Source organism: Erythrolamprus reginae, chromosome 7 (assembly GCF_031021105.1).
Source record: "Erythrolamprus reginae isolate rEryReg1 chromosome 7, rEryReg1.hap1, whole genome shotgun sequence".
NCBI classification, from domain to species: domain Eukaryota; kingdom Metazoa; phylum Chordata; class Lepidosauria; order Squamata; family Dipsadidae; genus Erythrolamprus; species Erythrolamprus reginae.
In genome coordinates, this window is record NC_091956.1 from 45,980,446 (window position 1) to 46,268,803 (window position 288,358).

Below are 288,358 nucleotides of genomic sequence, written 5' to 3' on the forward strand. Positions count from 1 at the left end.
TTAACTGCCTTGAAATGGCCCTGGGTTGGGCCTAGAGGCAAAAAGGAGCTGTGATGTTCCTTCAAATATACCAGGGTGATCCGACATAAAAAAAAACATATAGCCCCTCCCTGGTACACAGCTGGAAGGGATCTGATCTGATAGCTCAACTGCTAATTCTCTGCCTTACAAGGCAGAGTCCACCGGATCAAATCCCGGTAAGGAAGGGTGTGGCTAGCTGATGAGGCCAGAACAAGGCCAAAATGGGACCATCCTAGTCTCCCTTAATTTTAAAATTCCAGCTAAAAAAACAATTGACACACACACACACACACACACACACACACACACATATACACACACACACACACACACACACACACACACACACACACACACACACACACACACACACATATATATATATATATATATATATATATATATATATATATATATATATAAAGATGGCAGCACCCACAGACTGGCACCGACCGAACTGGATCCTTGACGCCATTGTGACATCATCAGCAGGTCGCTACCAGTTCAGCCAATCCAGTCTGAGGCAGGAAGAACCCACCCCTGGCTTAGTCTGCCCCAACATAAACTCCTAAGCTTCAAATTGTTGTACATATGATATACTCCCCAAATGCAATTGAAACATAGAAAAAGTTGAGAAGCAGCAGAATTCTGTTGGGCTGTTGAAATTGGCAGGGAGATGAAACTGAAAGTTTTTCTTGAGTGCAGCTAAAAAGCATAGTAGTTGTTGATGTTCAAATTTCTGCTGATACATTAAATAGAAAAAGGCAGTTAGTATGTTTTGCCATGTTATGATTTCACAAGCAAAGGGCGAGTGAATCATCCAAGCTGAGTCATTTATAGAAACTAGGACTGCAGCATTTTTCTTGACCAGCATATGCTGTAAAGCCTTAGATGCTGCTGACATAATAAACATCAAGAGAATACCTGGCTGGTGATTTCATCCCCGGCCTGTTTTGCTGCAGGGCCAGGGAGACACGACCCTCGGCCAGCTCCTGGTAGGCTTCGGCCTTCCCAGTGACATCATCCAGGGGCGGAGCCTGCAGCCCTATAAAAGGGCTGGTCAGGCTCCAGGGCCTCCTTTTTGCCCTGGATGACGAAGAAGCGAACACCCTGCTGGGGTTTGCTTTCCTCCTGGCAGCCATCTTAGCAACAGCCTCGTGGCATCGGCCATTTTAGGCTGCAACTTTCGGAGGCCCGGTTTGGTGTCGTGGGGGGTGGAAAGCTGGGATCCCTTATTTTAAGGGTCCCTTAGTTTAAAGGGTCTTCTTCCCAGATGGGAGCCTTCCCCTTGGGGGGTCCTTTCTCCTCATTTCCCCTCATTTGGGCTCTTTGGACTACATTGGGGGGGGGGGGGTTTGAGGCCTAATAGGCCTGGTTAGGGCCTGTCATCCAGTCTTCTTTTCCCCTCAGTTTCCCCTCATTTGGACTGTATTTTGCTGTCGCCGGGGTGTGTGTGTGTGAGGCCTGGTAGGCCAGGTTCGGGCCTGCTTTCCTCCCCTTGTTTGGGAGTAGACTGCTTGATACTATTAACTCTCCAGGAAGGATTTCCTTTGAGCAATTCCCAAGCAGCAAGTTTTTTAATTGCTCCCTTCTGGGTTATCCTGTGTCAGTGGCTCCCAAAAGGCAGAAGCCTCTACCATCACCTACAGAATCCGGGGCTCAGCCTAGAAGGGCCTTGAGACCCTCTGCTTGGGCCCGGCTGGCTCAAGCTGATGCTCAACCTGGGGTCAGTAGGTCGGGTAGGATGAGGGGTCCTTCTGCATCTGATTCTACTGTTAAATCAGAGGCTAGAGGCCGATGAAGAGGATAACAGCTCTTTATTTAAGAAATCAGGAACATCTGAAGTGACCAGCTCGCAGGCAGGTAGCGACTTAAAAAACAAGCGGCCAAAACCGCACCTTATATATATTGTTACTAGCGCAGGGATTGGTGACAATGTTTCAAGACTTTGCGCTGGAGTTTCCTATTGGTTGAGCCCGGAGGCTCCTTATTGGTTGCGCCCAGGCTTCCCATTGGTTGCGCTAGCAGGCTTCTTATTGGTCACCCTGCTCCAATCAGCGATCACCTTTATTCTAGCAACTTGCAAACATAACACCCCTCCCCCCATAGGTCGAAATGATTGTCAGTCATTTAGGTAGGTTACGTAATCCTGTAACCTGATTGGTGGCTTGGTTGCTTGCCCAGACCTGCGCAGTTCAGTTTTCTGGGAGTTGTCCTCCTGGTCGGCTGGCTCCTGTGCAGCTCCGTCCGGGTAAAGGTTGCCTTGGCCTATGGATGTTGATGCAGCCATACCAACGCCAGCCACCAGGGTTCTAGGACAGCCGTCGCTTGATGCTTGAAGATGTTGCGGTGAGTAGAACGGTTGTTCTTGCTGGTTTCTTGTGGTGTGATCTGTGGGGAGAATGTTATTGTTCTTTTGGGGTAATTCTCCGGGATGTCGCTTTCTTATTTGGTCGACGTGTCTTCGCCAAATCCTCCCATTTTGAAGGAGGATTGTATAGGATCGTATAGGATTTGGGACCGGTTCTCCCTCCAGTGGAGGTTGGAGTCAAAGTCTTTGGCATACACTGGGTCGCCTGCTTTAAAAGTTATTTCGGGCTCCCCTGTTGGTTTGTTCCTTTCTTTGGTGTATTCCGGGTGAAGTCTGTCCAGCTGGGAACGGAGTTTTCTTCCCATGAGAAGCTCCGCTGGACTTTTCTTGGTGCTGGCCGAAGGGGTGATGTGTTGAGCCATCAGGAACTCGTCCAGCTGCTGTTGCCAGTCTCCGGGTATCGATCGGTGAAGGGCTTCTTTAGTGAACCTCGCCATGCGTTCAGCCCGGCCATTAGTAGCCGTGAAATGGGGTGATGTTAATGCATGGAGGATCCCCCGTTCGGCTAGGAAGACTTCCATTTGTCTGGATGTCAATTGGGGGCCGTTGTCAGAGACCAGGACGTCAGGTAGTCTGTGTGTTGCGAAAACTTTGCGGAGTGCCTTTATTGTAGCTGCCGTTGTAGTTGAGGTCATTAAAACAACCTCCAGCCATTTTGAGTAAGCGTCCACTATGATTAGGAATGATTGGCCCGCTAATGGGCCTGCAAAGTCTATATGAATGTGAGACCACGGTCCCTTTGGTGTTTCCCACTCCGTTGGTTTAGTCTTGGGCGGGTCTGGGCGAGTTTGTTGGCACGGATTACAAGTTGCTACCCATGTCTGTATTTCCTGATCCAAACCCGGCCACCATAAATGGCTCCTAGCCAGGCTTTTCATTCTCACCATGCCTGGGTGACCCTGATGCAGCAATTTTAATGCTTTCTTTTGTACCTGTTTTGGAACTATTACCCGGTCACCCCACAGTATGCAATCTCTTAATACACTTAATTCCATTTGTCTACTTTTAAATGCTTGACAAGTCTTTTTTGGTATTTCTTCCGGCCACCCCCTTAAAACCCATTGTTTGACTCGAGATAGCACGGGGTCTATATTTGTTTCTCTGGCTATTTCGTCTGCGGTTATTATCGGGTTTTCCTGCATTTCAATCAGTAACACATCTGAGGCTGGGGCTGGGTCCTTTACTAAGTCTGCCTGGGGGCATCTGCTCAGGGCATCCGCGTGGCCAATTTCCTTCCCTCCCCTGTGCTTGAGGACATAATTGTATGCCGCTAAGAATATTGTCCAACGGGTCATCCTTGGGGAGAAGAATGTGGGGGTCTGTCTATCTCCTGCTAAAATTCCCAATAGGGGTTTATGGTCCGTGATTAAAGTATATGAGCGGCCGAACAAATATCCATGAAATTTTTTAACACCTGCAACCAATGCTAGCGCCTCTTTGTCTAATTGGGAGTAATTTCTTTCTGCCAGAGCCAGGGTTTTTGAATAAAATGCAATGGGAGCATCGGTGCCATCTGGAAATGTATGACTGAGGACGGCTCCTATCTCGAAGGGGGAGGCGTCGCATGTTAAGGTTACAGGCATGGTAATATTATACTGTACAAAAACACTGTCTGATGATAGTAATTTTTTAATTGCTTGGAAGGCGTTGTGTTTGGTGGGTCCCCATGTCCAGACTGTGCCTTGTTTAAGTAGACGATGGAGAGGCTCCGCTACCGTGGCTTTCTGTTTGAGAAATATGGAGTAAAAGTTTAGTAAGCCCCAAAATGATTGTAACTCAGCCTTGTTTGTTGGGACAGGGGCATTTTTTATGGCTAGTACTTTCTCTTCTGTTGGATGGATGCCTTCCCTGTCTATAGAGAACCCTAGAAATTCAACAGTGGGGACTGCCCACGAGCGGAGACCCGTTTCCTGGATTTTTGTTAGCACTTGTCGGATTCTTTCCCATAATTGGGAAGCTGATGTTGCAGAGATTAATACATCGTCGAAATATGGCACCACCCCGGGGATTTTATTTAATAGGCGCTCCATTAGGCTTTGAAAGATGCCTGGGGCGATTGCAACTCCGAATTGTAATCGGGTGCATTTAAATGCCCCCCGGTGAGTTACTATTGTTTGAATTTCCGCCATTTCCTCTGAGACCGGTAATTGTTGGTATGCCTGGGCTAAATTGATTTTGGTGAAAATGGAGCCATTTCCTAATGTGTGCAATAGATGTTGCACTACTTGTATTGGGTAGGCATTGTGCTGTAAAGCTCTGTTAATCGTCACTTTGTAGTCAGCACATATTCAGACTGAGCCGTCTGGTTTTAAAGGGAGGATGATTGGGGTCTCCCATTTAGTGTGATCAATCGGTACTAGGATTCCTTGGGCAATTAATTTGTCTAATTGTTGGTCGACTTTTGGAAGCAGCAGTAAGGGCACCCTCCGGGGTTTGAGACGAATTGGGGCCACTGTGGGGTCAAGGTTAAATGAGATTGGGGTGCCCTTGTATGTGCCCAGTCCTGGTTCAAATACATCGGCAAATTCCCTCATTATATCTATCAGGGGTAAATTCGAGTTGGCAATGGAGTGAATTCCCGTAATGCCCATACCAAGCGGCTGGAACCAATCTAATCCCAACAAAGTATGTCTAGGCCCATCTACGATAATCAGCGGCAACATTCCCTTAAACCCTTCACAACATACAGGTACATTGATAGACCCCAACACAGGAATAGCATTTCCCTGAAAATCTGAAAGTCCGGAAGTCCAAGGAATTAATTGTTCCTTTTGAATGTGTGGCAAGTATAGGTGAAATTGATGCCACGGCATTATGGAATGACGGGATCCCGTATCAATTTCCATTTTGCAGGGTCGATTGTTAATCAAAAGTGAGGTAAAAAGTTTCCCCTGCGATGGTGAAGAGTTATAGTTAATGGGGAATGGGGAATTACCTTTGCGGAATCCTGGGTGGAAACCGGTGGTCTGTTTGAAGTTCCTGCAGTTATAGGGAGCGTTGAAATTTCCGGAAGCGGTTGGTTGGCACTGACAGGGTTGGGAAAAATCCCCTGGCAAAAGTGCTCGGCAAACTTCGGTGATGTGCCCTTTTCTATGGCAATGGCGGCAGAGGGCATCCTTGAATGGGCATCTGGATCGGGCATGTAAGCCGTTGCAACCGAAGCATGGAGGAAAAGGTCTTGGGTTGTTGTATTGCGGAGGGCGGTGAATCTGAAGACAGTAGTCCTCCTCTGTCGCTGGATCGGGAGGTTGTGCAGCAGTGTCTTCAGCGGTTGTAGGGTTGTTTTCGGCTACCTTGTGTACTGTTGGTTCTGATCGCTTGAGTTTGGCGGCAGATGCGTCGGAGACTTCCGCAGCTTTGACAGCTTTTATGATGTCTTGTAAGGAGGCGTCCTCATCGATGAGGTATTTTTTCTGAAGATTCATATTGCTCATGCCGAAGATGAGACGATCGATTAGCTGTTCTTCTAGGTCTTTGTATTTGCATTTTACAAGTAAGGCCTGTAGTCGGGTGACGAAGTCATTGATTGACTCGCCTTCAGCCTGCTTCAACTGGGAGAATTTGTTTCAGCTGATGCGAGCAGGAGTCGTTGGCTGGAAGTGGTTCGTGAGCTTTTCTTGCAGAGCCGTCCAGGAGATGCTCTCGATGGATTCTGCATCTGCGAACGTAGTAGCTAGGTTGTAGATCGCTGGACCGCAGTAATGGAGGAATATAGCTCGTTTTCTGTTCTCCGATGCGTCGTCTAGGTTGCTTGCTTGGAGGAAGATGCGAAATTTGGACATATATGCCGTCCACGTATCCTCGTCGGGGTTGAAGAAGGGCAATGCGTGCGGCATTGCTGAAGCCATCTCTGGAATGCGAAGGCTCGGACCCCTTCGTCGCCACTGTTAAATCAGAGGCTAGAGGCCGATTGGGATTGGTGACAATGTTTCAAGACTTCGTGCTGGAGCTTCCTATTGGTTGAGCCCGGAGGCTCTTTATTGGTCGTGCCCAGGCTTTCCATTGGTTGTGCTAGCAGGCTTCTTATTGGTCGCCCTGCTCCAATCAGCGATCACCTTTATTCTAGCAACTTGCAAACATAACATCTACCATACCTGCTCATTCCAGGCCCGGGATCATCGGGAGGCTGGATGATTTAGATGCACACTGGAGATCGGGACACGGGCTGGGCTGCGCCACTCCTTCTGCTCCAGCGGCACTTGGCAGGCCACCAGGTGAATCAGCAGTCCAGACCGGGTAGATGACAGCGACACCTCGCTCATTAGGAGCTGGGTCCTCTTTGATGGCTTCTACCCCTTTGGGGGCAGGTGAGACTACATCACACCCAACACTTTCACCGCTCCTCCCTCTGACCGGTCAGGCCTTTGGGCCACCGGGTTTTGGGAGTGGGGTCAACTTAAGGGGTAATTCAGCCATCACCTGTAGTCAGGTGTGGGTTTTCCCCACTGCTACTGCAGTGGCACAGGCCCTTTCGACGGCTTCGGTGCCATCGATGGGGTCGGGGGAGGCAACAGTAGGGACTCCCATGATCTTAGACCCTTTGGCTGTGGTGGGAGCAGCTGCCATCCCATGGGGGTTACCCTCCACGCCTTTGAGTTGTCATCTCCATCCCACTGTCAGGGAACGTATTTGGAGAGGGGAGTATGTAGATTTTTTCTACCTCCTCAGCAAGGAAGTTCCAAAAAGGGGGAAGGAAGATGAGGTGAAGGTAAATAAGCCCGAGAAGGTTAGGGTTAGCAGGTGCTTCAGCTCATGGCTGTATGCATACCTGACATACGCTTCAGTGGTGACCCAGAGGGAGCCAGCTCGGGCTCCCTCTATGTTTAGATATATTGACCTGATTGCCCATGCTCATTTTGACTACAAGGGCATGGTGCCACTACGATGAGGCCTTTAGGATGCGGGCGGCATTTCAGCGCAAGCTCCCTTGGGATGTGGTGGCCCCCGAGTTATGGCTTAATGCAACCCAAATGTCCCGGGCTGGGGGAGGCAACCGCACGGGTAGTGGTCACTGTATGGAGGATGAGCCGGTGGCGTCGCCGGTGGCTCGGGCTGTAAGGGGAGGGGCAGGGAAAGCTGCCCCTATATGTCATGAGTTTGTGGCCAAGGGAGTGTGTTTTCGTCCCTTCTGCAAATACAGACATGCTTGTGAGAACTGTGGGGGCTACCACGCCACCAGCACTTGTATCAAACCCGAAGGGGGTAAGGATAGGAAGGATGGCGCAGGGCCGGTTAAACGGCCCCCGCCTGCTGGGGGAAAATGGGCTTTAGCACCTTCTTGGATTGGGCACTCAGGAGGCGCACTGGTCTGGGTTTGGTCATTCACTTCCTCGATGACTTCCCGTTGGCAGGGCCTGCGCATTCAGAGCAATGTTCTGCCCTGATGCGGGCCTTCGAAGCCCTTTGCGCTCAATTGGGGGCCCCTTTGGCACCGGAGAAGACCGAGGGCTCCGCCACCAGGATTACTTTTCTGGGTCTTGAATTGGACTCAGAAGAGCAATCTTGCAGTTTGCCCCTAGACAAGCTGCTCAAGGTCCAGAGCGAGCTCGACATAGTTTGGGTAGTCGGAAGGTAACCCTTCATCAGCTGCAGGAACTCGCCGGGCTTCTTAACTTTGCCTGCTGGGTAATAGCCCTCGGCAGGGCTTTTTCCCAGAGAGTAGATACTGCAATGAAGGGGCTACATTTGCCCCATCATTGTACCCGCCTGAGCGCTGGGGTCAAAGATGACCTGCGTGTATGGCGGGGTTTTCTGGCCCACTTCAATGGTCTGTCCTTTTGGAGGCATGAGCTTCTTTTGGAAGCAGAATTGCAGTTATGCTCGGATGCTGCGGGGCCCCGTGGGTTCGGGGTTAGCTGAGGCGAACAGTGGACCATTCCACATGGCCTCCGGAATGGAGGGCCTCTCCCTTGATCAAAGATCTGACCTTCCTGGAGCTCTCCCCACTGATAGTAGCTTTAGAACTGTGGGGAGAGCGGTTTAGGGACAAAAATGTGCACTTTTGGTGTGACAACCTGGCTGTAGTCCACGTTGTGAATGCCCTGTCCTCTTAAACGACAGGGTCATGTGGCTTGCCCGCCATTTAGTGCACAGGTCGTTTTCCCTAAATGTGCTGTTTCTGGCTCGGTATGTCCCTGGTCTAGACAACGGGATTGCTGACACCTTGTCCCGTGGTCAGTTGTCCAGGTTTTGGACTCTGGCTTCATGGGCTCGTGCGTCACTGGAAGCCTTCCCCGACCACCTTTGGAGCCTGGGGGGCTCTCGAGCAGTGGGGGACTGAAGCCAATGGGGCCATGGCCCTCTGAGTGGCACCAAGCACCTTGAGGGCATATCAGAACGCAGATAAGGCGTTTTGGGATTTCGGGCAAACCAGGGGTTACCCTCACATTTGGCCATTCCCATGGATCACCTTATGGAGTTCTGCGTGCAGCTTCAGGCAGCGTGGCCTTTCAGTTAGGACTTTTATGTCCCTGTTGGCATGCCTCGCCTTTTATCTAAGGCTAGTGGCTTTTTGGACCTTTCTATGACTCCTGCATTCGGAAGATGCTGGGAGGTTGGGTGAGGGAGCGACCGGGGACCCCAGCGGATAGCAGACAGGCATTAACGGTACAGCAGCTGTCGCTCATCGATTGAGCTTGGAACAGCCTGGGCACCTCTCTGTGTGAGGCCTGCCTCTTTCAGGCGGCGGCCTGTGTCATGTTTTTCGGGGCCCTTCGAGTCAGCGAGGCTCTGGCCTCCTCCCAGGCTGACAGGTCTCTCTGTGCCTTCCAGTTTTCCGACTTGCATTTTAGCGACAGGGGTGTCTCTCTATTGGTGAGACAATCCAAAACTGATCAGTTATGTAGGGGTGTTAGGATAGAGTTGACGGCTGCCACCGATCAGTCTGGTGCCGTTGGCGGTTCTTTCTAATTTCTGTAGTCTTTGGGGAGCGGGGCAGGGGTACGTTTTTGAACACCAGGATGGTACCCCGCTGACCCGCTATCAAGTTTGGGCTTTAGTGACTAGGGCTCTAGTTGGGATTGGCATAGACCCCGCCGGCTACGGAATGCATTCATTCTGTATCGGCGCTGCAACTAGTGCAGCAGTGTCTGGTTTTCCGGGTCATGGGATTCGGGGATTGGCTGCTGGCAGTCAGCAGCCTATCTAGGTTATGAACAGCTAGTTGCTGTAATAGGATAGGATGTCAGGCTAGGGAGCCTTTCTCTGCCTTCTTCTAAATAGTCCCACCAGGGCGAGACCGACGGCATTGCTGTGTGGCCACAGTGGTCTTTTGGGCTGGCTGATCTGCAGCAAGAACCGCTGTGGGGACCCGGCTGACGATGCTTGACACACTGGGTCCGGTGGGTCAAGCATCGTCAGGATGGGGAGAAGAGGCCTGGAAGAGAGGGGTTTTCTCCTGCTGCTCCTGGGAGGGCGGCACAAGAGGTGTCGCGCCCAGGTGGTTGGTCTTGCACTCAGTGGCAATGACCTGTGTGTGTCTGGGGGTCTGGCACTGCTTTGCCACACCTGCGAAGACTTGCATATTCTTCACAAAGCTTGGCCAACCACGCGAGTGGTTTGGTCCGAGATCCTCCCGAGGATCGTTTTGGGGATGCCATTTCCCTTAGGGCCACTCACGGTGTCAGGAAAGGTGACTAAGGCTGTGGGTGGGCCGGTCAGAGAGTTGGGTGGGATAGTGGTTGCCCATCCCCACATCACCATAGATCAGCCGTGGCTTTACCGGGCTGACCTGTCAGAACGGGGGAACAACAGCAGTCTCTGCGCGAGCTGGTGTAGTTAGAGGGGGGAGTTGGGGGGCCAAGATCTGACCCCCACTCCATGGCAGGTTAGGGGCGGAAAACTGGGTGGTGGTTTAGCAACTGCGTGTTCTCCGTTGGGCATCTTTGGGGATGATTGACAGGTTCTCTCCAAAGGCTTGTGGTGGAAACGACCTGAGCAATTGGGGAGAACCTGTCTTTGGGTCCCGCCCATTTTTTCCCCCTTGTATGGGATAGACGGCGAGACCTCCCACATGCAGGTGCATGGCAGTGAGTCAGGTGAGGGTGTGGCCCCTAACCTGGATCAGCATGGAGCTACGCCCATACGTTGCCCCAGAAGTTTTTCTGACGTCATTTTCCGCCCCGGAAGTAATTGTTTGACCCTGCGGGTCCTTGTTTAGGGTTATAGTTAATTTATGCTAATTTATTTAAATAAATTATGCAAATTTAATTAATAAAATGACCCATTTTAAATCCAGCTCTTGTGTCCGTGTCGTTATTCCGCCTCTGCTGCAAACAATGATTCTGCTAGTCTTGGGTGCCTGGGCCTGTTTTTGCTGCCTTCCACTAATGTACTGATTCATACATGAGGCTAACAACAGGGGATTTTATAATTGTAGAAGTAGCCCAAAGGTACAGAACCTGAGTTTTCTGAGATGCTTTTTTGAGTTCTTAATCTAACCTACAGTCCCAAATAGTGATTTGTTTAAAGTGTGACCTGGTGAAATCTTGCTTAGATTTCCAAATTCAGACAAGGTTGAGTGGGAGCTGCCACTTAGCTGGTTTTTAATGTGTGGAATGAAGAAGTATATTAGCCAATTAGTGTATAATCACATTCATTGTATTTCACATTAAATAAAATAAGTTTTATCTATCACCTTTTCAGTTGTAATGTGAGTCATATAAATATAATATATAAGCCCACTTCTTCTGGTTTAGCAGCAGACATCCTTAGAAATTCTTCATGAGTAAAGCAACCTTAGTAAACTGATTTGAAGATTTCACTTCAACATTCCTTAAGTTAACATGGAAAACATGTTTAAATGCTCCTATTATATAAATAGAACAATATTTGTCCTTGAATCCAGTTGGTGAATCCCAATCTACATCCAATTAAGTAAGGTAATGTTTTTTTTAATTCAGGTCAGTAAGTAGAAACTTTGAGTAATGATTTTTCTATTAATATAGTATCCTTTTCACCTATAGAGCACAATGCATATATTTCTGTATATAACTCCACTGTGACCTTAATATTCCTTTGCTAAAGTTTTATTCTTTGGACATGTTGTAACAAAGCCTTTGTACCAACATATCTAATTACATACTGTTCAGATTAGACTTTAATCTCCATAATAGCAGCTGATAGTCAACAGTTTAAAAACCACCTTTGTAAACTATTAATTAATCCTTAACATAGGTGTGGCATAGTATTTTCACTCTGGAAAGCTTCTACTTTGGAAATATAAATCATCTTGACATATTCAATATTTATGACAGCATGTGTGAGCAATAAAATGTGGTTTTCCAGTGTGCTTGCTGGTAAAAAGGTAGGTTGGCTTAAAGAAATGCTGTTCTGTTCCCTGTTGAAAAGTAGGGAAATATTTCTGTTCACAGGGAGGAAAAAATTAAAATGGAAAAGGATATCTTTGGTGTTATGATCACTTTAAAGATTGGAGAACTGCAGAAAAGGACCTATTCTCCCTTGCTTCCTTGTCATACAGGCAATAGATGTAGGGCAAGGAAAGAATCCAGTTGCTCCCCTTATGTATATGGGGACAGAACGGGGCTCATTTCATTTGATCTTATGGAATTGGATAAATAGCAATAGAGGAGTAATGATCTCCACTTCTCTCTCTCCTCTTTTTCTTTTAATTGTGGATGGCAAAGAAAAAGAGGAAGAAGCAGAAAGGCAAGTAAAACTCCAGATGAGTTTTCTAGTTTTCTTTTCCTGTAGTCCACCTCTGTTAGACCAACTTTCCGTTTATTTCTTAGAAAAACACAAAATTCTAACTTGCAATGGTTTAATAATGATTATATAGACTCAACCTTTTACCAAATCAGCTGTCTGAAAAAATAGAAATAGCACTTAGACTTATATACATATGTCTAAGTTTCATACTTACATACAGCTTTGCATCCCCCTCTAAGCAGTTTACAGGGTCAGCATATTGCCCCCAACAATATGGGTCCTCATTTTACCCACCTTGGATGGATGGAAGGCTGAGTCAACCTTGAGCTGGTCAGGATTGTTGAACTGCTGAACAGTTGGCAATCTGCAGTCTTCAGTCAGCAGAATTAGCCTGCAATGCTGCATTCTAACCACTGTGCTAATATGCAGTTACCTGCTGCCTTCTTAGAGAAACTAAATAACATAAAATTAATTTAAAAATGAGAATCTTTTTTTACAGTGGCATCCCTTGACTGCTCTCTTCTAAAGCCTGTAATTCACATATAGATAAATAATATTTATTATTTCTAAACCCTAACTGTTAAATTGCAGTTGTTTCTAAATAATATTTTTATATATGGGTTGAATTGAAATTCCTTATAATTTGCTTTTCTAGGATTTAGTTTTTGTCTTTTGTAATATAGTTTAGAAAAGCTTTTAAACAATTTTATTTGAGAAGATGGGCAGGGTCTGATGGCTGTGGCAGCAGGAGCCTCTCATCTCCCTTGGAATGGCTCTGAATCCCTAGACCGGATCCTTCCTGAAGGGAAGATGATGCATGGGATGCTCTCAGGGGTCTGGTAGGGGCTGGCATGCCCCACTAGACGAACTGGCCTGGTCTCTCACCAGCTGTGGTGTGAAGCCGGCCAGGCAGCCATGCCTGAGCTGACACAGCCATGGAGACAACGCGATGCCGGGATGGATAGATGATTGATGACATCTAGAATGAGCTGGAGGTGATACTTACAGAGAAAGGAGGGATTTAAAGTTGTGCTGGTCAGTTAAAGCTGCCGAAAGGGATTTTGGATTTTTTCCCCCTGCATGATTTGATTTCAACAAAGCTAAAAGAGCCCAAAATGGAGACAGGAAGCAGCTATCCTTGGAACAAGGCAAAATGCATTGGCTTTTGAAAGTAGCATTTACCCAAGATTGGATTTTCAAGATTCTTAACCATTTTTAAATTTGTTTTTTTTAATTGGGACCCTTTAAATTTTTGCTGAGGATGCTATTCTGTTTTTTTTTTTTTTTAATATCATTTACATGTAACAAAGGAAGAGGAAGTTTATCTAATACTGGAAGATCTGAATAAATTTGTTACTAGTGGTTGGAGGAAATATAGCAGCCAATCTGTATTGCTTGGGAGTATATATTATCTGCTTGGCCTTCACATTTGTTTCTCTATGAAAAAGGTGAAATGAAGTTATGGCCTGGAAGGAAGAAAATATTCAAGATGGAACTGATTGAACTGTTTGAAAACATATTGGATAATGCAATTTGAAAAGAGGTTTGAGACTTTTTTGAAAACTCAGATGATAGCAGAAGATAGCAGGACTTCAAGGACTTCCTCCCCCACATAAAGCTATAAATTATAAAAGGAAATGACTATGATATTAAATGAATTGGAATTATTAATGACTTAATTTTATTAGAGTTTATTATTGAAAAGAAAATTAGAGATAAAAAAATTAGATATAAAAAAAGTGAAAATAGAATGATGTAATAAGGAGAGGAAATTGAAATGGTTATGAATAAGAAAATGGGGAAAGGTTATTATTATGATTATTATGGATTATTATGGATGAGAAAATTAAAAATGGCTATGATTATGATTATGGTTATGATTATTTTGGATGATTACAGCTTTGGATAATCTTATTGATTATTTGAATTACAAATTGATGATTTATTGACTATTTCAATTATAAATTTATTATGTGATTTATACTGATTTGATAAATAATAGAAGGAAAGGGAAAAGGATTATTAAAGGAGGATTAATATGGGATAATAATTGGTATTGATTATGTTGGGTATGACAGTAAAAAATGGATGGAGTAAGGAAAAGCTGAATCAAATAGATTAGGGGTGATTATTACACTGAGATCGATAGTGGAAGGTACATAGAATAGGGAAAATATATAGATTAGGGAAATGTATAGATTAGGGAAGATTATTGCTGTAACTGGCAGTGAAAGCAATTAGAATAGGGAAGACTATTGCACTGGTATGACAGTGACATATAGATTAAGGAAGATAATTGCCCTGGTTTTGGCAGTGGAATTTATAGATTAGGGAAGATTATTACACTAAGAGTGACAGTGGAAGATATATAGATTAGGAAAAATGCTACTATTTTTGGGGATTTTTGATGGAAGATACTTTTCTTGAAAATATGATGTGTAATGATTATTATGTTAAAGTAGAAATGATATATTGGTATAATGGAAGAAATGAAAGGAATGAAGCGAATGGGAAATACTTTAAAAAAATCTTTAAAATACTACCCTTTCTCCTATGTATACTGATATTGTTATAATTAGATTAAGATTGGATATGAATGGTTATCTTTTCTTTCCTTCCTGGGATATAAAGAGAAGTAAACTTGGAAATGTCTTTTTTAAGGGCAACTTCAATAAAACAAGGGTCTTAAAAAAGTAAGAATGATCTTAAGAATATAAGAAATGGATTGTAGCACAACAGCATAGTTTTGGTAGAGAAACAGCAAATAGCCACAAGAAATTGAGATAGCTAATAGCACTTTGAATTCATATAAGGGTGAAAGAGAATATCTGAAATCCAGATGATAGGATTGGAAAAGGAGGTAGCACAGGATGAATGATATGTACCAGAATAAAATTGGATAAATAATTAGTAAATTTGGATTAAGAATTTAGCATTTGTTATTATATTGTATTGTATTTTAATTTGAGGTATGTGAATTTGAATCCCTGTAAAATGTGGAAAAACAATAAAAAAAATTATACCCCAAAACCCCCAATTTTATTGCAAATTAGTATATGTGTACTTATAATACTGCAGCAAAAATAATACTATGAGATAGGCTGGGCTAAGAGACACAACTGGCTCAAAGTCAATCTCAGTTTTCATGGCTGAGAGTGGATTAAGAATTGGATTTTCTATCTCTGATCTCTCCTTAACCTCTATGCCACATTAGCTCTGATTATAATGAATACTTTGAAATGTTATTCATCCTCTTTGAGTTTGCACAATACTAATCCAATATGACATTTCAAATTCCTATCTTATCTCAGTTGCCAATCATCTAATTATCAGGGTTCCAAGCAATAGACCCATAGTAAGCAAAACTCTGAGGCAGGTGGGTTTCTCAAATAATAACATTATTGGATAGATCATATTGGCACAGATCTGGTGAAAACCAACTCTGGAGGTTCCTGTGGTTTTCACCTCAGGAAAAGTAAAAGTTTTCTCTCAACCCCAGACAATCAGTCACATGGCCCAATCGAGGTGCTGTCTGGTTGCCTGATGACATCACTCCTCCTTCCTCTGGCTACGTGTGACAATATCCTTCCTTCCCAAGATAAAATATTTCATTCTGACTACAAAACCTCAGCTATCTCTAATCACCTGCACCTCCATCCCTCAGTTCCAGTGTGGCAACATTGAAACTCCAAGAGGGCTTCTGTCAGGTCAGCTTCAGGGTTGACAATGATATCTTTAAAAATATTATGTCACAAAGCTTAACAAATTTTATATATCTTGAGGCATTTTGAGTATCAGAACAAAGAGAGAGAAGATACTATTTTAATACCATTATAACTAAGGTCAGCTAAAATCTGTGTCAGTCATGTGCAAGAGATGAGATGAAGACAGCGTCATGGGGACAGAGGAGGAAATTACTAATGTCAAGCAATTTTTGATTAAGTTCAAGTAGACCTATGGACTACATCAGGTACACGTTTAGAATAATAAAAGCACATCTCTTTTTATATTTAGTTAATAACACAATTGAGCTTGAAGGAGATAATAAACCATATGTTTCTTAGGCATATTTAGAGAACATTAATTGAAATCAATTGTGTTTTAGTTAGACATGATCAGCAAGTTCCATTAATTTTAATGAATCTTTTCTGAGTATGGCTATGGCAAGATCTAACTTATTACTAATAACATAAGCAAAACCTAGTAATGCACTTATACACTGAGGCTGCAGTTCTATAAACACAAAATTTGGGAGTTGGAGCAATTAAAATCAGCAGACATAGTTTTGAGCTGACATGTGCCGGATTAAGCAGTTAATTCACTGAAATGTTTTCTTTGTTTATTTTCTGATTTATAAGAACTTTTGATTAAGTCAGTGTGTTTGCCCCTGGTACCAAACCATTTTTAGTGTGTCACTTGAGCTCAATCTAAGACAATTGCATAATTAAAGAGGCATTCCTATTGAACTTTTCTGATTGCGTCATTAGACAAGTATGTCAGATAAATTTACTAAACCTAGAATGCCAGAAGAGATATGCTTGAAAGAAGGCAAAATGACTTGCTAATGTGGTTTTTCTTTTTGGTGGATGAGGTAAAGCCTGTTCTAAAGAAACAGGAAGCTCAAATTAAAAACACAATTTGCTTTGGCATGCCAATTCACCTTTTCAGCCAGACATTTTCATCCGGAGTATAGTAAGATTCTTTAAAAACAATTAAGTAGAACTATCCTCTAAAGTTAATGCAAGGGAGACATCTTGTGGTGAATTTAGTCCTATACTGGCTATTAAAAACATGTTAAACTAACATTTTTGAAAACTTGAAGAGTGGGAGGAAGAATCATATAAACCAGAATCACATAATGTGCATATATGAATGTGTAGTCCTGAACAACATGGCACAACAATATATTTATGATAGCTTAAAGTATGAAATTATTGGAATATTTTCATGTGCTGAAAGCAAACATGTACATACAAAAATCAATTCACAGCTAGTTCAGTCTCCAATATACATTGTGATAAGATTGAATACTCCTGATGACAACATGAGCATGTTCACAGAATTTTCTGCACAGCAATATGGACATAATTTATCATTGTCTTCTTTTGCTTCTTTTGTAACGGCACAGGTTTCTTACAATCTTGCATAATATCCATTTACTCATTTAGCATTTTTGAGACAGTTAAGACCAGCTAAATGCTGCCATCTGCTGAAATTTTTACTTGATGTCTTCTAAAATCTACAGATATAAAATTAATGGAGTATTTAGAGTGTTTTCAGAAGATTAGCAGGGAAAGCATTGTTGGAATTGTCTTATTACATTGTTTACAATAGCTGTCAAACGAAATTTAAATAAGTTTAATAAAACAAAATATAGCTGAAATCATAACCTACCATCCAACAAAACAAAACAATAAATAGAGCAAAAAAGCAAAAAAATAGAGCAAAATAGCAAAAAAAAATTAGAGGAACTTTTTGCTAACCAATTACAAATGTATGTAAAAAACACAGCACAATAGTAATGGGGGACTTTAACCATCCTAACATCAACAGGAAGACAAACAACAACAGTAATGAAATCACTTAGTACATTAATATTGTCATTATTGGATATTCATATCTTTCAAGGTGACTATACAAAAAGCTACTTATAAAAAGTAATCCGTCAGTACCCCATTATATATGTAAAAGCCTGATAATGAACATTGCTCTTGAAGATTTTATAAAATACAATGGTACCTCTACTTACAAATTGAATTTGTTCTGTGACCAGGTTCTTAAGTAGAAAAGTTTGTAAGAATCAATTTTTCCCATAGGAATCAATGTAAAAGCAAATAATGCATGCAATTGAGAAAACCATAGGGAGGGTGGAGGCCCTGTTTCCTCCCAGGAGATTCCTAGAGAGGCCCCACAGAGGCTTCTCCCCACCTTTTCTGGCCCTGTTTCCTCCCAGATGATTCCTAGAGAGACCCCACAGAGGCTTCTCCCCACCTTTTCCAGTCCTGTTTCCTCCCAGGAGACTCCTAGAGAGGCCCCACAGAGGCTTTTCCCTATCTTTTCTGGTTACAGTTTCCGAGGTTTGGGTTTGTAAGTGGAAAATGGTTCTTGAGAAGAGGCAAAAAAAATCTTGAACACCCAGTTCTCATCTAGAAAAGTTTGTAAGTGTTGTGGTCAATGTCCCCTCTAATTTTTTTCCGGTGTGGGCGGAAAAGTATAGTGTCTGAGCGGCAGTCCCTTTGGGACTGGGCGGCATAGAACTATAAATAAATAAATAAATAAATAAATAAATAAATAAATAAATAAATAAATAAATAAATAAACAAATAAACAAATAACCAAACAAACAAACAAACAAACAAACAAACAAACAAACAAACCAAGTGTGGGCACGCGCTATCACGCATATGTGAGTTCTGACATCCATAATTCGCTGCCCGTCCTTCCTCTCTCTTTCTGTCTCCTCCTTCCTCTCTCATCTCTCTTTCCTTTCTCTCCCTTTCTGTCTATCCTTTCTATCTCTCACCCCTTCTCCCTCCTTCATTCCCTTTCTCTCCCTCCCTTTCTCTCTCTTTCCTTTCTCTCCCTCTTTCTATCCTTTCTATCTCTCCCTCTTTCTTTTTCTCCCTCCTTCATATCTTCTTTCTCTCCCCCTTCCTCCCTCTTTCCTTTCTCCCCCTCCCTTTCTCTTTCTCTATCCTTTCTACCTCTTACTCTTTCTTTCTCTCCCTCCTTCGTTCAATTTTCTCTACCTCCCTTTCTCTATATTTCCTTTCTCTCCCTCCCTCGTTCTCCCCTGGGGCTGCCTGTGCCTGCCCTGCACCACCCAACACGGACGGACAGCCTCCGGTCGTCGGTTCGTCGCCCCTCCCCACACACGGAGGGAGATCGGGCTGGCGAGGGCGGTGGATCCATGTCCCCAGCCACCAGAGGGAGATTGGGCTGGCGGAGGTGGCAAATCCACCTCCCCAGCTGGGTGGAGGGAGATCGGGCTGGCGAGGGTGGTGGATCTGTGTTCCCAGCCACCGGAAGGAGATCGGGCTGGCGGGGGTGGCGAATCCACTTCCCCAGCCACGCGGAGGGAGATCGGGCTGGCGAGGGTGGTGAATCCACCTCCCCAGCCGCGCAGAGGGAGATTGGGCTGGCGAGGGCGGGATCCACCTCCCCAGCTGCGCGGAGGGAGATCGGGCTGGCAGGGGCGGCGAATCCACCTCCCCAGCCGCGCGGAGGGGGATCGGGTGGGTGGGTGGGGGGCAGCGGCGAGTAGCCAGGGGTGCTAGGGGGCTGGAGGCACGTGGGGGACGGGGGTGGCCACGGCTCCACGTGTGCCCCTGGAAAAGGCTGCGCGCCGGGGTGTTTTGGGTTGCGCTGGCGCAGGCATGCGCAGCCTACAGGGAACGGTGGTTGTGGTTAGCTCTGGCCCAGCTCCTGCCCCAAGGACTGTGGGGGTGGATGTGGGTGAAACATCCAACAGGCCTGTTTTGCTGCCAACAGCTTCGGGCAGCGAATTATCCTCTGAAGAAGGGAGTGTCTGTGAGATGGGACCTTCAGAGGGGGGGCCTCGCAGGCAGCCCAGGAAGAAACCAGTCATCATCTTCCTTTTCTTCAATAGACTCTGATGAGGAAGCAGTGATAGATCATAGAGCTATGCATAGAAGGGAACAGCTTCGTAGATATTATAAGAGCTAATAGAGTCCACCTGTGGTTGGGTGGGGTTCAAGTAATTAGGGCTGCTATTAAATGGGCAGTGTGCAGGCCTCGCAGTGTGGAAGATTATCTGATCATGCTTGTGGAGTTTGCATTGCCGATCTGGATTTTCCCAGGACCTTGTGTTTGGATTTCAGGACTTTGTCCAGAAATCATAGTGAATTTACAACGTCTGAAAAGGAATAGCTGTGACGAAATCACAGCTACTTGTTAATGGACTTAGGTTTGTTGTTTTTGTTATTTCACTGCATTCAAGTTGTTTGTTTTTACAAGCGGGCTCTTTGAATTCCAAAAGAGGGGTTTTCTTCTATTTTTCTTTGGATAAAGAAACTATTGTTACCTTGTCCTGTGTGGGTGTCTGTTTTTGCTACTTTTACATTTAATTGAAGGCTCGTGCCAGGAGCCGGCAGAACAGCATTTGTAGGTACAAGTACCATTGTATAACAATTTAGGACTAATTAAAAAAATTAAGAATTCCGAGCTTTGTTTCATACATATTTTTTTACCATAGCTTTTGTGCTATCTGTGGTCATAGACTACAAGTGCATTAGAGTGCCTTCCGTCCCCTGTCCTATTGCTCTCCTATATCTCCTATACCTTTCTTCTATTACTATACCTCTTCTTCTATTCTTTCATTGATATGTTCTATTACTATATCTTCTTTTCTATTCTTTCTTAGATATATTTATTCATTATAAATAAATAAATTAAAAAAAATAATCCATATGTACTAAGTTTGCCACACAGAATGTTATGGGCCACTTTGACAAATACAAATACTGAATGACTGAAGTCACATATATTATGTCACTATCCTTTCCACCATCTATGTAGGAAATTATCTAATAAAACATGAAATGGGTTAAGACTTATAATAAAGATTCTTAACAAATAAATGTGGGATTAATAATTAGTATTGCTTTTAACATCCTTGAAAATCAATTGTTTCATTATCTACTTTAATAATGTTCAGTTGTCAGTGTCATACTGATAGATTAATAATTCATCAGTTCCTGTGTTTTATGCAACTTTAAGATATGAACTTTAATTTTCTAGAATGAGTTACATTTTCTAATTTTTTGAAATAGAATTAGGAAAATGTTTGACTAGACCAGTGATTTTCAACCTTTTTTGAGCCGCGGCACATTTTTTACATTTACAAAATCCTGGGCACACCACCAACCAAAATGACACAAAATGACACCCTAAGACACTCTCCTCTCTTTTTCCATCCCTGTCTCCTCCCCACTCTTGTGTGTGTGTGTGTGTGTGTGCGTGTATACACACTCTTGAACCATTTCCAAAAACAGGTGATGGCTGGGTTTTTTTCTCTCTTATTCTTTGGGTGCTTTTTATCATATGCTTTAAATCAAGAGTCACTTATCTCTCTCTTTTGTTTCTCTCTCTTTCCTCTCATTCTCTGTCTCAATCATTTTCTCATTTCTCTTTTTTCCTCCCCTTTTTGCTCATTTCTCTCTCTCTCGCTCCCTTCCTCCTTTTCTCTCTCTTGTTTCTTTCTCTCTCCTCTTGCCTTCTTTCTCTCAAACTCTTGCTTTCTCTCTCTTTCTCTCTTTTCTTTCTCTCTTGCTTTCTTTCTCTCTCTCACTCTTTCTCTCTCTCTCTCTCTCTTTCTCACTCTCACTCACTCAGCAAAAAGTTGCGAGATCGGAACCTGAGCTTCCTTCTTCGCGGCACACCTGACCATGTCTCGCGGCACACTAGTGTGCCACGGCACACTGGTTGAAAAACACTGGACTAGACAATCCTAATTTAAAAAATGGTAAAAATTCTTGTACTATGATGACAGCTGGTGAATCATGGTGTTCATAAATGCAATGCCTTATAAATAATAAAATGAAATGAAATAATGAAATGAGTCCTCAGGAAGTGAGCAGCATATAAATGCAATTAAATAAATAAATAATAAAATAAAATAAAATAAAATATTTTGAATTTTTCGTTGTTTAGATGACTCAGACCATATTTCATGTCTGGAATGGTACATTCATAATAATATGATTTCCTAACTCTGAGTCTTTGGTGCTCTCTGAGTTTGCTTGTTTGCTTGTCAATCTTCCATTACCTAATATTAGGGGAACCAAGATGACTCAGTGATGGTGAACCCTTTTTTCCTTGGGTGCATGCGTGATAGGCACATGTGCCTATCACGCATGCACGTGTGCCCATACCCATAATTCAATGTGCATGACCCCCCCACCCTGCCCTGCCCCACCCATGCATGCACAACCTCCCTGCTCCCCCATTTCCAATGGGTCCAGTAGACCGATTTTTCACCCTCCCCAAGCTTCAGGGGCTTCCCTGGTGCATGGGGAGGGTGAAACCGCCATACCCTGCCCCCCTCAGAGGTCCTCTGGAGGCCGAAAACACTCTCCCAGAGCCTCTGTGTGACTCAAAATCAGCTGGCTAGCACGCTGTAGCTGGGGCAATGGCTTGCATGCTAGCTGATATGGATTCACATACCACCTGTGACATGCGTGCCAAAAGTTCATCATCATGGCCCTAACTGTTCATCCAAGAGATAAAAATCCTTAAAATGTTCTTTATTTTCTTAGCATTTGTTTTCCCTCAAAATGTCATGATAAATTTTCTTCCATATTTGTTGTGATTCAGGCTGAGGCTCCTCAGGGACCGGCTGAATCTCTGCCGGATCCATGCCCAGAGGAGGAGGACAGTGAACAGGAGGGGGAGGACCAGGCAGACGGGGGAGAAGAACGTCAGGAAGAAAAGGAGGGAGAGCAGCCTGAGACCCCCAGGGGGGGGGCTCTCCCCAGCTAGTAGCCTGGATTCATTGGATGAAGACGCACAGGCTATAATAGACATGAGGCAGCGACGAGCAGCTCAAAGACGGGGCCAATTAGAAAGGTATTTCCATCCCTGAATTGGCAACAGCTGGGTTTGGGTGTGGTTCTCCTCAGCAGGGTTGAAAAGGCAGGCCTGCCCTTACAGTCTTGTGGAGAGTTATCAACTAGGAGTCCTGTGACCTTGCTTCGATTCTCGGCGTCTCTGATCTTGGCTTGTGGCCTAGAAGTCTGGAAGACTTGAGGGAGGCGTGGGTTTTATTATCTCCAGCGTTGTTTTTGCCAGCAAGAATCCTGTTTTATTGCCTGGCCTGCGTGAAACCTCTGTGAAGCTTCATAGTGTTCCTGTCTGTAAGAACAGTTTTTGTTACCTGTGTTTGCTTTGAATTATATAAACTCCCCAACTCTGGACACCTTCAAGAGGAGATTGGACTTCCATTTGGCTGGGGTGCTGTAGGGTTTCCTGCTCAGGCAGGGGGTTGGACTCGATGACCTAACGGTCCCTTTCAACTCTATTAATAAATTTTAAAAAAACAAAAAAAACCCTGCCTTTGCTTTTTACTAGTGTGTTTGGCTACTCTTTTTGGTTGGTGTTGGCGTCTGGGGGGACCCAGACAGAACACATATTATATTGGGTATTATCCACTCCGAGTCTCCAGATAGGGGCGGCATACAAATCTAATAAATAATAATAATAATAATTATTATTATCATCAACAGAGAACACAGTTTTCTGTTTTAGATATTATACTTTTGACATTTTGTAGCCAGTGCCTAAAACAATAATGAGAGACTGAGTAATTCATGAAAAAATGTGGTTTTTATTCTTGTTTTAGGACAAAATATTTACAATTAATTGAACATTATGGCTGCATACATCTTAACACTTCTGTCAGCAGAACATGTTCATAGTAGTGCAAAAAGAAAGAAAGAAATTAATCATGCACAACATTTTCATTGGATTTTACTAAAAGGAAACACTTCTAGATATAAATAAGTATTTGTTCTTGTCTAGACAAGATTCACAGAAAGATTTGCTTAAAACTTACAGACATAATAAATACACTATTATATCCATTTTGTTTGGTTGGTTTTTTGATTTGGTTGTCACATTTTGAGAAAGCTGCTAGTGAAGTTCACTGTTACACAAGCTATTGTATTTAATGTTTAATCTTCGTATGAAAAGCATATGGTACAATTTTATAAGTAGCTCACAAGTAAACAACCAAAACTGTAATATGTAAGTTGGTTTTCTCCTCTGATAACTGCAAACCGGGGGCCCAAGTCTTATGAATATTTTATGGAAATAGAAAAGAAAAAGAAAAAGCAATAACGTTGAAGCATAACAATAACAAGAGATCAGTGTAAGCATCATTTTACAGCTTTCATCCAAATGATTCCTTCAGTCTCTTATTTCTTTCAGAAACCACCCAAGGAAATAACAGTACATAAGTCTTTATACAGCACACACTTTGTCGGCTGCAATGATTTTTCAATGAAAAAGCAATTTCCAGGTTACAATTTCTTTAGTGCGAAATCATATTCATTTTGCACTAAATTAATATGCAGCTTCATTTCAAGCTAATATTTGAAAGGATGCAAATGAAAGCATAATTATCACCATTAAAGGGTTAAAGGTTTCCCCTACCCAGCCATGACAGATTCAAGGAGGTGGTGCTGATTTCTGATTCTCAGCCATGGATGCCTATGTTTGTCTGAGAGATGCTTCCATCACTACACGCCAGTATAAAAATCCAGAATACAGTAACCTTTCCTGCCAAAGAAGTAATTATTTATCTACTAACATTTGCATGCTTCTGAACTGCTAACAAGAGCTGGATGAGTGATTGGAACTCACTCTGTTGTGCAGGACTGGGTCTTGAACCCTATGCAGCTGACAAGCTCAGTGTCTTAACTGCTGAGCCATTGTGAGCCCTAATTAGAATCAATATTTGCAAAAAATTTAAAGTGGCAGAAACATTCTAAAAAATTTTTTGAAACATTTCTGAACCTAAATTCAGAGACAAATTCTACAGTGTGTTCACACAAAGTCTATTTTTCCTTATCAAGACTAACATTCCAGGAAGAGATTATTAAATTGACACTGTTCATGTAGAAAGAATGAAGTTAAATCCGAACCATAAATAATTTTATATATCTGCAGCCAATTTCTACATTAAGAGATAATAGATTTTCAGCCATGTTTTAAAATATACAAAATTTACCTATTATGTTGTTAATCTCTCTAACATACCTCCAGCTTCAAATTCCTTTTCTTTGTGGCTGTTTACAATATAGGGGATGTGGTGGCTCAGTGGCTAAGAAGCTGATCTTGTCGAACAGAAAGTCAGCAGTTCGAATCCCTAGCGCAGAGTGAGCTCCCTTTACTTCTCCAACTTCTGCTAACCTAGCAGTTCTAATGTTAGTTTTTGAAAAACTGCTGCAGCTACGCTATCATTCTGAAGAAATGCAGAATTTACACATGCACTCCTGACAATTGAAATAATGCATATATAAAGTTTCACATTCATACCTTTACTGTAGGCTGAGAAAAAAAATGTGGTGCATTACTTTCTAGGCGACCCTCATAGAAAAATAGGGATCAGCTTGGTGGGATTCAGTATTCAGGTAAACTTGAGTCGCTGCCACATGACTGCAGAATTGATCATGGAATCATCATCTTACAATGCTACCTCTTCAGCTTAGAAACAGAGATGAGCACTGCCCCCTAGAGTCAGGAATGACTAGTATGTATGAATGAGGAGAACCTTTACCTTTACTTTTTACAATATGAAGGTAAACATGATGGAAAATGTTTGCCTAGTTGCCTAAATTACAGTGAGCCTTCTCCAGTTTTCAGTGTGTGTATTTTTAGGATTTTTCCAAAGGGAAAGTGGGAGAAAAATGAATTATAATGTATGTATTTTCAAATATATTGATAAACAATATCAAATATATTAATCCTAATCATTTAGTGCAGTAATTTTTTAACTGAATATTCTTTCTCTTCCTTAGTAATTTACATATATTTAAAGAATATAATTATTTGTATAATTATATAGTGTTGAAAAAGCAATTTATGTCAATTGTCTCTCTGAAAACATTATCTCCCCATCCCCCTGCCAGCCCGCCAGGGGGGAGGCCAAAACCGAGAGGCTCAGCACCGGCCCATCCATGGTGGGTGGAGGCGGCCGCAGCTCACTTTCCTTCTCCCACTGCCTATGTCTACCGCCGGCGGCCATTGCCACGGGTTCCTGGGGTGGGAGCTGCCATTTTCCTCTGGGCAGCCCAGCCAGGCGGCCATAGAAAGTGCAGAGATTATTGCCGCCAACTGTGCCTCCACTCAGGGAGCCACCGTGGTTGCCGTGCCTTTTCCTCTTGCTCAGCTTGACCACGGTTGTCTCCCTGAGTAGAGGCACAGATGGTGGCAATAATCTCTGCACTTTCAACGGCTGCCTGGCTGGGCTGCCTGGAGGGAAGTGGCAGCTCCTGTCCAAGGAATCTGTGGTGACAGCCTCCGGCTTGGCGGGAGGCACCGGCAGTAGACATAGGTGGGAGAAGGAAAGGGAGCAGTGGGCGCCCCCACCTGCCACAGATGGGCTGGTGCTGAGCCTCCCTGCCTCCCCCCAAGCAGGCTGGCAGGGGGATGGGGAGCATTCAAAATAAGAAAAATCTTCACCGGCCTCCACAGAGAAGAATTTTTTAAACATTTTTTTTACATTTTTCTGTAAACCAAGAAAACCTTGTATAGCCAATCAGATGTTAACAAAAGAAAATTAAAAACAAAACATAAACATATACAAATTTCAGACTTCTTCCCCCCTCTAAATAGTACATTTACCTAATCCCAAATTTATTTTAGCCCATCTAACATTTAGCCAATTAATACTTATCTACATTTCTTACTTAATTGTTAATCTTAAATTTCAGTCAATTTGAGAAAAGAAAAAAGGGAAAAAATTCTAAATATTCTCTATTTTCAATCAATTAAAATCATTAATATCATTAATCTCCCCAACAATTCTAAATTCAATTCCATTAATGCATTAATCCAAATCAGTATCACCTACTACATATCTTATTATAACCAATACTTCTAACTTTATTAAAACAGATCAGCAATTCCTATTCATATATCTAAATAGAAAAAATAATTAAAGTTTTTTAAAAAGCAAACAAAACAATACCCCAAGCTTAATCAACCCTTCTCAAACCCCAATTTCTTTAATCTGAGCAGAACTTTGAACCGAACGCTTTTCTTTATTTTTTTTTCTCTCCCCTTTTAATCCCCTTTTCCATTTTATTCTTTCTATTCTTCCTTCTAGGAAGGAAGGACTTTGTTAGAAAAATAAAGATGTTATTGGATCAAATTTTGGACACTTGACAATGTAGTTATGATGGTGGCAATGTCCCAGGGTTATGTGAACATCTTTTGGGATCTTCTGACAAGCAACTACAGGGATTCACTTAACGACAGTGGCAAGAAAGGTGGTAAAGTGAGGCAGAACTCACTTAATAACTGTCTTACTGAGGAGATAGAAACGTTGGCCTCCATTGGGCTCAGAATAGAAGTCGAGGATTATCTGTCTGACCAGTTACCTTTTTTAGAAGCAGATCAGAAGATCAGGAGTCCATTATGAAGCTCAACAGAAAACATCTAGGGGAGAAGGCAGGTAGTCCTCAACTTACAATAGTTCATTTACTGACTGTTCAAAGTCACAACGGCCCTGAAAAAAGTGACTTTACACTTAGGACCTTCGCAGCAGCCTGATGATCGCATGAGCAAAACTTTGCTGCCGTTTCATATTCATAACCGTTGTAGTGTGTCCTGAGTCCACGTGACTCCCTTTTGTTTCTAACCGATCCACGCCCAGGCATGAAAATATGCCGCTCAGACATTATACTTTTCCACCCACACCGGAAAAAAAATTAGAGGGAACATTGCTCTGAATGTTCTTCAAAGGTAGCCCCATGTAGAGGGCATTGCAATAGTTGAGCCTCAAGGTGATGAGGGCATAAGTGACTGAGAAGAGACTCCCTGTCCAAATAATTGGTTGGAGTAATTCAATTTGTGTGAATGTTTACCCTTATAGAGTAATTAGAATACCCACATGAATAGCTTTTTATTTGCCGAGAAATGTATATTCTCTCACTAAAACATACTGTATCTACACTCTACTTCATACAAAACATTAGTTAATATCTGCAAATAAGGAGGCATCCATTGAATTGCAAGATTAAGTCAAAATGACAAAATGGATCATGCTTTAAGAATTTGTATAATTAAAAGACTGTAAAGGTTTCTTAAACCTTTAAATTTGAGTCCATCTTTAATTATCCATTAAATGCAGCTAGACCTATATTATAGCATTTAGAAAATAGTAAGGGACACGGTGGCTCAGTGGCTAAGATGCTGAGCTTGTTGATCAAAGCTCGGCAGTTGATACCCTACTACTGCATAATGGGGTGAGCTCCCTTTACTTTTCTCAGCTTCTGCCAACCTAGCAGTTCTAAAGCACATAAAAATGCAAATAGAAAAATAGGGACCACATTTGGTGGGATGATAACAGTGTTCTGTGCATCTTTGACATTTAGTCATGCCGTCTGTATGACCATGGAGATGTCTTCGGACAGCACTAGCTCTATGGCTTTGAAACAGAAATGAGCATGGCCTCCTAGAGTTGGGAATGACTAGCACGGGGGTGGGCTGCTGCCTGGATGTGGGGTAGCGAAAATGGAGCTCCACCCTAGAGCACCCAATTTGCACTGAAAGATGCTGAAAGAAAATGCAGGGTGTCTTGCATAAGCCATGCCTACAGTGCAGTAGTAAAAATTTTGGTAGCCCTACACTGGACTAGCACATATTGTGTGAGGGGAACCTTTACTTTAAGCAGTTTCCCAGTTTACTATTTATAAACAGTTACTATGTAAAATATCCCAGAAATACATCATTAATATATTTTCTTAATTTTCTTATTTTTAAACTAACAACTTTATTTATTTATTTATTTATTTATTTATTTATTTATTTATTTATTTATTTATTTATTTATTTATTTATTTATTTATTTATTTATTTATTTATTTATTTATTTGCCTCTCACTCCAAACGGACTCTGAGCAGCTTGATTTAATTTGATTAATGATTTAATATTTGCAATTAATGCTGTAATATGATTTAGGTCGATTTACTTCAGCTAAAAAACAAACTAAAACCCTTTTGCATTTTTAATATATATTTTCAATTAAAAATATTGGATTCAAAATGTACACTGTGATCTCCAAACAATATTTGGAGTGGAAGGGTTATCTTTTGTTCTCAGACAATTTAAAGATTTGTTAAGACCCTTTTGTTATCCTGAAATATGCTGACTATTTTTGGGGGAAAGTATTTAAGTATTGTCAATGACTTGTCAATGAATGCTGGATCAGATTGATTTTAAGTAGATTTACCTCAGTAGTTTATTTGATTCCAAGGGTACTAATTTTTCAGTAAGTAGGTATACAGTAAAATTAATTTAGTATATGTTATCTATAATAAGCATGGTTAACATTCTCAGGCCAATATTATTTATGAGTGCTTACATAAATATGTAAATTGACTCCTTTCTAATAATAAATAGAGCCAAATCATTTCACTAGGGCCAGTTTACTTTTCAAAGCTATGTCAATTTATAAAATTGTTGTTGAAAAATATGGTACTGAGTTGGAAATACTGCACTACCATTTACCGTAATATCTGAGGTGGTTATCTGAGGGAACATCTCTTTCCAGTCACATCCATCACCTTTTACAGTGGGCAGGGAAGGAATGTTGTGGGTCCTGTCCCCAATGGAGGTATAGGCGGAATCCAGAAGAAGGGCCTTCTCTGTGGCTCCCTCCCTTTAGAATATCATCTCTTCAGAAATTAGACTGACTCCTACTTTGACACTGTTTCGTAAGGCCCTGAAGACTTGACAGTGGGCTTGGGGAACTCAGAGTTGAATGGAGCCCATCATATAGCTTATTTGACTGTGTTGTTGCCAAGGGCGGATTGGTTGGAAGATTATTTCCCCCCTTATACTGTGTTTTTATTGTTTGTTAGCTGCCTAGAATCGCTGTGAGCGAGTAGGCAGCTATATACATTTTCCAAAAAAACAAACAAACAATACCTTTTAAAAACTTATGACATTATGATTTTATAAGCATAATATAAAAGGCCACTGTCTTTTCCCTTCCCTCCCTACCCACTTTTAATAGATCAACAATTCTAATATTGTGCTGAATAATATGTAATGACCTAGGCTGCCTTTTTGTATGTCAAAGATCTTGTATTTGAATTCAATTGTCAATCATATCTGTGATATGGCTGGCAATTCTTTTTCCAGAAGAGAATTGACAAATTAAAGTAAACATGTATAATTTCATAGAATAAGTGATTTGTGGATTGCATGTATTTGTATATGCATGCAGCTTCTCTTTTTCAGTGTGTTATCTAAAATGCATTCTGTGTTTAATGCAAAGGCCATTGGCAGTGTCCTTAAATGTAGAAAACAAGCTTCATTATTTAAAATAGTTAACATTTTTAGACTCAAGACTCAAAACAGTGTTCATTTATAAAATTTAAAAGAGGCTTGATTGTATGGCACTTATCTAAGAACTTTGGGATTTCCTTTTCATAGATTAAAAAAATATAGCTGAATTAAAAATTACAACAAGGACTCAAAGTATACTATATTATTATGTAACAATATGTAGAAAGACTGGCAGTAAAATTTTACCTAACAGTATTGTCATTTATTTTGAAAAAACTAAAATTAATAAGTAGAAATACTGTGGTAGATTATGCTGCATCTTCAGTGGATGTCTTTTTTCTCCCACCTGTCATTGTGACTTTGCATAGCAAGTCATATTAGTATTTTGTTTCTTGGGTATTTTTCCCTCCATCGAGCTTCTGTGTATTTCCATACTGATTTTTACCATGGTATTCAAATTGAGAACCGTTGAAAATGAAAACCTTAATTTTGTTTTTAGTGAATGTCCTCATGCCTAACAATTTTATAGATAACCCAGTAGAAAATGTTAAATATAAGAAAGGCTAAAGGGAAACAGGCTCTGGATAACGTATCAATTTTCTTTGCCCGATCAATGAATACCTTCCTCATTTCTTCAAGAGTAAGTGATGCAGATTGAATTGTATTATTGGACCCTTTTGGAACTACTCCATCCTTTGCTTGTTTACATGGTGGGCTCATTCCATAGCCTGTGAAATTGAACTGATTGTCCCTTATATTATCATCCTGTTGAAAGAAAAGAAAAGAAGGAAGGAAGGAAGGAAGAATTAGAATTCTTTTGAGCCTAGATATTTTTGTCAAATTTACATCTCATTTTTAAAAAATCCTGTTTATAAAAAAAATCTTTTTTTCCTTCTAAATAATATTAGTGGGGAAAGATGGTATCCCTTGTAAAAAAATAAAGAAACTACTGAAAACAAAAACATTGCTGCTGCAAAGTGTAGGAAATGTCTTTAAATATTATTTTGAAGTTTATTGCTGCTTGACTCTTTAATTTTAAAATAGGGATTTTCTGTCTTTTTCCCCATTCCCTGTCCTGTTATCTCTTACTCTTACTTATCCTCTTGCTTTTATCATTTCCCCTATTTCTATTTTGCTTCTTTTCATGTGCAGTCGCTCCTTTCCCTTATTCTACCATCAACCTGCTTTTGGTTCTTCTCTTTTTTCTGCAAGAAAAAGACATTGCAAGAAAAAGACCTACATCTGCCTGTGAACATATGTGAGCAATATTGTTTGTGAGAAAGAATGTTTACTGTTCTGTCTAAGCTAGAAACCCATCAAGAATTGGGTCCATAAACAACTGGATTATCCAATTTTTCAGCATATATTGATAAAAACAATCATATCAGAAAGAGTTAATTGTAGCAAGAGATAAGAATGAACGCTGGGCAACATTCCATGACCAATTAGCGCCTGCTATCACAGTCTCAGGCTGGAAGCTAAAAAGTCATTAAATGTCATCTTAGATGCAGTCTTTAATCATCACACTCACACTTTGGCAGGAATCCCAGAAAGGCAAATTGCAGCTTTCACATGCTTTATTTTAGTAGAGAGAGTTCTTGATCACCATGTTCAAGCCATCTTTAGTGGAATGTTGACATTCACAAAGAGCTCATCATGATACCTCCCCTTATTTACTCACAAGGTGTGGCCAAGTGTTCTATAGAGCTTTTCATACAGAGATCTCTTCCTCCTCAAATATTCCTGACTACTAATACTTCTTTGCACCCTTGCATTTAGAAGGGGCTCTTCATCATCTCCTGCAACAGTCCCTGGTTGGCTTTCTGCCTCTGATTCCACATCCTCTCCGGACTCCTCACTCTCAGACTTGGGTGCCAAGTACACAGGCCTAGGATACCAAAACACATTAGTCTCTTAATTCTCAGAATCCGTGACCAGCTGAGTGGGATGGAGATAGGCCACAACAGTTTACTATTGACAGAAAGTTTATGTATAATTTAACACTTTAACACTTGTGGACATCAATTCCCAGAATATGCTAGCTAGTCATGCTGACTGGGGAATTTTGGGAGTTGAAGTCCACAACTCTTAGAGTTGCTAGGGCTGGACACCCTGGTTTAGAATATTTATTTATTTGTTTGTTTGTTTGTTTATTGTTTGACTGATTGTTTTATAGGACGCTGATCTCCTCATGGACTCAGGATTGCTTACAGGAATAAAATATAAACAAAGATATAAAAATATTAAAAAGATACAAAAATATAAAAAATAGTTCAGACAATTGAAAAATTAAGAGAAATAAAAAGCTCTAAAACCAATAATTCACCCCTCATTCACACTACCGACTGGAGCAAAGATTATCATTCACAGACCCAGGCCTGTAGGCATAGATGTGTTTTAATGCCTTTTGGAAAATGAGGAGAGTGGGGGAAGTACAAATCTTTGGGGGAGTTGGTTCCAGAGGACTGGGACCACAACAGAGAAGGCTCTTCCCCATGGACCTGCCAGTTGGCATTGTTTGGCTGATGCATGGGTGGGCTACAAAGCGGAATGGTGGGAATGCCATTCCATTGTGGGAAATGGAGGGTGTAGGCAAGTGGCACAATTCCGGTAAAAATTACCATAAGAGAAGTTTGGATATTTTGCTTAAAGAAATGCAATTTTTTCTGCCAGAAAGGGATTTTTTAGAGGGGCAGCTGAGATGCCTGCAGCATGGGAGAGCACAGAACAGATCATGCAGCCAGAATTGGGGACACCCAGCCTGCTCCCTGTGCCATGGCCCCTGCAGGAGGTGATCTAGGTAAGCAGAGGTGAGAGGTGCGGCAGGGTGATGGGTGGGGAAGCAAGGGCGAGTGGCAAGGCAGGGTAAGCAGCAGGGGTACGCTCCCGGTGCATTCCAATGGGGCTGGGATTGGTAGCCCACCCCTGGGCTGATGGGACCTGGCAAAGGCCGAATCTCTGTGGCCTAAGTAGTCACTGGGATGTGTGAGGCAGAAGACAGTCCCATAAATAATCTGGTCCAATGCCATGCAGGGCTTTATAGGTAATAACCAACACCTTGAATTGTGTTCGGAGACTGATCAGCAGCCAGTGCAGCATGCAAAGTAGTAGGTAGCAAAGGGTGATATTTAAGGACAGCTCGCAGACTTTGGTTTCTGGTAGAGCGAGTTCATGTGTAACATGAATATTTTTTAGGTTTAGTGACTTTTTATAGAAGATGGCAACTCCACCTCCTCTGTGGGTTTCACAATCGTACAGGTAAACATGATAGTCTCTTACTTTGATAATGGAGTCAGGGAGGGATGTGTTCAGCCATGTTTCTCAGACAAATATAATGTTGAATTTAGCAGTTTTTAGTAAGAGGAATTTGGATATTATGCTTAAAATGCTTCTTGTGTTAATTAGCTTGCATTTAAGATTGTTTAATGATTGTTATTGAGGAAGTAAGAGGCATGCATACCTAGTTTTGGATGATGGAAGGTTGGATGTTGGGTTGGTTTTGAATGATGGGAGGTTGGTTTTGGATGATGAAGGGTTGGCAGTTGGGTTGAATTTGGGTAATGGGGGTTGGATGTTGGAAGGTACATTGTGGAACTTTTTAAAATGTAGTCAGCATGGTAGTCAATGTATAAGTCAGTATATCCTTGGCTATGAAGTCTTTTGAGTTCTGCACAGTGTTCGTGGGAGCAGATTCATTGAAGTATGGATAGGTCTGGCCTTGAACAAAGTTTATCATACTTGGAGTAGTTTCTGGCAATAGAGTTTATGTTATACAGTAAATGAATTTTAGCTTGCTGATTTCATTCTTGCAAATGACTCTACAGAATCCTGAGGCCACTTAACTGTTCCTGTACTTGAACTTGGGGTCATATCTGGAGACTTCGATGATTTCATCAGGGGACATGTTGGTGTAATAATGTTGTGAACCTTTGAGATATCAGGATCATTGGTCACATCTAGCCCAAATAAAATAGTGTTATTACATTTTTGTTCACGCTCAAGGGTGTCTTTGATGAGTAAGTATATATTGTTAGGTTGGTTGGCAGATGTTTGTGATTGTGATTGTGGTTGAGATAGTGGTTATTGTGTTGGATAAGATTTTGAGCAAATGAGTTTCCATTTTTTTATTGTAATTATTTTCCCAAAGATGTGAAACATGCTTATAAACATGCTTATAAATGTGTTTCCATGGAGTCTATGTAAGTGTTTTCATGGTTGTTTCTAAGATTTGGAACCCATCAGACATGGTAATTAGTTTATCCAGTATTGCTAAACATGGTGGACAGAAATAAGGAAATGTGGAAGCTGCTAGTAGGAAATTGGCTACATTATTTCCAGGCAGATGTGGTGGGTGGACTTTGTGTATATAATAATTCACTTGTGTGGCTCATAGCAACAAACAAACGAAATGCTTTTATGGATTTGCTGCAACTACTGAAATCCAGAAAACCAAGAGAAGGAAATTTAAAGGTAGCATAACCCTAATAGTTATAGTGCAATACTGTAGGGTGCTTCTTATGTCTGCAATTTACCAGTTCAAATTTCATTAGGCTCAAGGTCGACTCAGCCTTCCATCCTTACGAGGTGGGTAAAATGATGACCAGATTGTTGGGGGCAATATGCTGACTCTGTAAACTACTTAGAGAAGGCTGTAGAGCATTGTAAAGTGATATATAAGTCTAAGTGCTATTGCTAATAATTATATGTTTACTTTATTTTGCATTTTCATTTAGTAATATTTAAATACTATTCAGAGTAATGTTATTTTATTTCGGCTGAAATATAAATCTTTTGAATGGATCAAAAAACTAGATTTAATTGCTAAGCATGTTAGGCTTGTGGAATGGAATAGAATGGAAAAGACCAATATATTCTGGACACAGAAATACCTTTGCCAAAAAAAAAGATGATAGTAAAACACTTTTTTTAAAAAAATTGGGAGTATCCTGAAGTAGCTGCTTGAGTAATATTTAAGGTAAGGATATCAGGGATAGCGAAGCAATGCAATGGCAGTTAAAATGTTGGGCTTATCAGCAATGTTTCTTCTAATTGTTTTTTGGTATAGTGTCTGAGTGGCACATTGTCATGCCTGAGCATAGATGTCACCTAAGACAACTTGTTGTGTAATTATTTGGGGCTCGGTGCTGAGCCTGAATAAGGTCCCTTCCCACTATGTTATTCTGTTATTTTATATTTCACTTCTCCTTAGAGTCAGGGCGGCTTACAACATGTTAGCAATAGCACTTTTTAACAGAGCCAGCATATTGCCCCCACAATCCGGATCCTCATTTTACCCACCTTGGAAGACTGAAAGGCTGAGTCAACCTTGAGCCGGTGATTCATTCATTCATTCATTCATTCAATTTTTATGCCGCCCTTCTCCTTAGACTCAGGGCGGCTTACAACATGTTAGCAATAGCACTTTTTTAACAGAGCTAGGCTATTGCCCCCACAATCCGGGTCCTCATTTTACCCACCTCGGAAGGATGGAAGGCTGAGTCAACCTTGAGCCGGTGATGAGATTTGAACCACTGACCTGCAGATCTACAGTCAGCTTCAGTTGCTTGCAGTAAAGCATTCTACCTGCTGCGCCACCCCAGATCATTAAACTAGTTTAGTCATTGCATTAACTGAACAATTGGTGCAGTTGTTAGCAACTTAGCAATTAAATCTAGTTTTTTATTTATTTTTAGAGTTGAAAGGGACCATGCAGGTCATCAAGTCCAACCCCCTGCCAGAGCAGGCATCTTAAAGCACCCCAGCCAAGTGGCAGTCCAATCTTCTCTTGAAAGTATCCAGAGTTGGGGAGTTCACAACCTCTGCAGGAAGATTATTCCACTGGTTGATCGCTCTGACCATCAGGAAGTTCTTCCTTACTTCTAGGTTGAATCTCTCCTTGGTCAGCTTCCAGCCATTGGCCCTCTGATGCTTTGGAGAATAGAGTGGCCTCCTCCTCTCTGTGGCAACCCCTCATATACAGCTATCATGTCCCTTCTGGCCCTCCTTTTCTCTAGGCTATCCATGCCCAGTTCCCCAATCTCTCTTCGTAAGTCTTGGTTTCAAGTCCCCTAATCATTTTGGTTGCTCTTTTCTGCACCTTCTTCAGAGTTTCAATGTCTCTTTTGAAGTGTGGTGACCAGAACTGGATGCAGTACTTTAGGTGTGGTCTGACCAGGATGTAGTAGAGTGGTATTTATACTTCTCTGGTCTTGGAGTGTATCCCCCTGTTGATGCAGCTTAGGGTAGTATTGGCTTTTTTGGCCGCTACTGCACATTGCTGGCTCATGTATAGTTGATTATCCACCAAGACTCCAAGATCTTTTTCGCAGTCACTACTGCTAAGTGTGGTTTCTCCAAGGCTGTATGTGTGTCTAGTTGTTTTTTTTTACCAAGGTGAAGGACTTTGCTCTTGTTGACGTTGAACATCATGTTGTTAGTGTGGGCCCATAGTGTTAATCTGTCTAGATCAGTGTTTCCCAACCCTTTTTGAGCCGCGGCACATTATTCATATTTTCAAAATCCTGGGGAACACTGAATGGGGGGGGGGGGGGTGGCTAAAGAAAAGTTTTGACAAAAAAAATCTTCCTCCATTTCGCTCTATTTCTCCCTCCCTCTTTCTCTCTCTTCCTTCCTTCCCTTCTTTCTCTCTCTCCATCCCTCTTTCTTTCTTCCTCTCTTTTTTGCTCTCTTTCTCTCTCCGTCCTTCCTTCCCTATATGTCTTTCTCTCTCCCTTGCTCTCTCTGCCTCTCTTGCTATCTCTCTTTCTTTCTCTCTCTTTCTCTCTCTCTTGCTATCTCTTTCTCTCTCTGTGTCTCTCTTTCTCTGTCTCTCTTTCTCTCTCTCTTGCTAGCTCTCTTTCTTTCTCTCTCTTTCTCTTTCTCTATCTCTCTCTCTCTGTCTCTCTTGCTATGTCTCTCTTGCTCTCTCTCTCTCTCTGTGCCTCTCTTGCTATGTCTCTCTTGCTCTCTCTTCCTTTCTTCTCTGTGGAGGCCGGCGAAGGTTTTTCTTATTTTAAATGTTCCGGGTGGCAGGGGGATGCAGAGCCCACATGCACACACACCCGACATTCCAAATCCTGCCTCAGCTGTGAGAAGAACGCCTGCCCCGCCTGTCCTGTAGCCCTTTCGCTGACAGCCTGGGACAAAAGCGCTCGGTGAAGGGACTACAAGAGGGGCCGGGCGGGCGTTAGCAGCCGGATGAGGAGGACGAGAAGCCGCTGCAGCCACCCCCAATCCCCCCCTTCCCTGGGTGCCTTCCAAAGGCTCCTGGAAAAAGGCAGGAGGTAGCAACGAGGCGCGAGGACAAGCAGGCAGCTTGGCGGAGGGGAAGCGCTGAGGGGCTCTCCTCCTTCCCCACCCCCGCGCTTCTCTCCCGCCCTGGCTTTTGCTTCGCCCGCAGATTTCCCCGCAGTTCAAAAGGAGGCAAGAGGTGGCCTGGATGAAATTGCGGGGAAATCATGGGGCGAAGCGAAAGCCAGGGCGGACTCGCAAAGGCGGGCTCAGGCTGCATGAGGAGAAAGAGGCGGAGGGAAAGAAGGCGACAGCACCGGGACCTGCAGCTCGGTGGGCGTCTCCTCGTGGGATAGAATCCTCTCTTTCTCATGCTGCTCCCACCATGGCTGCGCGCGGTCCCGGTGCCCCTGGCTGAAGGTCGTCCTGTGGCTGGTCTTGGGCTTTACGGTTGCTTCCTGGTTCCCTCTCCTCCCTCCGCCTGTGTCTACCGCCAGCGCCTCATTCCTCGGAGCTGCCACTTCCTTCCAGGCAGCCCATCCATGCTGCCGTAGAAAGTGCAGAGGTTATTGCCGCCACCTCTGCCTCCACTCAGGGAGCCATCGTGGTTGAGCTGAGCGAGAGGAAAAGGCGCGGTGACCACGGTGGCTCCCTGAGTGGAGGCAGAAGCGGTGGCAATAACCTCTGTGCTTTCTACGGCAGTGTGGCTGAGCTGGACGGAGGGAAGCGGCAGCTCCCACTCAAGGAACCCACGGCAACAGGCGACGGCTTGGTGGAGGCGACGGCGGGAGACACAGGCGGTGGGAGGAGAGGGAACCAGGAAGCGACAGTGAAGCCCAAGACCATCCACAGGACAACACTCAGGCAGGGATGCCGGCAGCGCCCCGCCCAGCTGGAGCTTCTCGCAGCACACCTGGCCATGTCTCGTGGCACACTAGTGTGCCGCGGCACACCGGTTGGGAAACGCTGGTCTAGATGTTTCTGTATTTTGAGCCTGTCCTCTAGGGTGTTGGCTACCCCTGCCAGCTTGGTGTCGTCTGTGGATTTGATTAGTTCCCCTTCTACTCCCTCGTCCAGGTCATTGATGAAAATATTGAAGAGTATAGGGCCCAGGACAGAACCCTGTGTTACCCCACTGCCTACCTTTTTCCATGTGGATTTGGAACCATTGAGGACAACTCAATGAGTGCGGTTGAACAGCCAATTGTTTATCCATCTGCATGTGTTGTAACCTACCCCGTTTTTTTCTAATTTGTGGATTGTGGTCAACTTTATCAAAAGCTTTGCTGAAGTTCAAGTATATGAGGTCTACTGCGTTGTGTTGGTCCACTGATTTGGTTATGGTGTTGAAAAATGATATGAGGTTGGTTTGGCATGATTTGTTTCTGACAAATCCGTGCTGGCTGTTGGATATAATGTTGTTTGTTTCTAGGTAGTGGCAAAGTTGTTTTTTAATTATTTTCTCCAGTATTTTTCCAGGTATAGAAGTTGTTGTGATTCCATCTGAGGCCCCTCAGGGAACGGCTGATCCTCTGCCGGCTTCCTGCTCAGAGGGGGAGGATGAGGAACAGGAGGTTCAGGCAGACGGGGAGGAGGAATCTCAGGCTGAGGGAGAGGGAGGACAGCCAGAGTTCCCCGAGAGGGAGCTCTCCCCAGCAAGCAGCCTGGATTCCTTAGATGAAAATGCACAAGCAATAATCGATCTCCGGCAGGGAAGAGCAACACAACGAAGGGGACAATTAGCCAGGTACTTTCAGCACTAAAGAGGCAACAGCTGGGTTTGGGTGTGGTGCTCTCTGGAAAGGCTGGAAAGGCAGACCCACCCTTCCTGGCTTGTGGAGTATTATCTTTGGGAGTCCTGGGACCTGGCTGTGATCTTTGGTGTCTTGGAATTCTGGTTTGTGACTTTGAATACTGAAACCTTGGGGGGGAAAGGTGTGGGTCTTATTCTCTACAGTGGTGGGTGTGCCAGCAAGAAGTCTGCTGTATTGTCTGGCCATCAGGACTCTGCTGTGAAGTCTCATAGCCTGCCTGTTGGGAAGAACAGGTTTTTCTCTGTGTTTATTTTTCAAACTATAAAGTGCTTTTGCTTTTACCAGCGTGTCTGGCTGCTTTTTCCAGTTGGTGTTGAAGTCTGGGGGCACCTAGACAGAACAGAAGTCAGACTGATTGGTCTGTAGTTGCCTGGGTCAGTCTTTTTACCTTTTTTGTGGATGGGGACTACGTCCACTCATTTCCAGTCTTCTGGAAGGTCTCCAGTGGTCCAGGATTTTTGGTAGATGAGGAAAAGTGGTTCCACAATGGTGTCTGCCAGTTCTTTTAGGACTCTGGGGTGAAGTCCATCTGGCCCTGGTGATTTGTACTCGTTGAGCTCCCACAAGTAGTCCCTTATTTTGTTTTTGTCTATGCTGAGTTTGGTCCTGGGGTATTTGTTGCAGACTTGCAGGTTGGTTGGTAGATGGTTCCATTTTGTGTGAAGACTGATGCAAGGTAGGTGTTGAGCATCTGTGCTTTGTCTCTGTTATCTGTGATTTCATTACCATCTTCGTTTTTTAGTGTAGAGACTGTTTCCTTGATTTTCTTCTTATTGCTTATGTGCTGGAAGAAACTTTTTTTGTTGTCTTTGACTTTTGTTGCAAGGTATTGTTTGTATTGGGCCTTTGCTGTTTCGATTTTTTGTTTGCAGGTTTTGGCTGTTTGCTGATATTCCACTTTGGTTATGAGCCCTTCTTTCCATTTTTTGTATTTGGCTTTTTTTTCTTTTATGTTGTCTAGCCAAGCTGGTTTCATTTTGGTTTTCCTGTTTTTCTTTTTCATGGGGATTGCATTGTTTTGGGCATCTATGAAACTGTTTTTTAGGGCCTCCCAGGCTTCCTGTGTGGTTTTACCCTTTAGAAGTTCCTTCCAGGTTTTTTTTTTCCAGGTTTGCTCTGAGCTTGTTAAAGTCCGCTTTTCTGAAGTCTGGGACTCTAGTGGTGTTGGGTTCAGCAGTTGGTGATTGTAATATGTTGAATTTGAGGATGACATGGTCACTCTCACCCAGTGTCCCTTCTTCTTCAATTCCCTCTATCATTTCTTCCCTGTTTGTTAATATTAGGTTGAGTATTGCAGTCCCTCTGATTCCTGTTTCCACTTTTTGGGTTAGAAAGTTATCAGCGAGACTGGTGAGAAATCTATCAGACTTTCCACTTGGTTCTGAGTTTGTTTTCCAGTTAATGTTGGGGTAGTTAAAGTCTCCCATTATTGTTGTGCTGTGCTTGTTGCATATTTCTGTTAGTTGGCTTGTAAAGAGGTTGTCCATTGTATCTGATTGGTTTGGTGGTCTGTAGTATACTCCAATTGTAGTGTTGCACTTCTTTTCTTTGTACTAACCCATATGGTTTCTAGGGGGTTATCTTCTTTGGATTGGTATAGCTCTGTGGCAGTAAAGTGGTCTTTTACGTATAGTGCAACTCCACCTCCTTTCTTATTTGACCTGTTTTTCTTGAAGAGGTTGTAACCCTTTATCTGCATGTTCCAATCATGTGTTTTATCCCACCAGGTTTCTGTAATACCAATTTGATCATATTGGCCCTTGTGCATTAGTAATTCCAGTTCATCCTGTTTGTTCCTAGGCTTTGTGCATTAGTGTACAGGCACTTTAAGTGTTTGGGTCTAAATCTGGGTAGACATTTTTTATCCTCTGATTTATTTGTAGGCTTGACTTGTTCCCCTCCCTTATTTTGTTCGGTTTTTTTATTTAATTTTTTTATTGGTTTATTTACTAAATTAATAACAAACAAAAAATACTTTTAAAAAACATGCCCAACACCAATAAAAACCCACCACCATTTAGGGAGTTATATTATTTACAATAAGTTTCAATTTCTTCCCTAGCTCCGGTTTACATTTCTTTACATACAAAAAGTGATTGGAATTTATTTTTCACATTGTCGTCATAAATTCTACTTAAGATATCATTTTTCACCTTATTCCATCGTGCCATCAGCTTCTCCAATTTATTTTCATCAAAGTTATTTAATCTTATTTCCATAATTTCGAAGTGGATGTGGTCCACCATGTACCAGTACCAATTCTGGATTGCCCATTTATTGCTATCTTTCCACCCTAATACCACTACTGCTTGAGCGCTTTCCAAAGCTGCTGTTTTGATTTCTTTAAATTCTCGTAATTCCACACATTTAACTAGTATTGCTAATTCTTTTGTAATTATCCAATTAATGTTTAGCATATTGTTAATTTCATTCTGTACTTCCTTCCAAAATTTTTGAACTTCAACACATTCCCAGAGCATATGCATAAAAATTCCTTTTATTTGGCAACCATGCCAGTAATTTCCTTTCCCTTTCCTCTGGAAGTATGCTAGTTTTACTGGCGTGAAATACCATTTATGTAAAATTTTCCTTCTCATCTCTCTAATTCTTGTATTCTTTATCTTATGTATATTTTTCTTTATCTTTATTCTTTATCTTATGTATATTGGGCATGGGGTGAATGATTGGTATGAGTGGGATGGTTGGGGTGGGTGGTGCTATGGTATGCATGAGATGAATGGAAATAGTATGAATGATAGATTTGGCCCACCTGACACTGGAGAGACGGGAGGGAAGGGGGCACCAATCTCTGGGGTGACAGAGGGTCGGAATATTCCGGTGTTGCTGGGGAGAGGCAGATATGGTGGGGGCCATGGAGTTAGCCGTTCCAGGGTGTCACGCTGTGGATTGACATTCAGAAACATCCAGTAGTTAAATAGTTAACTCTTGTTTGTTAATGTAGCTCCTCCCTTTCTATGATGTAACCCTGCTTTCCTCACTTCCTTTCCTACACAGGAAGAGAAGGCTAGCAGACATCTTTCTATCCTAGTCTTTAAGATGTAAAGACATGCTTTTGCCTGCTCCAGGCATTATAATCATTTTTTACTTTTCTAATAAAGTTAACTTCGTTATGAAGGTCTCCTCGTAGCTCAGCTCCATCGACCTCCGTGGTTAGTCTCATTTCAGCTCACGCGGGCTGATCCCCAATTGAGTCCTTTCCATGACATGGTAAGCATCGGGTGGTTCTATACTACCCTGAGCTACTGGGCCCATCCTCATGCCGGCTAAAAGGAAGAAGACTAAACTCTTCTCCCAGAGCTTCATTGATGAAATTTCTGAAGATCAGCTAGCTGACCTCAAACATCTCATCCACACCTCGGAAGAGAAAAGAAACCTCATCATGTCTGAGCATCAATTGTTGGAAGCTCCGGAAGCGGCTGTTTCTCATCAAACCGTAAGTTCAATTTCTTACATGATTGAGAAGGGTGAAAAAGAAGGAAAAACGATCATGGGAATGCCCATAGAAAGTCCGTGAGGAAGAAGACACCCTTGTTTGGTCCCAATCCCCGAGCTTTCAATAATCAAGCCTTCGTTTAAAGGCAACTGCTAAAACAAAGCATCTTGATGATGATGTGTCTCAAACTTCTAACAAAAGCAGACAGACTCTCAGATCTCGAAAGAGTAGAGGGAATAATTGCTAAGTTGGAGAATGAAATCCATGATTTACAATCGTTCTGTGTTCACATTGACAATTTAGCTGAAGCAAAAACTGTGCAGCAGCAAGCTTCATATGAATGTTATTTAGAAGAGATAACAGCTTCTAGAAAGGAATTGAGAGAATTAAGAAATTTGCAATTTAAGCTTTTAACTGATCAAATAGGATTTGTTTCTATTTCAAAGTCTGAGCATGTGCAGACCAAGAATGCTGATAGCATTGGAATGTCTTTGTCTTCTGTAGTTCAAAGTGATCATGCGCAGTTTGATCAGAATATTGCCACATCTGCCAGCTCTGGAATGTCTTTGTCTGCTTCAATCCAGACCGAGCATGCGTCCATCATCTCTCATTTTTACTCTGCTGCACCTCAGATAGATAACCCTTTGCTGGAATGCGAGAGAAGGGGGTTTCCTTCCCCCAAGCAGCTGCAGAAACTTACAGTGAAGCAGCAGCGGCCTCTAGTGGATGGCATGGCTACAAATCTAAGCCAATTCCTGATGTTAAAGATTTTACTCAATCTTTTAAAACTGAGAAGCTTATTGAACATGTTCTTAATCAACCTGTTGTTAAGCCAAAACTCTCACAGGCATCCCAGGCTGCCCAGATGCAACGGAACAGACCTCCACAAGTTCCAGCAAGCTCTGTACCACAACAGAGACCACCAGTCCTGACTCCTCATCTACCACAGCCAGCCCAGCCTGCTCAACCTCGTGTCTTGCCACAGGCTATTGTGCCTCAAGTGCAACAGCCAGCAGCGATGCCAGCTGCATCTACAAGGCAAGCTATCACCTCAGCAATCCTGAAAGGTGAGTCAATGTTGAGAGGCAATGGGCACAACTATAGGATATGGCTTCATAAGATGAGACTGCTCTTACTCACACATCAAATAGATAATATGGCTTTTAATCCGCCAGAAAGGCAGTGGACTGAAGAAGAAAGAGAAGCAGACATAAGGGTGACACTCCTCATTCTTATGTCCATAGATTCTGACTTGTCAGTGAGGTACTCACCTGACATCACTTCTGCAGAACTTCTAGAGTCACTTGACGAATTGTTCAGGCCTATTTCAGAAGAAGGCAATTTCCTTCCCCTATCTCAATTCCACAGTGCCAAATTCAAGTCTGGGGATGAAATTGCTCCACACCTGTCCAAGATGTTATCAATGCACAAGGACTTAATGGAGCATGGCTACAATATGGACTTTTTGCAAGTCAATGCAGCCATCATAAATTCCCTTGGCCCTGAATGGAAGGAGGCAGTTTTTAAATTCAATAGCTTCCCACTAGGTCAAAGAACTACACAGAGACTCTGTAACATGTTAATTGAAGAAGAAGGTTTTCTGCACACTAGGCTTAGACCAATGTCAGCTGCATACAAACCTACCTTGGCCAAGAACTATCAACAGAAAGGTTACACAGCAAGATACACACGCCAGAAACATCCCAAGAAAGATGACACACAAAAATCCCAATCCTTTGATTTTCAAAGTGTTCAATCTGGCGATTCTGAATCTCCTTCATATCCAACTCAACCCAAAGGGGCGCAAAAGAAAGGATCCAGAGGAAGAGGCTCCGGGGGTTCCAAGTCAACTCCAAAAGACTCAAAAGGTGAGAAACGTGTTTATGTTAACAGTCTCCTCCTCAACACTGTTCCTGACAAAAGTCCACAGTACGACATTCATCACTTATGGACATTGGACAGCGGAGCAGCCGTGCACTTTGCATACCAGAAGGGATTCTTCACCGAGCTCCACAAGACAGATGTCAAAGAGGTGATCGGAATAGCAGTATATCTCTGCAAAGTGGAAGGAGAAGGAACTGTCTACGTGAAAGAACTGGACAGACACATCTCATGTGTTTTCGACGTTCAAGAGCCAAGAACAACATACTCAGCGTGTACCGCCTGAATGAAGACTTAGGAACTACAGTAACCCATGAACTGTCAGAAGCTTACATTATGAGGGATGGCAAAATCCTTGCCACTGGTATCCCTATCACAGGTGTTTACTATTTAAAACCTAAACCTCCACCAAAAGGTGATGTAAGTATAAAAGTTCCAAAGGGCGAAGGCACAGGTCCAGAGAGAAAACCTGGTGCCACTATAGCTCCAGAGGCTCATAAAGCCAATGAAGTCTCAGAGGTTCCTAATGCTATTTCTAATGTTAAACCTGTATTAACAAACAAATCTTTTCATTCCAGGTGTATTCATAGATGGCACTGTCGCTTGGGCCATGCATCTTATCCAGTTTTAGCAAAGATGCCTGAGTTTGTGAATGGTTTTAAAATTGATGGTGATTGTAAAATTCATCTTGATTGTAAGGTGTGCAACACAGCGAAATCTAAGGCGGCCCCGGTCACAAAATTTGCTCTTAGATTGTCCACACGCATTTTTGAATTGGTCCACACCGACGTTGTCAGTCCATTTCGGCCTACTAAAGGTAAGAGTAAGTATTTCTTAACTATTGTTGACAGTTACTCATGATATGGTTTTGTGTTTCTAATGAAACAAAAATCTGAGGCTTTTCAGGTCTTTAAAGACTTTGCTGCAGAGGTACTTACGCAATACGATGTCTGGATCAAGCAAATTCAAAGTGACCGTGGTGGAGAATTTATGTCCCAGCAGTTCCAAGGATGAATGAAAAGAAATGGAATCCGTCAACAAACATCAGCACCCTCATCTCCTGCTCAGAATGGAATTTCAGAGAGAAGGAATGGCGTTTTGCAGACAATGTTTCGTTGTCTCCTAGAGGATGCAGGCATGGACTTTTCATACTGGGGTGAAGCATTAAGGTATGCTAATTATATTGTTAACAGAACATGGAGTAGTGTTATACAAGAGACTCCTTATTACTTGCTTCATGCAAAGAAGCTTGATGTTCAAAACATCCACATTTTTGGCTGTTATGCCACTGTTAACATTCCACTTGACCAAAGAAGAAAAGGAGGTCCAGTGTCAGAAAGAATGAGATTCATCGGCTTTGATGAAAGCTCTAAGTACTACAAATTTGCTGACACTTACCATAGAGCTGTTATTTCTAATTCAGCCAAATTTGAGGAAGACACCAATTGGTCCAGTATACATAGTAATGATACTTCAGTTTATTTTCCTAAGGATGATATAGAAGGTGCGGCGAAACCTGACTCCCAGGCAGCTGTTCCAGATTATCCTGATGCTCCAGATGATGAACAGTCTTCGACAGTCGCAGATGATATTCCTGACGATGAACTTGGAGATGGAGATGATGATGATGATGAAGAATGGACCAAGATTCCCAGGCATTCAAAGAGAACCACCAAAGGAACTCCTCCAAAGAGATACGCACAGCAAGTATCTCAATCTCCTTTTTCTTTCTTGTGTAACAATCTTACACTTCTTCCAGAACATTTTCATCAGATAAGACTTTTACCTGAATCTGAACAAGAGAAGTGGTATGAGGCCATGGAACATGAACTGGACTGTTTAAAGAAACTTAAGGTGTTCCAACAAGTTGAGCCTCCAACAGACAAGAAAGTTATTGGCACACGTTGGGTGTACAGAGTCAAACAAAAACCTAATGAAGGAAAGCTGTACAAAGCTAGACTCGTAGCTCAAGGATTTTCACAGATTTATCCAGATGACTACACTGATACATTTTCACCTACTGTCAGAAATGAAAGTGCCAAAATTGCCCTGACTACCGCTATTGCTTTGAACTTAGAGGTTTTTCAGTTCAATGTTGAGACTGCCTACTTGAACTCTGATCTACATGAAGAGAGCTAGGTCAAGAGTGCTCCCGGGTTCCAGGACCGAGAAGGTGGTGTCTGGTACCTCCACAAAAGTCTTTATGGCCTGAAACAGAGTGCCCTCATGTGGTACCACTGCCTCATTCAAAAGCTAAATTTAATGGGCTTTATTAAGTCCATCTCTGATTAATGCCTGTTCACAAAAGGGCAAGATAATGTTTATGAAATTGTTCTTATTTATGTTGATGATATCGTTTACATTGGTCCCAACAAACGCATGAGTGAAACTTTTGCTAGGGGTCTTGAGAAACATTTCACTTTAAAAAGCCTAGGGCATATTAATGATTATCTAGGTGTTCAGATTGAGAATACTGAGAAGGGGTTCTCTCTTTCACAAGAAAGTAAGGTTGACCAGCTTCTGCAGAATTGTAATATGTCTGATGCAAACACTTGTCGTTCTCCTATGCAGACTGATTTTTACAGGTTAGCCCAAGAAGAATACCCTGAGTTTGAGAACCAAAAGCAGTATCGATTAGTGATTGGATCACTATTGTACATCAGCAGTTGGACAAGACCTGACATTTCACTGAGTGTGAATCTACTGTCCAGATATGTCGGCAAAGCGACTACGTTCCATTGGTCTTGCATAAAGAGACTGTTGAGATACATGAAGCTTACAAAGGACATGAAGTTGTTCCTAGAGCCGAAACATGATAAGTACAGTGATCCCTCGGGTTTCGAGAGGGTTCCGTTCCAAGACCCCTCGCGAAACTCGATTTTTCGCGATATAGCGGTGCGGAAGTAAAAACACCATCTGCGCATGCGCACCCTTTTTTTCATGGCTGCACATGCGCAGATGGTGGAGTTTGCGTGTGGGCGGCGGGGAAGACCCAGGGAAGGTTCCTTCGGCCGCCCAACAGCTGATCTGCTCTGCAGCACGGCAGCAGCGAGGAGCCGAAGATGGGGTTTCCCCGTTGCCCAGGCAACGGGGAAACCCCATCTTCGGCTCCTCGCTGCTGCCACGCTGCGGATCAGATCAGCTGTTGGGTGGCCGAAGGAACCTTCCCTGGGTCTTCCCGCCGCCCAGGCAAAGGGGAAACCCCAAGATCGCTTGCCGCTTGCCTGTTCACCCGCCCGCCCGGCTGCTCGCTTGCCTGTTCACCCGCCCGCCCGGCCGCTCCGCTTGCCCGTTCGCCTGGCCGCTCCACTTGCCCATTCGCCTGCCCGCCCGGCCGCTCCGCTTGCCCGTTCGCCCGGCCGCTCCGCTTGCCCGTTCGCCTGCCCGCCCAGCCGCTCCACTTGCCCGTTCACCCACCCACCCGGCTGCTCGCTTGCCCGTTCACCCAGCCGGCCGGCTGCTCCGCTTGCCCATTCGCCCGCCCGCCCGGCTGCTCCGCTTGCCCGTTTGCCCGTTCGCCCGGCCGCTCCGCTTGCCCGTTCACCCGCCCGCCCGGCTGCTCGCTTGCCGCTCGAGAGCAAGAGGGGGAGAGATAGAGAAAGAGAGAGAAGGAAAGAAAGAGATGAGAGAGGGAGGAAGAGAGTGTGAGAGAGGAAGAAGCAAGATAGAGAAAGAGAGAGAGAAAGAAAGATGAGAAAGGAAGGGAGTGACATCATCGGGTGGAAAAATCGCGATATAGCGTTTCGCAAAGATCGAGATCGCGAAACTCGGGGGATCACTGTACCCTGAAGTGATTTGCTATGCAGATGCTGACTGGGCAGGTGATGTAGAAACACAAAAAAGTACTTCTGGTTACATACTGTTTTAAAATGGTTGTCCTATCTTTTTGAAAGTTAGGAAACAGAAGTTTATTTCTTGCTCTTCAACTGAAGCTGAATATGCATGTGTTTCTGATTGTTGTAATACATTAACCTCTGTTTCTGCTCTCATTGATAGTATTTGGGAATGTCCAAAGAAACCTATTGTTATCATGGAAGATAATGTTTCAGTTACATATATTGCTGAAGCTGAATATGTTGGAGTTCATTCACCGCACATTGATATCCGGTATAGAAATACCAGAGAGAGTGTGAAAGAAGGATTCATGAAAATACAGTATGTGCCTACTACTGAACAGATCGCTGACTTGCTGAATAAGCCATTGCCAGCTGACCAACACGAATACCTCTCCAAGAAAATGTGCCTTAAGTGAACTGATGTCTTGATGTCCCTCATGTCTCTGATGACTGCCAAAGAAGGGGTGTCATGCTATGGATTGACAGCCTCCAAAGACATTCAGAAACATCCAGTGGTTAAATAGTTAACTCTTGTTTGTTAATGTAGCTCCTCCCTTTCTATGATGTAACCCTGCTTTCCTCACTTCCTTTCCTACACAGGAAGAGAAGGCTAGCAGACATCTTTCTATCCTAGTCTTTAAGATGTAAAGACATGCTTTTGCCTGCTCCAGGCATTATAATCATTTTTTATTTTTCTAATAAAGTTAACTTTGTTATGAAGGTCTCCTCGTAGCTCAGCTCCATCGACCTCCATGGTTAGTCTCATTTCAGCTCACGCGGGCTGATCCTCAATTGAGTCCTTTCCACGACACAGGGGAACGAGGGATCGTTGCTTAATAATGATCCCTTGTTCTGGCTCCGTGAGCCCAATCTTGGGCACTGGTGATGAGTGTAATTCTGGCCCTGGGCTCAGGTTGCTGCTGCTCAATGCCAGGTCGGTGGTAAATAAAGCTCTCCTCATCCGGGATCTGATCCTGGATGAGGAGGCCGACCTGGCATGTATTACTGAGACCTGGCTGGGCCCAGAGGGAGGAGTTCCTCTCTCTGAAATCTGCCCAGCCGGGTTTCAGATATGGCATCAACCTCGACCCCAGGGAAGGGGGGGAGGAGTGGCTAATATAGCCAGGGAGAGCCTTTGCCTACGTAGACTCATTGCTCCAGAGATTGCGGGTTGCGAGTCTCTCTTGATGAAGTAGGACTTAGGGGTTCAGGTGGGCTTGTTTCTCACATACCTTCCTCCCAGCTATGTGTCAAAAGCCCTGCCTGTGCTACTCGAGGAGGTAGCCAGGTTGGCGGTGCAGTTCCCCAGACTTATTGTCTTGGGGGACTTCAATCTGCCGTCACTCGGCGAAGCCTCTGGACTGGCACAGGAGTTCATGGCCACCATGACAGCCATGGACCTGACTCAAGTAGTTCAGGGTCCGACTCATCAGGGAGGACACGCACCCGATATGGTATTCCTCTCCAAGCAATTGAGTAATGGTCTGAGACTAAAGGGCTTAGAAGCGTTGCCTTTGTCATGGTTGGACCATTTTCTACTACGGCTTGACTTCCTGGCTCCAATCCTTCCCTGCAGGGAGGCGGAACCGATTAAGATGTTCTGCCCCAGACATCTGATGGACCCAGAGGGCTTTCAGACAGCGCTTGGGGTTATTCCAGGTGCACTCATCCACAGTTCGGCGGAGTCTCTTGCGGAGGCCTGGAACAAGGCTGCAGTGGAGGCTCTTGATTGGATTGCGCCTTTGCGACCTCTCCATGGCGCTAGACCCCGTAGAGCTCCATGGTTCAACGAGGAGCTCAGGGAATTGAAACGCCAGAAGAGACGTCTAGAGAAGCGATGGAGGAAGAGTAAGTCTGAATCCGATCGAACACTTGCAAGAGCTTTTATTAAGACTTACAAAGTGGCGCTCAAGGTGGCAAGATGTGCGTATCATGTCGCCTTGATTGCATCAGCGGAATCCCACCCGGCCGTTCTGTTTAGGGTGACCCGCTCCCTTCTTAACCGGGGGGGAGTTGGGGAGCCCTTACAGAGTAGTGTCAAAGATTTTAACACGTTTTTCGCTGATAAAATCGCTCGGATCCGGGCACACCTCGACTCCAATTGGAAAACAGAGTCGACTGACAATGAGTCAGTCGAGGTGACTGGGGCCCGTACTTGTCCACCTGTCTGGGAAGAGTTTGATCTGGTGACACCTAATGAAGTGGACAAGGCCATTGGAGCTGTGAGTTCCGCCACCTGTTTACTGGATCCGTGTCCCTCCTGGCTGGTTTCGGCCAGCAGGGAGGTGACATGGAGCTGAGTCCAGGAGATTGTCAACGCTTCCTTGGGGAGGGGATCCTTTCCAACAACCTATAAAGAGGCGCTTGTGCGCCCCGTCCTCAAGAAGCCTTCCCTGCACCCAGCTGTACTTAATAACTATTGTCCAGTCTCCAACCTTCCCTTTATGGGGAAGGTTGTTGAGAAAGTGGTGGCACTCCAGCTCCAGCGGTCCTTGGAAGAAGCCGATTATCTAGGTCCCCAGCAGTCAGGTTTCAGGCCCAATTACAGCACGGAAACTGCTTTGGTCGCATTGATGGATGATCTCTGGCGGGCCCGGGACAGGGGTTTATCCTCTGTCCTGGTGCTTCTTGACCTCTCAGCGGCTTTCGATACCATCGACCATGGTATCCTTCTGCGCCGACTGGAGGGGTTGGGAATGAGAGGCACTGTTCTTCAGTGGTTCTCCTCCTACCTCTCCGGTTGGTCGCAGTCGGTATCAGTGGGGGGCCAGAGGTCGACCCCGAGGTCTCTCCCTTGTGGGGTGCCTCAGGGGTCGGTCCTCTCCCCCCTGCTATTCAATATCTACATGAAACCGCTTGGTGAGATCATCCAAGGGCATGGGGTAAGGTATCATCAGTACGCTGATGATACCCAGCTTTACATCTCCACCCCATGTCCAATCAATGAAGCAGTGGAAGTGATGTGCTGGTGTCTGGAGGCTGTTAGGGCCTGGATGGGTGCCAACAGACTCAAACTCAACCCTGATAAGACAGAGTGGCTGTGGGCTTTGCCTCCCAAGGACAATCCCACCTGTCCGTCCATCACCCTGGTGGGGAATTATTGACCCCCTAGGAGAGGGTCCGCAACTTGGGCATCCTCCTCAATCTACAGCTCAGATTAGAGAACCATCTTTCAGCTGTGGCGAGGGGGGCGTTTGCCCAGGTTTGCCTGGTGCACCAGTTGCGGCCCTATTTGGACCGGGACTCACTACTCACAGTCACTCATGCCCTCATCACCTCGAGGTTCGACTACTGTAATGCTCTCTACATGGGGCTACCTTTGAAAAGTGTTCGGAAACTTCAGATCGTGCAGAATGCAGCTGCGAGAGCAGTCATGGGCTTCCCTAGGTATGCCCATGTTACACCAACACTCCGCAGTCTGCATTGGTTGCTGATCAATTTCCAGTCACAATTCAAAGTGTTGGTTAGGACCTTTAAAGCCCTTCATGGCATCGGACCAGAATATCTCCGAGACCGCCTTCTGCCGCACGAATACCAGCGACTGATTAGTTTCCACAGAGTGGGCCTTCTCCGGGTCCCGTCAACTAAACAATGTCGGTTGGCAGGCCCCAGGGAAAGAGCCTTCTCTGTGGCAGCCCCGACTCTCTGGAACCAGCTCCTCCCAGAGATTAGAACTGCCCCTACCCTCCTCGCCTTTCGCAAACTCCTTAAAACCCACCTTTGTCGTCAGGCATGGGGGAACTGAGATATCTCCCCCGGGACTATACAATTTATGTATGGTATGCTTGTGTGTATGTCTGTTTAATAATGGAGTTTTTTAATATTTTAAATTGTAAATTATTATATTTGTTATAAACTGTTTTTATTTTTTGTGAGCCGCCCCGAGTTTACGGAAAGAGGCGGCATACAAATCTAATAAATAAATAAATAAATAAATAAATAAATAAATAAATAAATAAATAAACAAACAAACAAATAAATAAATTTTCTACTACTTCTTCCATCTTGCTTTCATTAATCCGTAATTCATTTTGCCAATATCTTGTTAGGCATTTAACCACTTCCTCTTCCACTTGTAATAACATGCTATAAATATTACTAGCCTGTCCTTTTGAATCATTAATCTTTTCTTTTAATATTTTCTCTAGACAGTTTTCTTCTCTCCAAAATGCTTCTTTATTCTCACTTTTATTTAAATATTTACATATTGCATTAATCTGCAACCATTTTTTGTTGGCCCAACCACCATTCGAAGCGAGTTCTATTAACTCTTCCGTTTGTCTCATATAATTGTTCTATTCTCATTATACCTTTATCATTTAATTCCTTTATAACTCTACCTAGGTTAACATCATTATTTATATTCAAAACATGCAATGTTGATAATTTTGAATTCCTATTTGACCAAATGTCTAAGGCTGCTTTCAAGGGATCGGCTGAGCTATTGATTTCTATTTTACTCCGTTTTTTAAATAAGATCTCTTTATTTTTAATATTATTAATCTCCCTTTCAAGTTTCACCCACTTCTTTTCTGTCAATACTGTAATTGTAATTCCATTAATCTTTCTATTTGAAATGCTTCTCTATATAATTCTAAACTCGGGCACCCCCATCCTCCATCTTTTTCTCTGGCAATCAGCCATCGTTTCCTTGTTCTAGGTTTTTTGTTTCCTTCAATCCAAAAGTTCATTTTGTTATCCCATTCCCTTAATTTTGCTCCTGGAAAGGTACCTGCTAAAACTTGGAATAAATACATCATTTTTGGAATAATCATCATTTTAAGAGCTCTTATTTTTGCCATTTTTCTCAAACTCTTATCTTTCCACTTTTTAATTTGCTTTTGCATTTTTCCATATTAAATTGTAATTTACCTCAGCAATTTTATTTGGGTTTTTAAATAACCAAATTCCTAAATATTTCATTTTTTTACATCCTAATTTCAATCCTGAATTTTTTCGTATCTCGATTTGCTCTTTAGGACCTGTATTTAAACAAATTATTTCTGATTTCTCAATATTAATTGAAAGACCTAATTGCTCTTTAAATTCCTGAAGTAAAACCATTATTTTTTTCATCATTTCAATGGGGGTTTCAGACAATATTATGGCATCATCTGCAAAAAGAATTCAAGTTTTCCAATTTGGTAGCCCTTCCAGTCCTTATCATTTCTAATTTTATTTGCCAGAACCTCGATTGCCATTGCGAACAACATGGGGGGTGGGGGGGTGGGCATCCCTGCTTAGTTCCATTTTGAATATTAACTTTCTCTGTTCTATTTCCATTTACCCTAATGTAGGCAGTATTATCCTTATAAATTTCTCTTATACTTTGACAGAAATTTTCTCCCATATTTAATTCCTTACAAAGTTGAAACAGGTAATTATGATTAATTTTATCAAAAGCTTTATACACATCTAACTTTAAGAAACATAATTTCTTTTTGGTAGTGGTAGCATGGTGTAACACATTAACAACATTTCTAATTGGTTCATAAATTTTCCTTCCTTTAACAAATCCATATTGGTCTTCACCAATTATTTTTGGTACGATACTCTCTATCCTATTTGCTATAATTTTCATAAATATTTTATAATCCTGATTTAATAAACTGATGGGGCGATAGGATCCCGGATCTAACAAATCCCGATCTGGTTTTGGGATAGTAATAATCTTGGATGTCTTCCATGAATAGAATAGAATAGAATTTTTATTGGCCAAGTGTGATTGGACACACAAGGAATTTGTCTTGGTGCATATGCTCTCAACGTACATAAAATAAAATATACATTTGTCAAGAATCATGTGGTACAACACCTAATGATTGTCATAGGGGTCAAATAAGCAATGAAGAAGCAATATTAATAAAAATCTTAGCATATACGCAACAAGTTACAGTCATACAGTCAACATGGGAGGAAATGGGTGATAGGAATGATGAGAAAAACTAGTAGAATAGAAGTGCAGATTTAGTAGAAAATCTGACAGTGTTGAGGGAATTATTTGTTTAGTAGAGTGATGGCGTTCGGGAAAAAACTGTTCTAGTTGTCTTGGTGTGCAGTGCTCTGTAGCGACGTTTTGAGGGTAGGAGTTGAAACAATTTGTGTCCAGGATGTGAGGGGTCAGTAAATATTTTACCCGCCCTCTTTTTGACTATTGCAGTATACAGGTCCTCAATGGAAGGCAGATTGGCAGCAATTGTTTTTTCTGCAATTCTGATTATCCTCTGAAGTCTGTGTCGTTCCTGTTGGGTTGCAGCACCAAACCAGACAGTTATAGAGGTGCAGATGACAGACTCAATGATTCCTCTGTAGAACTGAATCAGCAGCTCCTTGGGCAGTTTGAGCTTCCTGAGCTGGCGCAGAAAGAACATTCTTTGTTGTGCTTTTTTAATGATGTTTTTGATGTTAGGTGACCATTTTAGGTCTTGAGATATGATAGAACCTAGAAATTTGAAGGTCTCTACTGTTGATACTGTGTTGTCTAGTATTGTGAGAGGTGGAAGGGTGGAAGGGTTTCTCTTAAAGTCTACCACCATTTCTACGGTTTTGAGTGTGTTCAGTTCAATATTGTTCTGGTCACACCACAAGGATAGTTGTTCAACTTCCCGTCTGTATGCGGATTCATCATTGTCTCGAATGAGTCCGATCACTGTTGTATCATCTGCAAACTTCAGTAGTTTAACAGATGGATCGTATGAGATGCAGTCATTAGTGTATAGAGAGAAGAGAAGTGGTGAGAGTACACAGCCTTGGGGGGCACCTGTGCTAATTGTACATATATCTGATGTGATTTTTCCTAGCTTCACCTGCTGCTTCCTGTCTGTTAGGAAGCTTGTGATCCACTTACAAGTGTGTGCAGGTACCGCTAGCTGATTTAGTTTGGTTAAGAGAATGTCCGGTACGATGGTATTGAATGCTGAACTGAAGTCCACAAAGAGGGCCCTGTCGTAGGTTCATTGGAGATTCAAGATGTTGAAGGATGTAGTGTAGAGCCATATTAACAGCATAATCTGTTGATCTATTTGCTCGGTATGCAAATTGCAGGGGGTCTAACAGTGGATCCATGATGGCTTTCAAATGGAACATCACTAGCCTTTCAAAGGTTTTCATAACTACAGATGTTAGAGCAACTGGTCTGTAGTCATTCAGTTCCTTGATGGAGGGCTTCTTTGGCACTGGGATGATAGTCGAGCTTTTGAAGCAGGAAGGAACATAGCACAACTCTAGTGATTTGTTGAAGATTTGGGTGAAGATGGGGGCCAATTGGTCAGCACAGACTTTTAAGCAAGAAGGAGTTATCTTGTCTGGGCCTGGTGCTTTTCCAGGCTTCTGTCTGAGAAATAGATCTTTCACTTCCTTTTCTGTGATCACTAGGGGTTATAAACCCAATGGGATGGGTTCAGTTGTAGAAGATTTAGCTGTTGTTGGTGTGTCTGGGATGGAGGTTGTGCACATAAGTGGTTGAGGTTTCTTTTCAAACCTGCAGTAGAACACATTCAGGTCATCTGCCAATTGCTGATCTCCTTCAGCTTGGGAAGGTGGTTTGCTGTAACAGGTGATGTTTTTGAGAGTTTTCCACATGTTTGCTGCTTCATTTGTTGAGAATTGATTCTTTAGCTTTTCAGAGTAGTTCCTTTTTGCTGCTCTGATCTCCCTTGTTAATATATTTCTGGCCTGATTGTACAGCATTCTATCACCTTTTCTGTAGGCTTCCTCTTTGGAATGATGTAACTGCTTGAGTTTGGCTGTGAACCAAGGTTTATTGTTACTGTATATTTGCAAGTTCCTGGTTGGTACACATAGGTCTTCACAGAAGCTGACATATGATGTTACAATATCTGTGAGTTCATCTAGATCTGCAGAGGTGTCTTTAAAAATATTCCAGTCTGTGCAGTCAAAGCAAGCCTGTAGCTTTAACTTTGCTTCCTCAGTCCAAGTCCTCACTGATTTAATTATTGGCTTTGTGGCTTTAAATCTTTGTTTGTAAGCAGGTACAAGGTGAATCATGCAATGATCAGAATGGTCCACAGCTGCTCTTGGTAAAGCCCTGTAAGCATTTTTTACAGCTGTGTAACAATGGTCTAAGATATTATTGCCTCTGGTGGGACAATTTACATGTTGAAAGTAGTTTGGTAGCTCATCTCTTAAGTTTGCCTTGTTAAAATCTCCCAAAATAATGGCCAGTGAATCAGGGTATTTGGCTTCAGCCTTCATAATCTGATCAGCTAGGGTTTTTAGTGCCTTTTGTACAGATGCTTGGTGAGGGATGTAAATTGTAGAAATTAAGAAGGAATGAATCTCACGAGGAGAATAAAAGGGTTTGCAATTAATAATTAAAGACTCCAAGTTTTCATCACAGAATTTTTGTATAATGGTGATGTCTTGAGACCAGCTGTTGTTGATATATATACATAAGCCTCCTTTTTTGCCCCCTGATAATTCTGCATTCCGATCACCCTGAAAAATTTGAAAGCCCGGTAAATGCATACTGTTATCATCAATTTCCTCATTTTGCAAGGTTTCAGTAAAGCATAGGGCAGATGCGTTGTGAAAATCAGAATAGCATCTATTTAAGAGCAGTATTTCATCCATCTTGTTGGCAAGTGAACGTAAATTGGTAAGAAAGATAGAAGGGAGCGGTTGTTTTTTAATTCCCTTGTTCCTTAGTCTATTTAAAATTCCCGCCGGCTGCGTATGTTTTTGGTGATCCATGGTTGCCGGGAAATGGCTTCCTCCTGTGCTAAAATCTCCTCCGCGTTTGTAAAGACAGGTGGGGTTGAAGTTGCAGATAGCTGCTCCTTAAAGAAATGTTCTTTAATTCTTAGCAGATGGTCTCTTGAGTAGGAGATCCGTTGAGAATTGCAGGGAATAGTAGAAAATGAAAAAACTGTTTGAGAGCATCAAAATCCTTTCACACATTCCTTTCAGATATATTTCTCTCCTCTGTAAAGTGAAGCATATTGGAAGATTCTTCATTTGTAGTTTTAAACCCCCACCCAAGTTCCCCTCCCTCAACATTCCCCCAAGGGGGAATCAATGGAAAAAACCTCCATTGGCTCCAAGAGGCACCCATGGCTTTGCTATCCCTCTAAGGACGCTCTAAAAAATTACCCATTTAAGTAACAAATAGTAACCCTCAACCCCCCCTCTATTCCTTCATTTCCCCTTATTAAGTATTGAAAGGAAAGAGAATACCCAAAAAGCTAATCAGCTGTGAACAACAATGCCAATTATACAATCCAGTTCTTATTTCTTTCTTTGACGCATAGCTCGCCCCTCCTCCTCCTTTCCCTTCTCTCGAAGTAAAGGTAGTTCCTTTTCTAGCGCAACAATTCTCTCCTCCTTTGCAGACTCTTGGCTGGTAGAATCTCCTGTAGATAAATCACGAATCAAATCTCCTGTTCCTTCTCTCCCATCAGCTCCAGTTATCTCCTTTGTTGACATTGCCTCCTGATTTATATCCGGATTTATTCCCAACTGTCGAAGCATTTTCATTCCCTCCTCCAGACAACTTGCCAAATAAGTTTTGGTACCTTTAAAGACCAGAATCGTAGCTGGGTGTTTCCAAGTAAAATGAACATTGTTCTGAAAAAGCAGTTTCGCAACAGGTCTCATCTGATTTCTTGCCAGCAGCGTTTGAGCAGACAGATCTTTCAAGACACGGACAGGAGAGCCTTTGTCATGGAGATTAGAAATTTGTTTAACCTCTCTAAAGAATTCAGCAGCCCTCCACTCCAAGGCAAATCTTACAACAATGTCTCTTTGATTGCCTGAGTTCTGAGGACCGTAGACCCAATGAACTCTTTCAAATTCACCCAAATCGACTTTAATTTTGTTTTCTAGGAGACATTGGTAAATCAATTGAATTAAATTCTTATTTTCAGCAAAATCCTGTTTAAATCCCCTCAAACGTAAGTTTGATCTTCTTTGCCGGTCTTCTAAATTGTTTATACACTGCTCTTGTTTTTTTCTGTCTGCCTCAAGTCTCGAGATCCTTGCCTCCTGATCTTTAGATTGGTCTTTTAATTCATTCATACTGTTTGTCACTTCTTTCATGGCTAATTGCATGTCTTTAAGTTGTTGTCCTACATATGCAAATGCCTGAAGGAGTGTATCCATCCCCCCCCCCCAGATCTGGAATGGTCGCCATTTCCCTTTGTCTTTTTTACTCACTTTTATAATGGCAAAGTTCTGGTCTGTAACTCCACTTTTTAGCTGATCCCAGCAGGTTTTCCAAGTCTCTTTTAAATTCTCTACTTCTCAATCCACTTTTCACCTAGTTTGAGAGGGCTGTTAAGGGTTAAGATTTGTTTTCTCAAATCATATCTGGAGAGCGTTCCGTGGGAGCATCTACTCTCGAGGACGCATGCGCAAAAGCCCCCTTATTTTGTTCGTTGTCCAGTCTCTTATTTTGGTCACTCGCCCCTCTTGGAACTAGTTTAAAGCCCTCCTGATAAGTTGGGCTAGTCGATTACTTAGGAGGTTCTTCCCAGCTCTAGTGAGGTGTAGCCCGTCTCTTGCTAGAAGCCCTTTTTGGAGATATTGTAGGCCATGGTCGAGGAAACCAAAGTTCCTTTGGCAACACCCTCCCCTTAGCCAGTGGTTTATTTGCAGGATTTTGTGTTCTCTGACCAGTTGTCATCCTCTTGTGGGTAGAATGGAAGAAAAAACAACCTGTGCACCTATTTTTTTGGCTGTTTTGCCCAAGTGGTTGTAGTCTTTCATTATTTGATTCATGTCTTTCCCTGTGTCATTGGTTCCCACGTGGATCACTAGTAGTCAGTGGGCTTTAATGTTTTGGTAAGGTTTTGCGTTATGTCAGAAATTTTAGCTCCAGGGAGGCAGCACACTTCTCTGGATTGATTGTCAGGTTTGCAGATGGCAGGTTCTGTTCCTCTGAGGATTGAGTCTCTGATTACCAGTACTCTCCTTTTCTTTTTGGTTGGGTTGGGGGGGGGGTTAGCTTTCATTGTGGAGGTATTTGGTGTTGTTGTGTTGTGCTTGATTTTTGGTGGTTCCTTATCAGAGGTTTGCTGGTTTTCTTCTGCTAGGAGTGCTGAATACTTGTTGCTTGTAGGCAGTGGGGTTGGGAGGAGGTGGGTTGGAGTTGGTGGAGGTTTGGTGTTTGGTTTCTTTTTTCTTCTTTGGGTGATGTGTGTCCACTACCTCAGGGATGTTGAATTGGCTTTGCTCCTCTGAGGTGTTGGCTTTGTTGGGAATATGTTGGTCTTTCTCATTTTGGTGTTGGTGTAAGATTTTTCTCTAAGTTTTTGATTTTTTTTCTGCAAGTAATTGGATAGGTTTGCATTTATTGCAAGTATAGTTTTGGAGGTTTGAGGGGAGGAGTGTGTACATAGAGCACAATCTACAGCACACCATGGAGTCAGTTCCGTCTTCATCTTTGCTTCTGGGGGGCAGGTCTTCCATGTGTGTGGTTGGTGCATCTTCCCTGTGTGTAGGTAATTCTTCATGTGTGTGGTAAGTTGCAGGGTGGGTGTGGTAGAATGCAGTGGTGGCAGTTCTGCTTTTAGTTTGCTAGGCATATTTTCAGGGTGTGTGCAAGTGTGGTGTGAGGGGTGTAGGAGTGTGGGGGTGTGGTCAAGAGTTATATCTTGGTTAGCTGGGGTTCAGTGTTCAGTTGTGTCTGGTGGTCTTCAGGTGGGTGCTGTTGATATCTCTTTGTTGTGCTCTAGTTGCCTTTTGGTTGCTGTAGATTTATTTGTTGTTAGTTGTTTTTGAATTAGTTGTTATTTGTTGCTTGCTTCTTTTCCTGCTTATCTTTAGGGGGCCATGGTGTATGTGTAGCTTGGTTGGGGGGGGGGCCTGGTGAGTTCAGGACAGGTTTTGCAGGGGTTGTGGGTTTCTGATTGGCACTGCCGGGTTCTTTAGCAGGGTGATGTGATCTCTTGTATCCTTGATCAGCCACGTGGTCTGTTTGCTGTAATGGCAACCAATCAGTTTCCTTGGGTCCTTAGAAGTCGTGTTGGGGCTGGAGGGAGATCTCTTGGTGCTATGAGGGTGGGTTAATTAGTTGGACCTTGGGGGTTCTGAGGTGGTTGCTGGAGGGCTCCGAGGCTTAGTGAGCTGGATATATATATTAATTAATAGAACTGAATTAGAACTGAATAGACTTGTTACTATAAAAGAAAACTTATCTCAATATATAAAACAAAACAGATTTCTCTTTAAGTATAAATTCAACAATATCTTAAATATCCTACAATTAATAATATAGATTTAATTTAATAAACAAGTTAAAAACTAATTTTTAATAAGCAAGTCAAAAACTAGTTGTTATATTCTAATATTCTAACACAATAATATGCTTATTCATTCACCAGAGTAAAGAAACAATTCATAACTTTATATATATAAGTATGGGTATATGTCTATTTACTGCTTACTTTTCTATCAATCCTGAAACAGTCTGTATAGTTAGGAAGGAATTTTAACAAAATTGCCAGGGGGAGGGGGGAAGAGAAGGAAAAAACCCCCTAGATAGTTAAAAAGTCTGTTTGGTTTACTCCAATTTGTTCATCTTTTCTAATTTATTAGGAAGAGGAAAAAAAAAGAAGTAAAAACGGAGGGAGTTCTGGTAATTGATAGGAACTATCTCGAAGCTGAGATAGTGAAATCGCACCGGACGTTCATCTTCTTCTCTCCGACACGTCTGACTATCTTCCCCACCTTCAAAAAGATCCTCACCCAAGAAGAAAAAAGCACAATTAATCTGTGGAGGGAAAACAATCAGGCTGTCCAAAGGAGAAAGTTCAGTTTTAGTCTCTAGTCCGAAATGGTTAATCCGAATTTTGCGGGGGTACTTCTGGAGTAAATTACATGAGTCTGCGGAGAGGGGCGGCATACAAATATAAATAATAAATAAATAATAAATAATAAAATCTAGTCATTGACAGCCAATAGCCGACTCCACGGAAGAAGATAAAATAGAAAAAAAGAAGGTGGGAAAAATAGACGAAGAAAAAAGAAAAAGTTACTTGTATCCTAAACCTGAAAGCAGAAGAAAAAAACAAGATCTTGGCTTGTGATCTTGCTTTCTTTTTCACTTAACTTTCTTGATGGTGATGTCAGCCAAAATCACATCTTCCTGCAACAGCTAATACTCAGTCTCTCTGTCACTGAAGCTTTTTTAATTTTCTCTTATTAACCATTCAAAAAAGTCCAATAAAGTTTCCTTCTTCTTTTTTTTGTTCTTTGGCCAAAGGAAAAAAAAACCAGTCCAGTTAGATCAAAGCTGCCAATTGCGCTATAATGTTGTTCTTGGTACACTGATTTTTTAAAGTCCTGACCGCCTTTTAAGTCCAAATTCAGCAAGCCTAGAGAGAGTAGGATCCTCTTTTATCTTGAAGAAAAAAGAAAATTATATACCTTTGCTTTTTTTAAAAAAATCTGATCAAGCTGATCGACTTCTGGTGAACTTTTTGAACTTCCTCTTATGGTTACTCTGTTATGGCCGGGCAGCCACCATGATAGCTACCTGGTTCTTCTTCCAAGGAGCTGCGGAGCAATCCCTGCCCTACAAGACAGTGGTGATCTGTCTCTAGGGCTCCAGGAGACCCCCTGTTCTGTGGTCAGATCCTCCGGGTCCGATAGACCGCCAAAAAGCAACCTCCAAGGAAGAAAAGAAAGGTCCGGGCACGGAACTCCGTTCCCTGCCTCCCTTCATCTTAACCACTACCAAAAACAAAGAAAAAAATAGAAAAAAATATATAATTAAAAAAACCTAATATAATTATTTTAAAAGACTATCAGTGTAGATGTGTAAGTGTAGCACAGTAAACGATAACATTAAGAAGCTTCAGATATTGATTCAAACCAGCTGTTTAAATAAGCCAACAATCCATAAATATTGAAGAGCTATTTCATTACTATGATTTAATATTTAAGGTAGTGTAAATCCAGTAGTTGTGTATGTGAAGAGAAAATGGGCTTAACCGTGTTACCTCACATATGAAGTAATGCAATATGCAGCATAGATAATCTGCATCCATGTCATGTAAAAACTCAGTCCAAGGTAAAGAAAAATATGTCTTAGAATTTCAAAGATGCAACATCCACACATAGACATTGGTGCAGCTTCAGTCTGGCACTTTGTACTGTATATATACAGATATAATCATTGTTTATTCTGATATTCCAATTATAACATTGTATAAAGATCAGAGAGGTATGCAGAAATTTCATAGTTATTTAATACATCAGGGTTATTTAATACACTTTTTTATATTAAGGTGCTTATGACCGAATCAGAAAAAAAATTAACATGGAGAAACATCTATATCCATCCTTTATTTCCCCTGTATATATGTTGCCCCACTTGCCCTTAAGTCAACCATTTATAATTCCCATGGTATAATGATACTCTTTGGATACCTTGCCTTTTGCTATTCTATGTTGTAAAAAAGTATGTAGACAAATCTTCAGTTTATTCCATTACTGTTTAAAATTAATTCTGAAGTATAAAAATAGTTTTGACCCTTGTAATATGTCTTACTTTTTTAGCATCTATTTGACTCCTCTTGCCTCTCACGTACATAAAAAGAAAACTGCATTATGAATTATTTAAATTCATAATGCAGTTTTAAATTCTTCATTTAAAAAGCTAAACATATTAATCATTTTTCTTCCATAGAATAGTTGTAGGAAATAATGTTAAGATAGCTCAAATCATCTGTTTCCATAACAAATCAATCTTTTAGTATTTTGGTGACATTACAGATTAAACCCTTACTTTGAAGACATCACAAAATTTGTGAATTACTTAGGATTGTGTCAACCAAATACAAAATGTCATTCTAGATTAATTCATTATTTTACAAGAACAATCTATCATTGTTATAAAATTGTCAGAATATTCTTGCTGCTTATATTTCTGTAACCTGTGCTTATCATAGTTACCTTATTCTTCTTTCTCTTTCGATGAAATCTTAACAGTTCTTTATGTTGTCTTGACACAAAATTTACAGCTGCATATTCCAGAAGTGCCGAGAACACAAAAAGCAGGCACACAGCCATCCAGATGTCAATAGCCTTGACATATGATACCTATAGATAATACAGAGTAGAAGATTGTTGGTATAAAAACATAGGGCAGTATAATATCTCCAAATGTCAAGGGAAGAAAATGTGTCTCCTCAAATCATAGTAAAGAGTGAACTACACAAAAGGATGAAAGAAGAAAATTTGTATGTCCTGCAAGCAACATTATTAGAAAGGTGTTTTAATGTCAAAACAGTATCTTAAGACTTTATCTTTATGACATTCCATATTACGCAAAAATATGCTAGATCACCTGAAGTAATCATCAAAGTTATTCATATGAAAAGCAGAAAACTTTGACTTGAATTACTGAATGTTTGGTATGCCATTTATGATGCATTCTACAAGAATTATCAGGTAAACAAATATGATTGACATAACTGCCACAATTTGTTTTCTGTAAAATGAAATAAAATAATTTAGTTTGTTTTCATTTTTTAAATGATAACTGACTTATGGCTATGGCTATGTGATGGCTTGACTAATGTTACTTGTCAATAATAGTCATGATTACAGAAAGAAATGTAGAGCCCTATTACAAAAGTAAATCAATAATCCATACTATATTGTAAAGCCTGCCTTACTTAGAAATATACCGTATATACCTTGTAAGATGCAATGACCTATTTCTATTTCTATTTCCAAATAACTTTAATATTTACAATAAAAGAACAGTTTTAAAAGCTACTGTATATATGAGAGACAATTCTCTATAATCAATCAAAATGAAAATTGTCAGGCTCACCTTGGGGAGTGAAGCCCGTGATCCTGAACTCTGGGTTGTCATAGTGAGTACAGTTGTTATACCTAGAGCCACTCTAGCTGGAGCGGCATCCATGTTGATCCAAAATGACACCCACGATAGTATGACAATCAGAAGACTGGGAATATACATTTGAATGAGATAATATCCCATCTGCCTTTCAAGATGGAATCGAACTTCAATGCAGGTAAACTTTCCTGGTTATAACAGAGAACAACTGTTAAAGGAATCAATTATATTCCATTATCAGCTGCCCTTGATGCAATGACAAAATAATGTCAATTACTTTTTGCTTGTAATTATTACAATATCCCTCCTAAATTGTTTATATATTTGCTAATTTATTTGTTGTATCTGTGCTCATTCAAGTTCCTAGAAATAAGAGCATTTAATGATCTGTTTGTGAATTCCAGTCAATGTGATTAAACCAATCTTGCCTGGAGTAGTAGAAAAAAATTGCATGCTTATAGTGGTTAAACTTTCATAAGCAATTGAATATAGCTGAATTCAACCCAGTCCCCAAGGTCATAAGGATTTCAGGGATGAATTTTACTTTAAGGAACCTATGGCCCACTGTATCACCTTTTCAGAGATACTTCCTTATCAGATTGTTCAATTTCTTCAACAATGTCAGAATTTCCTTGAAAAATCGACAGTATCTTCCTTGGAAATAACCCATTTGGAACATTTTGTATTGTATCAGAAATTATTTTATGATAATTTCAATATCACTAAATGTTTTATAAAATCTGCTGAATTTCAATTCCATAGAAATGATAGGTACTGAATTTTGGTCAAATTCTGTAAATTAAATTATTTGAGGTACTGTACTTTAGTTCAAAAGAAGCCTCACTATGTACAGCTTTGTTCAAATGTTTCAGAGAGTTTTATAGTATAATCTACAGAAAATATCCATTTAAATAACTTTAAAACAAATATAATTCATTTAACGAGATTTATTATAATCTCCTAAATAGATAATTAAAGATGGAGTTACTTCAGTAGTAATATAAATAATAACAATTGGCTGCCTAAAACTCACTTTACTCTGCCTCTTTGTAGGGCTGATGCAAACAACAAACAAAAGAATGCAAAAATACATGCAAAATGCAACAATGTTTATTTGAAAATAGGAGGTAAACAGCATGTTACTATTCCTACGATTCTAGACTCTGATCATTTTCTTTAATCAATAGTGACAGAAGCACAGCTGTTCCCAGTGGCCATCAAGATGCTTGATTTCCTGTTTTGATAAATATCCAGAAGCATTTCAGATGTAGAACATTTGTATGTGAAAAATAACCCAAAAACATAGGAGAGCAGCAGAAAATCTTTATTTTATCATAATGACATAGGAAGTTTTTCCCCCTGAATCAGCAATCTCCAGTTTTTTAATATCAATATAAAATTTTATTAAAATAAAATTAGTCTAATAAAAATAATCATATATTTGAAACTGAGGGCAAAAGAACTTCAAAATATTATAAAATAATCTTTTTCTAATTTTGTTAGCATTCTCTAAATTCCATAATTTTCCCAGGAAAAAAAATACATAGCTTGACTTTATTTCTTTCACAATACTGGATTGTCTGTTGTCTAATATTTTGTGGCTGATATTATTACCTATTCAATTGCCACTCCATGTTGCAATTAAGATGTGTGTTATGAAATTCTTATCCTCCGTATATATTCTTTGGTCCAAGAATCATTACTCTCTGTGATTGACACATTGATTATATTCTTGTAGAACAAAGTGTTACAATGTTCTTTCAATTGTCAAAACACTGAGTAGTTTTCCCACCTGTATTGTAGTGTTTTGTGCAGTAACAAAGGTCTTTATCTTCTTTCAACAAAAACTGTGGCAAAGTCAGTCCTTCAGCTACTTGTACAGCACCGTTTTCTTGCCATTCAAATACAAGATCATTCATTGTATAACCAACTAGAAAAGGAAATTTAAAAAAATGTTGAAGGAAAATTAACACACATTTAATGTCAATGTTTTCTCCAATTCAACAGTGCAGGATCAAATATAAAAAACAATACCATTGTCAAATAAAATCTATATATCACTTACATGTGGCTCATATTAAATTATGTGTGTGAACTTTAAAATAGAGTGGTACCTCGGTTAACAACCACAATCCGTTCCGGAAGGTTGGTTGTTAACCGAAATGGTCATTAACCGAAACAAGTTTTCCCATAGGAAACGATGGAAATGGATTTAATTGGTTCCCAGCCCCTGTTGGTTCACTAAAATGAAAGTTACAGGCTATATAGGTATTGTTTAATTTTTTTTTAAACTGAGAACAGTTATAAGACATTATAAATGGAGTTAAATAAACATAAAAACATTAAAGAAAGCATTTAAACATAACAAAACATTTAACAAAACATGGATGGAGGTGTGGGGAGGAGGGGATGGAATTACTGCTTGGAGGGGGAAGAAGGGGTGGGATTACTGCTTGGAGGGGGAAGGGGTGGGATTACTGCTTGGAGGGGAGAAGGGGTGGGATTACTGCTTGGAGGGGGAATCTTTGGCATTGTAAAATCAGGGGTGACTTCCCTTTTCTGTCACTTTGAGGTTGAAGGAAAAAACTTGTCCATTGTCTGTTGCTTCTGCCTTTTTTGCAACACTTTTCGGTAATATGTCATCACATTATCATTGAACATGTTTAGACTCCTATTGCCTATCACATTGTTACTTTTCTACAAACAATTGCAATTCCCCCCACCTTGCACACATTTCTTTAATCACTGAATTTGGGATTTCCTACTTCCCTGCCTCCTCCCCCTCGGAAGACATATCCTCAGCCAAAATCTTTTCTTGCTCAGCCTGAAGGTGCTACAACTCTTTAGTAGTGAGTTCATTATTGTGCTCCTCCACAATTTCTTCAACATCATCATTATCCACTTCCAAACCCATGCTTTGGCCAAGGGAAACAATGTCATCAACAATTTCTTGTTCCAATACTTCAAAATCTCACTCAGTCACATAGTCAAGCCAGAGTTTCTTCCATCTTGAATTCATCGTACGGTGGATCACTTGATCCCAGGCACTATCAATAAGATGAACACAATTCAAAATGTGGAAATGATTCTTCCAGAAGTCCATCCGAGTTAAGTTGGTATCATTCATTAGATCAAAGCACTTTCTGAATAAGGCTTTCATGTACAGTTTTTTGAAGTTTGAAATGGCCTGTTGATCCATGGGCTGCAGCAAAGGGGTTGTGTTTGGTGGCAGATAATGCACATGAGCAAAGTCAAACTCATCTTCTAAATACAGGGTGTGCTGGAGCATTATCTAGCAGGAGAAAGCATTTCAGTGGCTGGTTCTTATTCTGTGGGTATTCTTTCATAGTCAGTGCAAAAACTTTGGTCACCCATCACCAAAAAATTGGCGGGTCACCCAGGACTTCCACATAACAGGCAATTTCTGTTTTATTACATTGTTCCTCTTAAAGATTCTTGGATTGTCTGAATGGTAGACTAACAGTGGCTTCAGCTTCAGATCCCCACTGGCATTATAGCACAATAGAAGAGTTAGCCTGTCTTTCCTAGGCTTGTGCCCTGGCAGTACTTTCTCCTCCTTCGTAATGTATATTTTATTTGGCATCTCCTTTCAAAACAGTCCTGTTTCATCTGCATTAAAAACCTGTTGCAGGATATAACCTCCTACTTCTATGATTTCTCTGAATTCTTGAACAAACTGCTCAGCCACTGCCTTGTCAGAACTAGCTGCCTCCCCATGCCTTGTGACACTGTGGATGCCTGTTCTGCTTTTACTTTTCTTTGGAGCCATTGTTTTATTATCTCGTTTATCTCGAAGAATGTTGCAGCGCTGGCGTGTCGCGTGTGTGTGACGTGGCAGTTTGCTATCCGAATTTTTATTAGTTATCCGAAGCAAATTTTTGCTGAAAATTTTGTTTGTTAACCGAAAATTATGCTAACCAAGGCATTAGCTAACCAAGGTACCACTGTATATGAATAGTGATGTGCGAACCCAACGGTGTTCAGGTTCGGCAAGTTCAGCTGAATTTTACGCAAAATTTGGCCAAACCAGAACCGAACCCGAACTCAAACCCAAATGGGGAATTCCTCCCATGAAGAGATTCCAGGGGTGGAGCTTTGATGTCACCGGCAGGTTGCTAAGGACACCAAGGTGATCACTTCCTGGATTCCATGGAATCCAGGAAGTGATCACCTTGGCGTCCTTAGCAATCTGCCAGTGATGTCAAAGCTCCGAACGCCGAACACGACCCCGAACTTTGGAAAAATTTCAGGTTTGTGTTCGGCATACCGAACACTGCAAAATTCAGTACGGACCCGAATTGTGCGGGTTCAGTTCGCCCATCACTATATATGAACTTCTGAAGTATTATATGAGAAAATGCAACTTCTGCATGTCATTGCTTTATTAATTTTAATTCATAAAATAAGACAAACGTTTGCCTTGATTGAGGTAATATACCAATAATTTTATTATACAGGTAGTCCTCAACTTACAACCATTATTTTAGTGATTTTCAAACTTACAATGGCACTGAAAAGGGCAACTTATCACCATTTTTCACACTTATAGTCCCATCAGTCAGTGATCATTTTGATTGGTCGCATGATCAAAATTCAGACACTTGGCAATTGGTTCATATTTATGATGCAGTATCCCAGGGTCACGTGTCACCTTTTGCAGCCTTCTGACAAGCAAAGTCAATGGGGAAGCCAGATTCAGATAACTACTTTGTCTATAACTTAACAACTACAGTGGTTCACTTAGCAAGAGTGGCAAGAAAGGTTGTAAAATGGGCAAACTTCACTCAACGAATGTCTCACTTAGCAACATTATTATTATTATTATTATTATTATTATTATTATTATTATTATTATTATTATTATTATTATTATTTAATGGATTTATATGCCACTGATTTTGGGCTCAGTTGTGGGTGTAAGTCGAGGATACCTGTATTTAATAATAATCTGATCCAACTAATCATACAGTATAGAAATTATTATGGTGGTAATTCACATATAAAATCTAATCACAATTATATCACTTTAACAGAACAACTATATTAAACTTAATTACTGATGATGTTAGAGATGTGCATTATGAATTCTGATCTGCATCAAATTTGTTTATTTTTGCTAATAGAGATCATATGTTCTCCCAAAGCAGAACAGGAAGTTCTAAATCCCTATGTAGCATCAGACCAGATTTCTTGTGGGGACATATTTTGCCTCTTGAATCCCAGCGACTGATCAGGTCCCACAGAGTCAGCCTTCTCTATGTCTCATCAGCCAGACAATGCCATCTGGCGGGGCCTAGGGGAAGAGCCTTCTCTGTGGCGGCCCCAGCCCTCTGGGATCAACTCCCCCTGGAGATTCATACTGCCCCTATCCTCCTTGCCAATAATAATAATAATAATAATAATAATAATAATAATAATAATAATAATAATATATTAGATTTTTATGCCGCACCTCTCCGAAGACTCGGGGCGGCTTGAAGATACGCCTCTGCTGACAGGCCTGGGGTTACTGAATTTTAACATCTATGACTGAATCCAAAACTGAATCTAGTATATATGTCTACTTTGTATGTATGTGGATGATTGCTTTTTAAAATGAATTGGGGTTTTAGAATAGGAATTGTTTAGATTTTTATGTTTTTTAGGATTCACGTCTTCACCTTAGAATTTTAAATATTAGATTTCTTGTACATTTGTTTTGTTGTGAGCCTATCTGACTCCCAGGAGAAGGGCAGCATAGAAATCTAATCAATCAATCAATCAATCAATCAATAAACAAACAAATCAATCAATCAATAAAATCACTGAAATAGATCCAGGTGCTCTGAAAGTAACATGATAACAATAACAATAATAACAACAACAACAGCAATACAGGCTTACAACAACAATAGCAATATATATATACAGAACATAGTTTATTGGCTATGAATAAATTAACTGCCTTGAAATGGCCCTGAGTTGGGCCTAGAGGCAAAAAGGACCTGTGACGTTCCTTCAATATACCAGGGTGATCCAACAGAAAAAACCTATAGCCCCTCCCTGGTACAAAGCTGAAGGGATGAGATCTGGTGGCCTAGAGGTTAATTCTCTGCCTTACAAGGCAGAAGCCCCGGGATCAAATCCCAGTAAGGGTATGGCTAGCTGATGAGGCCAGAACAAGGCCAAAATAGCGCTATCCTAGTCTCCCTTAATCGGAGAGGGGCAGCATACAAATCTAATAAATTATTACTATTATTATACATACATACATACATACATACATACATACATACATACATATATATAGAGAGATGATATAGATAGATATAGATAGATATAGATGTAGATGTAGATATAGATATAGATATGGATATGGATATGGATATGGATATGGATATGGATATGGATATGGATATGGATATAGATATAGATATGGATATAGATATAGATATAGATAGAATAGAATAGAATATTTGTTGGCCAAGTGTGATTGGACACACAAGGAATTTGTCTTGGTGCATATGCTCTCAGCGTACATAAAATAAAATATACATTTGTCAAGAATCATGTGGTACAGCACTTAATGATTGTCATAGGGGTCAAATAAGCAATGAAGAAGAAATATTAATAAAAATCTTAGGATATAAGCAACAAGTTACAGTCATACAGTCAACATGGGAGGAAATGGGTGAAAGGAATGATGAGAAAAACTAGTAGAATAGAAGTGCAGATTTAGTAGAAAATCTGACAGTGTTGAAGGAATTATTTGTTTAGTAGAGTGATGGCGTTCGGAAAAAAACTGTTCTTGTGATATAGATTAGATATATAGATATAGATATTGATATAGATTAGATATATTGATATAGATTAGATATATAGATATAGATATTGATATTGATATTGATATTGATATAGAAACATAGAAGCATAGAAGCATAGAAGCATAGAAGCATAGAAGCATAGAAGCACAGAAGCACAGAAGCACAGAAGCACAGAAGCACAGAAGCACAGAAGCACAGAAGCACAGAAACACAGAAACATAGAAACATAGAAACATAGAAACATAGAAACATAGAAACATAGAAACATAGAAACATAGAAACATAGAAACAGACTGACGGGGGAAAAAAGACCTCATGGTCCATCTAGTCTGCCCTTATACTATTTCCTGCATTTTATTTTAGGATGGATATATGTTTATCCTAGGCATGTTTAAATTCAGTTACTGTGGATTTACCAACCACGTCTGCTGGAGGTTTGTTCCAAGGATCTACTACTCTTTCAGTAAAATAATATTTCCTCATGTTGCTTTTGATTTCCCCCCCAACTAACTTCAGATTGTGTCCCCTTGTTCTTATGTTTACTTTCCTATTAAAAACACTTCCCTCCTGAATCTTATTTAACCCTTTAACATATTTAAATGTTTCGATCATATCCCCCCTTTTCCTTCTGTCCTCCAGACTATACAGATTGAGTTCATTAAGTCTTTCCTGATACGTTTTATGCTTAAGACCTTCCACCATTCTTGTAGCCCGGCTTTGGACCCGTTCAATTTTGTCAGTATCTTTCGTAGGTGAGGTCTCCAGAACTGAACTATACTTGCCATTAACAACAACTATCTGATGTATATGCTTCAGCCAGCTGCAAATCCACTGAACTATCCAGGGATTAAGTCCGATCTTCACTAATTTATCTATCAGCTCTTTATGTGGAACCGTAATCAAAGGCTTTGCTGAAGTCCAGATAGGCAATATCCGTGACACCACCTTCATCCAACACCTTTGTGACACAGTCTGACATGATTTGCCTTCAGTAATCCCTTGCTGATTTGGGTCCAATAAATAAATAAATAGGATAACAATAAAAATACCAGTAGAATTATTTAAAATCTTACAACATGTTGCAATTAAGGTAGTACAGTGATCCCTCGATTATCGTGGGGGTTACGTTCCAAGACCTCCCACGATAATCGATTTTCCGCGGTATAGTGGTGCGGAAGTAAAAACACCATCTGCGCATGTGCGCGCCCGCCCGCCGTTCGCCCGCCTGCCGCTCGCCCGTTCACTTACTGCTCGCCGCTCGCCCACTGCTCGCCCATTCGCCACTCGCCCGTTCACTCGCCGCTCGCCACTTGCCCATTCGCCGCTCGCCCGCCCGCCCGCTGCTCGCCTGTCCGCTCACCGCTCGCCCGCCGTTCGCCGCCCGCCCGCCCGTCGCTCACCCGTTCACTCGCCACTCGCTGCTCGCCCGCCCGCCGCTTGCCCGTTCGCCTTGCCCGTTCACTCGCCGCTTGCCCCTCGCCTGCCTGCTCGCCCGCTCACCACTCGCCCATTCACTCACCGCTCGCCGCTTGCCCGCCGCTCGCCCGCCGCTTGCCCACCGCTCGCCTGCCGCTCGCCCATTCGCTCGCCGCTTGCCCGCCGTTCGCCGTTCGCCCGCCCGCCCGCCGCTCGCCCGAAAGAGTGAAAGAAAGAAAACAAGAGAGGGAAAGTGAGAAAAAGAGAGAGAGATAGAGGGGGAGAGATAGAGAAAGATAGAGAATGACAGGAAAGAAAGAGAAAGAGACAGAGAAGTGATTCTTGGTGATGACGTATGACGTCATCGGGTGGGAAAAACCGTGGAATAGAAAAAAAACGTGGAGTATTTTTAAATTATTATTTTTTGAAAAACCGTGGTATAGCGTTTCGCAAAAATTGAGACCGCGAAAATCGAGGGATCACTGTACACGCAGTTTGATGGCAAGTATGGAAATTGTAGCAATGCCTCAATCCTATTTATTAGACAAGATCAATGTGTAAGAGCATGTGAAATTGATTGTCAAACAGTGTTGCTTACTAAGTGGACAGTTTGATTTCACAGAAGATTGATTTACTTGGAGTTATATTGTGTTGTTTAAGTGTTTTTTTTAAAAGCAGTGTATAATGAAGGTGGATAATAAATGATAGGTTAGAATAGAATAGAACAGAACAGAATTCTTTATTGGCCAGATGTGATTGGACACACAAGGAATTTGTCCTTGATGCATATGTTCTCAGAGTACATACAGAAAAAATAAAATATATTTATCAAAAACCATAAAATACAATACTAACTGAGGTCATAGGATATAATATTATCCTACAATACATAGGATACAATAATAAGCACTCAAATCATACTAGGAAATAAGCACTCAAATCATACTAGGAGGGAATGGAGATTTTGCAGTATCCTTTCCCTGCCATGCCCACCACTCCATGCCCACAGAACTGTTAGAGAAAAAATTTGAATTTTATTCCTGTATGAGGGGGTCGGTAGATATTTTCACAGCCCTCTTTTTGACTTGTGCAGTATACAGATTCTCAATGGAACGTAGCAATTTTTCCCCCTGCAGTTCTAATTATCTGTTGAAGTCTGTGTTTTGTAGGTTGCAGAGCCAAATCAGACAGTTATAGAGGTGCAGAAGACAGACTCAGTAATTCCTCTGTAGAACTGAATCAGCAGCTCTTTGGACAGTTTGAGCTTTCTTAATTGGCAAAGAAAGAACATCCTTTGTTGCGCTTTTTCGATGATGTTTTTAATATTAGGTGTCCATTTTAAATCTTGAGATATGATAGAACCTAGAAACTTGAAGGACTCTACTGTTGATACAGTCTAGTTTTACTTTTCGATGACTGTTATTTTTCTATGAGTTAGATGTAATTCCCTTGAATCTTCACTCTGGCACCATTCTTTTCTTCCTACCATTATTCCAGAAGTGCAGGATCTGGATTTTTCCCCATCAAAGCTGAAATAGGGTTTGGGTTTAGGGTTTGCAGCAGAGGTGGAGTAACCACACGAACACAGAGAGCTGGATTTAAACTGGGTCATTTTTATTAATTAAATTTGCATAATTTATTCATTAAATTAGCATAAATTTAACTAAAACCTAACAAGGGTCAAACAATTACTTCCGGGGCGGAAAATGACATCAGAAAAACTTCCGGGGCAACTTATGGGCATAGCTCCATGCTGATCCAGGTGAAGGGCCCCACCCTCACCTGGATCCCAGCCATTCACCTGCATGTGGGAGGTCTCGCCATCTAACCCCTACAAGGGGATAGAAATGGGCGGGACCCAAAGGCAGGTTCCCCCCAATTGCTCAGATCGAACTAAAGGCACCATGAGCCTTTGGAAAGAGCCTGTCAATCATCCCCAAAGATGCCCAACGGAGAACACGCAGTTGCTAAACACCACCCAATTTCCACCCCTAACCTGCCACGGAGTGGGGGTCAGATCTCTATATTGGCCCCCTGACTCCCCCCTCTATCTGCACCAGCTCGCGCAGTGACCTCTGCAGGTCCTGTAAGAAGATGGTGTTCCCCTATTCTGACAGGTGAACGCCGTCAGCGCGGTAAAGCCATGGCTGATCTATGGTGACGTTGGGATGGGAAACCACTACCCCACCCAACTCTCTAACCAGCCTGGCCATAGCCTTATTCACCTTTCTCCTGACCTTGTGAATGGCCCTAAGGGAAATGGCATCCCTCCAGACAATCCTCGGGAGGATCTCAGACCAGACAACTTGCGTGGTTGGCCAAGCCATGTGAAGAACATGCAGGTCTTCGTGGGCCTGGCAAATCAATGCCAGATCCCAAGTACACACAGGTCATTGCCACTGATGTGCAAGACCAACCACCTGGGTGCGACCACGCTGTGCCGCACTCCCAGGAGCAACAGGAGAAGCCCATCCCACCGCAGGCCTCTTCTTCCCATCCAGACGATGTTGACCCACCGGCCCAAAGACAGCTGGGTCCCCATGGCGGTTCTTGCTGCGGAGCGGCCAGCCCAAAAGACCATACTGTGGCCACACAGCAATGCCGTCGGTCTCGCCCTGGTGGGACTATCTAGAAGAGGGCAGAGAAAGGTTACCTAGCATGAAATCCTGTCCTAGTACCTCAACTGGCTGTACATAACCTAAATAGGCCGCGGACCGCCAGCGGCCAATCTCCCAGATCCTATGACCTGGGAAACCAGACACTGCTGCGCTAGTAGCAGCGCCGATACGGAACGAATGAGTTCCATACCCGGTGGGGTCAATGCTAATTGTGGCTAGTGCCCTGGTCACCAAAGCCCAAAATTGGTAGCAGGTGAGCGGGGAACCATCCTGATGTCTAAAAATGTACTCCGGACCCGCACCCCTAAAACTGCAGAAAGAAGAGAGGGCTGCCACCAGGCATACAGACTGATTGGTGGCAGCCGTCAGCTCTATCCTGACACCCCTACCTAACTGGTCAGTTTTAGATTGTCTCACCAAAAAGGAGACACCCATGTCACCGAATTGAAGGTCCGAGAACTGGAAGGCACGAAGAGACCTGTCATCCCGAGAGGAGGCTAAAGCCTCGCTGACTCGAAGGCCCCCAAAAAACATCACACTGGCCGCCGCCTGAAAAAGGCGGGCCTCGTACAGAGAGGTGCACAGGTTGTTCCAAGCACCGTTAATAAGGGACAGCTGCTGTACAGTTAGTGCCTGTCTACTGTCCGATGGGGGCGCAGGCCGCTCCCTGACCCAACCCTCCAGCATCTTCCGAATACGGAAGTCGCAAGAAGAGTCTGGAAAGCCACTAGCCTTAGACAGAAAGGCCAGGCCCGCCAGCCTGGACCTGATGGTTCTGACAGATAGGCTGTGCTGCCGAAGCAGCGTGCAGAACTCTATTAGGTGATCTACCGGGAGAGGCCAGATATGTGGGTAACCCCTGGCTTGTCTAAATTCCCCAAACTCCTTACCTGAGTTTTGATATGACCTCAAGGTGCCAGGAGCTACTGAGAGGGCCATGGCCCTGCCTGTCTCAATCTTCCACTGCTCATGAGCCCGCCCAGGCTCCACAGATGGCCAGGGAAGACTTCCGGTGACGCGCAAGCCCATGGAGCCAGCGTCCGAAACCTGGACAACTGACCATGGGACAAGGCGTCACCAATCCTGTTATCCCGCCCAGGGACATGCCAAGCCAGAAGCAAGGCATTTAGGGACAGAAACCTGTGCACAAAATGGCGGACAAGCCACATGACCCTGTCACTCTTAGAGGACAGGGCATTCACAACGTGGACCACTGCCAAGGTTTCACACCAGAAGTGCACCGTTTTGTCTCTAAATTGCTCTCCCCACAGCTCTAAAGCTACTATCAGTGGGAAGAGCTCCAAAAAGGTCAAATCCTTGACCAAGGGAGAGGCCCTCCATTCCAGAGGCCACATGGAATGGCACCACTGGTCACCTAAAATAACCCCGAACCCGCAGGTCCCCACGGCGTCCGAACACAATTACAACTCAGCTTCCAAAAGAAACTCGTGCCTCCAAAAGGACTGACCATTGAAGTGGGCCAAAAAGACCTGCAATAGGCGCAGGTCATCCCTGACCCCAGCGCGCAAGCGGGTCTGATGATGGGGCAATCGAAGCCCCTTCATCGCAGTGTACACTCGCCAGGAAAAGGCCCTGCCAGGAGCCACCACTCGGCAGGCAAAATTAAGAAGCCCAGCGAGTTCCTGAAGCTGGTGAAGGGCTATCTAATACTTGGTCAAGCTTACTCTCTATCTTGAGTAGCTTGTCCGAGGGCAATCTGCAAGAATGCTCCACCGAGTCCAATTCAATACCCAGAAAAGTGATCCTGGTGGCGGGGCCTTCGGTCTTTTCGGGGGCCAAAGGGACCCCCAAATGAGTGCAAAGGGCTTCAAAGGCCGACATCAGAGCTAAACATTGCTCTGAATGCGCAGGCCCCGCCAACAGGAAGTCATCAAGGTAATGAATGACAGAACCCAGACCAGAGCGCCTCCTGAGTGCCCTCTCCAAAAAGGTGCTAAAGCTCTCAAACAGAGAGCAAGATATGGAGCAGCCATAGGCAATGCTCTGTCCACACAATAGCCACCTTAGAAGTGGAAGCCCAGGAGCTCGAAATCATCTGGGTGTATGGGAAGGAGCCGGAATGCCGACTTAATGTCGCATTTACCCATAAGGGCTCCTACCCCACACTTCCTAACCATGGCCACCGCTGCGTCAAAAGACGCATAGCGGACCGAGCAAAGTTCATCAGGAATGAAATCATTCACTGATTCTCCTTTTGGGAAGGACAAGTGGTGAATCAACCTAAATTCACCACTGGCCTTCTTGGGAACCACCCCCAAGGGGGACACCCGAAGAGCTGGTGAGGGCGGGCACGGGAAAGGTCCCAGTACCCTGCCCTCGGCCACCTCCTTCGGAATTTTAGCCCTAACAATGTCTTCATGACCCACAACCGATCTGAGGTTGTCAGACATGAAAGCTCTCCTAGGCCCAACGTATGGTATTCTAAAACCCTCAGTAAAACCCTGCAGGAGGGCAGCCGCCTTCCAGCGAGCTGATACTCTCTAAGCAGTTCCTCCAGTGCTGTTTAGCCAGCCCTGCCCCGTCCTTCCTATCTTTGCTTCCCTTGGTCCTAGTGCAAGCACTGGTGGCGTGGGAGCCCCCACAGTTCCCACACGCATGTCTGAACCTGCATAGGGGACGAAAACATGCCCCCTTGGCTGCAAACTCATGACACAGAGGGGCAAGCTTCGCTGCACCTTCCCCACTTGCATGGGCCGCTGGCGTTGTCACCGGTTCGTCCTCCATGTAGTGACCGCTATCCGTGCGGTCGCCACACCTGGCCCGTGCAAGCTGGGTCGCATTGAACCACAAATCCGGGACAACCATGTCCCATGGAAGTGTGGAATCAAAGGCAATGTGCACTCTAAATGCCTCGTCATATTGACGCCAAACCGTGCCTTTGTACTCAAAATGAGCACGTGCAATAAGGTCAATGTACTTAAGCATAGAGGCAGCCCGTGCGGGCTCCCTCTGAATGACCACTGACATGTAGGTTAAAAAGGCATACAGCCAAGAGCTGAAACACCTGTTAACCCTGACCTTCTTGGGCTTGTCTGCCTTAGCCACATCCTCTTTCTCCTTCTTAGGGACTTCTCTATTCAGAAGGCACATATTCCCCCTTCGAAATCCACTCCCTAATGGAGGGATGCAGGTGAAAACCTAAAGATGTGGAGAGTAACCCCCAAGGAATGGCCACTGCCCATACTGAAGCCAAGGGGTCTGGCACCATGGAAGCCCCCACGGTCCCCTTGCCTGACCCTGTCGAGGGCAGTGAAGCCGTCGAAGGGGCCTGGGCCACCGCAGTAGCAGTTGGTGAAGCCCACACCTGACTGCAGGTGAGGGCTGGACTACCCATGTATGTGTTGACCCCACTCCCTAAAACCGGTGGCACAAGAGCCTGCCCAGCCAGAGGGAGGGGCGGTGTAAATGTTGGGTGCAGTGCTGTCTCACCTGACCCCAACGGGGTAGAAGCCATCCACGAAGACCCAGCTCCCACTGAGCCAGTTGTCGTTGTCATCTGCCCGGTCTGGGCCACTGGTTCACCTGGTGGCTGCTGGAGCTGATGGGATGGGGCCCCCAGGCCCGTACACTGACCGCCAGCATGCATCCAACTCATCCAACCTCTCGATTACCCTGGATCAAGCATGAGCAGGTACATTAGCATCGTTCAATGGGGGGTTCCCTTATCCTACACCCCCTCCTGGCCCTGGCTTGGGCCTCCTCTTGTGCCAGCCGGGCCCTGACTGAAGGCCTCATGGATCTCCTAGTCTCACCACCATCTCCAAAGTCGAAGGTAGAGGTTTCTGCCTCTTAGGAGCCATGACAAGTTATGAGCAAAAAAGATGTTGAGTTGAGAATCAAAACCCCCCTTTTTACTCTGCTAGGTGAAAAGAGAGCTCACACCATCACCCCCTGGCTCACGAGGCCTAAGGGCTCAGGCCTGCCACAGGCCTTCAAGGCTGCACCCCCCACAAACCAGGCCTAATAAGGCCAAAATGGGAAAATTATTCCCCCAGAAGGGGAAGGCTACCACCCACAAAGAAACCCCCAATGAAATAAATGGGGGATCTCAGATCCTCTCGCCCCCCTCCGCGACTCCAAATCAGGCCCTGGCCCATGTTGCAGCCTCCAAAATGGCCGACGCCACGAGGCTGTCTATCAAGATGGCCGAGAGGTGAAGAGCGAACCCCAGCTGGGTGTTCGCCTGCTCGTCATCGGGGCGAAAAGGAGGCCCCAAGCCTGTGCAGCCTCTTATATAGGGCTGGCAGGCTCCACCCCGACGACGTCATTGGCCAGGGCCGATGCCCCAAAATGGCTGGGATCTCGCAAAATCTCGCGAGATCCCGGCCCCAAGATGGCGGCTATGCCAAGGGCCATGTCTCCCTGGCCCTGTGGCAAATCCAGGCCGGGGTTGACTCACCGGCCGCGCATTTTCATCAAACAATGAAATAATATTGACCTGGAAATGTTTTGGCTGATTTTCTATTCCAAATTGACCTTGACCCACATTTATTTATTTTATTTATTTATTTATTACTTAGATTTGTATGCCGCCCCTCTCCGAAGACTCGGGGCGGCTCACAACATGTAAAAACAAATCATAAGCAATCAGACAAATTTAAAATATTTAAATATTTTAAAAAAACCCATATGCTAACAGTCACACACACAGACATACCATGCATAAATTAAACGTGCCCAGGGGGAGATGTTTCAGTTCCCCCATGCCTGACGGCAAAGGTGGGTTTTAAGGAGTTTACGGAAGGCAGGAAGAGTAGGGGCAGTTCTAATCTCTGGGGGGAGTTGGTTCCAGAGGGCCGGGGCCGCCACAGAGAAGGCTCTTCCCCTGGGGCCCGCCAACCGACATTGTTTAGTTGACGGGACCCGGAGAAGGCCCACTCTGTGGGACCTAATCGGTCGCTGGGATTCGTGCGGCAGGAGGCGGTCTCGGAGATATTCTGGTCCGATGCCATGAAGGGCTTTAAAGGTCATAACCAACACTTTGAATTGTGACCGGAAATTGATCGGCAACCAATGCAGACTGCGGAGTGATGGTGAAACATGGGCATACCTAGGTAGGCCCATGACTGCTCTCGCAGCTGCATTTTGCACGATCTGAAGTTTCCGAACACTTTTCAAAGGTAGCCCCATGTAGAGAGCATTACAGTAGTCGAACCTCGAGGTGATGAGGGCATGAGTGACTGTGAGCAATGAGTCCCGGTCCAGATAGGGCCGCAACTGGTGCACCAGGCGAACCTGGGCAAACGCCCCCCTCGCCACAGCTGAAAGATGTTGTTCTAATGTGAGCTGTGGATCGAGGAGGACGCCCAAGTTGCGGACCCTCTCTGAGGGGGTCAATAATTCCCCCCCCAGGGTGATGGATGGACAGATGGGATTGTCCTTGGGAGGCAGAACCCACAGCCACTCCGTCTTATCCGGGTTGAGCTTGAGTCTGTTGACACCCATCCAGGCCCCAACAGCCTCCAGGCACCGGCACATCACTTCCACCGCTTCGTTGACTGGGCATGGGGTGGAGATGTAAAGCTGGGTATCATCCGCATATTGATGATACCTCACCCCATGTCCTTGGATGATCTCGCCCAGCGGTTTCATGTAGATGTTGAATAGTAGGGGGGAGAGGACCGACCCCTGAGGCACCCCACAAGGGAGAAACCTAGGAGTCGACCTCTGGCCCCCCACTAACACCGACTGCGACCGGCCAGAGAGGTAGGAGGAGAACCACTGAAGGACAGTGCCTCCCACTCCCAGCCCCTCCAGCCGGTGCAGAAGGATACCATGGTCGATGGTATCGAAAGCCGCTGAGAGGTCAAGGAGCACCAGGACAGAGGATAAACCCCTGTCCCGGGCCTGCCAGAGATCATCCATCAACGCGACCAAAGCGGTTTCCGTGCTGTAACCGGCCCTGAAACCCGACTGCTGGGGACCTAGATAATCGGCTTCTTCCAAGGACCGCTGGAGCTGGAGTGCCACCACCTTCTCGACAACCTTCCCCATAAAGGGAAGGTTGGAGACTGGACGATAGTTGTTAAGTACGGCTGGGTCCAGGGAGGGCTTCTTGAGGAGGGGGCGCACAAGCGCTTCTTTATAGAGTGATGGAAAAACTCCCCTCCCCAAGGAAGCGTTGGTAATCTCCTGGGCCCAGCTCCGTGTCACCTCCCTGCTGGCCGAAACCAACCAGGAGGGACACGGATCCAGTAAACAGGTGGCGGAACTCACAGCTCCGATGGCCTTGTCCACTTCATCAGGTGTCACCAGATCAAACTCTTCCCAGACAGGTGGACAAGTACGTGCCCCAGTCACCTCGACTGACTCGTTGTCAGTCGACTCTGTTTTACAATTGGAGTCGAGGTCGGCTCGGATCCGAGCGACTTTATCAGCGAAAAACGTGTTAAAGTCCTCGGCACTACTCTGTAAGGGCTCCCCAACTCCCCCCTGGTTAAGAAGGGAGCGGGTCACCCTAAACAGAGCGGCCGGGCGGGATTCCGCTGATGCAATCAAGGCGGCATGGTACGCGCATCTTGCCGCCTTGAGCGCCACTTTGTAAGTCTTAATAAAAGCTCTTACAAGTGTTCGGTCGGATTCAGACCTACTCTTCCTCCATCGCTTCTCTAGACGTCTCTTCTGGCGTTTCAACTCCCGGAGCTCCTCGTTGAACCATGGAGCTCTACGGGGTCTAGCACCTCGGAGAGGTCGCAAAGGCGCAATCCGGTCAAGAGCCTCCGCTGCGGCCTTGTTCCAGGCTTCCGCAAGAGACTCTGCCGAACTGTGGACAAGTGCCTCTGGTATAACCCCAAGCGCCGTCTGAAAGCCCTCAGGGTCCATCAGGCGTCTGGGGCGGAACATCTTAATTGGTTCCGCCTCCCTGCGGGGAAGGATTGGAGCCAGGAAGTCAAGCCGTAGTAGGAAATGGTCTGACCATGACAAAGGCAGCGCATCTAAGCCCCTTAGTCTCAGACCATTACTCAGTTGCTCAGAGAGGAATACCATGTCAGGTGCGTGCCCTCCCTCGTGAGTCGGACCCTGAACTAGTCAGGTCCATGGCTGTCATGGTGGCCATGAACTCCTGTGCCAACCCAGAGGTTTCGCCGAGTGACGGCAGATTGAAGTCCCCCAGGACAATAAGTCCGGGGAACTCCACCGCCAACCCGGCTACCTCCTCGAGTAGCACAGGCAGGGCTTTTGACACGCAGCTGGGAGGCAGGTACGTGAGAAACAAGCCCACCTGAACCCCTAAGTCCAACTTCACAAGGAGGGACTCGCAACCCGCAATCTCCGGAGCAACGAGCCCACGCAGGCCAAGGCTCTCCCTGGCTACAATAGCCACTCCTCCCCCCCTTCCCTGGGGTCGAGGTTGATGCCATATCTGAAACCCAGCTGGGCAGATTTCCGAGAGAGGAACTCCTCCCTCCGGGCCCAGCCAGGTTTCAGTTACACATGCCAGGTCGGCCTCCTCATCCAGGATTAAATCCCGGATGAGGAGAGCTTTATTTACCACCGACCTGGCATTGAGCAGCAGCAACCTGAGCCCAGGGCCAGAGTTACACTCATCACCAGTGCCCTGATTATGTAGCACAGTTAGCTTCCAGAACTGCTATTGGGTGCTATAAGTTATATCAGCTGCATGAAAACATTTTGAGACAAACCTTTTTTTCCCAAAATTCTAAATAGGGTGCAGGTGCAAACTGGTGTCAGTGCTAACAAATTCTTGAGAGATATAGCCCAATTTGTTGCCTTAGGCCCAGCCATTAACCAAGGTTAGTTTGGAAACAGGAATGCTTAATATTCTAGTATGAGTATGGATTTTGATGGCTAATTTCTGGCTGAAAATACAGATTTCCCAACAAACTTGCCATATTTCCCTCAAACTGAAAATTGCTGGCCTTAAACTAATGAGTTCCCCATGATTAATGGGGATATTCTGTATCAGGAAATAGTCTGCTCTGCCAAGATTATGTAATCTTTAATTTTTTAAAAAATATGACTCACTTAATATACTAGGAGTTCAATTTACCAAATTTCTTACTTCACTGGCTTGGAATCCTAGGAGGTGTAGGGGTATAATTTGAACATGGAAAAATAAGTTTCCTATACATGAAAGTCCATATTATCACAAATAATAGTAGATAATGTATCAGTTGGCTTTTTTCTACGAATAGATTAATTCATACTTACAGCTTTCCAGTTGCATTATACAGGTCTGGACATCCATTGGGAAATTTTTGAGATCCATTGGACAGGAAAGTATTAAAGTCAGCCTGAAAGAATGTAAAGCAAATGAAACAAAAAGAATATTTTCTTCAGATACATTTCATTACATTCATCCTCAATGAGGAGGAAAGTTGAAAATTTAGCATGTGTATAATTAATACAAAATAATAAATTATAATTCATTTAAATGATTAAATATTATAATCTTTGTATTAGACACCAAATGCTTAGAATTGATTTTCAAATTGTAATTTTATCAACCTTTCTTGGAAACAAACCTCATAAAATGAGATAAATCTATTTATGAATAAACATCTTCAAAGTTTGTATTTTTACAGATGCAATTTTGCTATATGCAATTTGTGCTATAATATGGTACATTATAATCTAATCTTATGTATCTTTGTTAGTGATTTATAAAATTATTATTAAAACAACATACTCAGTCATAAAAGCCTATTTCTGCTACAAATAATACTAACCCTTCATTTCAAATAAAAGTATCTTTGTTGTGTTCCAATGTAGACTTAAAAATCTAGGAGAATCAATTTTGACAGATAATACATGTTATAAAGTATAACATAGTACAAAGAACAAATGACTAGAAAGCCTAATCCAGATACATTTTGAAAAAAGTAAATATCTTTGAAGAAGCATAGGAGTATTTTTATTCAGAATCAATGTAATCTACAAGATGTATTCTGCAGTATCTTGTATGATAATAAACTATAACTTAAACCTCATATAAACAGTGAAGTTATGCAACATTTAAGGAAAAGTCAGAAATTTTAAATATTGGATGTAGTTATACCACAGACTTTTGTTAGCAACAAATATAGATGGCTTACAGCAGGAGCATGCCAATTGGCTTTGTGGGTAAACTGAAAGAAGGAATTCTAAGTATTGGGGAAAATATGAGGTTAAAAAGCCTCCGGCCATCCTGAACAGCGAACATTCACCCGCCCTCATCTATCTTGCAGTGTGCCTAAAAGGGGTCACCTCTTGGGCTGAATAGAAATTTTTTGCGGCCTCTCCACATTTGGTTGTGGGCGTTTTTTCTCCTATTCCATACTGGATGTGGGGAATGGACTGGTTAGGGGGGTGCAGAGCAATGTAGTCACAATTTGGTTGATTTGGCTTTCCCTTTAGTCACTGGGTTTGTCAGGGTAGGGCGGAAATGAGCAATGGTATCAACTGCATGTTCTCCTTTTGGGCATCTTTTGAAAGATGATGGGCTGCCTCTCGCACAGAATTATAGGCCCACACGACCTGGGTGATTGGAGAGGTTGTGCCTTGGGACTCATCTAATCCAATTTCCGGAAAGGGATTGGGTGGTGAGATCCTCCCACACACTTTAAGTGCGTGGCTACAAACCAGGTGAAGGTGGCTACCTTCACCTTGTTCAGCAAGGAGTTACACCCATAGTTGCCAAAGAAGGTTTACACAATATTTCCACCTCGTTTGTTTGATTGGTCTATGTAGGTTCTTTGGTTTATTAGTTAACAACAGTTAAAGTTGTTTTAATTTTAATAAAGTGACCCTTACTAATCCCCATTCCACATCCGACGCAACAAGAGTATAGAAGTTATGACATATGTCTAACCCTTAGCAAAGTCCTGCTTTTTGGTTTCAAAATTAAAATTTCTAATATTTTTTGGAATAAGTTATTGTTTTTATATAACTTATGACATTTGAACAATCTTCAATAATTGCACAAATTATTTTATAACTTGAAGATCAATTTGTATACTTATATACATCAATGTGAAAAATGTATAAAAGCAATCATTATGTTTAAATGGAGCTTAGATTACCTTGAAATTGTGCTATAACCTCATATTTTTGCACTCAACAATTTACCTGATAGAATAAAGTACGTTTCCATTTTTAAAAATTCGAAGCAATTTATTGTCAGTTGTTACTTCATGAAAGTTGGCACCCTTTTCATTGGCAAAAAATAAATCAGGTTTCCAGATTGAATCCAGCATGGATGGATCTAAATCTAAAGAGTCATCTGGATATTCACTATAAGCAAGCCGTGGATCATTCCAGTTCTGACGGAGAAAAATATTCACTCGATAATCCTAAGGAAAAAAACAAAAAATGAAAACAAGACTGTTACTGTTTTACTGTTACATTTAATTGAACAATACATACAGTATTTAATTCACTTTTCCAATTAATAAAAACAAATTATTTAGCTTGTTACATATTTTAAAAATATACTTTTAAAACACTAGGCATATTATTGTATGAAACCTAATCAGTACATGAGCACATTCTGATTTTTATTTTCTACAGGAATTTGTATAAAAGCAGAATACTAAAATTTGTGTTTTGCATAAACACAAAGCAGAATACAGTGGTACCTCATCTTACGAATGCCTCTTCATACAAACTTTTCAAGATACGAACCAGGCGTTCAAGATTTTTTTGCCTCTTCTCACGAACCATTTTCGTCTTACGAACCCTCGCTTCTCTCTTGGCTGCTGCTGCTGCTGCTGCTGCGAACAGCAGCAAAAAGAAGCGCTTTTAAGTTTGCAGGCTCTGGTGTTTGCAAGGGAGCTGGAGCCAAGCTTTGCCGGACGGGGTCTCCACTCCTGTATCCCTTCTGCTACCATCATGGCAAAGCATGAAGGTGTCAGAGGGGAGAGAGAACGGCATGTCCGAGGTGCTCTCCGCAGCTGCCCCATCTCGCTGCCACTTTACCCTCTTGCCCGTTGCTTCCTCCACCCAGGAACCACTGCTGCTAGGAGGGGTTCCCCTCGCTGCCCATGTCCCCACTCCATTAGCCTCCCCTAGATGTTCCACTGAAGGCTTCGCCTCCCAAAGGTACCAGCCGACCGCTTCGGGGGTGCCTTTGGGAGTGCTTTTGGTTTGAGCCAGGGAGAGGTGGCACCTGCCCCACCCCTCCCACAACTGCTTCGCTTGGAGCGCCCTTCACCAACAATTCATGGATTATGTTTTTTAACTGCCATCCTATCTGTCTGACATGAAACTGGTTAAAATTGTATATCAAAAGTCCACTTACACAAATCAAATCCTTAACTTTTCCAGCAACCACAATACAGCACACAAAAGAAGCTGTGTCCAGACTCTCTTCAAGAATGCCAAAAAACACTGGAGTACCAAATCCCTAAGAGAAGCAGAAGAGAAATACTTATTCAATGTTTTTCTCTGAAATGGCTATTCCAGAAATTTCATACTGTGATGCATAACAACCAAACCCAGAAGGCCACACAGAAAAGTGCAGCATGGAAACAAATCCTGCTATATATCAAAGAAATATCAAAAGTGGTTGCCAGGCTACTGCAACCCCTAAGAATAACAACCCACAAGTTTACATTCATACTCAGAAGGAAACACTTAGAAAAATAAAAGACAAGACACAGAAAAAGACGGCACCAAGTTCTACATTGGGCAGACAACAGCTGGAAACCAGAATCCATGAACACCAGCTGGCTGTCAAATGGCACAATCTGAAGTTCCTGATTATCAGTCACATCAACAAAAAAACATCAACTTCAGGAATACAAGTTTATCAAAGCCTGGTATCCTAACAATAGGCTCATCAACAAACACATTGAATTAGAACCAGCATATGAACCAATAAGGAAGTAACCATCCAAACCACCAACTGATGACAGAACTGACAACTGTCTCACCAGTTGATAACTCTCTCACAACAACAAGTCCGAAGTCATAAGACCAGAATCAGCCTTGTGATTCTATCAGTCTTGTGACCTGTGATTTAATCAGTTTTGTGACTCTATCAGTCTTGTGAGTCAACCAGTCACAAGGCCATCAGACCACCCAGAAACTATATGAATGAACAGGACACTTCTCCTCATAACCCTGCTGAAAATGTTATGTTTGGTACATTTTGTTTTATTACAAAATGTCTGGAAGCCAAATATGAAGCTTGGAGGACAACCCTCTGCCTAAATTTACAACCTAAGCTACAAATATTCTCCACAATTTCTAAAAAAAATGTATCTAATGTTGCTGTTTGGTAATTCCTGCTGGAAATGGCAGAACTATAATCATATTTTTCAACCATTAGATGAGAATTGGTTGCTGAATTGTGGGTGTGTATTCTAGTTTTATAAAGCGATACTAATACTTCATGTCATCTTGATTCTTGCCTCTGTTTATACAATGAAGAATTATATTAGCTGTTTTGGCTGTTGCTGCACACTGCTGGCTCATATTCAAATGATCATCCACTTGACAGTGATGGTGAACCTTTTTCCTCAGGTGCTGAAAGACTATCACACATGCACGAGTGCTCACACCCATAATTTAATGTCTGGGGAGGAAGAAAATATTTTTCTCCACACCCCAGGCCCTCTGGAGGCCAGAAACAGCCTGTTTCCCAACTTCTGGTGGGCCCAATAGGTTCGTGTTTCACCCGCCCAGGATCCAAAGACTTCACTGGAGCTGGGAGAAGGTAAAAACGCCCTCCCACATCCACCCAGAGGCTCCCTGGAAGCCAAAACTACCCTCCCAGAGCCTCTGTGCAAGGCAAAAATCAACTGGCCAGCACACACATGCACATTGGAGCTAAGCTAGGGCAACAGCTCGCGTGCCAGCAGATCACTGCACTATGACTTCAAGTTTGTTCAAGTTTGTCTAGATTTTTTGGATAGTGAGCTTGTCTTCAGGGTGTTCACTATTCCTGCCAATTAATGTTATCTGCAAATTCGATGACTCCGCCTTCTGTTCCTACATTATAGTAAATCATTTATGAAGATACTGAAAACTACTGGGTCTAAGATGGAGCCTTGTGGTATCCAACTGTTTATTTCTTGCCATGTGGATGTATTCATTAAGGACTATTCGCTAGGTAATATTTGTTAGCCAGCTACAAATCCATCTGATGGTGATGTTGCTAATTCAACATTTTTCTAGTTTACCAGGAAGTATGTTGTGGGCTACTTGGGGTGGAGGAAAGGTGTGTACAAGACACACCTTTTCCCCATCCCAAAAGAGGGTGGAAATGTCAATGTGTCTTATACAACAAATATAGCCATTTTTGTTGTCCCGAAGCCCTGCCCCGTACCTGCAGAGAGCTCCTGGGTGCTGCTAGATTGCAAAAATGCCCGTTTTGCAAAAAGCAGGGCACTTTTTGCCTGTTTTTTCACAAAAATGGCGTGGGCAATGGGTCTTGGGATCCAGCAGAGAGCTCCTGGGGACTGGAGGAAGGCAAAAATGCCTCAATTTTTGTGAAAGAAATTGGCAAAAAGAGCCCATTTTTCATAAAAATTGGTGCATTTTTGCCATTCCCCCAGCAGCCAGGAGCTCCTTGTAGGCTTCCCAGACTCTTTGCCCACCAACATTTAATGAAAAAATGGGCCAGTTTTTGGAAAAATGGGGCTGTTTTTGCCTTCTAATTACCCCATCTAGCATAACTGGACAAGGAATTTTGGGAGTTGAAGTTCACTAGTGTTAAAGCTGGCAAGTTTGAAGACCTCTGGGTTACAGATTAGAGGTGCAAGGATCTTCAAACCTGACAAGTTCAAGACTTGTAGACTTCAACTCCCATTCCTGAGCTAGCATGATTGGGGGAGGAATTCTGGGAGTTGAAGTCCACAAATCTTAAATCTGTCAAGTTTGAACTTTGTAAAATGTGTACAGGCTTGCAAAAGGTATTCTTCTACACGGGTATCTTATTAAATAATGTATTACTACATCATTTGGTTCAGAATACTTTTCCCCTTGTTTTGCACCTCTAAAATCTAGGTGCGCCTTATACTCCGGTGCGTCTTATATTCCAAATATACAGTATACTTTATCCATAGCATTTCACTGGTTTACTAATTTAGTCAATTTATCAAAGGATGAAATAATGATGGTGAAGCACAAGAATAACTTATTTGATTCCAGATAATATAAAAATCTGTTACTATTTCTTTTTTCTTTTAAATAATTTTTTTATTTAAAATGAAACAGACATATAAAAACACACAAACATAAAAGAAAAATACACATATCTGGGATGATTTACATCCCGATTTTTGTCAGAAGGACATACGGAGAAGGACAAATTGCAAACATTTTAGTGTATGTTCACTGTAGATACTGTACGTTTTTATGTAAGAGAAAATAAAGAAGAAAAGAAACATTTTAGAGAAGAACTTGAAAGGAAATAGAAAAAAAGACTTCAAAAAAGCAAGAAAATCTAGTTTCCAATTTTGAAAAAAGAGATGAACATATTAATTATTAATCTTTTAAACCTTGCATTCTATTTCACTTATTTGATTGTTTCTTTGTTTAAACCAGTTGTAATATTTATCCCAAATTCTATAATAATCTGTTTCTTCTTTCTCATCTAATTTTTGTTTAGCATATCCATTTCAGCACATTCCAAATATTTTTTAATAATCATTTCTTCTTTTGGAATGTCCTTGCTTTTCCATAGTTAAGTGTATGTTATTCTAAACGCTGTTAAAATATGCGTAACCAAGTATTTATCTTCTTTTTTATATGATTTATTAAAGATCCCTAATAAAAAGAATTCTGTTTTTTCTCTATTTTTTCTTTTAAAAATCTATTACTATTTGAATGGTTTTATTGTTTGATAAAAATGAGGAATATGTCTTAAAGTCATTGCTAATGTAGCAGCTATATTTTAGATATATTTCATTAAAAATATATATTATAAGACTTTAAAAAATGAAAGGTCCTTTCTATTCCAGATCTCAATTTCTTTCCCTATATTAAAATTAGTCACCTGATAACTTCTGACAGCCTCTCCAACCATAGAAACTGCTTAGTGAGTCATGAAGGCAGAATTAAAATCCTTCTGGCAATGTTGGCACTTTCTGAAATAAAGTCTCTGATGATGTTCATTGACAGCTGAACATTTAAGAGTTTAGATATGACCTCCCCTGCTGTTCTTTGAGATAAAATATATGTCCAGTGATCTATTCAAGATTATATATGCACCTTTAAGCTATTCAGCATTACAGGACAGAAAACAATAGCCCATTTTTTAGATTCAATTTTATCATAAAATTGTCTCAGTGCTCACTTGAATCTCCCTGAAGAATATTTTTATTTCCATAAATTCCTAGTGAGCATGGCAAAAGCTAGCATGAGAGGATTGAAGGTATTTCATAATAATTATATTAATTTGACCAACGTCACATTTTTTTTAAAAAAAGCTCTTGCTTTATTTCATTTTCAGAGCGAAATTGATTCCTTTGCATTAAGCAATAAGCTTCATTGCTGACTCTTAAATGAACTTTCTGGACTGTTTGTCTGGACGGTATGATTGTTTTTTATAAGGGTTTTTTAATATTGGATTTGTATCTCATGTATTATTTGTTGTGAGCCGCTCCGAGTCCTCAGAGAGGGATGGCATACTAATAAATTATTATTATTACTATTATTAATTTTCTATTCTGCTCTGTTATTTTTGCTTCCCACTTTTGTCTTGCAATTATCACAAATTTCATTCTGTCTTTGATTTTTCTTTCAAGCAATTATGTTAGCTTCCTAAGAACAACTACCAACAATCTGTGGATTTTAAATTTTATTACTAATGTCCAGAATTGAGTGAATGAATACTGATCTCAATTTAAAACAAGAATAAGTAACTTTCTTTATTTTTTTAGAAAAATAACTAGCAAACATAATTCAATAGAATAGGCCACTGTGATTAAACATGTAACAAATTTATTACCACACAAAACATGGTTATTTGAAAATAAGAGGAGTTGAGTGCACTTCCCAGTAACTGCATGGCTGTGTTCAGACAGATTTCTGGGAAAATTGTCTGAACTGCATTTTTCTAGGAAATGTTTTAAAATATGTTATATCCTGCTTATGCTTTTGGCGTTCCTACAAAAGTGACTATGTGGCAGATGAAATTAGGGACACTTTGTATATGGATGATTCTTTGTACATATCATGCATCAGACTTTAGTACTTTGCTTTATTTATTTAAAACATTTTTATTCTACTTATCTGAAACTTGCGGATTTATATAGAAAAAATAATAATAACAGGCATTTAAATAATGCTACATATGTAAATTGTTCAGGTAGAACTCCAAAGGAAAAGTGCTGCTTCATTTTCATCTTGAGCCTAATAAAATAGGGAAAATGTTCAATATATACAATGGTCCTTTACATTACATTTACTTTTGTAAACTTTGCTGATGTCTACCCTCCAACAGGAGAAATTGAAAATGATAATGATAATGATAATAATTTATTAGATTTGTATGCCACCCCTCTCTGAGGACTCGGGACCATAGTTCCCTCTAAGCTGAGCAGTGAGCAATCGCTCACTTAAAAATCATCATCAACTCAGAGTTTTCCAAACCTGCCCAGAAACCGAGAGGGAAAGAGTGAGAGGGAAGGAGAGAGAGAGGAAGAGAGGAAGAGAGAGAAACAGATAGAAAAAAGAGAGGAAGGAAAAGAGAAAGAAAAAGAATGGGAGTAAGGAAGAGAGAAAGAAAATCAAAATCTAGTTTGAAACTAGCTCAACTATTTAAGTGGCATTTTGATATTGATAGAGTTGCCCTATTATGAGCTCACTGTTATAGACACACAGTACAGTATTTTATTTTGAAATTCTGTGAGACAAAACAGGGTGGGTTTTTTATTTGTTTGTTTGTTTGTTTGTTTATTATTTCTGTGCCGCCCAGTCCCGAAGGGACTGCCGCTCAGACACTATACTTTTCCACTCCCCCCCCCAAAAAAAAAATTAGAGGAAACACTGCTCGGGGCGGCTCGCAACAACATAGACAGTGTACAAATCCAATTTTAAAATACAATTTAAAACCCTTATAATAAAATAAAATAATCACACAACCAATTAAACCATACACCAGCCTTGACAATCAGGATGTGTGTTAGTTTCCCCATGCCTGGTGGCAAAGATTAGTTTTTAATAATTTATGAAAGGCTAGAAGGGTGGGGCAGTCCTAATCTCTGGGGGGAGTTGGTTCCAGAGGGCCGGGGCCACCAAAGAGAAGGCTCTCCCCCTGAGTCCTGCCAGACGACATTGTTTAGTCGATGGGATCCAGAGAAGGCCAACTCTGTGGGACCTAATCAGCCACTGGGATTCGTGCGGCAAAATGCAGTCTCGGAGGTATTCTGGTCCAATGCCATGTAGGGCTTTGTAGATCATAACAAACATTTTGAATTGTGACCGGAAGTTGTTTGGCAGCCAGTGCAGGCCGCGGAGTGTTGTTGAGACATGGGCATATCTGGGAAGGCCCACGATTGCTCTCGCGGCTGCATTCTGCACGATCTGAAGTTTTTGAACACTTTTCAAGGATAGCCCCATGTAGAGAGCATTGCAGTAGTCAAATCTTGAGGTGATGAGGGCATGAGTGACTGTGAGCAGTGACTCCCGGTTCAAATGGGGCCGCAACTAGTGCACTAGGCAAACTTGGGCAAACGCCCTCCTCGGCACAGCCGAAAGATGGTGCTCTAATATTAGCTGTGGATCAAGGAGGACACCCAAGTTACAGACCCTCTCTGAGGGGCTCAATAATTCCCCCCCCAGGGTGATTGACGGACATATGGTATTGTCCTTGGAAGGCAAAACTGACAGCCACTCCGTCTTCTCAGGGTTGAGTTTGAGCCTGTTGACACCCATCCAGGCCCCAACAGCCTCCAGGCACTGGCACATCACTTCCACTGCTTCACTGACTGGACATGGGGTGGAGATGTACAGCTGGCTATCATCAGCATACTGATGATACCTCACCCCATGCCCTTGGATGATCTTACCCAGCGGTTTAAATAGCAGGGAGGGGGCTGGCCCCTGAGGCACCCCACAAGGGAGTAACCTAGAGGTCGACCTCTGACCCCCCATTAACACCGACTGCGACTGACCAGAGAGGTAGGAGGAGAACCACTGTAAAACAGTGCCTCCCACTCCCAACCCCTCCAGCCGGTGCAGAATTATACCATGGTCGATGGTATTGAAAGCCATTGAGAGGTCAAGAAGCACCAGGACAGAGGACAAGCCCCTGTCCCGGACCTACCAGAGATCATCCATCACCGTGCTGGATGGTTGGAGGGAAGGTTGGAGACTGGGCGATAGTTGTTGAGAATGGCTGGGTCCAGGGAAGGCTTCTTGAGAAGGGGACGCACAAGTGCCTCCTTGTAGGGATCCGGGAAGGACCCCCTCCCCAAAGAAGCATTGACAATCTCCTGGACCCAGCTCTGTGTCACCTCTCCGCTGGCCGAAACCAGCCAAGAGGGACACGGATCCAGCAAACCGGGGGCAGAACTCACAGCTCCAATGGCCTTGTCCACTTCACCAGGTGTCACCAGGTCAGACCCCGCCCAGACAGATGGGCCCCAATCACCTCAACTGACTCGTTGTCAGTTGACACTGCTGTCCAGTTGGAGTCGAGGTCCGTCCAAATTTGAGTGAATTTATCAGTGAAAAACAAGTTAAACTCCTCGGCATTACCCTCCAAGGGCTCCCCAACTCCCCCCTGATTAAGAAGGGAGTGGGTTACCCTGAACAGGGCAGGTGGGCGGGATTCCACTGATGCAATCAAGGCACCATGATACGCACATCTTGCCGCCTTGAGCACCACTTTGTAAGTCTTAATATGAGCTCTTACAAGTGTTCGGTCAGATTCAGATTTACTTTTCCTCCACCGCTTCTCTAGACATCTCTTCTGGCGTTTCAACACCTGGAGTTCCTTGGTAAACCAAGGAGCCCTCCAGGGTCTAGTGCCAGAGAAAGGTCGCAATGGCCACAGCAAGAGACTGAGCTGAACTGTAGACAAGTGAATCCGGTAAAACCCCAAGTGATTAGATTAGATTAGATTAGATTAGATTAGATTAGATTAGATTAGATTAGATTAGATTAGATTAGATTAGATTAGATTAGATTAGATTAGATTAGATTAGATTAGATTAGATTAGATTAGATTAGATTAGATTAGATTAGATTAGATTAGATTAGATTAGATTAGATTAGATTAGATTAGATTAGATTAGATTAGATTAGATTAGATTAGATTAGATTAGATTAATTGGATTTATATGCCGCCCCCCTCTGGAAACTCGGGGCGGCTCACAACAATAATAAAAACAGTACATAGTAACAAATCCAATTCCCACCGATCTAATTACAATTTTAAATTAAAAAATTCATAAAACAATCCCAATATATATAAATCAATCACATATATAAATCAATCACACAATCAATCAATCAGATGGCAAAACAACATGGGCAAGGGGGAGATGTTTTAGTTCCCCCATGATTGACGACAGAGGTGGGTTTTAAGGAGTTTACAAAAGGCAGGGAGGGTGGGGGCAATCCTAATCTCAGGGGGGAGCTGGATCCAGAGGGTTGGAGCCCCCACAGAGAAGGCTCTTCCCCTGGGTCCCGCCAGACGACATTGTTTAGTCGACGGGACCCGAAGAAGGCCGACTCTGTGGGACCTAACCGGTCGCTGGGATTCGTGCGGCAGGAGGCAGTCCCGAAGATATTCTGGTCCGGTGCCATGAAGGGCTTTATAGGTCATAACCAACACTTTGAATTGTGACCGGAAACTGATCGGCAACCAATGCAGACTGCGGAGTGTTGGAGTAATATGGGCATACTTAGAGAAGCCCATAATTGCTCTCGCAGTCGCATACTGCACGATCTGAAGTTTCCGAACACTTTTCAAAGGTAGCCCCATGTAGAGAGCATTACAGTAGTCGAGCCTCGAGGTGATGAGGGCATGAGTGACTGTGAGCAATGACTCCCGGTCCAAATAGGGCCGCAACTGGCGCACCAGGCGAACCTGGGCAAACGCCCCCCTCGCCACAGCTGAAAGGTGTTTCTCTAATGTGAGCTGTGGATCAAGGAGGATGCCCAAGTTGCGGACCCTCTCTGAGGGGGTCAATAATCCCCCCCCAGGGTAATGGACGGACAGATAGAATTGTCCTTGGGAGGCAAAACCCACAGCCACTCCATCTTGTCTGGGTTGAGTTTGAGTTTGTTGACACCCATCCAGGCCCCAACAGCCTCCAGGCACCGGCACATCACTTCCACTGCTTCGTTGACTGGACATGGGGTGGAGATGTACAACTGGGTATCATCAGCGTATTGATGATACCTCACCCCATGCCCTTGGATGATCTCACCCAGCGGTTTCATGTAGATATTAAATAGCAGGGGGGAGAGGACCGACCCCTGAGGCACCCCACAAGGGAGAGACCTCGAGGTCGACCTCTGACCCCCCACTAACACCGACTGCGACCGACCGGAGAGGTAGGAGGAGAACCACTGAAGAACAGTGCCTCCCACTCCCAACCCCTCCAGCCGGCGCAGAAGGATACCATGGTCAATGGTATCAAAAGCCGCTGAGAGGTCAAGGAGCACCAGGACAGAGGACAAGCCTCTGTCCCGGGCCCGCCAGAGATCATCCATCAACGCAACCAAAGCAATTTCCGTGCTGTAGCCGGGCCTGAATCCAGACTGTTGAGGACCTCTGGGTCCATCAGACACCTGGGGCGGAACCACCTAGTTGGTCCACCTCCCTGTGGGGGAGGATTGGAGCCTTGAAGTTGTGCCGCAGCAGGAAATGGTCTGACCATGACAAAGGCAACACATCTAAGCCCCTAAGTCTCAGACCATCACTCAGCTGCTCTGAGAGAAATATCATGTCGGGTGCATGCTCCCCCCTCGTGAGTCAGAACCTCAACTACTTGGGTCAGGTCCATGGCTGTAATGGTGGCCATTAACTCCTGTGACAGTCCAGCAGATTCGTCGAGTGACGGCAGATTTATGTCCCCCAGGACAATGAGTCTGGGGAACTCTACCGCCAGCCAGGCTACCTCCTCGAGCAACACCGGATGTGTTGACACGCAGCTGGGAGGCAGCTATGTGAGCAACAGACCCACCTCAACCCCTAGGTCCAACTTCACAAGGAGGGACTCACAGCCCGCAATCTCAGGAGTGATGAGTCTGCATAGGCTAATAGTCTCCTTGGCTATAAAAGCCACTCCTCCCCCCCTTCCCTGGGGTCGTGGCTGGTGCCATACCTGAAACTCAGCTGGGCATATTTCAAAGAGAGGAACTCCTCTCTGAAAGGAGAGGACCAAATCCCGGATAAGGAGAGCCTAGTTCACAACCGACCTGGCATTAAGCAACAGCAGCCTGAGACCAGGGCCCGGATTACACCCATCACCAGAGCCCTGGGTTGAATCCAATGGGCTGGAACATGGAATTACTTTCAAATAGCGTTCCCTCATTCCCCTGGAATGGCTTGCCCCATGTCTCCCACCATATCTGCCTCTCCCCTGGGATGTTCTGGCCCTCTTCTACCCCAGAGATAAGTTCTCCCATTCCTCCTGCCTCTACATCACCAGGCAAGCTAACCCTATCATTCATTCCATTCATTTCATACATACCTTCCATTGGATTACTAAAATTACCCCCCAATAAATTAGTTTAAAAGTATATAAAAATTAAAATAATTTTAAAAATGTTAACCGGTCAATTATGAATCAAACTAAGACAATCATATAATTAAGATCAGTTAGTATAAAAAATCAGTTCTTAAATCAATAGTTCAAAATTCATCAGTTAATCAGTCAATCCAGCTCAGGATGATAATAGTGTCTTCTATAAATCCTTCTTTAAGTCTGTTGTGTCATAGGATCTTCCACTAGGGCCTTTCAATGCAGCTGAGTTTTTGCCCTTTGAGGCTGCCTGCTTTCCTTCTCCACCTTGGGGGTACTACCCCCCCCCCCCACTGCTCCTCCATGTTGGTGTCATCAGAGGCTGATTGGAACATACTAGCCTCCACCCCAGGCACTGGAAATAGAGCCTTGCGTGAAGCTGCCATTTCTATGGGTAACTTCGCTATCTCCCCCTTCTTTCTTTCTGATTGGTGGTTGGATCAATCTCCTGGAATACTGCCAATCAGCTGTCTGTAGCCACCAATTGTGGCTATTAACGCTATCCTACCAACTCCCTTCTCCCTCCCTGGGTGCAGCATTTGGTGTATAGGACGCACCCAGTTTTTGACCCTCTTTTTGTGGGTAAAAAGGTGCATCTTCGGAGAGGGGCGGCATACAAATCTAAGTAATAAATAAATAAATCTTATACTCTGAAAAATACCGTAGTTATGCACAAAGAAGTCAGTGTTGACTCCCAGCAACAGACAGATAGCCAGTCTCCTGGATCCCTAAGTCTTCTAACATTGTACAATTTATCTTGTTGCTGCTGGTCTTCTCCTTCTTTCCTCCACTTTTCCCAAAACTATAGATTTGTCATAGTATCTAGCTTTTCACATACAATGTCTAAAATATTATAATTTATTTTTTTTTAATTTTTTTATTGATTTTCAAATAAAAAGACAAACTTTACAAACAAACAAAAAAGAACCCCAAACCAAACATATAACATAAAAAGGAGCTACAATTGCTCCGCTCAAAATAGAAGTCTTCATAATACAAACAGGAAAAACTATTGTTACTTAGATCGATTCAGAGGAATAAGAAATATCTATTACAAAATATTATAATTTAAATATTGTCATTTACACCTTGACTGAGAATTCTGAATTGATTCATTTCTTTTCTTGGTTTTTCATCATAGGTAAGGTATCCATTGAAATATTTATAAGTATTCTTCTATTGTGATTACCAATCAATTAAATTTTCTTTTTCCCTCTATACAATAAAGCACAGCTGCTGTAATGTTCCACACTAGAATTATTGCAGCATACTTACTATTCCTGTTCTAATTTTTCCTTGTTATACAGTATTATACAGTATATGGTTTGAAATAGGTAGTTGTGCTTTTCTCAGTATCCACACACATCATCAAATTGGCAATTTTATTTATTTCCAAAGAATCTCCTGAATTCAATATTTTTTCAGATTTAGTTTTAAAAGAAGAAACTTACATTCATAAGATGTACATACTAAGGTATACAGTTTCTAAGTGTACTCAGGCTGCTTTCACCTTCACAGCTGGCCAATAGTTTGGGGGTGGATAAGGGAGGGAGAGATTGAAAAGTTCATTTCAGATGATAACAAGAAACTGTTCCATAGGAACCAAGGACATTCCAGGAGATGTCTACCAGGGCTGGAGAGATTTTCCCATAGCAAAACCTGGACACCTAATTGGACAATGTGATCTGCACTAACGGTGTGTGTGTGCGTATGTACTCAATAAAGTTTTTTTACAAAGAAATTGAATTGTTTCAACAGTGCTTGCTTGCCTGGGTTCATTGGGCAGAACCTTGACGTAAAACCAGCTCTCTTAATTTCCTAAACTAACATAGGGGTCTAGGCAGTGATGGGCTACTAGCCGGAACACCTAATCTGGCTCACCTCCACAACTCTGGAAGTCCCGTGAGTTTCAGCAGAGTTATGTTGCTGCATCCGTGCAGATAGAGAAATCGTGAATGGAGAATGCACGTGCGCCCATACTCCGGCAAGGTTTTTTGTGTCTGCACATGTGTGGAAGTAGAAACCCTCACTGGAACACGGGCGGATCTGCATCTCCATCTACGATTTCGCTACAGCAGCATAACTCTGCTCCAGAGCCCGATTAGGCGTTTCTGGCTAGTAGCCCACCCCTAGGTCTAGGGCCTCTGCAGCCTGTCTTGCTATCTCTGGAAAAACTGTGAAGACCAAGTAGAAAATGGCCTGGGTGAAACATAAAGGAAAGCCAAGCCCGGGATGGGGATGGTGAGGGAGACTCCAATTGCATCTTAAGTGGACATCAGTGCTGAGATGGAGGAGGAAGTTGAGCCACCAGCAGCATGGGAAAAGGCAAAAGTGGCTTGGGGTCTCTGCCAGGCAAGAGAGGAGCTGTGGTAGGCTATGGCATGGAGGCAGCCAGAGCTGACTTCGCTCTGATATCTCACAGGATGTCATTCATCCATGGTCCGAAATGTAGAGGCCCATGCGCAGAAGTAAAAATCAGCAAAAAATTCCTTCCCTCCCAAAAATTAAAAAAAAAAGCCCAAAAAGATGGCAGCATCCACAGACCAGCACCAATAGTACCTGCTCTGTGACATTACCATTGGTTTACTACCGGTTCTATGGAACCAGTGTGTGAACCAGGAAGAACCCACCTCTGATATACATCCTTTTTAAAAAAAAAAAACATAATTAGAGTTAAAAACTTAACCCAAACAGGAAGGTTCAAATGCATCAAATAGATGAATTTGGATTTCATCCAGTGCATTCAAAGATGGATTTCAAAATATTCTGAATCTATGACAAAAAGTCATGCAAGTTAAATGAGAATCTATGCAATGTCCTGTTGACACTCTTTATATAAAGCATTTGAAAGATCATATAATATAAAGGACAGTGTTACCATTACAATGTTTTCTTTGACAACTAGTTCCCAGTAAAATCATCTGACTTGAATCTCTTACTTTCATCAGTAAGTATGCATCTTATCAATTAAAATGATAACCAATTAACTAAAAGAGCATTACATTATTACATATACTGTATGTGACCTATAATGCATATAAGTGGCCTAGTTTAATTTTATTTATTTATTCAATTTCTAAGATTGCCAAGCTCAACCAGGTGACTCTGAGTGGTTAAAATTTTATTTTGTCTTATTATGAAAAAAGTTAAAAATATTGAAAGTCATGTTATAAAATGGCTGCTTTGATCCTGACTATATTTGGCAAAAAAAACCACCAACCCCACACACATTTTAGCTGCAAAGATGCATAATTTAAAAGGAAACCATTAGATACCGGCAATCTCTGAAATCAAGACTACAATTTAATACTAATAATGAAAACTGTGCACTAGATGTAATAAGGAAGTATAACTGCTTGTTTTCAGGGCCCTGGATATTAAAATGTGCAGTAAGTATCCAAAACTGCAGTTTTTATTCTTGATTAAAATCAGAGATGAGAGAGACTTCCGGGTGATGCTCGACCATGCTGGTTGGGCGAAGACATCGCTCCATCTTCGCTTCACCTTTTCCTTGCTACAGTGTGCGTATTTGCGCTCCGTCGGAGCCCAGAGGGCCCGACACAGAACAGGGGGTCTCCCAGATCCCTCGGGGCAGATTGCTACTGCCCCGGAGGGTAGGGAAAGCCCCGCGGCTGTACCATGGAGAACCGTGTCCAAGCAGCTGCCGGGACCGGCCAGAGCGGTCGATCCACGAAGGGAGTCAAAAGAATTTTAAAGAAGTCTGCAAAGAGACAGATCAGCAGGAAAAAAAAGACAACAAAGTACCCTTTTTTTAAAAAAACAAACAATATTTTTATTAAATTTTTATTACAACAAACAAACAAAAAAAAATCTTAAAGAAAAGGTGCCCAACACCAATAAACCCCACCACCATTTAGGGGGTTAAATTATTTACAATAAATTTCAATTTCTTCCTTGGCTCCGGTTTACATTTCTTTACATACAAAAAGTGATTGGAATTTATTTTTCACATTGTCGTCATAAATTCTACTTAAGATATAATTTTCACCTTATTCCATCGTGCCATCAGCTTCTCCACTTTATTTTCATCAAAGTTATTTAATCTTATTTCCATAATTTCGAAATGGATGTGGTCCACCATATACCAGTACCAATTCTGGATTGTCCATTTATTACTATCCTTCCACTCTAGTACCATTACTGCTTGAGCGCTTTCCAAAGCTGATGTTTTGATTTCTTTAAATTCTCGTAATTCCCCATGTTTAACTAGTGTTGCTAATTAAACATCCAATTAATTGTGATTATCCAATTAATGTTTAGCATATTGTTAATTTCATTCTGTACTTCCTTCCAAAACTTTTGAACTTCAACACATTCCCAGAGCATATGCATAAAAACTCCTTTTATTTGGCAACCATGCCAGCAATTTCCTTTTCCTTTCCTCTGGAAGTGTGCTAGTTTTACTGGCGCAAAGTACCATTTATGTAAAATGTTCTTTTTTATCTCTCTAATTCTTGTGTTCTTTATCTTATACCAGGGGTCCCCAAACTTTTTACACAGGGGGCCAGTTCACTGTCCCTCAGACTGTTGGAGGGCCGGACTATTAAAAAAACGCGTGAACAAATCCCTATGCACACTGCACATACATTATTTAAAGTAAAAAACAAAATGGGAACAAATACAATATTTAATATTTATTCTTCCTTTCTCTCTCTCTCCCTTTCTCTCTGTCCTTCTGTCTTTCTAGTTCTCTCTCTTTCTCTCTGTCCTCTCTCTCTCTCTCTTTCTTTCTCTCTCTTCTCTCTTTCTCTCACTCACTCTTTATATCTCTCCCTCTTTCTCTCTCCCTCTCTCTCTCTCCCTTTCTCTCTCTCTCCCTTTCTATCTCTCCTCTTCCTTTCTCTCTCCCTCTCTATCTTTCCCTCTTTCTCTCCCCCCTCTTTCTTTCTCTCTCTCTTCTCTTTCTCTCACTCTTTCTCTCTACCTTTCTTTCTCTTTCTCTCTCTCCCTTTCTCTGTCCCTCTTTCTTTCTCTCTGTCCCTCTCTTTCTTTTTCTCTGTCCCTCTCTTTCTTTTTCTCTGTCCCTCTCTTTCTTTCTCTCTGTCCCTCTCTATCTTTCTCTCTGTCCCTCTCTCTCTCTGTCCCTCTCTTTCTTACTCTCTGTCCCTCTTTCTTTCTCTCTGTCCCTCTCTTTCTTTCTCTCTGTCCCTCTCTTTCTTTCTCTCTGTCCCTCTCTTTCTTTCTCTCTGTCCCTCTTTCTTTCCCTCTGTCCCTCTCTTTCTTACTCTCTGTCCCTCTCTTTCTTACTCTCTGTCCCTCTTTCTTTCTCTCTGTCCCTCTCTTTCTTTCTCTCTGTCCCTCTCTTTCTTTCTCTCTGTCCCTCTCTTTCTTTCTCTCTCTTATCTCTGTGTGGGGGGGAGGCGGCTGCTTGAAAACCCCTGACCTCCATCGCCTCCCCCCCACGGCACAAGGCGAGCACACCTCGCCGCTGACACAGGCGGCGGGGACTGCCCTGTCCCCGTCCCCCTTGCGCAAAACTACGCAGCCCCAGATCGCTCGCTTCTCCAGCCAGCAAAGCCGATTGCCCGGCTTTGCTGGCTGATGCAGGAAAGGAAAGCCTCACATTTAAAAAGCACGCCACTTTCTGGGACTACGGCGCCGTGGTGGCCTTCAAGCGCGGCCCTTCGCGGCGCCCCCCACCCGTTCCTGCAGGAAGAGATCGGGCACTTTACCGGGAGGTGGAGGCGGCGTGGGGCCGGACGCTGGGTGCCGGGGAGGGCGAAGGCGTGGACGCGCCTCTCAGCTGCAGAGCGGAACGGGGATGGAGATCCGCGGCGGAGTCCGGCGCTGGGGCCATGCGGGACCGCTCATCCAGGCGCGCGTGGACCGGCAAGCCTGGATGAACGGTCCCGCATGGCCCCAGGCTCCCAACGCCGGACTCCGCCGCGGATCTCCATCCCCGTTCCGCTCTGCAGCTGAGAGGCGCGTCCACTCCTTCGCCCTCCCCGGCACCCAGCGTCCGGCCCCACGCCGCCTCCACCTCCCGGTAAAGTGCCCGATCTCTTCCTGCAGGAACGGGTGGGGGGCGCCGCGAAGGGCCGCGCTTGAAGGCCACCACGGCGCCGTAGTCCCAGAAAGTGGCGTGCTTTTTAAATGTGAGGCTTTCCTTTCCTGCATCAGCCAGCAAAGCCGGGCAATCGGCTTTGCTGGCTGGAGAAGCGAGCGATCTGGGGCTGCGTAGTTTTGCGCAGGGGGGACAGGGGGACAGGGCAGTCCCCGCCGCCTGTGTCAGCGGCGAGGTGTGCTCGCCTTGTGCCGTGGGGGGGAGGCGATGGAGGTCAGGGGTTTTCAAGCAGCCGCCTCCCCCCCACACACAAACTTAGCCATGGTGCACTTAGCTGTGACTTTCAGTGGACAGTTTTTCACTCACCGCGGAGGAGGAGGGGAGGAGGAGGTGGAGAGGCAAGGGGGCGGGGAGGAAAGCGGCCCTGCAATTGGCCAATTTCTTTCTCGCCTTTAGGGAGAGGAACTGTTGCTGCTCTGCCATAGGGCAGCAACAGTTTCTCTCCCTAAAGGCGACAAAGGAAGGGGCCAATTGCAGGCCCGCTTTCCTCCCCGCCCCCTTGCCTCTCCACCTTCTCCTCGCTGAGCAGCCGACCGCGGTGAGTTGACAGGAGATTCGGGAGCTTATTTTATCGACCAGTAAAATCTCGTGAGCTTGCCACGGGCCGGTTAAAAGACCTCGTTGGGCCGCATCCGGCCCGCGGGCCATAGTTTGGGGACCGCTGTCTTATACAGTGGTATCTCAAGATACGAACCCCTCGTCTTACGAACAACTCATGATACGAACCCGGGGTTCAGAAAAATTTTGCCTCTTCTTACGAACTTTTTTCGAGTTACAAACTGCTGGGAAGCCGCGCGGCTGTTTTAAAAGGTGACAGCCGGGCGGCGGGGCTTCCCAGAAGCCTCGCGAACGACGGTTCGTAACTCGAAAAAAGTTCGTAAGAAGAGGCAAAATTTTGCTGAACCCCGGGTTCGGTTCGGGAGGTTGCTGGGAAGCCCCCCAGGCCGGCTGCGACCTTTTAAAACACCCGCGCCGCTTTACAGCTGTCTCCCGAAGCCGAATGCGGAAGTTCGGCTTTAGCGTTCGGCTTCAGGAGACAGCTGCGAAGCGGCGCGGGTGTTTTAAAAGGTCGCAGCCGGCCTGGGGGGCTTGCCAGCACCCCCGAACCCTGGACACCTTTTAAAACAGCCGCGCAGCTTCCCAGCAGTCGCCAAAAGCCGTCTTTTTGCGGGGGGGGGGGTTTGGTTGCACAGATTAATTGACTTTACATTGTTTCCTATGGGAAACAATGTTTCGTCTTACAAACCTTTCGTCTTACGAACCTCCTCCTTGCACCAATTAAGTTCGTATCATGAGGTATTACTGTATATATTTTCTACTACTTCTTCCATCTTGTTTTCATTAATCTGTAATTAATTTTGCCACTATCTTGTTATGCCTTTAATCACTTCCTCTTCCACTTGTAGTAACATGCTATAAATCTTACTAGCCTGTCCTTTTGAATCATTAATCTTTTCTTTCAATATTTTCTCTAGCCAGTTTTCTTCTCTCAAAAATGCTTCTGTAATCTCACTTTTATTCAAATATTTGCATATTGCATTAATCTGCAACCATTTTTGTTGGCCCAACCACCATTCGAAGCGAGTTATATTAACTCTTCCATCTGTCTCATATAATTGTTCTATTCTCATTATGCCTTTATCATTTAATTACTTTATAACTCTACCTCGATTAACATCATTATTTATATTCAAAACATGCAACGTTGATAATTTTGAATTCCTATTTACTAATTTCCCTTGCCATTTTGACCAAATATCTAGAGCTGCTTTCAAAGGATCAGCTAATCTATTGATTTCTATTTTACTCCATTTTTTAAATAAAATCTCTTTATTTTTAATATTGTTAATCTCCCTTTCAAGTTTCACCCACTTCTTTTCTGTCAATGATTGTAATTCCATTAATCTTTCTATTTGAAATGCTTCTCTATATAATTCTAAATTTGGGCACCCCCATCCTCCATCTTTTTCTCTGGCAATCAGCCACCGTTTCCTTGTTCTAGGTTTTTTATTTCCTTCAATCCAAAAGTTCATGCCATTCCCTTAGTTTTACCCCTGGGAAGGTACCTGGTAAAACTTTGAATAAGTACATCATTTTTAGAATAATCATCATTTTAAGAGCTCTTATTATGGCCATTTTCCCTCAAACTTTTATCTTTCCACTTTTTAATTTGCTTTTGCATTTTTTTCCATATTAAATTGTAATTTGCCTCAGCAATTTTGTTTGGGTTTTTGAATAACCAAATTCCTAAATATTTCATTTTTTTACATCCTAATTTCAATCCTGAAATTTTTCATATCTCGATTTGCTCTTTGGGACCTGTATTCAAACAAAATATTTCTGATTTCTCAATATTAATTGAGAGACATGATTGGTCTTTAAATTCCTGAAGTACAACCATTATTTTTTTCATCATTTCAATGGGGGCTTCAGACAATATTATGGCATCGTCTGCAAAAAGATTTAATTTCAATTCAAGTTTTCCAATTCGGTAACCCTTCCAGTCCTTATCATTTCTAATTTTATTTGCTAGAACCTCAATTGCCATTGCGAACAAGATGGGGGAAAGTGGGCATCCCTGCTTAGTTCCATTTTGGATATTAACTTTCTCTGTTTTATTTCCATTTACCCTAATATAGGCTGTATTATCCTTATAGATTTCTTTTATCATTTGACAGAAATTTTCTCCCATATTTAATTTCTTACAAAGTTGAAAGAGGTAATTATGGTTAACTTTATCAAATGCTTTATACATATCTAACTTTAAGACGCATAATTTCGTTTTGGTAGTGGTAGCATGGTGTAACACATTAACACCATTTTTAATTAGTTCGTGAATTTTCCTTCCTTTAACAAATCCGTATTGGTCTTCACCAATTATTTTTGGTAAGATACTCTCTATCCTATTTGATATAATTTTCATAAATATTTTATAATCCTGATTTAGTAAACTGATGGGGCGATAGGATCCTGGGTCTAACAAATCACGATCTGGTTTTGGGATAGTAATGATCTCGGATGTCTTCCATGACTCTGGAATATTGAAGGTTTGAAGTATGTTATTAAATAATTTCTCCAAATAAGGTAATAATTGAATCACAAAAGTCTTATAATATTCCCCTGTAAGTCTGTCTGGGCCTGGAGCTTTGGCAGGTTTCAACCCATTAATAACTCTAATAATTTCATTATTTGTTATTATCCCATTTAATATTTGTATATCTTCTTCAGTTAGTTTCTCCTTAATCTCTATCTTTTGCAAAATGACCTGATCTTTTTTATATAACTTTTCATAAAACTCTTTCATTATTTTTTGCAATTCATCGTTACTACGTTTTATTACACCTTTTTTGTCCTTTAATGCAACAATACAAGATTTTTCTTTTCTTTTTTAAAAATAATTTGCCATCCCATAATTTTCTGCTTTACAATCTCATATTATTCCATATTTGTTGATCCATAAGTCTCAGTTGCTTTTTTTATTTTTAATAAATTATTTCACTCCCTATTTCTTGTAATTTTCAATCTTTCTTGAGTTAACTCAATATCTTTAATTAACTTTTTCCTTTCTACCTCACTTTTTTTAAAATATAGATTTCAGTACTAATACAATTCCCTCTCATAAAGGCCTTATGTGCATCCCAAATTATTGATTGCTTCATATTTCCCGTATCATTTATTTTAAAATATTCAGTCAATTCTTCTTGGAGTTTCAATTTATCTTCTTCTCTTCCGGACACAAGAGGATTGTATCTCCATATTTTTTGTTTATTATTTGAATCAAATACAATCACTGCTAATAATGGGGCATGGTCTGATAACCAAATGCTTTCAGTTTCAGCTTTTTTAAGATATGTATTTCCAGTTTTATTCATTAATATATAGTCAATGCAGCTAAACTTATTGTGCCTAACTGAATAAAATGTAGCTCTATTTGTCGCTTCGGTATGAAGATCCATCATACCTAATTTATTTAAAGGCAAATAATTTTTTTCCTGTTTCCCTGCTATCAATTCAATATTAAAATCACCTGCCAAAATCACTGTGCCTTCTGCAAAGTTATTCAATTTACGCTTTGTATTTAATATAAATTGCTTTATATTTGCATTTGGGACATAAATTACTGCTAATGTTATTACCTTATTATTCATTTTTCCTTTAATAAATAACATCCTTCCCTCCCTGTCCCTTTTAGTCTGAATCAGTTCAAAGGGTATTCTTTTGTGTATTAGTATCGCTACCCCTCTACTTTTATTATTCCCCCTAGATTCATATATCCAGCCCCAGTCCTTACAGTTAGTTAATTTATCTTCTCTTTTCCTCCCTTTATGTGTTTCTGATAAAAATAAGAAATCTACTTTTTTGTCCTTAGCCAGTTTCATAATTCTATAACATTTAATCTGTGATGACATTCCATTCACATTTAATGACATCAAAACCTTTTCACCCATTCCTTTCAGATATGTTTCTCTCCTATATAAAGCGAAGCATATTAGAAGATTCTTCATTTGTAATCTTAAACCCCCACCCAAGGGCCCCTCCCTCAACATTCCCCCAAGGGGGAATCAATGGAAAAAATCTCCATTGGCTCCGAGAGGCACACATGGCTTTGCTATCCCTCAAGTACGCTCTAAAAAATTGCCCATTTAAGAAACAAATAGTAACCCTCAACCCCCCCTCTATTCCTTCCTTCCCCCTTATTAAGTATTGAAGGGAAAAGAATACCCAAAAAGCTAATCAGCTGGGAACAACAATGCCAGTTATACAATACAGTGCTTATTTCTTCTTTTGATGTGTGACACGCCCCTCCTCCTTCTTTCCCTTCTCTCGGAGTAAAGCTAGTTCCTTTTCTAATGCAACGATTCTTTCCTCCTTCTCTTGGCTGATAGGACCTTCTGTAGATAACTCAGGAATTGCTTCTCCTGTTGCTTCTCCCCCTTCGGCTCCAGTTGCCTACTTTGTTAATGTTGCCTGCTGATTTATATCCGGATTTATTCCCAACTGTCGAAGCATTTGCATTCCCTCTTCCAGAGAACTTGCAAAATAAGTCTTGGCATCTTTGAAGATCAGGATCATGGCTGAAAATTTCCAAGTAAAATGTAAATTATTTTGAAAGAGCATATTTGTCACTGGTCTCACCTGATTTCTTGCCAGCAGCGTTTGAGCAGATAGATCTTTCAAGACACAGACAGGAGAGCCTTTGTAATGGAGATTTGGAGTCTGTTTAAGCTGTCTGAAAACTTCTGTGGCCCTCCGCTCCAAGGCAAATCTTACTACAATATCTTTTTGATTGCCTGAATTCCGAGGACCGTAAACCCAATGAACTCTTTCAATTTCACCCAAATCCACCGTAATTTTGCTTTCCAAGAGCCATTGGTAAATCAGTTGAATTAATTTCTTATTTTCACCAAAATCCTGCTTAAATCCCCTCAAACGTAAATTTGATCTCCTCTGCCGGTCTTCTAAGTTGTTTATAGGCTGCTCTTGTTTTTTTCTATCTGCCTCAAGTCTCGAGATCCTTATCTCTTGATCTTTGGATTGAACTTTCAGTTCATTCATACCTTTTGTCACTTCTTTCATGGCTAATTGCATGTCCTTAAGTTGTTGTCCTACGTTTGCAAATGCCTGAAGGAGTGTATCCATTTTCCCCCCTAGATCTGGAATAGTCACCATTTCCCTTTGTTGTTTTACTCACTTTTTTAACAGTGAAGTTCTGGTCTGTAACTCCTCTTTTTAGCTGATCCCAGCAGGTTTTCCAAGTCTCTTTCAAATTTTCTACTTCTCAGTCCACTTTCACTTAGTTTGAGAGGGCTGTTAAGGGTTAAGATTTGTTTTCTCTAATCACATCTGAAGAGCGTTCCGTGGGAGCATCTACTCTCAACGCATGCGCAAAGCCTTCGACAACAAAGCACCTACAAGGTAATCTTTTGGCATTAATATTTGAAAAGTGAAAAGTGAAGATCTTGAAAGTAAAAGGCGAACTGTAAATAAAGTTTATATCTTGAAGTGAAATCCATCCGCAAAAGAGAAGAACAGCCGGATCTACTTTCCTATGCTAAACTGCTTGTTTTGGAAGGAAAAAAAAGTGACGACTTTATACTTTGTATTTTACAGTCTATAATTGATACTATATAGTGTTTTTGAATATTTAAAAAAAATTATAAAAAACTTTTTAAAATATTTGGACTAACAAATAAATAATTGGATGAATTTTCTACTTGGATTATTTTAGAATGAATTGTGATAAATGAACTAAAAATTTCCTCTCAATGAATTTTTACCGTGTTGGATTAAAATTTTGAACTCTTTTTTTATTCTTGTTTGAAATTGGACTACGTTTATAACCAAAGAAATAAAGAAGAAAGAATTGTAAAAACTTTGGAGGTATTCATTAAAGGATTATTTTCTTTGATACTAGAAGTGTAAGGATTTTTTAAAAAAGAAAGAAAGAAGGATTAGATTTATTTTCACCTGAACTTTATTTTGGATTTTATAAGTTTTTCACTTGAGCTTTACTTTGGACTTTATACTGTTGGATTTTTATACTGCAATATAACTGTTTTAAATAATTCTCCTTGCTTTGATCTTTACTTCCTCCACCCCTCTGGAAACTGGCCTTACTTGGGAAATTAATATTCTGGAAAAAATTCAAAATCAGCCTCCTCTTGTTTTTTCCCTATTTTTTTCTTTCTTATTAATAACACATTTTTACATTTTTATATATTTTTACTCCTTTTGATATTTTTATTTATTTCTTTTTTTGATATAATAAATCTTTAAATTTCAAATTCCCTTTAACTTTTTATATTTTTTCCTTTTTTTATATATCCTCTTGGATTAAATAATTTTAATATTTTTCTCACCTTTTTATTATTAAATTAAATTAGATATATAAAATGTGCTAGAAACTTTGTTTCTCCCCTTCCTATATCTGGTGTCCCCCCCCCACTTTAACAAATATAGTATATTACCCACCCTATACTTAATGTGAATAGTTTTTCTTTTTCTCTCCTTTTTCTTTCTATTAAAATTCCTTCTTTTATTACTTTCTATTTTTCAATCTTTCTTTCCCATTTTTATTAAATGTAACCTCTCTTACTACCTAAACATATAATATACTTTTCACATATTTCCCCCTTCTTCTTACTCTACATTTTTAACATTTGAACTATGAATGAGTACTCTTCTTAATTGTTTAAAATAATTACTTTAATTATAACTATAAGAGATTTTATTAAAAAATTGTATAATAAGGCTTAAACTCTTGAGATATGAAAGGTTCTTACAGGGCACAAAGTGTGACTTCCGTGACAACAACAACAACTTGAAAACAAACATCTACTCCAACCCCAACTCCCACACCTAAAGTATCTCCAACATCATCTCAACTACAACAAAGGACAATAACAACAATGTTAGCTAAGGAAAAAGAAAAAGAGAAAGAAAAGCCACCTGCAGAATTAAACCTCCAGTCTATTCAAGACACACTAGCAGCTATTCAAGATTTCATGCAGAAAACGCAAACCCAGACAAAAACCCAACTAGAAACAAAGAGGAAGTGAAAAAATATTTTGAAGAAATGAAACAAGAGATGAAAAATGAAATGGGCATTCTGAAAACAGAGATTAATAAAGAGATTGGTGAACTTAAAACTGAAATCGGCAAAGTTAAAGGGAGCATGAGTGAGATGGACGGAAATATGAAAGTAATACAACAAAATTTACAAGAGAATTAAAAATGAATAAAAGCAACAGAAGAAAAAGTCCAAGACATGGGACAGAAGGTAGAAGAATATGAAGAACATAATTATGCAGCCTGCAGAAGTTTTGATGAAGCAATAACCAATCTTGAACTCAATCCGCATCACATGGCTTGAGATTTCAAAATATAGAGGAAGAAAGAGATGAAGACTTATCTGCAAAAATGGCAGAAATAATAGGTGAAATTTTACAAGCTGACCCAGGAGAACTGATAAGAGAAATAAATGAAGTTTACAGAGTCCAAACAGGATATGTAAGATGGCACAACTTACCAAGAGAAGTACACGTTAAGTTTGCAAGAAGAATAATCAAAGACGATATCTTAAAACAGGCAAGAAATCAGACTTGGAAACACAAAGGGAAAGATATCACGATTCTGAAACAAGTTCCAAAGAGGGTAAGAGAAAGCAGAAGAGAATATTACTTCCTCACAAGTGTATTAATTAAAAAGAATATTGTCTTTCGATGGCTGGTACTGGAAGGCCTCACCTTGACCTGGCAAGCAATGAAAATTAAGATAGAGAGTGTGGACCAAGCAAGAGCTTTTTTTGCACAAAGTGGACTGGACAAGATTGATCAACTACAGATAGAACTCAAGGGTAAAGAAGAAGAAAGGGGGGCCACCAGCAAGGAAAGGGGAGAAACGCAAGAAGTTTAAAAGAAACAACCACAGGTTCAACAAGAATTGGTGTTAGATACTAGACTGCGTGAACCGAAAGAAACAAAAAAATATTATAAATAAAGATGTCACATGACTTGAAATTTTTTTCAGTCAATGTTAATGGTTTGAATAATCCAAAGAAAAGAAATCAAATATTGGCTAAACTTAGGAAACAAAAAGCACAAATAAACATCCTACGAGAAGTCCATATTAAAAAATCAAAGAGAAGTCTCCTTAACAATTCAAAGTTGGGGAAACTATATACTAGTCTGGCAAATCAAAAGAAAAGAGGAGTGGCAATCTATATTGATGAAATAATTGAATCTAAACAAATATATAGTAATAGTGAAGGCAGAATTTTAATTATGCAATTAGATTTAGAAACAAAACCTCTCATAATTGTCTCAACTTATGCACCAAATGACAACCAAAAACAATTTTATAAAGACTTGCATGACAAAATAATAAATTATCAATAGAAAATATGATAATAATAGGAGATTTTAATGTGATCTCAAATAACCAAATGGACTACACAGGGAAAAAGAAGAAGAAGAAAAAGGTAATTTTACCTGTGACATTCTGGAAAATGCGCACAGAATTATTATTAAAAGATATATGGCGTGAACATCATCCATATACTTTTTATTCTAACCCGCATAAAACTTGGTCCAGGATTGATATGGCCTGGGCCCCAGCATACACAATGGAAAAGATCAGAGATATCGAGATTGAAATTAATAGCTGGGCAGATCATAATCTGTTAGTTATATATTGGAAGGGTAAAAGAAAAGTAAATAAATGGTCGATGAATAGAAATATAGTAAAGGACCCCGAGTATAAAAAATGGATAGAGAAAGAATTAGAAGGTATTTTTTAAATAAATAAAAACAATAACACTAAAACCTTTGGGATATAACAAAGGCATATATATGTGGGTTAACAATTTCTTATATGGCAAAATAAAATAAAATAAAGAGAATAAATCACAATACCAAGAATTAGAGGATGAACTGAAAAAATTAGAATCTGAAATGCAAAAAGTTGAATATGATGATAAAATTAAAAACCAGAGAGAAGTACTAAAACACAAAATAAGGTTGATAGAACAATATCAATGGTAGAAAAAATAAAAAGAGCAAAACAGGAATATTTTGAACATGCAAACAAACCAGGAAGATGGTTGGCATATAAACTTAGGAAAGAGAGGGAAAATAAAATTATTAAAAAATTAACAGACAGCAAAGGTGTAATAAGACATAGAACAGAGGAAAAAAAGGAAATAACATTAGAATTTTACAGGAAATTATATAAGAAAGAAGAAATAAAGGAAGACTTAATTTTTGATTATGTAAGGACTATAGACCTACTAGTATTAACGGAAGTTCAACAACAAAGTTTAAACAAACCTATCACAGAAATAGAATTAAAACAATCTATTAACAACAAGAAAAATAACAAAGCGACTGGTCCAGATGCGATACCAGCAGAATTCTATAAGCTGGACATTGAAATACATTTTTCAAATATCTTAGAAATATATAATGAAATAATAGCAGAAGGTAAACTACCAAAAACATGGTCAGAAACTTTAATAACTTTAATACATAAAGTGGGAACTGAGAAGGAAAAAATTGAAAATTACAGACCAATATCATTGTTAAATGTAGATTATAAAATTTTTATATCAATTTTTGCTATTAGGTTTAAAAATATTATAAATGGAATAATACATGAAGACCAAAACAGATTTTTGCCAGGAAGACAAATCAAAAATAATGTAAGAGCAATAATAAATACATTAGAATATTATGAGCAGCATAAACAAATGTCACTTATATTTTTAGACGCTAAAAAAGCATTTGACAATGTAGACTGGAACTTTATGAAAATACAATTGAATAAGATGGAGATAGGAACCAATTTTTTTTAATATAATAGATGCTATATATTCTGAACAATCAGCTAGAATTATAATAAACAGTGAGCAAACAGAAAAATTAGAAATACAAAGAGGAGTGAGACAAGATTGTCCAATATCACCACTATTATTTATCTTAACATTAGAAGTGTTATTGATAAAAATAAGAGCAGAAAAGGAAATAAAAGGGTTGAAGATTTAAAAAGAAATTTACAAAGTACAAGCTTTCGCTGATGATGTAGTTTTTATTATAGAAGATGCATCAACATCAAAGTTAAGGTTAATAGATCTAATAGAAGAATACGGGAAAGTCACAGGTTTGAAAATAAATAAAGAAAAGACACAGATATTAACAAAAAATACGACAGAGTCACAGAGAAAATATTTAGAAAATTTAACAAATATGAAAGTTACAAAAAAGGTGAAATACCTAGGCATATGGATGACCTCCAAAGTCATATCTTTAAAATTGACAATTACATAAAATTGTTAGGACAGATTAAAAAGGATCTGGAAATTTTTAATAATTTGCAATTATCACTAGTTGTAAGAATTTCTACAATTAAAATGAATATCCTCCCTAAAATCTTATTCCTTTTTCAAGTCATCCAAATTAATCCTGGACCAATTTTTTTTGCAGAATTAAATAGTATTACAAAAAAAATTATATGGCAAGGTAAGAAACCAAGAATAAAACAAAATTCATTAGAAGACCATAAAGAAAGAGGAGGCCTAGGCCTCCCAAATTGGAAGTTATATTACCAAGCTACTGCCCTAACATGGATAAAAGAATGGTTAACTCTTGAAAACCAAAGATTACTTAATTTAGAAGGCCATGACTTAATGTTAGGCTGGCACGCCTTTATATGGTATGAAAAGTTGAAAACCAACTCATATTTTAAAAGTAATATTATCAGAAAAGCACTGATAGATGTTTGGAATGAAATAAAGAAAAATCATTTATTAGTAATGCCAGAATGGATTTCACCAATTGAGACCATTTCGCACACAAACATTTTAAAAGATGGAAAGATATGGAAATATAGAGACTTATTGTATAACCAATTAAAATTAAGAACTAAACAAGAATTACAAGAAATAGGTATTGATTCGGATTGGTGGCAGTATGCGCAGATTAGCTCTAGATATCAAAAGGATATTAAAACTTATATTTTTTAAAAAGAAAATAATATATTAGGTAAATTGTTGACTCAAAATCAAGGGAAACTAATTGGAAAGGTATATAAATATTTAATAAACTATAGAACGATAGTTTGTATATTGAAAGACAATATTATCATTTGGTGCAAAAATTTTGGAAAAGAAATAAATTTGGAAAAATGGGGAAAGGTATGGGTATACAATTGGAAAATAACAAAATCAATTTCTTTTAAAGAAAATCAAATTAAGATGTTTTATAGATGGCATCTCCCACCATATAGGATTTCAAAAATGTTTCCTAATATCTCTCCCACCTGTTGGAAATGTAAAAAAGAAATTGGCACATATTTTCATACATGGTGGACTTGCCTTGAAACCAAGATTTATTGGAATAAAGTAGAAAAATGGTTAAAGGAAATAACGAACGAAAAGATTAGAAAAACTCCAGAATTCTTCCTACTAGGTATCTCAGATATTAAATATAAAAAAGAAATATATTATTTAATAATTCATATTTTAGTTGCAACAAGAATTACATTTGCGCAAAAATGGAAAGAAAAGAAAATACCAAAAGATGAAGAAGTATTCAAAAAAATCATGGAATGTGCAGAATTAGACATGATGACAAGACGCTTAAACAATCAAACGGATACAGAATTTTACCAAATTTGGGACAAAGTGTACAAATGGTGGAATGTTGAAAAATAGTTTTAAAAAGATATATGAATAAATTCTAAAACATCTGAACTTATTAAATTAAATACACACAGTAGAATATTAAGAAACTTAAAGGATAAGGTTTTTAGATTGAATAAGTGACATTAATTTATTTATTATATTGTTAAAATAGATATAAAGAAGTAGACTATAAATTGCATAATCATAGAGTATTTTTGTATCTTAAAATTTTTTAAATGCAACTTTTTTATTTGTTTAATTAATTGACTTTAACTAGTTTAAAATGATATTTTAGAAATAAATTGACAAAAATTTACAGATATGAGAACTGACATGAATTATATGAATTATAATATAAAAATGGAAATATAGAGGTAAATTTAATAAGAACGTAGAATATTATAAATTGTATTTCTGTATTGATCTGATTATAGTTAGACTTTTTTTCTGTATTAGTTAGACTTCTATGACTAGCAGAGCAATGGTAGCTCCTTTAAATGTTAAATGTTGTCTGTCTTTATATTTATAAAAAAATAAAATCAGAGATGAAATGAGGACGATTCTGGACAAGGACAAGTTTTATTGAACGCTGAACAAGCACAGTGTGTGTGATCAGAATAGATGTACTTATTCCTCTTCAGCAATCAGGAAATTTCACCACATGGTTTTCATAAAATGATTGATCCAATGGATATACAGTTCAAACATGATTCCACTTAAAATATTTTTCCATTTTTTTATGTGACAAAAGCAAATTAATGTGTAGATTTTTGCTCTTCTTCATCATTAAACTGAATTAATGTATCTTTAAGAACCAGAAGTGCACTGTTATTTATGGATTTGGCTACATTTTCATTCATTAAGTCACTATGGGAGGGGCAGACCTTGTAAAGATATATAAACCTGATGAAGTGGACAAGGCCATTAGAGCTGTGAGTTCCGCCACCTGTTTGTTGGACCCGTGTCCCTCCTGGCTGGTGTCGACCAGCAGGGATGTGACACAGAGCTGCGTCCAGGAGATTGTCAATGCTTCATTGAGGAGGGGTCCTTCCCGGCTCCCTACAAGAAGACACTCATGCACCCCCTCCTCAAGAAGCCTTCTCTGGACCCAGATGTGCTTAATAACTATCGTCCGGTCTCCAACATCCCTTTTATGGGGAAGGTTGTTGAGAAGGTGGTGTTACTCCAGCTCCAGCGGTCCTTAGATGAAGCCGATTATCTAGGCCCTCAACAGTCGGAATTCAGGCCTGGCTACAGCACAGAAACTGCTTTGGTCATGCTGATGGATGATCTCTGGTGGGCCTGGGATAGGGGTTTATCCTCTATCCTGGTGCTTATTTACCTCTCAGCGGCTTTCAATACCATCGACCATAGTATCCTTCTGTGCCGACTGGAAAGGTTGGGAGTGGGAGGCACCATTTTATGATGGTTCTTCTCCTATCTCTCCAGTCAGTCAAAGTCGGTGTTAGTGGGGGGGGTCAGAGGTTGACCCCAGGTTCCTCCCTTGTGGAGTTTCTCAGGGATCGGTCCTCTCCCCCCTGTTGTTTAATATCTACATGAAACCACTGGGTGAGATCATCCGTGGACATTGGGTGAGTTGTCATCAGTACACTGATGACACCCAGTTGTACATCTCCACCTTGTGTCCACTCGGCGAAGCAGTGGAAGGTATGTGCCAGTGCCTGGAGGCTGTTAGGGTCTGGAGGTTCAAACTTAACCCCGACAAGATGGAGTAGTTGTGGGTTTTGCCTCCCAAGGACAATCCCACCTGTCCATCCATTACCCTGGGGGAAGGAATTATTGACCCCCTCAGAGAGGTCCCCCAACTTGGGAATCCTCCTCAATCCACAGCTGACTTTAGAACATCATCTTTTGGCTGTGGTGAGGGGGGCGTTTGCCCAGGTTCATCTGGTGCACCACTTGCGGTCCTATCTGGACAGGGAGTCTTTGCTTACAGTCACTCATGCCCTTATCATCTTGATGTTTGGCTACTTCAATGCTCTTTACATGGGGTTACCTCTGAAGAGTGTTTGGAAACTTCAAGTCACGCAAAATGCAGCTGTATGAATGGTCGTGGGTCTTCCCAGATACACCCATGTTTCTCCAACACTCCTCAGACTGGTTGCCGATTGGTTTCCAGACACAATTCAAAGTGTTGGTGATGACTTACATGGCATCGGACCACATTAGTTACAGTACCACCTTCTGTCGCATGAATCCCAGTGGCCAATTAGGTCCCACAGAATTGGCCTTCTCCAGGTCCCGTCAACCAGACAATGTCATTTGGCATGGCCTAGGGGAAGAGCCTTCTCTGTGGCAGCCCCAGCCCTCTGGATTCAGCTCCCCCCAGAGATTTGCACTGCCCCCACCCTCCTTGCCTTCTGCAAGACTCTCAAGACTCACTTATTTATTTATTTATTAATAGAGTTGAAAGGGACTGTTAGGTCATCGAGTCCAACCCCCTGTCTGAGCAGGAAACCCTATAGCACCCCAGCCAAATGGAAGTCTAATCTCCTCTTGAAGGTGTCCAGAGTTGGGGAGTTCACCACCTATCCTGGCAGGCAGTTCCATTGGTTGATCGCTCTGACCGTCAGGAAGTTCTTCCTTATTTCCAGGTTGAATCTCTCCTTGGTCAGCTTCCAACCATTGTTCCTCGTCCGGCCCTCTGGTGCCCTGGGGAATAAAGAGACCCCCTCCTCACCGTGGCAACCCCTCAAGTATCTGTAAACTGCTATCATGTCCCCTCTAGACCTTCTTTTTTCTAGGCTGTCCATGCCCAGTTCTCTCAATCTCTCTTCGTAAGTCTTGGTTTCGAGTCCCCTAATCATTTTGGTTGCTCTTTTTTGCACCTTCTCCAGAGTTTCGATGTCTTTTTTGTAGTGAGGTGACCAAAATTGGATGTAGTACTCCAGGTGGGCTCTGACCAGGGCATAGTAGAGTGGTATTAGTACTTCCCTGGTCTTGGAGCGTATTCCTCTGTTGATGCAGCTTAGGATTGAGTTGGCTTTTTTGGCTGCTGCTGCACATTGCTGACTCATGTTTAGTTGATTGTCCACCAAGACTCCAAGATCTCTTTCGCAGTCACTACTGCTGAGTGGGGTATCTCCCAGGCAGTATGTATGTCTAGGGTTCTTTTTGCCGAGGTGGAGGACTCTGCATTTGTCGGTGTTGAACCTCATTTTGTTGGTATGGGCCCACTGTGATAGTCTGTCTAGGTCTTCTTGTACTCTGAGCCTGTCCTCAAGGGTGTTGGCTACCCCCGCCAGCTTGGTGTCATCTGCAAATTTTATTAGTTCCCCTTTTATTCCCTCGTCCAGGTCGTTGATGAAGATGTTAAAGAGTACAGGACCCAGGACAGAGCCCTGTGGTACTCCACTGTCTACTTTTTTCCATGTGGATTTGGTGCCGTTGAGGACAACTCGTTGGGTGCGGTTGGTCAGCCAACTGTTTATCCATCTACATGTGTAGTAGTCTACTCCATTTTTTTCTAGTTTGTGGATTAGGAGATTGTGGTCGACTTTATCAAAAGCCTTACTGAAGTCCAAGTATATGAGGTCCACTGAGTTGCGTTGGTCAACTGACTTGGTTATGGTGTTGAAAAATGATATGAGATTGGTTTGGCATGATTTGTTTCTGATGAATCCGTGCTGGCTATTGGATATGATCTTGTTTGTTTCTAGGAAGTGGGTAAGTTGTTTTTTGATTATTTTCTCCAGTATTTTTCCAGGTATAGAGGTCAGACTGATTGGTCTGTAGTTACCTGGGTCGGTCTTTTTGCCTTTTTTGTGGATGGGGACTACGTCAGCTTGCTTCCAGTCTTCCGGTAGGTCTCCAGTGATCCAGGATATTTGGTAGATGAGAAGGAGTGGTTCCACTATGGTGTCTGCCAATTCTTTTAGGACTTTGGGGTGAAGTCCGTCTGGCCCTGGTGATTTGTATTCGTTGAGTTCCCTCAGGTAGTCCCTCACTGTGCTTTTGTCTATGTTGAGTTCGGTTCTGGGGCAGTTTGTTGCAGTTAAATTGCAGATTGGTTGAAGGGAGGTTCCCTTTTGTGTGAAGACTGATGCAAAGTAGGCGTTGAGTAGCTGTGCTTGGTCATTGCTGTCTGTGATTTCTCTACCCTCTTCGTTTTTTAGTGTGACAATTGTTTCTTTGATTTTCTTCTTATTGTTGATGTGTTGGAAGAATCTTTTTTTGTTGTCTTTGACTTCCGCTGCAAGGTGTTGTTCATATTGTGCCTTTGCTGTTTTTATTTTTTGTTTGCAGGAACTGGCTGTTTGCTGATATTCCGCTTTGGTTATGAGTCTTATGTCGCCAGGCCAGGGGCAATTAGATCTAGACCCCCTGACTATTAAATGTGATGTATGGTTCTGATTGATTATAATATATTGGGTTTTTAGCTTGTAGTTTTTAACTAATTAGATTTGTTTGTATGCGTTGTTTTATATTTTATCTTGTGAGCCACCCTGAATCTTTGGAGAAGGGCGGCATACAAATCTAGTAAATAATAATAATAATAATAATAATAATAATAATAATAACAACAACAACAACAACAACAACAAAACAACCATATTATTTACCAATTAGTTTCTAGTTGCAATTCAAAATTCTAGTTATTGCCTATAAAACCATAAGTACTATAGGGCCTATTTGTTTCCCCGTAGTATTTAACTATGTGCATTCCAATAGAGCCCCAAGGAAAGAAAGGAAAAAAGATCAATATGACACTGAATGCAAAAAAAATTCCATTGTTTTGACAAGAGAAAGAATCTAATTTAATTGCTGTACTTACCGTATTTTTCGGAGTATAAGATGCACCTTTTTCCTCCCTAAAAGAGGCTGAAAATTCAGGTGCGTCTTATACTCTGAATGCAACTTTTTTCAAAGCTTTCTCCCCCAGCCCTAACTAGGTGCTAACGATCTTCCCAGCTCTTATCTTGCAAGTTCTTTCATTGTTACTGTCTGTGAAGAATGTTTTCCAAGCCTTTGCAGACTTTTTTCATTACTCTAATTTGCTCCAAGTAAGTTTCTTTCCAGCCCTAACCAGGTGTTAATGATGTTCCCAGCTCTTAGTGCTTGAAAGTTCTTTCATTGTTACTCTCTGCTAAGAATGTTTTCAAAGCCCTGTCTTTGCAGGTTTTTTCTTCATTACTCTAACTTGCTCCAAATGTTTCTTTCTAGCCCTAGTGATGTTCCCAGCTCTTATCTGCTTGCAATAATAATAATAATAATAATAATAATAATAATAATAATAATAACAACAACAACAACAACAACAACAACAATATTGTATGCCACCCCTCTCCGAGGACTCTTTCATTCTCTTTTACTCTCTATGAATGTTTTCCAAACCCTATCTTTGTAGGGGTTTTTTGGTTCTATTCGCTCTGATTGTTTCTTCCCAGCCCTAACTAGGTGCTAACAATATTCCCAGCTCTTACAGGCTTGCAAAATCTTTTATGTGAGATCACCAAGACAAATTCCTTGTGTGTCCAATCACACTTGGCCAATGAAGAATTTTATTCTATTGTTACTCTTTGCTAAGAATGTTTTCCAAGCCCTAAGTCTTTGCAGGTTTCTTTTCATTGCTTTAACTTGCTTATTGTTTCTTTTCATTGCTTTAACTTGCTTATTGTTTATTTCCAGCCCTAACCATGTGCTAACAATGTTCCAGCTCTTACCAGCTTGCAAGGTATTTCATTGTTATTCTCTGTGAACAATGTCTTCCAAGCCCTAAGTCTTTGCAATTTTTTTTCATTGCTCTACTTGTTCAATTTTTTCCCAGTCCTAACCAGGTTCTAACAATGTTCCCAGATCTTATTGGCTTGCAAGCTCTTTCATTGTTACTCTCTCCAAATAAGATTTTTTAAAAGCCCTAACCAGGGGATAAAATAATGTGCTGAAACTGACCAGACTAAGGATGCTAGCCAGATGAATATCTGGTAAGCAGATTCTTTTCCCTATTTTCCTCCCCAAAAACTAAGGTGCGTCTTATACTCCGGTGCGTTTTATACTCCCAAAATATGGTGTTTATTTTAAATCATTGAATTATTTCAAATCTTAAGAGGAAGTATTACATACACACAGAAATAAGCAATTCAACATGATGTACGCAGAAAGAATAGCATGTATAGTGATGTACACTATTGTTGGTGTAACAATAAGAACTAATATATAAAGAGAATAAATAGATAATTAATAATTTCAATTTTAACATTAATTAGGTAATAATTTTAATAATTTAATAATTTAAATAATTAATAATTAAAGTTATGTGCTTCTGAAAATGATCCATGATAAAGTAACAAAAAGAATCAGAAAATAATATGTGTGCATGAGTAATCAGTTGATAATGTTATGCTATGTGAAAAGGGTTGATGAAAAGAGGATTTGAGATTTTGTATTTCTTTCTAAAGAATGAAAGGAAACATATTTATTAAGGAGCATTGCATTTACATAGAACGATGTATACTTATTATGCAATAAATGCAATAAATGCATTTTTTTAGTTGTTCCATGTTTAGTTGCTCCATCTCATTCTTAAACATATTACACAACTGTCATTCAAATATGTTGTAGTTACATAGTTAGCTTCCTAGCAAATTAAAACATTTATCTTATAGTGACTTACAGTGTGTATTGTGGTATTTTTATTATAAATTTACCTTAATTTAATATTTTATCTTTTATATTGAATATATATTTTTGCTGATGTTTCATTGAAGCTTGCATTTGTGTCTGTATGTATAATATGTTTTAGTTGTATATCTGTAATGCCATATACTAAATAAATACACTTCAATATGTTGAATTTTCCATAAAGAGCATCTTACCATTGTTGTTTCTGCAATGGATCCAAAACTATTAATGAAGATGTTGCATGTAACATTTACTGGAGGTCCTATAAAACATTAAGGCATGAAGAAATTATCTCTATGAAAGTGAAGTTTGTATTATTTTCAAAATTTATGGGCAGAAGGTTGCATGGGGCAGTCACGGCTGAAAATGGAGCTCACGAGCCTCTTTTCTCTAGCAGAGCACTCAGGCTGAAACACAGGCACTCCTGACACAAGTGATGTTGATTTGGCCATGCCCACCCTGGCCACACACACCCTGCCCCCCCCCCCCCGAGATTAAACACAACCCTGATGTGGCCCTCAATGAAATTGAGTTTGTACCCCTGCAGTGGACAATACAGTTCTACAGCACAATGACTAAAAGTGACATTTTTTCGCAAAGCTATTCCTCCAATTCAATCCAATCCAATTCAACCTAATCATATTGTATAATTTTGAAAGGTAATAAAAGTATTTCATGCTAGTGTCATGATTCACATGGTTTACATTTTAATTGTAAATATTTAGAAGCAAAAACTTTTATATTTAAAACCTGATTACATCATAGGTCACTTTACAAGTAAAATGTAACATATTTCCAACAAATAACATGACTATATTAGTGAAAGGAGGTTCACTCCATTTCTGGGCAATTACTATCCTGTTAACATTTTTTTAATCATTTGAAACATGACTTCTTATAAATTAAAGAGAAAAAATAAATTATGTTATCATATCTAAATCTTCCCAAATGGTTCAATGTATCTTAGTGAAATGAAGATGATCAGATGATTATTAGTTGCTTAATATCACTTCCATGTTTTATGATCAAACCCTATTGATGAAATAATTGCCCAATTTATAATGCCCAAACACTAATTCAATAGAAAAAAATCTAGTAGCTTTACTTGCTATCACATTCTCCATTCTTATAGGACAATGGCTATCCACCTTCAGCTTTTGGGGTATAAGAAGATACAAACTAATGAATCATTCTTTTCTTTTCTTTTAAGGGCCATGAGACCTATTGTAAATTTATAAAAACAATAATATAAAATTTCCAAGCTGATGTTTTATTTTGCAGCATGGTAACTTCCTTTTTAATTTTGATTAAAGTTAAATAAAATTAGTTGAACTAATTAAATTGCCGGTAGTTATATATAATTCCTACACTGTGGATGCATAATATTTTATTTATTTTTAATTTTTGCTTTCTGCTTAACTGGAACTCAAGTACTTGTAAAATACCACAAATTATTACCGGGTGGTGGGGGGAGGGGATGGATTTAGAAAATATCACACAATATCATAAATATTTTGAAGTTGCAAAATCTACTAATCTATCCCATATTCTACACTATAATATAGTAGTTCAGGATGATTGTACTGTATGTATTCTAAGCTTCAGAATCCAATTACTAAATGAAATACTAAGAATTAAGCTTTCTATTTATATCTTCTTTTCTGAGATCTTTTTAAAAACACAAAGAAAGGAGGGAAATTTATTTGTTTGAAATAATAGCTTTACATTTAGTGATAGTGATAAATAAATATTAACAGTCCTGGAAATAGTTAGAATGAAAAGTAGTGAAATTGTAATACAATATTAGAAGTATCTTTCATCGTTATAGAAGTTTATACCTGGCCCAATTTATCTCCAATGGTCTGAGGATCAGTGTAGAACTGCATGGCTTCGTATGATCATTAGGTGTTTTGCATTACAATATTTGTGTGATTTTCAGACTGCATCTGCAATTGAAGCAGTTTGGTAAATCTGCTCTAATCCTTTGCTCTAAATCAGAAGACTTCAAACTCTCTCTCTCTCTCTCTCCCTCCCTTCCCCCCTCTCTCCCCCTCCCTCTCTAATTTATTCCCTTTTTTTGGTGAAATCACCAAATTTCCCTCCATCACAACTAATTTTAAATGCCATTATTTCTTTCCATTCTTTAGCAGCCAAATCTTAGTCCCAACTATTTGATCATTTTCTTTGTTATTAGCTTGGAATATTTATTAAAAGTTGCTAAGGAATCTTGTATTTTATTGTGCCATGCAGCTATTACTTTCCACTATGCATTTTACTTCCAGCTTTGACTAATGGATAGTATACAATTCAGTCAAACAAACATGTAACAAGATATAATTATAGAGTTTAATCCAATTTTTTATTCTTATTGTGCTTAATGATGATTGTTTTTAATAAATTAACATAGAATCCAACATAGTATAGATAAAAATAACAATACTAAATACAATATAAATTCGCAATCAAATGAATGTAAAATTCTAAAAACACTAGAAGATTATCAATCAATAAATAAAAATTCATAGGAAAAATAAAAATAAATGTACCTGGTACCATAAAGTAATAAATGAGTAATGAAATTACATTTTTAATTTCAGTATAACACATTTGTTTTCACTATATCTACTCTATTCTTTTAAAAAAATGCTTCATCTTTGATTAAACTTCTCCCTTGCCAATTCTTTTCAAATTTCAATATGGACAGAAACATTTTTGTTTACTAAAATGTATGGAATCAAGGTCATAATCAAAATTGCAGTTTTAGCTAAATGTGTCCTTTAAGAAAGTAATTTAGAAACAAGTTTTAGCATAAATGAAAATACTGGAATTAAATAAATAACCTAGAAGATTACATTACCTTTGAAATTTGGTCTGATTCTTGCATCATAGCCTGACATTCTTCCCATTAATTTATCCAGAAAATCTGAAGGAGACATTGGCATACTACGGGATCTCGCACTGTCAATTTCCTTGGTGGCCACCAAACTAAAACCAAGAAAAAATTTCATCAGTTTAACCATATAATTTTTTTCAGGTCTTGAAAATTAAGACCTGAAATCTTATAAATCTTTGTAATACGAGGTCTCATCATTTGAGTTCAGCATCACATTCAAAGCCCAAAGCACCAAACTATTTGCTAGATTTAATTTCAATATTTTTTTAACCAGTCTCACTATTGTTTTGTGGGGGAAATAATGCTTACTACACAAACTCCACAAGTTACCAATGTGCTTTTAGTGTTAAGCCAGTGCAGAGGTTGGTGATAAATAAACAGCTTGCCACACTATCTATAGAAGGTCTGATGTTTATGGGAAATTGGCAGGGGTGATTTTCATGAGGGAACAGATGCAGCCACAAAGCATTATTTCGAGGGGTTCAAGGCCATCCTATGGCCATCTACCTGGACGGAAGCAGAAGGAGGACTTGCCACGCTGTCACAATCTGAGTGGACAAAGTGACATGTTTGTGGGTGGGGCACAAGGGATAGGAACTTTCACATGGGAGGGAAAATCAGATTCCAGAATGGCTCCGGAAACAAATTGGAAATTTGAAGAATACTTTGAATTGGACTCTAATTTAGTTTGGATGCTACCTGGAATATTGACATTCAGCTGCAATTCAAGGATAGTGTTCTGCCAGACTCTCTGGTAGGACCCTCCCAAAAATTCAAAGGTACAAATTTCAGACACACACACGTTTGAAAATTCAAAACAATGTTCTTTATCACAAAATTCAAAATAAACTAAGCACTCTTTTTGTATTGCAAAGAGCACTCGTCCCAAAACAACCTGGTAGTTTGTACAAGTCCCTTATCAGTTCGTAAGTACTTAGCTTGCAGCTGTGAAGAAAGTCACAGCCCTTCTTCTTCCACGAAGTGAAACACACTTTGCTCTGCTTTGGTTTCAAAGTGGTGAAAAGTCAACAAACAAAGGCCGGAATCAGCAAGACATTCATGAAACACAACGATCAGATAATTCTCCACAACGGCCAAACCCACATGCTGCTATTTATAGCAGCAGCACTAATTACAGCAGCCCCACCCAACCACAGGTGGCCTCATTTTCTCTTGTAATAATCCTTTAGTTGTTGCTTCCTATGCATCACTCTACTTCTCAATTGGGAAAGGGCCCATGAAGCATGGATCCAGTTTACGTCAAGGTAATTCTGAAGCGATGTGTTTAGTGGATAACCACACCTGGTCACCAACAGCCAACGGGGGGACGTCTTGCCAGGACAGGTCCACCACCCTTTTGTAGTCCTCTTTGGCCTTAATCAAATACCGCTTCACCATCTCATGAACCGCTTGCAGTTCCGATAAGAAGTCCTCTGCTGCGGGGACCAGGGAATCTAATGCAGTTAACGGGAAAAACTGGGGATGGAAGCCATAGTTTGCATAAAATGGTGTGAGTCTTATGGAGGTATTCCGGGAGTTATTAAATGCAAACTTCGCTACCGGGAGGAAACGTGTCCAATCAGCCTGCCAGTCTGACATAATGCACCACAGGTATTGTTCCAAAATTCCAATGGTTTTTTCTGTTCCCCCATCAGTCTGAGGGTGCTGGGTCGAAGCAAGACACACTTGGACCTGTAAAGCAGACATAAGTTCTTTCCAGAACTGTGCCGTGAACTGAGTTCCTTGGTCTGACACAACTCGATCTGGAAGTCCATGGATCCGGAAGACATGTTGCAAAAACAATTTAGTGGTGTCATGGGATGTGGGTACCTTGTGACAGGGGATGAAATGGACCATTTTTGTCAACATGTCCATCACCACCATGACTGTGGTGAACCGCGATGAGGGGGGCAAGTGTGTGACAAAGTCCATAGACACAGCCCCCCACGGCATCGTGGGCATTGGCAATGGCTGTAATGGCCTCTGTGGCTGACTTGGCCACATGACACCATTCACATGTGGCAACATATGAGTGAATGTCATCTTGGATTCGCAGCCACCAATATGTTCGAGTCACTAAGGCCAAGGTTTTAAACAAGCCAAAATGACCGACTGCAGGATTGTCATGGCATTGGGACAGAATCAATCCACGAAGCGGCCCTGCTGGGACGTACAACTGCCCCTGGTACTGGAGCAGTCCCTCAGCAAATGTCCAGGGAGAATTGGGCACCATACCTGCTGTGCCACAAACCCATCCCCCTGCTGCACCTCATGGATACGCCTCTGCAAGTCGACGGGGTCCTGGGTAGCAGCCAGCACTTCTGCTGGCAAGATTGTCTGTAATGGGGCCAGCTCTTTCGGATGCAGAAACTGTGGTTTCCTAGACAAAGCATCTGCTCTGGGATTCTGGAAGCTGGGTGTGTACCGGATCCAAAAGTTGAACCTTGTGAAAAAGAATGACCAACATATCTGTCATTTGTTCAACTTTTGGGCCGTTTGCAGGTACTCCAAGTTTTTATGGTTGGTCCTGACCTCTACCTGATGTCGGGCGCCCTCGAGATGATGTCTTCATGTCTTGAATGCCGACTTGACTGCCAAAAGTTCCTTTTCCCAGATCGTGTAGTTTCTTTCCGAGGGCATGAGTTTTCTGGAGTAGTAGACACACGAAAACAAGGTACCACCTTCGGGATGGGCCTGGAGAAGTACAGCTCCGACGGCAACATCAGAGGCATCAGTCTCAATGACAAACGGCCGACACGGATCTGGATGCTGCAACAAGGGCTCTTTCATGAAAGCGTCCTTAAGAGCTACGAAAGTCTGCTTCTTCTCCTCACCCCAATGGAATGAGACCTGTTTTTGCAACAACCGGGTGAGAGGCACGGTCAACTGGGTAAACCCTGGTATGAATGTGCGATAGTCATTTGCAAACCCCAACAACCTCTGCACATCCTTGACTCTCTTTGGGGGTTGCCAGGTCTTTAGTGCTGACACCTTGCCCGGGTCCATGGCTATGACCCCTGGAGAAATGACATGACCCAAAAATTCTATGGTGGTCTGCAGAAACTGACACTTCTCCAGGTTAGCCTATAAATGATGCTCTCTCAACCAGAGCAGAACCCTGCGCAAATGTCCCAAATGACTAGCCATGGAGGGGGAATACACTAAAATGTCATCCAAATATTTGACCACAAAATGGTCTAACATGTCTCTGGATACATCATTCATCAAATGCTGGAAAACAGCCGGGGCATTGGTGAGTCCAAAGGACATCACTCTATACTCAAAATGTCCATATCGGGTGCCAAACGCTGTTTTCCACTCATCCCATGGCCTTCTACGTACCAAATTATAAGTGCTGTGTATGTGTATCTTAGTAAAAACAGTGGCAGCTGGTAAACGTTCCATTAATTCTGGAATTAGTGGCAAAGGATAGTGGTTGCGCACCGTAATGGCGTTCAGGCACCTGTAATCACAGCACAAATGTAAGTCTCCAGTCTTTTTCTTGACAAACAAGACGGGCGCTGATAACGGGGAGGTGGATGGTCTGATGAACCCTTTGGCCAGATTTTTATCTATGAAGCCCTTGAGGGCCACTAAGTCAGGTTCCGACATAGAGTACAAATGACCAGCTGGCAACTTGGCATCGGGTAACAGCCAATCATAAGGGTGATGCGGCGGCATGCGGTCTGCCTCTTTTTCATTAAAGACATCCGCAAACTCAGTGAGGCCCCCCGGTAACACTGCTGCGGGGATACCAGGCCCTTGCAAATGTGACGATGGTGGTCGACACATTGTAAACTGGAAAATGTGACAATGTTCTGCGACCACACCACCTGAAGATCATGCGCCCTTAACCATGACAACCCCAAGACAAGAGGGAAATGGAGGCCCCGCTTGACATAAAATTGTAAAGCCTCCTCATGAGTCCTGATGCTGATCTGCACTGGCAAGGTCTGACAACGGATGGGCCCAGACAATAACACCCACCAATCGATGGTTTCTACAGTCAATGGAGGGTTCACAGGGCACAAGGGCAACAAATGTCTCTGTGCAAACTCCTCATCCAGGAAATTCGTGGTGGCCCCCGAATTGATGAGGGCAAGAGGAGAAATCGATTGAGTACGCCAATCCACCAGGAGCTTGACATTAATTGTGAGGTGACGATACGTTCTGGGGTTGTTATCCAAAGAATCCTTAACTGATGAAATGCCAGCCCGACCTAGCGTTGCCACCAAGCCGGGCCACCCTCGTTTCCCGACTGCACCTTCGGCAGGGAAACCAGGGGCATGGGGACAGCCATCGAGGAATCCGGAACCATGGTGGGAACATGAGTTGACGAGTCTGGGAGCTGTCCTGCAAGAGTCGGTGTGGAATCAAGAGGACTGGGAGGAGTCGAAACCGTGGCAGCAACTGTGCTCCTTCATTTGTTGGGACAGGCATGCATGAAATGACCTGCCCTCCTGCAATAGAACCACCGGCCTGTCGCACTGCGCTGCGCTTTCTCCTCCGGGGACAAATGGGGTCACATGAAGTTCACCTCCATGGGCTGCCTGTCAGGGGCACGATCCACTAAACATGGAGGCATGGCAGGCAGGAAGTGACGGGGTACAGGAACCGGGGTCGGCATGGGCATAGCGGACACCCCCCCACCGTGGAGCAGGCATTGGCGTGACGCCTGAAATGTGGGGGGAGGACCGCCCAGCCTGGTGCACCTCTCGAGCCAGCAGCCAAGCCTCAATGGCCAAACAATGCTGCTCCAGCTCATCCAGGGTGCCCGGCAGAGCCTCGTGCACCAGCTCATCAAGCATCGTCTCTGACAAGCCATCCTGAAATGCCTCCATCAAAGCGGCCTCATTCTCACTGCACCTGTCCACTGAGGCTACGAAAGTCACTTAAATAGTTCACTAATGGGCATGAACCTTGTTTCAGCTGTTTCAATGCCCTCGTGGCTGTCTGGTCCCGCACTGGATCCGAAAACTGCCGGCGCAACTGGGCGCAAAAGGCGGTGTAATCCTGCAGTATCGGATCATCTCTGTCCAGCAATGGAGACATCCAGGAAGCAGTGGGGCCAGCCAACAAACTGCAGAGGAATGCCACCTTCTCTGCATCTCTTGGAAAATGGGGCAGTTGTGCATTAATAAACAACTGCACCTGACTGAGGAAAGCTGCAAACATGCGTCTGTCACCCCAGAATTTTTCAGGCAGAGCCACAAAGCATTTTCTCCTTGGTAGGGGCTGTGGGGAAGGAGTTGCTGGCTGCACCGGTGGAATAACAGGCTGCTGAGATAATGTATCCACCTAGTTCTGTAATTGCAGCACTATCTGTGTTAACCCTTGGATTTCCAACTTCAGAGCATTGAAGACTGCTTGGATTTCTGCCATACCAGCAGCCATGATCAGATAAATGCCAGAAAAAAGAGCAGCAAACAATCCAAAACACCTCAGTCAGGAACGGTGTGTGTCTGGGGGGTTGGTGGATAATTATACTGTTCACAGCCCTTCTTCTTCCATGAAGTGAAACACACTTTGTTCTGCTTTGGTTTCAAAGTGGTGAAAAGTCAACAAACAAAGGCCGGAGTCAGCAAGACATTCATGACACACAACGATCAGATAATTCTCCACAATGGCCAAACCCACACGCTGCTATTTATAGCAGCAGCACTAATTACAGCAGCCCCATCCAACCACAGGTGGCCTCATTTTATCTTGTAATAATCCTTTAGTTGTTGCTTCCTATGCATCACTCTACATATGCGTGGATGCATCATTAATTCTTGTTCAGAATCCAGAGATGATACAGATGATTGATCTCCTCCTGGGCTGTCTGAGAAACTCTTCTCCTCCCAGTCACTCATGCCTCCTTGGTCAGAGGAGACTTCATCGGCAGATTCCACTGGGAGCAAAACAGGTCTGCAGCAAGTGGATGTCTCCCCCACATCCACCTGCACATTCCTTGGGGCAGGAGCTGGACCAGAGCTAACCACAACAGATAGATTATCACCTTTGCTATTCTTTCAAAGGACCTTGAAAATCAGTTTTGGTATGTCCATTTAGGTTGAACCATGTTGGGTTAGTTTATGATGTATATTTGTTCCCTTCATTATGAAAATATTTTACTTTTTCTGGTTTCACATACTTTGGTTCTATTTTTAATTAAACTGTTAAGAGCATTATTGTTAAGAGTTGAGGTGGCACAGTAGTTAGAATGCATTGCTATTCCGATGACTGCCAGCTGCCTGCAATTTGGCAGTTCGATGCTCATCAGCCTCAAGGCTGACTCAGCCTTCCATCCTTCCAAGGTCGGTAAAATAAGGATCCAGATTGTTGGGGGAAATATGATGACTTTGTAAAAACCACTTAGAGGGGGAGCTATAGAGCACTGCGAGGTGGTATATAAATCTAAATACTGTTGCTAAGTGGTTTAAGGAATTTACATTATTTATTTTTATTTTATTGAGTTATTAAATTTATTTAACACCCATCTTGATTCAAGGTGACTCTGGGCAGCTCAGTTAAAAGCTATGAAACCATATAACATAAATATTTCTAAAGACAAGAAAATAGAAGTACAATCAAGAGTGAAATTACATTTAAAAATTAGGGAGTCATAAAAATCAATAGTTTAATCTTTTTTTTTAACATTAAATAATGAGGATTTTTCTCTAAGGCATGCATTTCTTGTTCTTAATTATAATTTGATTCATTTTATATGGATTAATTGTACATAAATTAGAATCTATCCAAATAAAGCAGTATATAATTATATTGAGCAAATAAATATAGTATATAATAAAAGTGTTTCTTGAAATATTGGAATGTAGTGTTAGGATTCAGTTAACAAAGGGCTAATAACTATGACTATTAAAAATGGCTGTGAATAATAGAAGTTGCCTATTAATAATAGAAATTGCCTGTTAATAACCAATACTAGTATTGTTTGAAGCATTCTGTTAATTTTCAGCGAAAAATAAATGTACAAAGGATGAATCTGCTGGTGAGGGAAGACAATATTTTATAAAATTGATACTTTGTATCTTACATAAAACTGCTGAGAACTAGGAAAGGTTAGGGTTAACATTTTGTAATTAAATAAAATTACAAAAAACAAGCCCAATATTTATCAATATTTATCAAAATTCAACTAATCACTATATGCCTTTAACCTTAACAGGAAAGTTATCATTTTAGCTACTATATAGTGGGGTTTTTTTTAAACAGCTCAGATCTAATAGCCTTAATTGTTCATCTTGGATACCTAGACAAGTACCTAGATAAGAAAGTAAAAATAGAAAGTATTATTTTATATATTTTAAAAATCCCAGACGAAAAACTATCGACTCTGACAAAGGATTATGGAATCCTCAGTATCTACCATTTTTGTTGCCGCGAGACATGGTCAGGTGTGCCGTGAAGAAGGAAGCTCAGCAAAAAGTTGCGAGACCAGAAGCTGAGCTTCCTTCTTTGCATCTTCCAAGTTTTCCAGCAGCTGCAGCACCCCGCCTGGCTGGAGCTTCCCTGGCGGCGGCAGCAGGTTATCTTTGTGGCCCAGCGGGAGGCCGGTGGCAGTGGGAGGGCGGCGGCAGCAGCGGCACCAGGCAGTAGCCACTGGGCGGTGGCAGGGTGGTTGGCTGCGAACCAGAACTCCAGGAGAGAGGCACTGATGGCGGCGGCTGGACATGTTGCTGTATGCCATACATGCTGGCATTGTGTGGCTGGCACTTGCCTGCTGGCTGGGCTGGGCCGGAGGCTCCAGCCCCACACTCATGCCCAGTGCAACACCAGCATGTACGGCGTCTAGCAACACATCCAGCCACCGCCGTCGGTGCCTCCATTCTGGAGCTCCGCCTCACAGCTGACCACCCTACCGCCGCCCTACGGCTACTGCCCAATGCTGCTGCTGCGGCATGGTGTACGAGAAAGAGAGAGAGAAAGAAAGAGAGAGATAGCAAGAGAGAGAAAGAGAGAGGGAGAGAGAGAGAGAAATCAAAGAGAGAGAGAGAAAGAGAGATAGCGAGAAAGAGAGAGGGAGAGAGGGGGGAGAGAAAGAGAGAAAGACAGCAAAAGAGAGAGAGAGAAAGAAAGAGAGAGAAAGGGGGAAGGAGGGTGAGGGAAAGACATAGAGGGAGGGAAGGAGGGAGAGAGAAAGAGAGCAAAAGAGAGGGGAAGGAAGGGAGAAACAAAGAGGGATGGAGAGAGAGAGGGAAAAAAGAGGAAGGAAGGCAGAGAAAGAGGGAGAGAGAAATAGAACGAAAGGGAGGAAGAGAGATATTTTTTTTGTCCAAACTTTTTTTAGCCCCCCTCCCCCTGCTCAATGTTCCCCCGGATTTTGTAAATGTGAATAATGTGCCGTGGTTCAAAAAAGGTTGGGAAACACTGTGCTATTATATACAAATAAATCTATGCAGTAAGCCATTTGATAAAATATACCACAACTTACTACTTCATAAGATAGAAAAAAGTGAATTAGACAGCATCACCATCAGATGGATTTGTAAATGGATGACCAACCATACTCAATGTGTAGCCTTCAATAGAACTGCATCCACATGGAAGTATGCAATGGAGTACCCCAAGGTTCAGTTTTAGGCCCAGTACTCTTTACCATCTTCATCAATAATTTGGACAAGGAATAGATGGGGAACTCATCAATTTGCAGATGACACCAAACTAGCAGGAATAGCCAACCCTCCAGAAGATAAGCTTAAGATACAGAAGGACCTTGACACCTTGAACATTGGGCACTAGCTAACAAAATAAAATTCAATGGTAAAAAAAGTAAAGTTCCCACCACACTCCATAAGAAGGTTACTGCAAAATCTCTATTTCCTCCCAATCAGCTGAGACTTGGGAGGCAGAGAATAGATGTGAGTGGGGCCAGTTAGAGGTGGTATTTACCGGTTCTCCAAACTATTAAAATTTCCACTACTGCTTCTCCAGAACTGGTCAGAATCTGCTGAATACCACCTCTGGATCAATCTATTCTCCGAAGATACTGAGTGCAGGACAAGAAACAATGGATGGAAACTAATAAAGGAGAAAAACAACCTAGAACTAAGGAGAAATTTCCTGACAGAACAATTAATCAGTGGAACAACTTGTCGCCCGAAGTTGTGAATGCTCCAACACTGGAAGCTTTTAAAAAGAGTCTGGACATTTGTCTGAAATGAATGGGGTTTGACTAGAAGACCTCCCAGGTCTCTTCCACTCTGTTATTCTGTTATTTTGAAATCTTATTATAATCAATAAAGAACATATATATCTTCTTAAAATCTCTTGTTCTTCCCATCAATTTTTTTGTTAGATTAACAATCATTTAATCTTCGTCTGTCTTAATTTGCTTATTTTTAGCATTTTTAATTTCTTGAATGGTTTTATTCATTTTTGCAAGTTCTTAAGCAAAGCAATTAATATATTGGTGACATTTTTAGGTCAAGAAATATTGTTCCCTATATATTGAAATAGTTAGATTTTTTAAAACATGTTTTGTGCAGATGACAAATCTGTCTCCAAAAGTACTGCAAACAATATTTGACATACAAAGAAAGAGTTCTATTGTGAAGGTTTCTTATTGTTATTGCTAGTCAGTTGATATTCAGGTTGATATGATCCTAGAATTGGCATAGAGATTTGGCAGAAATGGTTCTCTCCCACTCTCCAAAGCAGAAGACTCTATAAAACAATTCCAGAGATGGCAGGTCAGTGCCCATACCATTCTATATCTGACTGGTATGTGTTCCCTCACTTATGAGTGGAAATGAAATAGCAACAATAACATTTATGCTTATATACCATCCCATAGCACTCTGGGCAGTTTATAAGTTTATAAGTTTAATCAGATTTGTATGCCGCCCCTCTCCGCAGACTCGGGGCGGCTCATAGCAATAGCAATACAATGTAAGACAAATCCAATATTTAAATTACTTTAAAAAACACCACAATTTAAAACCAATCATACACACTAGCGTACCATGCATAATTTTTTATAAGCCTAGGGGGAAGGAACATGTCAATTCCCCCATGCCTGACGACAGAGGTGGGTTTTAAGGAGCTTACGAAAGGCTAGGAGGGTGGGGGCAACTCTGATATCTGGGGGGAGTTGGTTCCAAAGGGTCGGGGCCGCCACAGAGAAGACTCTTCCCCTGGGTCCCGCCAAACGACATTGTTTAGTTGACGGGACCCGGAGAAGGCCAACTCTGTGGGACCTAACTGGTCGCTGGGATTCGTGCTGCAGAAGGCGGTCCCAGAGATATTCTGGTCCAGTGCCATGAAGGGCTTTATAGTTCATAACCAACACTTTGAATTGTGACCGGAAACTGATCGGCAACCAATGCAGACTGCGGAGTGTTGGTGTGACATGGGCAAATTTAGGAAAGCCCATGATAGCTCTCGCAGCTGCATTCTGCACGATCTGAAGTTTCCGAACACTTTTCAAAGGTAGCCCCATGTAGAGAGCATTACAGTAGTCAAGCCTCGAGGTGATGAGGGCATGTGTGACTGTGAGCAGTGACTCCCGGTCCAAATAGGGCCTCAACTGGTGCACCAGGTGAACCTGGGCAAACGCCCCCCTCGCCACAGCTGAAAGATGTTTCTCTAATGTGAGCTGTGGATCGAGGAGGACGCCCAAGTTGTGAACCCTCTCTGAGGGGGTTAGTGACTCCCCCCCCAGGGTGATGGACGGACAGATGGAATTGTCCTTGGGAGGCAAAACCCACAGCCACTCCATCTTATCCGGGTTGAGCTTGAGTCTGTTGACACCCATTCAGACCCCAACAGCCTCCAGGCACCGGCACATCACTTCCACTGCTTCGCCGACTGGACAAGGGGTGGAGAGGTAAAGCTGGGTATCATCTGCATACTGATGATACCTCACCCCATGCCCTTGGATGATCTCACCCAGCGGTTTCATGTAGATATTAAATAGTAGGGGGGAGAGGACCGACCCCTGAGGCACCCCACTAGAGGTCGACCTCTGACCCCCCACTAACACCGACTGCGACCGACCAGAGAGGTAGGAAGAGAACCACTGAAGGACAGTGCCTCCCACTCCCAACCCCTCCAGCCGGCGCAGAAGGATACCATGGTCGATGGTATCGAAAGCCGCTGAGAGGTCAAGAAGCACCAGGACAGAGGATAAACCCCTATCCCGGGCCCGCCAGAGATCATCCATCAGCGCGACAAAAGCAGTTTCCGTGCTGTAGCCGGGCCTGAATCCTGACTGCTGAGGACCTAGATAATCGGCTTCTTCCAAGGACCGCTGGAGCGCCACCACCTTCTCAACAACCTTCCCCATAAAGGGAAGGTTGGAGACTGGTCAACAGTTGTTGAGAATGGCTGGGTCCAGGGAAGGCTTCTTGAGGAGGGGGCACACAAGTGCCTCCTTGTAGGGATCGGGGAAGGACCCCCTCCCCAAAGAAGCGTTGACAATCTCCTGGACCCAGCTCCGTGTCACCTCCCTGCTGGACGAAACCAGCCAGGAGGGACACGGATCCAGTAAACAGGTGGCAGAACTCACAGCTCCAATGGCCTTGTCCACTTCATCAGGTGTCACCAGATCAAACTCTTCCCAGACAGGTGGACAAGTACGTGCCCCAGTCACCTCAACTGACTCGTTGTCAGTCGACTCTGTATTCCAATTGGAGTTGAGGTCCGCTCGGATCCGAGCGATTTTATCAGCAAAAAACGTGTTAAAATCCTCGGCACTACTCTGCAAGGGCTCCCCAACTCCCCCCTGATTAAGAAGGGAGCGGGTCACCCTAAACAGAGCGGCCGGGCGGGATTCCGCTGATGCAATCAAGGCGGAATGATACGCGCATCTTGCCGCCTTGAGCGCCACTTTGTAAGTCTTAACAAGTTTACAATGTAGAAGCATTATTTGCTTATTCTGCTCAAACAATACAAATCCTTATTTTACTGATCTCGGAAGGATAGAAAGCTGAGTTAATCTTGAGCCGTGTCAGGATCGAACTTGCCTGCAATACTGCATTTTAACCACTATGCCGCCAGAGTTCATAGAAGGCAATATCATGAGAATAAGCAAGAGAACACGTTACTTCGTGTGTTCATGCTTAAGCGAGAATACAAAAGGCTGCCAAATTTTATTAGATTTATTGAAATATTTAAAAATATTTAGCAAAGTTAGAACACAAAACAAATAAACAGTGATATCATCCAGGGCGGAGCCTGCAGCCCTATAAAAGGGCTGGACAGGCTCCAGGGCCTCCTTTTCGCCCAGGATAACAAGAGGCGAACACCCAGCTGGGTTTCTCCTCATTCAGCAGCCATTTTGAGGGACCTCGTGGTGTCCTCCATTTTGAGAGCACAGGCCTCATCGGAGGCCTGCGGGTTTGGTGTCAGGGCGGAGAGCTTTTCTGGGCCTCCCTGGGAGGCAAAAAGGGAATCTCCCTGGGAGGGCTTCTCCTTCAGGGGGGTTTCTTGCCACTGTGCCCCATGGGTGGCTTGGTCCAGGGTGGTGCGGCCTAGCAGGCCTGGGAGGCCTTCTAGCCTTTGGGACTTGTGGCCATAGGGGAACTCACTTACTTCACTAGTAACTGGGATACCTGGGATTACCCATCTTTTGGATACTTCTTTTCTGCCTTATTTCTCTAAATTGACTCTGATGGCTCCTAAGAGGCAGAAGCCTGTGACACCACTGGTGGAGTCTGGGGCTCGGCCCAGGAGGGCTTTAAGACCTTCAGCCCAGGCCCGGTCAGCCCATGAGGACATACAAGTAGGGGTCAGGAGGGGAGGCAGAATGGGGGGTCCCACTGCTAATGAATCTGTTATGCCTGCTCATGCTTGGTCTAGGATCCTCGAGCGGCTGGATGATCTGGATGCTCGCTGGAGGTCGGTGTACAGGCTGGGTGGCACCATTCCCTCAGCACCAGCAGCCCTTGGGGGACCACCAGGTGAACCAACGGCCCAGACCGGGCAGATGACAGCGTCCCCCGGCTCATTAGGAGCCAGGTCCTCATGGATGGCTTCTATCCCCTTGGGGGCAGGTGAGACTACACCTCACCCAACACTACAACCGCTCCTCACTCTGACCGGGCAGGCCATTGTGCCCCTGGGTTTTGGGAGTGGGGTCAACACTTTGGGTAGCTCAGCCATCACCTGTAGCCAGGTGTGGGCTTCTCCCACCGCTACAGCGGTGCCTCAGGCCCCTTCAACGGCTACAGTGCCCTTGCCTGGGTCAGGGGAGGCGACTCTAGGGGTTTCCACCATTTTAGACCCTTTAGCCACCATTAAGGCAGCCGCCATTCCATGGGGATTGCCCTCCACACCCCTGGGGTTTTACCTCCATTCTTCTGTTAGGGAGGCTATTTGGAAAGGGAAGTATATAGACCTTTTGTCCCTCCTTAATAGGGAAGTCCCTAAGAAGGAGAAAGAGGGTGAAGTTAAGGTGGATAAGCCTAAAAAGGTTAAGGTTAACAGATGCTTCAGCTCGTGGCTGTATGCATACTTAACCTACGCTTCCATAGTGATTCAGAGGGAGCCCACTCGGGCTCTCTCTATGCTTAAATACATTGACTTAATTGCCCGTGCTCACTTTGAGTACAAAGGCACAATTTAGCATAATTATGATGTGGCGTTTAGGATGTGGGTAGCTTTCAATCCCACGCTCTCTTGAGATGTAGTGGTACCCGATCTGTGGTTCACGGCAACCTATATGTCCAGGACCGGGGGCGACCGCACAGACAGTGGCCATTTTATGGAGGGCGAGACTGCAGCGTCGCCCGCGGCTCGGACAGCTGGGGGAGGCACAGTGAAAGTTGCCCCTCCGTGTCATGCGTTTGCAGCCAGGGGGGCGTGTTTTTGCCCCTCCTGCAAATTCAGACACGTGTGTGGGAGCTGTGGGGGCTCCCATGCCACTAGCGCATGTCCTAAGCCTAAAGGAGATAAGGACAAGAAGGATGGGGGAGGACAGAACAAACGTCCCCCGCTCGCTGGGGGAAAAGGGTCCCAGCCTAATTAGGCTAAAAGTGCTGAAGGAGTGGTTGCAGGAGTATAACCCTCATGAGAGAGCGGCTGCTCTCTTACAGGGTTTTACGGAGGGTTTTAGAATTCCTTATATGGGGCCTAGGAAGGCCTTCATGTCCGACAACCTTAAATTGGTTGTGGGTCATGAGGACATTGTTAGGGCTAAAATTCAGAAGGTGGTGGCCAAGGGCAGAGTATTGGGGCCTTTCCCATGCCTGCCCTCGCCAACTCTTTGGGTGTCCCTATTGGGGGTGGTTCCTAAGAAGGCCAGTGGTGAATTTTGATTGATTCACCACCTGTCCTTCCCGAAAGGAGATTCAGTGAATGATTTCATTCCTGACGAACTTTGCTCAGTTCGCTATGCGTCTTTTGACGTGGCAGTGGCCATGGTTAGGAAGTGTGGGGGTAGGAGCCCTTATGGGTAAATGCAACATTAAGTTGGCATTCCGGCTCCTTCCCATACACCCAGATGACTTTGAGCTCCTAGGCTTTCACTTTGAAGATGGTTTTTACATAGATTGAGCATTGCCGATGGGATGCTCCATATCTTGCTCCCTGTTTGAGAGCTTTAGCACTTTCTTGGAGTAGGCGCTCAGGAGGCACACATGTCTGGGTTCTGTCATTCACGACCTCGATGATTTCCTGTTGGCGGGGCCCGCGCGTTCAGAGCAATGTTCTGCTCTGATGCTGGCCTTCGAAGCCCTTTGTGCTCAGCTAGGGGTCCCTTTGGCCCCAGAGAAGATCGAGGGCACCGCTACCAGGATTACTTTTCTGGGTATTGAATTGGACTCGGTGGAGCAATCTTGCAGATTGCCCCCTGATAAGCTGTTCAAAATCCAGAGCAAGCTTGACATAGTTTTAAGTAGTCGAAAGGTGACCCTTCATCAGTTGCAGGAACTCGTCGGGCTTCTTAACTTTGTCTGTTGGGTCATAGCTCCTGGTAGGGCCTTTTCCCAGCGAGTATATAATGCGATGAAGGGGCTGCGTTTTCCCCACCATCTCACCCGCCTGAGCGCTGGGGTCAAGGATGACCTGCGTGTATGGCAGGGTTTTCTGGCCCACTTTAATGGTCTTTCCTTCTGGAGGCACGAGCTTCTTTTGGAAGCTGAATTGCAGCTCTGCTCGGATGCTGTGGGGGCCCGCGGGTTCAGGGTTATCTTAGGTGACCAGTGGTGCCATTCCACGTGGCCTCCAGAATGGAGGGCCTCTCCCCTAGTTAGGGATTTGACATTTCTGGAGCTCTTTCCCCTGATAGTGTCTTTAGAGCTGTGGGGAGAGCAATTTGGGGAGAAGACCGTGCACTTTTGGTGAGACAACTTGGCTGTAGTCCACGTGGTTAATGCCCTGTCGTCTAAAAGCGACAGGGTCATGCGGCTCGTCCACCATTTTGTGCTTAGGTCATTGTCCCTAAATGCTCTGTTTCTGGCTCGGCATGTTTCCGGGCTGGATAACGGGATCGCTGACACCTTGTCCCGTGGTCAGTTGTCCAGGTTTCGGACCCTGGCTCCATGGGCTCACGCGTCACCGGAAGCCTTCCCCGACCACCTTTGTAGCCTGGGGGGCTCTCAAGCAGTGGAGGACTGAAGCCAATGGGGCCATGGTCCTCTCAGTGGTGCCAAGTACCTTGAGGGCATATCAGAACGCAGGTAAGGAGTTTGGGGATTTTAGGCAACTTGGGTTTACCCTCATTTGGCCCTTCCCTGTAGATCACCTTATGGAGTTCTGCGTGCTGCTTAAGCAGCGCGGCTTGTTGGTTAGGACTATTAGATTTAGGCTGTCAGGCCTCACCTCTTTATCCAAGGCCAATGGCTCTTTAGACTTCACCTGTGACTTCTGCATTTGGAGGATGCTGGAAGGTTGGGTAAGGGAGCGACCAGTGCCCCCAGTGGACAGTAGATGGGCATTAACTGTGCAGCAGCTGTCCCTTATTAACCAAGCTGGGAACACCCTTTTTCAGGCGGCGGCTAGTGTCATGTTTTTTGGGGCCCTGAGAGCCAGCGAGGCTTTAGCCTCCTCTCAGGCTGACAGATCCCTCTGAGCTTTTCAGATGTCCGACCTGCAATTTGGCGAGGGGAGTGTCTCCCTGTTGGTGAGACTATCCAAAACTGACCGATTGCGGAGGGGTGTCAGGATAGAGTTGACAGCTGCCACTGATAAGTCTGTTTGCCCGGAGGCAGCTCTTTCTAATTTCTGTAGTCTTAGGGGTGCGTGGCAAGGGTACCTTTTTAAACACCAGGATGGTACCCCTCTGACCCGCTATCAATTTAGGGCTCTAGTTGGGATGGGCATCGACCCCGCCGGTTATGGAATGCATTCGTTCCGTATCGGCGCTGCAACTAGTGCAGCAGCGCCTGGTTTCCTGGGTCAGAGGCTCTGGGGATGGGCCGATGGCGGTTAGCAGCTCATCTAGGTTAGGAACAGCTAGTTGCTGTAATAGGATAGGGTGTCAGACTAGGGAGCTTTTCTTTGCCTTCTTCCAGATAGTCCCACCAGGGCGAGACCGATGGCGTTGCTGTGTGGCCACAGTGGTCTTTTGGGCCAGCCGAGCTGCAGCATGAATCGCCGTGGGGACCCGGCTGTCTTGGGTCAAGTGGGTCAGCAACGTCTGGATGGGGAGAAGAGGCCTGCGAAGAGAAGGGCTTTCTCCTGCTGCTCCTGGGAGGGGGGCACAAGAGGTGTTGCACCCAGGGGGTCGGTCTTGCTCTCATTGGCAATGACCTGTGTGTGTCTGGGGTTTGGCACTGTGTTGCCATGCCCGTGAAGACTTGCGTATTCTTCGCAAAACTTGGCCAACCACGCAAATGGTTTAGTCTGTGATCCTCCTGAGGATTGTTTGGGGACGCCATTTCCCTTAGGGCCTCCCACAGGGTCAGGAAAGGTGACTAAGGCTGTGGGCAGGCTGGTTAGAGAGTTGGGTGGGGTAGTGGTTTCCCATCCCCAACCATAGATCAGCCGTGGCTTAACCGGGCTGACGGTGTTCACCTGTCAGACCAGTGGAACACCATCTTCTTACAGGACCTGCAGTGGTCACTGCGCGAGCTGGTGCAGTTAGAGGGGGTAGTTGGGGGGCCAAGATAGAGATCTGACCCCCACTCCGTGGCAGGTTAGGGGGGGGGAACTGGGTGGTGGTTTAGCAACTGCGTGTTCTCCGTTGGGCATCTTTGGGGATGATTGACAGGTTCTCTCCAAAGGCTTGTGGTGGAAGCGACCTGAGCAATTGGGGGGAATCTGTCTTTGGGTCCCGCCCATTGCTTTCCCCTTGTATGGGATAGACGGCGGGACCTCCCACATGCAAGTGCATGGCAGTGAGTCAGGTGAGGGCATGGCCCCTCACCTGGATCAGCATGGAGCTATGCCCATATGTTGCCCCGGAGGTTTTTATGACGTCATTTCCCGCCTCGGAAGCAATTGTTTCACCCTGCGGGTCCTTGTTTAGGGTTATACAGTGGTACCTCAAGATACGAACCCCTCGTCTTACGAACAACTCATGATACGAACCCGGGGTTCAGAAAAATTTTGCCTCTTCTTATGAACTTTTTTCGAGTTACGAACCGGCGTTCGGAGACTGCTGGGAAGCCGCGCGGCTGTTTTAAAAGGTGACAGCCGGGTGGCGGGGCTTCCCAGAAGCCTCCCGAACGCCGGTTCGTAACTCAAACAAAGTTCGTAAGAAGAGGCAAAACTTTTCTGAACCCTGGGTTCGGTTCTGGAGGTTGCTGGGAAGCCGCCCAGCCCGGCTGTCACCTTTTAAAACAGCCGCGCCGCTTCCCAGCTGTCTCCCGAAGCCAAACGCGGAAGTTCGGGGGGTTGCTGGAAAGCCCCCCAGGCCGGCTGTCACCTTTTAAAACAGCCGCGCGGCTTCCCAGCAGTCGCCGAAAGCCGTTTTTTTGCGGGGGGTTTTTTTGGTTGCACGGATTAATTGACTTTCCATTGTTTCCTATGGGAAACAATGTTTCGTCTTACGAACCTTTCGTCTTACGAACCTCCTCCTTGCACCAATTAAGTTCGTATCATGAGGTATTACTGTAGTTAATTTATGCAAATTTATTTAAATAAATTATGCAAATTTAATTAATAAAAATGACCCAGTTTAAATCCAGCTCTTGTGTCCGTGTCATTACTCCACCTCTGCTGCAAACCAAATTCCTTTCAGAAGAAAACATCTAGAAAGTACTGTAACAAAAGTAAGCATATTTAATTCTGGTTCAACCAGTTGTTCATTATACATAATAGAGATCCAGGGACAATAATTAATGTATGACTTAGGTATGTGTATGTAACAGTGGAATGCAAATACAAATGGCCATGGCTTGTGACAGTGCTATAAATATTTTCTTATTTTTTCCCCATGATCAAAGTAAATACTAGAAGATTCATATTCCCTAAACACCATGGAACAATTTGTGTTTAATTAGTCCTTCCAACAATATTCATTAGAGCAAAAACAGCTAATAAAAACTAAATATCAAATTTACTACAATTCTGCTATTGCCATGGATCTTTAGTGTGATTTAACAATAAAAATGTAAGCAATGTATTACTAAATCTGTGCTATAAAACTCCAGACCTGCTTTCAATGATTTTTTATCTTTTTACTGAGAGATAATGACTACCTGGTAGCTGTAAAATTAAGTATTTTAAATTAAAGCAAAGGCCTGTAAATCCAGCAGTATATTACTTTGTAGTGGCCAAGAGCAATTAGAGTAAGCAATGTGCAATAAACAGGATTTATACAGACCGTATAATTGTTTTATGTAAGAAAAGTATTTCAAAGTCTTATCCAGGGAGAAGCAGACTACCAATACTTTTATGTACATGAATAAAGATACAGATAGACAGGCATAGAAAGAAAGCTTTATAATTTTTTATAAGCTTAAGAAAAATATCTATTCTTAGGATGGGAATAATTACCACTTTGTCCTTATACAATGTTATTTTTACTGGAAATAATAAAAATACAGGACCAGATACACAGGTACTCTTCAACTTACAATCATAATTGAGCCCAAAATTTCTATTGCTAAACAAGACATTTGTTAATTGAATTTGGTCCCATTTTACAAGCTTTCTTGCCACAGTTGCTAAGTGAACCACTGCACTTGTTAAATTAATAATTAACAGTTTTAAATGAATCTGGTTGAATCTGAAGGTTGCAAAAGACCCAGGAACACTGCAATCATCATAAATATGAGTCCCATAAATATATACGGGACTATCTTCTGCCTCACACATCCCAGCGACCGGTTAGGTCACAGAGAGTCAGCCTTCCCTGGGCCTCACTGGTCAAACAACTGGCTTGACTGGCAGGTCCATGGTGGAGAGCCTTCTTTGTTGTGGCCCCAGCCCTCTGGAAACAAACTTCCTCTAGAGATCCACACTGCCCCCACTCTCCTTGCCTTTTGAAAGGCATTAAAAACACATCTATGCCAGCAGGCCTGGGGACCATGAGCGAAAGCTTAGTTCTTGCCACTTGTATGAAAGAGGAATGATTTTTTGTTTTTATTGTGGGTTTTTAGTATTTTTGATGTTTTAATTTTATTTTTGTCATTGTATTTATTTTTACTCTTGTGAGCCGCCCTTAGTCTGGGAGGAGAAGGATGGCCTACAAACAAAGTAACAAAAGTCAATTTCCAAGCATCTGAATTTTGATTACCCGACCATGGAATTATTGTAATGATTGTAAGTGTGAAAAATGGTCATGTCACTTTTTTCAGTGATGTTGTCAGTTTGATTGTTCACTAAATGAACTGTTGTTAAGTTAAGCAGTGCCTATAGAAGCCATAGTAATATAACAACATAAGGATCAAGCATATCAGTTACTTTTAAAGGAAATAAAGAGATTTGGGATACTAGACTACTTGAAAAAATTCTAAAAACCATGATGAAATGGAATTGATTTGAACTGAACATCAATAGTTTGAAGTAAAAGACTGATGTGATTTGATTTTTGATTATTTGGACTAAAATTATTTTTTCACTTGTTTTAATAATAATTGAAAAGTCAGGACTCCGGTGATTTGAACAGAACTGGTTTATTCATAACAAGACAGGATACAAGCACTGGAACAGCAGTTTCCGAATTGAGGGCAACGGCTAATCCGTTGCCCTATTTATACTCTTTAAAACGGCAGGCTTTCTTTAACTGACAACGATTTAACCTTCGCGGCTATTTTCTAAATCAATCACAGAATTCTGTGAATACTTTTTAAACGAACACAACACCCCTCCCTCTTTAGACGAGACCATGATTACGTGTTAATCCACGTCACATAGTCCTGTAAGCGGATTGGCGGCTTTACAGATCTCTGGGACCTGCGCAGTTCATTTTGCTGGGAGCTGCTTGCCTGGACGGCCGGCTCTGTTGCTCCGCTAAGGCTAGTCTCTGACGGGCCTGGTTGCGATGATGCATTTTGATCTCCGCCGGCCGCCAGGGGCAACAGGCAGCCATCGCTGGAGTCTCGAAGTGGTTCTGGTAAGTCCTCTATTGGTTTTTCTATAGTAGGCAAAATGTCTGAGTTAGCTTTAATTCTTTTGCGTAGTTGATCGACATGCCGATGCCAACTACGCCCATCTGTTAATATTATGATATATGTTTTTAAACCAGTTTTTTCTAATACCGTTCCTTCTTTCCATTTATCATTTGAATCATAGTCTTTAGCGTAAATTAAATCCCCAATGCTAAACTGTCTCTCGCTTTGTAATTTAACTTCTTTTTGGTCACTTTGGTAATTTGGGTGAATTCTGTCTAATTTAGAGCGGAGGTTTCTGCCCATTAAAAGTTCTGCCGGGCTTTTGTTCGTGGACGCTGATGGCGTTATGTGCTGAATGGTTAGGAATTCATCGATTTGTTGTTGCCAATCTCCTAATGGTGCTTTGTTTAATGCTTCCTTTGTGGTTCTAACCATTCATTCTGCTTGCCCATTCGCTTGGGGAAAATGAGGTGGAGTGAGCACATGTTTTATGCCCTGGTCTGCAAAAAATAGTTCCATTTGACGGGCTGTTAACTGGGGCCCGTTGTCAGAGACTACAATGTCTGGGATGCCATCTGTGGCAAACATTTTCCTTAGTGCCTTTATGGTTGCACTAGTAGTGGTAGATGCCATGAGTTCAATTTCCAGCCATTTGGAGTATGCATCTACAACTAGTAAAAAGGATTGGCCCCTGATTGGTCCTGCAAAGTCAATATGTATTCTGGACCAGGGCCCTCTTGGTGTTGGCCATTCTGATGGTGTGGCTTTTGGTGGGTTGGGTCTTGTTCTCTGGCAGGGTGCACAACCACCAACCCATGATTCTATGTCCCTGTCCAACCCAGGCCACCATAAATGACTTCTGGCAATAGTTTTCATTTTGACTATTCCTGGGTGACCTATATGCAATAATTGCAATGCTTGCTTCTGTAAGGATTTTGGAATAACAACCCTGTCTCCCCATAATATACAATCTTTTAACACATTTAATTCAAGCTGTCTGTTCTTAAAGGGTTGAAATTGATTTGATTGCTGTTCATTTGGCCATCCTTTTAATATCCATTGTTTAATATATTTTAAAATTGGGTCTACTTGTGTCTGATTGGCTATTTCTGTCGCTGTTAATAAATTTTGTTTACTTGTTTCAATTAATAAAATGCTTGAGGCAGGGGCAGGATCACTGACCAATTCTTTTTGGGGGCACCTGCTTAATGCATCGGCATTCCCTATATCTTCCCCCCCCCCTATGGATTAACGTATAATTGTAAGCGGCAAGGAAAATAGCCCATCGAGTCATGCGAGGGGAGAGAAAGGCGGGAGTTTGTTTGTTTCCCGCCAAAATGCCTAAGAGAGGTTTATGGTCTGTAATTAAAGTAAAGGAGCGACCACAGAGGTAGTAATGAAATCGTTTAACTCCGGCCACAATGGCTAACGCCTCTTTGTCAAGTTGGGAATAATTTCTTTCAGCTGAAGAGAGCGTTTTAGAGTAATAGGCAATTGGGGCTTCTGTGCCGTCCGGAAAATTATGGCTGAGGACAGCTCCTATGTCGAACGGTGAAGCATCGCAAGTTAAGGATAAAGGCATAGCTATATTATATTGTACTAAAACACTGTTGGATGAAAGTAAATTTTTTACTGCGGTAAAAGCGGCTTGTTCCTTTGGTCCCCACGTCCAGGCAGAGTCTTTCTTTAGAAGGTTATGGAGCGGTTCTGCCACCGTCGCTTTCTGTTTAAGAAAGACGGAATAAAAGTTAAGGAGTCCTAGGAATGCTTGCAAATCTGTCTTATTTGAGGGGGTGGGAGCATTTTTTATAGCATCAACTTTGTCATTTGTGGGGTGAATTCCAAATCTATCTATTGTAAAGCCTAAGAATTCTACATTGGGAACTGCCCAGGAACATTTGTCTGCTTTTAAATGGAGTCCTGTTTCTTTAAATTTAGTTAAAACGCGCCTGATTCTATCCCACAATTCTGATTTAGATGTGGCCGATATTAATACGTCGTCGAAATATGGGACGACCCCTGGAATATTGTTTAAAATTCGTTCCATGAGACCTTGAAAAATGCCAGGGGCGGTAGAGACTCCAAACTGGAGCCGGGTGCATTTAAAGGCACCTCTGTGCGTTACAATCGTCTGGGCCTCAGAGGTGTTTTGATCAACGGGAAGCTGCTGATATGCCTGGGCCAGGTCCAACTTCACAAAGATGGACCCATTTCCTAATGTGTGCAAGAGTTGTTGCACGACTGGGATTGGGTAGGCATTATGCTGTAAAGCTTTATTTATTGTGGCTTTATAATCTGTGCAAATTCTAATAGATCCATCCGGTTTAACAGGGGTTACGATAGGAGTTTCCCATTTAGCGTGATCAGTGGGAATCAAGATGCCCTGAGCTATTAATTTATCCAATTGTTCATCCACTTTAGGCAAAAGTGGGATGGGAATTCTGTGGGGCTTTAAACGGATGGGAGGAATATTTGGGTCCAAATTAAATGAAATGGGGCTGCCAGTATATTTACCCAGTGTGCTAGAGAAAACTTCGGGAAATTCTTTCAATAAGTCATTTGAGTCAAAAGAGTCACATACATTGTTAACCCCTGAAATTTCAATGCCTAGGGGTTGTAACCATCTAAGTCCCAATAATGTGTGTTTAGGACCGTCAACCACTATGAGAGGTAAAAACCCTTGAAACTTTTTAAAAGCAATTGGCACATTTAAACATCCTAATACTGGGATCTTATGTCCCTGAAAATCACTCAAACCCAGTTCCCAAGGTTCTAAATCAGTCTCTTTTACACGAGGTAAATATAATTTAAGTTTTCTCCAAGGCATTATGGAATGTCTGGAGCCGGTGTCCAATTCCATTTCGCAGGGAAGGCCGTTTAGGAAAAGAGAAACAAATAGCTTGTTTTCCGCAGTGGGGAAATTGAAGTTTACAGAAGAAGGGCAGTTACCTCGTTGGTTTGGAGAGTGTGAGTTGTCAGCCGGGTGGGAAACGTTGCGTGAGAACGGCGGTCGTCGATTCCTCGGTGAGAAGTACGGTCGTTGGTTTTGCGGATTTGCTGGAGTTGGATTGGCGGCGCGGCAGACTTCTGCGATGTGGCCGCGGCGCTGGCAACGGCGACAATAGGCGTCCTTGAAATGGCAGCGAAAACGTGGGTGATTTCCGTTGCAGCCGGCGCATCTGTCTGAACGGGGTGTCTCTCTGGCGTCGTGGTCGGGAGCTCTTCGGATTTGGAGGCAGGTGTCGTCTGGGGTGGTGGATTCCAGGTGTTTCTCATCGGGAGAGCAGGCGTGCCAAGTCGATTCATCGGGGATGTGATGAACGGTTGAGGTTGCGCGTTTAATCTCGGCAACAGATGTTTCAGATACCTCGGAGGCTTTTGCTGCCTTAAGAATGTCCTGGAGGGAGGCATCCTCATCTACTAGATATTTCTTCTGTAGCGTGATGTTGGTTAATCCGAAAATGAGGCGGTCAATCAACTGTTCCTCCGGATCCTTGTATTTGCATTTCGGGAGGAGTGCGCGGAGCCGAGTAATGAAATCGTTGGTAGATTCTCCGTCCGCTTGCCGCATTTGTGCGAATTGGTGGCGGTATACGCGGACAGGAGTTGTCGGCTGGAAATGTGCGGCGAGTTTTGCTTGTAGAGCTGACCATGCGATGGTTTCCAGAGTGTCTGGGTCAACGAGTGTAGAGGCTAAGCTGTAGACTTCTGTGCCGCAATAAGCGAGGAATATAGCTTTCTTTCTCTGATCATCGGCATCATGTAGATTGCTCGCTTTGAGGAAAAATGTGAATTTGGACATGTACGAGGTCCAAGCTTCCGTTTCGGAGTTGAATACAGGCGGTGGTGGAGCCATGGCCGAGTTCATGGCTGCGTTCGCGGGAGTTCGACCTCCTCGTCGCCACTGAAAAGTCAGGACTCCGGTGGTTTGAACAGAACTGGTTTATTCATAACAAGACAGGATACAAGCACTGGAACAGCAATTTCCGAATTGAGGGCAACAGCTAATCCGTTGCCCTATTTATACTCTTTAAAACGGCGGGCTTTCTTTAACTGACAACGATTTAACCTTCGCGGCTATTTTCTAAATAGCCGCATCTTAACCAATCACAGAATTCTGTGAATACTTTTTAAACGAACACAACAATAATAATTAGAGTGAGATCTACTGGAATGTCTATCATGATGGGAGCATATCTGGAAAGAATTTGTTATGTGTTCAAATATGCAAATACTGAACATAATAGATTCATCCAGTACCATCAAAGAATTTTTGTTTATCCATGAACATTTTTTCAGTTTAAAGTAAAGCATCTTTTGCATGCTTTTGATGGTGCTGTTTTTTTATTTGGTTTTCTTGTTTTTATCTTTATGTACCTAAATTTTGGAATTATTTTCATAATCATTAACAAAACAAATACAAAATTATGCTACTTTTTTTTTTAAAAAAAAATTGAATATAGACATTTATCTATAGTGCAGGGATACAATCTAAGATTACCATGGTTTTCAAGCCATTTTTCCAACACTTTAAGATAGGATACTCGGTGCAAGTTTTCTGTGATTTCCTGAGTAGCTTACCAAAAATTTGTTTATTTAACCTCAAAGTTAAATGACCTTAAAACTAAGAGGTCCAAGAAAGACTTTGTTACTTGGTTGTAGGGATAAATATAGTAGTATATTTTTATCTCAACTTACTGATAATCCTGTGGCAAACCCATCCAAACAATGCCGTCTGGTGGGACCCAGGGGAAGAGCCTTCTCTATGGCAGCCCCGACCCTCTGGAATCAACTCCCCCTGGAGATTAGGACTGCCCCCACCCTCTTTGCCTTTCGCAAACTCCTCAAAACCCACCTCTGCTGTCAGGCATGGGGAAATTGATTCCGCTGGGCCCGTTTCCACTTTATGTATGGTCTACATGAGATGTATGATTGTTTTTATTTTAAGGGTTTTAAACTGTTTTTTAAACTGTAAATATTGGATTTTTACTGTTTTTTTCTTTTTGTGAGCCGCTCCGAGTCCTCGGAGAAGGGCGGCATACAAATCTAATAAATAAATAAATAAATCCCCCATAATGTTCAGAATCCTTCCAGTCCTATTCCACCACGAATTCTGGAGAGCAATAGATGTTTGATCCTGCTGATAGGTGATGCTGGGTTGTAGGAGAAAGGATACCATAGAATGCTGGAGAACAATAGATGTTTCATCCTGCCAGTGATGGGCTCCTATGAGTATGGTCAGGTATGCAGTACTGGTAGCAAAAGTTTGGTCAAGTACACAGTACCTGTAGCAAAATTTTGATTCCCTCCCCCTTCTGGGCTCTGAGTATGTTTTTCCTATCGCAGTAAATGAGGTCGAATGTGTATAATTTTAGAAAAGCTGTGTGTGCGTGTGTGTACATATTTTATTTATTTATTTATTTATTTATTTATTTATTTATTTATTTATTATTTAGATTTGTATGCCGCCCCTCTCCGAAGACTCGGGGAGGCTCACAACAGAATAGAACAAATCATAAATAATCAGAAAACTTTAAAATTTATACAAGCTTTAAAAGAACCCCATAAACTAACAGACGCACACACAAACATACCATGCATAAATTAAACATGCCCGGGGGAGGTGTTTCAGTTCCCCCATGCCTGACGGCAGAGGTGGGTTTTAAGGAGTTTACGGAAGGCAGGGAGAGTAGGGGCAGTTCTAATCTCTGGGGGGAGTTGGTTCCAGAGAGTCGGTGCCGCCACAGAGAAGGCTCTTCCCCTGGGGCCCGCCAACCGACATTGTTTAGTTGACGGGACCCGGAGAAGGCCCACTCTGTGGGACCTAATTGGTCACTGGGATTCGTGCGGCAGTAGGCGGTCTCGGAGATATTCTGGTCCAGTGCCATGAAGGGCTTTAAAGGTCATAACCAACACTTTGAATTGTGACCGGAAATTGATCGGCAGCCAATGCAGACTGCGGAGTGATGGTGAAACATGGGCATACCTGGGTAAGCCCATGACTGCTCTCGCAGCTGCATTCTGCACGATCTGAAGTTTCCGAACACTTTTCAAAGGTAGCCCCATGTAGAGAGCATTACAGTAGTCGAACCTCGAGGTGATGAGGGCATGAGTGACTGTGAGCAATGAGTCCCGGTCCAGATAGGGCCGCAACTGGTGCACCAGGCGAACCTGGGCAAACGCCCCCCTCGCCACAGCTGAGAGATGGTTTATACTTTATATAGTAGATAATCAGGTGTGGGCTACTGCCCAGATTGGGAGGGGACACAGTGGGGTAGTGAAAATGGAGCTCCACCCCAGAGCACCCAATTTGCACTGAAAGAAGTTGCAACAAAATGCATAAGCCATGGCCACAGTGTGGTAGTAAAAAATTTTGTAGCCCATCACTGGATCCTGCTGATAGGTGATGTTGAGCTGTAGGAGAAAAGATACCATAGAATCCACCAATCACTGCAGGACCTGAACTTATATTAAAAATAATAAGAATAACATAAGGACAATACCACTTCTTGGCTTCATTGCTGTTACAGTAAAACCTGGCTCTGGAGAAAATGTGATTTATGTCATCAAACTTTTTTGCTGAGTTAAGACTAAACATTATTTATTTTATTTATTATTTATTTATTTATTTATTTATTAGATTTGTATGCCGCCCCTCTCCATAGATTCGGGGCATTAATGGAGAGGGAGACAAATAATAAGGAATCAACATGTTACACTCAAACTAGGACATAATGAGGTTGCATTATGACATCAAAATATAGATTTCATTATCTTAATGACATGCTTGACTTCTATAAATGCCTCTATTATAAAGTGGACAGATACAACAGGTACGTGATTATGGCCCTGTCAGTATTATAGCAATAGCACTTAGACCTATTTACCACTTCACAGTACTTTACAGCCATCTCTAAATGGTTTACAGAATGTGATATGGCACCCAACAATCTGTCTACATTTTACTGATCTCAGAAGGATGGAAGTTTGAACCAGTGAGCCAAACTTCTGACAGCTAGCAGTCAGCAGAAGTACCCTGAAATACTACATTCTAACCACTGTGCCACAACAGTTATAGTTGTGTTTTTATGAAAGCATATGTGCTATAGGGATAAGTGTGCACACCGGAATGTATTCCTTCATTCGGGGGGAGTTGGATTAAGGATAAGTAACATATCAAAAATTGTAGTAACAATTAAGAGAAGCTGGGAGTTCTCAGCTTCTAATTTTTTGCTATTGGGTTAACTTGCAATTAAGAGTTTGTATAAAATAATGTGAGTAACTTCAATATGATTTCTTTCTATTTGTTGTTCTCTTCAATTTGATTGGCATATTATATATGCTGGCAGTGAGAAAATGAGCTTAACATAGCACGGGGCTTGGTGTATAAATGGAAAGCTAGTTTTAATTTGTTTTCTAGAAATAACTTAGTAGGCCTCACTATAGTTTATTTTTAAAATGTCCTGATTATTTTTTATTAGAAAAGTTTTATCTAAAACTATTATAAGTGAAGACAAATTGTATTAGTATATTTAAAATCTGGAAATTGTTTTTCATCCTGCCTGTATTAGTCATTTCTCATATCTAATATAACACCAAACTGGGAGGTTTGGTAGATGAAATGAATGCTGAAATGAAATGAAATTGTGCATTTTATTTTATTTTTTTGGCCTATGAACAAAGATCAAGATTAAGGAGATTAAATGAATCCCTAGACAGAAAGGGTTCTAAACCATAAATGTACCCTAAACAATAGCCTATTCTCAGATAGGCTATTAATAGGCTATTAATATAGGTCAAACATTGGCAAGGCATAAAAAAAGGCTGTCTAGAAATCTTAATACCCAATTAGTTTCTTACTCATTAACAGTATCATTATTTATTGCCAGATTTCTGGGCTTTGGGACAGATGCTTGGAACATAATATACATAAAGGTTTTCCAAGCTTCCCCATGTTCACCAGAGCTTCCTATTGACTGCTATCCCAAGTCTCTCTCACAAGATAATGTAAAAATATAGAAAGTGGAAAAGAAACTGCATCAAACAAGTTTTACATCTGAACATTTTGAACAGGATTATTCAAAGACCCCAAGAGACTTCCAAAGACATTGTTTACATATATTAACTACAATTACAAAAACGCACAACTATAGTATATTATCGAAGACCATGTTCTTCATTTTATACAGATTTTTAGTTTCAGTAATAATGTTGATTATCGGCAGAAAATAACTTCTTTTTTTATAAAAATGTTGCTGCCCTCTCTAATAGTTAAACAAGCTAGATTATTTAAGTATAAAATCATATATGCAAATAGAAAGAAAAAGAGAGAGACAGAGGGGAGGTGTAAAGAGGCATCTCTTTCAAATCATCATAACAGAACATGCAACAATATATGTTGCCAGGCATGGGGCAACTAGTCCATGCATCCCCCTTCTCACCATTAAAAAGTTATGTGTGGATATGATTGTGATATATTGATTGTTTTTTAAGATGAAGGGTTTTTAGTCATCTTGTACTTATATTGTTTATATTGTTGTTGTGAGCCGTCCCGGGTCTCCGGAGAGGGGCAGCATACAAGTCTAATAAATAATAATAATATCAAGCCAATACAAATAATCATATAGAATCTATAACATAGAATCTATCAAGATATTGGCGTGAAGAATGGGAAACTCTTGCTCTCGAAACCCTTGAAAGACTTCAAAAATATGTTTACCTTTTTATGCTTGTTTTCATGGATCGTGAGTTATTTTATAGTTTTGTTTGGAATTTCATGCAAACACTTTATACCTGGCTCCCCCCTCCCCTTAATTAATATATTTTAAATGTGCCTTTTCTAATCTAAAGCAGTATTTCTCAACTGGGGCAATTTTAAGATGTGTAAACTACTTAACTTCCAGAATTCTCCAGCCAGCAAGTTCAGAGTTGCTTTAGTTAGTGAGAAGGGCAGTATATAAATTAATATACAAAGTAAAATAAAATACATACACTTTAAAGCTGCCAATATTAATTTTCATATTCATTCTCTTTGTGATTCAGAAATGATCCATGGGGGGGACGGGACCAAAGGTACTGGGAGAAAGAAATTGGTAACAAAGGTTTTCCCTGAAAAAATATTTTGGATTTAGTTTCCCTTGTTAAATGGGACAGACAGCCTGCAAAAAGCTTCATCTTGATTTGCTGGAGAAGGAGTAGCAATATTATTTATTTAAAACATTTCTATGCCCATCTTAAACAACTCCGAGTGTCTCTCAACAACATACAATCAATATAATATATGAGTACCAAGGTACCCAGAGGAAAGATGGAGTCCTAGTTTGCTGCAAAGCAAAATGGCATCATCTTCTGTTATTATCTTTTCAAACCTCTAGGCCCCCCCTTAGGATTTATAAAACAATGAGTCACCCTCTTTCTAAATAATAACATTGAATATTACAACTATATAGATAAAATGTAATACAAACTAAAAGAAAAAATAAATGAATATAAAAAACTAGAATGTGTTTTTTTAAAGAAATAATAATAAGCTCTGCACCCCAGCTGATATATTTTGAAAAAGCATGCAATTATATGCTTTCCACATTTGTAATGTAGTTCTGCCAGTTCCTATTTAGCAGGGGTGGGTTCTAACTTACCTTGCTGCCAGTTTGCAACATCCTGCACTACGTGGCCATGCCAGTACCAAAAAATAACCCCCACCAAAAAAAGTAAAGCCAAAAACAAGATGGTGATGCAAATGTAGTGCTGGAAACTCAGCTTCTGCTCATGCTCAGAAGAACTTTAAAAATGCAAAAAAGAGAGAAAAAATTCAAAAAGTAATTAATTAATTAATTAAAAATTATAAAGATGGTGGTGCCCATGGACTGATACAGATCAAACTGATTCCATGATGTCATTGTGATATCACCAGCAGGTCACTATCAGTTCAGAAGAACCGGTCCGAACCAGGAGAAACTATGCTCTGCTATATAGGTGTATCAGTCAAGGTGTATAATAATGGGCTAAATCGGCCTATAATCTGTGCGATACAGGAACATCAATTTTTAAAAGATCCATTTATCCCTATAAGTAATCATGCAGAAAGAACGGTTTTGTGCACACTCCAAATGAACATGCACTATATAACTATTAATGCGTAAGACTCTTACAATGGCACAGAAAATGAAAACATCAAATGTTTGACATGAAAGTTTAACTCAGCCAGTTCTTTCTATGAACATGAATGTATAAAGGTAAAGGTAAATGTTTCTCTGTCTGAATGAGGTCTTAGCATTCCCGTATGGTTTGGACGCAGACCAGCATCATTCTATCACGGAACAAGTTATACTGTCACCTATAGTTTTAAGGATGCTACCCATCAGAGAAAAGTGTGTAAATATATAAAAAAATACCAACATGAAACAAATAAAAAACTTTTGTAAATTATTTTTGGCTTCTGGGTAGAAAAAAAGTCCTTTAGCTCGACAGCTTTAAGCAAAGAATAAATGATGATCATTTAGTGCAAAACACAGAAAAGGCATTGTCATGACAAGAAAATAGCATTGCATGTTATGTGACAGCATTATTGTGTTCTATAATATTCATACAAAAATAAGGGACACTATTTTTATATGAGTAATATTGGTAATACCAGCATTTTTACTATGATGTACCAACCTGTTCTTCATTCCAAAAATTTCTAATTAAAACGTATTAAGAAACATAGTACAGATTGTATTTAAACAATATTACTCACCTTTTGATTCCAATGAAATCAAGTACTTTAGGATTGCATCCAATGGATTAATTAAATACATTGTTTATTTTATCCAAGTAGTAAAACAGACCAGGCAAAGAAAACATTTATGCATAATTGTTAGCTATTAAAATATTAAAGGCAGCTATATAGGAAAATTCTGAATTTCTGAAGTCCAAAACAGTCTACAGATCATAGGGAGAGGGACTAGAATTGTAGTTTAAGGTTAATAAAATTCTCTTTCATAAAGTACAGGTAGGGAACCTGTGACACTACAGAAATTGTGGAACTACGGTTCAAATTACAACAATTTCAACCAGCATGACTAGTGATTAGGAATTGTATAAGTACAATTCAGCAACATATCAAAATCAGAATTCTTTATTGGCCAAGTGTGATTGGACCTGGATGGGGGGAACACAGTGGGGTAGTGAAAATGGAGCTTCACCCCAGAGCACCCAATTTGCATTGAAAAATGTTGAAAGAAAATACAGGGCATCCTGCATAAGCTATGCCCACAGTGTGGGGGTTTAGGACATTTAGCCTCCGCCAGTTGGATGAAGCTCTTTCCTCCACAGCAGCTGATCGGCCGCTGCCTTCACTCCCTCGCCCAAAGGCCCCTAGCTCTTGGCCCCAGCCCTTTGGCCACAAAAATCCAAATTCAGTCACAGCCTTCTGGCCACATGGGACACTTCGCCACCACCCAATCAGAACGGTTGTTACAAAATGCTACTTTAGAAGGAAAGAATGGGACAGTTTGCTCTTTCATACACAAACACACACATTGAATGATAGAGAGGTAAGGGACCTCGGTGGCCATCTAGTCTGAGCCCCTTCTCATTCAGGAGACTTACAGAATGATAGAGAGGGAAGGGACCTCGGTGGCCATCTAGTCTGACCCCCCCTTTTCATTCAGGTGACTTGCAGAATGATAGAGAGGGAAGGAACCTCAGAGGCCATGTAGTCTGACCACCCTTCTCATTCAGGAGACTTGCAGGATGATAGAGAGGGAAGGGGCCTCAGTGGCCATCTAGTCTGACCCCCAGATCAAGCAGGAGAATGGAGGGGAGCGCAGAGGCCATCTAGTCTGACCCACTTTCTCATTCAGAAGACTCACAGAATGATAGAGAGGAAAGGGAACTCAGTGGCCATCTAGACTGACCTGACCCACCTTCTCATTCAGGAGACTTATAGAGTGATAGAGATAGAAGGGGCCTCAGTGGCCATCTAGTCTGACCCCCAGATCAAGCAGGAGAATGGAGGGGACCCAGAGGCCATCTAGTCTGACCCACTTTCTCATTCAGGAGACTCACAGAATGATAGAGAGGGAAGGGACCTCGGTGGCCATGTAGTATGACCACTCTTCTCATTCAGGAGACTTGCAGAATGATAGAGATGGAAGGGGCCTCAGTGGCCATCTAGTCTGACCCCAAGATCAAGCAGTGGAATGGAGGGGAGCGCAGAGGCCATTTAGTCTGACCCACTTTCTCATTCAGGAGACTCACAAAATGATAGAGAGGAAAGGGAACTCAGTGCCCATCTAGTCTGACTGACTTTCTCATTCAGAAGACTCACAGAATGATAGATAGGAAAGGAAACTCAGTGCCCATTTAGTTTGACTGACTTTCTCATTTAGAAGACTCACAGAATGATAGAGAGGGAAGGGACCTCAGTGGCCATCTAGTCTGACCTGACCCACCTTCTCATTCAGGAGACTTACAGAATGATAGATAGGAAAGGAAACTCAGTGCCCATTTAGTTTGACTGACTTTCTCATTCAGAAGACTCACAGAATGATAGAGAGGGAAGGGACCTCAGTGGCCATCTAGTCTGACCCTCTTCTCATTCAGGAGACTTGCAGAATGATAGAGATGGAAGGGACCTCAGTGGCCATCTAGTATGACCCCTCTTCTCAGTCAGGAGACTTACAGAATGATAGAGAGGGAAGGGGCCACAGTGGCCATCTAGTCTGACCCCCAGCTGAAGCAGGAGAATGAAATAGAATGATAGAGAGGGAGGAGACCTCAGAGACCATCTAGTCCAACCCTCTTCATTAGGAGAATTGGTCTTCTGGTCAAATTCTTGGGTTGCTAAATTGGCTGGTGGAACTCCTTGCCTCACAACAAGCTAATCCTTTAAAAGCTAATTTGGGAAACCAATCAGAGCAGAGGGGTCATACTAGATGGCCACCGAGGTCCCTTCCCTCTCTATCATTTTGTGATTCTCCTGAGTGAGGAAGTGGGTCAGACTAGATGGCCACCGAGGTCCCTTCCCTCTCTATCATTCTGCAAGCCTCCTGAATGAGAAAGTGGGTCAGACTAGATGGACACCGAGGTACCTTCCCTCTCTATCATTCAATGTGTGTGTTTGTGTATGAAAGAGCAAACTGTCCCATTCTTTTCTTCCAAAGTAGCATTTTGTAACAACCGTTCTGATTGGATGGTGGCGAAGTGTCCCATGTGGCCAAAAGGCTGTGGCTGAATTTGGATTTTTGTGGCCAAAGGGCTGGGGCCAAGAGCTAGGGGCCTTTGGGCGAGGGAGTGAAGGCAGCGGCCAATCAGCTGCTGCGGAGGAAAGAGTTTCATCCAACTGGCGGAGGCAAAAAGTCCCATTCCCCAGTGTGGTAGTAAACATTTGGTAGCCCTTCACTCGATTGGACACACAAGGAATTTGTCTTTGGTGCATATGCTCTCAGTACACATAAAATAAAATATACATTCATTAGGAATCATAAAGTACAACACTTAATGATTGTAATAGGATTGTCACATGGAGGTGTTATCAGAATCAGAAAATTCAGAAAACTCCAAACACGGATCACTGTGAATCACTGTGGAGAAATGTTCTATCAGATTGGCTGAATCTCTTTAGAAACTCTGAGTATGCTAAAATATACAATAGTTGAATGCACATCTTTTCATGTTCTCCCCATAGGATTTTCTGAGAAAGAAGCATCATGGATAGATTTTAGAATGAATTCTTTCTTGTCTTAATGAGTTTTCACTATAGTGATCTTATAAAAACATTGTAACACAGTACAGTGATATTCACTTCTGCAGAGTTTGATGATGTTAATGTGGTTTGTCAAATACTGTATATTTTATTGTGCATATTACCACTTGCTAGTTCTTTTTATTGTTAGAATAATGTTTGTTCTACATAATTGCTGTTTATATAATGTAATTTATAGAATGATCATTTCTGGATATAAAGGTTTCAGTAACACTTAGAAATGTTTGGCAAGTATCCACAAGATAATTTCACCATACTAACAAAATATATAAGCAACACTAGAATATATTCTTTCCTTCTTTTTTTTACATAAAACACACAAAAAAACCTAATTGTAAAGGTGTTTAGATAATAGATGTGTAAAATTGAAAATAATTCCATAGTCTTTACAAGGACTCTTGTTCACTAGGATATACACTTTGATATCCTTTTGTATAATTCAGAGATAGGATAATCTATCCAACCAGAGATTTATTTATTTTTACTTAGAAACATTTTTATTGATATCATTATTATATTTTTAACTTTTTGACTGAAAATATTTAAATAAACATTTCTCAATACAGAATTTATTTACATCATTGGCATTGTTTGTGTTAGCTTTTCTCTCAAAAATGAAATCTAATAATTTTCAATGTTAAAAGTAATATTTAAAGGGCTTACCATTGCTATTTTTTATTTTTTCAGACCATTATTTACTGTAGACAGTTGGTATGTCCTTCAGTAACTTAGGCATATATGTTATACAAGATTAATTCAATTCTTGAAAACAAAACATCAGAACAGTCTTGTAGTTCATATATTTTGGTAAAACTATTAGTAAGAGTCAGAATTCAGCTCGGCATATGATTTTTGTGGGAAAGATTCCCTATGACTTGTAAACCTTATATATCACTGAATATTTATGATGTAATGTTTGAGCTTTACTAATCAGTGATACCTCTGTAAATTATTTAAGGTAACCTTTAAAAAAACAATTTTGTTTTCCCATTACACTGCCTTAAATCCAAACATCATAGTTTGAATGTCAGTTACAAGAAAAATAAATATATCTGATAGTTTTAATAACATATTCTATTTTTAAAAAAGTTTTTCTATTCTATTTTATCGTGTCTCAGTGTGGGGAAGATATTTAGAGGGGGAAATTATGGAGAAACTTAAACTGCATTTTGTTATTATTGTCCTAGGTAAAATATATAATTCTTCTTGTTTTATTGGTTATATGAAAGTAAATTTGAAGGGCAGGTTAAGAGGAGGCAGCTTAATTCTCATATATTTATATAATATAGTCTTAAACTAAAAGATATATAATATTTAGGCATGGATGCCAAAAAGCAGACTTTGAATATTGATTGACTCATCTTTTTGTTATGCTAATAGGACAATGAAAGTTATGTCCTTTTGAACACTTTTTATGTCTTGCTTCATTTGTGCCCCCCCAAACACACTATGAAGCAATGATGCTTAAGAGAATGGAGAGAGTTTAAAGCAAGAAACAAGTGTATCTGAATCGTGGGCAAAGGGAATCAAGAAACGTTTGAACTACCAATAGTTTGGTCTAATGGTCAAGGCACAAGGCTGAAATCAAGAAACTCTGAGTTCTAGTCCTGCCACAGGTATGAAAGACATCTGGGTTATCGCTCAGAGATGTTGTTGTGGGGAAAATAGGAAGAGGAAGGAGTATTAGGTATGTTTGCTGCTTTGAATTAGTTACAAAAATAATAAATTGTAAAGTATTTATAAAACAGAATAAAATATTAAGAGAAGAGATTAAGACAAAATAATATTGTCCAGAATGTACCAGGTCATCACCTTAAATAATGTCTATAGAATATTAGATTACAGAATCGTTTTTGCAGTTCTATTATCACACTTATTTTTCCTTATCCATTTACACCAGCCAAAACATATTTGCTGATATTTAGTAAGACTTACCTGAGCAGCACTGCAGCTTCCCACAGATAGAATCCTGAGACAGCAGCAGGCAGGTATTTAATGTGGGCCATGGTGTGGCGAGGTATTTACAACCTCCTCCCAAAAGAACGTTTCCGAGTCATTGGGGGGGCGGGGGGAGGCTGCTGAACGATCTGAGAGTTCGGAATGAGATCGCTAAGGTAGCTGGAAAAGCTGCCGAGTTTTCAGGACCCTGGAGAGCTCCCTGACAATCCACGGAATCTGTACGAACGGAGGAGGCCTTTTTCTAGGGTGATCTATTCGCCGGCGCTTGGGATGTCGTGCATTTTTGGGTTGTTGTTGGCAACCAGCTCGCCGAGGTTTGTATTGTGCATCTAAAAAGAGAGGATAATCCCAAGGGGCAAGACCAGGCAACCAATGAAGGGCTTCGGGAAAAGGCAAGCAGCAGCAAAGTACACCTACTTGGAGGTTTTCCTCTGTCCCTTCTTTCCTTTCCTGTCCAGAAGCCAATTCGCCACATTCCTGAACACTGGCAATAGTAAGGATAGAAAGGGAAGGAGGTGGAGACAGATTCAAAGCAGGGGACTCTCCCCCCTCCTACCCTCATGGTCAGGAAGCTCCCATACTGGCAGAAGGCTGTGCAAGAGTTGTTTTACTAAAGAGTAAGACAGAACGGGATGCAAAAATGAGATGGGTCAGGGACAGAATTGGTATTGTTATCCTCTAAAAGGGATATCCTTTAGCAAAGAAAAAAGAGAATGAACTACAGAACTACTGAAATTGTCAAAAAAAAATCTTCCAAAAGAGATGGCTTTTTATGAGTTTTCATAGATTGATATTAAGCCTACTATCCTTAATATAAAAATGGATCACTGGGAATCATTTGTCTCAAAGTTTATATCAAAGGTTTAGCTATGGAATCCTAACTTGAGCTAAGGGATATGTGATCTTAGACTTCCAGAGAAGGAGAATAAATGCTCTACTAATAAAGCATAAATGGTTGAGGATGCATGCTCTATTTTATTTATTTGTGCACACTGGTATATATATAGGTACATGAGTCTAAATGATGAAACATATACCAAAATATGTGGGTGATGACAAAATAAACATTATAATTTCACTCTTAATGTAAGCATTATTTTTACATATAAGCATCATTTTTTATGATATCATCAACTATCATGTAAGTAAAAAATAGCATATTCCAATCAAATTATATTAATACAATTACCATTTGTAAATGCATAGTGCAATAAAGGTGAAAGCACATTTATATGTTTTAAAAAACAAAGTAATTGTCTTGTTTTCCTTAGAGATTGATGGGATCATTACTACTTTTCATAGTGGTACTTAAAACTTATATAATGGCATTTCTAATGTAAACATAAAGTGGTTCTACTTTGTAAAGTAATATTGCATTATATGTGCATTATTCAGTAGTCTCAAAACGGTGTGCTATATGTAGCAATTTATTTTACTTAATTCAAATATTTTGATTTGATGTACTTATTGCTTTTAACAAAGCATTAAAAATATCCACTACAAGTGAAAATAAAACTCTCTTTTAATAGAATAAGTCTTTATAGTATACTGTAACTATTTTGGCTTGAGATGTTCAGTTAATCATGTAAGCAAATTTAGCACTTTTTGAAAAAATGTCAAATGTAATGGTACTTACTTCTATTGTATTGTGCAACTACTTGATTTCATTATTGCTTTTTTATGCATCTTAGTCATACATTCGTATGAAATATGTTGTGCATACTACCCACAAGTAAAATAACGTATTAAATTATGCTATCTTCAAACACTGGGTTGAACTGAAGAGCACCATATTTTTTTTATTTTTTAATGAAATTCTTAAAAGAGAGATTCTAAGATTTTAATATAGGACATGGGCCTTCTCTTTCAAGAAAAAAACCCCTGTGGGATGCACCCATCTTAAAATTTTCTACAATATAGATTCAAGAATAATTTTTATTACACATTCATGAGAAAATATATTTGAAACTAAAGAAAACTATTTTTTAGAAGGTGGATAAAGGGAGGGAGGGAGAATTATTCACTGAAGTGCAACAATTCCCTAGCAAGAAAAAAACAGTCTCCTATTTGGTGGAAGAACAGCTTGCCTTGGGCATTCTCAATGTAAGAATAAACATTGCATTTAATTATTATCCCCAGACCAGGATATATTGAATGTAGAATGATGGTTTTAAAATATATCACAGTTTATCATATGCCATTGTTCCTTAATATTCTAGACAGCTACTCAAACAACAAAATGCTGAGAACCATAACCATAATCCTTAGAAAAGTTGTATTTTGTAATTTGTTCATTTCTAAGATTCTTTGTTTTTTTTAATAAAACCAATAGAATATGATAATAGCTACTTTAACTCTGACCTGGAGATGTGGAATGCTTTGGGATGACTCAGCTTGCTACTCTATCTTTCCTGAAAACTTTGCCTATTTGTTTTTTAGACTATTTCCATAAATATGAAAGGATGTGAATGCAATATGAAATTCTCCCACCTTTTTTTGTTTCACATATCCATGTTCCAGACATAGTTTGGAAACAGACATCAGGAGCACTGAGAAATTTTAGTTAAAGGTATATTTATTGGGAATGATCTGAAATTTGTCAATATAAAGACAAAATGTTTCTATATTATAATTCAAAGCAATTAAGTTAGAGTAAATTGTCCATAACTGTTTATCATGTATTAGCTGCAGGTTAAGATGAATTTGTGACGAATAATGATAAATGTCTCAAACATTATTCTATCAATAAATAAAAGTGCCTTACGTGTTGGTTTAACTCTGGTATCATCAAAAACCAATTGTTTGGTTGCAACATAAAATTTCCAAATATTCTTTCAAATAATAGCACTATACAAAATAGACACTAATAGTCTTAATGAGAAGTCACTAGTGCTTATTATCTCCAGGAATAGCTATGGTTGACATATAGTTAAATATAGTGACAAAGAATATGACTTCCAGTTGTACTTCCAGTGGCTTCGAAAGTGAAGACCGCAAGTTCTGTAGCTCCACACTGAGCTCTTCTTATTGCAGGGCTCCAAAAGGAGCCATAGCCACCTTGTAGGGGTGGTGAAACAAAGGGGAGTGCCTTGCAAGTTGGGGAGAGCAGCATGTTCCCTCTCTGACTTGGAAAATCCTTTTCATCCGAAGATGAGAATCAGCGGCAGTGAAATTGACTGCCACAAAGGTTGGAACAACCAAAACATCTAAGGAAGTACAGGAGTGAAGAGAACAGTGAACAGGGATTGTTGCTGGGTGAGATGTTTCTTTTTTACTTTAAAAATTACCCCAAGGAAAACAAACAAATCCTAGAGAAGAGAGTCTAAAAATATAAATATTTAAGTGGTGAAAGAAAACATTTTTGACAGAAAGATTTATGCTGAAAAGTAAGTTTAGAGTACCATCTACTGGTAGAAGGAAATGTGACTCCCAGGTTCCTGAAAATTTACAGAGGAGGAAAAGAATATTCGATATCTGGTGACTGTAACTTTTAACTGTTTATTGCCTTATACTTACCAGAGATGGAAATAAGAAAGACATTTTATAAAAGAGACCCTGGAAAGCTAGAATAAAAGACTAAAACCACAGAGAACGCTCAAAGAACTTGGAAAATACCGTGGACTATCAAAATATTGAGTAAATGCTGTAACTGGCTCATCTAAATAATTGACCTTGTTTTGAAAAAAATGGATTTTGATTGAAATAAATACCTGCTTGAAAAAAGGCAGATTGGAAATTTGAGAGGAGAGCCCCATCTAATGATTGGAAAATAAACCATACTTCTATAATTTTGGACTCTTTCTGAAATAGATTGAAGGTTTATTGTTTATTCTACTTGTATTGCTAGTATGACAAGAGTTGAAGGAATAGCTGTGGAAATGAGAGGACTTTTTATTCAGATAATTTTGTTGTTCCAAAATATTAACAATTCAATTGATAATATAGATGTGAAAATGGAAAACATTTCACAAAGAGCAATGAATAAAGATCAAACACTCCATGAACTGATGGAAGCAACAGAGAGAATAGATGAAGCAAGCAAATTGATTATGAACAGGAAAAAATATGTACCAAAAATCAGCAAATGAAGTAAAATTAAATGAAGAGGAAGACCAGATAAACAGCAAAGGAGTGGAAAGAACATTAAAAAATAGGACTGATTAATCAGCTGATAAAGGAAGAAAGACAGAAGTAAACAAAACAGACAAATCAACAACTGGAGAGACAGGAAGATACCTTTAATAAGGAGATTTGGATATGGGACATCTGGGAAAATTGGCAGCATAAGATTGTACTGGGACAAGAACAAGACTGAACAAGAAAAATATAGATGAAAATAGAGATAATGATAGGGAATGTGGGAGGTGAATTTAAAAATTAATAAGAATTGAAACACTAAAGAAAAGAAGGGATGATGGATAGAAAGATTTGCCTTTTAAATATTAAAGCATCTTGATTGTAAGAGGCAAACATAAAATTAGATTGGGTAAATATTATAATATATATTTTAATAGAATAAATAAAAATAGTAGATAGATTAGAAGTTTACAGATGTTAGGCATTTTTAAAATGTATGTTTAAACAATATAATAGGGATTACTTAAACTGGATAAATGTGATGGCGATTACTAATATTGTTACTGTGAATTGGATTAATATAAATGATACCCAGAACCAACTCTGTTCACACAAACTATGGATGGATATTTTAAAAAATTAATTAAAATATAATTAAAAAATACATTCAGGGTGAACACTAGTAGATGTTGGCTAAACCAGACCTCCATCCAAATGGTAAATTTAAGGAGTTTCTCCCCCCCCTTTTTTTTTTCTAAGTTTGCCCATGTTTTGAGGTGGAGCTTTCTGCTGCGGATCCCCTGCTGACTCATCCCTGCAAGCTGGGAGGAAATAGTTCATTCTTCCTTGGAATGTTATTTAAGCAGAACATTTTCAGAAAAACGAAATAAAACAGAAAATAAAAAGGGAAAAAGGAACTTGGCAGGAACCTTGGGAAGAATACCTGCTGAGCCCTGGTAAGTTTGTGGGGTGAGTTTCTTGTTTAATTACTAATTCAGCTTTCTTTAAGCTACCTATGCACCTATTGGCATGCGATATACTCACTTCTATTGGTTTTTTTTAAAATAAACCACAGCTTTTTAGGTTGGTCAAATTTTGTTTTGGTCTTAGTTTACTTTTTGGATTTTTTTCCCTTTCTATTTGTTTTAGGATTATCAAAACCATCAAAAAATCATTGATATCTAGAATAGGAAGTTAAATATCTTTTTTTTTAAAGTAATTTGTGTACTAATAACAGTAAACACATACTAATAAGAAATGGAGGTTGATAGCCGGCAGATGGAGGGGAGCTTCCCAGTGTTTTTCAGTGAGTGTCATGTGTATGACTATCTGCCTGCTGGACAGAAGTCTTGGGTGTGTGATCGGTGCAATGAGCTCCTGGCTCTCAGGGAACAGGTTCTTTCCCTTGAAGCCAAGGTACCAGACCTGGAGAAGCAGAGAGAGATAGTGAGGCAGGAGAAGATCTTCAGGGATGCAGTAGGAGCATCCCACTCCATGCTGAACAGCTCTCCAGCTGCTTTTGAGAATGGGGATCTTGGCCAGGGAGGACATCAATCTGTGGAAGAGGGACAGGCTCCCTTAGTTGGGACCCTTTCCTTGGAGGATGTGCCTATATCCTCTTGCACCAAGGATACTTCTCCACAGGTGGTGGGAGGGGGGCTTCTTGTAGTGGGTGATTCGATTATTAGAAATATAGAGAGACGGATATGTGATGTATACCTGGATCTCAAGGGGAAGTTTGTTTCATAAAGTGGGGGCTGAAACTGGGGTGGGTTCTAACTGACCTTGCTGTTGGTTTGCTTCCTCCCATGCTTGTGCAGTGGCAAAAAAAAAATCTGAATTTTTTTTTTTAAAAAAACAAGACAGTGACACATGCACAGTGATGGAAATTCAGCTTCTGTGCATGACCAGAAAAAAAATGAAATAAATTTTAAAAAGAGATGGCAGAACCCCCAGACTGGCACCGACTGAACCAGTTCCATGACATTATTGTGATGTCACAGTGGGTCGCTACCAGTTTGGGCAAACTGGTTCAAACCAGAAGGAACTCACTGGACTGCAGTGGAAAAGGGACACTTCCTAGGGTCTGCAAGATAGCAAGTTTTCGGGAAAGGGACCTGAAGTGTCCAGAGAAAAGATCCAGTAACTACAAATTATCTGTCGAAAAATAGCATTTTTTGTTATAATGCATCAGTTATTGGCTTTCTAAGCTGTAACCCCAAATCTTGATGTAGATTTATAGTGAAGTGGAGACAACAGGTTTCCTGTGTTCCATGTGAGGTCCCATGCTATTGCCTGCAGTTATTTAAAAATAAGCGAAAATAAAATTGCAAAAACATATTCACATTTCTCGGTAACTGGCTTTTAGCGTTTTAGTTCAAAGGGTGGTAGAATCATATAATACCATTAATTGTAGCATGTAGGTCTCCAAAGAAAAAGATGGAATGTAGTGCTTGTTCTGCTCTCCGGCTAAGGCCATGGATAATTGGAATAAAGGATTGCTAAATGCATATATTTGTAAAACATCACATCATCTTTATTTTTCTTTCCTTTGTTCCACACTGAATCATGTCGGCACGCAGCGCTAATCTCTTATCTTAGACTTTGCTATGCAAGGTAACATCAAAATCATTAAAACATTCTACAAGTCATTCTAAGATTTATGACTAGTCAGAGTTAGCCCAGAGTCCTAAAAACTGCAATTAAAAGCACATAAGGCATTGTTTACATTTGGAGCTGCTTGAAAAAACCCTCCATATTTCTTAACACAGATTGATGACTCAACTCTTCTCTTCCTCTGACACCCGGACATGACAAATTAATTACTTAATTAATTAATCCCTTCCTCCCCTTAACATTTCTTCCTTGACACTTGCTCTCTTCATCTCTGCAAGCGTCTGAAATAAGGATTTACCTATCTAGCATCTACTTCTCCTTCACTTGAATCTGAACCCATAGAAATGTCTTGTGGTTGGTCTCCTACTTCTTCTGCCTCTAAATCAGGCCCTAACGCTAATACATAACCACTTTCTGAATCAGAATCTGAAAAATCCCCAAACTGAACAGGAGTATACACAACAGTGTTATGGAAGGATGTTCAATTAAGTGAATTTTAAAAATAGACCACACTCTTCAAATTTTGTAAATGTTGTGGTACCTCTACCTACAAATGCCTCACAAACTTTTCTAGATAAGAACTGTATGTTCAAGGTTTTTTTTACCTCTTCTCAAGAACCATTTTCCATTTACAAAACCAAGCCTCTGAAACTGTAACCAGAAAAGGGAGGGAGAAGCCTCCGTGGGACCTCTCTAGGAATCTCCTGGGAGGAAACAGGGCCTCCACCCTCCCTGTGGTTTCCCCAATCGCACACTTTATTGGCTTTTTCATTGATTCCTATGGGAAAAATTGCTTCTTCTTACAAACTTTTCTACTTAAGAACCTGGTCATGGAATGAATTAAGTTCATAAGTAGAGGTACCACTGTACTTCTTTCATTTAAGAGTTTTTTTCAGTTAAAATCTGATTCCTGCCATGTCCTAACCTACTTTGAGAATAACAGACTGCATCAATACATTTCTAAAATCTGTTTTATTTTTAGAAAGGTTATAAATATGAAGCATTCAATCATTAATGGACAGATTCTCTAAGATGCCATTGTCTGTTTTTAATTTCTTCTTGCTACTTATAAACCAACTGTCTCTTCGTACAGTATACATGGATTTGTAATGTTTTGTCTATTAACTAGCATTTTTATATTCCCATCAGTTTACTAATATAATAGTGTTGTGAGTGTTCCCTGTCAGTTTTGGAAATATCAGATTCAGAGGAGGAAGAATACGTAAAAGCTGTAAATTATCCTGATTTAAGAGAGGATAGTGGTGATGAGAATTTAATAGAGAATCCATCGGATGCTAGTATGGATAATAATACGTCTTCAGATAATGGGGGTGTAGAGAATAGTCCTTGGTTAAGTGCCAAATTTAGGAGGTCAGAGAAAAGAAAAGACAAACTTGGGGGAAAGAGGTTTTGAATATACTATTCAGAGTGTGTAAATTAATTAATTACCTCACATCCAGAATTGAACAGAAATGATGGATGCTTTTCTGCAAAGTGAAAAAGACAAGATGGATGCTTTTGCCATTTCTCCAGAGAAGTGAGTATATTGCATGAAACAGCACAAAGGTTGATGTAGCTTTATTGCTCTAGCACAGTGATGGCGAACCATTTTGACCACCACACTGGCCAGCTTGTCTTTGGGTTTCCAGCACTTTGGCACATGCGAAGACCAGGTGGCTGGCATGTATATGTATGCCTGAACACAGAAGAGCAGCTGGTGTGCGTGCCCACAGAGTGGGCACAATAAAAGAATGTTGAAGTCTGACAGAGTATTGTCCTATCCTAATACCAAACAGAACCAAGATAGCAATCATTCTCAAACCCTGCTCTATCTCAGGGATGAACTGTTTCCTTCCTAGAGGCTATCTCCATACTTTTCTATACCTGCCAATAATTGTAAGAAATTAGATCCCAAGTGCAAATTAAAATTAGTATTGTATTTTATTAAAATTATTTTTTAAATAACGGTGACAAGTACCAGAGTAAAATACTCTCCAATTTTACATATGAAACAGTTATTGAAGACTTTGAGAAGAAAAACCATTACATGAAGTGCTCCCCTTATGAAAGCATCCAATTAAATGCCCAAGAATAGAATGCTTATATATTAGTCAGAATTCTACAAGCTACCTAATATACCTCTAGTTAAATATACTCCAAGTGATGTATAAATAGAAGGAATTCTATTGCATTAGCAATTTTCCACTAAGATATGAATTCTAATCTAGGAGTTCATTTCAGAAACTAGAAATGTTCAGTATACTTTTTATTAAGGCTATGCTAGCCTATATACATTTTCTAATTTTTTTGCTTCATTCAGTCATAAATAAATAAATAAAATAAATACTTTATTGTTATTGTATGTGTATACAATAAAGTCACATGACACCCAGAGACCAGACTCAACACACATAACAATTTAAAAAAAAACCCATGTCCCACCTACCACAAATTCCCCACCCTGAACCACCCAAACATCTACACATCAGACCAAGTAATACTGTTCAACAACTCACGGATGGTGACCCTTTAGTTCATTGTCAAGTGTGAGTATAGTTCTGGAATAAAAAACTATTCAGAAAATGTGTGGTCTGAGTTTTAATTATTATTTATCTTCCGCCAAAAGGCAACAGTTTGTAAGCAGATTGTAAGCAGGATGAGAAGAGTCTCCGAGAATGTTATGCACCTTCCTAGAACAGGAAGATGTGAAAATATCATCCAGGGCGGGTACCTGGAGCCTTGCAGTTTTCTTGGCAAGGCTTTTTAGAATTGGTTTGCTGTTGTCTCCCTCCTGGGGTTCAGAGAAATTGACTAATCCAAGGTCACATAGCTGTCTTTCTGCCTAAGTAACAATTTCTCAATTTCTAGATTGATATCGTCAATACTACAGCAAACTGCTTCTCAATTTAGTTAATACGTATGTCAATAAATAATTCTGCAGGGATTACATGCACTGGTGAAATCTTTTTTTTCTTTTCTTTTTTTGCCACTGGTTCTGTGGATGTGACTTAGTGGATCATGTGACTGGATGGGCATGGCCAACTTTTAAAAGCATTTTTTACTAGTTAAAAATGATATGCAAAACAAGACCATGACCCCAGGGCAGATTTGAGCTTGGAATCCCTGAGCTTTCATCCTTTGCCAGTGACAGGACAGGAAAAGGAAAAACTAAGAAAGGCCAATTGCTTCTTGTAAAAGCCTCTTTTGGACAGCTGTGACCCAGAGGCAGGGCTGAAATGCTAGTGGCAAAGTGGAGGCAATCAGATGCCGAAGCCTTCGTCTCATCCTCTGCCTGTATTTGGGGGACATTCCCTCTTGAGGATGGACAGCATGCCTCGCCCCATGCTGCTAGGATGCAGGTCTCCAAACACACCTCCACGCTACCTGCCTGCTCTTCCTCGCTGTTACACAGAACTGTTTTGTGTGCATGGCTCTGGTGCTGCAGGCTTGGGGAGAGGCTGCCCCAACTGCACAACCAAACTCCACCACCTAACACCACAGAAGCTGCAACTAGGCTTGGACCACCCCGCCCAGCCATTCCAAGACCTCCCAGAGTTGGCTGAGCACTTGGCCGGCCTCCCTGGCAGGTGCGCTACAGCAGCAGTTCTGTCTCGCCCAGCACTGCCTCCCACATGTGCTTTGGAAGGGGATCTGGCAGGTGCTTAGGGGGTGCAGGACCCTGGACCTTGCAGGTTCCCTTGTGGCTTTGCCCTTCCAAAAGCGGCAGCCGTGGTCTCTTTAAATCAAAGGCTACCTGCTGCTGCTCTGGGGCACAGCACTTTAGGCAGGCAAGTTGCAGAACAGAGACTGGGTGGGGCAAGGAGGGAGAGTGAGCGGTGACCAGGGGACCAATTCGGGGGTATGGTCAGCCAGCCATCACTACCAGTTCGGTGAGCCACCAGTTATCACTGCTACCGGTACACCTGAACCGGTCTAAACTGGTAGCATTTCAGCCCTGGTCATATGGATAAAGGAGACTGGCAGTAACACTACACAAAATGAGAAAGTAATCTCAGGAAGAAATTTCTGACAGGCATTATAGTCTGGTATTAGATTAAGCTACGGGCCATTCAGCCTCCTAATGAGAGCTAGCAGCAAAACAAATTAAAGCCTGCCTGTCAATATCTTTATTTCTGTGCGCTTTTATTTCCAGTTTATCTCCTCTTCATTGTCCTTAAGTTAAATTGAGGAATTTAACTTAAGGACAAAAGATCCTTAACAAATTGATAAAACATCTCCCCCACCTTAATTTAAATCTGTTGACATTGTTTTTGACTGAAGTAGTGCTCCTTAATGAGGTACTGTAGATAAAACCTCTGATGATAATTTGAAAATCACAATATCATTCAATAGCATTTCTCTACTTTTTCAACCATTTTTCCATATTGTTCTTACTAGCTGTTGACCCATTAGTCATAACAAATCAAACAGAGGCCAGAGGAATTTTCAGGAAAAAAAGAGAATTATTAACTGCAATATTGTGCATCCTAGTAATGGGACCATGAAAGGCTTCCAGGGTCATCAAGTGCAATCTTCTGGTCTGCAGGAGATCTGCTCAAAGTAAATTGTTTCTGACAGGCATTTATCTAGTTCTCTCTCTCTCTCTCTCTCCCCCTCCCCCTTCCTTCTGCCTCCCTCACCCCCCCCCACACACACATACACTTGTAACCTAACTTTGCTTTCAGAGCTCATGTTTATTTATGTGGAAATCCCCTTGAGTTTTTCCTATTTGAATAGTCCAGTGATATATACTGGACTTAAAAAGAATAACAGGCCCTGTCACATAGTGATCTGCATGTTTTAGTCATTTTACTACATTAGTTCTGCTCTTTAAAAAATCTCAGATAGTACCTATCCATAAATGTGTGTCATTATGAACACAGCAAATGAAGACCCAATAAAATATGAAAGCTGTGAAAAGTATCTTACTGAATGTCTTCTAAAACCCAGTATGCTTTAATTCATGAGCCAGTTTCTTTTTAATAAGATCCTGTTTCATACAGGAATAATATCTCTTGAAAATTCTCCCTCCCTTTCAACCTTTTCTCTACAGTAGAACCCCGACTTACGAGACTAATTGGTTCCGGAAGGAGGCTCGTAAGTCGGAACGCTCGTATGACGAAACATTGTTTCCCATAGGAAACAATGTAAAGTCAATTAATCCGTGCAACAACAAAAAAACCCGCTGCCGCCGAACGCGGAAGTTAGCGTTCGGCTTCAGGAGACAGCTGCGAAGCGGCGCGCGTGTTTTAAAATGTGGCAGCCGGCCTGGGGGGCTCGGGGGCTTCCCCCCGAGCCCCCCAGGCCGGCTGTGACATTTTAAAACATGCGTGCCGCTTCGCAGCTGTCTCCTGAAGCCGAACGCTAACTTCCGCGTTGGGCTTCAGGAGACAGCTGCGAAGCGGCGCGCGTGTTTTAAAACGTGGCAGCCGGCCTGGGGAGCTCGGGGGGAAGCCCCCGAGCCCCCCAGGCCGGCTGCCATGTTTTAAAACACCCGCGCCGCTTCGCAGCTGTCTCCTGAAGCCGAACGCGGAAGTTAGCGTTCGGCTTCAGGAGACAGCTCCTTGGCGCTCGTATCCCGAATGTGAGCTCAGGAGGCGAACAAAAATGTCGCTCCCCTCCCAGCTCTTATCTCGAGTAGCTCGTAAGTAGAGCTGCTCGTATGTCGAGGTTCCACTGTATTAGTAGACAGACCGACCTGAATGAATGGTCATAAATTGAGGACTACCTGTACTTCAAGATGTTTTTAGAATCCTTTTAGACCACTAAGTTTTAAAAACAGATTTATATTCTAATTGTTTTATAGAAATTAGGGGGGAAACATCTATTGGGAAATAAACCTATAAACGGGTATCCTGATTAAGCATTGAAAAGACATCTGGAAAGAATTACAGTTACATTTAGTATTTCTGTCCCTTATAAGCTGGAGTCCTAAATATTGTTCATATTCATTTTTAGAGGTCAAAATTAAAAATTTGTTCAACCATTATTGCTGATCTACTGTCTGCCTGATCTGATAACCCAAGGCTATTCCAAAAAATAACCACAGCTACTGGTAAATATATCGTTTGTGGTGGGAGGTGGGGAGTTATTATAAGAATTCCATCTTCTAATGAGACATTTTCCCATAGAGGAATTTTTTGTTAAAAATATTAATTAAAATATTGGAACTTCTCTTCAATCTCACATTTTAAAATGTGTAATATATTCAGGTCTCTAAGTAGTTTTATACACAGATTTGTTTCAAGTATTTTTTGAATAAAGAATCCTTTTTTGCAATCATTTTAATTTTCCGTAATTGTGAATGATTTAAAGGAAAGAGGTGGAATTCTTCTTTTAATAACCTGTTTTTTCATTCAGAAATCAAGATATCTGACTCATTTTCTAGCACCAAGTATCAAAGTTTTTTTTTTTAAAGCATGGTTTATATTCTACCATTAAAATGTCATTTTAGCCAATTGACTTTTGAAATGTTTTATAAAGCTTGCAGTTATGAATTGCAGAATTTGATCTTTTACATTTTTTCTCATCAGTTTTAGAAACATATGTTCACCTTGAATGCTCTCCTACCTGTCAAGTTTTTCAAAAAAAGTTAATAAAAAAAGAGAAAGGTATTTAATCACTTTCAAAATCTTTGAAAAGGTTTTTTTGTCAGAAACTGTGAAGGTAAATAAGTAACTATGGATTTGACAGAGAACAGAATTATATCATATACTTTAAATAAATACATTACTAGGAGAAATTATAGAAAACATGTACAATAATAACCCTTGAAGTAATATCATCTATCTACAACGATAAATATAGATAAATATTTAATCAGCTAAGATTTGTATGTACTGTTAATTTCTCAAGAGTAGGGGTGTATTGAAATGGCACAACTTTTTATTCATTAATAGTCTACTCCTGCTGATAAGGCTAATTATTCTTTTAGTTGTATGCAATTTAGAATATAACCTAGTTGATTGATAGTCTAACTTGGCTGCAGTGCATAGACTCTGATGCCTTGAAAATCTAAGGACAATGAAAATTTAGGTAAATCATAATAAAAGATAAGGGAGGAATCAAATGAAAATAAATTAGAGTCAATTTTAGTGTCTCGTAGCACTAAAAGAAGCCAAAAGTTGTCCTTTAAATAATTAAGACTCTTTTAAACTTCACACTAAACTACTCAGGATTCCACAGAAAGTTACTGAAATTGCAGGATATGTGATATGCATGTGCATGTGTACTATGTTTTATTGATAGGTGTTATAAAATATTTGGTGGCTTGCTGTTACATGTGGAGAAATAACTTGATTAAGGAGGAAAGCAAGTCTTATAAACTTCTTACTGAAAGCTTTAGCAGATTATGCTTACAAATGCCAGCCAGATGGATGTGAAAATAAAATGAAAGACTAACTCTGTAACAGATGTGGTAATCACCACAGATTAAAATGAGCTTAGTTCATAGCTATATATGCAGGATCTCTAGTGAAATTAGTTCTGAGTTTAATTTCCAAATTAAAAGAAATTAATAGTTATTTAGGTTTTAAATTGTCATATGACACAGCTGCTGTATAGCATTGCTGACAGGTATTCCATTTGGCCCTTTTTCAGATCAGATTTGTGCTGCACAATCTTTTCCTAAGCATCCCATTAAATTAGGCAAAAATACATTCTATGATAATTGTGTTTTAAAGTGTACCATGATATGTCATGAAATTTATTCACAGAACATAAACCCCATTGTGAGAGAAATTATATTATTGGAGGTTCTGAGGCTCACACTCTCTCACTTCCATTTTACTTTCCTGTATGACTCCTACAGGCTTAGTCCTTCATCCCTCAATCCCAATTTTACTCATAATTCTGATTATTTCTTTTTTAAAAATTTATTTCATTCATTCATTTATTTGAGTTGAAAGGGACCTTGCAGGTCATCTAGTCTAACACCCCCCCCCCCCCCCAAGCAGGAGTTCCTACATCATTTGAGATAGAAGGCAGTCCAATCTCCCCTTAAATGTCACAAGTGTTGGGATCTCTCACAACCTCCGCTGGCAAGCTGTTCCATTGGTTGATCACTCTCACTATCAGAAAGTTTTTCCTCACTTCCAGGCTGAATCTCTCCTTGGCCAGCTTCCATCCATTATTCCTTGTTTGGTTTTTTGGTGCCTTGGAAAACTGCCTGACCCCCTCCTATCTGTGGCATCCCCTCAAGTATTGGAAAACTGCTATCATGTCTGTCACTCCTGGTCCTTCTCTTCAACAGGCTGGCCAAGCTCAGTTCCTGCAACTGCTCTTCATATGCTTTATTTTCCAGTCCCTTTATCATCTTGGTTGCTCTCTTCTGCATTTTCTTTAGAATTTCAATATCTTTTTGTAGTGTGGTGACCAAAACTAGATGTAGTACTCTAGGTGTGGTCTGACCAAGGTTTTATAGAGTGGTATAGTACCTCTCTGGTCCTTGATTGTATCCCACTATTTATGCAGTTCAGGACTGCATTGGCCCTTTTGGCTGCTGCTGCACAATGCTGGCTCATATTTGGCTGTCTACCAAGATTCTGAGATCTCTCTCACAGTTACTGCTATTGAATATGGCTTTGACTAGTTTGTATGTATATTTTTGATTCTTCTCACCTAGGGATAAGATTTTACTTTTCTCCAGGTTGAATTTCTTTTTATTGGTTTGGGCCCAGTGTTCGAGTCTGTCAAGGTCCCTCTGGATTCTGAGTCTGTCCTCAGGAGTGTTTGCTACTCCTGCCAGCTTGGTATCATCTGCAAACATGGTTAGTTTTCCTGCTATTCAATCATCTAGGTCATTTATGAAGATATTAAAGAGTAATGGGCCTAGGACAGAACCTTGTGGTACCCCACTGCTTAATTCACTTCATGTGGACTTAGAGTCACTGGATACATTTGGTTAGCCAGTTGTTAAATAATCTGGTTGTGTAGCTGTCTATCCCACTTTTTCCTAGCTTATGTGGAAGTAGGTTGTGGTCTACCTTGTCAAATGCTTTGCTGAAGTCCAGGTATTTTATGTTCACATATTTTGCTGGTCTACTAATTTGGTCACAGTTTTGAAGAATGAAATGTGGTTTGTTTGTTTGTTTGTTTGTTTGTTTGTTTGTATGCTGCCCCTCTCTGAAGACTCAGGGCAGCTAACAACAAAAGGAAACAATGTAACAAATCTAATATTAAAAAGCAATATAAAAACCCCAATTTAAGAGACCAATCATACAAACAAGCATACCATGTATAAATTCTATAAGCCTAGGGGGGAGGGAAAAATTTCAATTCCCCCATGCCTGATGACAGAGGTGGGTTTGGAATGACTTGTTCTTAACAAATCCATGTTGGCTGTTGGCTATTATTTGGTTTATTTCTAGATGATGGCAGATCGGCTTTTAAATTATTTTTTCCAGTATTTTCCCAGATATTGATGTTTGGCTGATTGGTCTGTAGTTTCCTGGGTCTGTTTTTTTTACCTTTTTTGTAGATGGAGACCACGTCAGCTCTTTTCCAGTCCTCTGGTAGTTCCCCTGTTTTCCAGGATTTGTGGAAGATGTGGTTTTGCAATGACATCTGCTAACTTTTTTAGGACTCTGGGGTATAATACATCTGGTCCTGGTGCTGTGTATTCCTTACGTTCAGGCAGGTGATCTCTTACTGTATTTTTGCTTAAGCTGAGTGTTGTTTCAAGTCTGTTTTTTATATTTGTGTTGCTGGGTAGTTGAGATGCAGTTTCCTTTTGTGTGAAGACTGATGCAAAGAATATGTTAAGTAGGTCTGCTTTGTCTGTGTTATCTGTTACTTCTTTGTTGTCTTCCCCCTTTAGTGGACCAATTGTTTCCTTGATTTTTGTTGTTGTTTATGTCACTCCCTTTCCCACACAGTCACCCAGTTGTGGTGCCTTTAATGCTCACCTGCCCACCCATCTGCTTTTAACTTTTATTCATCCGCCTGCTTGGCTGGAGTCCTATCTCTTCCCAGATTTCAGTTATGTGAGATCCCTTGCTTAATGACGTGTGCAATGCTAAGGTTACAATAGAAACCAGGAATCCTGAAGTTGCCATTGCTAAGCAATGTAATTATGTCTCAGTATATTTTACAACTCCATCACTTAGTAATGGGCCTTCTGATCCAAATTGCCAATAACTACTTTGCATTTTATTGTATCAGAGAAGGATGTGTTGCCAGTATTGGCTAGAAGCTGGAAATGTTCTCTACCTTTGGTGTAGTGTCAAGCCTATGTTTCCTGATTGATGATTGACTTCTCCCATTGTGGCAGTTAAATCTTACAAAACCAACTTTTTCTAACAATTTCTTTACATGAATTGCATCTAACTGCCTAGATGACATCCCTATCTGTTCTACAGCAACCTAACCAAGAGCTACAATTTTAGAATCCAAATTGGATTTCAAAATAACTTAGTAATCATTTGAAAGAAATAGCAGTGTAGGAAGATATCAGTTATAATGTACAGTATAAGATTGTCATAATGGACCATATAGATCTGACTATAATCAGTGTAATTAGTTTTTCATGCTTGCTTGAATATCACTTAAGCACTGCTAAAAATTCAATAGCTGAAATAATCTTCACAGCTGAGCTGGTATATTATTTCCATATTTTTCTATATTTGTGCATGATGAGATATGTGGGGTTTTTTTTTTACAAAACTTACAAGATCACTGAAAATTTATCCCTGTTCATCGTTTCCTTATAATGATCATGAAATCTGTCCTATTTTCAGGTCTTTTTGCTGAACCCGGACATCTCGTACGCATGCATCTTCATATGAGATTCGGTGCTCCCAGCCTGTTCCAGTAGTGCCCGGAATAGTGACCCACCCCTGTATGGTATATATAGCTAATATATGTTTTTGGAGAAAAAGACAAAATATAAATCTATAAATTAAAATAATAAACAATAGCAAGCAGTACAGCTATAAATAATAGCAACTGTTCCATATACAGAAAGCAGAATTCCAAACCAAAAGAAATCCTGAATATTTCTTCCTTTTTATTATCTTTTGTAATAATGAAACTCTTGAATTCATTTTATCTGTGCACAAAGAGTGCTGAGGTTTCCTTATGTTGAAATATCACTTATTTGTGCCTTTTTGTTATCCATATGCTTAAAATGCTGGTTCCTTTTAGAGAGATTTCAATTTTTTTAACAAAATGGAAAATTTCTGACTTTTTTACTTTATCCATTTTTAGTTAATAAAATAGTGACAGCTTATAAAGAATACTTTAGTAAATGTTTTAAATGTAATCAGAGCACAGACTCAGATGATCACCAAGTACTTTGATACCTCAATTTTCTAAACATAGAAAACAGAAGAGAGCCAAGGTAGAAGGATGCCACTATACACATCATTGTGATTGAAGATCTATACTGTATTTCTTCTATCTGTGTTATGATATTATACACAGAATAATGTTAGATGCAGGCTTTATTAAATTTTTAATTTGAAAGATATCTTTATCATGTTAGGATTTCTAAAAGTTGTAGTTTTACAAGGTTAGTATTCTACACATCAGGTCACATATAGCTTAAATATCTTCTATCATCTGCCTCCATTAAACTATCATACAGGAAACATTACTGCTGATATGATAACACTTTCTAGTGCAGGATATATTTCCTCTCTTTCTCCTGTTTTAAGTGCTTCTGTAGCTCAGGCTCATGTTGTATTGGATAATAGTACGTTTATTCTTCCTTTAGGCTTCTCTCTCTGTGTGTCCCTTCAAACCATTCTATTTTGTATCACAGGTTTATTACTGTCATGTCTTTTGCATGTCTTCATCTTGTATTTTTCCTTCCAGGAGTAGCGTAGTATGAAATATAAGTAGGGATAGAAAGCAATTATGTTGCTTTTTATTTCCTAAATATATTTTGGAAGTGTATTTCCCAATATATCAAGTAAAGTGCTATCAGACGTCATGAAAGAAAGTTGAATGGTGAGAAGACTACCTGCCTATCAGAAAGTGAACATTCTGCCTATCAGAAAGACATTGGTGCAGCAATCGGGGAGGAACAGTGATAAGGATTTTCTTGTTTCGACTTGTGTCTGGTGATAGAAGATTCACAGGCTGATTGGTTTGTGTACTGAAAATCTGCATACAAAACATGATGGTAGATATTCTGCACCTTATAGCTGTCAAATAGTCAATTAATAAAATGGAAAAGATTTTGAACTGGCATGATATAGCATGAATCCCTATGCATGGAAATAAAGAACGGGCATTGATACTCACCTGATACTCCCATTCTCACATGATGGAGCTAGCCTCCAAGGAAGGATTGTCCATTAGCCAATCGGGACTGAGTCTGAAAATGTATAAATATTGCCCTCCATCTTAGATTCTCTCTCTTTTAATGAAGGACTAAATACAGACTCTGCGTGAAGCTTTCAACACAGAAAATCTTTATATAGCAAGAACAGTAACAAACATCTAGCAGAAAAACAGCACAATATATACACATAATATATACACACAATAATTACAGCCAGCCAGACTCCAAGAAGGGCGGGACTTGGAGGCTAGCTCCACCATATGAGAATTGGCATATCAGGTGAGTATCAACGTCCGTTTTCCATAATGAGTAGAGCTAGACTCCAAGGATGGGTCATACCAAAGCAGCTCAAAACTAGGGTCATTCAACTTTGGCTGGGCCCACCGTGGCACATTGCTGCCTGCTGTAAGATCCAGTGACCAAAATCCGCTTTGCCTACTTTGAAAGAGTCAAGTTTATAATGGCGGACAATTGGGGTTGGAGAGACCCAGGTGGCCCACCTGGCAGACCTCTTTGATCTATGTTTGAGCAGTCCAAGAAGCCAAAGTTGCTGTACTGTACATCAACTGGGCAGTGCCCACTCCCAAGGCGAGGTAAAGCAAGAAGGTCAAATCATAAGGAAATGGCCACAAGAATCCAAGGCCTCACCATCAGGGAAGATACCTGGCTGAATTGGGACACTAACTGCTGGAATATGTCTGATGTAGGGTTCACTCCACCTGGTCGATGCTGTGGTGGCTGGGTCAGTCTGCCTCTTGTTGCTCAACCCAGAGATGTGCTCTGCAATGAGAGACAGAACACAGGTTTCATGGCTTTAGCTATCAGAAACTGGGACATTTTCATTTCATTTCATTATATTTCATTTCATTTCACTTCACTTCATTATTGCATTGCATTGCATTGCCTTCCATATTATTATTATATTATATTATATTATATTATATTATATTATATTATATTATATTATATTATATTATATTATATTATATTATATTATATTATATTATATTATATTATATTATATTATATTATATTATATTATATTATATTATATTATATTATATTATATTATATTATATTATATTATATTATATTATATTATATTATATTATATTATATTATATTATATTATATTATATTATATTATATTATATTATATTATATTATATTATATTATATTATATTATATTATATTATATTATATTATATTATATTATATTATATTATATTATATTATATTATATTATATTATATTATATTATATTATATTATATTATATTATATTATATTATATTATATATATTATATTATATTATATTATATTATATTATATTATATTATTATATTATATTATATTATATTATATTATATTATATTATATTATATTATATTATATTATATTATATTATATTATATTATATTATATTATATTATATTATATTATATTATATTATATTATACTATATTAATTATATTATACTATACTATACTATACTATACTATATTATATTATATTATACTATACTATACTATACTATATTAATTATATTATACTATACTATACTATATTATATTATATTATATTTATTATATTATATTATATTATATTATATTATATTATATTATATTATATTATATTATATTATATTATATTATATTATATTATATTATATTATATTATATTATATTATATTATATTATATTATATTATATTATATTATATTATATTATATTATATTATATTATATTATATTATATTATATTATATTATATTATATTATATTATATTATATTATATTATATTATATTATATTATATTATATTATATTATATTATATTATATTATATTATATTATATTATATTATATTATATTATATTATATTATATTATATTATATTATATTATATTATATTATATTATATTATATTATATTATATTATATTATATTATATTATACTATATTATATTAATTATATTATATTATACTATATTATACTATATTATACTATATTATACTATACTATACAGTACTATACTATACTATACAGTACTATATTATATTATATATATTTTATATTCTATTCTATTCTATATTATTTATTTTTTATTTATTTTTTTTTATTTTTGCCATTGGGGCAAACAAAATGGCCACCTCTAGCCCCCAAAGACACTCAAAATGGCCACTGACACATGGTGTCAACAAAATGGCCATTGCTAGGCCTTCTGGACACTTAAAATGACCACCACCGCATGGACCAAACAAAATGGCCATGGCCACCGCTGGTTACCATAGGCCCTCAAAATAGCCACAGATCATGTGGTATGCCCAAAACGGCCGGCATCTGCTGAGGAAGGCAGGTTTGTGGCTGCAAAGAACTCTTGTGATCTTGCTGCAGCTAATGGGCCCCCAGCCGAACATAGTTCTTCATTTCAGGGCTTTGAAGGAACAGCTCCACTGAAGACATCAAGATTACAGCCAGATTCCAGGTCAGTACTGCAAACAGCTATAGTGGATAATTAATGGATGCACTGACAGGCGCTCAGCTGAGAGGCTCAAAATAGTCACAGGCACAAAGGCTTCATGGAGGAGGCCTCAGCTGGCCGTCGGTAAGCTCTAAGGACTTGAAGGCTGTTTTAGCGAATAATGCCATAGCCTGCCCAATTTTCAAAGCAATTATGTGCCTCAGAATAAATGTTCCAGCTAGACTAGCCTCTCTCAGCCATCCAGCAACAAGCTAAAATTCACCCCTCCCCCCACCTCTGATAGCCAGCATGCTAGTGAGCAATTAAAATTTTTTGGTATGGGTCTTCAGCTGGAAGTACAAGCGACAAACTGGGCTGAGGCCAACAATATGCCTTCAGCCCAACAATATGCCAGATGTGGCTGAGGAGCTTGTAGGGAAAGTGCACTCACAAGCAAGTGATTGATGACAGATGGAAAACTCTGTTAGTACAGGGTACATGTTTGTTAGGGTTTGCCACTATAAACTTGTACTATCACTTTAAACGTGTACTATCACTTTAACTGTTAAATATTCTAGGCTGGTTCATCATAAGAGGGTGCCAGTACTCCTTCCCTCAAATGACGCTGTGACGCTCATTCTGCTCAGTCATTTTTACTTTGCCTTGATGGGGGGAGTGTATTTGCTTAGTGCATATGTTATTGTATTTGCTTAGTGCTTATCATCTTGTATTTGCTTAGTGCTTCTTAGGGAATGTTTCTACTTTTTGTCTATATGTAAATAGTACTTAACTAAGTCTGTGTCTTTGTTTCTTTGGCCTTATCACACACCCACGCTCTGTTAAAATTCTCTGCTCGGTGTATGTCGAAGGTCTCATAGCCTAGCTATACCGAGACATACCAACAAAATCTTTGGCTGGAATTTCTGGAAGTAAAGGCAAGTGTCCTTGACTAGGACTGAGTCGAAAGAGAGGGCATCTAAGATGGAGGGTGATATTTATACATTTTCAGACTCAGTCCTGATTGGCTAATGGACAAGGTCAACCCATCCTTCCTAGGAGGTTAGCTCCATCCATTGAGAATGAAATAATCATGGTTGTCTTTCTGAGGACGTAGTATGTAGTCTCATCAAGGAATACATCTTAAATACTCACCATGTATTTTCTGTGATTTTACATTTCTCCTAGTATCTACTACATACAGTTTCTAGCAGACTTAGTTAATTGTTAACTGTTTTTTGTTTAGCTAGAAGCAGTATCAGTTATAATTGAAATGTCTGCGGCTGGATACCATCTCCAGCCAAGGATTACACTGTCTTATTGCATCTACCAAGAAGATTTGCTTATGCTAATAGTTAACTGGCCCGTTGTGCCTCTTCCTGGAATATTCTTTCTATTGCCAGCTGTATCCTGTTTTCATGGTCATGGAAGATATCAGAGATTTTAGAAGGTTTGGGATAAGCTGTGGTGATTACAATTCTTTATTGGCTGATATAATATAAAAATGTGTACTGCATAAAAGTGATTTCACAGTCCATGACTAACATTGATATCTTTGCATCATATTGCTCTAAACATTGGTCTTGGCTAGAAAACCAGAGTCTGTGAGTTCAAATGCCATCTTAGGCATGGAGGTGACATGGGTGGCCTGCGTGGGAAACAGAAAAGGGGAAACTGTGTTGGATATGTTCACTACCTCATTTGTAAAAATAATAAAGGTGGAGTACAAAAAATGTATTTTTGGCAACCAAGCATATTAATTCTCAATTGCTGTTTTGGAATATTATTTGTCTTTACCTCTAGGACAGTGTTTCCCAACCTTTTTTGAGCCGCGGCACATTATTCACATTTACAAAATCCTAGCGGGGGGGGGGTGTAAAAAAAAGTTTGGACAAAAATATCTCTCTTCCTCCCCTTTCACTCTATTTTTCTCTCTCCCTCTTTCTCTCTCTCTCTCTCCCTTCCCTCCTCTTTCTTTCCCCTCTCTCTCCATCTCTCTTTGTTTCTCCCTTCCTTCCTCTCTTTTTTGCCCTCCTTCTCTCTCCCTCCTTCCTTCCCTCTCTCTGTCTTTCCCTCACCCTTCTTCCCCCCTCTTTCTCTCTCTCTCTTGCTTTCTCTCTCTTGCTTTCTTTCTCTCTTTCTCTCTTCCCCCTCTCTCTCCCTCTCTCTTTCTCTCTCTTGCTATCTCTCTTTCTCTCTTTTTTTTGCTTTCTCTCTTTCTCTCCCCTCTCTCTCCCTCTCTCTTGCTATCTCTCTTTCTCTCTCTCTTTTGCTTTCTCTCTTTCTCTACCCCCTCTCTCTCCTTCTTTCTCTCCCCCTCTCTCCCTCTCTCTCCCTCTCTTGCTATCTCTTTCTCTCCCCCCTCTCTCCCTCTCTCCTTCTCTCTCTCCCTCTCTTGCTACCTCTTTCTCTTTCTATCCCCCCTCTCTTCCTCTCTCTTTCTCTCTACCTCTCTTGCTATCTCTTTCTCTCTCTTTCTCTCCCCCTTCTCTCCCTCTCTCCCTCTCTCCCTCTCTCCCTCTCTTGCTATCTCTTTCTCTCTCTTTCTATCCCCCCTCTTCCTCTCTCTTTCTCTCTCTACCTCTCTTGCTATCTCTTTCTCTCCCCCCTCTCTCCCTCTCTTTCTCTCTCTCCCTCTCTTGCTATATCTTTCTCTTTCTTTCTCTCCCCACCTCTCTTCCTCTCTCTCTCCCTCTCTTGCTATCTCTTTCTCTCCCCCCTCTCTCCCTCTCTCCTTCTCTCTCTCCCTCTCTTGCTATCTCTTTCTCTCTCTTTCTATCCCCCCTCTCTTCCTCTCTCTTTCTCTCTGTACCTCTCTTGCTATCTCTCTCTCCCTTCTTTCTCTCCCCCCTCTCTCTCTCTCTCTTTCTCTCTCTCCCTCTCTTGCTATCTCTTTCTCTCTCCCCCCCCTCTCTCCCTCTCTTGCTATCTCTTTCTCTCCCCCCTCTCTCCCTCTCTCCTTCTCTCTCTCCCTCTTGCTATCTCTTTCTCTCCCCCCTCTCTCCCTCTCTCCTTCTCTCTCCCCCTCTCTTGCTATCTCTTTCTCTTTCTTTCTATCCCCCCTCTCTTCCTCTCTCTTTCTCTCTCTCCCTCTCTTGCTATATCTTTCTCTCTCTTTCTCTCCCCCCTCTTCCTCTCTCTATTTCTGTCTCTCCCTCTCTTGCTTTCTCTTTCTCTCCCCCCCCCCTCTCTCCCCTCTCTTGCTATCTCTTTCTCTCCCCCCTCTCTCCCTCTCTCCTTCTCTCTCTCTCTCTCTTGCTATCTCTTTCTCTCCCCCCTCTCTCCCTCTCTCCTTCTCTCTCCCCCTCTCTTGCTATCTCTTTCTCTCTCTTTCTATCCCCCCTCTCTTCCTCTCTCTTTCTCTCTCTCCCTCTCTTGCTATCTCTTTCTCTCTCTTTCTCTCCCCCCCTCTCTCCCTCTCTTTCTCTCTCTCCCTCTCTTGCTATATCTTTCTCTCTCTTTCTCTCCCCCCCTCTTCCTCTCTCTATTTCTGTCTCTCCCTCTCTTGCTTTCTCTTTCTCTCCCCCCTCTCCCCCTCTCTCTTTTTCCCAGTAGCCGTGGGGCGACGGCAGGGGTGATCAGCTGTGAAGCGGAGCTCCAGAACGGAGGCACAGACGGCGGTGGCTAGACGCCTTACATTTCTGGCATTGCGCTGGGCATGGACGTGGGGCTTGAGCCCTCCGTCCTGGTCCAGCCAGCAGGCAAGTGCCAGCCACGCAATTCCAGCATTTCCAGCCGCGTCGGTGCCTCTGTTCCTCTGTTCCGGAGCTCCGCCTCCGGAACAGAGGAACAGAGGCACCGACGATCACCCTGACGTCGCCCCCACGGCTACTGGGAGAAAGAGAGAGGGAGAGAGGGGGGAGAGAAAGAGAAAGCAAGGAGAGGGGGAGAGAGAGAGGGACCACCCTGCCACCGCCCCACGGCATGGCTCCTGCCGCTGCTGCTGCTGCCGCCATCACCCTCCCCCCTGCGCGCCACCCTCCCACTGCCGCTGCCCTCCCACCAAGCCCCAAAGCTCACCTGCTGACACGGAAGCTCCAGCCGGGCGGGGCGCCGCAACTGCTGGAAAACTTGGAAGGCGCAAAGAAGCAAGCTCAGCTTCCGGTCTCACAACTTTTTTCTCTTTCGCAAAAAGTTGCGAGACCAGAAGCTGAGCTTATTTCTTCGCGGCACACCTGACCATGTCTCGCGGCACACCAGTGTGCCGCGGCACACCGGTTGGGAAACACTGCTCTAGGAATCTTCCATAATCTTTTCCAATGGATGTTTCTGTTATATGATTGACACCCTTACTAGTTCATATATCAGTTAGAACATATACTGTATAACATTTTTATATTTATTTCGTATTCATATTTGGGTGCTGGATTGGATTGTGTGGATTTTTTTTCTGCACTAGAAATAATTTAGAGCTGCAACCATAGACAATACTTTTAAAAAAATTAATGATGGTATATCTGTTGTATCCTTGTAAATAGTTTGGTTCCGTATGGAAACGCTGTCTCAGCGAGAATCAGGAAGTCGCTCCTGATTGGCTCAGACGCGGCTGCTCTCTCTCTGGCGGGAACCGCAAATGTATAAAAGAAGCGGTTTCTCCCAGGTAGAGCAGACGGTATCCGCTGAAGTCACTTACCTTACTGAGCTGAAATAAAGGAACCGTTCTCACCTAACCCTGTCTCTGGGTTTACTTCACTGGCGACGACGGATGGAAGAACCACGCGTGCAGAATGAACAACCTACAGATCGGCCGGGCTCCTGAGTTCTTCGACCCGGAGAAATCCTCCTTGGACGCCTACATAGCCAAGTTCGAGATCTTCCTCGAGGCAGCGGGAATAAGGGACGCCGACGCCGAACGAAAGCGGGCCATCTTCCTGAACTACTGCGGTCCAGAAATCTTCGACCTCGCCCAGACACTCACCGATCCGCTGCCAGCCAAATCCGTCGCTTGGGACGTCCTGCAAGCCAAGCTCGCGAGCCATTTCAAGCCAACGAAACCAGCCGTCGTTTTCCCGGCACCAATTTTCCAGAATGGCTCAGCTCGAATCGGAATCCATCAATCAATTCGCAACGCGACTTCGAACGGTGCTTGCAAAATGCAAGTTTGATAACCCGGAAGCTCGCCTCACCGATGCCTTAATCTTCGGCATGAGAAATGCCACGGTCAGGAACAAACTCCTCACCGAAGACGAGCCGACCCTACAGGCAGTAATCAAGCTGGCTCAAACCACAGAGGTCGCCGACGCTGCTGCCAAGGAACTGAAGGAGCATGACAAGCGGGGAGGTCATCGCCAAGATCGACTCCACGTTTTCCCGCGCCGAGGCCCCAGACGACCTCAGCCCACCAGCTCTCAACGAGGACAGCTGTTTCCTGCTGCAACAGGACCAGCCAAGACATCCCAGGGTACCCTCGCCCCGTCGCCCCCTGCGCCGGCTGCCGAGGAAACCATCCGCGCCAACGATGCCCTTTCCGGGACGCCATTTGCCGCCGCTGCAACCGACGCGGACATATCGCCGAAGCCTGCAGAGGCAGCTGTGCCTGAAGAAGCCTTCTCCACCCCGCGTCCTCAGCGTTTCCAGAATCAAACACCTCAACCGCGCGAAAACCGGTCCTTCCGGTTTTCTGGCCGCAAGAAACTACCCAACCGCTAACCGCGACTACTCAAGAGGTAACAATCAATTTTCCGTGAATAACACGGCAACAAAAAATGGGGGCAAAATTGTAATTTCCCTGCTTTTGAACAACAAACCATGTTCTATGGAACTTGATACGGGGTCTAAATACACCATCATGCCGTGGGAAAAGCTTAAACTGTATATGCCTAACCTCTCCAAATCTGAGCTAGTACAAACCTCGTTGGTAATTAGAGATTTTCAAGGGGGAATAATTCCTGTTTTAGGCCAAGTGAATGTACCTATCGTGTTTAAAGATGTTAAATGTACCCTACCAATGATTGTTGTTACAGGGGCTAAACACTCCCTCCTGGGGTTGGCTTGGATGGAACCTTTGGGGAATTGAAATTTCTGGTATTTGTACTGTTAACTCTGATAGCATGCCTAACTTTTTACAAGAATTCCCAGAAGTGTTTAGCCCCCACCTTGGGATCGTATAAAGGCCCCCCCTATCTCGTTTTCTATTGACCCCAAGGTCCCGCCTGTATGGCTCAAACCTCGCAGGGTACCCCTTCCGCTCCTCCCCAAACTAGACCTACAGCTGGATAAGCTCATAAGCCAAGGCATTTTAATTCCTGTAGAGCAGGGGCCATGGGAAACACCCATAGTCACGCCTCTGAAACCTGATGGCTCCTTAAGGGTTTGCGCTGACTATAAATCTATGCTCAACAAAAGCCCTCCAACATCACCCTTACCCCATTCTGTGGTACAACAGCTCCTTCACTCCCTGGGGGGAAGGAAAAAGGTTCGCAAAAATCGATTTAGCGCAAGCTTACCAGCAGCTCCCTGTCGATGAACCGACAGCACGCGCACAGACAATTGTAACCCACAGGGGTGCCTTTAAATGTACCAGATTACAGTTTGGAGTAAGCATAGCCCAGGGATATTCCAAAGCATAATGGAACGTTTGTTATCAGGGATTAAAGGGGCCATTCCCTATTTTGATGACATCTTAATTGCAGGGGAAAACCAAGAGCAGCTCAACAAAAGAATAAGGGAAGTACTTCAGAGACTGCAGGACAAAGGGCTAAGAATCAAACCTGACAAATGTGTGTGGGGAACCAACAGTGTAGAATTCCTAGGTTATAAAATCGATGGGGAAGGTATCCACCCCACTACTGAAAAATTGAGAGCCATTAGAGAAGCCCCAGAACCACAAAATAAGACAGAATTGCAAGCTTTTTTAGGCCTTCTTAACTTTTACTCCGTCTTTTTAAAACAGAAGGCAACAGCAGCAGAGCCTCTACACCGTTTGCTCCAGAAAGAAACCCCTTGGACATGGGGGAGAACTGAACACGAAGCCTTTATACAAATAAAACAGTTGCTAACTTCTAAAAGTGTGGTAGTCCAGTATAGTACTTCGCTACCCATCAGGCTTACGTGCGATGCTTCCCCATATGGCGTGGGATGGGTCTTGGCACACTTTTGCCAAATAATACAGAGGCCCCAATTGCCTTCTTTTCGAGAACAATGACCAATACTGAGAGGAATTACAGCCAACTCGATAAGGAGGCTCTAGCTTTAGTGGCAGGAGTGAAGAAGTTCCATAATTACCTTTTTGGCAGGAGTTTTGAATTGGTTACCGACCACAAGCCCTTACTAGGCCTCTTAGCCCCCAACAAACCTACTCCCCCATTTATGTCCCCAAGGTTAATCAGATGGGCCCTTTTCCTCTCAGGATACCAGTACGAGCTCATTCATAAAGGGGGTAAAACCATCAACCACGCAGATGGTCTCAGTAGGTGCCCCATGGCAGAGTTAGTAGAGGACCCTGCCCCGTCTGCTGATGTCCTAATGATAGAACTTGAAGACAACCCACTAACCACTGCAAGGGAAGTGGCTGCACACACGCAGCAAGACCCAATCCTAAAAAAGGTGGTAAACTGTGTACTTAAGGGGTGGCAGAACGACTCTGTGGAACCTGAATTGTGTGATTTCAAAACCAAAAGACTAGAATTGTCATATGTGAAAGGTTGCCTGTTGTGGGGTGATAGAGTTATCATTCCTGGAAGTCTAAAGACCAAAGTACTCAAAATGTTACATGTGGGCCATCCTGGGATTGTCAGGATGAAGGGCCTAGCTAGGGGGCACTTATGGTGGCCAGGTTTGGACACTGATATTGAAAACTGGGTAGCCAAATGTGATCCATGCCAAGAGTCACGGCCTAACCCCCCCAAAACAACTCCAGCAGAGTGGGAACAACCGGCAGGGCCGTGGTCCAGGGTCCATATTGATTTTGCAGGACCAGTGGGGTCACAATACTTTCTAATAGTAGTTGATGCATTTTCCAAGTGGGTGGAAATCATAGCAATGAACAATATAACTACAAGTGCCACCATTAAGGTTCTGCGCCATTTGTTTGCCACCCATGGTTGTCCTGATATCTTAGTGTCTGACAATGGGCCCCAATTGACAGCCAGGCAATTTGAATTGTTCTTAGATAATTTAGGAATCAGACAGGCGCTCATCTCACCTTACTCACCCTGGGCTAATGGTTTGGCAGAACGTTACGTTCGGGTGGCAAAGGAAGCATTACGCAGATCAGGCCCTGGAGATGTACAACAGAATTTGGACCAGTTTTTGTTAACCCAGCATATTACCCCAAACTCTCACACGCAGATAAGCCCTGCTGAGATACTGATGGGAAGGAAACTGAGGTCCCCCATGGATAGGTTACACCCAAGGTTTTGTACCAAAAATCCTATGTATGTGAACCCTGAGAGACAAATGTATTTGGGGCAAAATGTTTTTGTAAAGAATTTTGATGGGGGTGTAAATTGGATGAAAGGAAAAATTGTACAACAGACCGCTCCAAAAACATACATTGTTAAGTTAGAGGATGGTCGAATGTGGAAGCGGCACATTGACCATGTACGTAAGCGCATGGGAAACTCATCGGAACAACCCGCTGAAACAGATTCTCCCACTTTAACAGACTGTAACGCGCAACCCGATTTAATAGACTGGCAAATGGACTTATCGGGTCAGGAAGGATCCTCCAGCGACGCCGAACCATCTTCATCCTCCGAGGTCGGGCTTGTGCCGGTCAGATCAACCCAGCAGGCCGGAGCCCAAACCAGGCCCCAACCGCACCGGGAAAGCGCAAACGAACCGACCTCCATCGTCGGCAGCGAGGACTCAATTGAACTGCGCAGGTCGGAGCGAGCCTTGCGAAGACCCAGCAGATTGGAGGACTTCGTCATGTGGCTTTCGTGATTGATGTATCCTGACTAAGGAGGGAGGGGTGTTGTATCCTTGTAAATAGTTTGGTTCTGTGTGGAAACGCTGTCTGAGCGAGAATCAGGAAGTCGCTCCTGATTGGCTCAGACGCGGCTGCTCTCTCTCTGGCGGGAACCGCAAATGTATAAAAGAAGCGGTTTCTCCCAGGTAGAGCAGACGGTATCCGCTGAAGTCACTTACCTTACTGAGCTGAAATAAAGGAACCGTTCTCACCTAACCCTGTCTCTGGGTTTACTTCAATATCCATTTCAAGCAAGCAAGACATCACATTATTACATTGTTTGTCATCAAATGGAACAGGATTTTGAAAGAACATTTTATTTGTTTTGTTGCTTTGAACATAAGTCATGAAAACCAATGGCTTGTACTTCATTTAAATACATTTTTAGTACTAGACAAATGTTTTGTATTAATAATGATTCATATATAAAATCTATATTTTAAATTTTTATTGCTATCTAATGTGTAATGTGGAACAAACTGATTTTTTTCCTTTCATATTTCCTAAAAACAAAACAAAACATGTTGGTACAGAGAAAATGCCAGGGTGTATTAGAATGTTACATTCAGTCCCAAGCCTTGAGGGAAGAAGTCATGCTGTGTAGATGGATTAACCACCCAACTGTAACCAACTTCGCTATTAGAAATTACTGATTCCAGAAGAGAACACACTCTTGCTTTTGCTTTTTAAAATATAAATATAAAGCTATATTGTTTTAATTTAATAAGAGCCTTGTTGGATAAGTCCAAAGCTCACATCAGTTCTACAGTTTATTTTTCACAGTGATCAGTTGGAGCCCCACTTTTGATCTTCTGAAACTTTCTGGAACTGTATTTTATTTATTTATTTTGATTATTTATTTATTTTGTCATGTACGTATTGGTAGTATGCAAACATATAATATTTATATATATATTAGTAAAAGTAAACCACTTTAAACTCAATTGCAGGAAATACAACTTTAGTAACCAAGTAGTTGATGCATGGAACTCACTACCAGACTCTGTAGTATCATCACCTAACCCCAAAACTTTACCCTTAGATTATCTACTGTTGACCTTTCCTGATTCCTAAGAGTTCAGTAAGGGGCGTACATAAGTGCACCAGAGTGCCTTCTGTCCCCTGTCCTAATGTTTCTCTTTTACTAGTATCATGTATATAAATATTATATCTTTGTATACCACCAATACGTACATGACAAAACAAATTTAAAAAATAAATAAAATAAAGGTTTTGGTGGTGTTATTGCATTGTTGTTGTTATTGTATTCTTATTTTCTTGAAAGCATCACTGTTACAATTGTGTATTACAATATTTCTTGAAAACACTACACTATTTCAAACTGAATATTGTCATCACAGATTTTTGTCAAGAATCAGTCTGAAAGCTATTCTGACGCGTTTTTATAGTCACCAACAGACCTCTTCCATTTTAGTGGGAAAGCCCCATCTTTCCCTTGAAAGTTTAGCTTGTTCAACTATGTTCCCCAAGGCCATCGTCTTGACACCAATGCCTCATCCAGACATTAAGAACCTACAGTACTTTTCATCTTTAGCTTTTCTTTCTTAGAACATTATGTTTTTAGTCCTGCTGTCAATCTATTTGTATATTATTATTATTATTATTATTATTATTATTAGTAGTAGTAGTAGTAGTAGTAGTAGTAGTAGTATTAGTATTATTAGTATTTATTAGATTTGCATGCCGCCCCTCTCCATAGATTCGGGGCGGCTCACAACACTGATAAAAACAATACATGGTAACAAATCTAATAATTAAAATCTAAAATAACAGTTTTACATTACAAAGTCTAAAAAAACCAAAACCCAGTAGATAAAATACATACACACAGTCATATCATGCAGAAAGTTGCATAGGCAAGGGGGGGGATGTCTCAGTTCCTCCAAGCCTGATGACAGAGGTTGGTTTTAAGGAGTTAGGGGCAGTCCTAATCTCTAGAGGGAGTTGATTCCAGAGGGTCGGAGATGCCACAGAGAAGGCTCTTCCCCTGGGTCCCGCCAGACGACATTGTTTTTAGTCGATGGGACCTGGAGAAGACCAACTCTGTGGGACCTCACCGGCCACTGGGATTCGTGCGGCAGAAAGCAGTCTCACAGATATCCTGGTCCGGTGCCATGAAGGGCTTTATAGGTCATAACCAACACTTTGAATTGTGACTGGAAACTGATCGGCAACCAATGCAGACTGTGGAGTGTTGGTGTAACATGGGCATACTTAGGAAATCCCATGATTGCTCTTGCAGCTGCATTCTGCATGATCTGAAGTTTCCGAACACTTTTCAAAGGTAGCTCCATGTAGAGAGCGTTACAATAGTTGAACCTTGAGGTGATGAGGGCATGAGTGACTGTGAGCAGTGACTCCCGGTCCAGATAGGGCCACAACTGGTGCACCAGGCGAACCTGAGCAAACACCCCCCTCGCCACAGCTGAAAGATGTTTCTCTAATGTGAGCTATGGATCGAGAAGGACGCCCAAGTTGCGGACCCTCTCTGATGGGGTCAATAATTTCCCCCCCCCCAGGGTAATGGACGGACAGATGGAGTTGTCCTTGGGAAGCAAAACCCACAGCCACTCTGTCTTATCAGGGTTGAGTTTGAGTCTGTTGACACCCATCCAGGCCCCAAGAGCCTCCAGACACCGGCACATCACTTCCATTGCTTCATTGACTGGACATGGGGTGGAGATGTAAAGCTGGGAATCATCCACGTACTGATGATAGCTCACCCCGTGCCCTTGGATGATGTCACCCAACGGTTTCATGTAGATATTAAATAGCAGGGGGGAGAGGACCGACCCCTGAGGCACCCCACAAGGGAGAGACCTCGGGGTCGACCTCTGACCCCGCACTAACACTCACTGCGACCGACCAGACAGGTAGGAGGAGAACCACTGAAGAACAGTGCCTCCCACTCCCAACCCCTCCAGCCGGCGCAGAAGGAGACCATGGTTGATGGTATCAAAAGCCGCTGAGAGGTCAAGGAGCACCAGGACAGAGGATAAACCCCTGTCACGGGCCAGCCAGAGATCATCCATCAACGCGACCAAAGCAGTTTCCGTGCTGCAACCGGGCCTGAAACCCGACTGTTGAGGACCTACCTTATTATATGTCTTAATGTCATAGGTGGCCAATATAGACCTTGACAATTCTCTTATTCCCAACATTATCTAGCAGTATATCTACAAAGTTTAAACCAGGCAAGGAATTTGTTATGCAGTCTACACTAGTTACATCTAACCTTTTCCAGACTGAGTGCCTAAAATGTGCATGTGAATGCACATGCATGGACCTGAACTTCCAAAATGCAGTGGCCCCCGTACATTGTTGTTGTTGTTGTTCTTATTAATATTATTATTAATATTATTATTAATTGGATTTGTATGCCACCCCTCTCGGAGGACTCAAGGCAGCTCACAACATATCAAAACAATAAACAATATACATATTTAAAAAATCCAATTAATATAGCTAAAAAACTTTTAAAACTCTAATAGCATTTAAAATCATTCATTCCCATTCACACAGTAAGACATACTACATTCGTCAGCCAGGGGGCTAGGGTCTAATGGCTCCAAGCCTGGTGGAACAGATAAGTCTTTAAACTTTTACAGAAGGCAAGAAGGGTGGAGGCAGTGCAAATCTCTGGGGGGAGCTGATTCCAGAGGGACAGCCCCACCACAGAGAAGCTCTTCCCCTAGGTCCTACCAAACAACATTGTCTAGTTGATGGGACCTGGAGAAGGCCAACTCTGTGGGACCTAACCGGTTGTTGGGACTCATGTGGCCCTGGAGGTAATCTGGTCTGATGCCATGTAGGGTTTTATAGCTCATAGTACATGCATCCTGCTCCCATACATGCATGCCCACCACCCCATGCCCCTCATAAAACCTCACCTCCCACATGCATGCACAATCTCCCTGCATGTGCCCCACCCCCTGTGCATGCAACTCCTGCACATGCCCCCCATGTGTGCACATTAGAGACCCAAAGACCAGCTGACCAGTAGGAGGCACACACACACATGCATGGCAGAGCTGAACTGGGGGTGATGGCTTGCATGCCCACAGAGAGGGTGCTGTGTGCCATCTCTGGAACATGTAACATACATTCCCCATCATGGATCCCCATAGCTATCATAGGCCTATTCATTTGTTAGAAGATTCATTACAGCCAAAAACATGTTTCACCTCAAAAGAATATTCTTACCGTGTTTCCCCGATAGTAAGACCCCCCCGATTGTAAGACATATGGGGGGTTTCAGGGGGGTCGGCTTATATAAGCCATACCCCGAAAGTAAGACATATGTCTTACTTTCGGGGAAACACGGTATAAACGGTATTGCGGGGGGGGGGGCGATGACATTGCTTCCAAGCTCCCCGCGCGCCCCTCGCCTTCGCTCGCCGCGGCCTCTTCCACCGCCTCTTCCCCTGCCGAAGCTCAGCTGCAAGCGGCCAGTGAGGCCGCTTGCAGCTTCGCTCGCCTTCCAAGCTCCCCGCGCGCCTTCGCATTCTCCCCGCGCACCTTCGCCTTCCAAGCTCCCCGCGCGCATTGCTTCCAAGCTCCCCGCTCGCCTTCGCATTCTCCCCGCGCGCCTTCGCCTTCCAAGCTCCCCGCGCGCATTGCTTCCAAGCTCCCCGCGCGCCTTCGCTCGCCTTCGCTCGCCACCGCCTCTTCCCCTGCCGAAGCTCAGCTGCAAGCGGCCAGCGAGGCCGATCGGATCCGAGGCGAGCGGCCGGAGCTGCGCCCTCCTTCGCCCGCCTCCTTTCCGCTCGCCTCGGAGCCGAGCGGCCTCGCTGGCCGCTTGCAGCTGAGCCTCGGCAGGGGAAGAGGCGGTGGCGCCGCGGCGAGCGAAGGCGAGGGGCGCGCAGGGAGCTGCGCCCTCCTTCACCAGCCTCCTTTCCGGCAGCTCCCTGCGCGCCCCTCGCCTTCGCTCGCCGCGTCGCCACCGCCTCTTCCCCTGCCGAGGCTCAGCTGCAAGCGGCTCCGAGGCGAGCGGAAAGGAGGCGGGCGAAGGAGGGCGCAGCTCCGGCCGCTCGCCTCGGATCCGATCGGCCTCGCTGGCCGCTTGCAGCTGAGCTTCGGCAGGGGAAGCGGCGGTGGCGAGCGAAGGCGAGCGAAGGCGCGCGGGGAGCTTGGAAGCAATGCGCGCGGGGAGCTTGGAAGGCGAAGGCGCGCGGGGAGAATGCGAAGGCGCGCGGGGAGCTTGGAAGCAATGCGCGCGGGGAGCTTGGAAGGCGAAGGCGCGCGGGGAGATGTAAGACATACCCCCAAAGTAAGACACAGTGGGGCTTTTGGGGGTAAAAAGATAGTAAGACACTGCCTTACTATCGGGGAAACACGGTAGTATGAGTCCTTCCACAGAAACATTATCTACATTTTCAAAATAGTGTCTTCCCTTCTAAGAAACTTGACAATAAATTTTATATATATATAAATTTACAAAAACAAATATATATATATATATATATATATATATGTATGTATGTATGTATGTATGTATGTATGTATGTATGTATGTCTGTCTGTCTGTCTGTCTGTCTGTCTGTCTGTCTGTCTGTCTGTCTGTCTGTCTGTGTGTGTGTGATTTGTTGGGGGGGCTTGATTGGATTTTACATTTCACAGTCAGTAAATTGGTCAGCCATATAATTTTTTTAAATAATAGAATAAAATAAAATAAACAAAAAAGTTTTAAATCTGAAAGTGGAATGAATCATTAACTCCTGGTATGAAGAGCCCTTCACTCCACCACTCAAAACAGAATACCCTACGAAACTAGACTTACAATCCTGGGTCTAGAAAGCTTAGAACTACGACGCCTTAAACATGATCTAAGTATTGCCCACAAGATCATATGCTGCAACATCCCACCCGTCGACGACTACTTCTGCTTCAACCGCAATAACACAAGAGCATGCAACAGGTTCAAACTTAATATCAACTGCTCCAAACTTGACTGTAAAAAATATGACTTTAGCAATCGAGTTGTTGAAGCGTGGAACTCATTACCAGACTCCATGGTGTCAACCCCCAACATTTTTCCCTTAGACTTTCCACGGTTGACCTCTCCAGATTCCTTAGAAGCCAGTAAGGGGCGAGCATAAGTGCACTAATGTGCCTTCCGTCCCCTGTCCAATTGTCTCTTCTATATTTTATATATCTTTTCTCCCATTCATATATCCTTTCCTCTACTCTTCATTGATGTATTCTATTCTCATATCTCTTCTTCTATCCCTTCCCTGATATTTACTACTACATACTTTTATTCTCTTTAACTTTCAATTTGTATTGGATTAAATAAATAAACAAATAAACAAACAAACAAACAAACAAATAAATAAATAAATAAATAATCTGTTTATATCTTTGGATGTCCAAGTACCTGTAATTCAACCACCTTGGATTCTTGTAAATGGACTTGCTATCTGAAAGCCAGAGTCTAATGGCACTGCAGAAAACTCATGACTTATGGCCATAGTTTTACAGTTGACACTAATAAGCTAAAAAGTGTCTTCGATCCTATGCTCTTTCTATCATTGTATTATCTATTGTTTGTAACCAAGTAATCTTAGAACAGTTTGACCAAGAACCCCTCCTGTGTTATATTTTTACAAAGTTATAGAACTGGGTCCCACCAGTAGCTAAAGTCACTTCATATTTAGTTTTGGAATTGATTGGTTTGTGTGCCCCTGTTCCTGCTGCTTTTCTCCCTGGTTAGTCACGCTCATAACACACTTTGTTCCTTCTTTTTGTTTGCTTTTGACTGAAACTTTCAAATGCCTCTCCTTTTTCTGATGATAACAGCTTAGTTGATATTTGTCCTTTTCAGAAGCACAGTATCCTTTTTCTGAAGAGAAAATGAAAGGCAGTAATCAGATATTTAAAACTTCATAGCAAGATATGTACAGTATATAATGCACATAATACAAAGGGAAGTTTTAGGATAATAACTCAGAATTCAAGAAAGCTCAAAGGGTTTATATACATTTCAATTTATTTTGCGCTGTTAATATGTTTGAAATTGATCCAAATTATAAAATTCTGTTAATGTATTGGGGGTTTTTTTTCCCCTGTACAGTGGTACCTCGAGATACGAGTTTAATTCGTTCCGGACCTGTGCTCTTAAGTCGAGCAGCTCTTATCTCGAACGACTTTTCCCCATAGGAATTAATGTAAATAATTTTAATTGGTTCCAGCCCTCAAAAAACTCACAAAGTTAGTCTAAATTATGCAAAAAGACATTGCAAGAATAAATGTAACTTTACTTATTAATAAGATGATAAGCTGAGAGCTTTCCTTCCCTTCCTCTTTTTACCCAAAACAATCAACATGGCAAACTTTTATTTTTATTCATTAAACTGTAGTTATTTATTCAACTTCACTGCCACCCAATCCTGTAGAGGGAGGAAAGAAGGGAGGAAGGAAAAGGAAAGCAAGAAATGGAGGGAGGAAAGGAAGGAAGGAAAGAAAGGAAGGAAGGAAGGAAGAAAGAAAGGAAGAAAGAAAGGGTGAAGGGACAGGAACAGAGGAAGGAAGCAAGGAAACTTATGAAAGGGGAGAGTAACTTCACTGCCACCCAATCCTGTAGAGGGAGGAAAGAAGGGAGGAAGGAAAAGGAAAGCAAGAAATAGAGGAAGGGAAGGTAAAAGAGAGAAAGAAAAAGAGCAAGAAAGAAAGCAAGCAAGAGAGAAAGAAAGAAAATGAAAGAGAAATAAAAATAGAGAGGGAGAATGAAAGAAATGGAAGGAGGGAAGGAAGGAGAGAAAGCAAGAGAAAGAAAGAAAGAAAGAGAAAGAAAGAAAGAAAGAAAGAGAAAGAAAGAAAGAAAGAGAAAGAAAAAAGAATGAAAGAGCAAGAGAGCAAGAGAGAAAAAGAAAGAGAGAGAGAAAGAAAGAAAGAAAGGCAACTTCAAAGAAAGGCTCACTGAGCATCTCTCACTCTCTCTCTCTTTCTATCCCTCTCTCTTTCTCTCCCCCCTCTCCCCCCCTTTCCCCCTCTCTTTCTCTCTCTCCCTCTCTCTTTCTCTCCCCCCTCTCCCTCTCCCCCCCCAGGCCGGCAGCGATGTTTTAAAACAGCCGCGCCGTTTGCGAGCTAACTCCTGAGGTGCGGAAGTTCGCCTTTGGCGTTTGGGCCACTCGGAATGTGAAATTCAAAACAGCGTTCGGATCCCCCCACCCCCAGCAGAAGCCAAGGACCCCCAGAGTGGGGCGGCAGGGGAGGCGACCGCCTCTCCACTCACCAAGTGCCGGGATACGAGCCGAGAAGAGCCGGGCTGGCTTACTTTCCTTCCTTCCCGCGCTGATGCAGAGCCACTCGAACAAAGCGTCACGCCCCCTGATGCTTTTGGCGGCAAAAGAGCCCAGCGTCGCTTCGGAAGCCGCCGAAAGCATCAGAGGGGCGCGACACTTTGTTCGAGTGGCTCTGCATCAGCGCGGGAAGGAAGGAAAGTAAGCCAGCCCGGCTCTTCTCGGCTCGTATCGCGGAGAGGGGCGGCATACAAATCCAAGTAATAAATAAAATAAAATAAAAAAATGTCTCTCCTCTCCCAGCTCTTATCTCGAGTAGCTCTTAAGTCGAGCAGCTCTTATGTCGGGGTTCCACTGTATACAGAAAATATTAGTCATTGGTAAACTAGAAAACATAACTATTGTATATATGAAGCACATGATAGTTACAAACTCCTAAACTACGTATAACCTTATATTCTTATAACATTGATATCATACCTTAAAAGGGGAGTGCTTGGGTGTATGGGAGGATGTGGATGATTTGGATAGAGTGAGTGGTTGGAGTGATTGAATTTGGAAGAATGAGAGAGCCAGGGGCAAGAGATGGAGCTCCCCTTGCCGAGTGTGCAAACAGAATCAGGTTGGGGCCCAGTTACAAACCCCAGCTTGGTATGAGTGCAATATGAGGCCTGTAGGCGAAAAAGGGGGCTGATGGGGTGGTGGAAGTGATCTCTGGGGGGTGGGAGAGCCAGAGTATTACAGTCGTAACTGGGAGAGGTAGGTATGTCAAGAACCAAAGGGTAGGCCGCTCACGGTGAACTAGGACTCACTGTTTCAAAGCGATTACATGTTCCAGCCCCTCTGGCTCAGCTTGTACACCTGGTGATTTGGGATGTCAGGATCCTGGGCTCAAGCTGCTGCTGTTTAATGCCAGATCTATTGTCAACAAAGCTCTCATTGTTCGTGATTTAATCATGGATTTAATCATGGGGGAGGGAGCCAACCTGGTATGTAGAACTGAGACTTGGCTGGGCCAGGAGGACATTGTCCTCCTCTCAGAGATGTCCCCAGACGGGTTTCAAGTATGGCATCAGCCGCGACCACAGGGAATGGGGTGGAGGAGTGGCAATTATAGCATGCAAGAGTCTTCTTCCTTGCAGGATCCCTGCCCTGGATATTGTTGGGTGTGAGTCTTTCCTCCTGAAATTGAACTCAGGGACTCAGTTGGATATATTGCTGATGTACCTGCTTCCCAGCTGCATTATAATGGCTTTGTCTCTGCTGCTAGAGATGGTATCTGGACTGGTGGTGGAGTTCCCCAGATTCATGGTGCTGGAGGACTTTAACTTGCCATCACTCAGAGAATCCTCTGATGCAGCTCAGGAGTTCACGGCTTCAATGACAACCATGGACCTGACCCAAGTAGTTCAGGGTTTGACTCATAAGAGGGTTGGTCACATGCTTGACCTGGTGTTTCTCTTGGGTCATGATCTGTGATTAAGGGGAATAGAAATATAATTAATTAATTAATTAATTAGTTAGATGGCTGGTTAATTAAACAAACAAACAAACAAACAAACCACATTGTGCTGTCACTTTACAAATAGTGGCATGGATTAAGAAGGCTTAATGCACAGAGATTTTATTGTTATGAAGATATATATATATATACAGTGGTACCTCATGATATGAACCCCTCGTCTTACGAACAACCCGAGATACGAACCCGGGGTTCAGAAATTGTTTGCCTCTTTTTACGAACTTTTTTCTTCTTACGAACCCACCGCCACCGCCGCCGAGAAGCCCCGCCACCCGGCTGTCACTTTTTGAAACAGCCGGGGGGCTTCTCAGCGTCCTCCTGAACCCGAACGCCAAACCCAAACTTCCGGGTTCGGCATTCGGGAGGCCGCCGAGAAGCCCCCCGGCTGTTTTAAAAGGTGATAGCCAGGCGGCGGAGCTTCTTGGTGGCCTTCCAAACCCCGAACCCGGAAGTTTGGTAAAAGTTTGGGTTCGGGAGGCCGCTGAGAAGCCCCGCCACCCGGCTGTCATCTTTTAAAACAGCCAGGGGGCTTCTCAGCAGCCTCCCGAATGCCAAACCCAGAAGTTTGGGTTTGGCGTTCGGGTTCAAGAGGACGCTGAAAAGCCCCCCAGCTGTTTTAAAAGGTGACAGCCAGGCGGCGGCGGTTTTTTGCGGGGGGTTTTTTTGTTGCACGGATTAATTGATTTTACATTGTTTCCTATGGAAAACAATGTTTTGTCTTACAAACTTTTCATCTTACGAACATCCCCCGGAACCAATTAGGTTCGTAAGATGAGGCATTACTGTATATGGATTTTAATGGTTATATACAGTATTTGCAAAATTGGGCTAGTGTTAGCTGGAAGCACATTACTAATATTTTGGGATGTGTGCTGACTATAATATGATTTTCATTGTATCACAAAACTTCACCACTGAAGGTAGGGAATTTTCCAATTTTGTTTGTGAATGAAATATTGTCATACAACTAATAAGAATAAACCACCTCTCTACTGAAATTTTCAGAAGCATATGTAAGTGTGATTGATTGATCAATTGAAAAAAAGCAAATAGATGCAGTGCAAAAATTCCTGAATCCAACTACATTTTATCCAAAGTAAGAAATCTAAATTGTACTTATAATTTTTCTCAATAATAATCTTTGCACACTGTTTCAAAAATACTTCCAGAAAGTACTACTTTTTAACCTATCCTTGTACATGTTGAAGCCCTAATCTAGGCACTTCTTCTCTCTTCCCTTTTTTCTTTTTTCTTCTTTTCTTTTCTGTTCATCTTTGTCAAGGAAAATCAAGTACACATCTGACAAAAGTTGTATGAGAAAATCCCTGCTTCATTAGAGTTCCTGCTATGCATCATTGCTCTCTAAAGCTTGGAGGGCATCATTTATGACAGATAAACAGAAAGAAGGTCATAATTTTGCTATGTGATTCACAGAGCTATGAACATTTAGTATCTCTCCATGCAGAAAGCATTTCTAAGCATAGATATTATTTTAGTTATTTGTCTTTAATGGACTATTCTATTTCATTTGGAAATTTTAAAATATCTATAGTGTGATTATTGCCTCCCAAAAATTTAGAAAGTTTGGTAGTTTTTGGAGTATAGTTTTGGGAGAGGAAAATGGTGGTGGTGGGGAATCTACCTAACAAATATTCATCTGGCTAGTGTCCTTAGTATGTTCAGCTTCAACACATTATTTATCCCTTGGTTAGGGCTAAAAAAGCCTTTTTCAGAGCGAGTAGGAATAAAAGCAAGGCTGGAAAGACTTAGGGCAGGAAAAACTTCTTCAGAGGTAGTAGGAGAGAGAAAGTCCAGAAATATTTCACAAGAAGAGTCCTTCACTGCAACAAAATACCTTATTCCACCAGACTTGAAATACTGGGATTAGACAATTTACAACTATGTCACCTCCGATCTGATCTAAATGTAGTTCATAAAATCATATACCAAAATGTCCTTCGGGTTAATTACTACTTCACCTTCATCCATAGCAATACACAAGCACATAATAGATTCTAACTAAATGTAAACTGCTCCAAATTTGACTACAGAAAATACGACTTCAGCAATAGAGTGATCAGTGCCTGAAATGCACTACCTGACTCTGTGGTTTCTTTCCCAAACCCCAAAAACTTTAATCATAGACTGTCTACAGTCAACCTTTCCCCATTTGTTAGAGGTTTGTAAGGGACGTGCATAAGAGCACCACTGTGCCTACCATCCCTGTCCTACTGTCCTATTGTCCTCTTTTATCATTACTTTTTATTTATGTTATGTTTATACAAGCTACTAGCATCCTACACATGCTTGACAAATAAATAAAATAAATAAAATTATTTTTTTTTAAAAAATGAAGCAAGCCAGGAAGATCATTAGTATCACATTATGGCTGAAAAACACTGCTTTTTTTCAGAGGGAGTAGGAATGAAAACAAGCCTGCAAAGACTTAGGGCTTTGGGTGGAATAGGAAGACATGAAGATCGTTAGCATCTAGTTAGGGTTGGGAAAAAAAGCTTTGAAAAAGCTACATTCAAAATATAAGAGGCATCCAAATTTTCAGCTTCTTTTAGGGAGGAAAAAGGTCTATCCTATACTCTGAAAAATACGGTAATCTTACTAGAGCTTATAGCTAGCCAATAGCATTTCAGTCCAAGGTTTTATTTTTCATTTATTTTACTATTCCAGGGACTTGCTATATGAAAAATGCATGTTATTCACCAAATGATACCTCCTTTCTTTTTATCATGCTGACTGTCATATTGACATTATATATATATTTTTCTTCCACATGTATCTAAAGATATCAATATTAGGGGTGAGTTTGACATTAGATCTGATCATATTGTCATTTTGAACCAGATTAGTTGACTGGCTTTTGTAAAACCCAAGGTCACTTGAAAGTGCTTATCTATGGTTTAGTCAACTGAAGCCCTTGTTATTTGGAATATTTTATGATCATGCCAAAATTGTAGCTGAATTACACAAGTCTTGAAAGGTTTGAGCAAATTAAACAGCCCTTTGAGTTACTTTGTGAAACTATGTTGTACCTTGCTCTTAGTTTATCTTGCAGAACTCATGTGAAAAGACTGAGGTGAGCTTTCTGCAGCACTGCACACAACTAGACACACAAACAGTTTTTTCCGAACGCCTGCACTCTACTAAACAAATAATTTCCTAACACTGTCAGACTTTTTACTAAATCTACATATTAAATATTCTACTGGTTTTTCTCATCATTCCTATCATCCTTTTCCTCCCACTTAGGACTGTATGGCTGTAACTTGTTGCTTGTATCCTAAGATTTTTATTAATATTGATAGTTTCTTCATTGCTTATTTGACCCCTATGACAATCATTAAGTGTTGTACTACATGATTCTTGACAAATGTATCTTTTTCTTTTATGTACACTGAGAGCATATGAACCAAGACAAATTCCTTGTGTGTCCAATCACACTTGGCCAATAAAATTCTATTCTATTCTATTCTATTCTATCAAATGTTGAGATTGAGGATGAAACCAAGCATTCTTCAGCCATGCCTTACGGGTAAGGGAAGGCAGCATATAAATGTAATAAATAAATAAAACAAGAGCTAAACAATTCCAATACAAAATCCAACAGCATGTGCTTTACTTGACCAGTTCAAAGTTTCATTTGTGCTAATCCTAATCCTAACCATAACTACTGAATATGGTAATAAAATAAATACAATGCTAGTGCCATCGTGTCTCGATTGAGTGTGGAAGCCACTAATTAAGAGTTTTCACCAGCTCAGAAAAGCATGCAGTTGGTTGTTGTTGTTGTTGTTGTTGTTGTTGTTGTTGTTGTTGTTGTTGTTGTTCTTCTTCTTCTTCTTCTTCTTCTTCTTCTTCTTCTTCTTCTTCTTCTCCTCCTCCTCCTCCTCCTTTTCCTTCTTCTCTTCCCCCTCCTCCTCCCCCTCTCCTCCTCTTCTTCCAAATTTATTGGGTGGCCATTATATTTATTTATTTATTTATTTTATTTATTTATTTAGTCCAATACATAATACGCATTGAAGATAATAGATATGTAGTAATATAAATAAAGAAAATAATAGAAGAAAAGATATACAAGTATATGTGAACATATTTGAAAGGAAGAAAAGATAAATGAGATAAGGAGAGACAATTGGACAGGGGACAGAAGGCACACTGGTGCACTTATGCACGCCCCTTAAACCATTGTTTCTCAAATAGTGGGTCGGACCCCCCTGGGGATGGGGAGCAATGCCAGGGGGGCACATGACCCTGGAGAATGTGCTTGCACATAGCAAGCACATTCAAGGGCATGTGTGACCCTAGAGAATGTAATTGCACACAGCACAGAGCAGGAGACATGAAGTGCAGATAAAAAACCCTTAAGAGACACCATGGAAAATATTTAACAGAGATGAAAAAAAGGAGAAAGACGGAGATAATGAGACAAATGTAAGTCTCCTGAAAGCTAAGATGAGGAAATATGACAAAGAAGCATATGTAGCACTTGGCTTCACTGTGACTACGGTGGGGGGAAAGACTGGTATGTTTACTGTGTCTAAAAATTTTGGCAGTGGACAGTATGAAACCAAATACTGTAAATTAAGGCGTCACTTAAACACTTTACACCCCAATCACGCTGATAAGCCACTTGTATTTTTTAAGCGAAAACATGCTGAATATTGCAAACAATTTTCCTGGCAGACAGTTGGGTAGGGTGGGGCTGAAATGTTTACTTCTTCCTGGGGGGGGGGGCATAACAGAAAATAATTGAGAAACACTGTATTAAACAAACAAAACAAACAAACAAGCATAGCCTTATGCTATATATAAGTATATATAGCAGTATATAAGTATATATAGCATGTATAAGTATTGCTTGCTAATATGTAATATGCCCTGTGCTGGCCCTGTGGGTTGAATCTCTGAATCATTTGAATAATGCTTTTTATATAACATATTTTTTAGACTATAAGACACACTGGAGTAGAAGACGCACCTAGATTTTAGAGGTCGAAAACAAGGAAAAAGTAATCTGAATCAAATGGTGCAGTAATATATTATTTAATAACATACCAATGTAGCAGTATACTTCTTTACAAAGTACCATGTACACTTTTTACAAACTTCAAACTTGACAGCTTTAAGACTACTCGGCCAACTCCCAGAATTCCTCCTCCAGTCATGTTAGATGGGGTAATTAGAAGGCAAAAACAGCCCCATTTTTGCAAAAGAATGAGCCATTTTTCACCCATTTGTTTGCAAAAATTGAGTGGGCAAAGGGCCTAGAAAACCTGCAGGATCTCCTGGGTGCATTTTTGTGAAAAATTGGTCATTTTTTGCCCGTTTCCCCCCCCCCCCCAAAAAAAATTGAGGCATTTTTGCCTTTTTCCAATCCCTAGGACTCTCTGCAAGCTCCCCAGACCCTTTGGCCACCCCATTTTTGTGAAACACAGCCCATTTTAGCAAAAATAGGGGCATTTTTGCCATCCTCCAGCACCCAAGAGCTCTCTGCAGGCAGAGGGTGGGTTTTCAGGCAGCAAAAATGACTATTTTTGGTCTATAAGATGCACCAACATTTCCGCCCTCTTTTCTTGGGGGGAAGGTGCATCTTATACTCTGAAAAATGCAATAATTGCTTAGTTTCACTGTGCTCAAACATTTTGAATTGGAGTGCGTCACATTTTAGATAACAATTAGTGATGGGCGAACCCGATGATTATTTGGGTTCGGTGGATTCGGATGGACTTTACAAAAAATTTGGGTGACATAACCGAACCCGAACCCGAACACTTCTGGCCCCACCCACCGTGACGTCGCCGGCTGTCATCTTCTGAGAAGAGGAGGTGGAGCCGGGCACCAGTGGCGGCAAAGAAAGGTGCTTTTAGAGTGCCGGCAGAATTGTTTCACATTTGACTGTCCTTAGCTACAGTATATTGAAATCCAGAAGTAATAATGCCTCCCAGGTATACATAAAAAATATCTTTCAGAGCATAAGAATAGCTCTGCTAATCAGAGAAAAATCTTAGCTAGAGGACTTTTTTCCCTCCTAACAGCAGCTATCAAAATGTCAGTGGGAAGCTCTTACAGCAATCCTATTAAAGTAAGAAAATACTTGAATGTTAACCAAAACAACTAATTATACAAACACATTTCCAGAAAGGTAAATTAAAATGGGAAACATATGACACAGATCTTATGTAAATAAACCAGTATTTGCCTTTTATTAATAATACCCTATATTACAGTAGGAGTTTTACAAAGTGTGTCTCTCTCCTTCCAGTGGAATATATGAACCTGTAGATGTAAATTTTTCAAGCAAGATTTTTTATTTCCTTTTAGTCTGCCTCAGGCTTCCAACTATCAGCTTCCAGTTTTCAAGTAGCAACAGGTATGTTTATTGTCCAGATTTTATAAACAGAAAGAATCTCCCATCTTAAACTGATGCTGTGAATTGATTTTACTATCTATATCCTCAAGCAAGTGAAGTGGTTTACTTTACTGTTCTTCCACAAAATTGCTCTCCAGGAAAAAAAACTGCTACTGGTTCGGGAAGTGTATATAATCATTATGGTTTAGTGGAAACACCATTTCATCAAGCCTATAGTTTATTTGCTGGTCTCTTCAAAAATGTGCACCCCAAATAGTTATCATATTTCTATAAAGCTCAATAATGTAAGTATGGCTTTGTATAGAACTTTACAGCATAAATTGTTTTAAAATTTGCCTTAATTATTAATAATTATACTATTTGTCTGTGTCAACAATAAGGTCAGCAAATATATAGAGCATAAATTGAGATCTTTATCTAAGGCATCAAGACAACAGGAATGTCTTTTTAAAGAACAGAAGATTGTTCCTAGAGTGACAGTGTGATTTAACAAAATTTTGTAGTTTAATAGTTATTTTTAGAAATGCAAGGTAAAATGTAAAATAATTTAGCACTATTAGAAGCCTGTCAGAATTTTATATGTTAAAAATGTAGATAAAGAATTATTTTTTATTTTAAAGTTTATAAAGTATAACTTCAACTTGCCCTATAAAATATTTCTCTCCCACTGACTGAAAAATAAATGCTAGTCAGATTTTATTCTGCTAATTTTGTTCTGACTTAAATGCACCACAGATTTACTTTCGTAAAATTCCAAATTCATTTCTAGCAGCAAAATTCCCCTTTGATAGTTGAGCTTTGAGAAAGAAAGCAGAAATATATACAATACAAGTGAAACACAGAACAAAGAGATTTAAGCTTGACTTTAAATGCAAGTATTCACATCTTCATAATCATAAAAATGCTTTGTTAGAAAAATTGTAACTTTTAGACCTCATTCCTTCTATACCAGTGATGGCAAACCTTTTTTAGTTCGGGTGCCAAAAGAGTGTGTGTGTGTTTGTGTGTATGTGCTAGCACATGTACTCCACCCATTTCCTCCCCCCATGCATGTACACCCTCCTGCACTGCACCCTGAACATATGCACAAGCTTCACTGAAGCTTGGGACTGTGGAAAAAAATGGCCAAATGGGCAAATTGGAAGTTCAGAACAATGGGCTTCCAGTTTGCCCATTGTGCAGTTTTTTGCGCTCTGGGGCTTCAGGGAACCTTCCCTGATGCCTCTGGAAGGAGAAATTGCTTTCACCAAGGCCGAAAATAAGCTGGCTAGTGCATGCATGCGCACTGGAGCTGACATATGGCAACACCTTATCTGCCTTGCGATATTGCTCCACATGCCTCCTGGTTCTATACTATATACTAGATTGATTTTGGCTGAGTATAATGGACAAGGGACAATGTCTAAGATGCGGGATATTGATATGAGAAGGTTTTATTCTACAAAAAGAAAAGATGTTATTTAAAAGAAACTTCTAACATGTTTTCAATGTTTTCTAATTATTAAATAAAGGGACAGTTAGAAAAATGAACACAACAGTTCTTAAAAAAAAGCTATAAATAGGCAATGCCCATTATCAAAGAAATGTATTTTTTAAAATTTTGCCATGTTTTTCAATTTTTACAGTGTGGATTACAACTCTCAGAATTCCCATTTAGATCAAGGTTGAAAAGCACTATATTTATGAAGGTATAGATAAGTGCTATGATGTTTCTTGTGTATTGAACTTTTAAAATTCTGTGAAATCGATTATGAAAAACTATTTTATGCACCTGCTTAACATTGATACTTTGAGAAATAGAACAATAGTATTAATAACATTTCAAACATCTTTAAAAGAAGTGTTATATATTATCCTTTTAAAAAGATTCTGAGTTGTTTGCTATTGACTAAGATCAATAAAATGTACAATAAAAGTAGTAATTAAAATATAACACTGAAACAAAGAAGAAAAAGAAATTTCTAAATAGCAGTATTTTAAAAATGAATGCACTAATTGATTAAAATTTGAGACAGAATAAACACATCTTATTAATTACTGAAAAGACAATAAATCTACCATTGTGAGTATGAATACTCGTTTTGGGATGAGCTTAAAACCTTGTTGATTAAAAACAATATTATTTAGGCTCTGAACTGCACTGCTGAATTTCTACCATTATCATTACCTTCACACAGTTTATTACTTGTATTATTCAGAAGCAGAGTGCTTCCTTTGAACCTCTACAGTATTAATAGAACATCTCCCTGGATTGTAGGATTGTGATGCTGGTAGATTAAAATGAAATCATCTTAAACTAAATAGATTAGTGGAACATCTGAAATTAAATACTTCTCAGTTTACCAAATGATCCAAAAGATACTGTAGGTAAGCTTCCACTATTTTATTATCTGTTTCCTTTTCTCAACTTAACATAGCCTGTTAGGGAATGAATAATATATAGTACTATTTATATATCCAATCGGCAAAATAGTTTCAAGGGAAAAATACATAGGCATCATTTTTTTCCCTCAGTGCAACTGAAGTCCCAGGAACCTATTTATTTTTAGATAAAGAAATGTATGATGGGCTTTAGATATGATATCAAGTTATAAATGACTTTAAACTTCTAATGTCATTTTCCAGATTTCCATAATAAATTACAGGGAGGCAGATATTGAGCATCTGTGACTAATGAACCTTCAAGAGACACTTGTATGATACAATAGGATAATGAATTAATTAATCATTCATAACTGGATCCCAGACATATCTAAAATGCAATGATATATGAAATGTATGTATAATGATAACTTTCAAAAGTTTAAAAAAATGCTCTGTTCTTAAAATATGTGAAAACAATGGCAACAGTTTTGAAAAAGCATAGATCTTTCTTCATGAATTCAGTCATTGTGTGCATTGTCTATATATTGTGATCATGCCTCCAGGTCTTAGTACTCTTCTTTCATTTATATATGGGGAAAAAAGATGAGCCATGAAAGCTGTGTTCACGAATGTACTGATATAAAAGGAAGAAGCTCCTGCTTGAAAGAGATTTTTAATCTTTCAGTTAAATTGATTAAACTTTAATAAATATTAAATTTATTAATTTTAAAAAGATTCAGGTACATTTTATTAAATTTATTTGTTGTTTTACTACAATAATAAGATATCAAATACTGAAACTTTGAAACAAAAAGCAGTGCAAACATTTAAAAATAGATAGTATAGTATTTGTAATTGGTAAACCCAAGGAAAGACAATGGTAATATTGGCCACATAATTTCTTGTTGGGAGATCATTTCCACCAAACTCCAGGCATTACATTTGCAGGTTCAGGATGGGACCAACAATAAGCAAATCCTTCTGTCCACAAATCAGACTGGTGACAATGGGAATGAAAGAGTCTCCCTGTTTACAGTGCTTGTAGAGGAACCCTTACAATACAGAAACAATTTTGTGCAGACACAGAGACAGGAAACTCTACAAACAATTGAATAGCGAACATGGGAGCAACAACAACCTCTTAAGTCATATCGTCAGCAGTATGATGTCAAAATCATAACCTATGTTTTTGTACAAAATAGTGGGGTGAAGTTTCTATAGTGGAATCACCAGACATCTGTCATTTTGCTGTAGTAGACATTATACAAAGTGACTTGAAAAGTGGAGTTAATTCATAGACTACACTAAAATGTAGTTTGATCTATATAGTATTTTGAATGAATCTAGCCATTGTAGTTTGTGGATCCTAATTATGTTTTCACACATTATTATTATTATTATTATTATTATTATTATTAATTAAATTTGTATGCCGCCCCTTTCCATAGACTCAGAGCAGCTCACAGCAGTAATAGAAAACAATGTACAATACAAAGCTAATATTAAAAAATTAAAAACCCATAATTTAAAAAACATGCACACAACATACCATATAGGCCTGGGGAAGATGTCTCAGTTCCCCCATGCCTGGTGGCAGAGGTGGGTTTTAAGAAGTTTACAAAAGGCAAGGAGGGTGGGGGCAATCCTAATCTCCAGGGGGAGCTGGTTCCAGAGGGTTGGGCCGCCACAGAGAAGGCTCTTCCCCTGGATCCTGCCAAACGACATTGTTTAGTTGATGGGACCCGGAGAAGGCCAACTCTGTGGGACCTGACTGGTTGCTGGGATTCGTGCGGCGAATCCATTCTATCATGGGTTGAATCAGAGATGGCTATGCACAGAAAGCCTCTGTTTTCTCATATAATAACAGCAATGACAGCAAATAAATTCATAGATTAGGAAAATTCAAATATTTGAAAATATTTATTTTCAGCTCTCTATTAACAGAACTGGGAAGCAGAGAAAATTACAAAATGTATATTTCCTGCTCAAGTATGTCAATATTTACCTTGGTCAGGTATATTTTCTCTTTTCCCTTTTAATATGATTCCAAAGAAGGAGGAAGAAATCATTTCCTTATTTAAAATTTCTTTATTTAGAGTAGTAGCAGAGTGCAGATGGGTTTGAGTATGCACAGTTCTCTCTGTTTCTTCAGTCCTGACTTGATGCTCTCTTCATCAGTCATTACATCAGCAGTGAACTATATGAACCTGAAACATGCTGTTCTTGATTTTTATCCTATTTTCATTGCCTTGTTGCCACTGCAATCTTCCTTCTAATGAACACAAGGATAAAATTGACAGATTTTATATATCTTAATGCTACCCCTGCACAAAATAAACTGAGGAACACTTATAACTTGAGGAAAGGCTATTTTCATATAATTTAAAAGGGAAGTCAAGGGAAACATTCCATCAGTATTTCTTTACATTAAATTTCGATATCTCAATATTTTGTATTATATAAATCAACATTGATCTGTTAGCCTCTGCTTTGTTATTTCTGATTCTGGATATTGTTCTTTCCAGAACCAGTGCATTCATTTCAGTTATCCTCCTCTTCTTGGACTTGGCCTGTTATAACAGATCATTATTTCTTTGTTTTCAATCACTGTCTATTTGTGATGGCTAAACAACTTTTCCTCCAGTAGTTCTGCAGCTGCTGACCTTGATTACTCAGCCAACAGTCCTGATTATTATTATTATTACTGTTGTTGTTGTTGTTTACCCAATAATTTGCAGTAATACCTTTAACACCATGAAATAACAACATCTGCCTATCCCATGTTCTTGGAAAGGACTTGGTAGGTGGACAAAAATCCAGTCTAAATATCTGACTTTGCAGAATCACAAATTGGAACAGTAAAGAATTCTATTTTATTCAATAATATCCATTAATGGCATGGGACCAAGTAGAATGGCTTCAAATTTTACCCAGGACTACATTTGCAACATTCTGAGCTTTAATGATTGGGTGAGGCTGAATTTTTTACTTTTAGTTTATGGAAGGTTGGGTGGAATTAAGAGATTCTATCCACTCTTTTCTAAGTGCTACTTTTCCCCTTAAAGCATCTGATGCCTTCTGAAGCATTCACTGATACTACACACTTTATAGATTCCAGAGAATAAAGCATTAATTCTCTTAATATATCCATTTCAATTATTAAAGTCTCCCAAAAATGAACTGAGAATGGTATCCCAAATCATTTGGATGATGTTATGCTGCCCCCAACTGTAGCCCAAAGACAGGACACAAAGTTAAAATATTACTGACAGGTTGAAAAATATTATTCACTTCTTCTTAGCATAATGTGTAAATCCGTTGGAATGATCATGAGCTGGTGGTTTCATAGCTATAGCACCTCATGGAATTGGGGTTTGGGGCAGAAGATTTGCTGGAGAAAGCTGAAAATATTGTTAACATTTTGTAAGACCCTGTGTACATTTCTTAAATTCAATTGGTATCTCATTTTAGATATTGACCATAGTAACAAAAGATGCTTCATTAATCTGACTTATAGAAAAAAAATGTGTTCTGCTTTTTGTGGGTGTATTGTTTAATGGAACACTTTATATCCTCCATTTTGTTTTCTGTCTTTGTAAAGTTAAAGGAGGCAAAACTTTTAATCATAATAACTAACAGCAAATATGTCTGGTATTTATCTGCAGAAAAGTGACTCACTAAGTGTGAACAGCACTGGGAATTCTTATAATAACAAAGATGGTAAATGTTTACATTTTGTCCTGATAGAGTTTGCAATTTTTAATCCCTTGGTATTTGATGGAACAGTGATTTAAGGCATGATTATTACAACAATTTTATTTTCTCCTAGAAATAGATGGTGGCAATCAATGCAGAAGTGCACAGTTTTATATTTAGCAGTCATTATTCGATCTTGGTAAATAAAGTATTTAGACATAAGCTTCATGTGTGGACATGAAGGCTGACAAACTCAAAGCTATGAATGAACTTGAGAGAACCGAAGGTCTTGTGATGCCTATGTACATGCATTTATATATATATTTAAATGCACACTCCCACCACCACCCTGCACAGATCACCTCAGTAGCCAAAACTCTCATCACCAGAACCAAACGCCTAGCTGACCAGGATTTGAAAGAAAAACAATTACAAACCTAATCAAAAAAGAGACATCCCCCAAAAATCAAGACAAAGAACAGAATAATGGCACCACCCTCCTCCCTTACATCAAGGGCACCACAGACAAAATTAGTAAAATTCTACACAAACATAATATCAAAACTTCATTTGTCACTAACCAAAAAATATCAAACATCCTAAGAAACCCAAAAGATAAAATCCAACTCGAAAACCAAGGAATCTATGAAATCCCTTGCAAAACATGTGCAGCCACATACATTGGACAAACCAATCGAAGAGTGAGCGCACGCATTGCAGAACAAGAATGCAGTTAAAAAAGAAGAAAAGACTTCCTCCCTTGTCCAGCACATTAAAAAACAGGGCACGAAATTGACTTTGAAAAAACTAAATTACTTTCCAAAACAGAAAATTTATACAGAAGAATTACTATGGAAGCCATAGAGATAGAGAAGCACCCCTTCAGCATGAACAAACGGAATGACACGTCCCGCCTACCAGAGATTTGGAAACCAGCCTTAAACAAAAAAACATATCATAATAATCACCATGTCAATCCTTCAAGTAATTGTGATTCCACCAACCAATCAAATCACTAAAACATAGTCACCCAATCTATTTGCTACATTCAAACCAAATCTCCACCCCCAACACTATATATAAGGAACAAATGGCAGTTGCAAACATTCCATATTTACAGCAGCACAAAGTTTAAAACTTCAGCCTGATGATGGTGAATGTGATTTCACCGAAACGTCGCATAGACACTCAAAATATTACACGGGGCAAAACCCGAACTCAGAACAATCTACATATATATATATTACAACATTTTACAACAGCACGAAGCTTGGAAACTTGGAAACTTCAGCCTGATGATGGTGGATGTGATTTCACCGAAACGTCGCATAAACATGCAAAATATTACACAGGGCAAAACCCGAACTCAGAACAATCTACATACATATATATATGTATGAGACTAGGATTTCGGCCTTAGTTTGGCTTCATCAGCTAGCCATATCCACTGGGACTTGAACCTGCAACCTTTGCCTTGTAAGGCAGAGAATTATCCCCTTTAATTTTTGTGTCCAATCACCCATATGTATTGAAGGAACATCACAGCTCCTTATTTGCCTCTCAGCCCAACCCAGGGCCATTTCCAAGGCAGTTTATTTTTTATTGATAGCCGACAATTCTATCTGTATGTGTCACATGTTTTTTTGCTGAATTTGAAAATTAAGGGAGACTAGGATAAATCTATCTCGGCCTTATTTTGGCCTCATCAACTAGCCATACCCACTGGGACTTGAACCTGCAACCTTTGCCTTGTAAGGCAGAGAATTATCCTCTAGGCTACAGTATCCAATCCATATATATATGTCACATTTTTATTTTTTTTTATATTTTTGCTGAATATATATATATGCGCCAATGATTGTGGATAATCCACAATCATTAACTAATCCGCATGCCAAGACCGCACACACACACACACACACACATGTGTATGTATATATATATATATATATATATATATATATATATATATATATATATATATCACATGGTTTTTTTTGCTGAATTTGAAAATTAAGGGAGACTAGGATAGATCTATTTCAGCCTTATTTTAACCTCATCAGCTAGCCATACCCTCACTGGGACTTGAACCTGCAATCTTTGCCTTGTAAGGCAGAGAATTAATCTCTAGGCTACAGTATCCAATCCCTTCAGCTCTGCACCAGGGAAGGGTTACATATTTTTGTGTCGAATCACCCTGGTGTATTGAAGGAACATCAAAGCTCCTTTTTCGCCTCTCAGCCCAACCCAGGGCCGTATATATAAGGAATTAAATATTTCATGTGTAAGCTGTGTGCAATATGGCCATCGAAATACACTGCGAGGGTAAAATGGTCATTGCATCAAATGAGATAAAAATAAAAAGCTTGAATAATAAACTAATAAACTATTTAGATACGTAATCTGATATTTCAATGGTTCTCAACCAGTGGTCAACAGTCACATGGGAGGCTGAAATGTTGTCACAGGGGGTTCAGGACGGCTTGAGAAAATGTTATAATTTAACTTTTTGAGTTAAGTCTTGGGAGCCCTTGACCATGGTCACAAAAGGTATTTAAAAGGGGTGGTGAAGAAAAAATTGAGAATCACTGTTATAGTTTATATCTTAAGAAATCTAAAATATAGACTTGAGGAATTTATAGTCCTCCAGTTGCTGCATCTTCAAGTGTTCTGGGGTGGGGGTAGAAATACTGACATTTGCAGATCAAGGTCTGAAGGATAATAGGTTTGACACATATGTTTATAACTGAATGTTCCCAGTATCTCAGCAGAACAAAGCCTCTGAGGGGGGGAGTCTTTCCCCCTGCATGCTTAAGTGTAAAGATTAAGTAAACTATAGCATATTTTGGATTCACTGTGATCTCTCTTCTTGCCTACTGCATGTTTATACAAATTTGGACTAAAAACATTGTTTATTACTATTTGTTGAATACTGTTGCTATACTGTTAGAGAAGCTACTTTAAAAACAATCATTCTTCTTCCAACCTTCTTGCTGAATTTTTTTGCTCACAAAGGAGCTGTTAACATTCCAATTCCTTCTCCCTCCAATCTTCTTGCTATAAAGCAATAAACCAATAAATTCCTGAGACCTGACATGCCAGGCAAAAAACCCCCCAAACCTCCAAGCAAAAAATCTGGAAAACAACAGCAACCCATGTTTTATATGCAATGCCACCATCAATGATCATGAAGGGTACACAAAATGCCACATCTGCATCATATCAGCTCATCCCATCTGCCTCAACATAACAAAGCAGATAGCCACCTTTCTACAAGAAAATTATTCATTTCCATATATATGTCCATCCTGCTCCCCTAAACTGGATATTCTCATTGCCATGTATGGTGAGGTGCACACCCTAAAAGCAACCACAAAAACCCAACAAGCATACATTGAAAACCTTGAACCACATCTTGCATCCATGAAGAAAAATATCTAAGCACTGAAAAATGCAAACCCATCAAACCAAATACCCTACACGGCTCCACCGCCACCTGTTTATACTCCATCAAGACCACCTCAGCCACTACCCCTACCACAAACACCTACCAACCTAATCACTAATATCCCCACGCTCGTCAAAGATCCCATGGACCATGAACAAAAATGTCAGAATGCAATCCTTTTCAGACTAGAAGAAAATGATGACACTGACATAGCAAAGGTATGAAACATCATCCGCAACCAGCATACACAAACAATTACCCCAGAAGATATCATAGAAGTTACCAGAAATGGCCCTTAGCACAGGTATAGCAATGTTTCGGTGGGCCCCCCGTTTCTGCAGAGTGGTATGCAAAAATGAGCCCACCAAACAACAATTCATCAAGACCATAAACTCCATTGCCAGAAACAATACTAATTACAACAAACTTAGATCTAGACCAGATCTATCTCTCCTACAATGTATCCGCTCCCATGAACTATAGGCAGAACCTAAGAGATGACTGGATCTTGGAGAAACAAACTTATACATAGATTACTCTGCTAAATGCCTCAAATTCAAGACCCACAATCCATCCTCCATCTTCCAACCTACCATCCCTCAAAAACAAATTGACATCCCAAGTACCACCAACCAAGAATAGGAAAGTGTGTTCCTTACTTCCTCAATCCAATCCAAAACCAATCTCAAATGCAAACTAATCAATGCAAGAAGCATAGTTAGAAAGATGTCTGAATTCTTCCTCCTACTAGATACTGACGCCTTCGACATTATTTTTGTCTGCGAAACATGAGAAGGGCGGCATAGAAATCAAATAAATAAATAAACAAACAAACAAACAAATAAACAAATAAATGCATTCTATCCCAACTCCATCATCTCATCAAGAAACTATCTTGTCTTCCGGTCTGACTATGAATCCTGGACAGGAGGCAGAGTAGCTATATTTTGTTGCAATTCATAATTTCCCCATTTTTCTTCAGATCCTTGTGGCAGCATGTGTTCATATTCTGATTCTTCTTTTTTGAACTTCTTCATCCCTACCTTCATTATTAACAATGTTTATTTCTTCTCTCCATTTATTAAAGTTGTTATTAGGATCGTAATCATTTTTATTAACATTTGTATGAGATGAATCAAACATGGTAAAAGAATAATGGCCACGAATCCTAGTATGGCAAATTTTATTAATTCTCTCCAACTTGAGATAGCCAATTATTTAATACTCACAATACAGGGACATCTCTGTTTCATAAGTCAAAGGTTTATTGAGAGAGAGAAAGTGTTTGCAAAGATGGCCTCCAAGTCTCTTCCCAAGTTGGATTGAATATAAGGAGATCAAAAAGCATACTGTACATTTTATACTTTCTACCCAATACATGCCACCCCTAATAATCCCACCCCACACCCCCTTTAGTCTGTTGTCATTTACTATATTATTCTATATTCTAAAGAGTCGGCATGACAATTCTAGGCTATCTTATCTTGTCCTCCAATAGTTTCACCCCTGGGCATCTTTCTTATCTTATTGCATTATAGCCTGACAATGGGTGTTCCAGTGGTTTATGTTTATGTTTATGTTTATGTTTATGTTTATGCTTATGCTTATGCTTATGCTTATGCTTATGCTTATGCTTATGCTTATGCTTATGCTTATGCTTATGCTTATGCTTATGCTTATGCTTATGCTTATGCTTATGCTTATGCTTATGCTTATGTTTATGTAGATTTGTATGCCGCCCCTCTCCGCAGACTCGGGGCGGCTCACAAAAAAGTGCAAAAAATACAATTTATAACAAATCTAAATTTCTACTAAAAACATTTAAAAACCCCATTTCTAAACACACATACATACACACATACCATTCATAAATTGTATATGCCCGGGGGAGATGTCTCAGTTCCCCCGTGCCTGGCGACACAGGTGGGTCTTAAGGAGCTTGCGAAAGGCAAGGAGAGTAGGGGCAGTTCTAATCTCCGGGGGGAGTTGGTTCCAGAGGGTTGGGGCCGCCACAGAGAAGGCTCTTCCCCTGGGGCCCGCCAACCGACATTGTTTAGTTGACGGGACCCGGAGAAGGCCCACTCTGTGGGACCTAATTGGTCGCTGGGATTCGTGCGGCAGCAGGCGGTCTCAGAGATATTCTGGTCCAGTGCCATGAAGGGCTTTAAAGGTCATAACCAACACTTTGAATTGTGACCAGAAGTTGATCGGCAGCCAATGCAGACTGCGGAGTGTTGGTAAAACATGGGCATACCTAGGTAGGCCCATGACTGCTCTCGCAGCTGCATTCTGCACGATCTGAAGTTTCCGAACACTTTTCAAAGGTAGCCCCATGTAGAGAGCATTACAGTAGTCGAACCTCGAGGTGATGAGGGCATGAGTGACTGTGAGTAGCGAGTCCCGATCCTGATAGGGCCGCAACTGGTGCACCAGGCGAACCTGGGCAAACGCCCCCCTCGCCACAGCTGAAAGATGGTTCTCTAATGTGAGCTGTGGATCGAGGAGGACGCCCAAGTTGCGGACCCTCTCCGAGGGGGTCAATAATTCCCCCCCAGGGTAATGGAAGGACAGATGGAATTGTCCTTGGGAGGCAAAACCCACAGCCACTCCGTCTTATCCGGGTTGAGTTTGAGTCTGTTGACACCCATCCAGGCCCCAACAGCCTCCAGGCACCGGCACATCACTTCCACTGCTTCATTGACTGGACATGGGGTGGAGATGTAAAGCTGGGTATCATCAGCGTACTGATGATACCTCACCCCATGCCCTTGGATGATCTCACCCAGCGGTTTCATGTAGATATTAAATAGCAGGGGGGAGAGGACCAACCCCTGAGGCACCCCACAAGGGAGAGACCTCGGAGTCGACCTCTGACCCCCCACTAACACCGACTGCTTAGCCTTGGGTATGTTCCAGGAGGAATTATCCTAAGTCATTCTACTTTGGGTTACTGAATACATTCTGAATTAATTTATAAAGATTATTATAGCTTATGTTCTCTCTCTCTCTCTCTCTGTATGTGTGTGTAACATTTATAAAAGATACTTTGATTTTCTTTTTAAAATTATATTTTTGACATGAATTAATTTATGTCAAAAACCATTAAATTTGGTATCTGAAAACCTTAAGACATAAATTACTACCAGTATTCTATTTTTTCAAATAGCAGTATTTTTGTTGAGATACAGTTTTAAAACATAAAAAGGAAAATAAAAGGTAAGGTGTAACTATATATATTTGTGTGCATGTGTGTTTGTGTGTGGAAGAGAGAGAGAAGGAGAGAGAGAGAGAACATTTATATTTTATATAACTTACTGACTGGATGAATACATGACAAGATTAAGGAATGAAAAATAAAATAACCATAGAAACTATAGCAGCAGCTTTCACTGTGTCTCAGCTCTCATTATATTTTCATGTTGTTCATTTATTTATTATTCATATTGCCAAGGCTGCCCAATTCATCAACAAGCATGCAGAATTGAAATAAAGATATACAAACATCAAGCCAGGCAGAAGTGGCTTATCCTAGTCCAGATACTATTCTGAATATGTCAAGGATGCTCACCTGACAGCATTTTTTTCCCACATGTTACTTTTATCGAGAACTAGCAAGCCACATCCAGGAAATATATGTTTACATCATGCCTTTATGACTTTATAGGGAACTCAAGGAGGCAAGGACACCTAATACTTCTTCCTCCCCAAGCAACAATTTACGAGGTTGGGCTGAGAAACAGTGACTAGTTCAAAGTAACCCTTCCGGTTTTTCACAACTAAGGTGAGTCTGTAGATCAGGAGTTAATTAATTAATCACTACACCAAAATGGCTAATCAAATATGATTAGCAATCACAATAAGGTTATTTAAAACAACAAATATTTTGTCTATTATGTAAAATAAGAAAATGGGGAGGCATGGGAGAAAGTAACAAATTGTCAGCGTCTCTGCATTATTCTTCACTGCATCAGCTGCCATAAAGAAACGGAGGTGGGAGGAGGTATTCGGGATTTGGGGAGGAAGCATGCTGGAGGATCCAATGGGAATTTTGATTTTGTATGAGAAAGGGTGAAGGAGGGGGAAGCTCCTGGCTGGCACAGATGCGCAGAGTAGGCCTGCTTATCACCAAGTCAAGGTTAACGGCTGTACATTCCAAAAGCGTGGCACGCCAGCGAAGATGCACCCACCTGATGTTTATGGACATTTTGGATTGGGTGGACTGCCCAAGGGTGTGTGTGTTGGGGTTACTTTGTAATAGACATCTCTCGCACCTTTTCCCTCAGACTTTGCTTTACTTTCATTGCATTCACTTCTGATTTAGTAAAGGTGACCTTTGAAATTCAAAATGGACTCTGAGTTTTACTTTCCTAAGTTCTGAGTGAAGCAGACCTAACACAAATAGATATAAAAAATTGTGAACTCTCCTATGAGTTGCAGCATGCATAGCTATTCATGTTGTGCTTAGTGATGGAAGGCGTTAAATAATTATAAACACAAAGAGGCTGATAGCACAGAATTTTCATAAATTATAGATTTGATAATCTGTTAAAGTAAACATTAATACTCTTCTTAAATGTTCATTGTGTAAGAAATTCACATATATTGATCTCAGTTCCTGATGCTGATATTGACTTCCTGACTATGTCAATAATTGAAATTTCAATTTGGCACAAGTCTATTTAGTACTTTCATAGAAATCTGAATTCAGAATCTGAATTTTACGTATACATATATGTAGAATATTTTCAGTCCCATGGGGAAAACCTGGATATACTTCAAAACATTAATTGAATAACTCAATAATGTGATATTTATGTTAAAATGTAAGTATTAAAATTTAATTTATTTAAATAAAATAAAATTTATTTTATTTAAGTTGGTTTTCAAAAATGCTTGGCTTTCTTTAGAAAAAAGAGGGTATGTATCTCTAGCAACTACTTTTGCACATAGAAATAAAAATAAGGCTGTTCATATCCAAGAATGAGAAGGTTACGCTTCCTCGGTCATTTATGGTATTTTGTAGTTGAACTATAACTTATAAAATCAGATGCTTTGGCTTATTAGACTCAAATTATTAAAACATAGAATGTGAGTTCCCTGAAGGGAGACATTATATGAACCTAAGAGAAGTTAGTAGCTCAGTTAAATGATAAAACATGCAAGGAAAATCTAGTTAGGGGTGTAAAATGAATCAACCACACATCATTCTGACTGGCCCTCTAGCTATATAAAAGAAAAACATAGGGTTTTGCAATAGATGTGATTAAAATGATACAAGAGAGACAGATATGTCACAGCCTAGTGCTGAGAAAGACTGAAAATATGTCAAAGGGACATGTCGGCTATAAAAATTTAACTGCCTTGGATATGGCCCCTGGAGGGGCCGAGAGGCAAAAAGGAAGCAGTATGCTCCCTCCCATATTTGTGTATACCAGGGTGATTTGACCAAAAAAACCTACACACAAACACACACACGTGTGTGGGTGTAATGTATTAAATATATGCCAAATAGAGTCAATCACTTCTTTTTTTTTAACAGAAAACAATTAAGTCTTAGCATGGTATAACAATTTGTGAACATAGAAATTTATAGAGGAAAAAAAAAGAGGGGTAAGAAAAATGGGAATAGAAAAAAGAGGGGAGAGAGTAAAGAGAACAAAGGAAATAGAGAAAACAGAGAAAGTAAAAGGGTAGGCGAGTATCCGGGGAAGCTGTATTGAAAACGGGAACCAGTTCCTAATTTATTAGCTCATTCCCTAGTATCAGGTTAGCCGTCTGAGTATTTAAATGCTAGCGTTGAATTAATCTAAATATAGAGATTATAAGATTTAATAGTGAATATTCTGTCAATATATATCTAAAGTCTCTTATCACTATAGCAAAAAATATGAGAAAACTATATATCGGATTTGTATCTGGTCGAGTTTATAACCATCATTTCAATTATGTAACATGGTGGTCTCTTTTTTTCTCTAACCAATTGTAGAAAGGATCCCAACAATTATTAAATGAGGACATTGTTTCATTCCTAACTAGTATGGTTAATTTTGTCATCTCTGCACAGTATTTAATTTTTTTGATTATTGCGTCTTTCGGAGGTATATCCTCGTTTTTCCACCACTGTGCAAAGGTTAGTCTGGCTGCTGTAACTAAATGGACAATTAGATGTATTTGGGGTTTAGACAAATTTTGTTTAAGAATACCTAGAAGGAAACATTCGGGGTTTTTTCAATTTTCAAATTTAATATTTCATCGATCCAGAGTCCAATTATATTCCAGTACTTCTGGGCTTTTATGCATTGCCACCATAGGTGGAAATAGGTGCCAATCTCTTGGTGACACTTCCAACAGTATGGTGAAAGTTTATTGTTTAGTTTTGTTAATTTTATCAGAGTAATGTGCCACCTGTAGAACATTTTAATTAAGTTCTCTTCGTAAGACGTGGCAATGGTTAGTTTAAAATTTCTGCTCCAGAGTAATTGCCATTCATCTTCTTTTATCTCTTTTTTAAGGTCCAGATTCCACTGTTTTACGTTAATTTTTATATTAATATTGTCCAATTCGTTAAAGTTTAAGTAGGAATAAAATTTCTTGATTAATTGTTCCTGGGGTCCTGTGCATAATTTGTCTAGTGGAGCATTTTTGACTATTCCGGGTTTGCTTTTATCCTTATTAAATTTAGTTTGTATCTGTAGGTATTCCCACCATTCCGTTTTTTGACCAAGATTTTCTAGTTCTGTCCTAGATCTGATTTCACCATTGGAGTTTATTATGTCCTTGTATCTTATTATATTGTTTTTTTTAATGAAAATTGGGATGCACATATGCTTCTAATGGAGCGTACCATAATGGGATTCCTTTATAAAGTTTTGTCTTAATTTTTTTCCAAGTATATATTAACGATTTCCTAATCAGATGGTTGGTAAAATATTTGTGGGTCTGGGGCTTTTCATCCCATAAATAATAGTGCCATCCTAAATGGAGGTCGTGACCTTCTAGATTAAGTAGTCTGATATTAGATAGGCTCATCCATTCTCTCATCCATGATAGGGATGCGGCAATATAATAATCTTTCCAGATTGGAAGTGCCAAGCCTCCTTCTTCTTTCCTGTCCTGTAGGTATTTTAAGCGAATTCTTGGACGTTTGTTCTGCCAAATGAAGTTACTGGTAATTTTATTCAGTTTTGCAAAGAATTCTTGTTTCAATTGGATTGGGATTGTTTGAAATAGGAAAAGTATTTTGGGCAAGATGTTAAGTTTTATGGCCGCTATTCTACCTAGTAAAGAAAGTTGTAGTTTCTTCCATTTTGTCAGATCGAATTGTATTTTGTCTATTAATTTATTATAATTATTTTCTTTTAGACTGAACACTTTATTTGTCAAATTAATACCAAGGTATTTGATTTTTTTTTACTATCTGGATGTCTAGTTTGGCCTTTAAAATGGCTTTCTGTGGTTCTCTCATGTTTTTAGTTAAGATTTGAGTTTTAGTTTTGTTTATTTTAAGTCCTGCTACCGTGCCGTATTCTTCTAGAATGATGAGTAATTTAGGTCCTGATTCTAATGGGTCCTCTAAGATAAATACAAGGTCGTCTGCAAATGCCTGTAGTTTATAAGTTTCATTTTTGCACTTTAGGCCTTTTATATCTTCCTTTTTTCTAATGATTCTTGTTAAGACTTCCAATGTTAAGATGAAAAGTAGTGAAGACAGTGGGCAACCTTGTCTAGTTCCTTTATGTAAAAAGATTTTTGTTGAAATATCTCCATTGAGAATAATATAAGCTGATTGATAAGTATAGATAGCTTTTATTGCGTTGATAAATTTAGGGCCGAATTCCATGTATTCAAGTTGTTTAAGTATAAATTTCCAGGACACATTATCGAAAGCCTTTTGGGCGTCAAGGAATATTAATGCCACTTGTTTTTCGCTGTGGGTTTCATAGTATTCCAGGGTATCCAATATTATTCTAATGTTATTCTTTATCTGTCTCCCTGGAAGAAAGCCATTTTGAGCCGAATGTATGAATTGGTTTAGGAAGTTTTTAGTTCTACTAGCTAAGATGGAGCTGAAAATTTTATAATCTGCATTTAAAAGAGAGATAGGTCGTTAATTGGCTATATCTGTAGGGTCCGTATCCTTTTTTGCTATTAGTGCTAAGTTAGCTTCTGTCCAGGATGTTGGAATTTTGCCTTTGTCTAGTGCCTCGTTTAGCGTTTCTAACAGAGCCTTTTCCATTTCAGTGGGAAGATCTTTATAGAATTCAGGTGGAAGGCCATCGGGGCCAGGGGCTTTATTATTTTTTTGGCTTTTGATTGCTTCTTTTAATTCTGTGATAGTGATTGCCTTATTTAATATATCTTTCGTTTCTTTTGGAATTTTGGGGAGATTGGCCTGATCAAGGATTTCTTGTATTTTTTGGTCTTGTAGGTTATTAAATGCATTTTCATGGTTATCGTAAAAATTGCTATAGAAATCCCTAGCTATCTGGGGGTTTTTTTCCAAGTCGTGGCATAATTCCCCGTTTTTAGTTTTAAGACAGTTTATGAGTTTCTTTTCTCTTTGTTTTTTGAGTTTATTAGCTAACCATTTGCTTGGTTTATTAGCGTTTTCAAAATTATATTGATTGCTACTTTTAATTTGTTGTGCTAAATTTTGTTGTTCTACTAAATTTAATTCATGTTTTATCTGGGACATTTTTTGTTTTATTTCTTTCTTTTGGGGATGTTTTTGTAAATTTTCTTCTAGAGTTTTATATTCTTCTTCTAACTTATCCAATTTCCGCTTTTTTAGTTTATATTCTTTAGCCATATATGAAATAGCAATTCCCCTAGTTACAGCTTTAGCAGTGTCCCATACGTTTTGAACACTAGTTTGTTCTTTAGTATTTTCTTGAAAGAAGAAATTCATTTCCATTTGAAGCTTCTGTTTGAAATTTTCCTGATTAAGAATAGATTTCTGAAGTGTCCATCTAGGACATTGTTTAGTTCCTTTCCATGTTACTTTTAACGCATTATGGTCTGAGATAAAATTGGGTTCTATCTCTACTGATTGAATTTTTGTATTAAGTTCTGTTGAAGTCCATACCATGTCTAGTCTTGACCAAGATTGGTGTCTGTCTGAATAAAAAGTAAATTTTTTATGGTCGGGATTTCTATCTCTCCAACTATCTTTAAGTTTTAATTCTTTAACTAAGTCAAAAAAAGCTTTAGGTAAGATTCTTTTCTTTTGTCTATTCCTTCCTTCATTGTTATAGTCCAATTCCTTATCAATTATTCCATTGAAGTCCCCTAATAAACAAATGTTGTCCGTAGCATGTTCATTAATAGTAATTAATAATTTCTTATAAAATTTTTCTTGGCCTTCGTTCGGGGCATATATGTTAATTAAGGTTATTATTTCCGATTCTTTTTGTAATTCTAATATCAAAACTCTACCCTCTCTATCTTTATATTTCAATTTAGCTTGTATAATAGGGTTAATATAGCAAATTACACCTCTCTTTTTTTCCATTGCTAACGATGAGAATAGATTCCCTAATTTATTTCTTTTCAGAAGATGTTCGAATTTATTTTTAATGTGTACTTCTTGCATTGCGATAATATCCAGGTTTAGTTTAGCAATTTTATTTAGAATTTGATCACTTATTTTATAGGACAACATTTCTCCATCAAAAGCAATCTAACCTACAGTCTTCATCTATTTTTGAATGTACTCAGTAACAAATTTTACTCAGTACTAAAATATTTATGTTTGCGATAACTATATGTACACACACCACACATACACATACTCAATGATGTAATTTAAACTTCATAGTAAATTACTTGAAATATCATCTATAGCTGCCTGAGCCATGACAATTAAACAGTTTAGTCATTGTCATTTTAATGACTCTTCATCACATATCCATTAATTATATCCCCCAATGGGCTCAAGGCTCATTTATTGCACAGGATTTAAGTTGTAGGCATGAAAAAAGCACATACCTATTAACCATTTATGATATATGCAGAGTAACAAAAAAGGATTTTAATCAAGTTTACAATATGTAAGCCTGAGTGACACTTTGAAAGTGGAAAGCAAAAAAAGTACAAAATAAAGCTACTAGCTCAATAATTTTAATAAATACAATTCAAGTTATGTGTTACCTACAATACAATATTTCTAACATAGTAATATTATTTAATATATACCTTTAGCTGAAACTGAAAGTGGCCACTGTTATACTGATGGGAAATAACTGATTCACAGACATCCATGTATCTGTGACATCAGAAAAAATATAAAATTTTCTAGCAAAAAATTCAACATTCTTTTAATAAGTCTTACAATTGACAGCCTAGGAAGCCTTCTTTTTCTCTGGAACTTCTGGGCTGCCACATTTAGTGCTGGGAAAACAGGAGGGTGGACTTCAAGGAGTCAGTGGAGAATTAGTCATAACAACATTCCTTTCTCTGGGACTCAATGACAATCAGCCTGAACCTTGATGGGAGTGACTGGGGGTTTGTAATTGGATCGTGTGATGAACTTGTGTGTGCAGGAGATGATCTTTGTCTTTCTTTTCAGTGGGGAAAATGTGGAACTCTCAGATTTGGGTTGTCCCAGATGTGCTAATATGATATCTCCAATAATTATCTCAGGGACCGCCTTCTGCTGCATGAATCCCAGCGACCAGTTAAGTCCCACAGAGTGGGCCTTCTCCGGGTCCCATCAATTAAACAATGTCGGTTGGCGGGACCCAGGGGAAGAGCCTTCTCTGTGGCAGCCCCGACCCTCTGGAACCAACTCCTCCCAGAGATTAGAATAGCCCCCACCCTCCTTGCCTTTCGTAAGCTCCTCAAAACCTACCTCTGCCGTCAGGCATGGGGGAAGTAAGATAATCTTTCCCCCCGGGCTTCTACAATTTATGCATGGTATGTTTGTATGTATGATTGGTTTTATAACAAGGGTTTTTAGCTGTTGTAGTATTGGATTTTTACATTCTGTTTTTTGTCACTGTTGTTAGCCGCCCCGAGTCCACGGAGAGGGGCGGCATACAAATAGATAGATAGATAGATAGATAGATAGATAGATAGATAGATAGATAGATAAATAAATAAAATGGAACTTTGAGGAACTTCAAGCCTCGGAGTCTTGGAACCCCGACAACAATACTGGTGTTCCCAGAAGTTTTGTACTTGAATCAAAATTATGTAATCAGCTTTTGCATACTAGTCTTACAGATTTGTAAAACTAGTATTCAAATATTCTGAATAATTCAGAGAAGTAATCAGAATTACTCAGAATGGATTTATGGACAGTGTTTCAATTATGAGCTGTTAAATGGAGATATTTAGATATGGAAAAAAGTAGAACCACGGTAGATGAAATTATCTATCTTTTCATTATTGGTCTAGTTATGAATGATTAGAAAATACTGTGGTTACAGGAATCTTTCAATCTTCCTTTCCATTTTTAAAAATAAAAATGACCCCAAAGCAGTTGGCTGATGAATTCTTGGCATTGAATCCCAGACACTTTAGAGTTGCTATTGACAAACATTGCTCTACACAAAGAAAATCTCCAGAATGGTGCAAGGGAAGGAATAGGATCTCTGATTGGAAAACACTCTGGCATCAGGGCAAATAACAAAAGAAAACAAAACACTAGGTGATACTGATGAGGATTTGAAAGCCAGGTTGAGCTGATTAAACTTATTAAATTTGTGAAATATCTACATAATGAATTAAGTAACATTTTGGACCAATTAAAAATTCTGAAATAAAGTGTATAAAGGAATCTATGACTTGAAAGGATTTTTAAAAAATTATGTGGCTGAGGATGGACTTGAACCTGAGTCTTACTGATCCAAATCCAGCAGTTGAAGCTCTCTAGAGTCAAATTGCCTAAGTGATGGGATTATTACGCTACAGCATATATACAGTGTGTTCCCCCTCTCTGTGTGTGGATAGGTAGGTAGATAGATAGATAGATAGATAGATAGATAGATAGATAGATAGATAGATAGATAGATAGATAGATAGATAGATAGTGTTCTGGTTTCTGGCAGAACTTTAGTTATTAAAAAATAATTTCATAAACAAAGAAACTCCATTTTTATTCTCTTCACTTCCGTATTCAAAATGCAATACAGACTGGCACATTCCTTTCTCCCATTATCTCTCTTAATTACATTCCACATGCATTCCTTCAAACCTCCTCTGTCTCCCAAGATTTATGTACTTACAGCATGATTCAAAAACAGCAGGAATGACTGCAAAATAACACAGAATAAACGTACTCGCTCTGGAGCCAAACTCAAACAAGTTTCATTGTAGAACTACAACATTGAAACTCCGCCCTTCTTCCCCACTGGCCCCCTGACATGCCAAATACATCACTCCAGTATTTAACCCATTCCTCCCCTTAATATCTTTTCCCTAACACCTGTTCCTTGCATTTTTGGACCCTTCTGAATTGAAGATTAACCCAGCGAATGTCTGTCTCTTCCTCGCTAGGTTCTGGACTCATAGCAACTTCCTGTGGCTGGCCTCCCACCTGTTCTAATACCTGTAACCCAGGGCCTACCACTAATTAATAAACACTATCTGTATCAGAGTCCTCAAGCTCTTCATCATCCTCCAACTGACCAGGAGTATGTACAAAAGATAGATAGATAGGTAGATAGATAGATAGATAGATAGATAGATAGATAGATAGATAGATAGATAGATAGATGATAGATAGATGATAGATATACACATGTGCATGTGTACGTGCACGTGCGCACTCACACTCTCTCTCACACACACACTGCCAGATACCAAAGATTGATACTGCCATTCAGCTGAAAGAAGGGGAGCCTTGGATTTGATTTATTAGCATTGCCTGTGTCAATTGATATTTTACAACTTATACCAAGCATCTTGAGATCTCTTTACCTTTGGAGAAGGTTTATGAGGGGCAATGTGGGATGTTTCATTTTAATGGATAACAGAAGATAGTCAGAGAAATGTATGTTAATTCCGTTCACAGAGCAGTTGATAAAGAAAACATTTTCACACTTGTGTATTGGCTAGAATCTGCATTCTGGTTTATGGGAGGGGCATCTACTACTTTAACTCTACCTGTTTTGCCTTAGGGTATTCAAATGTTGCTTTGAACTCATTGTTTTCATTTCTGCTTAATAAAAGATCCTCGGTGGCACCTGCAACTGCTCCCCCTCCCTCCAACAGCCACACAATGCAAACTGACACACACCATAAACACAAAGCCAGATCACAAACTTGGATGCAAACCCGGGATGTTACACCACAAAAATGCATTACAAAACAGCCCACTAATCTGCAAACATCAACTGCAACAACTACTCAGAATATCACTCTTAATCTGCAAACATCAACTAATCTGCAAATCAACTGCATCAAGGTGTTGATGCTCAAGAGGTTACTCCATCAACTAATCAAGATGTTGCAACACAGCCAACCAACCTGCTTATAGCAATTAAACCAGTACTCCACACCCCCACCAATATTTATAGAAAGATAGCAGCGGCAACCATGCTTTGTTAGTTCAAGCATGAAGCGGAAAACACCAGCCTGAAGATGACGAGTGGGATCTTGTCAAAACATCACCAATATTCTATCAACCTGAATACACCAAGACACACACACACACACACACACACACACACACACACACTGTATGGGGTTTTATTTTGTCAATAATCTATTATATCTAGACCTAACACTAACAAACAGGAAATAAATGATAAAGGGAATTGAAGTAGAAGGGACGTTGGGTGAGAGTGACCATGTCCAGTGTTCCCTCTAATTTTTTTGGGGGGGTGGGCGGAAAAGTATAGTGTCTGAGCGGCAGTCCCTTCGGGACTGGGCGGCACAGAAATAATAAATAAATAAATAAATAAATAAATAAATAAATAAATAAATAAATAAATAAATAAATAAATAAATAAATAAATAAACAAACAAACAAATAAATAAACAAACAAATAAATAAATAAATATACAAACAAACATACAAACAAACAAACAAACAAACAAATAAAAAACCCACCCTGTTTTGCCTCAGAGAATTTCAAAATAAAATACTGTACTGTGTGTCTATAACAGTGAGCCCATAATAGGGCAACTCTATCAATATCAAAATGCCACTTAAATAGTTGAGCTAGTTTCAAACTAGATTTTGATTTTCTTTCTCTCTTCCTTACTCCCATTCTTTTTATTTCTCTTTTCCTTCCTCTCTTTTTTCTATCTGTTTCTCTCTCTTCCTCTCTCTCTCCTTCCCTCTCACTCTTTCCCTCTCAGCTTCTGGGCAGGTTTGGAAAACTCTGAGTTGATGATGATTTTTAAGTGAGCGATTGCTCACTGCTCAGCTTAGAGGGAACTATGACCATGTCATCCTAAAATTCAATATAATACAATCACTAACTGCTGAACTCAACACCACTACAGTCCCAGACTTCAGAAAAGCGGACATCAACAAGCTCAGAGGCAACCTGGAAAATATCCCTTGGAAGGAGATTCTAAAGGGTAAATCCACACAGGAAGCCTGGGAGGCCCTCAAAAACACAATCATAGATGTTCAACACAATACAATCCATATGAAAAAAAACCAGGAAAACTAAAAAGAAACCAGCATGGCTAAACAAAGACCTCACAGACAACCTAAAAGAAAAAAGCCAAATACAAAAAATGGAAGGAAGGACAAATAACCAAGACGGAATTTCAACAAACAGCAAGAATCTGCAAACAAAAAATAAGAACAGCAAAGGCCCAACATGAACAATACCTAGCAATGAAAGTCAATGACAAAAATACCTCCCTTCTTCCAGCACATAAACAACAAGAAGAAAATCAAGGAAACAGTCACTACACTAAAAAATGAAGATGGTAAAGAAATTACAGACAACAGAGATAAAGCACAGCTGCTCAATGCCTATTTTGCATCAGTCTTCACAAAAAAAGGAACCACCAACCAAACAACCTGCAACTCAACTGCAATAAACAGCCCCAGAACTGAACTCAACATAAATAAAAACGCAATAAGGGACCTCTTGTCGGAGCTCAACGAGTACAAATCACTAGGGTCAGATAGACTATACCACAGAGTCCTAAAAGAACTGGCAGACACCATCGCAGAACCACTTCTCCTCATCTACCCAAAATCCTGGACCACAGGAGATCTACCGGAAGACTGGAAATGAGCTGGTGCAGTCCCCATCAATGTTCCCTTTAATTTTTTTCAGTGTGGGCGGAAAAGTATAGTGTCTGAGCGGCAGTCCCTTCGGGACTGAGCGGCATAGAAGTCTAATAAATAAATAAATAAATAAATAAATAAATAAATAAATTTTCATGCCTGAGCGCCTGATTTTTTTTTACAGATGTCACCCAAGTTACCTTGTGTAATTATTTGGGGCTCAGTCCTGGGGCACAATAAGGTCCCTTCCCACTATGTTATTCTGTTATTTTATATTTCAATTAATGTCATTATCCTCTTATAAATCCAGATAGGCCATCATGCCTACTCCTCCTTTTTACACATTCTTCTTAAAAGAAACAAAAAACCCTTATACAACTTTTTCCTAATTAGGAAAAAAAATTCCCTTCTTTTTTATTAAAAGAAATTAATAATAAAACAAAACCAAAATCTATTACTATTAAAACTAAAACAACCAGAAAAACCAAAAACACAACTATTAATAAATCCATGCTTAAAAATCTTCATTTATTAAATATTTGTCATAGTATTATAGTAATCTATGAAAATCTATCTGAACACCAATGCATCAATTAATATATTTCCATATTTACTTTTCTATAATTTCATTCAATATTTCCAAGCTCAATTACTTTTCAGGCACTTAGCATTTACTATTATTAACTTTAATCAATCCTCTACATTTCCAAGTATATTTTAAATTCATAATGCAAACTCATAAAACCATACAGTACATTTCATAAACCCCTTATTTATCCTATGTATTTTACCTATGTAATTTTATATAGTTCTAAAATTCTAATCCAATTTTACAAATTAATACATCCTAATATTAAACAACAAAATTAAATTAAAAACAAAATATAAACATATATGAATTTCAGACTTCTTCCCCCCCTCTAAATAGTACATTTCCATTTTGTTTTTTACTTTAAAATAAAGTATGTGCAGTGTGCATAGGGATTTGTTCATAGTTTTTTTTATAGTCCGGCCCTCCAGCAGTCTGAGGGACAGTGAACTGGCCCCTGTGTAAAAGGTTTGGGGACCCCTGCCTAAATATATCTTTTACCATCAAGAAACCATGTTAACCATGATAAAACCTTGTTTTTATCTTCTTTGTTAAACTAATTTATGAGTGGAAATACAAAGGTATATTTGCTCCCAACTAGTATATTATATTCACAGAAGGCTTCATTTTAACAGAAGGCTACAATTGTTTGCATGTTTCTTTGGCTATAAATGCCAACCAGCAGTGGAATTTATTAAATATCTTGCTAAATATCTGTCCAGTCACTAAAGTATCATACATTTGCTGATTCCTCTAGTTCAAAGTTTCAAAATGTATATTAGGATACTACTTAATTTTAAATTTTATAAGAGTTCTGTTTTAAGAGAACTGTCTGAGACAGCTTATTTACAATGTAAATAAGAGGCTGCCACAAAGAAGGGGGAGTCAAGTTATTCTCCAGAGCACCTGTAGGACAAGAAGCAGTGGGTGGAAACTAATCAAGGAGAGAAGCAACTTAGAAGCAAGGAGTGAATGTGAGAACAATTAATCCATGGAACTACTTGCCTCTAGAAGTTGCGAATGCTTAAACACTGGAAGATGTTGGATACCCACTTGTCTGAGGGGTTTTCTGCCTAAGCAGGGGGTTGGACTAGAAGACCTCCAAGGTCCCTTCCATCTTGGTTGTTAGAAAATGTTTCACATTTTAAAATATCTGTACAAGCCACAAGAGACATCTCTTTAGAGGAACATCTTCCCACCTCGTAAACAATACTTCCAGAAACTGGGAATAACCATAAACAACTTCTACATCTAGTATCCAATATCCAGTATCTAGTTCAGGAAACACAGATCAGTTTGACATGCCTTGATTGTTAATGAATTATCTACCTTCAGTCTCTCTAAATCTTTCAGCTGACTTGCACCTAAGGAAGTTGTTTTGATTGTTTGTTTGTTTTTTGCAAAAGCAAAACCAACATCATTTAGAAGCAATTACAAATGCCTTCAATGAGAATTTAAAAAATACAATATCCAATTAGAAAAAGCCATACTTTTCTCTCCTTCTTTCTTCCCCGCTCCTTCCCCACAGTGGAAATCCAATCATAGAAACATAGAAGTCTGACGGCAGAAAAAGACCTCATGGTCCATCTAGTCTGCCCTTATACTATATTCTGTATTTTATCTTAGGATGGATATATGTTTATCCCAGGCATGTTTAAATTCAGTTACAGTTTTTAAAGTCACGCCGCATTTTGGAGTGAGGGGGAGGGGGGAAATTAGCCGACTAGGCTTTTCTCTTTCTCTCGAGGGTGGAAATCCAATCCAGTCAGTTTTAAAATTACGCCGCATTTTGGAGTGGGGGGGAGGGGGGAAATTAGCTGGCTGGGCTTTTCTCTTTCTCTCGAGGGTGGAAATCCAAGCCAGTCAGTTTTAAATTCATGCCGCATTTTGGAGTCTGGACAAATGATCAAGGTCTGGTCACCTTATTCTAATTACCAATTCCAGCACAGAGGTCAGACCTCTGCACTGGAATTTGAAACTCGTGGGCAGACATCTCAAATCTCCTGTGCTATAGTGCACAACTCACGTTAGAGGGAACACTGGTCCCCATCCATAAAAAAGGTAAAGAGACTGACCCAAGTAACTACAGACCAATCAGTCTTACTTCTATACCTGGAAAAATACTGGAGAAAATAATCAAAAAACAACTTTGCCACTACCTAGAAACAAACAAGATTATATCCAACAGCCAACATGGGTTTATCAGAAACAAATCATGCCAAACCAATCTCATATCATTTTTCAACACCATAACCAAATCAGTAGACCAATGCAACCTAGTTGACCTCATATACTTGGACTTCAACAAAGCTTTTGATAAAGTAGATCACAATCTCCTAATCCACAAATTAGGAAAAAATGGGGTAGACTACAACACATGCAGATGGATAAACCAACCGCACCCAACAAGTTGTCCTCAATGGCTCCAAATCCACATGGAAGAAGGTAGGCAGTGGGGTACCACAGGGTTCTGTCCTGGGCCCTATGCTCTTCAACATTTTCATCAATGACCTAGATGAGGGAATAGAGGGGGAACTAATCAAATTTGCAGATGACACCAAGCTGGTGGGGATAGCCAACACCCTAGAGGATAGGCTCAAAATACAGAAAAATTATAGATTAATGCTGTGGGCCCAAACTAACAAAATGAAAAGAAGGGCCATGGGGACATGATAGCATTCTACAGGTACTTGAGGGGTTGCCACAGAGAGGAGGGGTTCACACTGTTTTCCAGAGCACCAGAGGGCCAGACGAGGAAGAATGGTTGGAAGGTGACCAAGGAGAGATTCAACCTATTCCTGATGGTCAGAGCGAACAACTAGTGGAATGGCCTGCCAGCGGAGGTTGTGAACTCCCCAACTTTGGACATTTTCAACAGGAGATTGGACTGTCATTTGGCTGGTGTGCTGTAGGATTTCCTGCTTAAGCAGGGGGTTGGGCTTGATGACCTGCAAAGTCCCTTTCAACTCTAATAAATAAACAAATAAATATATGACAATTTTCTATTCCTTGTACTTAACCAGGTGTACCTGGAATACAGTTTTCTCATATCTGTATGATCAATAACTGTCTACCACTGTAAACACTATCAAATAATAATCCAAAAGCAATCAGATGTATTGTCTTTCCCTTTTTACTTAAAAGCTGGTCAAGTATTGTAATAAAAGGTATTTGAGTTGATTGACAGAACATTATTGAGTATAGTCCTAAGTTGTTATATGATGATGAATGATGGAAGAACTGGACTTATTTTTAAAGTAAGCATATAGAGACCTCCCCTCTAGTCCTCATGAAGAGCCAAAGAGAACAAGGGGAATGGAGTTCACATATGTGGAGAGGGTGAGTTCATCATTCATAACCTTAACATGATTTCAAGCTAGGTGAGCGGCTATCAGTAACAACAACAGTTTTGTTGTTCAGAAGACATTCTGAAGTTTATTCAAGAGTGGTTAGTTGTATGAAATAATAAATGCTTTTGATGGAGATGCAAATATATAATTGTATTGAAAGACAACAATTGTAATGCATTGGAAATTCAAGCTGCTTACAGACATTTGGGAGTTGGCATATTAAAGAAGAGTATTCAGCTATATACTGTATTTTTCCGAGTATAAGATGCACCTTATCCCGCCCTAAAAGAGGCTGCAAATTTGGGTGCATTTTATACTCTGAATATAGCTTTTACTAAGCTTTTTTTTTAGCCCTACTGAGGTGCTAACTAGTGTTGGGTGAAATTCAGGAAGTTCGGGTTCGGCGAACTTACCCAAACTTTGCCATGAAGTTCGGGTGAGTTTGCCAGACCTGAACCCGAACTTTTCCCAAACCCAAATCCGAACAGCAGCAGCGTTTTTTAAAAATTTTTTTTAAAAGTTCGGGTAAAGTTCGGGTTTGACGTAAAGTTCGGTCAAAGTTCAGGTTCGGCGTTCGGCTGAACATTGTGAAACGCCGCCACCTGGGACATGTGGGATTTGTAGCGCTGCAAGCAAAAGGAGGTGGGAAATCCCACGAGGGGATTCCAGGGGTGGGGCTTTGATGGCATGGAGACCCCTTCCTCCCTGTTTCAGCCAGCCAGCAATTAGTCCTTGTGACATCAAAGCCCCGCCCTCAGAATCCCCTCACGGGACTTCCCACCTCCTTTTGCTTGCAGTGCTGCAAGCAAAAGGAGGTGGGAAATCCTACGATGGGTTTCCCCACTCTCCTCCCGGTTGGCGGCGTTTTGCAGTGTTCGGCCGAACACCAAACCCGAACCCGAAGTTTACCTGAACGTTTTAGAAAGTTCGGGCTCGGGTTCGGCATGCCGAACTTTGCAAAGTTCGGCACGAACCCGAACTTTGCAAGTTTGGTTCGCCCAACACTAGTGCTAACATAATCTTCCAAGCTTTGCTAGCTAAGTGATTTTCCCTTTGCCTGCTTCTTTCATTGCTGCTCTCTCCGACAATCAGCTGAGCCTTTTTTCAACCCTAACTAACAGTGAAGCAATCTTCCATGCTTTGCTAGCAAATGATCTTCTGCCTTTTTTTCACCCCTAACTAGGTGCTAAATAGTGAAACAATCTTCTGTGCTTTGATAGAGAAGCGATCTTTCCTTTGCTTGATTTTCTCATTGTTCTTCTCTGAAGAGAGAGTTATGTGAAGTATTTCAGAAAATGTTTTTTATCCCCAATCAGGATAAGCAAGCATGTGGGCTCAAAAGCAGCAAACTAATGTGTTGAAGCTGACCAGACTAAAGACTAGCCAGATAATATGTGGTAAACAGATAATTTTTTCTGTATTTTCGTCCACCAAAACTAATGTGCGTCTTATACTCCAAACAATACTGTACATGCTGGATGCCAAAAAACCCTAGTAGAAATTGAAAATATTCTTATGGGAGTGTTTTCTCTTTTCTATTTATTTTATTATTATTTCAGAATATGCAAATGTGGTAGCCCAAGAAAGTAATTATAGCATGCAAACATCATAGAAATTAAACCTTAGAAGTTTAGCTGAAAAAAATATCACAAATCTACATGAATAGAGGACTTCAATTTTTGAAATAAATCATTTCTAATTTTCTTATTGTAAGCTTACACAGCTTATACAGCTTTTGAACCAGAAGTAGTAAAAAGCATGTGTCAAACTGTACACAACAAATGGGACAACACTATTATAGCTTTCTTTTCAATTTCCTGCTACACTGAATGTACTTTTCAGATGACATCCATAGCAGAAAGAAAAATGTGACTGAACTAAAATATTCAATATTGAGTCAATGACAATCTTCCTGAAACAATTCCCTGTGTGATGTTGATGATCACATCTTCTTTTGCTGAAGGAAATATACTTTAATATGCAATTTCCTTATTAACAGTAAAATGATCTATGCCTACATTTACAATAGAAAACATATACTATATAAATTCAAAAACATTACTTTGAATGTTTGAAAGTAAAAATATATTTTATTACCAACTGTTACACTATTTTCAATGTAAGTTTAGACAGCAATGTCATCGAGCCGCCCCGAGTCCTTGGAGACGGGCGGCATATAAATCCAATTAAATCTAAATCTAAATCTTAACCTCACAAAAACCTGAAAAAATTATGCCCGTGAGAATATTGTCACATTGTAAGGAGATGATTGATAAATACTGCCTTCATGTACTTTACCTTTTTCCAATATATGCAATTGTCAAAGCCAGCTTGCAAGAGATTTAAAATTTTAAGGGTGGCAAAATTTAGCTCTTAAAGAGGGTCCCTGGTGGATAGGTAGGTAGGTAGGTAGGTAGGTACGTAGTAGATAGATAGATAGATAGATAGATAGATAGATAGATAGATAGATAGATAGATAGATAGATAACTTTGAGCATCAAGCACAATAAAAAAGTGATTATAATTAAAATTAGGCACATCCTTTTATTCAAACTGAAGAAGACAACAGCAAAAATAAATTGGGGGGATGTTTTATGGCAATATAAATATTCTGGAATGAAATCTGTGCTATTGCTGCTATTCTTCTATTGCGGTTGCAATTGTTTTTTCATTATGTTGCAAGACACATATTCATGAGCGGCAGTGGGAGTATCGTAATAGTATCACTAAAGTGCAGCTGAAATCCCAAGAGTGATATTTTGCTAAGGAATATAAAGAACATAGATGATTAAAAGCAGTAGCAAGGCCCATCAGGCTCCCAAAAGAAGAACACTAAAAAATTCTGTAAAGCTGTTTTGGCAATGTGAACTTTGTGAAAGTGTGATGGAAGGGAATTGCAGAAAGACTGAGGTGATGTCATTAAAAACAGCTGGAGATGCCCAAAGGGATTTGCATAGCAGGGACACATTTAAATTGGCTTTAGGCTGAGAAAATGCTAATGTTAGAGATAATACTAATTTTTAAAACATTGTGCCTGTTTTCTATCATCTGATTTTGCAGAGGTACTTTAGAAGAGACTAGCTACTAATTAAATGTTGTTAAAGTAACATTTGCTGTAAGGTAACTGATTTATATCAATTTTCCACAAGTTGTCTTCAAGTTACATACAAATATAGACAACTGTAACCTATTTCTGTTATTTGAACATTCATTGAGATCCTGGATGTGCTTGCTAAATTAGTCAAATAACAAGTTTCAGCTTCAATATATCTGAAAGGTCCAGAAGTAGGAAGGATATTCTGTACATTGGAATATAAGTATGTATAATCTCTCATTATATATTATCTATGATAAAAACAAAATTAAAGGCAAAATTAGCTGCTAAGCATTAGACTAATACTCAGATACATCTAATTAGTAAAAAAATATTTGTGCCCAAAGGCTATTTTTCTTAATTTGGCTTATATAGTGTTCAAAGTGAGCCACCAAAGTAATTCTTTGGGGATCCAAGATTCTTAGTATGATTTATATACCAACTGTTAATTGCCCCAAATTCACATTGAAAAATAAAGCCACAAATAATCAGCTAGCTTCACTGCAACAATATATTTAACAGAAATTGTAGAGTCTGGTGTAATTGCTTATAATTACTTTTCAAATCTAATATGAGGCTTGGAAAGGTGAAAATGAACCCTTTATACCGATGTGGATAAGGCTGTATGAATGTATAATAACATGCTCACCTCATAAAGCAGAAATATATACTGTTGTATAAAGTTAAGGTGAATATAACTGACTGACTTATTTATTTATTTATCTATTTTAGCATGGTATTTATTGCTTTCATGGACATTGTGCTATATTATATAGCAATGTAAAATTTTCATTGCTTATACTGTATGATGCTTGGAGCAGTAGGAGCAATACAAGGTCTGTAGAAATGTATCTGACCTGTGTGTGTGTGTGTGTGTGTGTGTGTGTGTGTGTGTGAAAACATGATGGATTTGAATCAAGCGTGCTTGCGTGAGCTGACCTTTAACCTTTATGCACATATGTGAATACACACACACACGTCGATAGCATCTGTTGCTGGCAAGCAGATTTGAGTGAGGTAGTATGTAGTGCTCTCCTTGGTTTTTCATAGCAGGGAAAATGACAGAATGACTGGAACAGCACTACTGCATCAAATTTTGCCACAAACTGGGTGACAGCCAGGTGGAAACCATTCAGAAGATTCAGACGGCTTTTGGTGATGATGCAGGGGTGGGCTCCAGCCGGAACAAGGCAGAACCCTATTCCGGTAGTGAAATTGAAGCTGCGCATGCAGCTCCAGCTAATCCAGGTTAGTTACTTCCAGGATTCCCCGGTCACTGGCATTTTTTTTATTTTTTTCAAAAAATCTTCTGCGCATGTGCAGAAAATTGATTGATGAGCCCGCAACTTCCTGATTCGCTGACTCATCAATCAGTCACTGGCATTTTTTTATTTTTCAAAAAATCATCTGCACATGTGCAGGAAATTGATTGATGAGCCAGCAGCTTCCTGATTCACTGGCTTGGCAATCATTTCTGCCCACCTCGCTTTGGCGTGCAAAGACTCCTGTCCTGTGTGAGGGAGTGGAATGCAGCCGGGAACTTGTTTGGTTGATTGTGTTGGCTACCCTTAGCCATTTACAAACACCCTTTTTAAAAATTTTCATTCATTAGAGAAGGAGAACCGGTGCTCAGGAAAGTGTGTTATTTTATTGGAGGTGGCCAGGCAGCTGGGTGGAGGAGTGTTTTATTTTTTATTTTCCCATCTGGTCGCCAGCCATGTGGCTGAGAAGATTGGGGGGGAGTTGCTCTTCCTCCATCCCCCCCCATTGTTGCAGCCCCATGTCATGCCCCGTGAATTTCTTTTTATTTTGCCATCTGGTCACCGGCCCCATGGCTGAGAAGATGGGGGGGCAGAAGCTGCTCTCTCTCCATCTCCCCCCCATTGACACAGCACCGTTCCATGCCCCCATGAATTTCTTTTTTCCCCTCCCCCAATCTTCTCAGTCATATGGCCGGAAACAGTGGGAAAATAAAAAGAAATGAGGCTGCAACAATGGGGGGGGGTAATGGAGGAAGAGCAGCTTCCCAGAAGGCATCTCTGTAAAAGTTGGTGGTCAGCAGCGTGAGTGAGAAGGGAGTGAGCATTATGGAAAAGCAACTGTGTGGCTTCAAAAATGCTCCCAGTGGCGCCGTTTCTCCCCTCCCGACAACTGATCTGCCCCTCCCAATCTGGAGGTATAGATAAAATTCACCACTGATTTTGCTATCATATTATGATTCTAGCCTACTAAGCGTCAATGATAGAGAGTCAGGATTTCAGCAGAAAAGCCTTGGCTTAATAGAAGGACTCATTTACTTTGAAAGCCTAAAGGCAGGACATAATTTTTTAAAAAAGTAAGCAAGCGAGTTTCATTCTTTGCATCCAGTGTAAATTCTTTTATTTTCAGAATATATGCCTCAGGTCTTCAAAATATGCTATAAATATCCCTCCTTAAATCAACTACATACCCAAACAGTCAGAAACAAATGATATAACAATTGGTCTTTTAGAGATGAAACCAATAAACTGATGGTAGTGGGAAGCTGCATATCAGAGCGGAGAAATGGAGAAATAGCACATGCTGTAGGTTTCACGAGAAAGGGTGTAAAGAGGAAAACGAAAAGGAAAGAAAATGGGGTATATTCCAGTTGCTATTCTTGGATATCTCTGACTCAGTTTCTTTTTTTTCCCCTTCTTTCGAAATGACTTGGTAGGTTTATCAAGGCAAAAAAACCCCAACACCCTACACTTTCCTTCTGCACTTTCTGGGTCTCTTCCACCCTTTGTAGTTAATCCCGATTTCTTCCAGTTTTTTTTTGTTCTGAACCCAGCAGATAGCAACATTATGATCTTTAGCGCCTCAAATCGTCCTGATAAATTGTTGCTGCATCACCGGGGTTTACAGGGTGAGGCTTGAGAACGCTGCCATTTAATTAAATTTAATTTTGCGCTACTTTCAACAGTCTACAAATGGGCTACTTTCTGTGTCCATCAAAATCCGTCTCAAACGCCAAGCACTCATAACCTCTTACTTTCAGTGCTCAAGTCGTCTTCGTGGCTTCCATGTAAGAGTCAGGAACGTCACACTTCCGGATTGGTCTGGTAGGGCGATCTCTTTGGGAGTCAGCGAGGGGGATTACCCCGCTATCCGAGGGGCCAGCTGGGCACCCCCAGGTGTGCTGGAGATTCCCCTGTTGAATCGTGAACTCTAGGGGTCCACGATCACCCGCATAGGCAGCCGAAATCTCCCAAAAAACCAAAGCTTCCTCGGAGATGTCGAAAGAAGCGAGGCACCAGTGCAACGTCACAACCGGAAGCTCTACTATAAAATATTTTAATCAACAGACAAAATGAAATAATTTCAGCTTTTAGTGGTGAAATGATAAAACACAATTTTAATTTGTTACAATTCAAACAAGAACAAGATCTGAACTACAGTTTGAAGTAGGGATAGATATGAAAGGAAATTTCACAAATAACATTTGATATCTGGAGCGGGAAGAGCAAAATGTATCTAACAATTTTCTACCAACCATTACCATTTTATGCAAGCTTTTAGGTTACATTGGCAAAAGTTTGTCAACACCTTAGTTCTGTGGCTGAGAAAATGACTGGCCCAAGTCTCTCAAATGGATTCTGTCCCTCAGATTCCCCTGCTGTTGATCCAGGGCCTTCCCCACAAAACCAAATTTACTTGGATGATAATTTATGACAGCTGCTAATTCACTTTGGCATCCTGACTTACTCTAATTATTTTTCAGTCTACAACAATGGTTTTATTTTTATTTCTCATGTTAATCTTAATCTTACATCTAATAAAAGGTCATGTTGCAATGCCAGAGCAATGTCAAATACAAAAGAAAAAAGACAGATTTTCTTTCTCTCTACTCCAAGGGTGTCAAACTGATGGTGTCACTATGGTGTCACATGACATATCAGGATTTTTTCCCTCTTTGCTAAACTGGGTGAGGGCATGGCCAGCATATGACGAATTTGGCACAAGGGCTGGGAGTTTGACAGCCCTACTGTACTTCATCACTACGAGGTCTGTTAGAAAAGTATCTGACCTTTGGCCAAGCATACCTGGCACATTGGAAATCTAATCACCCTCAAAGTAGACTCCTTGGCACTCCACATATTTCTCCCAGCTGTGCCACCATTGTTGGAAGCATCCCGAGAAAGCCTCTTTTGGAATGGAGTTTAACTCGGCTGTCATTGCAGCCATAATGTCCTCTCTTGTCTGAAATCACATTTCTTTCAATGACCTCTTGAGTTTAGGGAACAGCCAGAAGTTGCAGGGGGCCATATCAGGAGAGATACAATTCAGTAAGCAGATCAAGAGGTTTAAATTAAGTGCAGCAAAATTTCGACATGCAAATATATCTCATTGTCTTTCGTAAACTACTTAAGACTCACTTATACCGCCAGGCATGGGGAAGTTGAGACACCTTTCCCCCAGGCTTTTTTATACTTTGTTCTATGTTTGGTATGAATGTGCTGTTTGGGTTTTTAAATAATGATAAGATTTTATATGTTTTTTAATATTAGATTTGTTCCACTACTATATTGTTTTTATTACTGTTGTGAGCTGCCCCGAGTCTTCGGAGAGGGGCGGCATACAAATCTAATAAATAATAAATAATAATAATAATAATTAAATCTGGGGAGATTGGTTTGACTCACATGTGTAAGCAGAACATTCCACCAACATTTTTGTCAAATCAAATTATTTATTTATTTATTCATTCACTCACTCACTCACTCACTCACGCACACACGCACTCACTCACTCACTCACTCACTCACTTATTTATTTATTTATTTATTTATTTATTTGACTTCTATGCCACCCTTCTCAAAGTGACTCAGAGTGGCGTACAACATTGTAAATGCAAACAATATATGTGAAGAAATCTAATTTTTCTTAAAAAAAGAAATATACAAAGTTAGAAAAAATTCTAAAACCACATGTACAGTCATCCACATTCATCCAATTCATTCACAACATTGGCCGGAAACAATCTTGTCGCTCATGGTCCCCATGCAAGCCTGCAGAAGTAGGTCTTCAGAGTTTTACAAAAGACCAGGAGGGAGAGGGCAGTAAGCATCTCCAGAGGGAGTTTGTTCCAGAGGGCCGGGACCACCACAGAGAAATCCCCGGCAGATGACATTGCCTGGCCGATGGGACCTGGAGAAGGCTGGCTCTGTGGGACCTAACCAACCGCTGGGATGCATGAGGCAGAAGATGGTCCCGTAGGTATTTTCTTATAATTTCTTACAAAATAAGTGGAATAAACAGGGAAAATGTACATAGACATAAAAAGTTGCATGGGTCTTTTAACAGACGTAAAAAGGTTCAATATCTATATTTCAATTGTGCTTTTGAAGATATGGCTCTGAAGATATTGCTGCAGACTGTTAAGCATTTTCATGACCTAGAAAAAACATGGAAGCTATATTATGCAGTGAAGTTTCAATCCCACAGATATTGCTGATAAAATTATTGTCACCATTCACAAAAGTGATTTGTATGGACAAAGGTTATTACCAACTTTCCTTTCTAAAATTGATTGCTTTGTTATTCAAGCATTTTTTCTACCTGAACTATATATTTACAATTACAGACAGTCCTTGGATTACAACAGTTCATTTAGTGACCATTTTAACTTACAGTGGCACTGAAAAAGGTGACTTTGACCATTTTTCACATTTACAACTGTTGCAGCATCCCCGTGATCATTTGATCAAAATTCAGATGCTTGGCAATTGGCTCACATTTATGATGAGTTCAATGTCCCATGGTTATGTGGTCACCTTTTGTAACCTTCTGACAAGCAAAGTCAATGAGGAAGCCAGATTCACCTAACAACAATTTTAGTAATTGAACAACAGCAGGGATCCCTTTTACAACTATGGCAAGGAAAGTTTTAAAATGGGACAAAACTGACTAACAACTATCTCACTTAGCAACAGAGATTTTGGACTTTTGAATTTGAAAACTACCTATATTAGCTTTAAAATATTAAAGTAGAGAAACATCTTTCAGCTGTAGCGAGGGGGGCGTTTTCCCAGGTTCACCTGGTACACCAGTTGCGGCCCTATCTGGATCGGGAGTCTCTGCTCACAGTCACTCATGCCCTCATCACCTCGAGGCTCGACTACTGTAACGCTCTCTACATGGGGCTACCTTTGAAAAGTGTTCGGAAACTTCAGATCGTGCAGAATGCAGCTGCGAGAGCAATCATGGGCTTTCCTAAGTATGCCCATGTTACACCAACACTGCAGTCTGCATTGGTTGCCGATCAGTTTCCGGTCACAATTCAAAGTGTTGGTTATGACCTAAAAAGCCCTTCATGGCACCGGACCAGATTATCTCCGGGACCGCCTTCTGCCGCACGAATCCCAGCAACCAGTTAGGTCCCACAGAGTGGGCCTTCTCCGGGTCCCGTCAACCAAACAATGTTGTTTGGGGGGACCCAGGGGAAGAGCCTTCTCTGTGGCGGCCCCAGCCCTCTGGAACCAACTCCCCCCAGAGATTAGAATAGCCCCCACCCTCCTTGCCTTTCGTAAGCTCCTTAAAGCCCACCTCTGTCGTCAGGCATGGGGGAACTGAGACATTCTTTCCCCCTAGGCTTCTACAATTTATGTATGGTATGTTTGCATGTATGATTGGTTTTATAATAAAGGGTTTAGCTGTTTTAGTATTGGATTGTCATATGTTGTTTTTACCACTGTTGTTAGCCGCCCCGAGTCTACAGAGAGGGGCGGCATACAAATCCAATAAATAATAATCATAATAATACTTAAAATTAATTTACTGCATTTCATATAATTAACACACAACAAGCAACAAGTTTTGTTTCATAAAAACTGGAAAATGTATTTGTTTTTATAGTTTAATATTATACAAGTTATTGAGTTATCTCATATTTGCAATAAATACTATTCCATCATTCCCTACAAGGGATCACCCCATTGAATCCTAAAGAACTAGCTCTTCGTCATGATTTAGCTTTACTAGATAAATGGTCAAAGCAATGGAAACTGCAGTTTAATGTTTCCAAATGTAAAATAATGCACTTGAGGAAAAGGAATCCTCAATCTGAGTATTGTATTGGCAGTTTTGTGTTATCAAAAACTTCAGAAGAGAAGGATTTAGGGATAGTGATTTCTGACAGTCTCAAAATGGGTGAGCAGTGTGGTCGGGCAGTAGGAAAAGCAAGTAGGATGCTTGGCTGCATAGCTAGAGGTATAACAAGCAGGAAGAGGGAGATTGTGATTCCGCTATATAGAGTGCTTGTGAGACCACATTTGTAATACTGTGTTCAGTTCTGGAGACCTCACCTACAAAAAGATATTGACAAAATTGAACGGGTCCAAAGAAGGCTACAAGAATGGTGGAAGGTCTTAAGCATAAAACATATCAGGAAAGACTTAATGAACTCAATCTGTATAGTCTGGAGGACAGAAGGGAAAGGGGGGACATGATTGAAACATTTAAATATGTCAAAGGGGTTAAATAAGGTTCAGGAGGGAAGTGTTTTTAATAGGAAAGTGAACACAAGAACAAGGGGACACAATCTGAAGTTAGTTGGGGGAAATGATCAAAAGCAACATGAGAAAATATTATTTTACTGAAAGAGTAGTAGATGCTTGGAACTAACTTCCAGCAGACGTGGTTGGTAAATCCACAATAACTGAATTTAAACATGCCTGGGATAAACATATATCCATCCTAAGATAAAATACAAAAAATAGTATAAGGGCAGACTAGATGGACCATGAGGTCTTTTTCTGCCATCAGTCTTCTATGTTTCTATGTTTCTATACAGGTTCTTGTACTTGTTCTTCAGATATGCTTTAATGCTGGATATATTTTAATAAGTTTCTTTGTGTGTCTATGTGTCCGCACATTTAAGGTCTGTGTTGACTCCTGCAATTGCCCAGATAACCTCACTTTAGCTTTCTTGGCAAGGTCCAGAAATGATTTGCTTTTGCCTGCTTCTGAGGGCTGAAATAGACCTGGGATGGACAAATGTTTTTGTTAAATAAATAGTGCCCAGGTTCGCCTGGTGCACCAGTTGCGGCCCTATTTGGAAAAGGAGTCATTGCTCACAGTCACTCATGCCCTTATAACCTAGTGATTCGATTACTGCAACGCTCTCTACATGGGACTACCTTTGAAAAGTATTCGGAAACTTCAGATTGTGCAGAATGCGGCCGTGAGAGCTATCGTAGGGCTTCCTACATTTGCCCACATTTCTACAACACTCCGTGGCCTGCACTGACTGCTGATCGGTTTCCGGTCACAATTCAAAGTGTTGGTAATGACCTTTAAAGCCCTTCATGGCATTGGACCAGAATACCTCCGGAACCGCCTTCTACCGCACGAATCCCAGCGGCCGATAAGGTCCCACAGAGTTGGCCTTCTCTGGGTCCCATCGTTTGGCGGGCCCCAGGGGAAGAGCCTTCTCTGTGGTGGCCACGGCCCTCTGGAATCAACTCCGCCCAGAGATTAGAATGGCCCCCACCCTCCTTGTATTTCGCAAGCTACTCAAGACCCACGTATATCGCCAGGCATGGGGGAATTAAGATATCTCCCCCAGGCTTTCTTATATTTTATGTTTGGTATGTATGTGTTGTATGGTTTTTAAATTGTTGGGGGTTTTTTACATAATTTTATTATTAGATTTGTTCCATTGTTATACTGTTCTTTTATTACTGTTGTGAGCCACCCCAAGTCTTCGGAGAGGGGCGGCATACAAATCTAATAAATTGAATTGAATTGAATAATATGTTCTCTTATTTGCATCTATTTAGACTTGTTTAGTACCCTTTGCCATAGAAACAAAGTGGCATGGCAAACAATACCATTATTTGTAGTTGTTTCTTTTGGAATCGCAAAGGAGTTTCCTGAGTTAATAAATATATGTTACTATCAATAAATGTTTTGCAGTACAATATGTTAATACAGAAATATTTCCTCAGAACCTCAATCTCTACTATGTACTTAGTATTTAAGTTCAATTAGCTAAGCGATTATAGGTTGATGCCAAATTATAATTCAAAATTTATTTCACTTGTCATATATGGATACATACATACACATACACATACACATACACATACACACACACACACACACACACACATATATATATATAGTATGCATAAATGCACCAGCGTGTCTTCCATCCCCTGTCCTAATGTTTCTCTTTTACTAGTATCATGTATATAAATATTGTTATATCTTTGTATGCCACCAATACATACTTGACAAAACAAATAAAATAAATAAATAAATAAATAAATAAATAAATAAATAAATATCCATTCATCCATCCATACAGCTACAGTAGCTCTACCACTATAATAGTCAATACAAACTGTTTCCTACACCATATGAATTTGAGATTATATTACTTTTTTTTCCTATATGGTGATCAATATAGGTTCAAATATTAATGGAATGTCAATTTATTCTCTTCATATGACTAAATCATGGTGTCATCTCTGAAATTGCTGAACTGCCATTCAGACAGGGAGGAGGCTCTCATTGCCCACCAGCATTCATGGGGACTGTGTCTGTTCCAGACGCTTCGTGGTACCACTGGGGAATTATGACAAGCACGTGCACAATTGTGGCTTGTGTTATGTGTTGTCAGGGGAAGGGTGGAGTTGAGGGGTGGAGTGCGTGAGATCTTTAAATTGGTGGCGGGAGCACTGGGTGTTTGCTGCTGACAATAAACTCATTCATGCAGAACACTGAATGATTATTAGTTAGTGCCAGAGTCTTGAAAATAAAGATTGCGACTGACTTACTTCTTGGTCAAACATCCTTTTCCAGCAGCTTTCGAGAACCTGACACATAGAAGTTAATATACGGTTATAGGGTAAATTATACAAGGCACAATGAAAAAATAGAAAGATTCTGCCATATCACTAAAAGCTTCATTATGCTATTAATTGTATCCTTTTTGAAGATAATAAAAATATTTATTTTATTTTTAATTATTAATCAAATGTATTTGCCACCCTCTCGCAGATCAGATATCATCAAAGTATATTGTTCCTGTGGAGTGACTCAAGGATCAAAGCTGACATACTGTATAAGAAGAACAAAAGTCAGAACTTGGTATTTCCTTTGACACCTAAAACAGTAAAAAAGGAAGTAAAGAATATCAAAGAAATTTTTAACTGAAATACATTCTATTCACAAAAAACATTTATTGTATTTCACTTTAGTATTACCAATATTTCTTTTTTATCTTCATTTTTTCATTTTTGTATTGTTTTGCCACAGATAAAGAAATCAAATTTTAATTCTTGAAATAAATGTGGTATACAATGGACATTTTATGATATATATGGGTTTCTTTTTTAAAAATGAACACACTGAAAAGAAACATACAGCATTATTTTTTAAAGAGAATTAAACATGACTTGAAACTTTAGCTTTTTCATTAGAAATATTTACAGAACATGTTTTAAAAACCAATTAATATATATGCTGTAGGCTACAAGGACAAATTTGACCCAGCATGACAAAAGAAATATTCAGTAAAGAATGTCAGGTTTTATTTTGGGGGGATGTGATAACCACATTGAGACAATAAAAACAATAGCAAAATTAGTAGAATCCAGAACAGGTAGTTGACTAAACTTAGAATTACCAAGTTATAGTAGAATAGAAGCTATTTTTTAAAACCAATTTTTGTTTAAGCAGGTTTATGATCTGCTCATACTACCATGTTTCCCTGAAAATACTACCATGTTTCCCCGAGTCTTCAGAGAGGGGCGGCATAAAAATCCAATTATCATTATCATTATCATTATCATTATCATTATCATCATTATCATTATCAAATAAGACCCAGTGTAAACCTCCTTGCTGCTTGCTTGCTATCCGCTGCCATAGAAACAGGAGAGGGGAGGCTTAGGTATTTGGAAGGGGGGCAGAATGCTGGAGGGGATGTCTCCTTGTATGTCTGAATAGGGAGGAGAAGGGAAGAAAGTTCTCATCATCTACTCTGCAGCTGACTTGTTTAGAGACAGCTCAAAGTCAACTGTCCCAGCATTCCAGATGGATGGCTCCACCTGAAGATGCACCCTTCGTGATATCCTGGGAGTGAGGGATTGGACATTCAGCCCAGATAAATGGGGAAAGGGATTTAGGAATGGTTTCAATATGAAAGTTTTGTGCCTTAGTCTCAGATCTTGTTTTTATCTTGTTGCTGTCAGTTCATGCTCAGTAAAAGTACCTTTCTCTATAAGCATGGAGTTGGGTTTTTCTTTCTTGGTTTATGAATGGAGGCACACCTGACATCTGGTCTTATTATTTTTGGCCCCCAAAATAAGCACCAGGTCTTCTTTTCAGGGTATGTCTTACCCACCTACCTTAGGACCAGTGCAGCTAGGCCTCCTATGCCACAACACCTGTCATGCCGCTGCCTGACAGTCATGGGTAGACAACGTGCAGTTTGTTTTGCTGCTGCTGCTGCTCAAAATATCAACAATCAAACTAGGTCTTATTTTCAGGTTAGATCTTATTTTTGGAGAAACATAGTATGATGTATACCATGTGGGTCAGTGTTTAGTATGCTGGGCTTATCAGCTGGAAAGCTGATAGACCATGTTTGAAGCCTAAGCACCACATGATGGGGCGAGTGCCTGTCCTCAACCAAGCTCTTGCAAGCAAGCAATTTGAAAGCATGCAAATGGGTATAGCTTAATAGGAACCACTTCAGTTGGAAGGTAACCGCACTTCACATTGTCATGTTGATGAGACGATTGCTCAGATAGCACAGGCTAAATAGCCTTGAAACAGAGATAAGCACCACCCCCTATATTGGCAACAACTAGCAGAGTAAAATCCACAGGGAATCTTTTCCTTTTTTCTTTAATCATATTTTTCCAGAAGATGTAACGTACCAAAACAGATTTTAGGCACATAAAATAGCGCCGGCAGTACTCACCCACCGGCGCCGTTTGCTGGAGGGTTAGGGAAGACGACGGCCACATGGCGTAGCCGCCATCTTGTTTTCGGCCGAGATCTCGCGTGAGTTCGTGAGATCTCGGCTGCAGATCGGGCCAGGGTGGCCTGATCTGTGACGTGTCCGGGCGGGGCCTGCATGCCCTATAAAAGGGTGTGCAGGCCCGAGGCTCCCCCTTTTCGCCCGGACTCATCCAGAGAGCAGACACTTGGCTCGGGTGTCTGCTTCGGCTGCCATTTTGAGGCGGCCTCGTGAACGGCCGCCATTTTGTAGCCTCATTGGAGGCCTTCTTTGCTGGCGGTTGCTGCGGGATCAGCTGGGGTCCAGCGGAAAGGCCCCCACAGCAGTTATTTCTCTGCCCGGCAGGCAGATTGGTCGGAGCTCGCCCTCCTCGGGACCGAGGGGGACTGCGCTGTGGGCCTTGGGGGGGCATCCCCTTGACGGGAGTGGGGCTGTGGCCTAGGAGCCCAGGTTGAGGCTGAGGCCGCCTTCAGGGGTGTGACTGGCCCTACGTCTCCTCGTGACCGAGGAGGACAAACATGGGTCGGTTAGGCCACCCTCTATAGGTAGCAGCTCCACTGCTATTTAGCTGCCTTCCTAGGCAGAGTCCATCGGCTCCCTCTTTGGGAGGGCTTGGGCCATTCGGCTCTTGTTTTTGTTAAAAAATAGAAGAAGTGTTGTTAGGGCTTAATGGCCCCCAAGAGGCAGAAGGCTCTGCCCCCCCCCAGCCCAGCCAGTAGTGAGACTAAGGAGGGCGCTGAGGCCTTCCGCTCGGGCTCGAGCGAGCCAGGAACAGGCCCCGGTGGGAGTCCCGATGGGAGGGATGGGGTTTGTGCCCCCTGGGCCTAATCAGGACATGTCTTCTCTCTCTTGGGCCAGGGTCCTCGAGCAGTTGGATGAACTTGAGTGCTGGCGGTCTGGATCGGGCGCAGGAGGGGCCTCCTCGTTGGCGCCTGCAGCCCTAGGAAGAGCTCCAGAGGAGGCCACGGCCTAGTCCGGGCAGAGGGCCCAGCCCAGGCAGATGGCGGCATTGCCAGGCCCCGGGCTTCTACCCCGTTTGGGGCAGGTGAGGTCGCACCACACTTGGCATCCACTCCACTCCTCCCTTTGCCCGGGCAGGCCTTTGTCCCGCCGGGTTTTGGGAGTGGGGGCAATTTTTTAGGGTCTCCGGCGGGCACCTGTAACCAGGTTTGGTCTCCGCCAGCTCCGGCTGCAGTTCCTCAGGCCCCTGTGATGGCTTTTCTGTCGGGGCTCGGGGTGTCGGGGCGGGGGGTTGGACCCCGCCGGCTCTGGCCGCGATGGGTTACCCGTCGGGGCCAGGGGTGCAGGGGATTGGGGCCGCCACGGTTTGGGATCCGTTTGCTAGCATTAGGGCAGGGGCCATCCGATGCGGGCTGCCAGTTACACCCCTGGGGTTCCACCTTCATCCCTCGGTTAAGGAGGCCATATGGAAAGGGGATTATGTGGACCTCTTTTCCATCCTGAATAGGGAGGTCCCGAAAAAGGACAAGGAGGGGGAAATACAGGGTGAGAAGCCCAAGAAAGCAAAGGTCAGTAAGTGTTTCAGCTCTTGGCTGTACGCTTATCTGACCTATGCGACTATTGTACTCCAGAGGCAGCCGGCTAGGGCTGCCTCAATGCTTAAGTACATAGACCTGATAGCCAGGGCCCATTTTGAATATAAGGGCTCAATCTGGAGGCACTACGATAAAGCATTTAGGATGCGGGTGGCATTTGATCCCACTCTCCCCTGGGACATGGTAGTTCCCGACTCGTGGTTCCAAGCAACCTACATGTCTGGGAAAGAGGGCTGTGATAGAACAGACAGTGGGCATTTTATGGAGGAGGAGTCCCCAGCTTCCACCCCAGCTAAGGCCGCCACGGCGGGTGCGGCAAAGGGAGCCTCTCCACCATGTCATGAATTTGCTGCAAAAGGGGCTTGTTTTCGCCCCTTTTGTAAATTCCGGCATGCGTGTGGGAACTGTGGGGGTACCTACGCTGCTTCCGTTTGTCCCAGGCCTAAAAAGGGGAAGGACAAGAAGGGAGGGGGTCGGGCGAAGCAACCCCCACCTGCTGGGGGAAAAGGGGCCCAGCCCAATTAATCTTTCTGTTCTTAAGGCTTGGTTAAAAAACTACCACCCTCGCTCGAGAGTGGATGCTCTCCTGCAAGGATTCTCTGAGCGATTTAGGATCCCTTATATGGGGGTTAGGAAAGCCTTCATGTCTGACAACCTTAGGTCGGTTGTGGGACATGAAGACATCGTTAGGGCAGAAATAAAAAAGGAGGTGGCCGAGGGCAGGGTTCTAGGGCCTTTCCTGGAGCCGCCCTCCCCAAATCTTAGGGTGTCCCCGTTAGGTGTGGTCCCCCAAAAGGCGAGTGGTGAATTTAGGTTGATTCACAATTTGTCTTTTCCAAAAGGGGAGTCAGTGAATGATTTCATTTCTGATGAACTTTGTTCAGTCCGGTACGCATCTTTTGATGCGGCTGTGGCCATGGTTAGGAAGTGTGGGGTTGGAGCTCTTATGGGTAAATGCGACATTAAGTCGGCATTCCGGCTCCTCCCCATACACCCAGACGACTTCGAGCTCTTGGGCTTCCACTTTGAAGGTGGTTTTTATGTAGACAGGGCATTGCCTATGGGTTGCTCTGTCTCGTGCCCTCTTTTTGAGAGCTTTAGCACCTTCTTGGAGTGGGCGCTCAGGAGGCGCAGTGGTCTGGGCTCGGTCGTTCACTACCTTGACGATTTCTTGATGGCAGGGCCTGCGTGTTCAGAGCAATGCTTTGCTCTAATGTGGGACTTCGAAGCCCTTTGTGCTCAGTTGGGGGTGCCTTTAGCCCCCGAGAAGACCGAGAGCCCTGCTACCAAGATTACCTTTCTCGGTATCGAATTGGATTCAGAGGAGCAATCTTCTAGATTGCCCCTGGACAAATTAGTCAAGATTCGGGGTAAACTCGATGTAGTGTTGGGCTGCAGGAAGGTCACCCTTCGGCAGCTGCAAGAATTAGCAGGGATTTTGAATTTTGCCTGCCGGGTCGTTGTTCCGGGCCGGGCTTTTTCACCGAGGTTGTACAGTGCAATGAAGGGGCTCCGTTTGCCCCATCATCGTACCCGCTTATGCGCTGGGCTCAGGGCTGACCTGTGCGTATGGCGGGAGTTCTTAGAACGGTTTAATGGGTTGTCATTTTGGAGGCAGGAGCTTCTTTTGGAAGCTGAGTTACAGTTGTGTTCAGACGCTGCGGGGATCTGTGGTTTCGGGGTTGTATTAGGTGACCAGTGGTGCTGGTCTGCTTGGCCTCCGGAATGGAGGGCCTCCCCCTTGGTTAAGGATTTGACCTTTTTAGAGCTCTTCCCCTTGGTAGTGGCCTTAGAGCTTTGGGGGGAGCAATTTAGGGACAAGACTGTGCACTTTTGGTGCGACAACCTGGCGGTTGTCCATGTTGTGAACACCCTGTCCTCCAAGAGCGACAGGGTCATGTGGCTTGTCCGCCATTTTGTGCACAGGTCTTTGTCCCTAAATACCTTGTTTTTGGTTAGACATGTCCCCGGGTTGGATAACGGGATTGCTCATGCCTTGTCCCTTGGTCAGTTGTCCAGGTTTCGGACCCTGGCCCCGTGGGCCCGAGCGTCACCAGAGGCTTTTCCCGACCATCTTTGGCGCCTGGGTGGGCTCCCAAGCAGTGGAGAGATGAGGCCTGCAGGGCTATGGCCCTCTCAGTGGCACCAGGCACCCTGAGGGCTTACCAGCAGGCAGGTAAGGAGTTTGGGGATTTCAGGCAGGATAGGGGTTGCACCCATAGTTGGCCTGCCCCAGTGGAACGCCTGATGGAATTTTGTGTCCAGCTTAGGCAGCGTGGCCTTTCAGTTAGGACAATTAGGTCCAAGTTGGCCGGTCTTGCCTTTCTGTTCAAGGTGGGGGGGTTAGGGACCTTTCTGGTAACTTCCGCATTCGGAAGATGCTGGAAGGCTGGGAGAGGGAGTGACAGGGGACCCCTTTGGATGGTCGCCAGGCTCTGACGGTGTAGCAGCTGTCGCTTATTAATCAAGCTTTGGACAGTCTGTGTGCCTCTCTGTACGAGGCCCGTCTTTTTGGAGCAGCGACTTGTGTCATGTTTTTTGGGGCCCTGCGGGTCAGCGAGGCTATGGCCTCCTCGCAGGCTGACAGGTCGCTCCGTGCCTTCCAGTTCGCTGATTTAGTTTAGCTGGGTTCTAGGGTCCAGGGTTTCTGGCCAGGCCAGGCATTGATCCCGCTGGCTATGGAACACCTCGTTCCGTATCGGCACCACCCCTAGTGCGGCAATTAGGGGTTTCTCAATACGGTGGATTCGGGAAATCGGCCGCTGGGTACGAACGGCCGGCTGGGTACGAACGGGTACGAACGGCCGGCTGAGGGTCCAGGGTAAGGTCTTAGGCTAGGTTCACCTCTATTGGCCCTCTTCTAGTTAGCCCCACCAGTACGAGACCGACGGCGTTGCTTTGAGGTCACAGCGTGACATTTTGGGGCCGACCCTCAGCAACAAGAACCGCCGGGGGGACCCAATTGTCATTGGGCTGATGGGTCACCATCGTCTGGCTGGGGGAGAAGAGGCGTGCGGTGGGAAAGGTTTTTCTACCGCTATTGCTGGGAAGGTGGCATCCCATTGCTGCGCCCAGGTGGTGCTGGGAGGGCGGCATCCCATTGCTGCACCCAGGTGGTACTGGGAGGGCGGCATCTCATTGCTGCGCCCAGGTGGTACTGGGAGGGCAGCATCCCATTGACCTGCCAGGCTCATGAAGACCTGCGGTGGTTTTGCACTGTGTGGCCCACCACGCAAGTGGTGTGGTCTGCGATCCTCCTGAGGATCACTTGGTGGGACGCCATTTCCCTTAGGGCCATTCACCGGGTTAGACGGAGAGTTAATAAGGCCCTGGGTAAGGTAGTCAGGGAGTTTAGGTGTGGATGTAGTGGCCCGTCCTCACGTCACCATAGATCAGCCGTGGCTTTACCGGGCTGACAGTGTTCACCTGTCAGAACAATGGAACACCATCTTCTTACAGGACCTGCAGCGGTCACTGCGCGAGCTGGTGCAGTTAGAGGGGGGAGTCGGGGGGCCAAGATAGAGATCTGACCCCCACTCCATGGCAGGTTAGGGGCGGAAAACTGGGTGGTGGTTTAGCAACTGCGTGTTCTCCGTTGGGCATCTTTGGGGATGATTGACAGGTTCTCTCCAAAGCTTGTGGTATTGGCGACCTGAGCAGTTGGGGGGAACCTGTCTTTGGGTCTCGCCCATTTAATTCCCCTTGGAGGGGGTAGCCGGTGGTACCTCCCACGTGCAAGTGCATGGCATGGTCTCAGGTGAGGGAGGGGTCCCTCACCTGGATTAGCATGGAGCTACGCCCAGAAGTCACCCCGGAAGTTTATCATATGTCATTTTCCGCCCCGGAAGCAATTGTTTGACCCTGCGGGTCTGAGTTAGGGTCATAGTGGATTATGTTTATTTGATAAATTAATTAAATAAATTATGCAAATTTATTTTAATAAAAATGACCCAGTTTTAAATCCAGCTCTTGTGTCCGTGTCGTTACTCCGCCTCTCCTGCAATAGCGCCGGTGGTACTCACCCACCGGCGCCGTTTGCTGGAGGGCTAGGGAAGACAACGGCCACGTGGCGTAGCCGCCATCTTGTTTTCGGCCGAGATCTCGCATGAGTTCAAGAGATCTCGGCTGCAGATCAGGCGAGGATGGCCTGATCTATGACGTGTCCGGGCGGGGCCTGCAGGCCCTATAAAAGGGTGTGCAGGCCCGAGGCTCCCCCTTTTCGCCCGGACTCGTCCAGAGAGCAGACACCCACCTGCCCTCTCTATCTTACAGTGAGCTAATTTGGGTCGCCCTATGGGGCTGAATAGGAATTTTTGACGGTCTGGCCCCTTAACCATGACCGTTTTTTCGCCTATTCCTCACTGGGGAAACGGATAAAGCGGTTAGGGGGTGCTTGCACCCGTTAGGTTAATTGGCTTACCTTTGGTCATTTGGGTAGGCAGGTTAGGGGCGTAAAACTGGGTGGTGGTTTAGCAACTGCATGTTCTCTGTTGGGCATCTTTGGGGATGATTGACAGGTTCTCTCCAAAGCTTGTGGTATTGGCGACCTGAGCAGTTGGGGGGAACCTGTCTTTGTGTCCCGCCCATTTAATTCCCCTTGGAGGGGGTAGCCGGCGGGACCTCCCACATGCAAGTGCATGGCATGGTCTCAGGTGAGGGAGGGGTCCCTCACCTGGATTAGCATGGAGCTATGCCCAGAAGTTGCCCCAGAAGTTTATCATATGTCATTTTCTGCCCCGGAAGCAATTGTTTGACCCTGCGGGTCCGAGTTAGGGTCATAGTGGATTATGTTGATTTGATAAATTAATTAAATAAATTATGCAAATTTATTTTAATAAAAATGACCCAGTTTTAAATCCAGCTCTTGTTTCCGTGTCGTTACTCCGCCTCTCCTGCAAAGCTGAAGGATTTATTAGATAAAAACCACTATTTTATTTTCCTTTCTGATCCAAGAAAGGAAACATTGTTTTAAGGATCTGTTTGGAGACTGAATTATCAGCAAAACATAATAAATTAATGTATTATGGATTGACCCCACTAATTATCTTGAACAAAATGACTGTAACAAAAATTTAAAGTCTGTTATCATGCTATTTACAGTTTCAACTTTATGAAACTGTGATTAGATAATGCCATTGAACTCCAACCGTAGTTGTCATTAAAGCTAAGCCAAGTTATGAACATCAATTAACAAAGATGTTGTCATTCCAAAATTAAGACAAAAATTTGCCTTAATTTTTTTTTAAAAAATTGAGTGGGGTCAGATGGGAAGAGGAAGGAAGGGGAAGGAAGGAGTATAATAAAAAATAAGTTTAATCTAAAAGTTGATTAAATAAGGAAGCCAGAAAGTTAACAAGGGACATCTTTAAGAGAGCTTGAACAAAAACTAAAATTGAAGAGTGGAAGAACTTGCAGCTCAGCAAATACGTAGAGGAATCCTGGACAAATATTATTTCAGGTGAAAAAAATTATTAACATGCATTCTTAAGACATTACTGCTTTGCAAGTGGCCCTTACTTAAAGTATCACAGAGTTATCTTTACCTAAATATAGTTACGTTTTCTTATGAATAAGAAATAAATATATACCATATTTTTCCGTGTATAAGACACACCTTTTTACTTTAAAAAATGCCTCAAAAACTGGGTGCGTCTTATACACCGAAAAATATGGTATACTGGGTGCTGCGGGGGGGGAGTTGGGCAGCAGTCGGCAGTGGCAGCTGCAGCCTTCCAGTGCTTCGGCGGCTGTCCCAGAGGCCGCTCAGCAGCCCTCGGCTGCTTGCCCCCTGCATGAGACTGGCAGGCATTGCCCAAGGACCCCTCCCTGCAGGTGGAAAAGCAGCTTGGGTGAGCGGCTGTGGCAGGGGCTGGGCAGGGGCTGCCTCTCTCTGGCTGAGGCAGCTTCATTTGGAACACCCTTTGCCAACCGCCGTGGCCATCGTGCCACTGGCCACGTGGTGTCAGGGAGAAGACAAACAGCATCTGCGCTAGTTTCCAAGCCTCCTGCATGACTGATTCTCTGTCTGGAAGCCCCATCTCTCCCCCCTGCCCCACGCACCCCCATTTCATTCTGCGCTCCAAAAGCCCTTTTCTCTTCATTTAGGACCAGCGCTCTTCTCTCAGGGTGGGGAGAACGGATCCCCAAGTGCTGCCTTCAAGCTCCGTGCGAGGCAGTCTTTGGCCAGGTTCTCAGGTGTCCTTCACCGCCATCACATCTTTTGCCTGGCCGAAGATTGCTAGAAGCACCTGTGGCTGCCTTGCATGGAGCTTTCCCTTCCTCTTTTCAAGCAATCCCGAGGTGACCGCATTCTCCCGCCTCTCCTCACTCACTCCAGGCTCCGCCTGCCTGCCTCATATGCCCCCCTTTTGACCCGTGTTGGCACATGTGTGCAGCGAGTGGGTGGGCCACACAAGGCCAGGACTCCAGAGGGTGGCCAGACCGTGGCCCAGAGAGGCGGCTGAGGAAAGAAGTGAAGGCGGCTGCCCCGTGGCTGCCCCCTGCCCCTCCCTGAGACTGCCTCCCCAGCAGGAAATAGAATTCTTTATTGTCCAAGTGTGATTGGACACACAAGGAATTTGTCTTTGGTGCAGATGCTCTCAGTGTACAGAAAGCTGTTCCATTATTTCAATATTACATAGAAACATAGAAGTCTGACGGCAGAAAAAGACCTCATGGTCCATCTAGTCTGCCCTTATACTATTTTCTGTATTTTATCTTAGGATGGATATATGTTTATCCCAGGCATGTTTAAATTCAGTTACTGTGGATTTATCTACCACGTCTGCTGGAAGTTTGTTCCAAGGATCTACTACTCTTTCAGTAAAATAATATTTTCTCATGTTGCTTTTGATCTTTCCCCCAACTAACTTCAGATTGTGTCCCCTTGTTCTTGTGTTCACTTTCCTATTAAAAACACTTCCCTCCTGGACCTTATTTAACCCTTTGACATATTTAAATGTCAAAGGGTTAAATAAGGTCCAGGAGGGAAGTGTTTTTAATTTATTTCTAAAAATGTATTTTTAATACAAATTGCAAAAAGGGTCAAAAATAAAAATAGCCGGAGTATTCTGCTGACACTTCAACTTCTGTGCCAAAAATATTTTTATTAATGAATGCAGTATTTTCCCCTATTCCTTAAGTTTGATTTTTAGTGTTCGGTTATCTGTATTCACTGCCTAATAGTAAAACATTTCATCTAGATGTTTTAGCATCTTTTTGGATGATAGACATATTGTTCTAAGGGAAGAAACATATAAACAGTGCTTCTTTTCCTTTCTTTAATTTCTTAGGCTTACTACTTTTTTTCTTTGCTTTGTGGGACATTGTTTAGAATAGAATAGAATACAATACAATACAATACAATTCTTTTATTGGCCAAGTGTGGTTGGACACACAAGGAATTTGTCTTTGGTGCATATGCTCTCAGTGTACAACACTTAATGATTGTCATAGGGGTCAAATAAGCTGGGTTTGGGTGAAAAGTGACTTTGGTCTTCAAACCTGGCAAGTTTAAGGCTTGTGGTCTTCAACTCCCATTCATAAGATAGCATGACTGGTGGAGGAATTCTGGGAGCTGAAGTCTACAAGTCTTGAAACTGTCAAGTTTGAAGTTTATAAAAAGTATTTGGTTCAGAATACTTTTTTCCTTGTTTTCCTCCTCTAAAATCTGGGTGCACCTTATATACCAGTGTGTCTTATACACCGAAAAATATGGTATCCCACATCCTATTACTTGATCATAGAACTATTGCTTTTCTTTTTATTTATTAAAACTTAGTCTGTAAATAGGCTATGTTTAAAATCAGTGTAAGCTGTAAAAGTTTACCTGGACATAATTATACTACATTCATTTAAAATTTCAAGTGAAGCTTTACGGTCTTCTACCTGAGCAGAGAAGCTACATTTGCAATCAGGGCCTCTGATGTGCAGTACTACTGGGAGTGGCGTATCAGGCCCGGGCAAATTGGAAAATGGGGGGGGCAGCGCCCGCCAAAAACTCCCCAACCCAGATTACAATGGGGAAAAGCGCACCAAGGAAAGCAAAAGGACCAGAGACACCTCGCCAAACTTCGCCTCTGCAGAGCTTCTCTGACCACGGCCCGCACCTTCTTCCCACCCCCGCGAGGAAAGAAGGCAGGGAGGCTGGCAGACAGGCAGGGAGCCCCGATCGCAGCCGCGGAAGAAAGCGCGGGGGTGACTTGGCCCTCTGGAAGCCAAGCCGTGCTGCTGGGGAAGCCGGGAGAGGACTGAGCCTGGCCGGGTTCTCCGCCGGCCTTGTGTGTCCCCCAAGGATTGCGAGGGCAAGAGAGCAGCGCCTTTCAGCCTCCGGAGGTGCTGGGCCAGGGATTCGGGGGGGGGGCGTGAACACTGCCCGCCGCCCGGAGCCAATCGCCTTCCTGCTGCTGGCACTGGGAGCAGGTAAGTGCGCACGGCTGGCCAGGTGGGAAGGGCGAGGCGCGAGGGGGAGGCAAGGTCCCTCTTTTCATGCATCCGCTCAGTGAGCCTCTCCTTTCTTCCCTCCTTCCATTTCTTTCATTCCCCCTCTCTATTTTTATTTCTCATTCATTCTTTCTTTCTTTTCTCTTTCTTTCTTTCCTTCTTTCTTTCTTTCTTTCCTTCTTTCTTTCTTTCTTTCTTTTGTTTCTTTTTTTCTTTCTCTTGCTTTCTTTCTTTCTCTTTCTTTCTCTCCTTCCTTCCCTCCTTCCATTTCTTTCATTCACCCTCTCTCTTTTTATTTCTCTTTCATTCTCTTTCTTTCTTTTCTCTTTCTTTCTTTTCTCTTTTTTTCTTTCCTTCTTTCTTTCTTTCTTTTCTTTCTTTTTCTTTCTTTCTCTCTTTCTCTCTTTCTCTTTCATTCTTTTTTCTTTCTCTTTCTTTCTTTCTTTCTTTCTCTTGCTTTCTCTCCTTCCTTCCCTCCTTCCATTTCTTTCATTCCCCCTCTCTCTTTTTATTTCTCTTTCATTCTCTTTCTTGCTTTCTTTCTTGCTCTTTTTATTTCTCTCTTTTACCTTCCCTTCCTCTATTTCTTCTTTTCTTTCTCCTTCCTACCTTCTTCCCTTCCTCCCTTCCTTCAGTCCTTCCTCTCTTACTCTCCCCTTTCATAAGTTTCCTTGCTTCCTTCCTCTGTTCCTGTCCCTTCCCCCTTTCTTTCTTTCTTTCTTTCTTTCCTTCCCTCCCTCCATTTCTTGCTTTCCTTCTCCTTCCTCCCTTCTTTCCTCCCTCACTCCCTTCTTTCACTCCTTCCTCTCTTACTCTCCCCTTTCACCTTTCCTTGCTTCCTTTACACCCTTCCTCTGTTCCTGTCCCTTCCCTCTTTCCTTCCTTCCTTCCTTCCTTCCTTCCTAGCTCGCCCTCGCCTTTCTTCCCTTCATTCCAGATGGGAGTGCCCCCTCAAGACACCCGCCTGACTGCTGGTACCCTGCTTTTTCTCTCCCCTCATCCTTTCCAGCTCCTCGTCGGTGGCTGCCGGGTGTGGGATCCCCCTCCCCTCTCCCCTCGCTAGAAAGTACATGGTTTTTTGTCAACAAGAAGGGGGAAGTGCCAAGGAGCCATAAATAAGCCTTGCTCCGCCTGACCGATGCCAGGAGGATCTTTCTTTCCCTTGTCACTCCCACTTCTTTCTTTCTCCTGGACGAGTCCACACAATCGGCTTAACCCAGTTCCTGAAATAGCCTTTGGCAGTGCTTCCCAACCTTGACAACTTGAAGATATCTGGACTTCAACTCCCAGAATTCCCCAGCCAGCATTCACTGGCTGGGGAATTCTGGGAGTTAAAGTCCAGATATCATCAAAGTTGCCAAGGTTGGGAAACACTGGCCTATGGGACCGCCTCGCTTGGCGTGAAGCGGGAAATGATCCCCGGGGGATGGAGTGGCTTGGCGATTTAAAATAGTTTTTAAATGGCGGGGGGGGCCAGACACTTAGGCTGTATGGGGCCCCAAAATTCCTGATGGTGGCCCTGTTTGCAATATAAAATCAATTGTAGACACATTTTTTAATATTAATTGTTTTATTTGCTGTGTTTTTATAAAGGATGAGTTTAATGTTTCCACCCATAGTCAATGAATATGAGATGGGAAGCAAATAAATTGTATAAATTAATAAATAACTGGTTTAAATATACTTTCAATTACTTATGAATATGACATAGGGGAAGGTTTGGTAGGGAAGGTTTGCCTATTTGCCGATGACTCTAAAGTGTGCAATAGGGTTGATATTCCTGGAGGGGTCTGTAATATGGTAAATGATTTAGAGTTACTAGATAAATGGTCAAATCAATGGAAACTGCAGTTTAATGTTTCCAAATGTAAAATAATGCACTTGGGGAAAAGGAATCCTAAATCTGAGTATTGCATCGGCAGTTCTGTGTTAGCAAAAACTTCAGAAGAGAAGGATTATGGGGTAGTGATTTCTGACAGTCTCAAAATGGGTGAGCAGTGTGGTCGGGCAGTAGGAAAGGCAAGTAGGATGCTTGGCTGCATAGCTAGAGGTATAACAAGCAGGAAGAGGGAGATTGTGATCCCCTTATATAGAGCGCTGGTGAGACCACATTTGGAGTACTGTGTTCAGTTCTGGAGACCTCACCTACAAAAAGATATTGACAAAATTGAACGGGTCCAAAGACGGGCTACAAGAATGGTGGAAGGTCTGAAGTATAAAACGTATCAGGAAAGACTTAATGAACTCAATCTGTATAGTCTGGAAGACAGAAGGAAAAGGGGGGACATGATCGAAACATTTAAATATGTTAAAGGGTTAAATAGGGTTAAGGAGGGAAGTGTTTTTAACAGGAAAGTGAACACAAGAACAAGGGGACACAATCTGAAGTTAGTTGGGGGAAAGATCAAAGGCAACATGAGAAAGTATTATTTTACTGAAAGAGTAGTAGATCCTTGGAACAAACTTCCAGCAGACGTGGTTGGTAAATCCACAGTAACCGAATTTAAACATGCCTGGGATAAACATATATCCATTGTAAGATAAAATACAGGAAATAGTAAAAGGGCAGACTAGATGGACCATGGGGTCTTTTTCTGCCGTCAGTCTTCTATGTTTCTTCTATGTTTCTAATTAAGAGAGAATCTTGGAAGGAAATGTAGCATTCTTCACAGTTAATTCATGTAGAAGAAAAGCAAACTTAAAGTAAAGTTAAATGTGTCATCAGCCTGAAATAATTGTGTTGCCACAAATGACAAAATTCAGCACTTGAGAATTATATTGACTCTTATTTTGTGCTAATTTAACATTGACCATTAGCTACCTAGATTCTTGTATATAGGCAAGAAGTCTTCTGTGCTTTGAATTCAACAAATGTTCCTGATTATTTGTGCCTTACTATTCAAATAGTTTGGAAAACTCAGCATATAAAATAATAAAGGAGAGACTTCCGGTTGTGGTGCGGTGCTGTTGCTGTGTGTTCCCCGGTTCTCCGGGTTACATCTGGCTTTTTGTGTTGATCGATAGCCCTATCGGGTGACCGCGGACCCGTAGAGCCCAAGGTGTTTGAGGGGAAGTTCTTGTGCACCCGGGGGTGCTCGGCAGACCCCCCCGGGAGCAGGATATCCTCCAAATCGTCAACCGAAGAGATCAGCTTTTTTTGCTGATCCGGAAGCATCGCGCTCTGCTTTACTTTGGAAGCCGCGGAAACGACTAATATTTTTGGGGGTGCTATTGCTTGCTGCAGAAGGATCAAGGATGGTTTTTGGATTTTGTGGTTTGTGTGTGGAAATTCCCCTTGCGAAAATCGCTATCCCGACTCATTTCGAGTCTTAAATTCATCAGGAGGCGGCGACTTCGATCCGTGACTACATTTACAGCTGGCGATGATGGCGGCGATGACTTTGCGGAAATTACTTGAGGGTTTGTAGAACGATATTTCCGCTTAGCCTGTTTGTGATTCCAACTTGCCCCAGCTTTATTGACTTCACTTTGAAACTTGCAAGGGAGAAGGTTAAAGTAACGTGTTTGAAGGTAGGAGAAAGTTTAAACCCCTCAAAAAAACACTGCTTTTATTTGTCTCTGAAATAACGCCCTGACTATTTGGAAAGAAGTAAAGTAGTTGAGAACTGAAAGAACATCCGTAAGACCCCAATCCCACCTCCCCATTTACCATTTACCCTCGTTTTCCATACCTTTTCTCCATCTTTTTTGCTAATTTTCCCCCTCCTATTCCCTTTTTCCCCATACTAAATAAATAAAGTTTATTTTATATATATATATACATTCCTGCTTTTTTCCCCCCCTTACCTGTGGATTAATTTTCTCACCAGTTTTATACTTGTGGATTAATTTTCCCCCCATCTTTTTCACCTATTTTTAGACATTTGGAAATTGGACATTTGGATATTTGGATATTGGATATTTGGATATTTCTGAACATTTGCATATTAAGAATTTGTTAATTTCCTTACTTTTTCTCTTCTTCATCTTGGACCCTTGTAACATCTGCAATTTCTATTTCACCAAGACTAAGGTTTGACTCCATCTCCTTGACTTTATATTTCTCCATTAAAGACTTACTAGAACTGAACTGAACTGAAATCATTAGAAACCAATACTATTCACTGTACCTGACATTCCATAGAAACACTGCCCTAACCTCTACTGATTTTTGGGATTAATGAATTGAATTCTTGAATTGTACTTTTGGGATTAATGAATTGAATTCTTGAATTGTACTTTTGATTTTTGAACCCCTGATTCTGATTTTGATTCTTGGTTCCTTTTTACTTTAACATATTATTGAAATATTATACTATATATATTGATAAAACCTATTTAACTAATTGTGTAATACATAAGATATTCTAATATTTACCTTAACTATTGAATTATTTAGATAGACTATATTGTGATTTGATAGGTTTATTCTACATTAACTTTCGATTCCAGACTTTATTATTAATTATCTTTAATTAATTTCAAATAGCATCTAGACTTATTTAACTGATTCTACAAAACTGTGACAGATAGTAACTTAATGTCCTAAGATTTAATTGATTTAATTGATTTAAAGGGTTGATTGATTGTTTTTCTCTTATATTGAATAATTGTATTATTGAATTATTACTTTTTCTTATTTCTTTTCTTTTCTTCTCTTTTTCGTATATTGAGACACCACTATTTGGGTTATACTAAATTAACTATCAATTCTTTGATCGTTTGAAACTTCAATATACATTTTTTTTCTCTTTCCACCTCTTAAGTGTAACAAATTTTGATATTTCCTCTATTAACTTTACCCTTAAAACCTTAATATATATACTATAATTTTCAATTCTACCTGAACTCTCCAAATCAATTACTTTTGATTACACTATTTACATCCCTTTATTATACCATACACATACCTTACTACTTATACATTTTATACAACTGTCATAACGATTTTCGTCTAACACAAAAATGTCTGCTTCAAACCAACCGACTTTAATGAAATCATGGAAGAAAAAATCCAACCAACCAGCAACTCCAACTTCAACCCAACAACGTCCTTCAGAACTGTTAGACAAAACATCTCTCCAGCAATCATCACAGGCGACTCCAACTATAACATTAAACTCCCTATTTGAGATTATGATTAAGATGCAAGACTCATTAGACACTAACTTTGAATCTTTAAAAGGAACGATGGGAGAAATGAAGGAGGACATTAGGAAAATTCAAGACCATGCGGGTCACCTTGAAGAACGTACGACCAAACTAGAAGATCAAATGGAAGTCGTCCACGAAACAGTCATGAAAAATACAGAAAAAATAACTACCATTGAAGATCTAACCAACAGGATGGACACTAGATTTCAATTCTCAGAAGCTAAAGCAGAACATATTAACAAATCCCTGGAAGAGTCCCTCATAAACTTGGAACTTGAAAAATCAGCCTTCTTTTTACGCTTCCAAAACATAACTGAAACTGACCAACAAGACCTCCCCGCTACAGTAGCAACAATAATAGCCAAAATTACTGGCAAACCTACTGAAGAAATCCTTGCGCAAATGGACGAGGTGTATCGACTCTCCACCTCATATGCCAGATGAAATAGGCTCCCCCGAGAGGTGCATGTACGTTTCCTTAAAAGGAAAATGAGAGATGAAATCTATAACGCCTCCAAAGACAATCCAGTTACTCATCAAGGCCGGGACATCGTAATTCTTCATCAAATTCCAAAACGGGTAAGGGAGAAGCGCAAACCATATCAAACATTAGCTACTAAGCTAAATAAAGAAGGCATACAATTTAGGTGGATGTTACCAGAAGGTATGACAATCACACTTCTGGACAAAAAAATACAAAATCTCTTCACCTGAGGACGCAAGAGATTTCTATGCCCACATTTTGAAAATGGACCAGACCGCCCTGAAAGAATTTGATACCAGAGATACTCTTCCAAACGAAGAAAGCACTTCCGACGACAACTTACCAAACAAGGACCAAGAACCCCAAAACCAGAATGGCGAATCAATTAGACAAGGACCAATTACTCGGGCAAGAACAGAAGCAAGAAGAGAGAAACCTAAGGAACCTACACTGCAATAATAAACAAACTAAAATTACATTATTCTCAACCAATATAAATGGTCTGAATTCACATAAAAAGAGACAAAAAATATTCCACAAACTGTTTGAAAATAATTATGACATAATTTCATTGCAAGAAACCCATATTAAAAACGAAGAGATTACTCTATTAGCCATCCCCAAATTTGAATTCTTTTGTGCTTCCGCTGCTGAAAAAAAGAGAGGCATAGTCTTATACGTTAAAAAAATCTACTCTCCAAAATTAATACACACTGACGACAATGGCCAACTCCTAATTGTTCAAATAACCCTACAAAATAAGAAAACAATAAATATAATAACAATATATGCACCATCCGTTAAGCAATCTACTTACTTTAAGAATCTGCACAAAAAAATATTGGAATTAGATTTAAGTAATTTTGTAATAATTGGAGACTTTAATGCAATAGTAGAAATAAACAAAGACTACAAAGGCAACTCTAAACACCGTACTCATAATATTATTCCTTCAACCTTCAAACAAATAATTTATGAATTTGCTTTAAAAGATATCTGGAGATATTTTTACCCTGAATCCACACAGTATACTTTCTTTTCCCCTCCCCACCGAACCTGTTCACGTATTGACATGGCTTGGTCTAACATAGAAACCATAAATCAAATTATTGACATTCAAATACTTAACGCAACTTGGGCAGACCACAATCCCCTACTACTGACAATAAGAGACAATACTCACAACACTCCCCATAGATGGTCGATGTATCCAATGGTTATTAATCAAAAACAATTCCAACATAAAATACAAAATGATATCCCCCCTTTTATTAAAATCAACTTCAATGGCGAAATACCTAACAAAATAGCGTGGGACGCCACTAAAGCCTATATACGCAGCATCTACATTTCTTACACTGTAAACAAGAATAAAGAAAAACATGCTCAACTTCACAAATTAAATATATCTCTCCAAGAAGCCGAAAAAGCACTCCACAACGACCCCAAAAATAATATAATTCTACTAGAAACAAAAACGATTAAACACGAAATAAATTTAATAACACAACAACACATCGCCCAAAAAATTAAGAATGCCAAACAAACATACTTCGAATTCGCCAATAAACCAGGCCGCTGGCTATCACTCAAGCTAGCCCACCAAAAATCTGATAGAAATATAGATGCCTTAGCTGACTCCTCCGGACACTTAAAAACGACTAACCCTGACAAAAAACAAGTTATCCAAAAATTTTACCAACAACTTTATAAAGCCTCAAATCTGGATGCCGATTTACTATTGAAATATTTACAAACAAATGAACAAAAAACCATGATAACAGATGATCAAAGAACACTCCTAAACAAGTCAACCTCCATCTCAGATATTGAGGCTGCAATAAATAAACAAAAAAATAATAAAACACCAGGACCAGACGGAATCCCATCCGAATTTTACAAATACCACATTGATACAATGGCACCTATACTTTTAGACATTTATAATAATGCACTCTTACATGCAAAATTACCTATGTCCTGGTCTGAAACCTACATAACTCTTATCCCCAAGGATACCCAAAATAGACATCTTCTGGAGAATTATAGACCAATCGCACTACTCAATACCGACTATAAAATATTCACATCTATAATTGCGGACAGGCTAAAAAATATATTAAACAAAATTATTCACCCTGACCAAAACGGATTCTTACCAGCAAGAAACATCTCTACAAATACAAGAATCATACTGAATACTATGGAATATTACGATAAAAACTATGATAAAACAATTGCACTAATATTCATGGATCTAAAAAAAGCTTTCGACAGTCTTCAATGGCACTACCTTATAAATCAAATTGAATACATGAATTTCGGCTCCAAATTTCTCAATTTAATTAAAACCATTTATACTACTCAATCGGTCAAAATCCTTTTCAATAACGATATTACAGACACAATCTCTATAACCAAAGGTGTGCGCCAAGGATGCCCTCTGGCCCCACTCATTTTTATTCTGGCTATAGAAACATTCCTGAAAACTATAAGTAATAATCCACAAATTCAGGGTATCACGATCAAGAAAGAACATTACAAATTACAGGCCTTTGCGGACGACATTGTATTTATTTTACAAGATCCCATACAAACAGCACCCATTCTATTTGATGAAATACATAAATTTGGTGAAATATCCGGTCTGCAAATTAACAGGAATAAAACTCAAATTTTGACAAAAAATATGATACCAAAAGATATACTTTCCTTGGAAGAACTAATTAGAATTAAAACCACAAAAAAAATTAAATATTTAGGAATTTGGATGACCTCAAATTATACTACGATTAAAAAGGATAATTATGAACGACTTCTTAAAGAAATACAACAAGATTTCAATAGATGGTCGAAACTAAATTTATCCATTATGGGGAAAATATTTGCTATAAAATCGAACATTCTTCCAAGGTTTCTCTATCTATTTCAAGTTGCCCCAATAAATTTGAAGAAATCTTTCTTTAACACTCTACACAAACAAATAAAGAAATTCATTTGGACAAAGAAAAAGGCCAGAATAAAACTGAAAAATCTTCAAGATCATAGATCCAGGGGCGGACTTGGACTTCCGGATTTTTATATTTACTACCAAGCCACAATCCTAACAATGATAAAAGATTGGATTACTCTCAAAAATACAAGACTCCTAACTCTAGAAGGTTTCGATCTTCTTGCTGGGTGGCACGCTTTTTTAACAACAGATTATCACAAAATACCTAAATACTTTAAAAATCATTATTTGCGTAAAACTCTAATAACAATTTGGTTTACTATAAAAAAAAATACTATACTTCGATACCAAAATGGATATCTCCCAACAAATTACTAATTTTTCCTAACCTTTTCTCCCACACCAAAAGTTTGAGATACCAACAATTACTCGACAAATCAGATGCTCTCATATCCAAACAACAATTGAACGATCAAGGAATTAACATAGATTGGCTAACATACTTACAAATTAAATTAAAATACGAGCAACACAAAAAACAATTTGGATTCCAAAACGACAATGTAATAGATACGATTCTTTTCGGCCCCCCTACAAAAATGATTTCAAAACTATATAATTACTTACTAATACAAGAAAATCCTGAAGAACAAGTGAAATGTTGCATGATAGCCTGGGCTCAGAATTTTGGGTATACGATCAACTTAATCGAGTGGGAGAAAACATGGACATTAAACTACAAAATGACAACGGCAATGTCTTACAAAGAGAACCAAATGAAAATGTTTTATCGATGGCATTTGCCCCCAGCAAGAATATCCAAAATGTTCCCCAACTTTTCACCTACCTGTTGGAAATGCAAAACTAAACCGGGAACATATTACCACACATGGTGGACATCCCCACTTGCACAAAAATATTGGACAACAATCCAAAATCTAATTGACCAAGTCATGTCAATTAAATTGCCACTTAAACCTGAGCTTTACCTTTTAGGTATATTTAGGCAAAACCTTACTAAATCACAAAAATATCTCATCCTACAAATTATAACAGCAGCTAGAATATCGTATGCCTCCTTTTGGAAACGTGATCAAATACCTTCTTTTTTCGTAATAATTACAAAAATCATAGAGTGCGCTGAAATGTCTAAAACAGCAATGGAAGCACAAAATAAAAAAGATTCAGAATATTATGAAATATGGGGAAAATGGTATAAATGGGTTTCTCAAAAAAAATATCAAAATTACTTATTGTAAAATCTCTATTCCACCAAACTACCAAATGTACCTTCAAACACTCAAATTAACTTCAAACCAATTTAAAAATTGAGCACCAAAAACCAATTAAATTTGCAATAAAATTCATACTATATCTCTTTTTATCTGTCTTTCAACCAACTCAATACACATTATAACACTAACAACTTCCATCAACATAACTAACTTCTATACCTACTTATCATACTATTCATATACTCCCCATACTACTTCCGGACAAAAGTCGTCCCTAAAAACGTCTGCGCTAAACGCAGATTTTTCTTTTCTCCCCTTCTCTTTTCCTTTTCCTCCCCCCCCCTTACTACTATAACTTTAGAAAACTTTTCATTTTCCTTATCTACTTGTTATTTACTGTACGTCTATAATCTTTAGGAAATATAATATTTTCGTTAAAAACATGACTTAATGTATACACATAATGATTAAGAAATTAAGAAATATAATACTCCTTCCAAGAAATATATGCATTATAATCTATATGTACTACAATGTATAACCATAATTGTTTGACTTTGTACCCCTTCCCTTTTCTCTCTTCCGCCCTACCCCAGATTTCCTTCCTCGCCTTTCCTTCCCTTATTTCCTTTTCCCTTTTCATTATATTTATAAATAAAGTATATTAAAATAATAATAATAATAATAATAAAGGAAATTTAACATGTTGATATTTTTTTTAAAAAAGGTCAAGGAAAGGCAAATTTTAAAATTAAATGTAGGCAATCCATTGTTAAAAGATGACTAGAAAACTTTTATCTAATCTTTTTTAAAAATAAAAGTGATTTTACTTTGAATTTGTATCTCACATTTCTCTTTTTATCAGAATCTTTTGTCACTTTTTTCCTCTTAATGGTTTTTCTAATAGTTCTGATATACTGTATCTTTGTTAGTTACTGCATTAGCAATTTAGTCCTATAACTTGATTCTCTTTCACAAGACAAGAAAGATACAGTAATACCTCATGATACGAACTTAATTGGTGCAAGGAGGAGGTTCGTAAGACGAAAGGTTCGTAAGACGAAACATTGTTTCCCATAGGAAACAATGTAAAGTCAATTAATCCGTGCAACCAAAAAACCCCCCGCAAAAAACCGGCTTTTGCCGACTGCTGGGAAGCCGCGCTGCTGTTTTAAAAGGTCGCAGCCGGCCTGGGGGGCTTCCCAGCACCCCCCGAACCCTGAACCTGGGTTCGGGAGGGGTGCTGGGAAGCCCCCCAGGCCGGCTGCGACCTTTTAAAACAGCCGCACCGCTTCCCAGCTGTCTCCTGAAGCCGAACGCGGAAGTTTGGCTTTGGCGTTCGGCTTCAGGAGACAGCTGGGAAGCGGCGCGGCTGTTTTAAAAGGTCGCAGCTGGCCTGGGGGGCTTCCCAGCACCCCCTCAAACCTGGGTTTGGGGTTCGGGGGGATGCTGGGAAGCCCCCCAGGCCGGCTGCGACCTTTTAAAACAGCCGCGCCGCTTCCCAGCTGTCTCCTGAAGCCGAACGCGGAAGTTCGGCTTTGCCGTTCAGCTTAGGAGACAGCTGGGAAGCGGCATGGCTCTTTTAAAAGGTCGCAGCCAGCCTGGGGGGCTTCCCAGCACCCCTCCGAACCCCGAACCCGGGTTCGGGGGTGCTGGGAAGCCCCCGAGGCCGGCTGCGACCTTTTAAAACAGCCACGCCGCTTCCCAGCTGTCTCCTGAAGCCAAACGCGGAAGTTCGGCTTTGCCGTTCGGCTTCGGGAGACAGCTGGGAAGCAGCACGGCTGTTTTAAACAGCCGGGCTGGGGGGGCTTCCCAGCAACCTCCCGAACCGAACCCGCGGTTCAGAAAATTTTTGCCTCTTCTTACGAACTTTGTTCGAGTTATGAACCGGCATTCGGGAGGCTTCTGGGAAGTCCCGCCGCCCGGCTGTCACCTTTTAAAACAGGCGCGCGGCTTCCCAGCAGTCTCCGAATGCCGGTTCGTAACTCGAAAAAAGTTCGTAAGAAGAGGCAAAATTTTTCTGAACCCCGGGTTTGTATCATGAGTTGTTCGTAAGACGAGGGGTTCGTATCTTGAGGTACCACTGTATTTAGATATTACTTTTATTTTAAAGCAATGAAGAATACTGAAGATATGTGTCTTTGTCATGTTTTTCAAATTGCATTCTGTTTGTATTTTTATTTTTAGATAAATAAATATCTTCTTTCATTCAATGTTATATTTATTTAAATATGTGTCACTGAAATATTACTACAACAGAGGATTATTGCAATACTTCATTCAGAGATGATTTGTATTACATAGTCAACTAAACAATTTAATAGACTAAGCCCTTGATGGTGACCTATGACATTCCTGCCACAAGTGGCATGCAGAGCCATATTGGAGGGCACGCAAGATGTTGCCCTATGTCAGCTTCAGCATGCATGCGTGCACTGGCCAGCTGATTTTTGGCCTTGGGGAAGGCCGTTTCACTCTCTGGATGCTTCTCTGAAGCCCCAGAATGCGAAAAAAATGTCCAATGATCGAACCAGAATTTCAGAAAAACTGACTTCCGGTTTGCCTGTTGTGCTGTTTTTTGCACTCCGGAGGGTTCAGGGAAGCAGCACAATGAGCAAACCGGAAGTTTGGGAAATGCATTTCTGATTTACCCGTTATGCTGTTTTTCACACTCTGGGGCTTCAGGAAGCTTCCCTGAACCTTCCGAAGTGCAAAAAAACAGTACAATGGGCAAACTGGAAGTGTGTTTTCTGAACTTCCAGTTTAACTGTTGGGCTGTTTTTTGCACTCCGGGGCTCCAGGAAGCTTCCATGAATTCTCCAGAGTGCAAAAACAGCACAATGGGCAAACTGGGAGTCCATTTTTCTGAACGTCTGGTTTTCCAGTCTGCCCATTTTATCACCATCCCAGGCTTCAATGAGGCCTATGCACATGCATGGGGACTGGGGTGAGGTGGGGTTGTGTGCATATTCAGGGGCAGCATGGGGATGTGCATGCATGGGGGGGAAGGGGTGTGGGCACATGCACACATACTAGCACACCCACATACACCTTTTGGCATGCAAACGAAAAAAGGTTCACCATAACTGGACTAGGCAAAGTATAGATTTTTATCTAGTGACATATTAGTTGGATACCCAGTAGTAGATAAGAAAATACAGTATTTTTTTTAACAAACAGTAACAAAAACACTATTTTTGGATAGATGGAGACCACATAAATACCACATAACTACACAAAGACTCACAGTTAGAACTGCTTTAAGAAATCAGTAGTGGCCATTGCTATAAATATCATATATAGATAAAGTACCATCAGATATGTTTTTATATTTGAAATGTCTTATTATTATTTTTAACTAACCAATGTAACCACTTAAAAATATCTTCAGCATTTTGGAATGGATATCCTTACACATCTCTGTTTACTGAAATTCAGTAAAAACAGTCACCTTAATAAAAGATACATTCAGAACTGGACTCCAATGCCCACCAGGCTTTTATAAAAAAATAAAAACTATACACAGAGTATGCTTCTATAATAAATATTTTTAGTAAGAAGAAACAGAACTTTGTAAGGAAGAACTTTATTTTGTTCTGGTACTACTAATAATATTCTGACCATAGAATCCTTATACTTACAGATCTTAGAGCCATAATAAAATAAAGAAAGATTTTAAAATGCCCACCTCTGACAGTATTACACAATTAACAAAGAATTTAAAACGTCGTTCCTTTTAAATATTTCACTTTTATCTCCGACAAAGATTTGCAATATAGAACAGATTTCAGATTTATCTCTGTAATAAAACCCAAACCTCCATTCTCACCCCACTCTGGGGTCAGCCAGAAATGGTATTTGCTGGTTTTCTGAACTACTCAAAATTTGTGCTACTGTTTTGTTTGGGGCGGCTTACAACATATTAAAAAAAAAATATAATACAATGTCCTAAATCCAATTAATCTAAAATACCAATTATTTAAAAAATCAAACATTCCCACTCAGACCACAAACATACACAACATTAATCAGTCAGGGGCCCCCAACAACCCCAAATCTTGGGCTAATAGCCCCAAGCCTGGTGGCATAGAAGAGTCTTCAGACTCTTACGAAAGGTGGGGAGTAAAAATCTTTGGGGGGAGCTGATTTCAGAGGACCAGAGCCTCCACAGAGAAGGCTCTTCCCCTAAGCCCCACCAAATGACATTGCCTGGTTGACAAGACCTGGAGAAGACTGACTCTGTGGAACCTAACTGGTCACTAGGACTCATGTGGCAGGAGGCGGTCCTGTAAGTAATCTGGTCCAATGCCATGTAGGGCTTTATAGATCATAACCAATGTTTCAGAGTGAGTGGCATATAAATGCAACAAAAAATAAAATAAATAAACACTTTGAATTGCATCCAGAAACCAATTTACAGCCAATTCAGTCCGCAGAGTGCTGGAGAAACATGGGCATGCCTAGGAAGGCCCATGACCGCTCACACAGCTGCATTTTGCATGCTTTGTAGTTTCCAAACACTCTTCAAAGGTAGCCCCATGTAGAGAGCATTGCAGTAGTCGAACATTGAGGTGATAAGGGCATGAGTGACTGTGAGTAGAGACTCCCTGTCCAAATAGGGCCACAACTGGTGCACCAGGCGAATCTGGGTGAACGCCCCCCTCATTACAACAGAAAGATGATGTTCCAATGTCAGTTTTAGGTTGAGGAGGATGCTCAAGTTGCGGACTCACTCTGAGGGAGTCAAAAGTCCCCCCCCCCGAGTGATGGATGTACAGATGGAAGTGTCCTTGGGTGGCAGAACCCACAGTCATTCATCTTGTTGGGGTTAAGTTTGAGCCTGTTAACAATCATCCAAACCCGAACAGACTCCAGATTACACTGACACATTACTTCCACTGCTTCACTAAGTGGACAGGGGTGATATATAGCTGAGTGTCATCAGAATACTGATGGTAACTCACCCCATGCCCTCGGATGATCTCACCCAGTGATTTCATGTAGATATTAAACAGCAGGTGGGAGAGGGCTGACCCCTGAGGAACCTCACAAGGGAGGGACCTGGGAGTTGACATCTGACCCCCTGCTAACACCGACTGACCGACTAGAGAGGTAGGAGGTGAACCACTGTAAAATGGTGTCTCCCACTCTTAACTCATCCAGCCGGTGCAGAAGGATACCATGGTCGATGGTATTGAAAACTGCTGAGAGGTCAAAAAGCACCAGGATAGAAAATAAACCTATCCCGCCAGAGATCATCCATCAGCGGGACAAAAACAGTTTCCATACTGTAGCCGGGCCTGAATCCTGACTGTTGAGGGCCCAGATAATCAGCTTCATCCAAGGACCATTAGAGCTGGAATGACACCACCTTCTCAACAACCTTCCCTATAAAGGGGAGGTTGGAGACAGGACAATAATTGTTAAATACAGCTGGATCCAGGGAAGGCTTCTTGAGAAGGGGGGCACAACTACTTCCTTATAGAAAGCCAGAAAGGACCTCTCCCTCAAGGAAGCATTGACAATATCCTGGACCCAGTTCCATGTCACCTCCCTGCTGGCTCAGACAAGCTAGGAAGGACACAGGTCCAACAAACAGGTGGTGGAGCTCACAGCTCCCATGGCCTTGTCCACTTCATCAGGCGTTACCAGGTCAAACTCCTCCACACAACAGGACAAAGATGAGCCCCTGTCACCTCAACTGACTCATTATCAGCCAACACTGCATTCCAGTTGGAGGCAAGGTCTGTCTGGCTCTGAGCGATTTTATCTGCAAAAAACTGCCCTGCAAGGGTTTGTCAAACTGCCCCTAATTAAGGAGGGAGAAAGTCACCCTGAACAGGGCAGATGGGCAGAATTCTGCAGATGTAATCAGGGCAACATGATACGCACATCTTACTGCCCTGAGTGCTACTTTGTAAGTCTCCATGTGAGCTTTTATAAACGTTCGGTCAGATTCAGATTTACTTTTCCTCCAATGCTTCTCTGGACATCTCTTCTGGCATTTCATCCCCCAGAGTTTCTCAGTAAACCAAGGAGATCTCCAGGGTCTACTGCCACAGAGAGGTCACAAAGGCACAATCTAGTCCAGAGCTCTTGTTGCTGCCATAATCCAGGCAGCAGCAAGGGACTCTGCTGAACTGTGTACAAGAGAATCCGGTAAAACCACAAGCGTCCTCTGAAAGCCCTCTGGGTCCATCAGGCACCTGGGGCAGAACTATTTAATCAATTCTGCCTCCTTGCAGGGAGGATTGGAGCCTTAAAGTCAAGCCATAGCAGAAAATGATCTGACCATGACAAAGGCAAAATATCTAAGCCCCTTAATTTCAGATCATTACTCAACTGCTCTGAGAGGAATACCATATCAGGAGTGTGCCCCCCCTCATGAGTCAGACCCTGAATTACCTGGGTTAAGTCAATGGATGCCATGGTGGCCATGAACTCCTGTGCCAACCCAGAGCATTTGCCGAGTGATGGTAGATTTAAGTCCCGCAGTAGCTGGGCTGACAGTGGGGAACTCCACCGTCAGCCAAGCTACTTCCTCAAGTAGTGCAGGCAGGGCTGTTGACACTCATCTGGGAGGCAGGTACATGAGCAACAAGCCCACCTGAACTCCTAGATCCAATTTCACAAAGAGGGACTCCCAACCTGCTATCTCAGAAGAAGCCAGCTGATGTAGGCTGATGGTCTTCTTGGCTACAATAGCCACTCCTCCCCCACTCCTGGGCCCATTTCAGAGAGAGGACCTCCTCCCTCTAGCCCCAGCCAGGTCTCAGTCACATATGCCAGGTCAGCCTCCTCATTCAAAGTAAACCCTGGATGAGAGAAGATTTATTTACAACAGACCTGGCATTAAGCAGCAACAGCCTAAGCCCAGTTTCCAGATTTCCCCTGTCACCAATCCACTGGGCTGAGTTCATGGCGATGGAACAAGGGATCACTTTCAAGCAGCGAGCTCTTGTTCCTCGCGAGTAGCCTAGCCCATATCTCTCACCATATTTGCCTCTCCCCAGCAAAACCGGAATATTCCGGCCCTCTGCCACCCCAGGGATAGCCTCTCCAACTCCTCGATCTCTACCAGGCCAGGCAAACTGACCCTTCCATTCATAGCAGTCATCCCAACCATTCTCTCCATCCATTCATTCCCAATCATCCGTATACCATTCAGATCATTCACAATAATCCCACTCTCCATCTATTCATACCCAAGTCATCCATCATTAAGAATTTATCCCCCTATAAAATAATTAAGACAGCTCTAGACCATCATTTTCTATAAATTACCCCCATAAATTAATTAAAACAACCTCACATTCAAATTTCCAAGCATACATCTTCAAGCACATACACCCTCTAAGTTAAAATTCCTTTCCCTGTTAAAATAAAAATATGAAAACACAGTTTAAAAACATAATTAAATTAAGTCAGTATATAAGATGATATAACTCTTATCCAGTCTGGCATAATCTCCAGTTCTTCTAGTATAAGGAGAAAAATTCTATTGTCCTTCTTCCTAAAAAGTCCTGAAAGTCCTGAGCTAAAAGTTGTGTTTCCCTCTTCATGGGAAAAGCAGATGTAAGGGGAGAGCACTAAAGTCTTCAGTCTTGATATCCGTAGACCCCTTGTTATTCCATCCAGACAAGGGGTTGATAACACAATAATGGACCCCCCAGCACTCTCTGTCCAAGGTGGGGGGGGCAAACATCAGGGTGCCACCCTCAGCACTGACTGCTCCCACCTGTCAGCACCCTTGGCTCTGTTTTTCATTAAGTCAAGTATTAAGCAGTCTGGACATTCCATTGCATTCCCCCCCCCCCACTGTTGTCAGTCTCTCTCATTGACCAACAATTGTGGCTCTGCACCGAAAAGCACCCCCAACTCACCCCAAAAAGTTTCAGCTTCCTCTCTTCGGCCACACATGATAAGTTTATTCGAACTATTCAAAATTTCTGCTACCAGTTCTCCAGAACCTGTCAGAACCTGCTGGATTTCACCCCTGATTTATAACCTGTTGTGTCAGAAGATTTATAATTTTTCAGTAAAGCAGAATATCAGATCTGGATAGATTTACTGTGTGCTAGACAGTAAATGACCCTTTGAGTCCTCCTGTCAGAGATATTTTCTTACCTGAACAGAGAAGCCAAATAACCATACAGTGAAATTGCTTGTTGGAAGCTTGCAGGCAACTTGCCAGTCACTCCCCCTCATCCTTGACTGATGCATGGAACTATCTGCCAACTGCCTGAGAGAGGAAGAAAGTAAGCCAGGGAGGAAAACTGTAGCCCTGCATATCCCCAAGGGTACTCTCCTTCCAGGGAGAAAGAAAACTTACCTATCAATCAGACCTCAGCCAGCCTTACCTCACCAGGCATGCAAGTTGCTTCCTTGTCCTTCCTTTGTCAACAACCAGCATTAATAGATTTTAAATTTCAGCCTTGGTTCTAAAATGACTAATCACCATTTTTCTGTTGGTTATTACTGTCAGATGCAGAGGTCAGAGGTATTCAGGAAATAAGGCAGGAATGCAGCTTTCCCATCTTTATTTGCATTACGCGACCTGTGGGTTTCTGTTACGTATAGTTGAAAGGTGCAATGACACTAAAGCAATCATAATTTCCCCAAATTTCATTCCCAAGGGTCCTGCATTCTGTACATTAGCTAATTTGAGGTACCTTTGTTCAATAACTGTTCCATATACCTTCCAGTTGCACCCAAAAGACAGTAACAGACAAAAAGACAGAAGATTTTTAGTAGTAGATAGATGCTATTCTGTTCTAGAAACATACTATGAATTATTCTCTATCTTGATATACATTCCCCCAAAATAAATTTATATTTCTTTGAAAACCCACTGAGGAATTATAAATTGTCTAATATATAAGTAGATTTTGTGCATCACTGCAGCTTTCAATGCAACTTTTTTCCAGACCATCCAAGCATTTGAAAAATGACCTTTAGTTTGTGCCTTTTGAAAATTAACTAGTATTAAACTGTTACATGCATCCACTTGGTTCACTCAAAAAATATATGAAAACATTTTTATTTATTGACTAGATTCTTTAGAAGTAGGCTAAGTTTTAGTCTTGGAGAATTTAACACTTTTATACACTTAGGGTATACTCACTTTTGTTGCCAGCAATTTAGACATTAATGGCTATGTGTTGCATTGTTTTGAGGGGACAGCACATGTACCCTATTGTACAAGCTGTAAACTCAATACTTTACCTTGTAATCAAGTGTCATTTCTTCAGTGTTGTCACTTGAAAAGACATACTTAAATATTAACAAAATGTGAGGGGGTATACTCACTTCTGTGACATATTGTATCTGTCCTAGTAAAGCAATTGAAGAGAAGATAACTTGACATAAATTAGTTTACAAATAAAACTGCCTCACAGAATGTTCAACATGGTTTGCCTTGCTTTTGAAGATGTAACTCAAGAACTGAAAAATTAACCCACAATTATTAATTATTTTTATGGTATGACTTGAATCAATTGCAATATATTTTAAAATGCTAATTATTCTTGGATATTACCTGAAGCATTTTGATTCTATTATGGCATCAAGGAAGAGTACATGGAAGTTGTCTAAACAAATATTATTCAATGGTGGAAAAATAAACATATATCAGATTTGCCACTAAAAGTAGTCCTCACTAATCAATTAATTATCCAGTGATCATTCAAAGGTATGATGATGTTGAAAGTTTGTAAAAGTTCTTGAAAATCTTCTGCTCATTACACAATTTGCAGCAGAGGCAGAGTAACGACGCGGATACAGAGCTGGATTTAAAACTGGGTCATTTTATTAATTAAATTATCATAAATTTAATTCAACCTAACAAGGACCTGCAGGGTCAATCGAATTACTTCCGGGGTGGAAATGACATCAGAAAAACTTCCGGGGCAACATATGGGCCTAGCTCCATGCTGATACAGGTGAAGGGGCCACGCCCTCACCTGGATCCCAGCCATGCGAATGCATGTGGGAGGTCTTGCCGTCTAGCCCCTGAAAGGGGATAGAAATGGGCAAGACCCAAAGGCAGGTTCTCCCCAATTGCTCAGATCGAGTTAAAGGCACTATGAGCCCTTGGAGAGAATCTGCCAATCATCCCCAAAGATGCCCAATGGAGAACACGCAGTTGCTAAACACCACCCAATTTCCGCCCCTAACCTGCCAACCCAATGACCAAAGGTAAGCCAATTAAAAACTAATAGGGGAGCGAAGCACCCCCTAACCATCCATCCTTCACCACAGTGTGGAATAGGTGAAAAAACGGTCACAGAAAATACCGAGACCACCAAAAATTCCTATTCGGCCCCCTAAAGGCAACCCACAGTAGCCCACTGAAAGATAGGGAGGGCGTGTCACGCTGTAGATTGACAGCCTCCAAAGACATTGAGAAACATCCAGTAGTTAGATAGTTAACTCTGTTTATTAATGTAGCTCCTCCTTTGTGATGTAACTGTTTTGCTCACATCCTCCTCCTTGCAGGAAGAAGAAGCTCTCTAGCTTCCGAGCATCTCCATTACACTTTACATTCACTAGCAATGTAGATGTCCATTTTATGTCTCTTCAGACAAACTTTATTTTTTCTACTTTTCTAATAAAAGTTAAGTTCATTCGAACATGCTTTGTCTGTACTTTAATAGCCATCTCCTCCGGAAGGTCCTGGTTCAGTCCTAGCGGGCTGAGCACCTTGCAAAGGTAAGGACCCTCTAGATCCAACATGGTAAGCAGAGGGAGGCTTACTATTAAAGAAACAGACGCTTACTCTCCGTAAGCTCACTGGCTGTTCTCCAGATGCCAGCCAAACGGAAGAGGAATCCCCTCACGCAATCCTACATCGATTCAATCTCCGGCCAGCAGCTTGCTGAGCTCAAAGAAATTATCCGTGCTACGGATGAGAAAAGGAAATTAATCATGTCTTTGCAACCTGAATCGGAACCCTCTGAACCTGGCGACACTCATCAAACTGTAAGTCACTCTTACCTGATTGATGATATGGTTGGGAGTCGGGAAGAAGAAAGTAAATCTGTCACAGGGTTTCCTACAGGCAGTATTTCAAATCAGCCTAGCGACGAGGAGATAGAAGAAGAAACTTTAACACCCTTTCAATCACAAACTCTCCTGTCATCAGCTTTGCCCTGTAAGGCTTCTGCCAAGACAAAGCACTTTGACAATCCGGTCTCTCTCACTTCTGCTAGAATAAAGGGGACCACCTCGAATCTACAAAAGATTGAGGAACTAATTGGGAATCTTGAGAAAGAAATTCATGAGTTAGAGTCATTCTGTCTTCACTTTGATAATTTACCTACTATGAAAAATAATGCGCAGCAAGAAATTTACTTCAGTTACTTAGAGAAAGCTGCTGAGGCAAGAACAGAATTAAGATCCTTGAAGAAACTCCACCTAAAGTTGATAACTCAAAAGATGGAGTCTGTGTCCCTGGCAGATGCCACGTATGCCCAGTCTCAGAAAGCAGATAGTGAAGGAATTTACTCCTCCTATCCAGCCGAAGACAGACATGCGCAAAAAGGTCACACTTCAGCGGTTTCTCATTTCTACCCTGCCGCGTTATCTCACATAGAGGCCCTTTCAAGGGAAGAAGGGGGAGCAGAATTGCCCACAGAAAAAAAACGGAACTTTTGCCTTTTGCAATTGGGAGCAGAGGGGGGGTCAGTTTACCCACCGCAGCAACTTACGCAGCAGCGGCCACTAGTGGATGGTATGCCAAAAAAGATAAGGCACTTCCTGAAACTGAACAGAGCTTTTCACAAGCTTATTTAGCCGCACAAATGCAAAAAGACCCAGGTCCTCAAATTCCAGGCACTTCTGTTTCACCACAGAGACCACCAGTCCTTACTCCACAGATGCCAACGCAACTTCCCCAGATGGCTCAGCCACCAGGTTTGTCAGCGGGGGTTGGGGCTCAACCCCAGCCACTGCAAGCAGTTCAGATGACTGCATCTACAAGGCAAACCATCACCTCTTCTGCATTGAAAGGTGAGTTCGTGCTGATGCCAAATGGGCACAACTATAAGAAGTGGCTTCACAGGATTAATTTGCACCTTCTGGCTCACAACATTGATAGGATTGCTCACAATCCCCCAGTAAGGCGCTGGACTGAAGAAGAAAGAGAAGCTGACATAAAAGCCAAGCTACTCATTCTTATGAGCATGGATTCACAATTGTCAATGAGGTATACTCATGACATCACTTCTGCTGAGCTGTTAGAGTCACTTGACGGCATGTTTAGGCCAATATCAGATGAAGGCAACTACATACTGATATCCAAGTTTAACAATACTAAACTTCCAACTGGGAATGAACTTGCTCCACACTTATCTAAGATGCTAACCATGCACAAAGATTTAGAGGAGAGAGGATATCGCTATGACGATAATCAAGTCAATGCTGCTATCATATCTTTCCTTGGTCCCGAATGGAGGGAAGTCATTTACAAGTTTAGTATACTTCCATTGGCCCAAAAGACCACACAAAGACTCTGTAACATGCTAACTGAAGAAGCAGAATTGCTGCACACTAGCCTTAGGCCTATGTCAGCAGCATTCAAACCTAACTTGGCAAAAAGCGGTCAACAGAAAACCAGTACGCCAAAGTACACACGCCAGAAACAACCTAAGAAGGATGACACTCACAAGTCTGCTGATTTGCAAAGTGTCCACTCTGGCATGTCTGATCCTCCATCATATCCAACTCAACCAAAGGGGGCACAGAAGAAAGGATCCCGGGGAGAGTGTTCTGGAGCTGGAAAGACAACTCCCAAAGACTCCAAAGATGAGAAACCTACTTATGTTAGTACCATCTTCCTCAGCACTGTTCCTGAGAAGAGTCCACTCTACGACATACGTGAGTTATGGACCCTAGACAGCGGAGCAGCGGTGCACATCGCATACCAGAAGGAATCCTTCACTGAAGTACACCAGACAGATGTCAAGGAATTGATTGGATTTGGGGACCAACACTCCAAAGTGGAAGGAAAAGGAAAAGTCTACGTCAAAGAACTGGACTGCCTTATCTCAAATGTTTTCTACGTTCCAACTGCCAAGAATAACATTCTTAGTGGTTATTGCCTGAGAGAAGAATTAAAGGTTGTAATAAACTATGAACTCATAGACACTAACATCATCAAGGATGGCAAACTTCTCGCTACTGCCATTCCCATTAAAGGTGTTTTTTATTTAAAACCTAAACCTCCAATTAAAGGTGGTGTAAGTATAAGCATTCCAATGGGCGAAAGCACAGGTCCAGAGAGAAAACCTGGTGCAACTACTAGTTCAGAGGCTTCTAAAGCCAATGAAATCCCTGAGGTTCCTAATACTGTTACAAATGTCAAACATGTATTAACAAATAAATCTTTTCATTCCAGGTGTGTTCACAGATGGCATCGTCGCTTGGGGCATGCTGCTTACCCCGTCTTAGCAAAGATGTCTGAATATGTTGATGGTTTCAAAATTGATGGGACTTGCCAAGTTTACCTAGACTGTAAAATTTGTAATGCAGCCAAGTCCAAAAATTCACCAATACCTAATGTTGCTGTTCGATTGTGTTCACACATTTTTGAATTGGTCCACACCGACGTTGTCGGTCCATTTCGGCCTACTGTTGGTAAACGTAAGTATTTCTTAACTGTAGTTGACAGTTACTCACGATTTGGCTATGTTTTTCTTTTAAAACAAAAATCAGAGGCGTTTGAAGTCTTTAAAGACTTTGCTGCAGAGATACTCACCCAACACGACGTCTGGATCAAGCGAATTCAAAGTGACCGTGGAGGCGAATTCATGTCGCAACAGTTCCAAGGATGGATGGCCAGGAATGGAATCCGCCAGCAGACCTCAGCACCCGCGACTCCTGCCCACAATGGGATTTGTGAACGTCGTAACGGGATCCTGCAGATGATGTTTCGTTGTCTCCTTGAGGATGCGAACTTGGACTTTTCATACTGGGGCGAAGCAGTAAGGTATGCTAATTACATTGTTAACAGAACATGGAGCAGCGTCATACAAGACACTCCTTATTACTTGCTTCATGCTAAGAAGCCTGATGTCCAAAACATCTACATTTTTGGTTGTTATGCCACTGTTAACATTCCACTTGAACAAAGAAGGAAAGGAGTTCCTGTGTCAGAAAGAATGAGATTCATCGGCTTTGATGAAGTCTCCAAGTACCACAAATTTGCTGACTCTCATCACAGAGTCTATATTTCTAATTCAGCCAAATTTGAGGAAGACACAAATTGGTCCAGTATACATAGTAATGATACTTCAGTTTATTTTCCTAAGGAAGGTGTGGCGATACCTGATGCCCAGGGAGCTGTGCCAGATATTCCTGATGTTCCAGACGATGAACAGCCTTCGACAGTCGCAGAGGAAATCCCTGGCGATGAACTTGAAGGTGTAGGTGATGATGAAGGATGGACCAGCGTTCCAAGACGTTCAAAGAGAACCACTAAAGGAACTCATCCAAAGAGATTTGCACAGCAAGTATCTGAATCTCCTTTTCTTTTTATGTGTAATAATCTTACACTTCCACCTGATCATTTTCACCAGATCAAACTTTTGCCTGAATCTGAACAAGAAAAATGGTATGAGGCTATGGAACGCGAACTGGAATGCCTAAAGAAACTTAAGGTGTTCCAACAGGTGGAGCCTCCCAACAAGAAGAAAATCATTGGCACACGCTGGGTGTATAAGCTTAAACAGAAACCTAATGAAGGAAAGCTGTATAAAGCTAGACTTGTAGCTCAAGGATTCTCTCAAGTTTATCCGGATGACTACACTGACACATATTCACCCACAGTCAAAAATGAGAGTGTCAAGATTGCCCTAATCACTGCTATTGCTTTGGACTTAGAGGTTTTTCAGTTCGATGTAGAGACTGCCTATTTGAACGCTGATCTGAATGAAGAGATCAACGTCAAGGGTGCTCCCGGGTTCCAGGACCGAGAAGGTGAAGTCTGGTCTCTGAGCAAGTCTTTATACGGCCTCAAACAGAGTGCCCTTATGTGGTACAAGTTATTATCCCAAAAGCTAAATTCAATGGGCTTTATTAAGTCCGTCCCTGATGAATGCGTGTTCACAAAAGGGCAAGGTAAGACTTATGAAATTGTTCTTGTTTATGTTGATGATATTGTTTACATAGGTCCAAATGAAAGCACGAGTAAAACTTTTGCTAAGGGTCTTGAGAAACATTTCACCTTAAAAAGCCTAGGGCATATTAATGATTATCTAGGTGTTCAGTTTGAGAAAACTGAGAAGGGGTTCTCTCTTTCACAAAAAAGTAAGGTTGACCAGCTTTTGCAGAATTGTAACATGTCTGATGCGAAAACTTGTCGTTCTCCTATGCAGACTGATTTTTACAGGTTAACCCGAGAAGAGTATCCTGATTTTGACAACAAAACACTGTACCAGTCAGTGATTGGATCGCTATTGTACATCAGCAGTTGGACAAGACCTGACATTTCGCTGAGTGTGAATCTACTGTCCAGATATGTTGGTAATGCAACCACTTTTCACTGGTCTTGCATAAAGAAACTGTTGAGATACATGAAGCTCACAAAGGACAAGAAGTTGTACCTCGAGCCGAATCATGTTGAGTACCCTGAAGTGATTTGTTATGCAGATGCTGACTGGGCAAGTGACACAGAAACACAAAAAAGTACTTCTGGTTATATACTGTTTTTAAATGGTTATCCTTTCTTTTGGAAAGTTAGGCAGCAGAAGTTTATTTCTTGCTCTTCAACTGAGTCTGAATATGCATGTGTTTCTGATTGCTGTAATGAGTTAACCTCTCTTTTTAATCTCATTGATAGTATTTGGGAAAGTCCAAATAAACCAATTGTTATTATGGAGGATAACATTTCAGTCACATATATTGCTGAAGCTGAATTTGTTGGAGCTCGTTCACGGCACATTCACATCCGGTATCAAAATACCAGAGAGAAGGTGAAAGAAGGATTCGTAAAACTTCAGTATGTACCTACTACTGAGCAGATCGCTGACTTGCTGAATAAGCCATTGCCAGCTGATCAACATGAATACCTCACCAACAAAATGTGCCTTAAGTGAACTGATGCCTTGATGTCCTGATGTCCCTTATGTCTCTGATGACTGACAAAGAAGGGGTGTCACACTGTAGATTGACAGCCTCCAAAGACATTGAGAAACATCCAGTAGTTAGATAGTTAACTCTGTTTATTAATGTAGCTCCTCCTTTGTGATGTAACTGTTTTGCTCACATCCTCCTCCTTGCAGGAAGAAGAAGCTCTCTAGCTTCCGAGCATCTCCATTACGCTTTACATTCACTAGCAATGTAGATGTCCATTTTATGTCTCTTCAGACAAACTTTATTTTTTCTACTTTTCTAATAAAAGTTAAGTTCATTCGAACATGCTTTGTCTGTACTTTAATAGCCATCTCCTCCGGAAGGTCCTGGTTCAGTCCTAGCGGGCTGAGCACCTTGCAAAGGTAAGGACCGTCTAGATCCAACAGGGCGGGTGGATGTTCGCCTGCTCATCATCAGGGCGAAAAGGAGGCCCCAAGCCTGCACAGCCCCTTTTATAGGGCTGGCAGGCTCCACCCCCGCTGCCGACATCATCGGACAAAGCAGATGACCAACATGGCCGGGATCTCGCAAAATCTCGCGAGATCCCGGCTTTCCAAAATGCCGGCTGCGCCGGGAACCGCATCTCCCTGGCCCTGCCGCAAATCCGAGCCAGGGAGTCAGTCACCGGCCGGGCATTCGATTCACTTTTTCCTTTTGTATTGTTACTATATGATCAGAAGTTTTAATTAAATATGGTCATTTTGCCATTATGAGCCATCCAAATTCTTCTTGCAATAAATCAGGTAGTTTAAAACTTGATTGACAGTAAACTGACCTAAGACCTCTATTTGAACATTACTTCAACTTAATCCATCCATCAAAACTGTACTTTATTTCTTGATTAAGAAAGCTTTTATGGCAGTTCAGTTTACAAGTTTTCATGCTGAATAATAGCTATCAGAGTAAAATCAAATATGCTGTCATCCTTAACAGAATTATAAATTATACCACAAAAGAGGCTAGCTTCCAACTCATTCCACGTGTGGCATATAACTTTTAATACAGAAAGTACATAAGAATTGTGGCCAAAATATTTTGCCATTGTCAGATATTTACACAAGACTCTCTCTGGCTTCAAGAGTTCAAGTTCCTATCTTGGTAGCCTTATGTCCATTGCATCAGTACACCTGAGGCAATAAACATAAGAGTGCCATGATTATAACATCTTACTTGATATAAATCAAGAGTTTTGATTTATAGATTTATTAGAAATGTATGCAAGTTGATATACACATTATTAAGCAATATTTTTTAAATACCGTATTTTTCGTTCTATAAGACGCACCTGCTGATAAGACGCACCTAGATTTTAGAGGAGGAAAATAGAAAAAAAATATTTTGAGCCAAAAAGGGGAGAGGAAGAGAGGAAGGAGTGAAAGAAGGGAGTGAGGGAGGAAAGAAGGGAGGAAGGAAAAGGAAAGCAAGAAATGGAGGGAGGAAAGGAAGGAAGGAAGGAAGGAAAGAAAGAAAGGGGGAAGGGACAGGAACAGAGGAAGGAAGCAAGGAAACCTATGAAAGGGGAGAGTAAGAGAG

The 288,358-nt window shown here is 41.2% G+C and overlaps 1 protein-coding gene across 1 annotated transcript; it reads right to left on the reverse strand.

The window, feature by feature from the left end:
- Positions 1–30,590: 30,590 nt before the first annotated feature.
- Positions 30,591–160,663, reverse strand: GLRA3 (glycine receptor alpha 3). Its single transcript, XM_070756610.1, has 9 exons — positions 160,593–160,663; positions 124,428–124,555; positions 121,765–121,832; positions 85,087–85,310; positions 83,191–83,273; positions 65,932–66,069; positions 64,113–64,327; positions 63,227–63,373; positions 30,591–30,860 (listed from the first exon to the last, which is right to left on the reverse strand). The coding sequence occupies exons 1-9, from the start codon at positions 160,661–160,663 to the stop codon at positions 30,591–30,593; spliced, it is 1,344 nt and encodes a 447-aa protein (XP_070612711.1).
- Positions 160,664–288,358: the final 127,695 nt, after the last annotated feature.

Coding starts and splice junctions, on each gene's coding strand:
- GLRA3 (XM_070756610.1), bottom strand. CDS start 160,663: ATGGCCCACATTAAATACCTGCCTGCTGCTGTCTCAGGATTCTATCTG. Junction 85,311..121,764: donor CCATTGCAGAAACAACAATG/GTAAGATGCTCT, acceptor TTTTTTCCTTAG/GATTATCGAGTGAATATTTT. Junction 30,861..63,226: donor GAAAGAGAAAGAAGAATAAG/GTAACTATGATA, acceptor TTCTTTCAACAG/GATGATAATATAAGGGACAA.